Source organism: Xylocopa sonorina, chromosome 6 (assembly GCF_050948175.1).
Source record: "Xylocopa sonorina isolate GNS202 chromosome 6, iyXylSono1_principal, whole genome shotgun sequence".
Classification (NCBI taxonomy): domain Eukaryota; kingdom Metazoa; phylum Arthropoda; class Insecta; order Hymenoptera; family Apidae; genus Xylocopa; species Xylocopa sonorina.
In genome coordinates, this window is record NC_135198.1 from 8,123,685 (window position 1) to 8,367,477 (window position 243,793).

At 48.0% G+C, this 243,793-nt stretch overlaps 6 protein-coding genes across 9 annotated transcripts; 4 read left to right on the forward strand and 2 right to left on the reverse strand.

Annotated features, from left to right (window-relative positions):
- The first annotated feature begins 39,396 nt into the window (after positions 1-39,396).
- LOC143424465 (uncharacterized) lies at positions 39,397-48,090 on the forward strand. The gene is made up of 3 exons (XM_076896526.1): positions 39,397-39,590; positions 39,656-39,721; positions 47,870-48,090. The coding sequence occupies exons 1-3, from the start codon at positions 39,411-39,413 to the stop codon at positions 47,960-47,962; spliced, it is 339 nt and encodes a 112-aa protein (XP_076752641.1). The 5' UTR covers positions 39,397-39,410; the 3' UTR covers positions 47,963-48,090.
- Positions 44,396-47,179, forward strand: LOC143424452 (uncharacterized). The gene has a single exon (XM_076896508.1). It carries the CDS (start codon positions 44,396-44,398, stop codon positions 47,177-47,179), a length of 2,784 nt encoding a protein of 927 aa, XP_076752623.1.
- Positions 48,091-48,445: 355 nt separating the features above from the next.
- On the forward strand, positions 48,446-49,659 carry L(2)k10201 (zinc finger protein 511 lethal (2) k10201). Of its 2 annotated transcripts, none has more exons than XM_076896524.1 (3): positions 48,446-48,735; positions 48,847-49,048; positions 49,119-49,659. In XM_076896524.1, exons 1-3 carry the CDS (start codon positions 48,596-48,598, stop codon positions 49,560-49,562), a joined length of 786 nt encoding a protein of 261 aa, XP_076752639.1. In that variant the 5' UTR covers positions 48,446-48,595; the 3' UTR covers positions 49,563-49,659. The 2 variants fall into 2 exon arrangements, with proteins under 2 accessions (XP_076752639.1, XP_076752640.1); XM_076896525.1 differs by having other exon boundaries at positions 48,609-48,735; positions 48,951-49,048.
- Positions 49,660-50,190: 531 nt separating this feature from the next.
- On the reverse strand, positions 50,191-51,316 carry Gt (transcription factor giant). The gene has a single exon (XM_076896523.1). The coding sequence runs from the start codon at positions 51,277-51,279 to the stop codon at positions 50,332-50,334; it is 948 nt and encodes a 315-aa protein (XP_076752638.1). The 5' UTR covers positions 51,280-51,316; the 3' UTR covers positions 50,191-50,331.
- Positions 51,317-58,433: 7,117 nt separating this feature from the next.
- Tko (30S ribosomal protein S12 technical knockout) lies at positions 58,434-62,340 on the reverse strand. Its single transcript, XM_076896467.1, has 5 exons — positions 62,189-62,340; positions 61,886-61,933; positions 61,754-61,804; positions 58,740-58,964; positions 58,434-58,604 (listed from the first exon to the last, which is right to left on the reverse strand). The coding sequence occupies exons 1-5, from the start codon at positions 62,250-62,252 to the stop codon at positions 58,471-58,473; spliced, it is 522 nt and encodes a 173-aa protein (XP_076752582.1). The 5' UTR covers positions 62,253-62,340; the 3' UTR covers positions 58,434-58,470.
- Positions 62,341-128,170: 65,830 nt separating this feature from the next.
- Fas2 (neural cell adhesion molecule fasciclin 2) lies at positions 128,171-243,191 on the forward strand. 3 transcript variants are annotated; one of them, XM_076896767.1, is made up of 10 exons: positions 128,176-128,308; positions 219,309-219,474; positions 224,201-224,370; positions 224,775-225,040; positions 225,473-226,532; positions 226,767-227,222; positions 239,593-239,724; positions 240,323-240,392; positions 241,460-241,585; positions 242,862-243,191. In XM_076896767.1, exons 1-10 carry the CDS (start codon positions 128,236-128,238, stop codon positions 243,001-243,003), a joined length of 2,661 nt encoding a protein of 886 aa, XP_076752882.1. In that variant the 5' UTR covers positions 128,176-128,235; the 3' UTR covers positions 243,004-243,191. The 3 variants fall into 3 exon arrangements, with proteins under 3 accessions (XP_076752883.1, XP_076752884.1, XP_076752882.1); XM_076896768.1 differs by lacking the exon at positions 241,460-241,585 and having other exon boundaries at positions 128,171-128,308; positions 242,862-243,189; XM_076896769.1 differs by lacking the exons at positions 239,593-239,724; positions 240,323-240,392; positions 241,460-241,585; positions 242,862-243,191 and adding an exon at positions 227,924-228,419 and having other exon boundaries at positions 128,171-128,308.
- The last annotated feature ends 602 nt before the right edge of the window (positions 243,192-243,793 follow it).

The window sequence follows — 243,793 nt, forward strand, 5'->3', positions numbered from 1 at the left end:
AAAACGAGGAAAACGCGGAGAATACAAACTCGCCTCGTTCCTTTCGCGCCATTTCAAGACTCTCTTCTCTGTCGACTTCCCATCCGGATCGTCCTCCTCCCTTTCTCTCCTTCGTGCCTTTCATTTTTCTTTTTTTTTTTTTATGGAAAACGCTCGATGTATTATAGGAGAATCGTCGAGCGTTGTTACGGAAAGCGTGATATCTTTGATGGGTGCGCGAAAAGTTTCGGGGCGGGTGGAAACTGGAAGACCCTCGTAAAACCAGAAATGCGGAGTGGTAGGAAGTATTTGACGCGATGTCGAGACAATTTCAATTCTCGAAATGTTCTTTGATCCTTCTGTACGTACTTGCACGTGCTGCGTTGCTAATTGAATACATTCCAAAAACTGCAGAAAGTTCTGTAATGATCAAGAGCAGTTCAAAAATCCACGAACCAAATAAACAGCCTCTTCTCGCGTGAAATATCGCCACGGTAAATAAAAACCTCTGGACAAGCAGCGATTTTTATCTCGCCTCTGTTATCCACCCGCTAGCCAGCTCTGAGTCGGGCGCGCGCGACACCATAAGCAGGAAAAACGAGTTATTCTTGCGGGTCTGGTAGCGGAGGGTGGTAATCGAAGCGCAGAGGGATGCAGGACGCCGCGACGCCGGAACCGCGCGCATTACGAGGGCTGGCAATCTCTCCGTGCAGTTTTTCAGGGACCACGGGCCAGAGTACCGTGTGCCCGTTGCTGATAAGGGACACCTTTATCAAAAATCCCTGCCTCCTCTCCACCGCGGCAAGGTAGCCCAGGAAGGGTGGAATTTTCGGGCGGTCGTCCCTCGAACAGCGTGATTCTCGAATTTATAGCCGGTCGGCTGTGGCGGGTCGCGGTTATTACGAAAATTCCAGCGGCGTAGCGAGGCGGCGCGATTCCACGCAACCCTGTGCACGCGCGTCTACGTCTGTCCGCGTGTGTGTACGTGGCCATGTAGCCATCGAGAGGCCGTCGATGATCCCCCGATGCCGCTCGAAAATTCAAAAACGAGCGCGAAAATCCGGCGAATTTCCAGAACAGTGCGTCGTATCGATTCGAGTTTCCGTGGGCGTTGCTATGAGATGGACCCTTGTACAGCTCCGTGAGTGCGAGGGCAAGCGAGGAAGACGGACGGGGAATGAGCGGTGTAGGAAGCGAGAGAACCGATCTCGCAGAGAGAGGTCTTGAGTGTCGCCAAGCTACCCTCCACCTCCTTTTACCTTCCTCGCGACACAACCCAGCTCCGCGTGGCTCACTGCCTCGCAGTCTCATCCTACCGACCACTCTGCACCCTGCGATTCGATGGTTTCGGATGGCTAAATTTGGCCGCCAACGCGCTGCCAATTTTTCATGGGAGGGTTGTTCTCGTTGCGAAGCGATGGACAACCGACTATTCGCGACAAGGGAAAGCTCGATTCACCACCCAAGAGTCATCGGCCAGGCCGCTCGAAAGTAACGCGCCGTTCGACTTTCACTGTTCGAAAGTCGCGCGATCTTTGCCTACGACCTGACACCTCCGCCTCCGCCACCCTCGCGTCTTTTTCTCTCTCCACCGGGCCGTGTCTCGCGCCGCGCCACCCTCGCGCCGCGCGGCCCTCTTCGTCCTTTGTTCGACCTACGTGTCTCGAGTAGGAAATAATGCGAAAGATCGCGAAGGAACGAGCGGAGAATCGGGCGTAGGAGAGGCGCTCCTCCTTATTGTCCTTCCGCGACGGAATCTCTGAACTTGACGCGAGAGCGGCCTCGAAAGGAGAAAGAGGAACAGGCGGAAGGAGACGTTAAGATGCACGGATGAACCGTGTACTATGCGCGAGCATGAGAGGAGGGCTCATTGTTGTTTCCATTTTTTCGTGATTACGGCCATGGAGATTGTTATCGGTGTGTGTAGTTGTAATTGCGGTGTGGGTGATCGCAATATTTCAAAACCAATGCACGGAAGTCCTCTGTGCCTTTGCGATTGATCTCAGTCCGCAAATTACGCGTAATTCGTGTTATAAATTAGATATCAACGCATGTTCGTTGAGACGAACGATGGTTAAATAAAAGGTACACTTGTTCGATGAAACAGGTTGAACGAAGGTCCAGCATCCGGTCAAGCGAGATCAGAGATCATGGGTTAATCTTTTCACAGCTCGTCCGTCCAGTTCTGGACCATGCGAATCCTGTTTAGAGGGATGCTCCCTCCAAATATTCCCGTCGACGTTCTAAACAAGATTGTAATTCGAATCATACCTGTGGCATACTTCCCAGATTACGCTGGCAAACATCTTCATCGCATAGCGAAGCGTTTCGCGCGCGATCAACGATTTCTAGGTTGTTCTCAAGCAAAATTTCTCAATAATATCGATTCAGGTACTCAATAATTTGAGTTAGACTTTAAGATGAAACGAACGCTACTTCGTTGGAAAGAATTCCCCTCATTTCGATCGCGATACGGATGAAATTACTACAGACTATCGTGCCGCGGACCGAAATGGAATGGGAATTCTAATAAAAAATAATGATCTCGCCAACCGAGCCACTCGATAACCACTCGAGGCAAACAAGACTCACGCGCCTCCGAGCGAACGATAGAAAAATCCTGCTGTCAAACGGGACGGTTAACTAGCCACTCACGGAGGCAAGGATCATGTACCGTCGTTCCATCCTCGCATCGTTCGCGCAGCAACTTGAAAAAGGTCAACAAGACGTAAATCCGAGGGTCGCTGAGAGCCACGGCAACGCACGCGTCCTTCCCGGAGGACTCTCGTCCTTCTTTCCTCCTCCTCGTCTACTCTTCGACGGTTTCCATGACGCGGGCGTATATATACGCCGCGAAATAACGGCTGGTAGCCTAGACTCACTTAATTGGGTCCGCCATTTTCGATGGCGCGACCCCTCGAAAATCCTCACCGTTTCCTCCTCCCCGCGGCGTAGGACTTCAGAAGGGTTGCCCACCGACACCACCACCACCACCACCACCACTAGCGTCGTCGTCGTCGCCACCGTCATCCAGCTCGAGCCAAGTGGCTTTTGTTTTCACCCCCCAAAGGGTCCGCCATTTTGAATTTATGATACCCAGCCACTCTGGGGGCTCGGACACCGAAAAACTTCGGTCGTTAGTGAAAGTTAAGGGCGACCCTCTTCCATCGTCCGCGCCAGACCGTGCGCGTAGTCATTTTCTGTAATAGCACACGGACACGCGCGTGATGGACGCGCGCTTAATGACAACCGCGCTCGCTCGCCGACCCTCTCGATGAACTGCGAGCCTTTGAAACATTTTTCAACGGCCACGCACCCGAGTCTTGAGTGGGTTTCGAGCTTTCGCGCGGGGATTACCCGTAAGATTGCGGGAGGACAAAAATTGGGGGATGCGGAATTTTCAATAGGGTAATTTCTTTCAGCGCGAGAGAGTCCGCCAGGGCGCTTGATACATTTTTCGACGAAAGACTTTTGCCTTGGTGAATGTCGCAGCATTAATAAAGTTTAAGTTAGATAAATTAAGTCACCTGTGAACATTTACCATAAAAACTCTTCCTTTACTAGCGATGCTCTTTTAAACGCTATATACATCGCGAAGACAGAGGATTAAACTGTTACATGCGAAGAAGGTGTTCGACCTTTCTCGCTTAACCCTTTGCGCTCGTCGACTTTTTCGATCGGGCGGCGCTGCAACTCGAGACGATGTCGCAAATTAACACGCGAAAGTGTTGTATTTTAATATATTATCTGTGTTCACATTTTGAAAAACATAATTATCTGAGTTCAAGTTCTGTAGCTGCGTTTGGTGTGATGTTTTATGTAAACACTTACCAAGACACTTTGAATTGCCGGAATCTTGTGTGCCCATCGCTGCTACTTCCAAATTCGCTGTCCATTACTCTTATTTTTCTGTTCCTCACACCCAATACTACATCACTATCATAGATAAACACGTTTCTGATCAATTAAAGCTATAAAACGAGCGGCGCAAAACTTCGCGATACGCGTGCTCGCTACGATCGTCGAAACTGTACTAAACGCTAGACACGTCGTATCCAGGACTACAGTCGTAGAAGAATTTTATCTTAATCCTCATTTGACGTCACAATGTGACTCCAACCAAAACAGAAACAGCCTAAGGGACCTATTCGCGAACCAATACTTCGCTTCTCTCAGCCGGAGATAACGAAATTCAGTATAAACAGAGACTGTCGCCTCTCGAGTTGCCACGCGAAACATCGTGGCGAGCGAGACTCGTCATTCGAACGCAAAATGTTAATAATTTAATCGATCGTTTCGTCAAAATTCTTTCCATCTAAATAAACCGCTCGATAACGAGGAATCGCCCAACGATGCGGCGGTTGTAGGAAATGTGCTGCGCGCACACGCGGTCCCAGGGAATATTCGTTTACGATGAATTCGATTTCCGGCGACGATCATCGAGAGGCGGGACAGGTTAGGCGGTCCCGCGCTTTTTCCAGCCGCCCAACGATAATCGGATATTCCCTGGGCCGAAGATAGTTTAGTGCGAATTCGATGTCCGGAGGAGAGCGGCGTTCGAAGCGATTCAACGGAGATGTCAACTTAAAACAATTGCCGCGAGGCGGGGTGCATAGCGACACGCAATATCCTGACTCCTCTAATTCGATTAGGGAACTGAGGTACGCAGGCCAGGACGAGGGCCTGGAATTCCCTTCAGGAGGCGTAGGGTGCAGGTACGAGGGCCATCCGCGAGCGATACAGAAGGAGGACGGGGGGGACAACGCGGGCAAGGCCTCCCGAGCCGGAGGTAGACACCGAATTATCGGACTCGATGGAAGAACCGGTTCAATTTGCCAAATTAATCCGCTGCCTCCCCGCCAGCCATCCGGGCTAACCGCAATGCCAGAGTTTTCGATGCAAACCGTCTACGGTCCCGTGAGTTTCGTGAATGATGCCCTGCCGTTCTGTCCTCCGACTGGTCCCAGAATTTCTCGACGGTTCGGTTCGCTTGGTATCTAGGTTTCGAAATGAACGACACTGGTCGTATTGTCGCGTGGGCGTTTGTTAGTTTTTTTGTCGTTCTTGTTATTTTTCTGACAATTTTTTCTAGTCGTTTAGAGTTCCATTGAAAGTTTAGTTAATATAATAACGGGACATATATAATGTGACTCATGTATATTAATATAACTTGTTGAATTTGTAATAGAAACGCAGAAAAGTAGAACTTCGTTCGACAGCTGAGTATTAATAACTTTCCCCTTCGAGAATAATGGATCAATTTCCTCGAAAATATATTCGGTAACATCGCATTCAATGAGTAATTCACACCCCCGCCGGAGTGTCTACTCCGAACACGATGCGAACTACCAGGAACCATGTTCGATCGAATTCATTTAAAACTTCATTCCATGTATATTTCAAACATTCATTCAACATCCTGTCAATGGCTCCCGTGCCATTGCTCGTCCATCTCCCAATCTACACGTTGCGCCCCTTTCGCGCCCCTACAACGAACAACCCTCCGCTCGCGGAGTAGGAGAACCGCGCGTTGGACAACCCTGCCAGACAGCCAGTCCCCAATCGGATCTAGGAACTAGACCTAGGGACTAGACTCGCCTGCTTTACCGACTACCTACATAGAAATCCTGCGCGACGATCATCCGACTGTGAACCATCCACAGATGTCGGTACTACCGTTTTACCGACCCCTGTGACACGACTTCCCGCCTAACAGGCCACTTTGCGCTCAATAATTCGACGTAGCTCGTCAAGAAAACGACTCGTCCAGGTGCTTCGAACGAACACACACACACACGAGCACGCTAGCAGAGACACAGTTACACCGACGACAGAGTTTTCCCTGATACTGGTGGTTTGTCCCTGTTACTCGTTCGACGCGGAACGAAAACACTTATCGACCAGAAGCGGGAGCCACTCTAATTACGCGACAGCCTAGGCATATAATTAGTGACCTGTGCGAGGTAATTCAGTAACGCTCCCTATTGACCCAATTACTATTCGCCCGGAAACATCTACCAACGACGATGTAACCGAGGGGTACGTAAATAGACGCTGCGGTGGGTATCGTCGACGGTATTCGAAGAAATTCATCCGTAGAGATTCATTCAACGGCGATCCGTTCGCGACGGGATGGGCGCGAGCCGAAATAGCGTTGGTGAAAAGACGCGACGTTTGTTCGTCGCTGAGGGAAAAAAATCAACCTGAGGCCAGGAGCGCGAGAAATCCGCGGAACCGAGAAAATCCGGCCGACGTAACGCGTGCCATACGTGGCAGCGATTGTTCGCCCCTATCCGACGTCGCGGACGAACGTTACGCCGAATCGCGTATTTCCTTCGAACCCTTTCTCCCCCTCTCTCTCTCTCTCTCTCTCTCTTTCTACCCCTGTTCCTCTTCTGCGCGCGAACGAGAGCCGGCTGAGCCGTGAATGGCCTGACGTATCGTCGGCGTGTCTGTGCCTGACACCTCGGATTTTTCCATTAAATTTTCTCGACGCGAAAATCTATCACCGGTTACAGTCCCGGAAAACTTGCTTCGACTCTGTAAAGCGATTCCCATTACGATTGCCGCGCTGAATCCCCGTGAAACGTATTCGCAACCCTCCATTCAAGGCGGCATCCCCCACGGAAACCGTGCTCTCGCGCATCTCGAGCGGTTGAATTAAGAAAATTTCGCCAGAGAACAAAGATCGAGCGCCCTGAAAATCAACTGGTGGGAGACCCAAGAAGGATCGACCGACGACGGTCTACCAGACGTTTTTCGAGACGATAACGAGGGGTAGGTGAATGTAAGAAATGCGCTTAACGAGGAACACTCGGTGGAGGAATAAATAGCAAACACGGGGCAACGAAATAGATCGACCTCGTATCGCGAGTGTATCCAAGTTCTTAGCCCTTCGTAGAGAAACTCGTATATAAGTCCTAGACCAATAGGGTGGTGTCGGCTTTGCGTAAATACGGATTTCGCGCGCCTCGTTCAAACAACGGCCGCTCAAATACAGATGGAGTCCACCGTCGAGTGTTTACACGTGGAATAAGATCGACTAATTTATCAATGGGGATCCTGAAAATATCCTACAAGCCGCGAACCTTTCCAGCATTCCGTGGTACAACCGGGAACCGAATACACGCGGCGCCAGATGCCGCCGCGAGTGTCGCGAAAACTCATAAACATACCCCTGTTCTAAAAAAAAAAACGTCCATCTGACGGACGAGCGTGAAGCCTGTCTCTCGCGATCCCGTAACGACATAACTCAATATTGATCAAGAAATTGAGATACACGATGACGAAGGGGGGTGGCCCCTCTGGAAAGGAGAGAAGCAACGCCGACACGAGCGAAACCCGGCTGGGGTGGGAAAGGAAAAGTTCAGGAGGTTGTCCTAATACCCACGAACAGCCACGGAAGGGACGCGGCACGCCGAGGGCAGCTTCATTTTTCAAGGAATCTGCGGGAAAATGCAAATGCGCGGGGCATCTGGCAACAATGGCCGTGGTCTGTGGCCCCTATTTTAAGGGTTGGTTTTTTGGTCGACGCTCGAGAAAGAGGTGGGCAGCGGGTGGGACAGAGAAGGTCGAGAGAACGCGGAGAGGAACAGAGACGACCAAGGACGGGGGTTGGCGGTATCAGGGGAGGGTCGACCGGGGAGCTTTGCCGGCCATGCAAAGTAGAAGCACAGAGCGGCGGCGGCAGCAACCCCCAACGACCGACCTCGGCTATATACTGGCTCACCCAACCCCCTGATAAGGGTGGACAGCCACGATCGATTAGAGGGCTACCCACCCACCTCTACCCATCCATCCCCTTCGCATCCCACCCACTGCCTCACCCTCCACCACCGCCGTCCGCCTCGCCAGCGAACCTAGCCACCGAAGCTCCTGCCCATATTCCGATTCGCAACACGGCCGGCTAACGATCACCCGTTTTAAAAATACCCGCGCTGCCCTTAATCCTTGCGACTTGCCTGGCTGTTCTACTCTTACTTTTCAGCCAGCGGCCGCGCGCTTTCGCTTTTCCACCGTCGAGACTCCCGTCCTCGGAGGGATTCATGAAAATTTATGAATGAAATTTAGCGAGCTGGAAATTTGTTTACTCTCTCCCACCATCGTGAAAATTCTAAGGGATGGTTTCAGAGGTTCGAGGGGTAACGCGGAACTTCCGATTCAAGTTTTAACGACCACGGTTCGAACGAGATTGTTAATTGCTCTCGCAGATGTTTTTAAGAAGCGTATCGATTGCGATTCGAGCGGTCGATGGCTCGAATTTGTGAGATTATCCAGGGGGACGCGAGGACTAGCGGGTCATCGGGTCGCGGATCTTGCAGAACGCGAAATATTCGCCAGTTAACGCGTTTACTGTCGCAATAGTTGTTGTCCGACGAAAGGCTAACAATAAGGAACGATCTCCAACTACTTAGGTTAAGTTCCAGCGTCCTTGCGCCGAGGGAAACTTCCCTGGGATCGTCGTTGTACTTCCGCGGGCAAGTCACACTCGCGCATATCGCGCCGGCGAGTTCCGAAGTGTCGTAACAGCTAACACCCTGTTTTCCGGCGCACAACACGCCGGGAACCCCACCGTTTTTCATTCAACTTCCACGCTACCGAAACTTCGTGACAGATTTTTAATCATACGGACACAAGCGTCCTCGCGCAGAACGTCGTATCCGTTCGATATCCTCTTGAAACGGGCGACTTTACATTTTTCTGAGGGTAGATTCACGGAATCTAGCGCGATTGTATAATTGATTGTTTACACTCGTCGAATATCAATACCCAGAGAGACTTAACTTTGATAGAATGCCATTAATTATTGAAAATCGAGTCAAGCAGAATCGCTGTAAATATTCAACGACAGATCGATACCCATCGATTTTCAATTGTTGCGCGCTTTAAAATACCGCAAGGTCAATGGCGGCGGAATATATCTTCTCCGCCATCGCGAGCAACTCGGACGAAACTTTTGAAAGCCCTTACGCCACTTTTCCATTCAATTATCCGCCGCGAGCTACGGTGGATGTTTACTGCCTGCATTTTACACGCACACGCACACGCTCGCCAATAAAACAGCTCCCATCGCGGATCGGCGCGCGGCGGGCATAAATCCAGAGGCTTTTTAAAAAAATTGCCAATAAATCGTCGCGTTAGCTCGGTCCAGTGGGCATTCGCCCCTCTCCGTGGACTTTAAAATTCCTTAATTCGCTGGAAAAAAAAGGGTGAGTCCGGTCGCCCTTTCGCGTGTGTCACCAGGACGAGCTGAACCCTGAAATCGATACCAGCGTTCGTCTTCTTCCGCGATACGAGTCGATACAATTAATACGATTCCAGTGATGCACTCGTCCTTATATTCGTAGCTACGCTATTATTTAAATCGATTCGAGAACTGATTTGCGTGGCACCACTCTTGTCCCGTGGTACACGCGCTTCCATATATACATATTTACCCGTAACCATCGTACCACTCGACAAAAAGAGGCCAGCACGCGTCTAGGCTAAAGTTTCGAGAAAGCGCGAGCGTAAAATCGCTGCACCCCCGCTTGGCGTGTTATTGAATTTCGCGTGCCACGGGACGTGGCAGGGAAATTCAGTTTCCGGCAAGTCGCGACTAAGTAAGGACGGGCCTCTCATCGATTAGTAGTAGTGGCTGATGGCTATGGTTACCTCCACCGCCAGAACCCGCTCGTGTACTTCGAAATTATAAATTCGCCCCGCTCGGCTCGCGGTAAATGCGCCCCGAAAACAACCACGTCTCCGTGAAAGTTCCCACCCGCGAGCTGGGACGCTCGCTAAACAATCGGGACACCCAATAGATAGGGGAGACAGAGAGGGGGGCTAAGAGGAGATACAAGACGTGGCGCGGGACGGGAAGGTGGCGAAGGAGTATGAAGGGTACGCGATATAAGAAGCCAAAGAACGAAGGGGGTGAAGAAGGAAACAGACGTCGGAAAAAAGCTGATATCCGTGGAATTTTCATATCGACACAGAATGACAGTTTTTTAATATTAAATTCTTTCCGACCTTTTGACTTCTTTTTGCCTCTCTGACGTCGCCCTCGACGTCGAACTTCCACGCCAAGGGAACGCGGGCTTTGGATGACGGTGGATGTAACGGGGGAGGGTGGAACAGTCGCGTGGATGCTAATTTTCATTCGGGCGTCTGTTGCGTTCGTTGGAATGCGTTAAAATTGTCGTTGGCGCACCTGCTCTTTGAGTTCGGTGAAACAATCTTGGGCAAAATCGCGGGCAATTAAAAAGGAAATTGAGTTTCTCGTAGTCGGCGTGTTTGAGAATATCGTTTGTACGAATATCCATCGCAAATAGAGAAACATAATACGAAAAAAAATGTCGAGGTGTATGGGTTACATATTTCTTCGGTACATCTGTGTCGCGAGGAAATCATTTTTAGAGACTCGTATTCTGTTTGTCCAAAAATAAGGGTACCCTGAAGTGTACCATGGAGGGTAGCTCTGGTATAAAAAAAGTGAAAGGGTTTCCGAGCTAGTCGAAGTTTGTTTGCACTTCGACTTAACCATTCGTTGACACGAAAATATCCAGTTTTCCCATATCCTCTGTCATAATACTACAGCTAATCTACATTGAAAAATACGAAATTACTCCACGACGACGGAATTAGAGTCCTATTACGGAAAGCAGCTTGGAAACGGAATGTAATTCGTGATTAAGCGATCGACGCCACGATCACGCGTTCCATAGTGAAAGATACGATCTTTCTACTCCGGTACAAAACCGAGGAGCAATAAATATCTAATAAATTTCTAGCCGGGTGGTCGCGGGGATCACCTTTTTGCCGGGGACCCCGAACGGAAGGATGAGAAGCGGGCGACAATGGGTGAAAAAAAAAAAAGAGAATGCCCGGGTGGCTGCATAAAAGCATCGTCGCGCTACAAAACCCAAAACAGTTTCCAGAACGACTGTCATTTATTTCGTTATTTATTTTCGTTGTATTCGCGACAACGGCACGATGGAGAGAAAGGGAGGGACAGAACGAGAGAGAAGGAGAGGGAGAGAACGTGACATTTTCCAGGGATTGACGTTACCCTTCCGCATCGTTCATCTCTGTTCCTCTCCCTTGATGTATTGTCGAGTCGAGTGCAAGTTTTTAACCCTTAAAATTTCGTGCAAGGGTACCGCGAAGCATTCGGAGACAGACGGGGCCACAGAAGTCGGCGTACAGAGGGTTCGATGACGCGGAGTACCCGAAATGATAGACGGGAGGAGAGGGTGAAAAGGGGGCGAAGGGGAGGGAGCGAGGTCGCAAAGTGCGGAGCGAACAAGAGGGAAAAAAAGTCGCAGGCTGAAAGGAAGGATTACATCGGGGATTTTGGTTTTCGCGTTTCATCTGGACGAAAGCCGATTTCCCGATTTTCCGTCTTTCCGCCGGCGAGAGCCGCCACTCGAATTAGATGTCCATTGTACGAGCCGAGAGACGAGAGGAGGCTCACCCCTCCGCCCCTGTGTCACGACTTCGTGACGTCGCATATTAAGTTGCGTTCGACCCTTTAATGGAGTCTCCTCTGCGGCCAGGAGGACGAAATACTCTCCTAATATGCCTCGATAATATCTGCCTCGTTCACGTTTTGGAATTCTATGATATAACTCCGAATTGGGGTGAACCGCGTTCCCGTATGCGTCAACGCGCGACTTTTTCACGCGAACGAAGATCAGGGGGGTTTTTTGGAATTTTCCGAATTCACGACTGAAGATGATTTCTTGCTTCTTTGGCTGCGACGTTTGAAAATGAACTATGTTTTATTCAAAGCCTACATTTGATACACTCTAAAATTTCTGTAACGACCACCCTACCATATACTCGTTACTGTTTTCCAACAACGTATTCTGTTTTCCATCAAAAAATTGTTACTATACCATGCCCTTCGATGAGTACCTTTCACCAGAAACTACGACGAAACATCGAAAACAGTCTACGAGAAAGACTAGCCACCTCATCGCGCTCGACATTCCCCATTCACTCGGAAAGCGCAACCCATTCTCACCATGATCACGCGAAATTCGCGCGCGATCCGTACGAGTCACGTATGTACGCTCCTGGGTGTGTTTGTTTGGACAACGATTCTTTCACCCCGGCTGGCGTTCGTCACCGCCTCGTGGGAAACGGGGCCTCGTGATTCCCCGGATCGATCAAAAATATATTAGTCCCCGATATGACAGTGCGGAGTGTTTTCCTTTTCGGAGACGCAAGGGAGAGGGGTCGAGATGGGCCAGCTTGGGCTGAAATGGGGAGAGAGAGAGACGAAGACAACAGTCGATTCCTTTTTTTTTTCGTCTCTAGTAACTCTGTGGAGAGAGCGGCTACACAAAAGGTGCAGGCATACCTGCACGCACGAAAGGGGTGTTCGACTACCTGTAGAAAAAAAAAGGCGACCGGCCAAATTAATGATTTAGTGTCAGTTGCGATATTCGGGGTGACGGTTCTCTCTTCTCCCAGTTTTTCCCTCTCTTTTTTTTATCCATCCTGCGACCCCCTATCGTTTCGATCGACCTCTTCTCGGTCTCATTCGCGAAACGGAGGGATCACGTGGATGGCGTTACAGTTATTTTTTTCCATCGTAGAAAAGGGTACGTTCCTTGGGAAACTCTTCCTGTTTGATCCCCCTGGAATCAAGGGGTACGGAAGGAAAGGGCCGAAAAGTAGGTATCGCGAAAGAGTTAGAGGCAGCCATCGAGATTTACGAGGTATCCGCTGGCAGCCGAAGGTAATAAAGAGACGCGATCCACTGGATCAACGAGGCCCAACGTCGACGATCGGTTAAATGAAGAGAAAGACGATACGATCGACCCTCCGAGGAACCGTGAGAATCTTATCTTGTCCGTTCGCTTGTCCGACCCATATGGCGCGTAGACGAATTTCACCCTGTCGAGAGCAATGACGCGACTCGAGGGTGTCGCGGGCCAGGAAACGTCGTATCGAACTGCGAGACGCTTTTACGCTCTCTAATTCGAGCCGCGTTTCACAGTTTACTTGATGGCTTCACGGTTATTTCACGTGAATCGCCGTCGATACTAGAGCTGGGCTGGAGCAGTCGGCGGGTGCACGTTGCCGGGACCAGCACGGTCTCCTCGTAAATAACTCGAAAATGGCGACTACGCGATGTATCTTTACGGGGTTATTTGGAATTTACAGCGAGGGTGGAGCCACCGTTTCCCGTATATGTACACGCTGGGGAAAGGCCGTCCCGTTGACGTCCCGCGGGACACCTTCGGCCGATCCTGTTCAAAAATTGAAGGACGTCGAGACCGAAAACTGCATCCGATGGCTGACCAGGGGACTCCGATGGCTGCGTCCCGCGGGACCATGTGCCAGCGTAGAATTCGAAATTTACATTCAGATATTCGCGGAACGTGCCTCTTCATCTACCTCTCTTCCTCCTTTTAACCGCCTCCACCGTTCCTTTCTCTCTCTCTTGTATACCTTTTTTTTTCTTCCGGCCTCTTCTTATTCTCCTTCGTTTCCTTTTTTTTCCCCCGTTCCTCTTCTTCTTTTTGATCTCGACGTAACCGTATCCCGCGAAATTGGTACATCGTTTTGATCTACGACGAGGTCGGCGCGTGGGACAGACGTTCACACAAACGGCAGACACGGACACAGCCGTGGAAACGCGTACATGCCCGTGTACATATGTACGGAATACTCGTGTCGAGGGACGAGTTATGTATCCTACCCGGGTCCTCTCGTGGAACGACATGAAAACCCCCGTAGCTCTCCGCCGTCCACCACCAACCACCCTTCTTGTACACGCGATGGCATACCTTACGCTCTATCTAACCCTTTCTTCCATCGTCGGGTTTTTTTTTCTTTACGCCGCCAATATTTCGACGATGCCATTTTCGGCAGCCTCCACCGTGGCTACGCTTTGATATCGTGAAACTACCCTCGTACGCGGCTTGTCTTTATTTTCTGTACCCTCGAACGGTTGTTTCTGCGACGACTAATGCCGCATTGCTATCGTCGAGGGTTGGTACAATTAAACATCCACTCGACACTGAGAGATTTTAATAGCTTTTTCAGAAGATGATTAAATGATAAGCATAAATACTTAAAACTAGAGAAGAAAATTCCAGACCCCTCTTTCGTGCTCTACACATTATTATACCTCGCGAGAACCAGGAAGTGTCCTCCGCAGAAACGCGTCCCGTCAAAACATCATGGACCGAGCATATATTTTCGAAAACGCTTTTCCCGTGGTTGCCCGCTACTAAAGAGAGGAGAGTAGACGGGACAGCGAAGAAAGGAGACGGGGCTCGTATCGATGTACCTACCCGCGACGCGTTAGGTGCGAAAAGAAGCTCGTCTGTATGTATGGACGCGATGGCGGGGGCTCCATTAGCGTGTTTGCGCTACGAGAGCCGGGGTTCACTGAGTGATGTTTTGTGCCACACTATTCGAATCGTCCTTTATGCCAGGGACGTCCCTTAGGCAGTGGGAAAGCGAGCAGAAATTTTCAAGAAGATTCCCCACGTTGGAACGGAGCGAGACGCGGCACCGTCTGTTCCCGCACCTCGTTTCTTCCTCCTCGCGCTCCTCATCCTGGCTGCTACTTGTTATTCGCGCACGAAAATTCGCTAGCTCGCACTGTAGTTACGTTTGCCATTAACGAAGCTGATGTCTTTGATATGGAAGAATTTGATGTGCGCGCAAAAGTCGAGAAGAAATGATAAAGTTGTCCGAGCCTGTCTGGCTTCGTTCTTTCGATTTTCTTTTTCGAGACACCGTGTATAGCGTGAACTCTTCCTCGAGAGCCGGGATAAGGCAACGTGTCGGAAGAAGGTGTTGGCACGTGGTCAAGAGATGTCAAAACTCGTTTTCTTGCCGCTTTCAAGGCACGTCTGAGGGGTTTTCAGGGGTCTGCGGAGGTCAGTGCAGTCTACGTGGACTATTTCCGGGTCAAAAACCGGACGGCACACGCCGACCCCTTCGAAGAAGTAGCCTGTATATAATATATGCCTGTGTGCAACAATATGTTTCAAAGGGAGTATTAACGAGTACTTTCCTACCAGAGAATAACCACCTTGAATACTTTCTTGTAAAAATATCGGAAAATAACCTTCTCCCTGATATAAAACGATGGTCATGTAACATTGTTCAACGGAAACATTTATTTTACCCCTTTTCACTATTATCTTGAATAATAGTCGCTAGAACGTGGAGTAGAATTCTTCTTTAATGCTTTAGGCTATAAATTTTCTTAACATTTAACCCTCCTTTTTCTCCTTTAAATATTTTCGCAGCCACTTTTAAGATCGTTTGTCTTTCGCACTAATTTTTACCAGGAAACATTATAATTATCGAAATTACGTAAATGTATCTGGAAGATTTAGCAGAGGAGGTCTGATGATCGAACATCCACCAAATGTCACGGCCGCGAGTGAAGAATTAAAATATTCTCAGAGAACTGCGGTCGTGTTCGATAAACGTCAGCTCGTTCATCTTAATTTCGCGCGGGGAACGAAGTTCGACGCGAAGGCACGAGCCACGGGATCCGTTGGAAACCGATAATCCGCGTCGAACGCCGCGCGACTCGCCGGGGTTACTTTTGTTATAGGAGTCTCATTTCGCGAGAAGGGCGGGCGTGAATCGAACGGCTCGCCCGGAAATAACGGTGCCAGATAATGTGGAACGCCTCGCTATCTGCGGAATCAAATCACCTTAAGGTTACTCCGACACCGGAACCTCTTAGCCTAACAATTTCTATCTTCTTCTTCCATCTCGGTTCCTAAGTTCGCGCGAGAACCTAGTCGGATCCTACGTAGCCCGATCGCGAAGAGGTCAATCGACCAATCGGGCCGTCTCATCGGAAAAGTACTTCTGCTTGATTCCACTCTCGTTTACGCCTTGCTCGCGGCGCATCGTCAAACGGACGCGTTACATACTGATCTTTTGCTTATGCACTGAATCATCGATGTCCCTCCATCGATACCAAAGTGCAGTTAAACGAAAATACGATAGTACCGATATTTATCTGCGATCACCGCACTACTCGCTTTACTTTGAGCCAAAGATTCCACGAGATTGAAACGAATATTAATATCTTCCTGAAGAAGATGATTACGCGAGAAACGAATTTCGATACGTTGCATCCATGGTACCCTGTGCACAGCACTTGGGGGTCTCAGCCGCCATTTTATTCCATACCCCTGGTCCGACCTCCCCCGAGTGCACGGTATTGATAAAAAAAGAATACGCTCGTCCCATTGGCCGGCTGGACCATAGGGTGACCTCACCCCTTGAGTGCTGACCAAGCACGAGCACCCACTAGAATTCTCGTTCAGATACATACACACAGACGCACACACGTATCCCCGACAGTACGCCTATCCCTGGACGCGTACACAGACACACTGTGACCAGAGCATGTGCACGCTCACACCTACGCGTCGAACTGTCGGAACCGGAGAGTGCACCCTCGACATTCTTTCCTCGTCTCCACGCTCACCCTGTCCATCCGTCTCGCTCCCACCCGTCGATTTCTTTCCGTTCCCGTCCGTCGGCTCTCTTACGCCACTCGGTGAATATTGATTAGTAGGGATGTCGCGTTGCAACGGAGACGAACGGTCAATTAGTCGAGGCAAGCCTCGATGCTGGCGTTACGCGGCCGTTAATTAGACACTCGTCATTGATCCGTCACTTGAATCCGTTCGATCCGCGAGCGTCACGCGTATTAAAGCTCCGCGCCTACGCGCGGTTGATTTCGCGCCACGAACAGCAGGGGCAGAGGTGAAAAAACAAAAGAAACTAAAAAAAAAAAGAAAAGAAGAAAAGAAAGGGGTACGCGTCCCTCTGTGGATGTCCGACCGCGGCACGAAGGAACGCGGCGCGCTTAATTAGTCCGGGCAAATCGCGTCGCTAAATTGATTGTATTCAACCGTGCCGCTATAGTCGACGCGGTGCTACGGGAACCGGCGCTACCGGGAATTATTGCGCCGTTTATCTCGGATGAGCGTCGCCATCGTGGCCGTGCAGCCTCGTATTCCTTCGCGCCTCTCGTTATTCGACCAAATTACCGGGGAATTACTCGGCACGGTGTTAGAGAATGGAAACGCGATCGCACTTACCCGGTTAGAACGGTGTTCGCGCGGATTTTCGCGCCGCCTAAGAACCTCCCTTCTGGCCGATGCTCTCCGCGCCTCCCGTGCTCGCGGAGGAACTTCCGCCAAGTGTTCCTCGAGAAGTTTCACCGCTTTCGATGAAAAGTTGACCTTGCGTCCTCGAAATAGAAATTATTTTCCACGAGTAACTCTCGCCACCCCCGCGGAAAGTTCGCCACCACCCTTCGCGCCTCTTTCCATTCGAGGGTTTACTTTACCCGTTAAACGAAGGTTGTCGCGGTGATAGTTTCTCGCGTGGGAATAGAACATCGAACTTTTTCACTACGATTGCTCGAATTAAAAGGGAGATGATCTCGACGCGAGGTTTCGCGAGTGTTTCACTCGACGTAGAATCTTAGAAACGAAATCGTCAAGTATCGATAACGGAGACCGGCGAGTAATTGATTTTGCGTGCGTGCAAACGATGGCCGCCAAAGTGGATCTTATTTTTATCCGATCTAATAAATGCCTCATTTTACCGACACTCTTTCTACAATCTTGTTTACAACCATTCCAAGAATCGTACATCCACCGCCCACACCTCGCGCAACAAGCGCGCGACGCCCGCCGCCGCTGCTTGGGGTTACTTCTATTTCGAGGACAGGATCGCAATCTGAATCGCAAAACACGATCGTCTCGTGCGTGAGCTCGAAACGTGACTGAGCGGCTACGAAAGATTTCGCTCCTCGCAAGAGGTGTGATAGGGCCCCGAAAATCTTACCTGAGGCGACCTTTCGCGACGTAGAGGGGGATCAGGTAGGAAAAAGGGTTTCGCCGGGGGTCCCCCTATTATGCAATGTGATTTTTTCTTTTTACTCCTCTTTCTCTTTCTCCCTTTCTTCGATTCATTCACGAGAATCGAAATCGTAGGCGCGGCCCAGCTACCTGGGATGCAAATGCCAGTTAACCGAGCGCGTACGTGGGCCAGGGTTGCCCAATTGTGTACGCGTTGCTACCTGAGGGATGCAAATACGCGAGGAAGGCCCGATATTTTTGGCCTGCGGGCTCGAAACGATGCGATCGCATGTATGAGAAGGGCGGACCAGCGTGCATGTAAATTTTATGTCTGCGATACTGTTTCCGCGTGCGTGGCGTGAAACCAGCGGCGAATATTTCTCTGAGTAACGCTGAAGAAACAGGGAACATCGAGTTCCTCGCGAAAATCCGAACCGCAGACACTGGTAATGATAAAGGAGCGTAATTTGCTGGAATTCAATTTCCGTTTTATAGATAACCCTTGAACTTTCCACAGAATCGATATCGAAATAACCGATACTACACGCTGCGCGATGCAATTAGGTATTCCTCGAATCTTATTTATGCACAAAAGGTTCGTTTGAGCTCGTTATGACATAAACCAGAAGAAAGGTTGCCATCAAAGCTTGTTGCGCGAAGAAAATCAATTTAATTTATTTCTACCCCGCTGCGAGGGTTTGCAGCGACTGTGGCGGAGTTCGGTAAAGGGTTGCTGGCACCGTTCTGGTAGGCACCAGATGACGTTTTCCAATTTCCTGAATGAAAAGCGAAACCGATTCACATTTTCGTCACCTGGCGTGTTTTTTCTTCCGAGCGATCCAGAGGCTTCGGTTGAGATAACGCGACGAAAAAATGTAACGGTTCCCTCGTGATAATTTCATCGTTAATTGCATTTTTAATCCCCCGATGCTACATCTTAAGAATCATTAATTTTTTTTCTATTGAGGTGAAAGCGATTCGAAATACCAGGGCTGAGAATGGAAATGGTAATTTGTACAATGGTGACCTGTTCAGAAAAATAGAAAAACAAAATTTCAGGAAGTAGTATTAAATTCGACTCGAAGTGGCATTAAATCAGGGTTGTTATTGACGCGATCGTGTACCTGCAGCGGCGAACCTGTTTCGCAACGGCGATAAAAGTGCTCGAATTCACCCCTCGTGCCGGATTACGCGCTTTTGAAAAAAAAAACGTGTGTGTCGGGCGCAGAACGGGCCAGGGGTGGTTTTGGGTGAAAAAACGTGAAAACCGACACCCAAAACAGGGCGGGGAGCGAGAAATTGACGACAAAGAACGGGAATAGTACCGCTAAACCAACGATATCCGTTTCGTGGGCGACCCCAATCGAGTCGCATACTTTTTTCATCGTGACGTCAGGTTGAATCCGATTTTAATCGGTCGACCGCTGGATCTCGCCCGTCGCAGGTTGTTTTCACGACAAAAATGTAATTTCCCTGATTAACGATCTCGTTCCGCGGTACTATTCCTCGCAGCGTGAAAGATTGAGAAGATTGCATCTTAGATGAGATATTTTTATCGTTCCCGGGATCCTGCCAAGTAACAGCCCTGTTTGTAAGCTTTTTACAAATGCAAAGGACACGGATGCCTTCGACTTTATAAATTTGGTATAGCGCAGGCTAATTCCGAACAAGAGCTTTTCTGCATTAGTCACGGATATGACAATCAAGTAACTTAATTATAGTTTTAGCCAGTCACCTGAAATACCTTTCGATGTGACAACCATCGTATGAAATAAATTACTTAGATCCTAAGTGGGATGTTGCTTCTCTTAGATAATAATACCGACGCTGATTAATAGTAATCGTCCTTTTTTTCCTGAACGCGAGTCATATTTTATTTAACGCTTTTGAAAGTGCTGCTTTACGATCACCTTTTACGACGACAGTTTGAAAAGAAGAGGAATGGCGGAAAGAATGATGAAATATTGAAGGGAGAGGAACGAAATTCGTTCGCACGTACCGCGTCCAGTTTAATGGCTTCCAACCCCCGTTTCAGTGACCACAGAAATGGCCGGCACGGTATCCGCATAGCAACGGTGCGCCATATTTCGCACTCTCTCGATCCGACGATCATATGGCAGAATATTCGCTCAGACACGGGGTGGAATAACACGCGAACTCACCCTTAAATACTCGAAACGCTTTGAATACCTTATCTCGGGCATCTCTAGAACCCTCGAGTCCGGTTGGACGCTTCTCGGAATTATCCGAAATCTTTGACGAGGCCCCGCGACTTCCACCCGGGGAAATCCTTATAACTGATCGTGATCTTCATTGTGAGCGAAAAGCCAACGAGTTCTCCCTACCCTTTTCTTATTTCCTTTCTATTTTTTCCTTTTTTTTTTGGTTGACGCGCTCATCGAGAGGGACGGTTGGTTCCGAATTGCTTCAAGTGGATTCACTTTGCTCCGGCTAATCTATATCAGGGACACTCGTACCGCTCTCGACGAAAGGGTGACACTTAACTCTTGCTGTCTGATTGCATCGAAAGGCTAGATTACGAAATTGCACCTGTTACGCGCGGCTAATTAATTATTTTCTTCCGTTCTCGTGAGCTGCGCGCGTCTAATTAATTTATAAGCACATATTCGACAAACCTTAAGCGAAGGTACACCGGCTTTGCCCGTCGAGGTGCGTCGACGGAATTCGCGACGAGCATGTCGAACATATTCAAAATAGCCGATCGATGAAAAATAATTTCCCGTTCGCGAGAAGAACACGAAGCCAGCAATAGAATCGATCCTCCACAGAGGCGAATAGCCCAAACGTAAGAAGAAGTCTTTCATTTTCCGTGCTTGCGGTTTCTATCTGGCCTAGCAGAGCGACAAACGAGGACAGAGGTAGAGGAAAAGAGACTGAAAAAAAGGAAGGGGTCCTCGGGATTAACCGAAATGAAAATGCAGAGAACCTAACGGCGCTCGCGCCTATTCAGGGCAAAATCGATAATGCAAGTTCGGCGCATCCCTAATCCTCTTCAGCGATTTTTTAACCCCATCTGTCGCCCCGGCGGCGGGCATCCCATGGGCGAAGCGTTTCCACGCGGCAGCGGTAGACGCGGTACCACCTATGCGACCTACTTCCGCGAGCGGAAGGATTGAAAACGGGTGGCCCGCTCGTCGCCACCGGAGGGAACGAACCTACGAAAGAGAAGAGAAGAGAAAGAGGGACCGTTCGACAGGGGTATCCCAGCGACCCGTGATTCTTCCGAGCTACCTGGAAATCGCGACGATCCCCCCTCCCCTCAGGATAATCCATTAACATAATTTTACATGGATAGAGGAAGCTTTACGGGCGGGCACACGCCGGGGGAAACATTATATCGGCGGATATGTGTGCCAGATGCAAAAGAGAAGGAGAGAGTAAAATAATAGGCGAGGCCAGGTATACGGGACCCAGGCAGACACCGCTCTGGAAGGGGTTAATTCAAATATTTAAAATTTCGCCTCCGTACCGATTTCTCGCGTAACGGCAACCCGACCCACCTTCCAACCCCCGTCGAAACCCGTACCCCGGTTCTTTCACTTCTTTCTACGGTGTTCGTTTCTCGTGTGGTCGCGTGTGCGCGTCTATATGTACACGTATATACATACTCGTGTACGTATCCGCGTACCTGGGACTAGTAACTCTAGCCTTCCGGATGAAATAGTCGTATAACCTGGCGACCCCGCGTTCTACTCCGTAGGTATACGCCGTGTCGGCGTGTCCGCGTACTGCACTCGACGATCCTCAAAGGGTTCCATTATCGTTACGGAACGAGCTCGAACCACTCGTTGGCTCGCAGCCTCGGCTAACGAGGGTGCTGACAGCGAGTTCTGCGCTCTCCCGCTCTGTGATTCCCCGCAATGTATATACGTACACGAAACGGGCGTTCAGCTCTCGCCGGCGCCAACTCCACAAGCACATCGGCGAGTAACGAAAAAAAAAGAAAAGAAAAAAAAGGAGAGAAGGGAAGAAAAAAAACGCGGGCGAGTCTCGCGCGCGGCCTGTTCCGTCGCGCGAGCTTTTGAGACCGCGGTAAACGCCGCGGGTTAACGCGGTGCGCGCACCCCGTTTCGACGCGCGGCAAGATTCCTCGCGCGGTTTTCCTCTCGCGGCGGAAGCTTTGTTCTTACCCGTTTCCCGGCGTCGAACGATAGTTCCTGGATTTTTGGTACTTTTCTTAGATCGTCGGGGTCATCGATTCTACGAACTGCGATGAAAATTTTGTCGACAGCGAGCAGAAGATTTGAGAAATACGCTGAACGTATCCCACGTATCAGAGACACGATAGGACCTCTTCCGTTCGAAAGAAGTACCATCGATCCCCGATAATTAGCAGAATTACATCGAATCCGGATCGCTGGGGATCAACGAGGAGACTAGACGTGCTAATTTTACAAGGAAACTTTCCCTGGAAGGCGCTGCATCCGTTAAGCGGATTATTCCTTCTACGAAGTGACAGGGGGAGAGAGAGGAAGACACCGCGGCAGAGCGAGAGGGTGGGCGATGAGAAAGGGAGAGTGAGCGCAGCGAAACAAGGACTTAGAATTCAAGCAGAGAGCCGGGGTCGCTCGCTCTGAGCCTTGATTTACGAGATTCGTGACGGGCCATTTGTCGGTGGAGCCCTTCGGACAGCGCGAGGATCGCCCTCCTTATCAGGCCGCGGCAGCGGCCATTTTCAAAACCGCGTCCTTTTCCCGGCGTGCACATCATCCTTCTCAACAGCGCCCGGAAACCGTCCGGGGACCATTGGGGACGGAACCAGAGTGGGAGCAAGAGGGTAGAAGAAAAGGAAAAGGGAAAAGAGAGCCTGGTCGTTTACTTGGCAGTTTAATTCTCGGCTGTCTCGCGCGAGACCACCCTGCTCCCTCCTCTTATTTTCCGCGTACGTTCAATTCCTGAATTGCCGTCGTCGACTCCCATCGAGCGAGCCATGAAATTGCCCAAATCTCCGCGTAGCCGTTCCGACGTTCGCGCGGTGATAAAATTTCGTCGCATCGACAAACGAGACCAGCCTCTGAGCAGCGAATTGCCGCGACCTCCGCGCGTAATTACCGCAACTTTGCCGCGCCACTCGACGACGTACCCAGGCGGGCAAAAGTGACGCGAGTTTGCGCGCGCGCAAAATCGCGCACAGCCGGATACACCACGTCGACGGAGGGAAAAAACTCCGGGAAAGTCCTTTGGACGAGCCACTCGACGATTCCTCGTCGAGCAGACAGCGGGGAGCGAACAGGCGAACGGATAGACAGCCGAAAAGCTCGTCAAGCAAGAGGATCGTCCTGCGGGGACCAGACGGAATCGATTAGACATCGAAATTACGTCGATCTAGTTGATCCTTTCGTTCTCGACGCTGGACGAAGCGAGGCGAAACAACCGGGAGAAAATAACTGTTCACAGTATATATAGTCGCGTCTTTAAAATATTTCTACAACCGTTATACAAAGTTTAACACTATGTATTTATGATCGTGCAATTTAGTATTCGTTCGTCTGATAACTCTCAGAATAGAAAAGATTGATTACGTTTAATGTTGTAGAAACTCAACAGAGGTTGAAGAAACTCGTAGGAAGACATGTTGATCAGATGTGCGTTCCATACAACAACTGACCCCACGAGGAGATGGAAAAAAAAAATATGGAAAGGGGAAGGAGCTCGAAGATAGAGAAAGAGACAGGGTGCAGAGGGGGTGGTAGGATCGATATCAGCGCGGCGAAGCTACATTTTTCAGAACATTGGGTACCTCCGCGGTAAGCCGGTCGTATGTATTCTTATGGACCACCCTGTTTATGGCGCGCAATTTATTTCGAAATCGAAGGTAATGGCCGCCGGTTTACGCCCGGCATTCTGGCCAACCCTTCGCCCTATCTCGTCCACCCCCGCGCGGTACTCGCCTCGACCGACCAGGCCAAGTATAGACCACATTAAAATTTCAAACAAACACAAAAATGGTGGGAGTCAAGTGGAATACGTATCGCCCTATTTCCAGGTTTTGGTCGCGGACAACAGAAGGTACAGGACTGCATAGCAAGGATCGCGTCGTTTCTGATGACACTTTACTTGGAAATAGAATTCATTAGCCCAAGCGTACAAAAATTTGTATCGAATCAAAACATCTTCATGTCGCGCCAACATCTTTACGGTAGAACTTTCTTACCAAACATGAAAGCGGAAATTATGTTGCTTTAACCCAGGGTTTTAAAGCGAGTAGCTACAATTCGTTCGCGATAAAAATCAAGACCAAGAGACATCGTTTATTCAACATCGCTACAAGGAAATGCTGCTAATTTCCTGTTCCATTAAAAAACGAGTCTTCCACGTCAGTCCTCGATGAGATATCACCTAGTACGAAACAACGGGTCGGACCGCGGGAGGATCGTCCGCGGGACGGGCAGCCACCCCTTACAGTTTTTTCTTTTACAGACGGATCATTTTTTGATCGTACACCGATGACTCGACACTCCCTTTCTCTGCGTTCCTCTTCTACCGAGGACTCCTCGCCGCGTTATCGTGTGCGGATGGGCGAGGGAAAATGGACGAGGGGCTTCCACGAGCCGCGTTATCCAGGGGATTTAAGGGACGAACGAGAATTCGGCCCTCCGCCTCGCCGGCTGAGCATGGACGCGGAAGGCGGCGGTACGGGGATAGCGGGAATGCCTCTAGTCAATTTTTATCATATATTTGGGAGTTTCGCCGGATTGGCTTCTGCCTGACCTATGCCCAATGGGCCGCGCGAATTCTCGCGCTATCGCGCATGGCTATCGTCTGCGACCCCGAATCGTCTTCCTCGAATCCCAGATTTTTCCCTCGAAATGCTTCTCGCCCCCGTGGTTCGAGCGCGAAAAAATTCGCGATCTTCAGTGTGCACGGAATGCTCGAGTAAACGGTATCGTTTCGTACGTCGCAAAAGGAGGAAACGCTTGACCCACTTGTGGCCCGGTCGCAAGGCCGAGATGGTAACGTTGCTGAAAAGTGACGCTGCTCGTTTGGAGGCGTACAAATTCCATTGAAATTGCGGCTTTTTTTACATGCGATTGAGAATAGCTCTATTATTCCGTTACACACGTTGTACACGAGAAGCAAATAATTGCATACGCGAAGAAGGCTCTCTTTGAAATTGCAGAAATGCGTGTCTAGTCGGCCGACATTAGCAGCGTGGCATCAGGACGGAAGGAAGGGGATGAGCCAGTTGCGTGTACCTGGTGTTTCCGTGCACGCACACGAACACTAACGTGCGACCGCGGAAAAAGCTTACCCCTTTTCCACGCCAGGAGAGGGGTGCCAGTTTTGGGCCAGACTTCGCACGCACCGCATCAGGTAAGAGCCCTTTGTGTAATCTGATTTCGTTGCCCTCCCGCCACTTCAACCGGGATCGATACAGATTCGCCGGCACTCTCGATCGTTAACCTATTTCCCGCACTTACAATACCGTAATTCGTCTCTTTTCAAACGGCCGACGTGTAACGATGCTCCTCGGATGCTCGCGCGGGGACACGTTGTTCCTGGCAATCTCTAGCGTGCGTGCACACACGCGTTTGCATTCTACACTCGCTTCCGTCTCTGCCCCTTTTCCCGTGTTCGACGTTACATTCCTAACTTGTGGCTGAAGTATTTTGGATTTAACTCTCCGGTTAAAAGTGCGAAAGTGTGTTCGATGATTTTGCTCGTTTCAACTTTACTCGAGCAAAATTGCTTCGAATATGGGTTAGTGTAATGTGGGGTGGTTCGCGAACACTTTTATACCATGTCAAGGATGTGTAGATTACGAGAAACGCGGAGGCGATGTAAGTCGAACTACGGTAACGTTTAATTACTTGAAATTACTTTCGAAACTGCATTTAAAAGTAAAAGGGTAAACTAAACATTTTCAATTGGTTATGGTTGCTAGCGTAAAGTGTAAGAATGTGAAAATTCTGAAATTTCTCCCTTCAAGTACTACCTTTCACTTCAAATTTTTAACGAATTTAACTACCTCTGTAGCATAGCCAGAAATATCATTTAAAAACGTGGAACACTCGATTCTACGTAAGTCTAACTCATTTGCGTTTTTTCCCCAATTGTTACGAACAACGATAGCGGTTACCAGAAAGGAAGCGGAAAAAATAAGAAACGTGGCGAAATGGATGAAGCAGGGTACGAATAATATGGCGAAAGTCGTATCGGGGGACTGCTCGAATTTTCCGCGTTATATATACGTGTGGCTTATCCTCGTCTTGCCGGTACCTCGAACTTCGGGATATTTGAGAGAGTGGTCGTCGTTGAGAACAGGAGGAAGGAGGTGGAAGGGCGCTCCGGATGGTTTCCGAACAACCGAAGTCTGCGGAATAGTATCGATCTGGCTTGATATATTAGAACCAAGGTCCACCCTGCCGCAGCCCTGGCAGGACCTCGAAATATGTTTTTTATGTGCGCCCTCCTGCGGTGGATGTAGCTACGCTCCCAACAAGAAAACTCACCCCCCTCGAAGTCAATGCTGAATTTCTTCGGTTCGCGATGTCTGGAGAACTTTCTCATCAAACATTTATTGCGCGAACGTTATCCTCCTCCTTTCACGTATTACATCTTTCCGTTCATAATTTAATATTTAAGATTTTCAAGCACGCTTCTCGTTTCCTTGCTCGAGATCATTTTATATATTTACAGGTAAATGATGTAGGACGTTACGCTTGAATATAACTGGAAGTTTAAGGCTCGAACAACTTCGCCGAGTGATTTTGTAGAAAGCATCCGGCGTGAAAAAGACGTACAGAATCGAACAACACCCCCTCGATCTCGATAACTGCATAACTCGTCTCACAAAGGCCTTCGCTCTGAAGGCCTTTCGTCTGGAGGAGCTCGCGAGAGTCCGATTGCTGTATAACGTCCTAATTTTCCAAGCGGATGAAAACATATGAAAATCTGCGAGGCAAACGAGTAGACGTTAGGGGGCGCCAAGTCAGAGCCAATAAAATTCTCTTCTCTCCCCTTGGCACGGCCGTTTTCCCTTCGCGTCTCCCTTTCGCCTTTCGTGCCGCTTCTTTGTCCGCTCCTCGCTGCGTAACTCGCCTCGTATCTCCACGCGAGCGGTGAAAAAAGAGAGGAAAAAAAAAACGGGAAGAGCCAACAGGAGCCTCCGCAGCTTCTCGGAACGTACTCGAATTGGCCGAGCGAAAGAAACGGGATGGCTCAGCAACGGTTTGCATTTCAAATTGGCGGACAACTGCCCGGAAGAGACGTTAATCGGTTACAAGAACCGCCGTGGAAATAATGAAATTATCGTAAATCAATATGCGCCATCGAGGATCCACTTTGCTCCGTGGCAAGGGGTTAGAAGCGCGCCGCGATAGGTACAGTTGTCCGCAAGACTTCCCGCCTCGATAAATCCCCGCGAAAATTCTTCTCCGTTGCAGGGGCGGTAATTGTTACGGTAAATTTGCCTCTACTTTCTGCGCCCTGCTGGCGACAATTCGATTGGCCGGAACGAACTTTGCCGAAGAAAGGAAAAACGACGCCGATGGGATCACGGTGGAAGAGAAAGGGAAAGTGGTGGAATTATTTATTCAGTCCCCGACAAGTTGCAGTCTAATAGCGGAAAATACAAAACGAAAAATTCCAAGGAAATCAATTCGTTATCCCCTTCAACGGCAACTAGATTCACCGTGACATCGATTGAAATCTAATTACCCTAATTCTCATCTCGCTGAAATAAATATCCACGTTCGCGGTCTTCGAAACCGCGATACGTCGTGGAGCTATCGATAATACCGACGTCGAGGGTGGACGAACCTGCAGCCATGTAAGAAAACACACGTAAAATGACCCCATATTGTACGGAGGCTGTTGCCTGGCCCCTTGGACAAACAGAAATATATGTCGGGAAAAGATGTCTTTCCACCCCAGGACTCGAGGCGTTCCTTTTTTAAACGGCGAAACAGTTGCGGCCACGAATCGATGGTAACTACGCCGGCCGGACCCCGGTACAGTCCGACGAAAATTTACGGACGACCTCGACCTTCGACCCATCACGAGCATCAACCCCTCCGCCTTGGCGCACCCGGAACCACCACCTACACCGTCACGCTATTTCCACGAATCGCCTCGATTTAACTAAATATTTTTTGCCACGCGTATCGCGAAAATCCAGCGCGCGACAAAAAGGGGAGGTATAATCGCGCGAAAACAGGCGAGGGCGAGACGACGACTTTCTCCCGCGTGTGTACCATGTTAGGATGCGCGGGGTGCTCCGGTCTTTTGCATACATTTTGAAACGTAGAGCCGCCGTCGCCGCACCGAATATGCTGGCCGGGCAGGAAAAAAAAAAGGAAAAAACCGTGAAGGGGGAAACAAAACTGGCCGTCTCTGTTTCACGCGAGCGAGAGACGCGAGCGTAGAGGGTTGTCAGGGGCGGAGGAGAGAGCGAGAGAGCGGGAGGGCGAACGAAGGGAGGCTGAGGGGATGAAAACGGACGGGTAAACGAGAAACGCGAAAAATCAAGGACCGCGTCGCGTTTCCAAACGCACTGGTGCGGTCCATTAAAATTCTGGATATTTCTTTCCTTTCAGGGCTTTTTTTCTGCCCTTCTCATTTTTTTTTCTTTTTTTCGTTGGCTTCTCTATTGTTTTCGATTATAACGATACGTGGACAGGGATTATCCTCGTTTAACGTTGCACGTGGCTTTTCGCGATTTTGCAATTTCAGCGAGTGCACGAAAACGCTGACGATGGTAGTTGTAATGAGCTGTGTAATTTTCTGTAACTGCTGGAGGTACCCTGTTTTTATTGTGGTAGGAGGAAAGGTTGGAAATTCTGGAAATATGTGGGAAATTGGTGGTTTTATGCTTCGAATTAAAATAATCTCGGTAATATCTAATGATTGTACGAAATTTCGCATGTAAATGTGTGCAGGACATCTTACGTATTTTGTAAAACTGAATGAAATTAACAAATTCATCTAAAATCTACTATTTTATCGATACGATCTCTATACCAGAATAATTGTTCCAACCATATTTTCGACACTCCGCGCAAGAACGTTATTTATTTGTTTCACCTAAGCCACTACGAAAACCGCTCGAAATCAATACTTCGCAAACACCACAATGCCGCATTCGTCTCTTTGTGGACCACATGTTGGACAAGAAAGACGAACAATCTCGACTGTTCCTATTTATCAGCGTGTACCAGTGGAAGTCCAATATTTAAGGAAAAAGGTGAAAAAAAAGAAGCATCGTTGAATGGCCTTTATCCCCGCGCTCTGTCTCCGTAGCAAAGTACCGCGACAAAGGCTTCTATCTTCCGCTTACAAAAAGACATAATACTAAGTCATCAAACGCGAAAGTATTAATGCTTTGAAAGCCAGTCTAATCAGCGGATAGGTAATAATCTCACCGCAAAAAAAGGCAATGGAAAATCATGAAACCCAGATAATCGACGGCCATCTTTCACTCGCAACGTACAACAAATTCTGCACGACGATTCTTTTATTTATTGTTATTTTCTTTACCAATATTGGAAAATTTTGATTGCCGTACAGCGCTATCGATCGACGCGCGACGAGGACCAACCCAACTCCACGTGCGATTTCCCGAAGATCGATCCAGCCGAGACAAGCGACAAGAGATCGCCAGAGAACGCGTCGGGGTTTCCAGCGGATTGTAGCGCGGAGGGTTATTCCGACGCTATCGGAAAAATGTTATTTACGCAGGGCAGGAGCGAGCTACAGAAGCTCTGTCCTTATTTACATGTGGTAAGTCTCCTACGGGACCAAATCCCGGACCGCGCTCAGAACCCTGATAATTCTTCCTTTGATCCCAGTCCCGTGGGCTCGAGCCCCGGCGCAGCCAGTCCTGTCTGCGCCGGAGAACGAGTAAAGACCGCCGAGAGCGAGCAAAGGAAAAAAAAAATCTAACCGGAGAAATACCTGTCGCGCTTACCGGAAACCGCGGCCGTGCTCCTTAGTCGCGATCAATTTTTGACGGTCAAGCGTTGGGAATTTCCAAGTATCGTTCGCGTTCAGCAAACTGCCCAGACTCTAATTTTCTTCCGTGTAATTCTTATCTATCTTGATATTCTCCGCTGTCTCTCATATCGTCGTTCCATCGATTTCGCTTAAACAGGGACGATATTGCCTCTCCCTGTTCCCTTCATCAGCGAACCACGCGAACATTCGAACGGAAATTCATTTGAGGCCGTTCGAGACGAACGAAAAATACGGGCGAACGAGTTCGAGGCTCGACGATGCACGTATCCGTGCGACGTGGGTGCGCGAGGAATTTCCAATACGCCGATAAACAGCCGCTCGGCCGGAAGTTCAAAGAGGAAGACGCGGGCCAGCGCGGTAACCGCGCGGTCGGAAATCGATCCAAATTAACTCGCGACGTCATTTCCAGCGTGAACCGGCGACCGGCTCGAAATTTCCGCGCGGCCGTCCCGGCGGCCCACCCTCGCGCGCCAACCCTCCGGGAGCTTTAAGGTGTCTTTAAGTCACCGAGCTTGATCTGAATTTTGGCAGAGTTTCAAGAGCCATCCGCTTTAGTAGCGGCGGAATCTAACGAAAAGGAGAGACGCCCGATATCATCTCCGGCAAACTAGCGAGGCGACCGATCCGCCGCTGGACGGATATAGGGTGTCCCGCTATTATGCTGATAACATTCGTAAACACTCCGGCATGCACGTCGACGGCATCGACGCCACCTTGCAACGCCGTTCCCATCTCCTCGCGTCTAGCGGGTGACGCGGCAGGAAATGTCAAACCCTTCCTACGAAGGAAGAGCGTGTCGCGGGTACGTCGTATTTTTTGGAAGAAATCTTTCCCCTTTCGCTCGATGGAAATAGTACCTTCAGCAACTACGATATCTACTTGTCAAGTGTATTTAATAAACCTCGATCCATCCTACTAGGAGTAAGGCTGTGCGAATAGCGCGTACGCAATCCGTTTGAACGAACTTTAATCGAACAATTTCTGCTGTTCAGCCAAAATGAACCGAGAGTTTTCTCTAAAATCAATTAGAGCGCGCGTCTACACGGTCCGCTCCCAATTATTCCAGGTATGACCCTACGGTCGAAATAATCAGGACAGAATTCAACGTTGTAAATTCGTTGTAATCCCTCATCAGAGATTCCGGCAGCCAGATGAGACCGTCCGTTGAATTCCACGACTACGGAATAGCCTGGCGCCGGGATACAATATATAGAGCACGGTATCGAACGTGCCACCCGGTACGTAATCTCTCGTCTCCGGTTAGTTAGCGGGTCTCGAGGATTCGGGCCGTGAGTATCCTTGCTGGATAGAGTATCCCTCGGGAGGTTTTCGTCCAATCGGCTGGCTGGTCAGCCTGGGCGGTTGGTGGGGGCACGAGGCCGACCATTGGTCAGTCGAGGGGCGGCTTGGTATTGAGCGACTCGCTCCGGGGGTTGAAAAAACCGCCCCGAACTGACCTCAAACGTCCTACCCTCGTCTCGTCTGGAAAGCCTGCCTAATGTTGTCCCCCCGCCTCTAACCCCGACTTCTCTCCACCAGGGTTTTACAGCCGCCTGGATCTCTCCCCTTTCGCACCCCTTTTCGCTTCATCGGTTACGTTCGCCCGGCTCCCGCGTCATGGTGGACGTTGTTATGTTATTCTAGACGCACGCTTGCAAACGTAGCGTTCCATGTATCGCAGCGTAATTATACGTTGATTATCCACGATGATTTTCTAGCTTTCATTTTACCTTTTTAGAAGAGCAATCCGATATCCATATCGTTTGGGAACAATTTTTAGCGAAAATTGATTTTCTTCTGTTCGAGTGATGAACATGGTGCAGAAGAAATGAAAGAAAATTGCTGGATCAGAGGTACACCGGTTCTAAAAATTTCATAAAGCGAGAGCGACTCCGTACGGTTTAAAGCAGTTACAAATACTGTTTATGCTAAATTCCTTCCCCAAGAAAGCCCGCCGGCGAGAATGGACACCTAAGGCGGGAGAACATCGGTGTATGAAAAATTATACAAATTCTCGACGATTGCAAGGCTCGAGATAAAGAAAGGAGAAACGAGGCGGGAGCGAAAAAATGCACGAAGTAGCCGTTCTCACGTAACTCAGGGGAAACTTTCGCTTAAAACGGGCAGACTACAAGGGTCCGTTCGCGAGGAGGACTTTGTCGAACAACGGCGTAACGAGGCACGTTCCGGTGATGGAATTTTTTAAGAGCGCCTGCACACGAGAACTCGCCCAGCCGATGGAAAATACGATGCGGTCTAACTCGAGCTGCCTGCGTTAAAGTATATTCAGCCGGTCTAAGTCCAAAGGCTATTTGCATAGGCGATATTATATCTTCGCCTGAAACTCCTTTGCTCACCCGCAACCCCCTTTCCTCCCTCTCTCTCTCTCTCTCTCTCTCCCTCTCACGCCCTCTTTAACCTTAACGCTTTTCTCCGTTTCTCTCATTCGTTTCATCCTCTGTCTATACGTCGCGCACATCTAGGCGGCTCTTTCTCTTTCGCCCTCTTCCAACCCCTACCTGCGCCACCACTGCCGCCCGTGGCCCAACAGAACGTCTCGAGATCTCCGGAATTGGATTAGTAGTGGTTCACCCGAGTAAGACTTGGACTATACTCAATTTGAACTAAGATCGCGCCGCTCCGGAATGGGCAAATTGCTAAATCAGTTTTACGTGATCACCTATTCAGAAAGTTATTCGCGATCGAACGCGGATATTCCGTTGGAAGACGGACCGGCCACCGGTGAAGGGTTTAACGAGAAAGGATACGGGGGTGGGCGACCGGACGGGGACCGATTTCCGTCGATTGATAGGGATTTTCGGCCACTTAGGATTACGAACACCCGCCGGATCGGAAGGAACCCCGACGAGTCGGCAGCCCTCTCCTGGAACCGTCAAACAATTTCATCCGTCTTTCCAGAGTGAAACCTTGACGCCTTTATGTAATTGATCGTGACCAAGGGAAGAAGGGATTGCGATTGTTCGACGTCCAACAGTTCTACCATATGAATTTCGTTGTTGGAGTAAGAAGGTCGTGCGGATGAATCGATTTTTTGCTAGTATTGGAGTTGAATCGTTAATTTGATTACTTGACCATTTTTTAAACAATGTGTAGAGGATAAAGGGAAAATTGTTTAAGTTCATTCGGAAAGCATTCAAATTATATTTAAGATTGCTGACACTGAAAACTAGATTGCTCGCAAAATAGTCTTTTACGCGATCGTCGAGCACCTCTGAAAGAAACAAGCCGCTTCGTCTCCTTCTCTTTAAGAGGTCTCGAACAAAGATTTTGCAAACATTAGCGATTCGATTAAGGCGGCCGTCTCGGGCGCTCGCCTTTAAAGTCTCGCCGCGCGAAAGTTTCCTAGTGAAATCGTTACTTAAGTTTCTCGCATTATGCACTTTCACCGCCTTCGAAAAAGTTCACGGCGAAGTTCCGCGCCTCCCGCGGCCGGAAACACGAATCCCCGGCGTCGTATAACAAAATAATTAAAGTTAAACGGCTCGAGGCGAACGCAAACATTTATCGCCATTGTTTGCGGTTCCATCTTTCATTAATTGTGCCTCTCGTGAAACGCTTCTCGTATCGTTATCTACTTTAACCGTTTCATCTATTATCGTGAATCAATTACTGCCCCAAAGTTGTTGTTTTAACATCTCGTTACGAAAATTGCAGAATATTGAAATAACAGGTGTACAAATTACTGGAACCGAACGCATTGTTCAAAAAGAAATACAACGCGAAATAAGTCTTGCCAACAGAAATCCAAGGTACACGTTTCCTCATTATTCAATATTTACCCGCGTAAACAACGATCCACACCGGCGCAACACCGTGGCTAGAATTTGCATACGGCAAACTGGATACGTTCTGCTGACACCGATGAAGAAAATTAAACGAAGAATGTTTAGAAACACACCGACTGGTGAACGGGCGTCGAAACAGCCATTAGGCTTGAAATGAAATTCGTCAAAGAGGTAATCGGACGGGAGAAATAAAAAGCGAAAGGAAGATCGTTCGACGGGGTAAACGGGTGGGGGATCGACGGGGGTCGAGCGTTTTCGTCGAAAAATCCAGCGTAAAATGGCCGGTCGTAGGTCGAGGAAAGCGTAAAGAATTCCGGGGTCCCGGTCTAACGCAGTTAATTTGGCGAATGGGGCTGTCCCTCCACCCTGAACATGGCCACTGCCGTCGCATGTACGGGACACCTCCACGCGCGAAGCACGCCTGTGCATGAACACACGACTGTACCGGGTGATCCTGGCGGAGTCTAATAAAAAGCATCCCCGTGAGCCGTAGGATGGTTGGGTCAGAAGTCCATTCGGAAAATGGAGGGACCGGGCTCGTCCAACTAAATCTACCCGATAACGTGCACGTATTGTCCACGCGTAGCCGTGTTCGAAAATCGATTGCGCTCCTTGGGGTTCGAATTAAGAGACGAAAGGGGTCTCAAATAATTCACCAGACGACACGTCGCCTCGATACGTCCGTGGAAATGTCGCGGATCCGTTCGGCGATTTTAACGAATTTTTTCGTTCGACGAGAAACGGGACGAAACCTATCCGGTCTGTTAGCAAGACGTATGGGATACGGCTAGTCCTGGCCAGGGTTCGACTCGACTTCCGACTTTCCCTGCAGAAAACATTGAGTCTGTGGGGTGGCGGCCTCATCCCTACCCGCCGGGATCGCAAAAGACGCTATAAATTCTGGCCATCCTATCCCCCTCCCCCTTCCACGGCACAACCCCCCTTGTCGACTTCCGAGGACAGTAGCCAAAAGTAAGAAGAGTAGCTATATCGATACGCTCTCCCTAGGAACTCACAGTTCTTCGGTACACAAAGTGCTGCCGTGTCGTTTTCATCCTTCGTCGGGACGTTGGTTCGAGCGTAAATCGGCCTGATTCACGACGCGGGAAATGATTGACGCGGACGCGGAGTAAGCGTTTTGTTTCGTTTAAATAACTTCCAGGAAGAGTGGCGACGAGATTTTACACAGCGCGGAATTCACCGCGATCTGACCTCCTTTTATTAGTCAAAGCATGGAGATTTAAAGATTAAGAAGTTTTAGATTAAACTTTATATAACGATCGCCTGGTAATTCGATAAGAACGAGGCATAAATGAGAGAGCGCGGTGAAAGAACTTAATTCTTAATCAATGTATTTTAACGGGTTGAAGAAACGGTGGCGCAATAATGATTCGTTATAATTTCGCGGCGATTCATTTTGCAGTGATTCAATCGAATATTGCGATTTTCAGGAACCAACCGGAATCGGCGAAACAGGAGCGAAGGAAAAGAAATGGCGAAGGTGCTACGAAAAATCATGAACAAACCCAACTTACTGGCGTTTCCGGACAGGAAATCTGCACCCGCCACGAACCGTCAACCAATCGAATCTCACAGGGAATTTAACACCCCTCTGGATGGACGGAAAAAAGCCGAAATTTCCAATTTTATTGAATCTCCGGTCGTCTGTCCCTTAAACAAATATTACCGTACCTGCTGACTGATCGATGGGAAATTGGAATGAAACTTATTACGATTTCGATTCTATTATGCCGTGGTCGTGCTCGTCACGGATTCAATTGAAAAAGCTGCTAATCGATTTCGTCGATATTCAGGTCCAGAGACGTAACTCGCCATGCAATTATATAATGCATCTCGTCGATCGGTTAATTTGTATATAAAAACGTTTACGTAACACTCTCGGTACCTAAGAGATTGCGAATTCTTTTTCCATTTGGCTGTGAGAAAATTCTTCTCTTTTGCTACACTTTCATCTAATGAATGTTACTATTATTATGTATATGACAAAAAAAAAATCTCAAAGTATAGGTACATCAATGGCACAGATTTTGGATGAAAAAAAATATCCAAAGCAACACAATTATTCTAAACACCTATTCCTTCTCTGCGACTCTCACGTCTTTCTTTTTCGAGCCGCGTAGTAACATCAAACTTTCCTCGAAACGTATCAAAGTATACTCATCAAAGCTTCCATAGTCAGAGTTCCATTTTACGTTTCGAAAAAAGGCCAGCCTCGAACCACGGCTTCGTTATGGCCTGCCATCACGGTGCGGGAGTCAAAGAAAGAATCTTTGCCAGCAAAAAAGGACGAGAAAGGGGATGCAGCGGAAGTAAAGGAATATCCATCGGTGCAGGCGCAGCATCTGCGTGAACGACCTTATCGGAAAGGCATAAACGCCTGAAATCCGGGCCGTAAATTAGGATCGACAGAATGCTCGGACTCTTCCACCGTGTCCTTCTTTCGCCTCTAACCCCCTGCCTCTTCGTTCGCTCTAATATTTTTACCGTCTCTCCGGCTTCACGATCCTCCGCGGCGGAATGCTCAGTCCACCATCCTCTGACGACTCACTTCCTGCTACCCCCGCGTGTACAAGGTTGCGCGCGGCCGGAAATCAGATACACCGTATTGTTTCGAGGGGAACGCCGCGGCTGTCACGGAAGATAAGAACTTTACGATTGCCGCGAAGAAAAGTGAACGCTCGCTCAACGATTAACCCGGGAAATTTATTTGTATCCCTCGCCGCCCTCGTCGCGAAGTAGAAACAAGTGGGATTCGTTGAATGGCGTTGAAGAGGGAATGATATCGAATATGGAGATGTTCCCTATAACGACGAAGGACCGCCTCGCATTTTCAACTTAACGCGATGATAATTATTTCGATTTTATTACGAGTGGCGAATAAATTTACGATGCCGCTGTCGGAGATCTTAGAAATTCTTAATACGTGCTATACCCTCTTCCTTATACATTGCATTACATACTCGCGCAGGAATTCCTCGCCGTTCTCCTCGTCATCCCGGAGTTTATTCAGAAACGCGTCGAACACCCCGCATCCGCGTCGCGTGACCATTACAGGAGTCAAGAATTTTTATGACCGCCCAGGATAGAAGGGGGAAGTATGACGATCCTTCCCGTCGATCCTGATGGTGCGCTAGCGCCAGTAAAGAGGAGAGCCGGAGAGCCTGACGGCGGGATGTTCGACGGACGAAAAGGGGGATGCCGGGTAGTGGAGAGTCTATGCCGTAACAAGGGTGGCACGATTTCAAGAATGCGGAGCACGTTCTCAACCAATGCCGGCAGCCAGGCAGTAAAACAAATACGCCCTCCCTATATACGGGGTGTCCCGGCAATACCGCGTACGTCTACGCGCGGTGGTATACCTCACTCCAGCGAAATCCCCGGCTGTAGGTGGAGGCCTCGTTACCGATACGAATGGAGGTAATGCAGCGTATACGTAGTGAAACCTTTTCATGGTCTCCTCCGGGGAAACACGTCTTTGCAGACGAAAGACAAATTAACTCGAGAGGAGAGAGAAGAGGGGAGGAAGACGAGGCGAACCACGAAAGAGTATTTCCACGACCGTGCGCGCTTCGTTTCCACGCGAGACACTGCCAAAGTGTCCCTTCTCTGTCTCTCCCTCTTCTTTACCTGTCCACCCTGCACGCTGTTCCCCTGCTCGCTTTACTCGTTAGTTCTATCCACGAGGTCGCGATGGGTTAAAATAAAGAAATTCAGACGTCTCGACCGGCGTGATCGCCGCGGTTGGACGTTCGACGTGGAACAACGACGACGAATAATTGGTAGCGGCGGCGACGCGACGTTACCCCCGCGATTACGTATCGACGCGGCTTACCTACGGTCTGGAATCCGGAATAAAGCAGTCAATTATGGGTAGGCTCCCTTTTCAAGTATTCCCCACGAGGAGCACACGAAATCCCCGGTAGAAACTGAACGCGAAACGGCCGATAAAAGCGTACAATGACTGGTACGAGGACGGAAACGCAAATGTCCTCTTTCAGCCCTGCCGGGGAGCGAGACGTCCTCTTTGGAGGGCAGCGGGATGATGGACAGGTGAAAGAAGTGGCCAATGTGGGCTGGTTTCGGCGTCTCATGTGACACACACGTCACCGGGCTTTGTTTTTTTTTCACTTTTGATCGAGTGCTCCGGCTCCCCTTTGTCCTCCCGCTTCCTCGAACCACCCCTTTTTTTTTCAGCCACCGCGCTTAGTACCGTCGAGGATTTTCTTTGGGACAAGCCCGCGGAAATCGAGCCAGACAGCCCGGAGAATCCGAGGGAACGTGTTCTGCGACGATAATGGCCGGTATCAACGGAAGGGTATACGATTCACAATCCCCTTTGTGTTCTCCGGATCGATGATACGAACGAAGAATCATTTATTACCCAAAATCGAGACGAGTAATCAAACTACTTGAAAACGTAACCCTGTTCTGATGTATGATATCAAAAATTATCAAGTGGAGCAATCTGTTTCCACTTGAATCGCGAATTGTGAACCTGCTGCCCACTTCTCTGCGCTCTGATCTCTGATCTCGAACAATCGAGTAACACGTGGACGGCTCGCTCCCGTTTTCGAGAGGGTCTCCAAGCGATGGACCAGTTTTCCACCTGATCTGGATCACGATCCATTTTCGTCCGTCGACAGCGTTTCATCCCTCCGAGCGTAACCTGTTTGCTCGCGTGGCGAGGTCCTGCCCTCTCCACCACTCTCGCGGATCCAGTATCGTTGGAAAACTGGTCCATCCGGATGGGGATGCTGCCGGGCTCGTCGGAGGACAATGGCCACTGTCCACCGTCCATTGTCAACGGAGGCAAACCGCAAAATGAACCCAGTTAGCCTTTGACTCTTATTCTGAAATCTTCTCGGTCAATTTCCGCTGACAGAGAACTGGTCCACCGGAAAGGGGATGCGACAGCATCCCTTTGTGCATAGTGGTCAGTGTCTAGTTAAGAGCAATAAACTCGAACCATAAAACGCGGAGCCGGTTAGCCTTTGACTCTCTTGTTGGGACAGGATGACTGAAAGCGCACCCCTTTTTTGAGGGTTTAGTCCAGTGTCCCGTACGCGGATAAATAATCGTCGAAGCGGGGAAATTGTGAGTATGTCACGCTGGTTATTTTATTATACGAAAGATCGATAGATCTATGATAAAGTTAGAAGCTAAAATAAAACAAGGATCCTAGCTTTGTTTCTGAGAGAAACGTTAATGGTAAGTGTCGATTGTTAGTTTTGATGAAAATTCTGTGCAGCTGCATTGGACAGATAGACAACCACTAATGGGGCTCGTAGTGTAAAAACACTACTTGTTAGAAATTTGCATAATGTCCCGCCAGAGAAATTTAACCCTACGACTCCTTAATCCTTTAACAGGCCCTCTAGTGAGCCTCGTTGTAAGCTGTAGAAGGGAAAATGGGAAGCGAAGGACTCTACTTTGACCGCATAAGGATTACCAGTATTCTATGGTATCTGCAGGAGGTATAGAATAAACTGACCAGTATAAGCATTATTGGGGCAACTTCACACCGCACAATTTGAATATCGATTGCGCCAAAAACAGAACACTTGTTTGGTCCTGTTGTACAACGACTGATAATAATTCGAAGATGTAAAAGTTCGACGAATCAAGAATTTTCAAAAGTTCAAATATAAATAATTGCTGCTTGGAACATGAATTAACCTATACGCACTTAAGTTGTATGAAATTATTGCGAATATACCCGATAAAATTTGTGTTGTTCCATTTGTTTCTAAGCAACTGTACGCCGCATATCGGGTGCATGCGGAGTGTCGCGACGAATGACAAGTTGTTATGGATTACTAACGTGAAAGTGGAAAAAGTAAGACGTTCTTCGTTTCGTCTTGAAATGTACTCAACGAATCCGCGAACGTGCAATAATTTAACCGAGCAACAACAGGCCAGACTACAAAAGATTAACGAGCTGACGAGCATCTTAAAGGTTGACTGATACAAAAGGTAAATGACTGCTTTGCAATGGTGTAACGTGTACTCTTTATTCCGCAGGATACGGATAAAAATCTGACTATATGCGAACAAATATTGTCAACCTACATAAGAAAACGCCTAAGGGTACGTTCAAATCATTTTATCCCTTCTTGTACTATAAATTATTTATTCGATTCACCTTAATCATCGTTTAACAATAATAAACTTATGATATACATATATAACACATAGTTTTCAAAACAAAATTAGATTATGTTTTGATTATTTAGTCTATATCAGACAAGTATGATATCTCAGTCTTAGATTAGGTACGCAAGATGCGGACGTAATTAAAATAGTTATAGTACATGATAATCGAACGATCAGTCAGTGGACATTAAAAACAATTGTTGAGATATATTTAAGATTTGGTAGAAATCTCTCTTGATTTACCATCCTTTGTACCAGCCACCGAAGCCACCCTGGCCACCTTGGCCACCCTTGCCACCTTGGCCACCCTGGCCACCCTTGCCACCCTGGCCACCCTGGCCACCCTTGCCACCCTGGCCAGCTTGGCCACCCTTGTCACCCTGGCCACCCTGGCCACCCTGATATCCATTATATCCAGCATGACCATAAAATAGGTTGAACTGAGGGTACCAACTACTTGGTTGCCATCCATTACCAAAACCATACCTAAAGTATTACTCTTATGAATACTTTCATACAAAAACACCTCGTTGCATGTCTAATTCTATTACTTCAGATATTCCTGCGTAAAGTTTTGATCGTATAGAGATTGAGAAATAAAATATTCCCCTAGGTTTTAATTAAGTTTATATGCATAATTTGCAGAAAATAGAAACAGACAATAAGAAAGTTTCACAACCCATCAACAAAGAGCAAATTAGAACATGAACTCTGACGAACATCACCGAAAGTTTGTTAATAACACGCACGACACTTCCTGTTACGAAATTCGCAAGAATCTTTGAAACAAGCGGTCATTTTTCCGCAAAACCTTTCTAGAACGAAAGATTTCTAGCGGCGATCTACGTACCAAGGCCAACTGTTACCATACACTAGACAATTCCACGGGTTCCAACTGTTTCCTTTTTGGGGTGCTACGTTCATACCACCATCGGATTTCATGCCACCACCCATAGGATTTGATTTTTCGCCACCAGCGGCTTCTTGTTTAGGCTCACCGCCCATACCGGCCATTTTGTCAGGAACGTCGTTCGGATTCACGGTGACTCCGATCGCCAAGGAGAAAAGAGTGAATAGTAATAGCAACTAAAACCAGTATCAACGTCACTAAAACGAACTAATATTTTCCAAGGGTTGACAACTAAAAAGAACACTATCGCTATCAACTTTGTTAGAGTTATCCTTACCAGAATATTCATGATCAACCTGAGTTAGAGTTAAAATCGAACTGTGTGGTCCAGAAAGTGTAGACTTCTTTTATACCTAATACCGTGGTAACTGTGTCCAACTTTGTATAATCAACTATCGACAAATATTTCCTAATGCCTTGACAAGTCTCTGATATAGTTTCCATCTATGGACTCATTGAATCACGTGACTAATTACATCCGGATCGAGAAAACGTCGGAAACACCGTTTAGAGGAAATGCGATTATACAACCAGAAACTTATGGGGAATATTTTATCTACACGGTGTATGTTTCTTTCCCATTGAATTTCATTTGACGATGAGTTTAATTAAAGTACACTTTCTTCGATAAAATTAATATTCAATAGGCGTAGCAACGTAAAGGATTGCACGAGTAAGGTCGACGTGTTTATACAGTAAAATTTTCTCATCGATTATAACTATTGAAATCATCGCTAATAAAGAACCACCGCGTGCACGGACATTAGCCAGAGACGTAGCAATTTCCTGTTTACCTCAAGTAATAGAGAATCATACTGGGAAAGTTTAATAGCTTATCTCTATCTAGCTGAACTCATTTGCTGCTCACAATACTAGATGTCTGTCGCAAAACTTGACACCGACTAATATAATGGACTTGGGAGACTTTCAACTATGCAAAAACTCGCTTAAAGGCTTCAAATACTTCCCTTCCGTTTCGATAAAAAAGGCGAATGCTTGACGTCACGAATGTTAAATCTGACGCTGTATCGGTCAATGTATTACGATTCGTGTGGTGTTGAAAAGTAAGAAGACTCTTCAAACTTCATTTTGAACTAAAAAGTAGTTCTGGGGAATTGCTACTCACTCACTCAAATATATAATTGGATGATTCAACGTTCGAAGATTTTAGGCTTCAAGCATTTTGCAATACCTTACTACCATTCAGAAAATCGTTGCTTACTACCATCAAAAAAAAAGTTGCATTTCGTCAACAATGATTTTCTACTTTCGCAGAATTTCATAAGACACCCTACTTCCGTCGATTGCAGCGACCGCAATCATCGTGTCTATTCCTTAAGACAATAGACAGCTCTTTCGTCTTCAAAGTGGCTGCAACTGCACAGAACCGATAATCAAATGCAACGGGAGCTACCGCTAAACAATCATCGGATGAAAGCCGCGTGCGTTCCAACAATTTCACGGCAATTTCGTTTCTCGTGGAATAATCATCCGCGATTCGTCGGCATGTCCGAGCAATTCGTCGACGGTCTAACGATATTCGCCATCCGGTGTTGCTCGCGAAAGAATCGAGACAATAAGAAGAGACGAAGGTGGGAACGTTCCCAAAAGACGCGCGCGATTTCATGGCGCTCCGCGAGTCGCGCAATTAACGCGCTGAGTGATCAAGTAATTAGCCGCCAGATTGATCGAACAAGGAGTCGATTCGTGTCGTTACGAAGCAGGAACTATCGCATTACGTAAAAACGAGCCCTTCCGTAGACTTCGTGTGGAGAATAGTTAATTTTATCTTTTTACTCGTACTCCTTAAGGAGGAGGTTTTGTCACACCAGTCCAGGAAATCGAAGCGACACCGTTTGTTCGAACTTTCTCCAGGAGGAGAACAGATGATATAATCGACATACTTATGAAAGTGTGCCCGGTGAATATCTAAACTCGTACTTATTGCTCGATGACATAATCTTTTATCGCTTGTAATATAATCATTGCATGCACTGAACAATTAGGAGATAGGCTATAATGTGATTCGTAGCACGACGGGACACAAATGTTTTAGAAAAATGATTATTGAATTTAGGATGAATAATTTCTACAGCTTAATACTTATCGTATTTTCGAATCCTGTGAATTATACGCTCTGTTTCTCTTAACCATCGATTGATTTAAGTCGGCTGGTTTTACGAGGGAACAATTTTATTTTCACTTGCTTTCTCGCATCGCTCCATTAAGCCAATCTGTATGGTCACTTTTAATCACCCGGATTCCTATACATTGTGCAACAATGAAGGAATTTTACAGCGGTAAAATTGTGAAGACAAAAAGTTACTTAACGTGAAGAAAGATTTCTATCTTTTTAATCACATTCTTGTAATTTTATAGGCGGTCAAGAAATTCCAAGCCATTTCTTTGCGAAATGCCGCTGTAAAATTGGGTACATCTGAAATTCTGTTCGATACGTCGTGTATACAATATTTCATTCAGATATACGAGGCATGAATCGCTAGTAAAAGTGCGTCTGTACGCCTCAATGAATTTCTGTTCCCTCGGTAAAGGATGTAGTGAAATCGTACGTTAACGAGCATGCTTTAACGATTCGCTATCAGTAAAAGCGAGACGAGTTGTAATTTCACTCTTGGTTCATAGCCGAAGTTTCCTAATTTAATGTGTTGTACGCTGTGCTAGTACTTTGGCCTATAATGTAAGATCAGATAGCCTATCATCTCTGATATTTAACCAACTGCTCAAATATCGCTGAACTTTCAAAATTAATTTTCAAAGAGAAGATTGAGATTATCTGGGATCACATATCATGTTATATTTTGCATACGTTTCTTATTGACCACTGTAGGAATTAAAACAGAATACAAGCAGAACGATCACGATTCCTAAGATCTCAAACTCCGTAGGAACATTTTCAAATTAGAATTTTACAGCGACGCGACAACTCTGTTTCATCCCTCGCGAACGAAATTCGATTGCTTTCGAAAGCCGCAGGGAGAGAAAAAACAACGTGGCTCGATTCGCCCCATTTTCCTTCGTTAAAAGAACTCCGAGTCGTTGACTCGTGTAATTACATTCCACGGCAACACGTGCAATTAAACCCGTGCTCGCGTCGAATCCATTGTGCGCGCCCTAACGAACTGTATCGTTCCCCCGATTCTGTGCAATCACGCGGCGTTTCTTTCCCGCGTTACGCCGCACCGCTTCAGTTGTCGCAAATCAGCGGGCGGCTCTGTGCAATTGAGGAGAAACTCGGCATTTCTTTCTGATGTTATGCAAAAATCCATCCCCGCCAGCCTGACGTTCCGTTTGACGACGCTCGACGCGCGACACCGGTCCCACAGTCCTCGCGGAATCTCGAGGCGCTAAAGTACTGTTGGCAGGACCTGGCGAAACTTCGTTGCACTCGCGATGGGACGTAGCATCGCACTTTGGCTACCATTCGTCGACGTTTAACGGTGCATCGCGTAGATATTTTGTCAATAAACGATACAAGTAAACCGATAATCTCACTTGACCGTCAGAAAACAGATCAGAAGAAGATCGATAGTTCTGCGATAGTAATTTGTGGAATGTACATCTGTTGATGAGTCAAGGAAGATGCGACTGAAATTGTCACGGTGACCAACGCCGCCACCTCGTTATCACTCGGTGCGTAAAGTGTAACTTCCAAATAGAGTGTGGTCAATTCCTCCACAATGAAGCTTAGGACATTCCGTGTTCTGTGCTACCTGTGCATACTGTGCACGTGTTCCGCACTATCCGTGGAGATAGGTCGGGAAAACCAGCCCGTTCTAGACGTTAAAAGCTCATCAAGCGACCAAGAACAGGAGGAGCCTCTAGACCCGAACAATCCGCGAGACAAACGGGCGTTGGGTCTAATTCTCTCAGGCCTGGCGCAGGTTTTCGGTTATACGGTGGATCCTATTCAAATAGGTTCGTTGCCCAATCCGAGTCCCCCGTCAAACGGGGCAAGAGCCTCGGGGAATAACAACCAAACCGCCACGAATTCCACTCAATCGTCATCGAGCACTGCTGCACCGAGGCAGCGGGAAACTATCAGATTCACAGGTCTGGTGAACCTGGGGAATGGTACAGGTCTGCTGACCCAATTGGAGCAGTACGAGAGACTCTTCCATGGAAACGGTAGCTTGAGCTCGACGACCGTTCAACCACCTACTACGACGTCGACGATGCCACCTCAAACGACTCCTAGCCAGCCACTGGAACCTCGTCTCCTGGTGAAGATCCCTGTACCGAACGTGTCTCTGCCACCGTTACCAGCCATGCCTCAACCACCCCTACCTGAGATCCCTTCGCAGGACATTGTGCTGTCTTACCCACAACCGCTTGTCACGCCTCGCAATCAGCAGCAATTAACGTTCAGGATAACCGAGACCACCGATAGGCTAACGGTGGAGAATAAAGAGATTTATGACCCGAAGGATGTCCAATCACCGCCACCGCCGATACAGGTACCGTACACCGCGGAACCACCGTGGAAAAAGGAGTACGAGCAGAGGTTGGCGGAACTGGAACGAAGGCAGGAGGAACATGCGCATAGATTGAAGCAACAGGAGTGGCACAGGAATCGTCAGAAGGATAATAACCGCAGTGGTGAGGAAGGACACGGTGGTCCAAAGAAGCAATCGGAGCGTGTTAACCGACCCTCTAAGTGTAGAAAACACGGACAGACTGTAAAGAATAGGGAGCCATCGGAAGTGGAGGATCTATCAAGAGAGACGTACGAAAGTGAGGAGAGAGCTCCTGAGCAATCTGAAAGAACGAGGAAGCCCGAGGAGAGCGAAGAAGAAGAAGAAGAAGAGGACAGAGAAAGATATAAAGCGCATCAGGCTAATGAGAACTATACTAATGTACAGTACAGCGAACCATTGCCACTGAGTGAAGACGACGAGCAACGACGACCTGAAGAACTTCGCAATAGTTATGGAGAACCGTTGCACAATCGTGAGCTGTACGATGATGGAGGATACGTAAATTATTTTGGGAAATTTAAGCAGCCATTAAGTGACTATTATAGCTCGTCAGCGCCCTCTAATTCGCGGGAGGACACCTCGCAGAATACCAAGGAGGAGTCTCACGATGATCGCGAAGATGAAGAGGAAAGTAGCGAAAGCAGCAGGGAAGAAGAGGATATTCCAGCTAGAAATAAGTACGAAGAGTACAATTTGGAGGAAGAGGATGAACCCAATAGGCGTAATGAAAGAGTATCCGAGGAAGACTCCTCTGAAGATCCAAAAACTGTTTCAATGAAAGAAAAGAACAGATCCTACTTCCAAGAAAAAAATACTACCGAAGAAATGGATTACACTAAGAATATGCCTCTGGTTGTACCCGTGCGATATTTGTCTGCGCCTGAAGAATTAAGGAAGGCAAAATCGAGACTCTCAACTGCTAAGCGATGGGAGGGAGACAATAACGTAGCGAAGACGGAAACCACGAAGAAGATCGCGGCGAAAGAGACAAGGAGACCGAAAAAAGAGAATTTAAAAGCAGTGGCAGCCTTTCCAGGCAGACAAACACCGAAGAAACTGCACGAAGGCGAACAGAAGGTCCTGCAAATGTGGCCACCTCCGTTTGACTTCGTTGTAGATAGTACAGTTCATACCAATGTTCTGCCAGTAACACCACCTTCTATTAACAATAGCAAGGAACGTGGTAATCGTCGGAAACCAGAATCATCTGATAAAGGAAAAGGAAACAAGCAACAACAACAACGACGAAGGAGTCGAGTTAACCTGAATAATACAACGCAGAGATCTCGTGATAATTCTGAAGATACTTATCGACAAGATTCGAAAGCAAATTCCCAGTACGAAAGAGCTCCTGAGGAACAAAAGATGATTAGTAGACCGGCGGATTCTAAAAAAATTCATGTTGACGAAATCGTGTCTGATCCGAATGATAGCAAAGATTCTTGGGATCGTTACAAGTATACCTCGAATGATAATTACAGGAACACAGAACGACCAAAGTTTGAGACTTTAAAACGTAGCATAGAAGCACCTGAATATCCAGTAGGAAATTACTATAGTGAAGCATATCCTGCGGAAAATAAACAGCAAGTAAACGTTAAAGATCCCGGATTGCAAAATGTCCAAGTTATACGACAAGAGTCTGGAACAACGGCAGCTTATGATCCCCGTGGAGGCTATGATTTCTTTGATTTTAGTAAAAATATTTATGGCCTCGATTATGGGAAAGAGAGCGCGAGAATGTCCGGGGTTTTTGAGGGTGACAAAAAGGTTGGAAACGAAGAGACAGTTGGCATAACTGTGCCGCAACGAGACGTGTATCGGTATGACGAAAGTTTAACGAAATTTACCAGTGAACCGGAAAGCAAAAGCGAGAAAGTTGGAGTTGCGGATTATACGAATGGTGCTACCGCTATAAGAATGGTCGAGCAAGAACAGATTCCGAATGCACCGATCGGTTATATCGATTATTCTCGCCTTTTATAGTATTTCGTAATTTAATTTCGAACTATTTGCGCAGATCGATCTGTTCGTGCAAATTGATCTATTGTCTACAATTGATTCGTTTAAATTGATTCAGATAAATCCAGATGTGTTTAGAAATGTACGCCAAATTTCGTAATGTAAATTGATCAGTACTTGAATTAGATACGTGTGTTCCAAACATGATAAGATTGTATTGAAAAATTTGCAAGTATTATAATAAAACTTAAATGGCTTTTTGATCATAAACATTACTGACTTGATCTACATTTCTAAATTTTTCAGCAAGTATAAAAAGGCAATTATTTGGTATGGATTATGTTAATTAAAAATGATTGAAATCTAGTATTAAACAGTATGTCATTGTATCTTGAATTATCTCACTATGTGATTGTATGTTTAAATAATAATAATAATAATAATAATAATAATAATAATAATAATAATAATAATAATAATAATTATGTATTAACTATTACTATTTATCTAAAAAATATGCTCAAAAAATAACAAAAATTGTTACAAAGAACGTTGAGTATTTTGCTTCAACGACAAAGTATCGTAAGATGGAAATAAATATTAATTTTGTTAATATAAATCACTGTACAATCTTTAAAATAATTTCCACGTATATGAGATTTTATTTATATCGTAACAAGACGAATGTATAGTCATTTTACACATGTGTTACAGGAAAAACGAGAAGAAATGCAAAAACGAAGCGAATTGGAATACAAGATGGCTGAAATTCTAGAAAATCTAAAGACTCGCCTCCTAGTTGAATAATTTTGATCATCATAATGTATATTTACATGTTTTCCAAGTTACTTTTATTGAAACCAATGAATTTATTATATGATTATGTTATTGAGGGCAGATATTTACTTTATGCCAAATTACTAGTACTATATTAATAAAAAGATTTTCTCGTATAACAAATGTGTAAGAAAGTTCAATGATAAATCACTAACCAATTTGTTTTTCCCGAAAATCCGTGCATCTGTGTAATCCTCTGCTATAATCCACATGTGGAATTGATAAGTAATCACTGGCACAATATCACTTCACTATAATTAACACATTATTATCACTTACCGCGACACAATCTGTTTATTAATAACAATATTAAGATTTAGATCGATTCGCGACGCGAAGGAGAAGAATACTAAATTAATGAAGATGAAATTTGATTTGGCGTGACTGCATACGTCACAACCATGTGACCACCACGTGATCACGTACATAACCACGAGAGCATAGTAGGTAGAATCGTCGTGTTGTTAATATGTCAAAGCTTTGTCGATGTTTAAGCAGTAATCTATCAGATAATTCTAAAATGTGAGTAGTAGTGAATAATTAAATATTGTGGAAAGATTATAGTATCTTCTTATACGGTACAACGATTAATATTTTAGGAATATGGAGGAATTTTTGCAAAAGATAGGTGTAGGAATAAGAGGTATCGATGATTCATTTTTCGAAGATTCGTATAATACTTGCAAAATTTTTCAACGAAAAGGTGTTACTGTTGAAGACGATGAAGAATTGTGTCACGAACCGTAAATAAAACTTTATTATACCTCAATTTTTATGTTATCACATAACCTAATAGATGACATACAAGGACCACGAGTTAAATAGTTATAATAAATTAATTCTATTCATTTTAGTATAAGGGAATTCCCTTGTTATGCTGCTGGCTGTAAAGCAACATTTAAAACGTTAATTGATTACGAAATGCATTATAATAGTAACCATCGTTACGTTTGCGCAGAATGTAAAAAGATTCTGCCAAATCCCAGATTATTAGACATTCATATTCAAGAGACTCACGATAGTTTTTTCCAAGTTTCATGTATAAAACAGGCAATGGTATCTATAAACTCTGTATTATTATATTATCTAGACCCGACTATTTGTAATATTCATATATTTTTTCTAGTATCAATGTTATGATTCCGAATGTGATTTAAAGTTTAAGGATTCAGTTGGAAGAAAGAATCATTGCATCAATGTACATAAATTCTTCAAGAATTTTAGATTCTATAATACTTCTCATCATACAAAAAATCAGCCTAAAGATAAAATGGATATCGACGAATCTGAACTTGAAAAGAAAGTATCAAAACCCAAAAAAGTACAATTGAATAAAAATCAAAAGACTAAAATGTTTACAATCGCAACAAAAAGTGCAGTACCAACAAATACTACTGTTCATGAAAGTCAATTACATTCCACTGCTAGCAAAGGAACATCTTTAGCTTTTATTCCTAGACAAGTACAAAAATCATATACGAAAGCACTTACTAAAAATCAAACTAGCGAAAAGAATGTACTTGAAACAGGATGTATGATGGACTTGGCTGATTCATTACCTCATTCGTGATCTTCCATTACCAACAGGTATATCTTATAATAAATGACATTGTTTTTAAAGGTATTTTATATTATAAATATATTTTAAATATATCACAACAAAATCTTTGTATGTACATTGAAACTTATAAAGTTTGTTTAGGTACTTTCTATGCTATCCTTATTTATTTACATGTTTGCTCAATCATTTTGTTCAATATACACATGTGTTTAGGTATAAATTTAGTCAGTCGCAACATGTAGAATATTTCTCGCATCAAAGTACATATAAAATTTCTTTACTGTCTTTTCAAAAAATAATAGACTTTTTAATTTCGGATAAAGCTGGTATCAGATAGCCTACTTGGCACAATCTTCGTTACTTTGAAAGAAAAAATTGTTATTACAATAACTGAAATACTGTAACGTTGAATGGCACAAAAATGAATAGCTTCACGAAAAACCCCTTGTACCTCCTAATACTGTACGAGGAATACTTTTTACACAATATACATGTGACAGTGTCAGTAGATTAAAGAACTTACTTCAAATCATATGAAACAGTAGCAAATAATACTTTTTCCTTACAATTGGAAATTGATAGTGTACTTGAAATAAAAATATTTTAAGAAATTTGTTAATTGGAAAGTAGGACATATTTTTACAAATATCGCGTAGTATGCCTCTTTGTCAAAGACAAATATTGTCCTTGCGATTAGCGTTTCAGAAATTAATTTAATTCTTCATCAACGCTAGAAGAATATAAACAATCTATGACTCTATACAAACTGTATCAAAACTTATGTCGAATAAATCATACATCGAAGCTTTGCCGTCTCGTTCCTAAGTGCTACAAGTTCATATTTTAATTTCATATTTTCTTGTTCCAAGAATGCTGCTCTGATTGCGATTTCATCTTCCTTGGCCCTTCGAGCATCCCTGGAACGCTTCGCAGCTTCGTTGTTTTTCCTCCTCCTTTCCCAATAAGCCGCATCCTTCTCATCGACAGTACTCGTCGGAAGTCCAGGACTTTTCGTGACCCTTCGCATTTTTACATTCGTCCCTTCGTTCGACTTCCTGACCGACTCCAGCATCCGCTTCCGGAATTCCGAGTACGCCTCATTGGAGTTTTGATCGTACACCAATTCAGCTGCTCCCATGGTAAGTGAAAGCGGATCTTTTGGATATGCTTTGAACGGTCTCGATGCTTTTTTACTAGTATCCGTAGGCAAAGGAGACAACGAAATGTCTTTGCAATACGTCGTCATTGCGGTCGACGTGCCGACTATTTGCATAGATTTGTCCGTCCCGCCATTCTGCGCAATGAACGTTGGCAGTCCTGTAGGAACGACCGGAATCGGAATGTTTACTGGTAGAACGGAATAGTCGCCGTGTTGTCCTGTAATATTGTTTTCGGGCGCGTCGATACGATTATAAATCGATCCGTATTTAATTTTTTTTGGTGAATCCGATTCCGAGGGTGGCGTTACCATAAATGTTCGACCTTCGAAAGGACTTTTTCGTCCGGAATCCGCGAAGTGCCCGGTCTCGTCTTGTTTCGTCGTGCTCGCGGGCGAATTTGAACGCGGATCTGGTGAATTCGTCGGATTTGAAGCTAAAGTGTCCTGTCTTTTAAAGGAAAGATCCAGAATTGAATCAGCGAACTGCACGCTTGTTTCTCGCTCCGCGCAAGATGTAAAGTCTAACGTTTGTGCATTATCCATCGGCACCTTAGGATAAGACTCCATTTTGCAGTTGTCCAGCACCTGAAACGGCGAATAAGCATGTGAGTAATTAAAATTATTAGTTTTTAAATATCGTTTGCAAATTGATTGATTGCCCTATAATGAACGATATCAAGGCAAACCAATGAATAGACTTTTCTTCAAATTTCGATTCGTACGATTTATAAAATATCTGAGTATAAGAACACTGTTGCGTATGACGATCACGATAAACGGAATAGCGGTTAAACAGAAACTCGCGCGTCAGTTTAAGCGATAACGATCGTTTCAAGTCGATGGTTTCGTCGAAAGCTGACGAGAAGCAAGCGTTAACAAGTGATAAACGTGCTCGTCGATATATGCTTTCGAAAATGCGACTCTTACGTTAATGAAATCGAAGCATGGCTCTATCTTTAGGCAACACACTGAGTTTATTTGTTTCGCGCGACGAAACGGTAAAAATTCGTTTCGCAAGAAACCGAAGTCGATTAATTTGCCATAACGTATCACTGACTAACGCAAATATTAGCCGCATCCACTGATTACGTAATTGCGATGATCTCGCAGGTTCGTTGAGCCTTCGCGAACATAAACAATGAACGTTTCTTACCTAATATTTAATCCAAAGGTCAGGCACCGGTCACTGATATCACAACACACTCTATCGCGGTTCCGTATCGATCACAGGTTGTAAAATCGATTTCAAAAGAACAGACTTAGCTGATCTTCGTGTTCACCGAGCGAATTGCCAAAATCGTTTAGAACGAGAGGGGGTGTAGTTTCACTTATATACTGGGCAACCCTTGCAAGACCCAAGGGTAGGAGTGGATTCCTTAGAAAATGGTGGGGGACACGATCCTGATGACCATAGCGCCGGGGTCCGACTGGCACGCGTTCACCACTTCCTACTCCCAAAGTGTTTATGGGACGACACGTTCACGTGATTACGCGGACGTAATCGTGTACATAAGAAAATCAGTTAAGGTATTTACGATTAAGGAGTTAGCTACGGTCGTTGGAATAACGAGTTCATTGGGATCGTGTTTCTGAGGTTTCCCGATAAAAGGATATTGTACGAAGATGCGTACTATTTTTTAATAACATTTGTCTAATAACACGAAAACTAGGAAAATTTTGTAAGAAATTAGAAAATACTAGTTGATGGAGGTGGACTAATGGATGTAAGCTAAGAAAAAGTCGACGATTTAAACGATTAGTCAGATTTAAACGATTCTCTATTTACTACAGAGAGAAGACAATGAAATTAATATTTTATTTCGATACTGCTTTCATAACGAAAATTTTATAGTAAATATACATTTATAAGATCAGGAATGGCTTCAATTTCAAATAGGAAAATTGAAACAAACACTTGGTTCGTAAAATGGAACACTTCTTACAACACACGGAATTCCCTTGTTATTTGTATTTCGTTTATCGTGTCGAGTAGGCGTGTCATCCGTCATAATATAAGAGGCTAAGGCTTCCCTCGGAATCAAAAGTTGCGTCGATATTTACAGCTCTAGGTAGTAATGATCAGTTGGCCGTACCTGTCGCGGCACTGGTCACTATCTTGGCCCAGGCAAATTGTAGCAGCTTCCTAACCCCGATACAACAATCGAATCCCGCTAAATTAATCCCTGCAATCGCAGTCAGCATTTACCTCAGGATTTCGAAAAATCCAGTTATCGGTTGGTACACTAAAACCCTCGTCGAAAGGGTTGAGAGTTTCGAACGCTTGGTAGCCGGTAACCGCTACGCGGGGTGTCTGCGCGCAATGCTTAACCGTACAGACAGCGTGCATAAGAATCACTCTGCATAACCCTTTCGTGGGCCTTTCCTTGACTATTTTCCTTAGTACTTCGCAGCAACCTTTGTTTCTGGCCCCGTGTCGCATGATTTACGACGGCCACCGCCAGAAGAAAATCACGGAATTTGCGTAAAGTACTCATAAATTACTAACTGGCGAAAGCGTCGTTGCGGCCTAGTGAAATTTGCGAAATTTTCGTAGTGTCCAAGGGAAAGGGGTAGTCGTTTGTACTTTTACACCTTGACGCTGGACATTCGATGCATGATGAATCCCTCTGTTTGGTCCTCTAGCTCGTTAGGGATGGACAACATATGGCGATTTTCATAGCATGGCACCGGAAGATGGGTCTGCTCTTTCCTCCGATTCGTGCAGACTAATGGTTCAGTTTCACAACTGACTATGCAAGTTCATTAGTTAATCGTTTCTTTGGCTGCTTTCGTTCAGGGCTCCCATGGCGCTTATTTGTTTCACGCATCTTCTACGTCTCTCCGATGAGCAGTATTCTCTCTGCTTTCTGATTTAAGATTCTTAAACTCCTGAATTCTTGTATTTCGTACTCAGTATATTGTAAGTCAAGTTAAAAAATGATGGCAGAGTAGATCTTCAACCCCTTTCGTCGTCACTTCTCGAGAAAATTCATGGAAATTCGAGTGTGAGAAAAATAGGGAAAAAATGACGAACGACGATGGCCAGGGTACAGTTATCCTCGATAGCGGAGACTTCTCATTATGTCTTCGTCCCAAGATCACGCCAAATTTAGTCCTCCGTTTCGGAGCCCCCGTTAAAACGTCGTGTCACCCATAGAAATGCACCCTGGCGTTCAAATTCACTGCACCGCCTCTTTTCACGTGTATACAAATTTTTGCTCTTTTGGCCACATAACCCACATTTCTATGGTGTAGGGACCGGACCGCAACCCGTTATTTGCGATTTTTCCCGTGGCCGTCGTCCGACGACAGATGAATGGATCCGCGCATTTGCATCTGTCCCAGCCGCACAGAACCATATACAAATCGTGTAACGGTACGCGGATGCGAAATTTTCATGGAAAATGTCTCAATTTACCGGCAACGTTGACGTTTTTTAAATTGTCCCGCTGTGAGTAATCACTTTCCGCGTAAGGAGAAACGGACGAGCTTTTGCATTGCTGTTGTATTTTTCATTGATCGCCGGGTAAAGACGTGAATGGTAATTGAAAAAGATATAGAAGATAATGTAGGAAATAATGAGGTGATCTGGTAGAAAGTCTTTTTTTTTTCTTCAAGTTTTTCTCGAACTCCATCTTTTCTGTGTTTACATGAATGGAAAAACGTATTATCTTTAGATTATCTTAGCATTCTGAAACGAATGAATTCCTTCCCTCTCATGAACTGGTCAACCGATCATCAATATTCTAGCTGTTTGTACACATCATTAGATAACGCAAATGACTAATAGAAAGCTTTCGATAATCTCAGGGAACATGTAATCTTCAAAGGCAAATCACCGTGTCTTTTTTCAAATCTTCCTAAACACATCAGAAGCTATAATGTTTTGTAACGATAATACTTCGTGGAATTGGATTCACGCAATGTTTCCATTTGTATTCGACCTCTGTTGACTAATCTCCGAAATTCTTTCGAATAGACGCTCGTTTCAACATCAAATAATCTCGACTTTGAGACTCTTGTCGATACATGGACGAGGATAGATCTGTAATTCTAATGGATTACAGAGCTATTCCTAACACGATTTCCATAATAATCAGAAGACTCGAACAATGCCAAAAGATAGTTGTAATCTATAAGTGGTGCGTTTTGCGGTTTTTAATTACAAATTCATGAAATGGGCAAAAAAACGAATTGATTATTCCTTATGTAGAAAAAAGATCAGATTTTCCGACCATTTTACGTTCCCCCTAAAATTAGATTATAACCGCACGAGCAAATAAAAAAGTAAGTTTACTTAAATTTGCCTGTGAAAAAGGATTAACTGTAGCGATGTAGATTGGCTACGGTCGCTGATAGGATTTGCAATAAAATTGAGGTAAAAATCCTTATATTTGATTAGGCTAATTTCGAGAAGGTTAAAATAGGGATGATTGTAGCGCGTCAATGGACATTGTGTGGGGTTCGCTGAAAAGCCAGAATAGCTTTGTATTAACCGGCAATACTGGAGAAGACAGTGGCAGGTAAAAGGCAAAGCTTCCTTATAACATGTAATAAAACTATACCGTTCGTTAAGGGTGACAATCGTTGACCCCCGATGTAAGTACAACGTTCTACAAAGACGGATCACTGTGCTCGCTTCCCACTCATTATGAGTTCTGTAGAGCTGTGCCAGTTTAATTAAATTCTGTCAATAAAACAGCCAGAGGTTTTCTAGGATAACAGTGCACCCTCGTTAAGTTGCACGAAAAATTAACCTGGAAGGGTGTAATCAATATTGCGTCTAAGCTTTGACTAATATTGAGTGCGTTATTGGAAACAAAATCTCTGCAATAAACGAGGATTAGGTAACCGATTGTTAGGCAAATCGTATAATAGATCTTCTTATGAACGTTTAGATTAATAATATTTTCAAATCAGTCAATTTCGAAACCAAAATGTTTTATTTACGTGGAAGACTTTATAATTTTGGAAATAAAGAAATCTCTGAATACCTCAGCAGTAAGTCTCAGAGTGTGACTTAGTTCTCGGATGGACATCAGTCATTTTAATAGAATTGGACACCATAGCTGGCCAGAGCGTTTCCAAAAAAAAGAGAATAGAATAGCTGGAGACGCATTAAGACGTCCAGAAATGAACATCACTCAGAGTAATTACTTTTCGATTTATCTTGTGGTCAGACCACCGGGCAAGTTTTGCCAACAGACTTTTCGAGATTTGCCTATTTCCGGTCTTCGCGCACGCCCTCCTTTCCCGCGGGAAGCCTTTTCTTTCCATGGGAACTTTCGTATTTCGTTCGCTGTATCGCAAGACACGCCTTTGGACAGATTCTTCAAGAAATTTTATTCATCGACAGAGTAGTCTCCTTTTCAGTGGCGATTCTAGCTGAATACCTTTCCCCGTAAACAACTTACCGATACGTCTTATTTCCGACAAAGATGGCCAAGTTTCAAGGGAAGGTCTGCGAATGTAACTTGTAGGTTTAGAAAAGCTTTCGCTATGACGTGGGAATAGACACTCTGTATATTGTGGTAGAAGTTACTGACAAGCAATAAGCATCTCTTAATGATCTCTCTGAAAATCAATTTTTTTTTGGACTTGCATGGAATTTCAAAGATTTTCCTCGATGGTACAGAAAATAGTGATCGAATGCTGGTACTTCGATATCATTATTTGAATCACAGTACTCTTTGCATTAGATTTTTTATGAAAACGCACCGGTCGCAAGATTAACGTCTATCCAAAAGCTTGTGAGAGCTGAAAATAGGAGGGCCTGTAGCAAAAGCAGCGGAGGACAAAAACTTTCGAGAGCAGATCGCTCGGTGTCCGATTACTAAGCCGCACAGCAAAGAGTTGAGAATCTTTCTCTCCAGGGAGAGAGAAGAGGCCAAAAACGTTTACATGCTATTTGTTTGAGGGGCATTCAGAAAGAGTGTCGCGGTCACTGGGAGATTTGTGCATTTTGAGCACTCCTGCCCCCATTTTGTTGTCTATGTCGAACTATTTTCCCAGAGCATCCGTTCTTTCTATCCCTAGAAGCCTCTGTGACTTATCAATAACTTCTTCTTGTTCTTTCGCTCTTAAAAAATTGATAAAACTATCTGAAAAGCATGCGAAAAAGAACAGACATTCTAGTCAAGTCTCTCTGAGATCTATTCTTCCATTGTCCTTTCGCAGGACTAGGTAATAAGCAAGAGTACGTTCTGGTTTTTAACAGGACAAAATTGCGAGCGACGACGAGCGAAAGCAATGTATTAGGATGAAACGCGACCGACAAAAAGGACATGATTATTGCGGAAAACCGTAATAAAGCAACCGGTTACAGTTTGTCGTGGCTCGGGCGCGTACTCCAACGGACTTCACGTTTATTAAGTAAAGGGCGAGGCGGCCATAAATGGTAATACGTATTTTCACCCTCCTCGCACTCGGAGTCAGGTACACGCGCGTCTTGTAACGCAATAAAAGTATAGCTGGACTGTGTCTGCGGACTTTTTCACGGCCCTCCGTCGTCGAAAATACCGTCGCGTTGATGCTTTTTATTATACGTGTATCCTCGGGGTTTACAACGGGTGGAACGATGAGGGGGTAAAGAGTAGGAAGCGTCCGCTGGGAAACTCGATTATAGCGCAACGGATTAACTTCGGGTGACTTCGAAAACGGTTTAAATTAGTTAACAACCATTCTTGCCCGGGTCATGCAAAAAAATCCACTTTGTCGCTATACCTCCGACCTCCTTGTATACGGATTAAAATAATTTTTCTTCGGATTTTTTTTGTTCGCCTTTTTGTCATTTTTACAGTCGACAGCTTCGAGAATCTTTCCAGATATTGTAACGTATGATTACGCTTTCACCACAAGTTACGGAAAAACAAATCATGCGACGTAGTGACTTAATGAATGTAGAATTTCGATCATGCGCAAGTCCGATAACCAATTCGCGTCACCGTTATTCCCTGTAAGGGTTGACCATTCTTTGGGTTCTCATTTCGTTCATTTTCTATTTCACTCTAATTCTGTTCTATTTTATACGAAAGTCCTTAACGTTGCAACTATTGGTATTGTCAAAAATACGCATCCATAACCGTGCAACGCCCACCACTTGCGTGTACCGACAAGATGAAAAAGACCACGTCCTTCTGGATACTGGCTCGAAGAAAGAGTAAGGTTGAGAGCCAGCCTTTTGAAAACACCGGGATGTTGGTCAGCGTGTCATATGGCCAATAGCCAGTGGCTGCGTGGGTGGATGCAGGGTGCAGATGCAGGAGCAGGCCAACCCTTCCGTAATAACCTCGAAAGAAGGGGGCTGCGTCCACGACCCTTTCTGCATTGTGACATCTAGATATAGAAAGGATATATACATTGTGTCCGTGTCTACTCCTCTCGGGTGGACGACGCATGGTCCAGCTAACGGTAAATGCACGGTGGGGAAACGGCGTTCGAAAATGTGTGTCAAAAGGCCGCAATTTGTGGGCCGCTAGATCCGACGAGCGTGACCTCACCGAACCCTTTCCCCTGGCCCTTCGATCGAATTCGCGATGCTGTTGGATGATTTTCTGAATATCTATGCTTAGGTACATCGTTCCCGTAAGTATCCGGACACTTTAATTAGGTTTTTTAAAAGCTAAGTATCCGGATACTCATAACTGATAGTGCGATTTATTAACATAAACAACGTTTTTAATGGATGCTCTTCATTAGTTTTCGGTCGCAAAGAAACTATAACATTTACAAGAACGTGAGGTTCTTAGAATCGTACAATTAATTAGTTTTCTTCGGCACATGGGGTAGATCGTACTTTCCGCGAACACATCTAATCTTAACACCAGGTGTATCTTTCAATTTTCCCGGTCTGCACAGCACTATGTTATGTTCTTGAAGATTGTGGCCTTCACCTGGAATTACAATTACAACAATGTTTATTTCACAACTGAACAATTTTTAATACTTTATTCGAATTTTTGTTATATACTCTGCGTTAAGAATGGATGCCTAGATAAATCAGGGGAACATTTTTTACGTATACTCACCAGGTACGAAAGCAATCATCTCTTTACCAATTGATAAGCGAACAAGCACGCATTTTCGATTCGCGGAGTTCGGTTTCTTCGGCTTTTTGATGAGTGTTTTTATGACCACGCCTTTCGCAAAAGGCTTTCCATTGAAAGGACTCTTTTTCTTCTTCCTCTTCCTTGCATATGGTTTACTGTAGTGCAGCTGGTTCAATGTTGATCCCAATCTTATCTGCGCGAAGCCTAATTTAATTAAAGTAGCAAGATAAAAAGTTCCTATGATTTTACATAACTAAAAGTTAATTATTATGTGTGATACAATTTTCTAATAAAAAAGCGCGTCGTCCTGTTCGCGATTTTGCAATTCAACGTAACACCTAACTTTTGATATCGCCTCTTATCGTTTCCTAAGCTGAGCTACCGTCCTCGTGACCACATCACGTAGACGATGTTCCAAACGAGAGAATGCGCATTTATTAAGGTAAAAACAATCATTAGTCCTCAAACGAACATAGGAGGAAGCGCTTTGTATCCCTAAAGCATCCGAATGAAATGGGTAGAGCAGTAGGTTTCGAAGCAATTAGAAATTGCAGAAACGCGTGCACTTTCATTTTGTAGACATGTAGGCCCGTAAAGAAAAAGTAATAGTTTCGGTGAATGGGTACAATTGTGTTTTCGCTGGAAATTCTTCGATTGCGCAATACCGAGCCAGGCCTAATTGCTGTCGAACAGGCGTTTCAATGACGAAATCACGCCTTGAGACACGATTCCTTAACTATATTGTCGATCTCGGTAGATCAAGAAACGTTGAGCAACAAGGAACTTACGAGAGACTATTTTCCTCCTGATTTCAGTTCAATCTACGAGGAACAGAATTTTTTCATTCCTCAGCTTTGTTCTTCAGAATTTCCATGATTTGTCGTTTGATATTAATTAATTAAATTACTCTATTTTATTCTATGCAAGAGAATGGAATTATTTTTGATTTCACAAGAAGTATTAGAAAAGAAAATGATTCGATAGGAAAATAGGAAATCTCGAAAGATCGGTGTGTCGCAGTCAAAGCCATTGTGAACGAGGTCAGGAAAAATGGAAGACCCACTGCGCGGTAACGGTACCAGGAAACTGAAAACTCTTTCGCAAATAATCTTACAAACCGAAGGAGAAGAGGGTCCCCAGCCGATGGAATATCAAATATGACGAGCGCTTGACATCTGCGAGCCGCTCGTCGTAGACCAGTCCTTTTTCGCTCGAGCGTGTATAAGCTTATTAAGCAACATTGTTACGAGCAAAGGTCCACCGAATCTTTCCACAAAACGCCTACGAAAGTGAACAGCAATTTCCTGTTCGCAAAACTACGAAAATAAGAAAAGAGCGCTAGGCAAGACTGTCGACTGTGCTCGTTTAAACGATTAGAACGATTAGGATTATCGGCCAACCCTATGCAGTCTTACGTCGAATTTTATAAACTTCTCATAATAAGTGTCATCTGTGCGAAGCTCGAAAAATTATCGCAGAGACTCGATGGTCCACTGCTCCACGAGATAGATCCGTGGCTTGAAATGGTCACGCGTACGTTGAAACGCGCTTTAAGTGAAATGTCGAGGATGACACGACAATTCCGTGATATTTTCCCGGCCAGTCATAGGCTGTCCACGATTTACCAGGGTCTGTTAGTCGAGACTGTGTGCCATTGTTGTTCATTTCGAGATCTGGCTGACCACCGTCCGTCAATACGACAGATGTCCATGCCTGCCGCTGGCTAATCCGACCTAACTCGAGCTTAACTAAGCCAAGAGACCAGCAGAACCTATTATGCATGGAAGGCAACCCCTTTCCTCGAAGATCAATGCGCAAGATTACATTGCGAATATTCTCGACGTCGTGGTTACGCCTTTGTCGCGTACACGCAGCCAAGACGCTGCCGGAGACCAAATCCTCGGCTTATCCGCAGTTGCGATTGCTCGATGAATGGAATAAAAATTTTGCGTAATTAGAAGCTGATTAGAAGGCTTCAGCCGTACCGTAAACATTCAGGGGCGAGCTACAAATATTGCGAAAGGGTGGCGTTTCAATTTTGAGACGGACGATCGTAGCCCTTCACTTGCGACAAATCAGATGTTGTTGCAATATTCAAGAAATACTCGTGGAAGAATTTATGAAACATTTTATGGAAAAATATTTCCATAAAAGGAAAAAGTAGTCGCTGCGTCTAAAAGGTGCTTTTTGTGGATCCAAATTGTAAGAAACGAGCGCAATGATAACATCTCTTCCTGATTATTGAGATCGAGGTTATCCCACGATCTATTGTGTCGTCGCGAGAACTGGGAAAATGCGAATAACAATCTTACGGCAGCCTATGCACCCTTCACGGGATCACTTCTGACAACTGGTCAACCACAAATGGACACGTCACCCCCTTCGATTCCCAGCGATTTTCGCCGTTGGCCAAGGAAAAGCCCGCTTCCTCTCCCACCCGCCCTTAACCATTCGTGTCCTTTCTTGCGGAGTAGCCGAATCCCCTTTTTGCATTTCGAGATCTCCCTCTGTCTCTCTGTTCGTGGGGATCAAAGAGGTGAAGCACTGCGTGCGTCTTTGCGAGCCACGCGCATTTTCGCGGCCGAAAGAATGCAGGAAGAAAACCGTGGCCCCTTTTTAGGTCTCCACTACCCCTTTTTGCCGCATTTACTCCGTTCAGAAACGGAGATACCGATCTGTCGGGAAGGCTTACGGAAACTGGAGACGTCACTCGAACGCCTGTGGTATTGTCCGGCCTTGTTACACTTATGGGAAACGCAAACAATGACGATGAAGCTTCGTGCGATTTTGACCCACGTAAATGGGTCATCATGGTGCTATACAACTTATCTTTGGAACCTTTACTGTTCCTTATCTTTCAATTACAGCTAATTTATTCTTTGATACATTGCATACATCTAATTCAATTTACAATTAATATTTAAGGGATATATTCAATAATAGCAATGGTACCTAAGTTTTGTTGGTTGTTAATATAGAAATATGGGCATTACCTTGTATAAGACTTCCAATATGTGAGTTACCGGTATTCAATATGCTTCCAGCTTAAAAATATGCGAATAAGTATTTCTTTTCTTTTATCTTATAGTGATATAATCTTAAATAGTTATTAATGAAAAAAATACCTTGTGCTACAGGGCTTGCACATAGTCTAGTTAACTGTGGCTTGTTGGCTGCAATAAAAAACATACAACTTATAAGAAAACAGTTGAATAAAATCGAAATTATCATAGTCATAATCAAAGTTATTTGATAGTGGTCTGATAATAACGAATAATTGTTTTCAGACAATATTTACTGCATATATGTAAGATTAGGATCTTAAATAATTATTCCTTTTAAAAGAAAAAACGATATCCCGTGATTTGATTAGGTTAGGTCAGAGGTTAGGTAACAGAATGAGTAATTATGCTGACAAATAACTGTACCTTTGATGGAATTTGTTAAGCAGGATCCAGCTACCTTCACTAAACTTTTAGCCAAAAAGTTCATGATTGTTTTAATCGAACTTTTTGATAGCAACTAACTACATTAACCCAACATTCTTGTACGCTTGCCTAGCGACAAAATTTTGAACTTTGTTCTCATATCGATATGAGAATGGATAAAGTCAATTTCTGCCGTACCCTTATCTCGGACACAAACCCTTTTTCAAACCCTTTCATTGAAAATAAATGATCTACTACAATCTCTAATAATTTAGAGTTGGTTGTAGTATTAAAGGGAACGCGGTTTACAATTAAGTTTTCTTAAAAATTACAGTATCTGTACATAGGATATCAGAAATAGTAGTAACACTATTTAAAAAGTATGAAATTTTATTTTACATATCAGTATAAAAATCTTGCTTTAGCCGATACATATGCTTTAAGAATGTAGTACCACCAAATAAAGCCCAGGACGATCAATATTAGTCCTTTCAAAATCCATGGCCATAGCCATGGCCACCGCCAAGGCTTCCATGGCCTAAAGAGAGTCCACTGGAAAGTCCATGTCCAGAAAGACCATGCCCAGAAAGACCATGTCCAGAAAGACCATGTCCGCCAGAGATGCTGACGGTTCTAGTGATTGTTGGAAGGCTATACGAGGAATGGCCGATACCTATAATTAAAAATAGCAATCTATTATAAACCGAGTCGATTTTCTGGAGTAATATCCAAATCGCTTAGAAACGAGTCAATTCTCGAGAATTTTGATGAATGGTTTTCAGTGAACGATAAATGAAGTAAAAGGATGTTTCAGATCGATTCAGCAGTTTTTGAAATTATCTCTCTTGAAAATATGGATGGAATATTTCTCTAGTTATCTCAAACAGATTCACTTGGTAGATATAAAGAATAGAATAGCTGATATTGGAGTTAAATTCTACAATTGATTACCTCCTCCATGTCCACCTCCCAAACCAATGATGCCTCTCTTCTCCACTATCTTCTCTTCGGTTTGGGCGTACAATGGAGACGCCAAAGCGATCACAGCAAGAACGATCTGCGAACGAAAAGTGAATCATGTATTACAATTGTACTTCGTGATAAAATAACCATTTCATATAATCTGACGTTAATAATTCAGTAGTTAAAGAAAGTACATGAATGTAATTAGGAAATAGTTTTGGAAGAAGTCTTCCTTGCTTTTGCAGACGTTGTACCAGTACTAATTATAGTTTGGCGCAATTTTAATAACGCGACTAAGTATAGCGTGAACAAATTGAATTACTTACGAAGAATTTCATGTTGGTAATGGTATTGTAGCGAGGGATAGTTCGCAATTGAAACTGATGCAGTCTGCACAGAAACACCCCCTTTTATACCACCGGAGTCTTTTTCTTGCGGTATCGCATCCCGGTAAAATTAAACGTACGTGTGTGCGTGTCTCACAATTGCACACGGTACACGCGTGTCTATACGCCTTTCTAAAGCGTTATTACGCCGCGTAGCTTGTCACAAAAAATTTCAGTCAATCGAAAGTCGAAAAAGATCGGTCGGTGGAAAAAAAATCGGTCAACTGTAAAGATTCACGATGGATACGACTCTAAGACGTCTTTCGTGCGTTATAGTTTTGAAATCGATCGTTTTAAATGCAAGCAATCTTTCCATCGAACACGAGGCAGGTACAAGTCGATTTTACTGCAGATGCATTTTTAATTAAAGAGATAGTTACGTGTTACCACCGATTATTTTTGCTTTCTTCACAACTATTACATTTCCGTCGCATTTATTATATCGAACTGTATGGTTTACGCAGTAAACTACTTATCGATCGTATCAGATGCTTCGAAAGTGGATGAGCTTCTTCGGCACGTCGTGTTCCTTGCGGTCATTTTTTCCCCTAACCGATCCAGTTGTTGGTACCGGTGGTTAACGAATTCCTCAATGAGAAGCGTTAGCTCGTATATTCCGTGCATCTCGAATTTCATCTTATGTTGTAACACTTTCACTCGTACAATGTTCTAAGGAGACGGTTTTCGGTTGCATTGTTACGTAAAAATGCTAGACTGCATTTTTACGTTGCATCCCGCGTTAGACTTCCTCCCTGTGCCACACATTCTATACAGTAACACGGGATAGGATCTAATATGTCGTTTATGGAAAATAAAAGGCAGTGAGGTGCAAAAGATGAACGCGTTAGATTACCGTTCATATTACATGTATTGGTAACGAGTTGTCCAGAGCATTCTCGAAATCACTGGCCTGAGTCGTGACATGATTGATACGATTTTCTTTCGTTATCTAATGTTTAAGTATATCGATACGAATAAAATTATTACTCGTAATCATTTAAATGTGAAAGGACTGTTATAGGTTTCATGCCGTCGATTGTATAGCAATAGCCTTTTCCATATCGAAAATCTATTTCGGAACAGCTCTGTGAAGTAGAGTAGATACGTAAATCATTACCAGGGTGCATTATTCGGAACTTCAAGAACTTCAAGAATTGAATTATTTACAGACACTGACGAACAAATTTATCACTCGCGATTATAATTATTTTCTACTATAATACGATAAAAATATTATTAAATTAATCTCTCGATTTCGTTTGAAATTACGATATTGTCTTAAAAAGTGAACTGTTTTCTACCATATCTCGTAAAAAATCTTATTGTCATCCTTTAATAGAAAAGGTGATATAGCAGGTTGGTTTAGTACCAATGATTTCCTGTTTTGTTTCGGCGTAAAAGTAATCGTATCAACTGTAATATGTCTGTGTAGCATTGCGATTACACAAGCGGTACGTAGTTAGGAAAAGTGAACAAGCTTTTCTGCAATATCGATCGTATATTCAGTACGTGTTACTGAATAGCTGATTGTGAAAGGTAATAAAAATCGCGAACGGGGTTATTGTGCAAGATCGACGAAGGGGGTTACACTCGACAATCATCAGATTGACGGTCGGGAGCCTGATAAGCGGCTAATACTGGAAATTGCCAACGATGAGTTAGAACGAACCGAACCGTGTAAAGCCTGATAAATTACGGGCGCGTTTTACGTTCATTGGCCACAGTGATGTGTAGCCATTAGGGGTTCCCTGTTCGATCTTTTTCCTATAATAAACTGGGTCGCCTACCCAAAGATAATTTAGAGTTATTGTGCCCAGATTCTGGTAAATTTACAAGCAAATAAACGATTAAAAAATCTCCAACCGGGTTAATCTGAGTTTACGGTGACTTTAAAACGAATAACGTCCGGTTTGTCTCCTTTCTATAATACTTCATCCATTAAATTGATTTATCGACAGATGTGGAATGAGAAAAAAGCTAAAATTATTTTCCTTCCGTTAAAAGGAAAATACAGTTTGCAATGTTCGAAATATTAAGGCTTTTATCGATTCAAAGACTGCTACCTAAATTACCAACAGATGGCACAGTAAATGAATTGGATAACGTTAAAACATAATCTACAAAGAGTTGTAAATAAAGTTAGTTATTAAATTAAATATCAGAATTAAACATATATTTGCTAATGGTGAAAATAATTTTACTTCAGCAAGTTATGAAAAAGTGGAAGCAAAAGAGGTTGGGATTACAAAGCAATAAGTAGTTTGCAGTTTGAACACATTTCTCATTTTATAAAACATCACAAAATAATCAGCAACGAACAAGATATAAAATAGACGTATCATCTTACAGAATTTCATATCATATGCTTTGAAGTGCCGATCGTGTAAAATATTACGGGATTTGACCTGAAAAAAGTCTACAAAATGTTAAGTAGATTGCAAATATGTTAAATTTAATGCGTAGTCCTTAGCATGATACCGTTTTGGAGGGACCGGTCCCTCGAAAACGTTACCAAGTATCCAGGTCCACCGCGTGGAGGTGACTACGCAGGGACCCATCCCTATTTCCCTAATCCCATCCACCCTCCATTACATTCAGGTGTTCTCGGTACAGAAGGTACCGAGGACTGACTCTAATTGTAAATTTCAAACAACCGGAATCCATAATACATTCTCTTTACATAGATTTTAGAGATTGCAGTATGGATTTTATACGATAGGGATATGAGAGAAAGGATATAAGGAAATTACATACACATACAATATTAAATAGAAAAATATCATTAATTAAAATCCCTCGGCGATCCAGCGGCGATCCCTCGGCGATCCAACGGCGCTCCATCGGCGATCCAACGGCGAGAACCTAAACCTAACATAACATAGACTCTAGTTTAACTAACTATACAAGTTACAATCCATTACAAAGTTTACAACTAATTCAACGCTAGAACTACCCGCAAGAAAAGTATTTTAAATTCATGCAAACAAAATAGAACTATAGTTGTTTGAAAAGGTAAGAATACTCGAAAAGAAAAGCAAAGAATAGAAAATAAAAAGTGAAAGGAAAATGTTAGTTGATGCAAAATTAAATGCTTTGGTAGTTCTAGCGTCGAATTTACATCTGTACTTAAATCTACTCGCGTAGTCCTTAGCTTGATATCGTTTTCGAGAGCGCAATCTCTCGAAAACGTTACCAAGGGCCCAGGTCCACCCCGTGGAGGTGACTACGCAGGGACCCATCCCTAATTTCCCTAATCCCATCCACCCTCCATTACATCTGTGTGTTCTCGGTACAGAAGGTACCGAGGACTAACTCTACTTCTAAATTTCAAACAACCGGAATCCATAATACATTCTCTTTACATAGATTTTAGAGATTGCAGTATGGACTTTACGAAAGGGATGATAAGAAATGCCATTTTCTTACCCAAAGTGAAATTTCTAAAGTGACTCTACAAACACTTTCGAATAAATAAAGTGTTTCGCAAAAGGGAATACGATGCGATAATCTAAATTCTACTTTTTTATTGAAAAAGGAATGGATACTAAGAAAATTAAACTCAAATTAAGAAATGAAGCTAAGTTCAAGATAAAATAGAAGATAATAGAAGATGAAATAATAGAAAATAGAAAATAAAATTCGCGACGCGACCGAACGAACAAGTACCAGTAAACCTGCGTTAATTCTCGCGAGAGCATTCTACCCGATGGTTCAACCCTAGCCACTAGGTGAACCGTACCCGACGCGAATCGCGAACAAGTTTATGCCACGTCTTACGTCGAAACAATTGATACCACGCTCTCCCCAATGGTGAATGCGGCTACCATCAAGACTTCAGCGAGGCTTAGCAGTAGGACGCATTGCCCAACGACAAGAACGAACTTCGCAGACCGCCCCAAGTCGTCTTACAGCAGGTCCGAAGACCCCAGCGACACGGGGTAGGAGCTACTCGGAACGAACCTGCGTGAGCGCGTCCAATGTGCTAAGCCTATACCCAAGTCGAGTACCCAACGGGCGTACCAATCGACAAGGGCTGCGAAATCTCAATGGGCTCCGAAAACCACATCAGTTTGATTGAGTCTCGTCTGTTTCACTGCGTGGCTATGGAAGACGGAATCTCGAACGAATAAAGAAAAAAGAAAAAAGAAGTACTACGTGAAGCGATTCCACGTAGCAGAAAATAAGAATGCTCAAGGGAGTATTTAACGCATTTTCATCGGTACAGACTAAACGCGAACCGATTTATGAGAGAACAATTAGTTCTATTTTGATAGACAAGCGGTAACGGATTGGGGAAGTGGCTGTTTCTCACTTTGGGTAAGAAAATGTATTCCTTTACAATTTTATTATAAAGGAGAAGAAAGGAATAGGGGGATTACATACACGTAAAACAAGTAAAACAAGTAAAACAAGTAAAACAAGTAAAACAAGTAAATGAATCTATAGTTAAAATCCCTCGGCGATCCAGCGGCGATCCCTCGGCGCTCCATCGGCGCTCCATCGGCGATCCAACGGCGAAAACCTAAACTTAACTTAACTTAGACTCTAGCTTAAGTAACTATACAATTAATTTACAATCCAATACAAAGTTCACTACTAACTCAACGTTAGAACTACCCGCTCATGAAAGTATTTTAATGTTATGTGAACAAAGTAGGATGATAGTTATGCGAAAAAGTAAAAATACTCGAAACGGAAAGCAAAGAATAGAAAATAAAAAGTGAGAAGAAAATTGAAGTTGATGCAATATTATAGAAAATTCTAAAAATTAATGTATAAGATCTATATAAGACAATCAATTCAAATGCTTTGGTAGTTCTAACGTCGAATTTACATCTGTACTTAAGTCTAGCACGTAGTCCTTAGCTTGATATCGTTTTCGAGAGACCGGTCTCTCGAAAACGATACCAAGGGCCCAGGCCCACCCCGTGGAGGTGACTACGCAGGGACCCAATATTATATTGGAACCTCAATTCCAATATAAGTCAACACTGAATTAATTTTATAAAAATGAATAAACCTTTTTAAGGTAACTATTTAGAATAAAATATACTTGAAATTAATGATTGCTAGATTCTAAGCGTTGGAATTATATTTAGAATTTGAAGTAACTAACATTTATTTCGAATTGGTAGGTATAATAGACCCCACGTCATTTATCTCTTAGAATTGTATTTACGCCCACCACGAACTAGTTAAATCTTAAAATTGTTCACTCACCGACCATCAGTCCAACCGCCCCAAGCGCCTCCACCATATGCTCCTCCACCACTGGTTCGTCTATCAGAAGCGCCTTCACCCTTGGCTTGTCCCTCAGAAGCGCCTCCACCATTGGCTTGTCCCTCAGAAGCGCCTCCACCATTGGCTTGTCCCTCAAAAGCGCCTCCACCATTGGCTTGTCCCTCAGAAGCGCCTCCACCATTGACTTGTCCCTCAGAAGCGCCTCCACCATTGGCTTGTCCCTCAGAAGCGCCTCCACCATTGGCTTGTCCCTCAGAAGCGCCTCCACCATTGGCTTGTCCCTCAAAAGCGCCTCCACCATTGACTTGTCCCTCAGAAGCGCCTCCACCATTGACTTGTCCCTCAGAAGCGCCTCCACCATTGGCTTGTCCTTCAGAAGCGCCTCCACCATTGGCTTGTCCCTCAGAAGCGCCTCCACCATTGGCTTGTCCCTCAGAAGCGCCTCCACCATTGACTTGTCCCTCAGAAGCGCCTCCACCATTGACTTGTCCCTCAGAAGCGCCTCCACCATTGGCTTGTCCCTCAGAAGCGCCTCCACCATTGGCTTGTCCCTCAGAAGCGCCTCCACCCTTGGACTGTCCACCAGAAGCACCCCCACCAGTCACAGACCCACCATCCAACCATAGACCCTTCCACCCTGACGGTCAGGCACACAAAGAGCTCATGCTGGGGATTGCGCGACCTTTTATACCCTGTCCCTATCTGTGCCTCCCACCCTTCATCCGTTTACGCAATCACACTATTATACTATAATAGTTCACAATTGATTAGCTTTTATATATCTTTTTTAAATTTATGCTCACAGCATCTCTGCATTGCTAATTAAGCACTTTCAAGCTTTCAAAGCTCTTGTAGACTATTCCAAGCTTTCGTGCCGATAGCTTTTCTTTTCGTCCTTCCTCAATTTCGACGTTTTTAAGTTAGATTAATCGTGTTCGAGTAGCTAGATTATTAATAATTGTGATAGTTTATGATATAAATTTCCAACGAAATAGGGAGAAATGTAAGGTTGAAATATTCCTTCCTTCCGATAGTTGATTTTTGCCTCGGAGAAAGGAGAATTAATTGCAATAATTTCGTTTTTATGACCAGAATTCGAGCATTTCAGTACATAATGTACTGCAATATTCGCATTTAACACCATATAATTAATACTTCTTCCTTTCGATAGTTTAATTTGCCTCGAAAGATATTTATTGCAATAAATTCTTTTCTACGACAAGAATTCAAGTACTTCAGTACACAATGGACTGCGATATTCGCAATTAACATTGTATAAATAATAAAATAATGTGGAGAGTGAAATATTATATATGTTATACGTATTCTACACGTGTTATACACGTATAACATTGATTAGAAATATTGAATATGCTTTCAATTTTGATAACAAGTAATCGTAATAGAATTATCGACAGCGTTATCGACAGCGAAGGGAACTACCGTAGCACTTGTGTCATCTCTTGCAGAAGCTCTGAAACCAGTCGGGCATTAGTTTCAGTACTTCGTGTAGAAATGGCACTAGTAATTCTTGAGTAGTTCACTTCACTGTCGATAATGCTGTGCGACTAGTCTGAGCACTTTTTGCAAAGATGGTGCCACAGGTTCTAGAGTAAGGTTGGTTTTATTTGTCTCATTCTTTCTTACAGCTTTCTCATATTTCTTTCTCTCTCTTACCTTTAAAGCGGGAAATATACAAAAAATTGCAATGAAACTAATGAAATACACAAGAGATTATGATAAAACTACTTGAATATACAAGAAATTGCGAGAACAGCATTTTTATCAACATTTACACTCCGTTATTAACTTTGTTTTATTAATACGTTCGTACAGAACTATTTTTTAGCCACGATTGCGACAAATGATTAGTACTCTCTTTTAGTTTCCACTTGTTGCGGTCGTCCATTTCTTAGTTAAATGAGTTCGCATACTTGAGCCTTGCAAATTATTTAAAAATAGTGAACGATATCGTGAAGGAAACAATGTAAAATACATGAAGAATACTTCGTACTCTCGAGCTATCCACTGGTTAACATATAGCAATTATAACTTGGCGGTAGACACCCTTCGTAGGGCTTGACATTGCTCAACTCCCCGTTACAGGCCCTTATAAGCGCAATGCGCAACCCTTCGCATACCCCTGGGAACCATAAACTAATGGCGAAGCTGTGTAGCCGAACGTATCTTTCCTTCCTTGTGTTTCGCCGTATTTGAATTTCAGCATAATCCTTGGCCATCTAGATTAGCACGGCATACGGTTAAAGTTAGCGGCGGTGGATGGCGAGAATGCACGCTTATAAATAAGCTGATAACCTGGATTTGTCGGGTTTTTTCGTTGTTTCGTTAGTGCAGTTCTCGTTCGTTGCTGCGTGCGTTGCGCGACGCGTGGCTTCACTTAATTTTTCTCGCCTGGCATTAAAGTGCAGCAATCAGAGCCATCAAATATATATATATAATTCTCCCGGAAATTGTAGCCTCCGCGTATCATTCCGACGAAACATTACAATCCATCTTTCTTTTTTTTTTTAAACTTCGCAGAGGTTCGCTCGCGTCCATTTTGGTATTAAAAAAATAGTCGCGAGGAGGCACATTGTTTTCCTCGCTGGAGCAGTGGGAGACGGAACGTAAATGTTTGCTCTTGTCCATCGAATGAATTAAGTTATTGATCGGCTCGTGTTACGAGCGGGGCTGATCTCGTCGCGGGAAATTTTCTTCGCAGCGTAACGTCAGTGTTTTTGCGAGGGAAATTATGGAAACTGTTCCGAGATTTACGTAGTCGTCCCGCGATAAGAGGAGCCGCCCTTTTCATTTCTCCGCGTGGATGGCAGTTCGGCCGAGTCATAACCCGAATTCGCGATGAGTCGGAACGCTATCTCGTTTCTGTTCGCCGTTCTTGCCCGCCGTCGTCTACGTTGGCAAGGGTACAGCGCGAATTCGCTGTGTTCAGCATATTCTTCCTATCGTGCATTCTTATGTTTCTTTCAAACGAGACGAGGTACCCGCCGCTGTTCGCCTCGAGTATTTTCCTTGCCTCTTCATCGACGACACGAGTGACTCATCCGAGAGCTTTTTATCGTTAAGGGTGATTACAGAGGGTTGAAATTCAATTTCTCGTATATCCAAGCGCCAGGAATGTCCTTTGAGAGTAGATTAGAATGAAGTCCCTTATCGATGCAAGTTCGTTGGGAGCGTACAATTCTATGACTTTACTTTCACCACGAGGCATGTCTGGAATGAGGTATAAGTAGCAGGGTGTTATTGTGCTTAGGGTTCCGGAATTAGATTATCATATTTTCGGATTAGATGTTTAGCGAGCACGGGGCAGGAGACGATTCTAAATCTTGCAGCTAATCCTCGCTAATCCTCTCGTAACAGGGACATATTTTCATTGGCCGGGCAATCCCCAGCGTAAACCACCCTCTTTGAACGGGACGAGTTATGAAAACGATAACTTTTGCGGAGGGAAACCCTCCTGAATGTATCTGTCAAGAGAGGAACGAACTGTGCTCGTCGTACAGTGACGAATTTATACAGAAAATCGTGGGGATGAAAAATTCTTTCGCACTGTTGTAACGAACAAAAGGATCCTCTCGGTTTTACTGAATTATGATAATACTTGGGCAAAGTGTGGAAGAAAGAAAATTGTCGCTGCGAAACAATTCACGAAGCTTAGCCGAAAGAATTGAACGTTAATACCGTGGACTGGGCTTTGCACGTACAATTAATGGGAAACAATCAAGGATGTAGCAGGTTCAGTTATTATAAACGACGGGCTTAAGCGCTATCATTATTTTGGATTTACAGAAATATTTTTCCAGGGGAATTTACTACGTTTACTGCGTTACATCGGTCGGTTAAAATTGAAAAAAGTATGAGAAACCTTAACCCAGCGAGATTCATAAAAATATAGGGACTACCTGTCCCGTTTCTCTTGCGCGTTAATATATTGCCTCGTGTTTTCTTCCCTTTCTGGCACATCTCGATAAGGCCCTCCTTAAGCCAGCAAATCCAAATCTTAGACATGATCGCATTAGTTACGAAGTTCCTACTGCAAGCATTCAGATTCGAGATTATTTCAACACCACACCATGCCAGACAATTTAATTCCCTTCGTATCGTTCTACTGTTCTCGATCTTCCTGAGCTTGTAATACCAAACAAACCTAGCACTTCTTAAGGAAAGAACGTTGGTACATTTGCGAGATCTCGCGAAACAAACTCTACCACCCTATTGCCAATGAAACTGAGCAACCCACGCTCTATCGAATCCCTTGGAAATCTCGAAAACTGTCGCACCACCCTATCCGATCGAAACTTAATTACAACGTCACTTATCCGGCGATAAGCGAAGCCTGTCCACCGAGCGAGGCCCGAAACGAGCTGATAGGATTCCTCGACTCGATCCTGGGGCGATTCTCGGTTCACGGTAAATTGGCCGGAAACCAGCGGCAGCGGCTGGTAATAAAATCATAGTCACGCGATACGTTCTACCGCGTCGGCTGTTTTCCGTCCAGGTGGCGATCGACGTAAATCAACCGGTCGCGCGACCGTTCTCCTGGTGAACTTGCCTCCCCGATTACGACAGCGCACGGTGCCCGCTGCATTTATAGCACTGGGACACGACTTGGCCTGATCACGAGAAACGCACCACTGTGTAACGTTCAAAAGTATCGCGACACATGGATAATAACAATGAGATTATAAAAATTCATAAAATATTGCTTGGGAATTTAGTTCACTTAGTCGTTGGACAGAGCACGACTCCGTTTCGACTACTCGAGCGCTTGTCCGACTACGCGTACCTACTCCACTGCGAATCATCTCGCAGCAGAAGTTAGAGATTGGTTCCACGAACTGCTTGTCTTCCCGTAAGTTTAGACACCATTAAGAGACACGTCTGTTTAATAATCGAACAACTATCGCATCGATAGCAAGAAGGGGTTCCCTTCGTCCCTGATTCATCCACGAAGTAACCAAGATTCCAAGTATACGAGTTCTCACGAGGGAGAAGAACCGAACGATCGAAAATCTCCGCAGCCAATTAGGGCATTGCGAAAGACTACGCGCGACGGAGCGACGTGGGTGTTGGCCACCGTTAATAGCCGGCTGAAGCGGAACTTTTCTCCTCCGGCTCGTAATAACGCCAGGCACGTATTATAAGCAGCGGCTGAAAGAAAGAAGGAGGCCCAGGCCAATCACAGGCCGCCCACGCGAGCCCCCGCTCGCTCGTCGGCTGGGAAAGTAGAGCAGCCACGGAATTAAGAAGTTTTCATCGCGCTCCTTTCACGTCGCAACGACGATGCGCTATCTCCGCGGGTCTTCCGCGGCCGGCCACTTAACCCTGCGACGTCGAGGAACTTTCTAAACGCGACGACGTCGTCGGACGCTCGGAAGAGGCTGAAGCGGAGAGACGCGACAATGGACCGTGTCGAGGCGCGTCGACGACCTCCCGCACCCTCTCTCCTCCATGCACGAATTAATCCTTTTCGAGCGCGCGCGAGACGCCTGTTAGTCGCGCGTGAACCATCGATCGCCCGCGCGCACACCCCCAACACGCTACATTTACCGCTCGATGCTAGCTAATAATCTGATGGCCGGCTTACAAAGGACCGAATTAGCGGCTGAGTGGAAAACGGCCGATCCGTCGACGAACGCGACCTCCTCCATGCAAGGTGTTAATGAATTGCACGCGGTCTGGAACCGCACGGTGAGATCTGGGGAACGTGGAATATGGTAATTGCGATTGGGCGGTAGCGTCGATGAGAAATGCGCGGGGTGGTGATTCGTGGCTGATCGAAACGGTAATTTTCCGAAGGGGTGGTTTTTTTTTTGTATCTCGATATAATGAAATATATTCTTTACAAAGACCGCGTCAGGGTTTCTGATATTTTAGCGAGTCCGTTTTGTAATTTGCGCAACGAACGTGTCTCTTATCGGTGTATAAATTCACTTGGTAATTTGTTCGCGCGCTGCGCACCATCGTTTCGCCAGCCTTTCCGCACGAGCGAGAGCTATCGAGAATTATTAGCCTCTCTCGGCGTGTTTCGTTCGAACGCGTCACCGCATCTCTTGCACGATGCATAATTTAAGGGAGGCCCGGGGTCGGCTCGTTAGGGAACGCGTCTCCCGTGAAAATTTATTATTAGCCAAATATCGATTCGATTATTTAGTCGTGGTGTCGTTTCGGTACGCGGCGGTACAGCGTCGATGAACATTGGAGAACTTGGAGAACGCGACGCTAACGAGTGGCATGCATCGACGTATTTTCGTAAGTTAATAGAATCGTTCTCGAGGATTCGATGAATTGCACTGTTGGAGATAAAAGAAAATAGAAAATGGACCACGTTTCCTTTACGGTTTTGTCGCATCCACTGTAGTAGATATAATATGCGAGTAATTAATTGCCAGAACTAGTTTCAATCTTGAAAGCCTCTTCTCGCATCCAGCAGTGCAATCGTGCAAAGGCTATCTGAATCGCAGAGATTTATTTTCTGAAATAAATGTTGGAGCTCTTAATGACGCGATTAAATGGTTTTCGACTCTGACAAGAGATTCCATGAACGTTTTGAAATTCATAGAGGTTTGATCTTAGGGCGGATATTGCTCTTCCTTTCGCTTTAACGGGAATTGTTGGAAATTACATCCTTCCGGCTGTGACCGGCGCTCCACGTCGGGGACGGGCTGATAATTTTATGCATTTGTTTCGTCGCAGAAACACCGTCACCACGCAACGCGGCACACAAGCCCCATTTAGCCGAAGGCAATAAGTCAGCTGAAATATGTTACGTTCCCTTTTTTCGCGGCAGATAGAGAGAAATGGCCGTGGAAAAAAGTTAAGTACTTCCAGGAAGTCTGACTTCTCGTACGACCCTATCTTTCCTACGTGTCCAATAATTCACCCCGTCGTTTTCCGCAAACAGGAACGTGTATTCGTTCTGTTACGTAAATCGATTCCTTTCACCCTTCCGCGCGAGAAATTGTTACAACACGGCGAGCGCGGCGAATACCTCGCCAAGTATTCCGGTCGTTACGGGCGCTTCAGAATTGATTAAATCTGCGCGGAACGAACGCGTTAATGGAACAATTCGAAATCAACGCGTTCGCTGTTAAAAATCTAAAACAGCGCGCGAACGAAACGTTGTCGCCGCGCGATCGTTCGCGTCGTCCAAGAAGCCAAGAACCAACCGAACGGAGACGCGCCAGCCTGCGGATTTTAATATCTTCAAATTATAAATCCAAGGGATGGACGATGCGAACGGGACAGCCCTCGTAAAATGCTTCATTGCGTTCTTTTGACGACGCGTTCTCCGAACGAAGAGAGACGCCTGTACCCGGAACATTCAGCGGAAAAGATTCAACTTCACGCGTCGTTTGCCAGGAGCAATTAAACCGTGCGCAATAAACCCTGGCGAAGATTACACGGTGATTATTCTTTGCGCAACGCAGCGAGCGGACGAAAATTTATGCAGGCTGTTGCCACGAAGACAAAGCCAAGAAAACGATCGGGGGACGGATCCGTCCGTTAAATGGGAAATTGAAATATTACTGTATACGCTCCCTCTCTTACTTCCGCTATTTATGTTCTTCGGTGTGTACAGGATGTTTCTCATAAAGGGGCTGATTCGATTGCCCCGGGAATTTCACGGTGTTCGAAACGTTTATTCGCACGGAAAATTCGCTGAAATTAGTTAGAGGAAGTTGAAATTTCAATCGAACGGTTGTTCACCTGTTCAGAAAAGCAAAACGGGTTACTTCGCGAAACGATTGGCGTAACGAATCGTTCCCTACGGTGCGTCTTATCCCGTATCACGAAACTAGGAAAGCTAAGCTGCTTATGCTCATAATACTAACAACGTTAATTCCATTTCCGTTGCTGCAGGAGTAATCGCGCGATCACTCTGTGCACGCGATATCTTCGCATTAATAAATCCAAGGTACGCTCGCTGTCGTTGCAATAATTCATACATTTCACTGTACATTTCGTTACGTCGATGTACTTATTTACCTCGCTTCGATTTTATCCGGAACGACGAGTAAATTTCCTGCGCTAACACGGACAGTCAAGCGCAGACAGTGTATCTGGGTCATCCACTCGTAAATCCATCAAGCGCCCGCCAACGAGCGCCTTCTGAACACGTACCAACGCTAAAAGGCATCGGAGAAAAGAGCAAAGGGGAAACAGAGGAGAACAATCCGTCCCGCGGCGCGCAAACCATCCCTCGACACACCCCTTGGAAGGTTTCGTTCGTTGGCAATTTTTCCACGCACCCCCGCGCGCAGACAATCTCATCGGTCGCTTATAAGAGTCAGCCCTTGCGCACAGAGCCCTGGCACCGTCTGCCGCGAGCGATTCAACGCCGTGCTATATTTTACAAACGAAAGCTCCAGGGCGGCGTGTGTATCGCGAAATCGGCGAGAATCCGCCACGAGCTCGAAAATATAACCCCCCACGAACCGAAGCGGCCGAGGGAGATCCTGGCGAACACTTTAAATTCCCCGATGCTCTCGGTGCGCCCTCGAGTTCGTGTACCGGATTCCAATGGATGCCGTGGAACGTCCACGAAAACGGGGCGCCCTGAGAAATCGCATTTTCCTTTCTCCACGTCGTCCCTCGCCCCGCTTTTATATTTCACGGACGCCCACCAACCCACCCCCTGGTTTCCTCCTACTTCCGTCTCGCCTTCGCGTCCAGCGTTCGTCTTTATTAATAAACGGCCAGCGACGTTTAGCCGTAAATATTTGCGCGTGAACGGAACCGTGGCGAAAAAAAAACGCCACCTCAAAGAGGAATCTTACCTTTTCGCGTCTCATTATTTATCGATGGACCGGCTGGTCCCGAGCGAGCTGAATTATTAACGGACTCCCGGGGACGCGGACCTCGTTGCAACGGCGATCCGTTCGACGCGGCGAGACCAGCCGATAAAAAGAAGAAGAGACGCGGGTCATTAACCGACGCGGGGATTCGTCCCCGGAAATGGGAATCGTGCACGTCGAACTCTGACGCGTCTGTGCCGGTTCTCGATGGAATTTAAAAAGCGACAGGGATGCGACAGCGGAACTCGAGGACGGCTAAAGAAATTGGAGAGAGAATCGGATGTTTCATGGTGGTTTGCGTACGTGGATTCCAATAATATTTTTTTATCGCCAGCAATGAAATCGTTTTAAGGCTGGGAACAAAAGGAATTGTTGGCTTTTACCCCATCAAAGGAACCATTACCTTTTATCCTCGTAGCCGTGAAATAAATCCAAGGAAGTTAAATGCGGAGTTTTATGATCCCCTCGATTGCCTACAATACGGTGTGACAAAGACTTGGGAGATATAAAGGCTAAATTTTTCGCAATTATTTCTAGCGCACTCTGATCCATTAATGCCCAAGTCTATGGAAACGCGGAGGTCTCTCAGGCTGCCGGAAGAATATTGTCGACGCGCACGTGCGCGCGTTACATCTCGCGTATAACGCGAGACCGCGGATGCGTGTTACAGAGCGTAGCTTGTCAGATTAATCTCAATTACGCGGGAAAAAAATATTCACTTACGGTTCCTCGTAATTTTCATCCATGATTAATGGTACGCCGCGCATTAATGGATTAACGTTCTGGAAGGATTCTTTTTGCCCGCGATCAGCCAGATATCTTTCCGCGGAGTTCGAACGCATCCCAGTGGAAGAGGAGAGCCGTGGCTTCCTCGACGCAACGAGAGAATGATGAAAAATCGATGCAATCGTTCCGCGAGCTGAACGAAAGCTCATTATCGACCGGGGCACCCTTCTCGCCCAAGAATCGGGAAAGGTGAAGGCAGGGGCGCGAGAGGGTGGCTACCCCGAGGATTCCGCGGAAGAAGGGATGCCTGGGACGAAACAGAGGACGAATGAAAGAAAGAAAAAGGGAAAACGCTCGATTTCACAGTCATTGGCTCGCGAAAATGCGACTAGCGAGCAGTCATGTGCGTTCGAACGTGTACGTGACGGGAGCGGCCGGTTTACGTGTGCACCGCTGCCGAATGCGGATGCACTTGCGAATGGCGCGGTTCCCTCTGTACACACGGTTGCACGCACGCCTGCACGCCCTTGCAGGTATGCACACGGGGGTACGTTTAGCTGTGGGCGGCTCGCTTCTTTTAAACTTCGCTACTTAGCTGAGACCCCTCGCGCGCGACCCTTAAAGGGACGCTCGCGAAACGGAAACGGGCTCGCGACGACGTCTGCTTCGAATTCGAAGGACCAGCTTCCGAAAACTTTTTATGCGCCACGCTCCAACAGGCCAGAAACTGTGACACCCGTTTCGGATAATTGCCTCTTTATCTGTTTTTTTTTTTTTAACTCACGAAGAAATAGCTGCATTTCGTATTGGTTTAGACTAGTTTAAATCGCATTCTCGTTGCTTTTGGTACGTATGATATCTCGATGAAAGAGACACGGTCGTTTATCCGAAATTTTTCCGGGAGCATTTATTATCCAACGTCCTGCACAATCGGGCAACCATAAAACTGTCATCCGAATATGGACGACAGGCGATAGTCAACGTGTTCGTCAACGAATCCCGGTGCTATCGATAGCGGCGAATTTATCGTCCGAGAAGAAAAATGTAAGGAATCGATTCATTCCCTCTCGAGTACCTTCGAAATCGGCCAGTAGCCCCGGTCGAGCAAGAAAACTAATTAGTCGAAGCGGATGTTTTGCCGCGAGGAAGCAGAAGTTTCTATTTCGCGAATTAAAGAGAACGTTCGATACTCTGTTCGTTCTCTTCTCGTTTTTATTTCTACCACTTGATCCTTGCGCGAGTGTTAAAATTTCGATGCACGGCGATACTTGTAAAATCGGATCCCGATTCAGTATTTAAAACTACTGACCGCAACGAAGTACTCGATTCTAATTGAGAATCTACTAGAAATTACCAGACGTTTCGCGTTTGCTTGACAAATATTAATTCTGTAGATCACTTGAGACGAGGGCCCTTAATTAAGCAAATTTTAACCTTCGAAACACTGGCAAGTTTCGACGAACTTATTAACGCTTAAAGAGATAAAATACGAAGCGTCGTTATGAAATGTAATTAAAAATATTGAGGAAAAAAGATTATGCCCTCGACGATCTTTTATGAAACGTCTCTCGTCGTGCGTTTTAAAATTCGTCTATCTCTCCTCCACCCGTTTATCGATACGATCGTGCTTGCGACCCCTTTTTTAATTTCAAAAAATAAAAAACGGCGTATCATTCCAGTCCCCAAGCGAGTGCCGTCTGAAAAACCACGATTTCCTCCGGTAGGTACGCGAGTCTCCCCTCGGAAAAGGGGCTGCGAGGCTCGCAGTCACCCCGCAACTCCGCCAATCTGTTCTCGCGAGATTCCCGGCCTCGCTTCTCACTTTAAGACGAACTATCCCGTGATGCTCGCGAAAGTAACAATAGACTTTTTCCTGAACCTGCACGCCGCCATCGCGTGCACTATCGAATATTACAATGAGAGAGGAAGAAATTTTTCCCAGCATCATTCTTGCGTTCTGCTTATTCTTTACTGAAAAATCCTTTGTAAGGGAGGGTTAAGAGGGGGTCGTAAGAAAGAACAAGAGAATTAGAGAGAAACATTCTTTAATTAAATTCCAACAGCAAATGGAAACGAAACGAATACAATACTAAGATAAAGAGTAACCCAAACAGAATCGCAATTCTCAATCAAGTATCTGGGGATGAATGAAAGCGCAGAGAATGAAATCGATACCCCCAGGTTCCTCGATCGAAGTCCTTGGACCGCATCTCGGGAAGGGGCCGCGAAACAGTATCGCGGGCCGATGGAACCACGAAAAGGGCGAAGCAGGGAAGAAGGGAGTATCGCACGCACGAGGCGGCTTGGCGGGGTGGCTTCTCGGTTAAATGAGGCTAGCTCGCCCTCTCAGCCGGTGTTTCCCTCGTTCCGTCCCTCCCTGGAGCCGAGTCGGTTCTAGTCGAACTCTCGGTGTGTCGAGGTGGGCGCGGCCCCGCACCGACCGAAATCGATTTTGGAAAGACGAGGAGCGAGAGACGCGGGTAGCACCAGAGGGGCGGCTGGACGGAAGAGGGACGACGACGCCAGATTACGGGACGATGCCGCATGGCTGGGCTTCCTCTGATCTAGCCTGTATATCGGCTGAGCGAGGGGGTGGTCCTTCTTTTGCGATGAGAGGTCGCACGGGAGACGATCGAGTCCCGTTTCGCCCGTCGCCCCTGGTTGCCCGTGGGTTGAGCGAAGGCCTACAGCGGCGGCTGGCGATCGACGGGACGCCTGTTCGTTCCACGCGCGACGCTTCCGCGGACGAAGACAAGCGCCGAGGCCTGTGTTTTAATCATTAAGGCGCTTGTAAGGCTGCCTGCAGCTGGGATCTTTGATCTGCACTCGTCGCGTGCGGCAAAGCTACTTAGGCGGAGGCTAGCTGGCTGAGACGGTACCAGGAGAAAGATAGAGCTAGGTTGCGGGGTGGAAGGAGAATCTTCTATGGCTGTGGAATACCTACGTGTATACACGCCCGTGTGCAGAGTGGCTGGGTAAAAGCGGAGACTGGCGCGGGGATACGCGTCCCGTGACGCGTTACGTGCACCACCTGCACGCCATCGCTCTGCAAAGGAGCTGGCGGGTACGCTCTGAGGGCCACGGCGAATTCGGGGCCAATTAATCGCGAATGAAAGTTTAATCGGGTAGCCGGTACGCTTTTAACGATGTTCCTCGAACGTTGTTCGAGTCGATCCACGTTATTAATTCAATATCGAGGCCAGGTAGCCTGGAATTAACTGCCACCACGGTTTCGCGCCCCCGCTACTCTCTCCCTTTGCGTCGCGAGCTTTTTAACGTATTACCGATTAAAAATGGGGGATCATGAATTACTTTAACTTACTTTAACAACTTTGTTCCGTTCTATTCTATTTATTTTAATTGGTTCTCGATTCTTTCACGATCCGTCCAAAATTTTCAACCCCTTTGCTTTTCGTCACTTTTTTCACACGCGTCTCTGGGGTCGTCGCAGCTCCATGGATACCCAGGGAGACCCGCGATACCGATTGCGAAAGGCGCCGCACGTACGGATCTTCTCCGCGAACGGGTTGCACGCGGAGGGTGGGTTTTTTTTCAGCGGGGAGGAACAGCCTCCTCCCTCGAGAGCGGCCGCGCGCCGCACGTACGAACGCTCGGCTGCGAGCGTAACCAGCGGGGATAGGGCCGATTGAATTTTGCCCGGGGGCCAGCAGCTGCCTTCGCTTCGGGATTAGGCTTCGAGCCGGCATTTGCACGTATTCGTTTATTGGGGATTCAATTTGCCAACGTCAGAGGCCCGCGGCGTGCTTTTTCTTCTCGCTGATTTCAATACGGATACGCGGAGCCCTGATAGATCGCTCGATCGAAATGATTGGGGGGTTCGGTTTTGCCTCTGCGAAGGGACTTGTTGGAGTATTTGCAGGAATTTAGTTACGTGCTGATAGGTGAGGGACATAGACATTGGTATATTTTTTGGTATCATCCTCGAGTAGTTGTAAGGGTAGAGATTAATTAGTTTAATTTCGTTGATTCTCGTTGATTCGTAATTCCACGTGAGAGAAGATTTCAATTGTCCCGGTGAATAGAGTGGAGAAAGAAATTGTGAAAATTTTTATTAATGGGATTAAATTTCAGCGAATTAAAGTTTCGATGGGAGAGAGAGAACGATTTTTCTGTTGACTTTTTGTCTATAGAAAGTATGCTTTATTCAGGATAAAGCGACGTTCTCGAGGAAATTGTGTAGAGAAAACTTTTAGTCTCGCTTTCGTAAGACGTAATACGAATGCAGAGAACGTAAACCTCTTTCTTCGATACATTCCGGTTAGTAATATCGTTTTACAAATACGCTACTTTATTCTCCGGGCCTGGAAGTATCTCGAGCGGAATTCGCGGAGCTGATTCTGAAGTATGCACGTCGTGTCCTGATAAATATCCAATTTGAGGCACGCCTTTTAAAACGGAACAAGCGTTTTCAATATTCCGCCGCTTAAAAAATAAAAGCCGGCGGAAAGTCACGTTTCGTTTCTCGGTCTGTGTACCGCAAAATGCATATTTTAAGACGATGGAGCATCGTCGACGGCGTCGGGAAAGAAAAACAGAATTTCCAGCTTGCACCTTGCAAAGTGCCACTCGTACCACTGTTGGACCAGTGTTTTAACATGGCTTTTTCTCGAACACCTTCCCCGGCATTGTACGACATGAAAAGCATAAAAGACTGTGCACACAGCGAGAAAAGGTGAAGAGAAAAATTGACAGTTTTTATCGCTGAGGAAACATATTTTGCATGTACTGCAGTCTTTCACCATTTTTCATACATTTCTAATTTATTTGCTCGCTTACAACTAACACCTATATATCATTAAAAATACCAACACAGAAATCATTGATATTTCAGTAGTATAACCGTACATATAATCCGACCAACTTGGAATATGCTATAGAAAGCTAACGAATTTAAATATCCTCGAACACTATTAAAATAATTACTCAAGAATGTCGGACACATACAGAAATTTTCAATTATTTAAAAATATTTAACAAAAATTACGACATTAAGAAAATCGTATTCTCGAACGATCCGTTATTAAAAGACTTAACAAAACTTCCCAATATTCAACTGCAAATCGATCTAACTCAATATTTTACCATCGTCGTCGTCGTCGTCGTGGCGATGCTGGTATCGTTGTTCACATCGAGATCCTTGCTGTAGAACAATCCGAAAATAAATCGAACCAGCGGCTACTTTTCATCATTCCCGATCAAGGTATTTTTCTCAAAGACTTCCGCCACGAAGGAACGACTTATACCGTTCGACGTTCCGGTAAAAAGGATCAATACCCGCCGGCTGCCCCGGCCAAAGCTTCTTTCATCCGGTATCGCGATACATTCCACGGCCGTTCTATCAGCTGCCCCGTACGCTGGCCGCAACAACTGACCCAGAGCGGTCCACCGGAAGGAAAGGGATATTTTCAGTTATGCTTTTCGCCGATCCGACGGCCACCCGGGAAACTCATTTCGCAGTTCACCGCGGGAAATTCGATCAAACTTTCTTGATCTCTCCACTAAATCCCCCCGGGTAGGATAACGTTATTTCTAACTTCGCGATGAGACAGGACCCCCCCCTTCCACCGAGTAATGCGATTTCTTGATAATGCAAACGTACTGGCCGTGAAACGGAAGTTCTCGCGAAGGCCACGAGGTCGGGAAGGTCGGATCCTCCACGAGGTGGAAATCGAGGCGTTCACCGGATACTTGGCAAAGAGTCGATGGTTAATTGAAACGTACGAACTTCCCTCGACTTCCTCGCGGTTCCTCACGATCCCTTTCCGTCGAAATTTTTTCTCGTAATCTTCCGATACGGAAGTTCAAACGCTTCGAAGCTCTCTCTATCAACGCGATAGTGGAAAGATTTGTGTAGCTCGAAAGACAATAGTGATACACCTCTAAAATAATGTCAATTGTAGTCTGAATTCGACGTTCTCCATTCCGCTTTCGATTCAGCTAAATCGACCGCATTGTTCGTCGGTGTAAATTACAATTCAATACGGGCTTCGATTGTTCTCGCGTCGATCGAGTTTAATTGAACCGTGCGTACAGCCCCGCAACACAGCATCCTAAACAGCGATTTCCAGCGAAACGTCACGAGACGAGGGGACGGAGGATACCGAACGCGACTTCTACGGTACTTCCGGTGACCCCAGGAAACGCTGCCGCTCCAACGACCGGTGTCCCGTAATCAGGCGACTGCCGACACGGTCCCCTCTTATGAGAAACGTGTCTGGCATGAAATATTTCCAGGGTGGTAATTAGATTGTGTCGCGGCTCCCGCGCACATACATTCCGTTTCTACGTCTCCCGTCTCCAGGCTAGGTAAGCGAACTGTCGTCGGATTACGCTGGATATCTTGCCCTCGTTCGAAATCAATTCACGGCCGCGCTAGCCTAATTCGAGGCTGGCTCGTTTCGCGATACACCCTATTCGACGCGTCCCCGTTGATCCTCTTCGACGTCTAATCCTCCCAGCAACGTTGAGAAATTGTTCCTCGGGGTTGCGGCTCGCGTCGCTGCGTTCCACCGTGCTCGTCGATTCGTCGCTGGCGGGGACCAACCACCCCTTAGACGGGGGTAAAGGGACACTCTGTGATTCATTAACGAGTGGAAACGTTCGAGGAATGTTTAAGGGACGTCGTATATGTAGCTGTGTCAGAATTCTGTGTCAGAATTACCCAGCGACGGCTTCATTTGGCAACAGGAATGTGCAAACTTTCCGTTTTACCGGGGTTGCTAATCTCTCGATTGGGAGTCCTCGAAAGTGATTCGATTTGACGATTGAACGTAGCTCACAGCGGGGGTGGTTATCGCGTACGCGTCTGTGAAACTTGTTTTCGTGGTTTCACAGGCGACTCGGATATTTTTCGGGAATAATTGGTCAATTGAATTTGAGACTAAGTAACACGTTTTAGCTCTCTCGATTCTAACGTTGGACACATCGATCTTCTCGGAAATAAAGGTAATGTAAAATTTAAAATATGATTCGTTCGCTTGGGACGCGCGCTTTCATCGCGCGCAGACCAGTGGCGCGAATGCGAAGAAAAGTTGTGCGATGGAAACACAGATAACTCAACTTCGTATCATCGCAATATTTAGCTGTTCCTATTCAGAAATAGAAAAATTCGAAATGACGTAAGAACGAATTTCCCCGTTCTGGTGATAAACATCCGCGATCGCTCCGTGGGTCCAACTACGCGAAATAATCGACAAGTCGTAAAACAATTTTCGCGAAATCGGAGCATCGAACGGGAAGAGACGCGGAAGGAGCGCGAGGCGAAAACAGCCAGCGGAGAGAGAAGTTGGCGGAGCCGTCGTACCGAATGAAAATCGTTAAGATTCCGGTGGCGTCGTGTCGTTGGTACATTTGAACCCGTGCTCCCTTTGTTGGTACGCGTCCAAAGGAGCCGCGGGGATCGATAGCCGCTCTCAATTTTCGTCTCTTTCCGCGGGAACGTTCCACGAGCGATAGAAGGAGGCGCTCGCTGCGTGGCGCAAGGGCGGGTCAGAGGGTGCAGGGAACACGGGGACGTGTGCGCCGCGTAATTCGGTCCATGCTTCAGGATCAGGGGTCGGCTCGTAAAGTTCCGAGGGACAGCCGTAAAAATCGGCCGCAAAAACCGACGCGTGATCCTCGCCGGTTTTCCATGAAAACTGTAAACGCGCTTCCGTTCGTTCCCTTTTTAATTTCATGGCCGTTGATAGGAATGGAGGGACGATGCGCACAGCCGCGAGAGACCGTGAGTCAATATTGAAGCTGGCGAGGGCATAAATTACCCGTACGTGGCCAGAATCGAGGTGGACGGGTCGAGAATGGTAGTCGGACAAGAAACACGGGGATACGATGGTGTCTGGGCCGCAGGAAAATGGGTGTACGGTTGTGGCGTCGAACGTCTCTTGTCGACGCGGGGCTGTTACGTCTCCTTTCGACGCTGGAGATTCTCTCAACGTGATTGCGTTATTCCGGATGCATCTTGTTACGCGGCGGCTCGTACGCCCGCTAATTCGACAGACGGTGGCTGATAATTCGATTCGCGACATACAGCCGCGGTGGAGACGCGGCCTGGCTGCCGGAGCGAGCTTCCGCCTGAGTTGTGGAAAGATACCGGCGTAACGACGCCGTTAATTAGCATATGTTAGCCTGATTATTAATCGAATATTACGGGGGGATCGTTTGACGATGTTGTGACAGGAAACTGACAGTACAGAAGGGGAAACAGGAAACTGCGCGTTTCGGAGGAATTTGCGTTAAGTTTGTTTGAGCGGTGCGTTTATATATGTAGTTCTCGCGAGCGGCATACAGAGAGGGTATTAAAAGTATTATAATATGCGTTCTTCTCGTTCTTGTTATCGCTGAATAATTAATTATATTGCTGGGTTAAATGATTTAGCTGCACACACGCGGAGCTAGTAATTTTCCTCGAGGGAAACGACTATTTTCGTAAAGTCTTATCGAACGACCCGGCTCGTTCCCTCCTTTAAAACCAAAATTTACGCAAAGTTCAACTCGCGTTGTAACTAAGGGTTAAAATTATCTCCTCGTCGGGCACGTTGATATATACGTTTATTTCCGAAAATTGCAGCCTTTATACTTAGCGTCAGTTGGAGGTAGTTCACGTTAGAAGTCTATCAAGATGGTTTAAGCTTGCAAACTTTGTTAAATTCTGCGTTATTACGCAAAATAATCGCGTTACCCCGCGGTAACTTAGTGCATTCCCGCTTACTGCTCAGTTTCTCGGTAATAAGGCAAGTTGTTTGATCAGTCTTCGTTACGTTCTCGTTAATTTTATATTAAAAAACAACCCCTGTATCTATAAAAACCATTGTACCGCAACAATACAAGCAAAATGATGACTTTAAGTAGTCCTGCAGTCGATTTCTACCCTCTCGTCTGAATAACCGTTGACTCGTACTACTTAAACGGTGGCCAAACGGGTGATCGAAAAAAAAGTCTCCACAAATCAAGCCACACAACTTTGAACCCTCTCGCCACGCATTACACCACGCGTTCCAACCACCTTTAACTCCAACCCCCGAACCGCAACCCCCCCCATTTAAAGCCATCGCGACACGTGAAAACAGGTCGAAGCAAAGAGCAATCAATTTCCCCGTAGTTGCCGCCGCCGCCGCGCGATACCGAAACATCGTGGATATTGATTCTTTTTTGTTCGCGGGATGCTGGGAGCCACCCTCGAGGGATTTGGTCGCACGTAGGAGGATCGACACCTCCTGTTCCACGGGATACTTCATTAATCACTCGTTCGCTTACCGCGCGCGTTCTTCTTCCGTCGACGCCGCTGTTCCACTTTTTCAAAAAACACCGGACGACTCTCAGATCCGAAGTAACTTCAGTAATTCCGTGTACTACAATTCAAACATCGAACCACTGCGACGACAAACCAATGCCTCTTAATCACAGATCTTGTTTAATCACTGCACTCGAAACCACGTTATTCGTCACCCTATTAGCCACCCCTTCGAAGTACCAATTCCTATCTTCCATCAATTGGTCGTCTGGGGTTAAATTCACCCTCTTCCGCAAAGGTTTCTAAGTTATACACGGTGTATTACAAAACCACTTTCGCAACCGCTCAAGATGGCGATTTGATATATTCTCTCTGAAAGTAAATGGAACTTCGTCTAGGGGGACGCAACGAATTTTGCAACGAGGTAAAGGATATCCTAGACTGTCGCGGGCCGTTCGTTCGGAGCGTTTCAACGTTTTTCCGAGCGGAGAAAGGCAAAACGGGGCAGGGTGATCGACTCGCGGGTCTTTCCGCCCGCTGACATCACTAATTTCATCCAAAGCTGCTACTCGAAACGCTTTAAACACACGCAGAATCGTCGGTCCCTCTCCATTTCTCACCGCGGCACCGACAATACGACGCCGTTTCAAGCTCTTCGGGCACGTTTGTTTTTACAGAGGGAGGGCGGAAGTACAAAGAGCGACAGCCGCGAGGGCTGTGCAGCGAGAGTTGCTCCACTCGGCGGGGGTTTGCGGAACAATAATTAGATCAGGCCGCAGAGGAAGCGTGAACGGAAAGGGGTCGACCTCGTCGGGGATAATTAGGTAATTGGTCTTGCTATATCTGCGATCGATTCGCGGGACAGCTCGGATAATTTCATTTTAATCAACCCCCGCTGCTGCCTCGAACTTCTCGTCGCGTTTCTTTCCTTTTTCTTCCTTTTTCTTTTTTGACGCCCGATCTTCCGGAAGTAGCCAGGTTCTCTTGAATAATTCCGATTGGCAGGTGCGCCGGTTTCGTTGCGTCTAGACGAGTCGAAATTACACGAACCGGATCCGCGAGGCGCATAGTAACGAGCAGCGAATTATTTTCGAGGATCTAGTGCTCTGTAATCCGTCCGCGAGCATCCTGCTTTGTAATTTCCGACGATGCTGTCGCGCGATTTGCATCTGTTTGATTTATTATTTCCGACGCGGTTCCTGTTCCTCAAGGGAGAACCGTTCGGGTCCAGGTGTTTGTTCCGTCGGTTCCTTCGCTGGCTGAAGTAGCCGAAGTGCGGCGTCTTTAATTTGCAAGCCCAATTTGCCGTATCGCGTGAATGTTCGGTGTAATCTCGTGTTCCCGATTCGTTTGCAAATGTTGACAGACGACGCTGAAACGAAAGGATCCGTGCTTTCTCTTGGCAGCCTCGCCACGTGCGAATCGTTTTCTCGCAATGACATGTTAACGCGAAACGGAAAGAAACGTTGCGTTCTTCTTGACGCGGGGCAAAATATACTGACAACGCGAAGCCATTCGTAGAAGAGAACTAGAAAAGAGTCCCCTACGTCCATCGAGTACAACGCGAACCAACAGTACACATGTACCGTCGCTTCGCATCCCCCTGCGCACGAACTCCGCGGAAGTTAGACGTCGTCGCTGAAATCCAAATCAAACATCGCGGTATCACGTTTATCCCATAGACAAGGACCCCGCGGCGAAACTGAGACCGTGGAGGCCACACGTATCCGCGTCAGCCGCGACGCTGGAACGGCCCCGTAAAACGCCGGGACAACGAATCGGATTTTCCATAAAACGCCACTTCCGACCGCACCCGGCTTGCCACGCGAGACAGACGCGGCAGATTACGATGGCCAGGTTGATCACGTACAAACCACGGTAGGATACGACGTCTGAAAGGATTTGACGAGGGCGTAACGGACGACGCGGCGAAGAATGGGCGGAAAATCCGTCTGACGAGACGACACGGGCTTGCCCGCGGTGTTTTCGAGTCGAGGGTGGTGTCTTCGGGAATCCTCGCTGGTCCGCGCGGCGAAGCTTCGCGGCGGGACGCCTGGAACGCGTACACGTGCACTCGATACGAGCGCCGTGGTAGACGCGACGGAAAATCGGAGCCGGATGGAAAGCAACAGAGGGTGGCGCGAAGGGTGGCACGGTTTAATCCGTGGTTGAACGTGCGCGGCTTGTCGAGTTCGAGCCCGCTAATGGAAGGTTAAGCCAGCTGATCCTCGGCTAACTTTGTACACCTTATCGAGCAAGGAACCGATCGAACAGCCCTCCCGTTTACCTTCGCGCCCCCTCCGCCTCCGTTCATCGATCAAACAGGTGTTTGTCTAAGGAATTTACGACACCGATCCTGTTCGAGTCCCGCGCCAAGGGCCGCGTAATCGCGTCGCGCCACTCCGCGTTCACCGTTCACCGTGCGATTAGCCGGTCCGAGACGTGAACGGTTTCATTCGAACGACTTCACTTTACGACGCGACCGAGGAATCGGGTCGCTCGACTTCGATGCTCTTCCCGTTGCCTGGTGACAAAAGGAGGTTGAAAGATCTCGCCAGTGGAATCGCCGCTGCCAAGTTCTATTGATTTTTCCAAAGGGGACCCTCGGGGGATGATGTAAGAGAGATTTAATAGCCGAGATTTTCATCGAATTTCTGTCCTCGTTGACGCGGCTCTGCGCCTCGCGTTGGATCTGGGACTCGGAGGGTTCTCCTTGATCAGGATTTCTGCTCTGCAATTTTGTTTCTGATCGTATTGTTTCTTCTCTATTTTTTAATTAAATTCCCGGACAGTTGTAACGCGGGTAATTCATTTGATTGAAAGCACTTTAATTGTAGAGAGCGATTCGAAGTATCGGATAGTAATATCGCCGCGTCGAGTTTTCATTATCTCTTGGAAAGGATATTGCTTGCTTGGTAAATGATCTACTATTGCAATAATTTATGAGCAATATCTTCGGCTATTAACGAAAGTATATACAAGAGGTGGAATTAAACTTCAGGAGGGAATTAATTAATTTCAACGACGTCTACTGTGCTCGGAAAGATCCAACAAACTTGTTGAGCTGTTCATTCAATTTAATTATAAAGATCGAGGGAACTTAATTCGAGAACAGTTTGCTTCGTCCCACGGTGTACTGTTTCATCTTCTTCTTTCGTGGAAATAAATTAAAAAATTATCCCAGATCGAGCGAGCAAAGTCGCGAGCGGACATTCGTCTCGCTCGATGCTTGTCGTGCGCAGATCCCACCCCAAAACTAGATGCGATCTAAACCTCGCTACGATTGATTCGCCCTAAACGACGACTCCCTTTGTATTCAAGGCGAATCACAATAGGTCGTTCAAAGGGCTCCGAGTGGTCGAGTTTTGATTTTCATTTGTACATCGAGCGATGTATCCAGATAGCGTGGAACGTATGCGACGCAAAATATTCGATAGGGGTGGCTCGCGCGACCGGATAACATCTCGAACAGCCGTCCACTGGCCCGCTTTTTCTCCTTTTCGAGGGCTATTCTTAGGGCGAAGGGATCCAGGCATTCCATGCGGCAACAATGACGCGGTATCAAAGCAGCGAGTCCAAGCTATCCACGCGATTAGTCCCACGATGTTTCGCGGATCGTTGGCTACGAATACCAAGTTTACCGCTCTTCGAGAGCCATCGAGAGGATCCTCGAAAGATTTCGAACGAGTTACGAAATCCCTCTTCAAACATATTCACAAGTCGATCGGTCATTTTGCAATTAAGGAAATAGTACGTCGCAGCAAACACTTGTAGAAGCTGTTACTTTTCATAGGGATCTTAATGGCAATGAAACTCGTACAAACTTTATTATCGACGTCGAGAAAAAAGGGCGAGTATCGCAACAAATTGCCGCGAGATTTATTATAGAAGAAGTTAGCCGAAACATAAATAACCCATGCGACTCGTGAACCGTTCGAGGAAGGCGGCCGTTCGAAAACATAAGGTAGGCTCGAGGTCGACGGTGGAGAAACTTGGCCTCGTACGTTTCGTTCACAAATTGCCGCGACGTTCCGGCGGTCGTTCGGCTACACCTGCAGCCAGGGGAAATTTATTGGCCGGGTCAAACTCGTTTATCAGGCCGGGAAACGTTGTCGCGAGCCGTTTAAAATTCAATCGAACGCGGGCCGACGTCGACGCTGGAGCGCTTCCTCGGTCGAGCCTGGTAACTCGATCGTGGCTTCCTTTTTTCCTCTCCTCCTTTTCGGTCCTCGGTTGTCGATCCGCTGGATCTGTTTGATGGAGAAGAATGGAAGGCGAAAGTTAATGGAAAATAAATCTCGCGGCGATGCGTGAGAAATTGTTTGATCCTCAATCTTCCGCTATTACTGGATCGGTTCTTAACGCGACGCAACGTTTATCATACGGTTCGAGCGATCGTTTACCAACGCGAATTAATTCGCGTCTTTCCGATGCGATCCAACGGGACGGGAAAAATAATCTTGTTCCGATTTCCATATCGACGTTGAAAAGCGCAGAGATCTGAGAAGTAGCTGCGCTAGAAGTAGAAACGCAATATCGGAAGCAATAGAATTTGTGCAACACGCCATTAAAACGGCATAAAACTCGTAACCGGAGAGCACTCGGAGATGCCCGCGCAGTGCTCAGCAGTTCCATCGATTCTACACATCTCGCGCGGCACATTGCACCCCGTGCTCGCGCGTCTCTCACCCCATTTACCGTTACGACAAGACCGGCCAACTTTTCGCCTCCCGATACCCGCAAACTCGCCCTGCAAACTTCGACTCGATGCGAAGTCGATACAATTTCCAATTAAAAGCCAATACCTTCGGCTGGACGTCGTAACCAGCACGTTCACCGACACGTTCGCCTGGCCGTATCGGCCGTTTAACGCACGCTGCGCCCGCGGCGATCGTACCATTAAGCCTGCGCGCCACCCTCGCGTTCTCTTCGAGCGATGGAGGAGGCTCGACCAGCGGGAAACTGGCGTGTACCCGTTTCCATCGCGGTGCACACGGATGCGTCACGCACGGTGACGAGCAAGAAGAATCGCGTCTCGAAGATGGCGGAGGGTGGCGTAACGCGAAACGCTATTTAATTTGTTTCGCAAGGGGGTGTCGCCTCTACCCTGGCCGTCCCATTAGGCGAGAATGGCCACAGCGATTTATGCGCAGACGAGATTATCTCGAAGATAAAGGCGGACAGCCAGATAACCGCCGGAATTTCGGGGGGGTCGTTTCCGTATGGAGGACAGATCGAATTTATCACCCATCGACCTACTTAACAGTTGTAGCCAAGGGTGGATCTCGCTCGGCTACGCTTGGCTCCGTCCGGGAAATGGGACTCGAGCGTTTGTTCGCCGAAGACGTTTCGCTTTAGTGTGACGTTAACGGTGGAGACGCGTGGGAAGTTTGTGAAAATGTTCGTTGTAGTTTGTGGAAAATCGTGGGAACCGGAGGAGAGCGTTCGGGGTTGCAGACGATTTTATGGGATTCTATTTTATTAATGATCGCATTTCTGTACTGGGATGGACTATGTGGAAAATGAAAACATTTTGGGATCGCGAGTAAACGATCGTAGTTTGAAAGATCGTCGTTTATCACGAAACGAAAATTCCCCTCAGCTGAACGCTTTCGTGCTCGTCTTTGAAATATATTACGCGGCAAAAGCCCGACTTACATAACCCCATTTATCGCATTAAACATTCAACCACCCGTTTACTTTCATCCACCCGAAACAATTCCCTCCGACCGCCACTTTACCAAGTCTACTTTCCTCCTAAATACCTTTAATTAAAATTAAACCCGCTCGATTTCGCGCAATTAACAAAATCCCGTCCGCTCCTTAATTAAACGCGCCAACAACGGCCGTTCGCCGCTCGAATCAAAGAAGAATCACCGTAGGCAAACACGTTCCGATTGGAACATCCATTGGCGAGCGTGGTTCAAACGGACTGGCGGTCCGATTATTGGTCGAAGAGATCGGGAGGCTGGTATGGCGGCCCAGTAGCGCGCGGCCGGAAGTTGGCGAGACCGGATTACGCAGCTCGTCGAAGGATACGGAACTTTGGTAATTGTCCCATCGATTTCCAACCCTCTTCGCTCGCGGACGCTCGTGGAAATAAATGTTCTCGCTGCGAGAGGGCCGAGTAGACGCGCGCACCCGGCCGAAATTAAACGGTTAGGCGTGCCCGCGTCGCGCGTCGGCCTGTTCGCCGTTTAAGGGAGCAACACAATAGGCGGAGGAGTGTTTTTTGAAAATAATTGCCGCCGGCTCCTCTCAGACCGCGCCGTTCAATTGGACGCGCGGGGGCTCGCCAGTGGATTGTTATCCTTCCTGTGTAATTTCAACCGGGCCACCGGCAAACGGCAGAGCGTTCCGCAGCCGGGGGTGAGTTTAAGAAACAAAGGGGTGAAAATTGTGTGGGTGTCGTTGAACGAATTCGGCTGGCGAGGGCTGCCGCGATGGAACCGTATACGACCGTGAAAGGTGTTCGAGGGTGTTTTTATGCGGTATTTGATGGATTTGGTGAATGGTCAATCAATGGAAATTGGAGGATCGATTTGAGGTTTTTGTTCGACAGGAATAACCACTGCAATTGCTGTTTCATAGTGACCATTGTAGAGATCGCATAGAGAATTGTATACAATATTTATACATATGTATGCTGATTATTTGTTTAAACTGAATTAAGCTTGTTATGGCGGCGATATTCGTGTATTCTCTGGTCTTCGTGGACCATTGACAGGACCAAGAAGCAACGGCCATTCAATTTCGAAGCGGAGCTACGGATAGCCCACGAATCATCGTTGCGTTACTTTTTACGCTCCCCTGAAATCCTATTGCAGCGATCCTTCTTTTACGCGGCCTTTAATTACCCGGAGCCGGGTACGAATACCTGGGCATAAAAAGAGCAGACAGGGGCATAAAAAGGGCCTCCCGTTTACCTTCACCGCCGGCATCGCCGCCGCTATCGCCTGGCGCAATAAAAAATAAACGGATCGATATCCGTTGAAATTCACGATCATCTCGATATCTCGAGCCATTCACGCGACTCGACGAGGTATCTGGCCGCAACCGAGCGCCATCCACTCCCATGAACCTGCGTGCTAACGTTTTATGCGTCTGTCCTGTAACGCACGCTATCGCCTGGTCCTAAAACCGATCTCGGTTCGCTTGGCTCGCTGAGCGTTTGAAGGCCCCATTTCATTTTAATTCACGATGTCCCAATGATCAATCGAAGCGAACGGTGTCCTTCAGAGAAACTATACTTCAGAGAAACATCCCCCAAAACTAGGTAATCTGAATATTTCTGCACAATTGTCCATTTTTACGATCGTCGAACCTAACTTAAGCTCAGCATAACAGAGAGAAAGTGTCTCGAGTTTCTCACGAAGGCGCCAAACCTTCTGGGTTGGAGGCACCACCCGGATGGAGGTCCCCAAACCTTCCGGATGAAGGCGCTAACCCTTCCGGTAGTAAGCGCCACCCCTCCAGGTAGATGCGCCACCCACCACCACCCTTGTATCACCTTTACGCTCGCAGGATACGCGAGTTATTTATTTTTATGGGGTTTCTCCCTTTTCGGGCGCACGCAGCCTTCTTCCCCGCAAGTCCTCGAGGATTCGGGTGGCGAGCACCCCCACGGTCGAACGACCGAGAGGGGCAGAGCGAACGGAAGAGAGAGAGAGAGAGAGAGAGAGGAGACGCCGTTTCCACGAGCCGAGAGACCCTCGCCAGAGGAGAAACCCTGTGCCCGCTTAATGGCGTTAGGGGGTCGCTATGGCAACGAAACCCCATAGAAGCTGTTCCAACGACGGAACCGCGCCCGCTGGAAAGCCCATTTATTCTGGAAAAACATTATAAGAAGCACGGGAGAGGCACAAGCTATCGCGCTGCCACTTGCATCTAGCGATGGGATCAAGCACGGTGGCAAGTACTTCCAATCTGTCCGAATAGTTGCAGAGTTCCGTGAGCAGCTTCAAAAGGAGCAGTCACGTGCCCTACTTTTTAAATATTTATGGCTCCACGCTGTGTACGTTTCAATGAAATTTGTCTTCTTCAAGTTTTATGATACTCGTGAAGAGTATAGAATCGTACGATCCAAATGATACATTGAAATCTAACGTGATGCGTTCGAGCAGCATCTCGTTTCTACTTGCCACCCCTAAAGGGATATCAGCGCGAGGGAACAGCGTACAAGTTCCTTCGACCGGGTCAGTTGTTTCATCCTCGTGCAACAGAAACGAGGGTTGCCCACATTCCGCCCCGTTTTTCCGTCGCGATGACGAAGTGACCCTCGCAGCCCGTAGCAGATTGCCGGGTGAGAAAAGTGCCATGTGAAGTCGGAAATCACCGCGCGACTCGAGGACGCAGGCCCACGCGGGGTGCGCGCGGAGACCCGGGTCACCTCGAGCAAAGCGGCGAACCTTTCGAAGGGATCGATTCGTCGCGCTTATCGTGAATCAGCTTGCGAAGCTATTGGTGTATTTATTTCGCGTTGTCCTTTCATCCCGCTGGGGGATGACGCGGAAGGGTGGCTTTTCGGCTAGTGTCGCGTCGATGAACGCGATTCAGACTGTGCTTCGGGGGGTGAAACGCGTCGGCCATTGCGGGGTAAATGCTCGTTGCTGGTTTAATATAGCGGAAGCACTTTTGTCACGCGTTTCTTCTCTCGTTCACCCCAGAGGTGTTTCGATAACTTTTCCGAACGTGAATATGCCTTAGTTGTTCCACTGAATAGAGCCAATTGTACGCTCTTATTTCGAATTTGTATCCCCTCGCGTTTTATTTCGACCGACAGTCACGTACGCAGCGTAACTTCCTGTTCACGCAAAAAAACAATAATCACAGTGCATCGTAAATGAAGTAATCTGGAAATATTTGCAGGTCCATGCGAACAGTCGCCGTTAAAACTCTTTCCTTGGCGCGCGCTTTTATCCAGCAGGTTATTTAAAGAGCCACGAGCAGGAGGGGTGGTTTTCCATCCAATATAAAACTATTGACCAGCATTTAGCTGTTCGAATGGGGATGGGGACGCGTCACAGGGAGCACCGTAAATAGACTGTACTCTCGTCACGGGCGAGCATCGGTGACGTCGCAATAATAATTTCACCTAGCCGGAGGGTGCGGAATCGATACGCGTGACGCGCGTATGTAATCGAGGAAGCCGATTACGCGGCCTGTTGCGAAACAATAATCCGACAAATAATTGCTCGATAGGTGTTACGGCTGTCCGGTCAATCTCGCCGGGCTCAGCCTATAATTCGACCGTTGGATCGCTTTAGAATCGCGCTCGCCCGCCTATTAACACCCGTCGCAGCATTAGGTCCGGCGACATAATAGATTAAACTAGATTTTCGACATTGGGCCGCCGGGCGAAAGAACGGAAAACAGCTTTCGAGCGATGGGAAACGAGCATGTGTCGGTTCTGGAGCACGTGCGCTACCATCGTTTCATCGTCCCGGGGCTGATCCTTGACATACCTTTGTCGCTGTTCCCGCGAATCGTTGAATTGTTGTTGCACCGCTCGGCAAAATTTATCGTACGTTTGCATGGAAGCGTGGTAAATATTCCAACGGTTTCCACCGACCTTCCTGTACCGTTCGATCTGTAAAACGCGCTAGTGAAACTAAAAACGATATCGTATTGGTAGGAATCGCGTAACAGCGCGTCCTTTATATCGTGGAACGTGCGCCAGGGGATGAAAGGATTAACGCACATTTCTGACGAGTTCATCTGGAGTCTCGAGACGAGAAATGGCCAACTTGCGGTGTCTAGGATTACCTCGTCTTCGCGGACTGTGAAAGAGCATTTCGTTCGGAAAGCAGCATCCTCGCAGCCATCGGAAGTGGACAAGCGTGAGTGCTCGTTGCAAAACGGCGCAAAATTGTTCGGGGCCAGACCGCCGCCGCGGCTGGCCGCAAAAACCCTTTGCGGATAACTCGCGCGTCAAAACACCGAGCAATTAACCCTCGAGGGGATTTAAAAGCGGCGTGGAAGAGACGGGGGATGGATGGGGGGTTAGCATCGGGCCGGTTCCCGCTTATGTGTCCCCGGGGGGGTTTGCCAAGGGTCCCTGGCTCGTCGGTTCCTGGGCGACCGCAAGGGAATTACTAAGGATTACATGAAAATTCTATTATCGTCTTAACGTCGCGTCTCCTGTACCTCCTGCTCGAAATCGACCTAATGTCGCGAATCAATCCTAGTTTACTGGCTTTTTAGAATTTCCTCGAGCACCTCCAGGCGATCGCTTCGATGGTTCTCTCAAGGTTGGGGTGAATACTGGGTGTCGTCGATATTTCGCAATTTATCGTTAAAATGATCCGTATCGCGAGTATGCAATTTGTTGCCCTGAACTATTCGTGAATTCAATTGATAGATAATGGCCAATATCGCGCGATAAATAGTTAACGCGAGTCGTTTGTTGTCGAGCGTTACCGTATTTCGTTTCTTTCACCCTGTAATTGGAATCCTGCATCTATTATGAGCAACGATGATTAAATACCGGTAAATTACAACGCGTAATTGTAATTTCTACTTTGCTGAAAGTTTAAATGCCGCGCGTTTACCCTCTGTTATTCTATCGGCACGGGCACGATGCAATTATACCACGTTTCGTACCTACATTTTTAATTAAGTGGAACGCAGGGATACGTTGGTACGTAGCGCGATCCGCGAGCGAAGCTGGAAGTTCTTTTGCAAATTAATTTGGGCTGTAACAGAAGTAGAGCGAATGCGCGGGACCATACCGGGATGAATTTTACTTTATCAAGGGAAACGTACCGAGGCGAGCAACTTTTTTAATAACAAAAAACAGTTCAGCAGCCGTAAAAGCGCATCGAGCGAGTTTCTAAATACCAGTTACACGCGTGCAAACAAACAGACGCCGGGATCGAATATGTTGTAATCAAACTGTATCCAAATGAAAGCGAACGCACGCGCCTAACGGTTCTGATGAAAAATTCGATCGAACGAAGTACAACAGAGACCTCTCGGGACGCCCCAGATTTTTCTAACAGAATTGTACACTTTTCTTTTTCCAGGAAACTGGCTGGCATTTTTCATCGACGTCGCTGCAGAAGCGAAAGGTGTCGACTGGCCGAGTGCACGGGTCAGCGTAAGTCGCGTAATTGGCGATAATAAATTAATAGCGCGGCGTCGGTCCGCCATGCGGACGGGGCACGCGTGCAGCCTCCCAGCGTTGTAAGGGTGCGGTCCAGGGTTGAAGAGCGTGGCTCGCCGGGTCTCGCCGCAGCCAATTACCGTTCCCTCATTAATCCGGTTAATTGAGGATCACACGAAAAGTCTGTTATAGCCTTGCGACACGCGTCAGGGATTTTAATTTTGTCGTCCGTCGGGGGACGATCCACCGGCCGGTTTTAATGCAATCACCCGGTATGACACGATCGGACGACGGCCCGTTCGCTATCCGTTCGCGATGATATTCTCCCTGTTCACTCTGCACAGTTCACAGCCGAGGAAGACTCGCGTATTTCTCTCACCTCGTTTTTTTTTTTTTTGGAACAAATTCATACGTTTCAACACCAACTCGATTCTCAGAGTAACATTAATCGATGCTCTTAATATGTACGCGTTAATCTATGACTCGGGACGAGCCTCGAGGTTCTCCAACGAGACGTAAAGATCGAAGGGTGACATTCACAATTTCCTTATCACCCTTAGCTTTATCCCCAAATTTCATTGTCATCCGAATTCTTCCCGCATGGATAAACCTTCCATCCTGAGAATCGTTTCGTATCTCCAGCGTATCGATTCGTTCGCAAAAATCGTGTACACGAATGTTCCATCCGGCTACGAAAGTACTCGTCGAATTGATCGCAGCACCGTACGTTATCGCGACCCAAAGAACGAACGATCGATCGACAACAGGCCGTTCCATTAAGCAAGCCGTTCTATTGCGCAATCGGGGATCCGGCACCGTTAATAAACGCCCGGCTGACACGCGTCCCTGACCTGCCCGAGGTGTCGCTAAACCAGCGTATTTTCCGACAATTACCCAGCGACACATAGACGAACGCGCGCAGCTGTGTAATATCCAACATTGCACGATCAGCGGCCACGGGTTGGAGCCGTTGAACGATCGGGTGGCTGGTCAGCCGCGTGGCCAGCTTGCCACAACCAATTACCGCCCTCTCATTAACTTTGTAATAATCATCGTCGTCTCCGCAGCGTTGTGTTCCCAGCGTTCCGCTGCCCCTCGCGCGGCTCGCGTCTCAGCTCCGTGGCAGCGTGAAATCGCTCGTGAAAAAGACCGCTCGAAGCGAGCGTCACGATTGTCGCGCGTCCATGAAAGCGTTGTTCCCGACTTGCAGCTACCTTCTTCCGGTATTGCGCGAGCGCCGGCTACGTGGGAGGGCAGACCTGTTTTCTTTCGAGTTGGTCGCGTTCGCGGTGTCAAGGCACCGGGGTAAACGAGTTGACTGGTCAGCGGTGGTCGTGTTTCACTCTTTACGCTGGGAGAAGGAGGAATGAAAGGGTTAACGGAGGAGACAGACCTAGAAAAGCAGTGCTTGTTTTTGTCGAGGTGAGAAAACGAATAGAGTGTTCTGGCAGAAAGGAGAACCAGAGGATCGCTTTACGGAAGTCACGCCTACGGTGGCAGCAAAAAGTTTTCAACCTGTTCAGGAATGGTCTTTTTGCGGACAGCGAGAATCGTGGTTCGCGAAAATGGCGACAGCTACTGGGTTTCGTTGATATATAGAAAACGTAACAAAACGATGTCTGATGTTTGGAACAGCTACACAGTCTGGCACAGTATCAGACTAGATAATGTGGATAAACATCACGTAAGGGGGCCATAAATGACTTCCCCGCTGCCCGCTCTCCAACCAGGGTTCCCGTTGGCTATAATCACAAGCCTAAGGCGCAACGCTCGAAACCCGTTGTTCTCCAGAGGTACAGGCGTCGTCGCCATTGTGCAAGTTAGTTGCGAGACGGGGAGGCCCTGCTGGCCGTCGCTGAATAATTCGAGGAGACGCGCGATCGAACGGACCCTGAACGCGGACAGATTTTAATTAAGGAAATTAAGCTATTTATTGGGGCCGCCCTCGTCGAGCCGCTTCTGCGTTGGCACGAGCCGTCTTGTCCCTGGCACCTTTTTCCCTTCCCAAGCTGAGAACAAAGCAGGGCTCCGGCTCTCGTCTCCCGCTCTCGAATCCGTTTCTTCCTCGCCCTTTCCGCCTCCTTAACGAGGCTAATTGCTCGGAGAACTCCGCGAGAACGAATCGACCGCCGCGATACGGAAGGTTCTCGCGGTAGGGGAAAAACAACGATGTAATTTCGCTGGAGAACTGACGATCTTTCCCTCCCTTCCTTTTTTTTTCTTTGGTTCCACTCCCTGTCGAGTGTTCGTTAAACATCGTCGCTGGAAAACGTTCGGTCGCGGTGTCCGGCCTTTGCTGTCGAGATTCGGCGGGTTTGTTTGCCAGGCGGGGTTAATGGTATTGCGACTTTTCGATTGGAAATTAAAAGGGGACCCGTGACTGGACTTTCACAGGGCGGAGTGGAATTCTCTCGATGGAGCGAAATAGCTTGGAGATTCTACAGATAGGGTTGTCGCCCCTTCGCGCGGGAGATGTAGGGTTACGTCGTCAAGGGGAAGGAAATGCTTCTCGCTGTAATTAACAGTTTTCTATGTTTATTTTAACGCGATATTACGGAACAGCTGGCAGTGTCACTGATGACCGTAACTATTTTAATTGTTTAATAAACGAAAGATCCCCGAAGGTTGGCGCCATCGATGAGGGTGGGTTTAATTTTATTAGAGAAGAAGGTTGTAAGAGGCTGAGACAGTGGTACGAAAAGTTGGGAATCAGATCAAACGATCGCGAAAAGTAGGACGTAAATTGTCGAACGATTATGTCGAGCTGTAACGAAGTGCATCATCGAACGTGGAAATGGAACGCGTGCATCGGAAATACTTCGCATCGGTTCGGAGAAACGCGCGCGTCGTACGCGCATTCCGAGGCTTTGCAAAGCGATAAGTGGAGGCGTTCATGCGAACACGTGCCTGATTGCGAGTTGCTTGAATTCACGTTTCCTTCGAGGGTTTCGAATATCACGCAATTTTTAACATGCAACTCGGCTGAGTTATTGACCAAGTATTCCGCGGGACCAGAAGTTGATGCGAAACGAAGAAATTTGATCGATTCGCTCGTTTCACGCGAGAAACCCGTGAACTTTGAGTTTCGATTACTCGTGAAGTGCAATATGCTCCTGAACGTTCAGAATTTGATTCGACGAAAGTATAACAAGCCCTTTGTGATGCTTGCCGCGCTACTTTAGCAGCTACGTCACGTATCACTAATTCGTCGTCTCCTCGACTACGTAAATCGAATAACAACGTTTGAATTGCATGTATGCGCGACACATAACAAAGCCGGCCATTCAGCTCTCCGCGTTTGACGAGGGACATTATGCGTCTCCGAATCGGGCAAAGGCCGCGCGTAACAAAGCCGAGTGACAACGCTCGTGAAAAGGAGGCTCGCGCGAGGAACGCCTGCCACGACGAGAACAAATATCACCAGCGGAAAAAATAGACGTGGCTGCACTTGAGCCACCGTCAAAGAATTTCCTTTATCCGGTTATATTGAAATTTTTAGGGGTCCCGGGACCGGCGACGAGGCCATTCGTGCACGAGCGTATAACGAGTAACACGGTCTTTATTGCGGAACGAAAAGTCGTATAATAGGCGGCGAGGCGTGTTTTCCTTTTATAGGGTGCGTGCAACTGCGAATGGAATATATGTATACGCGTATATATATTCGACGAGAGACGGCGAGAGAGGGTGGAGAGGCACGCGAGGGTTGCAGCAGACGCGATGTGCCTCGCCTCGATGATACACGCGCCCGTGCTATCCAAGGAGGATCTTCCTCGACGATGTGTATGCGCCTCAGGAGACTCCAGGGTCCCCTTCGTCGAACGGCCCTGGACGACCCTTAATTTCGTACTAACGCTTTTCCTACTTTGTTCGACCGACTTCTATCTGTCACGCGGGTCTCGCGGGAACTTTGAAGGGAAACGCATCGCCTCCTTACGCGTCGCCCTCGTACATATCGATACGTGCACGAGTGCACTGCTAATTTCTTACGAGATGACTTTTGAGTCATGTTTTGACAAGTGTTTAAAGATTGATGAAGTATCGTAGCGTCTGCAATTTCACTTGAATGTCGTTTAGGAGAATTAGTTCATTAGATAGGTCTTGTAGGGAATAGAAAAATCGAACGTGTAATTATTTCTTGATCACTTTCTGGAAAGCACCGTCGAACTGTTTTCGTCTACTCCTGGACTTAGATTGGCAACGATTTATCGAACCGCCGTGCCGCGTAACTCTATGGTGATACACGGTCCCCACACTTGCGACTTGCGAAGGGAATTTTTCTCCGTTAATCAACGTTCGCGCGAAAAGCGTGATCGCCTCGCTCGAAAATAGATTAATCACGGCAGAAACGCGCAGTCATCGCACGGTACCAGGAAACACGGTTCCCATTCTCGTTACTCTCGTTACCAGCCGACGTAGCAGAATCTTTCCCTTCAATTACCAATCATTTATATCCTACATCGCGCCGACATTACCTGCGCTTTTTACTCGAACGAAAGTTCTTAGCCACCTACCACGGTCTCTCTCGTTTCTTCCCGATGACTGGAGATCCCGGGGAAAACACGGTCCTTCGTCGAGTTTCATCTCATCCGTTGCACGAAATTGTCAAGCACAGTCGACTCGAGGTTCACGATTTATCGTCGACATTCTACGCGTTCGAGGAGCGAATTATTAAGTGGCGGATGACTAACGAAGGGGGTTGGTTTTCACAACGTCGTCAGTCAGCCTTGTGTTCCGAGAACAACCGTCGGAACGGAGCGGCGTTCGTTCGTTTCAGCCTGGTCGAAACGGGATAGGCGTCGATGGGCCTCGCGCAATATTCAAGCACGGTGGAAAGTTTATCGGAAGGACGATAAGCAGCGGAGTCTCGAGGCTCGCCATGGATGGCGTCATCGGTTTTGCCACGGGGATCGATGCTCGAGTGCTGCGTGAGTGGTTCTTGCCGGATTGTTTAGACTCCGAAAGACGTGGCTGGTCACGTTCTCGATATCAGACGCGTAGCTGCGTTTCGTATACAATCGCACCCTCCCTTTCAACGGTCGGCTACGTAAGTTATTGCCCTAACGAACTCAGACGACGCGACGACGTCCGCTTTCATTTTTTCTTTTCTCTTTTCCCTCTCACAATGCCCTGGCTTGTAAGTATATACGTGTTCCGTGTCCATCGCTCTGTTGTATTCCTTTCGAATCGATCCGTTTCGATGGTCCTGCACGTGCGTTCCCATCGAGCGAGATGGAATTCCAAATTCGTGACTGGGTTGTTGAATCTTGCGGAGCTATTGGGGCACCTCTCGTCGCATAGTTTCGTCTACCGACGAATTGCTTTTTACTTGCTTCGTTTTCATCGACTTTTGATATCGAAAAGGTTCTCGAGATAGTTCAAGGTTTAAATGCCCCTTATTAAACTCGATACACGTATCTATGAGTGCGAAAAGAATCTGAATTACAAAGACACGTCGTAAACGAGGTACGAACCCAGATATCGTTCCTACGTTCCAAGAGTTCGTAAAAAACTGTTCTTATTTTCGAAAACCGCCCGCGCAGTTCGCGAGAACGTAAAAACCCTGTAAAAAATTCCCAGTAAGATCGCTCGGACTTTTCCCAGGCGCGATCCGCGCGAACGATTCGACCCGAAGGGGCGCGAAAGCTGACGCGAGCCGGATTTATTCCGAAAGTTCGATTTACTTTTTTTTCGCGTGCTGGAAACCGGACCGATTCTTTTTTTCCCCGCTCGCGGATCGCAGACGCGCTTTCCCTCGCGCCAAAACCGAAACTTTCTCTATAAATTAGACTGGTCCCGTAGGAGCCACCACTGGGCTCGATATTTAATTTCTTATTTATCACCACGGCTCCCTTCGAAATCGTTAATTTTCACGGCCGCGTTCGAGAGCCTCCGACGAGCCAATTTCCGCGTTCGACCGCCGCTCGCTCCACCCTCTTCGGCGAACATTCTCGCAGCTACGACGAGACGCGGCCGACACTTTCGCGCTTGCTCGTTTCCGCGGCAAAGTTCGACCCTAAAGCCGCAGATTGATGCGTCGAATTATATTTGTCGCGCGCGGCGCAGCTGCCGTCTAAATTATACGGTACATTTAGCCGGGCCACCCCACGGCTGGGCCTGTGGGTCCTCCGCGACAACGGCCACCGCGCGCACCCCCTCGATGGCTTTGATGTACTCCGTCGCGCGTCCTAGTCGATGAATTTTATTCCACCTTTGCGGTTGTCCGGCAGCCAGGCACACGGCCGATCGATCACGCGAACGCTGGTCCGTTTTAATAACTGTCAAACGACCAGCGCTGGCTGCCGTCGAACGAATCCGTTGGAACGATTCGATGACCTCTTGGAGACGCGATCATCGCGATCGAATAGGTAATCGTTCGAACCTTTGGCGGTCTCTGATGGGAACGACGCGCGATTAAACAGTTAAAATTCCGCTCGGAACTGGTGGGAACGAGGCATCCGGATTTAGCGAAGTTCATCATGGATGAGCATTATCGAGCTGGTAACATTTGGGTCGCATAAATTTGGATAGAATAGGACGCTAAGTTACCGCGACTTTGATAATAAATTTCTTATCTGGAACCTCTTTATTACACACGGTTGTAACAGAGAGTTCTACGTGCCTGTGTAAGGATGTACTATCTCCGGCGGATTTTGCAATTCATATCGGAACTGTTTTCTGAAACTCACTTTTTATTATTCACTTCTGGGCGGTATTTGCTCGCGGCGTATCCGTAGAGCGAACGAGTAAGAAGTTCACTGATATTATTGCTCAGGTATACATGGAATACATTATTAAAGGCCACATTTATAATGTTCAACTCCTGACTGCATCTTAAAGTCATATCTTAAAGTCCCGATCCGGTCTAAACTTGGGGATATTCTACCGGTGAACGCGAACTTTCGGATTACCCGGGACCACCGTTTCAGAAGATATCGGTATACGTACATATAACGAAATATTTAATAGAACAGTTCCTGCTTATCAAGTTCGTGTATCTCGCGTAAAATTGCAATATGTGATCCTGGATGCTTCGCTGTTTCGCCAGATCGCGTGGAACTTGATTTTATGCGTTCAAATCCTAGCCCCGCGGTAGAACAGCGCACAGCGACGTGCTCGCGAATTTCGAAAATATTGTAAAAGCCGAAACGAATTGAGACAGAGACAGAAATACGGTTTCTGATGTTGTAAAAAATATTTTCCGAGTCCGTGTAGAACAGATTTGGAATAAAATTCGATTGATATATAACGACAAGCGAAATGAAATTGGTAATTTGCAAATGAAATTTATTTCGACTCAATTTTGCTGGACGTTTCGCGGGACGTGTTGCGGCAGGTGATGGATTTTTTTGATTAAAGTCACGGGTCTACGTAATATTTTCGATTCAATCGATCCTTGAATTGCAAATATCCGATCCTCTTCGGTTAACGACGTTTCGGAAAAAAGTCAGAGGTTATCGATTTTCAATCGATAAACGCCGTCTTATATCAACACCAGAGGGAGCACGGTCAGAGTGTTGCGAATAAACAGCTTGAAAAATTCGTTCGGCTGAAAGCACCGGCGAAACTTCAACCCCGTCTTTCCATTATTCAATTTTCGTGCCCCTTGAATCTGGCCGAAGGAGGACGGTGGCCAAATATTTCCTTCGTTTCTTTCTTGAATCGTTTATCTTCCGGCAAAGGCGTCCCGGTTGCCCCCATCGTTTAGTATCCATTATAAAGTATAATTCCCATTGAAGATCTGTGTGCGCTGATTCACGTGAATCGCCTCTGACGAACGAATCGAGCGGGACGAGCTCGCGTTGATAAATTTCTGCGTGCGTTCGTTTACACGTGAATCTCTGAAAATCAACGGGAATTGTCAATGTTTCGAAAAATCTATCGTTACCTTTTTTTTTATTTTTTTTTCCATTTTCTTTTAATCAATTTTAGTCCGCTCGTCGCCCGTGCATGGTGAATTTATTCTTTCGGTATCGCGCAGAAATATTTAAACAGAAATGTACAGGATATCGTATATACATTTGTGCATTAATAATCCTATTCATTAAAACATTTTTACGTTCCTATTCGGTCGGTTCGATTTTTCAGTGGAAAAGTGTCGGGGAACGGTGAAATATCGATGGTATAATTAAATCCTGTTACAGAATATTAATTGGAGGATCAGGTTTCGCTGGGAATGTGATATACTGTTATTAATCCTTGAATATTTAGTAGAACTAGTGTCACGAGTTCACGTTGAACATTAGTAATACCGAATAATTTTCGATACAAATTACTCGACGTTGACCTTAATATTGCTCGCCTATAAACTGCTTCTAAACAGAGCATTGTTTACTCCCTTCGAGAAATTATGAAAGTTTCCGTAAATTAACCCATCCGATCGTTCGCGATACACAGATGACAAGTATCGATTAGCGCTGCAACAGTGGAAGCCACTTTACCAGCTCTTTCTCCGGCCACGTCGCTAAAGCTAAGCTGACTGCCAACGGAGGAGCTTTTAAGGATACACTGGGTGGTTCTGAAAATTGGAACGGGTTTCATCTTTGCCAAAAACGGGAGTAAAAAGGGTCGCTTAACGAGGGAGCATCTTCTCGTATAATTTTCTCTCTTCTTTAAATCGCAATCGAACAAATTGCGTTTCCTCTTTCTACCCTATTACACTAAGAGCATCTTAACCTAAATATTACAGAAAGTGTACCCGGTATTTTCGCGTCACCCTAATAAAACCGCTCGCGGATACCACGCTCGGTTCGTTAAAGGCGAAAGCCAAGAAAATGAATATTCCACGGGTTGCAACTCGTTAATTGCCTCTTCGCGGGCGACGAACGAACGCGTACGCTTCCGCCGTGTCCGTCACCTGGCGTTAATTAAATCCACGCGGCTCTCGTTCGAGCTTTCGTACAGCCTAACGTATTCACAGAAGGGCGTGCGATTACGTTCGCGACGCGCGATTAAAAATTCATCGTCGACCGCGCGAAGGGTGACACGTTCCTCCCGTAACGGGTCAACCCTGACTACACGGAGCTTTTTAAGCCGTTGTCCCACCACCGTTCAACCACGCTCCGAGCAAATTCTACAAAGTCCATCGTCGTACACACACGTTCTTAACACGTAAAACCGGCTGGCGATCATTAAAAATCTGCAACTTCGTTCCTTAAACACATTTCACGAACCCTTGACAAACTTATTAAATATTTTTATTAAATATTCCATCGCAAGGTACCAGAGTATACAACACTTCTACCACAAGTTTGGCAATCCTTCGATCTCGTACGATTACTATTCACGAACCAGAGTAGCAACGCCCGCGCTAGCACGACCCCGGCGTCGATTCTTTCACCCCCTCGCGCATATAAGTGCTGCCTTAAAGGCGAGCGAACGTGACTCGATTTCCTTCCCGCGTGTCGTCGATATCGTCGACGATGAAGAGGGTTCGCTGAGAGGGCTGACACGTTGTTTACGCGAAGACGTTCGAAAAAGGACGAACGACCGCGGGATGTGGCGGTTCCGCGACGGAGGACAAGGGAAAGCGCGTGTCGAAGGGACACGCTGGCGCGGGGTGGCGTATCGAACGCGGCGGTGGCGCATTTCCCCGTGGATTTCACGAGGACGACGCCGTGTTGCCGGGAAATTCGTTGACCCTCGGTGTAATAACCGCGACGTGGAGCCGTCGTGTTGGTGGTCGGTGCCGCCACCGCCGCCGTTTTGCCGCGGCATCTTCCGTACACGCGTTGTCAGGTCTGCCAAGCCGTGCGGAGGGGGTGGTTTTCATACGTGACTCGTAAAATACTCCAAACTCGTTGGATGACCCGTCTTGCGTTAATACGCTCCGCCGTTACGACCACGCCTGTTCGTCCTTCCATTCTTCCGTATGATTATGCCTCTCGTTGCCAGTGAATTCTCTGGATTATCTCTGTACGCGATGCGGCTTCGATTGGCGCGGAATCGCGTGGCTTTACGGCCGTCTCGATGGCTGGGCCATTTAACAGTCTGTATATCGGATGTTACTTTAAATTGGAGGCTTTAAGAGGGCTCGTAATAACGACATTACGATGTACGAGGGGGGGTATATTTATTTTCACGTCGATATTTAACTTAAACGACTGCACGCGCTCGACGCGTAAAAGAATAAACTTCGACCGTCGATTTCACGTCCAACTGGGCCGCGCGGAATATATCAGTTTACGAGACCGCTTGATATTTGCAACGCGCATCGCGTCCTCCGGCTACTGACAAGAACCAAGCATCCATTTGCTCGCACAGGGCTCCATATTTGTTCATTTGTATTTTGTTACGTGGCCGGCGGCGTATCGTTTCGCGTTTTAATGTAATGTCTTGTTTATCGACGGGAATCAATCAGCCGGCGTGCGTACGTGTTCGCTCGAACAGCGAACGGCAAATCGAATCGGAAGAAATGGAGCCCGCGGAAACGGTTTGCCGAACGTTTCGAGTAACTCGATCGCGAGCGATTGTTTGCTCAGCGATTACTCGTATAAAATAATCGGGGACTGGGGTCGCCCAAAATAAAGCTGCACGAAGTTCCTTCTGAACAACTTGGGAAACGTCAATCCTTCCATTATCGTAAAAGCAGCTTTAGAAACAAAGGAGTTCTTCGAAAACAGAACTCCATCGAGCAGATACCCGATCGTCCTCTTCCGAATTGCCGTCCGCTCGACGCGAAATACGCTCGTTCGTAAATTCCCAGCTACTCGGTTGCAAACACGCGCGCGTACACGATCGCGCAAACGTAGGTGAATGGGGCTGGTTCGATTTTTCCGCGACGTCCCGTTCAGAATCCGCACGTACGTTCCACGTACGAGGTGAAATTTCAAGTGGTGGTCGATCGCGGAACTCCGCGTTCGCCGACCTCGACGGAATATTATATACGGCACCGGTGGGGGCCTATGAATTATGCATATTTTCCGCGATATGAGTGGCTGAGTGATAGGGCGGCACGTAGCTTTGACAGGCTGTAAATTAGAGAGGAAAAACGCGCCGCCTCCAGTTTCACGCCGCGATCCGCGCCTACGGCCAGGGATGACAACGGTGCCACCCTCCTCAAGGTGCATCTCTTCCTTCAACCCGTTCAACTTCCTCGCCTCTTTGTCCTGCTTTCGTCCGCGTTTCGTCGCGCGCCAACGGTACGTGCAAACCAGATCGCGAGAAATATATCGAATCGAATGCAAAGACATGCGAAATTGAAGTCTGAAAAGCGACGTCGAGTCTATTGGGGACTATTGTTAGGTGTTTGGAAATTTTACTGTACGATATATCGTGGTCGTATAGCGATAAGTATGTATCTCGAGTTTCCTGCTGGTGTACACTCTGCGTCGTTTGCGGAGAGAGATCGAGTAGTACGAAAAGAAAATGATCAGACGAGATAAACAAATGTGATATCTTTTAGTTCGATGATGCTGTCCATCAAATTTCTTTATTTATTATTGGTTTTAGTGCAAATAGTGAGGTGTATTTGTCCACTTTTAATTGCCATTCGCGACAATGTGTCCCGCAGACGCATAATTTTACTCGCAGACCCCGTGGATGCGTGTATCGATGAATAGTAGAGAGGTGTGAACCGTGTGGCCAGAAAAATACGAGCGCACTCGGTCTCAATTGAACAAACACACGAGCCGTACTTTTTAAATTCGTCTCTGGAGAATTTTCACTGCTCGGATCGATTTGATAGATGGAACAGAGGGGAGGTATATAGTGCTATGCCGAGTGGGTGGGTGCATAGTTAGTGGAAACGAAAAGTTCTTAATTTCCGACGTTTTTCGTTTGCAACGTCCATTTAAATGTTTAATATAAATGGAGAAACTGAAAGCCTCGTTTACCACCAGCCAGAAATGAATGATTTAGTACAGAAAGATACTCGCAGTTCTACGCACTTTATCTCGTCGAGGCTGTCGCGTCGTACACAATATTTCACGATACCAGTTTTGCATTAAAATCGTCCATTAAAGGCGACAGATTTGGGAAAAATTGAAGAGCGCCGGCAACGATTCGAACGATACAGGGTATTACGCGCTAAACGCGTAACAATATTTCCGGGTGGCGTACAATTTTCACGGCTCGTCGCAGCTCTTCTAACGGGTTTCATTCCGCGATTAAGTTACTCGACGAAGTGGCCCCCTTTTTCGAGTGGCCGCTTAATATATCGCGCGCGACGCGCACACGCGCAGATTTGATTATTATCACGCGTTTCGTATGCTAATTGCGCTGGGGATCCGCGCGACGCGAGGGGCTGCCAGCTTAAAAATTTCAATGCCCGTTGATAGCGCCGGAACATAATTTATCGGAAATTTCCGCGCGACCCTTGACGAGCATTTCCCCTCAATTATTTGGAAATGATCAAACTCTGAAAATGGCGGAAAAAGTCACGAAAAATACGACGCTGGAAAATTTGTTTTTATTATCAAATCGAGAGGACCAGCGTGCTCGAACAGGAGGGGGATGAATAAAACAAGCTGCGACCCCGTTGTTAAAAATGTCGAACCGTTCGTCCGTCTTGCAATAACGATAACCCACATTCCGCACGCACCATAAATAATTGAACACCGTTTCACACGTCCCCAACCGCGTACGGGGATCCGTCCACTTTTCATCCCCCGGAAGGCTCCCTTTTCTTCGCTCGTCCTCCAGTCGGAGCACGTGTCTCCGAGTTTCAGCGGCATCAGCGGCAAGAACGGCCTCGGAGCCGTCTTCGACAAAAGCAGCCAAGAGATACACCGCCGCAGAACATGTATCGGAAGGGTTTTGCCTCGTATTTCGAGGGAACAATGCGATGCCGGTTGAATAGCAGCTACCTTTGTTCCCGCGATTCAGCGATCTCGATTCACGGTGTAATGCTCGGGCCAATAACGGCGCGGGACTTTAAGCCAGGTTTTCGCGTGCGAGTACTACCATCGTCGCCTGGATCGTCGACGATGTATGTCGATCTTTGCTTTTCCGTGTTATTAAATTAACGCACAGAATTGTACGAACTGCAAACAATTTAATTATCTTGCCAGAAGCACTAACGTGAAGAATTGCAAAAATTCAGAAAGAGTTCGCAGTCACTTTCCTCCACTTTATAAGCAGCTGGTACGTGTAATGGTGCACTGATTATGTGGCGTCGGTAGAACTGACACGCTTCCACGTGCAAACAAAAATGGCGTCGATAATCGTTGCACGTGAAAACAGAACCGAACGCGCGTAATATCAGCGTCGTCGAAGCGAGCGCTCGAGCGTACTAACGCATCATTAAATGCTAATTAAGCAGCCTGGGGCACGGGTACCGTCTCCTACCGCGCGCTTTTTAATCGCCCGTTCGCCGCGCCTATCCACGTTACGATACGCTGCGGGAATTAGTCTATTAGTCGAGGCGAGCATGGAAATCGGGCTTTCGAAAACACGTATCGCGAACGGTACCAGCCGTGACCGGAACTGGTACATTGCGACGTGACGGGTTGCGCTGACACGAATAACTAGTTCCGAGGGAAAATCACCGGCGATACTCAGCGCAATAACACCACCGTAGATTGGACGTGTAATTGGTCACACAGCATTGTAGCCAGCCGTTCGAAACTTTCCTTCCTTTAGCCAAGGTGATTCGAGATTTACGCGGGGGTGGAAATTACGTGTTATCGAGAGCGGAGGTGGTAATAATCGGTAATTGAGCAGAAACTGCTCGCTCGAATCGCTATTCTTCGAGTGGTATCCCTTCGCATCCGTCTCTGCTTTCTTGGCTCGTAGATCAGGTTGAAATAAATGCGATCGTTTTACATTTTATTCGTCTCCGCTTCTAACAAGCGGTCGTCGCGGATCGACGGGAGCAATTCTCGTAACGAGAACGTTTGCTCGTCGACGCTGGCACTCGTAATAAGCAGGCTCTTCGTAATCGATAGCAGTGCTCTGCCGCTGCATCTGTCAAATTTACCTTGCCACGGGACAGCAGGGAGCAACGCGACTCTCGCTGGAGACTCTCTCACCCCATTCAATGGCGGCCGCCACCCTTCGCGGCCAAACAACGCGGAAACCGTATTGGCTGGTGCTGTCGCGAATTATCACGCTACATCGACTCGATCGCGTCGGCCACGGGACGAAAATAATAAATAGGCGACGGTCAATGAGCTGTGCGAGGTCCACGGGACCTGCGACGCGTTTCGTAAATGGAGAAACGGGGCTGACGACGCGCACGCCTTCTGCGAATCGGTCGACTTCTCGTTCACGCGACATTTCACGGAACGAGATTGATCGCGTTCAGTGATTAAACCGCTTTTACGCGTGTCGTGCGGATGGGATAGGCGGAGCGCGGTCGAACAGTTTGGCGTTTGAGTTTCCTAAGTGGTAATCCCCCCGGCTTTCAGAGTTCGCGTGTTTATTCTTGATGTTGTTCGCCGTTTTCCGCCCTGTTTTGCGATCGGACCCTGTGTGTTTCCGGCTGACTGGGCCGTCCAAACAGCCCTGGCCTCGCCCGCGATAAACATGGATTTTTAATTGTGACACGGGTTTTCCGTAAACACGGATCGCGGTCGGTTTTCCGGCCGTTTAGAAATTGATGTTTCAAGTGGCTGTCGGCAGGAACGAGGATCAGAGAATTACGCGCGACAGGATCGGTGCGTGTATATCGAAATAATTCCCGGCGATAGTATTTACGAGGCTGGAACAAGCTGCGCCCGATGATTCAACTCGCGTACAATCGGCGGATAATGTATTTGCCGCGACAATAGAGTAATAATTCATAGCAATTAGTGATAATGTTCATTACGCCTGAATTACAGTTACGATTGTATTGTTTAATGAATTGTTCATCTGTGTCTTCGCTGTTTGTCGTTCGGACACGTAATTTCATATACATTCGCCATTACCGCGCGGTTTCTGCCTCCCCCGTGTCGCTCGCGAAGGGATGAAAAATAAATAAACGACCGCACGCTTACATCTCCCGTGGTATTTATTCGCGGAGCCGGTGAAAAAGTTCGCAGAATCGTAACGAGACGTTAATTAGTAATCCACCACGGAACGCAGAGATTTGAACGGAGACGAGACGAAACGATAACGCCACACCCCTTCGCTTCCGCTGTCGTCACATCGAACAGCTCCTCGCGTTCGTTCGTATTACATCGATAAACTGCGCCATTTCACCGGGGCACGTGACTCGTAACCAATTAACATATCGCGGGGGCGAACGATTCGTAGGTGTAATTGGCGACGCGATGGTTTCATTAAGACCCGGCGCGATAGCGCCAGGAGCGTTCAGCAGCGCTCAGGAGCGTCGCCTAGACCGCCTGTACGTTCCGTGTAATTAGACGGGCGATAACGGGCGGGCGCAAATTATACCGCGGCCGGAATTCAACTATAATTCATCGACCGAAATCTCTGGCAGCCGTTAACACGTAGCGGCCCGCCGTCAGCGGATCGCGATCGCGTGACGCTCCGTCAACAAATTTAATCGCGATCCGCAACCGTTATCGCGTTATCAACGCGATGACACACATTCACCGGGTTCACAGAGTCGTCGGTTGATTCGCCGCTAATTTATTCACCGGCTATAACGAACCGACTTCGGGCCAGATGCGAACGCGGCGTGAATTGCAACTCGTCAGAGCTAATAAATAACGTCTGTCTTCGTCGCGGTCTAAATATACGGGTTATCTTGTTTGTAATACGAATACGCGCGAATTGTTTGGTGAATGAACGTGTAGATCAGAGAACGGTATTTCCTATTCTTTAGCGGGGAGCTGCCAGAGGTAGAGATAACGATTGATAAAGCCTGCGAAGAGTGTGTTTGATTATTTGAATAGAATGATTAGCGATCGCGTGAGCATACTTTTGTAGAGTGGAACATTTGTAGAAACAAGTGGGAAAGAAAGCAGGATCTTTTTCATGCAAGAGGGTGATGTGAAGCGTCGAGGGTAGAAATCGTGATATTTTTAAATCCCGTGGAAAAGTGGCAGAGCAATTATATATTTGACGTAATAAATAATCTGGGATCTAATAGGTCCGGTTAAAGAAAGGAGATCTCTGCATGATTCACGCGACGAAGGCGGTGATAAATATATTGAAAAATCTGCGCTCAAGACCAGGGCTTCGAAAAAAGATAGGTCCCTCTGCGCATTTGGTAAAATAGCTAAAATCTGATTTATTTAGCGTCTTTAAATCAGCCGGATCATAATGCCAGGAATTTATATTCGAGAGGTTAATCCCGTTTTATCTTGAACCTTTGAATCTGAACGAAATAGCTGATATCCATCCTGCGAATTTAGAATCTTATCCAATATTTGCCTCGCCTACCGTTCATTAATCCCGCGATATTCTCTTTCGCTGGTTAAATCGGTCCGCGCAAAATACATTCGAAGTCGTACAAAAATTTGATCAAGAAATATACAAAAATATGTATCTCGCGATATTCTAAAAGGGTAGCAATTACGGTCACGTTTGTCACTTTGTCGACGCTGGGCTACAATAAACGTCCATTCCGGATAATTTTACTTGAAATGCGAACGCCCTCCGCGCGTTGCGCGACTTGAAATTCCAACGTTTCCAGCCGACGTGCTTATACAAATGGACTGAGAATGTTTATTTGCGAGAAACCGAAACGACCAGCGGCACGCGAATAATACGCGATAATGGGTGACGTTATTTTAAAAGCAAGTCGCCACTCATCTTCCACTTGTTTACACCGGTTCACGGCGGCACGAATTCCCGATAAACGTACGCTGCGCAGTCCGCTCGAGGATAGCCAAAAGTATAAATTCGAATAAACACACCCCCGTCGCTGATCGTTGCCAGGACGAGTCCGTTTGACGTCCCACGCGTACGACCAATCCTCCGCGAACGATCGATGCGCCGAGCGAGCGGTCTACGTGTACCATAAACTTGGTATTTACGCAGGGTGTCGCGGGTCAGCCAACGCGACGAGGAGCAAATCCTTTGGCGGCGTGTCGGTGGATATCGCGTTATCGATTCGCCGTGGGGGTAAGCTTTAAAGCCGTTACGTCGAGGGGCGAAGACGCGCTGTGCCGGGGGCCGGCACAATTTCGCGACGTTAACCCAGATCGTCGTCCTTGGAACCGGTCCAGTCTGTCGGCTCAACGGTTGCCAGGAGACCCGGAGCCGGACTGTACGGCATCGCCATGGAAAATAGATGCGGAGCTTTTTTGCCGCCACCCTCTCACCCCTACGACTGGATTCCGTAGTCCAGATCGTTTCAATGCGAACGAGGCCAGCAACAATTTGTCCGCCCTCGTATAACGTTGCGTACGAGCCTCGCGATTCGACTCTGGATACTGATCGTCGTGATCGTCTGACGCGTGGCGACGACGGTTCCTGTTGGCGCATAGGGAGGACGAAGGATCGATGGGAACAGCTGCGGGAGAACTTGTGCGGTACTTCCGCGTCGCGGATCGCTGCCTGCGCGTTTGATTAACGCTGATGGCGTCAAAGGGCTAGGAAATTTGTCGGAGTCGTGTCGTTATGCGAATTATCGACGAGATCGACGGGGCGCGTACGTGCGCGGACTGCCGCGCGGTAACCCTTTTGCGACGAAGGGAAGGGTCAAATTGAAGCTTGCATCGAGGCTAGCGAAGGTCGCATGCGACGTCCCGTCCTTTTTCGAGAGGAATTGAACCACGGCCAAGAGCCTTCATCTTCGTCGTTGCCTTAAAATTGAACTCGGCCAAGGGAGTCGGAGGGTAGCTTGGCTAAACTTTCGAGTCGAGATTAGTCGGACGGTATTGACGGAACGGCTAGTTTGCTCGAGACTTCCGTCAATTGCCGTCGATTCAGTCGTCGATACGTTCGAGCACGCAAACTCTAATGGCGAGCCAATAGGTCTCGCGGAGGCTATTATACCTTTATAAAACGGCCGGGGAGATTTACACGACCTCGAGGTCGTATGATTTACGTCGCAATTTATACAGAGCGAAAGAGAGAAACTAGGCAAAAGGCACCCTACCGCGGGATCTTCTCCACGCTCCACCTCTTACTCGAATTAAAGTCCATTTAATCGAACTGGTACATCGGCCACGGTAAACGCGGCCGATTTTAATACAGAAATGGAGCCGATACACCAGTAGAGAGAGGGAGAGAGATAGAGAGAGAGAGAGAGAGAGAGAGAGCAATAATTACATTACACCAGGGCCAGAGAACCTACGTTTGTACGCGTGTGTGTGTACGCTCGCTCATAATTCAAGAACCCATCGCCCATCTATTTAGACGTCCGCCAGCTACGGGGCGGCCCTTTATTTAAGTGCACCCCCTTGCCCGTGTTCTTCCAACCGCGACCGATCGACAGATATCGAGCGGACCGAAGTCGGACGCTCGACAAACTAATTTTCCCTCCGTCGCGGGTACCGCCAGTGGCTCGCTTTGAGGCGAGTCGATCATATCGGCACCGGGGACGGCCCTGGTTGTCTTAATAAAACCGTTCCCCGCGAGGAATTGCCGGGAACGCCGGTTGAAATTACACGATTTATATTCACCAGGGCTGGCGAGCTTTCGCGTTTCGACTGCGGAATCAACGAGCGCCACGCTCGAATCTCTTCTCGCTGAGATCCCAACGCAGTTTACGCTAAGGCTGTTACGTACCAGGAGAGAGGTAATTTTTCGCGCGGAACCGAGTCCGAGGCACGGATACGGAACGCGATCCGATTTTTAGAAATGTTTCGAAAGCGTTGCGAGATTGAAATTTCGAATCCGAAGGCGGATGAAAGGTTCGAAGTTTGGGATTGTTTGGCTGGTCGCGTCCACGCAATTATCTTTTCTACGATGAAACGAAAAAGTGGATCTTTTTGCAGATAATCGGTTGGTAAGCGGTGGTATTAACACATTCTAGGGCGCTCTAATACATACGTATGCCTTATGTATAACGCGGCATTAGTTAGCAGCCATGCGCTACTGTAACGGCGACAAAGTAGAGGAATCCCCCTAAATTCCGGAGCTTAGCTCGGACAACGGTGTTTTAAACTGCGAGGCAATCTCGCAGCAATTCAACACATTGTTGGAATCCAAGCCAGGCACTTAAGGATCAAGTTTATTATAACAACAAACGTATTTCGCCAACTGCTTCTTGCTACAAAGCGAGGTGGAACAAAGTTCGAGGGCTAAATCAATTTGATAAAGCTGTCGCCTCGTCGTACCGTTAAATTTGAGCTCGGCTTTTCGAGATATCCCGTGCAGCTAACTTCGCCTCCTGTTTTCTTACCAATTAATTATCGAATATTACATCCCTGGCAAGTTCGATGAACGGAAACTAAATGACTTCGTTCTTAATTTCTTTACTTTCAAATTTTGGAGTCTTCAATCATTCTTCATATCTTCATCTGTTCGAAATGAATTCAATGCTTCAACGGAAGCACCTCATCCTCGAAGAAAGAATCTCCCAACGAAATCTCCGCTACAATAACTACAATCTAACCACGAGCTAATCACCCCCGCCCTTCGAACCCTACAACTTTTCGTAATCGCCCATTCAGCCCTCTGATTATCAGTCCCCCTCGAATATGCCCTCCTCAAGATGAATCGAAACGCCGTATAAATTATCCTACCGCGGAAACTTATCTCGTCCCGCGGAACAGCCGTATTGAAGGTTCGTGCAGCAGATAGGATCGCTGGCGCGAGCCGCGTTGGCCATATAGAAGCCAACAGGGGAGAGACCGCGCGGTGGGAAATTCGAGTAATTCCGCGATACGAGGGTAACGAGGTTCCAGGCAGATTATCTACGCCGGTGGACGCGACGCGCAGGGGTTGTGCCGTGGCGTCGCGGAAAATATCGATCTCCACCCCTCGCGTCCACGGACGGCGTTTAACAAGCGCGTTACGCCTGGCCCCTTTTAAAAGATCGCACTTCTGACTTCAATGGGCCGTGTAATCGGATTAGGCCGTGGCAACGCCACTCCCGCGAACGCGCGAACCACCCGCGCTTATTCCATCTGCCTGGATCTCACGGCCAGGATGGGGCGAGCGTCCTGTGCGTGCGGTCTTGCTTATCGGCTCCAGTCCGTTTCAGCTCGCGCGTGCGAGCGCGGTGCGTTCTTTCGAAGTCGACTCGATGAACGGCAGCTGGATCGGAAGATTCGTCGCTGGTGCGAACCGACGAGGCTCTCTGGCTCGCTCGCTTTGATTCCTCGCGGTCTAACAGAGGGGATGCGCAGCGTTTTGCTAGTCGAGGTGGATCGTGTTCGATTGCTCACTTCAAATGGACAACGAGTTGATACGCTAGTTTGAGGTGATCCAGGAAAGTTCTTGTTGTATTTTGAAATTTCAAGCTGGAGTTGGTTCGCTTGCTCGAGGTAGTTATCCGATGTTGGCGGTGAAATTCTCGCTGGCGCGCAATCGACGAGCGATTGGTACTGGTTTAGCTGTGTGGCTCGAGTCAAGAACGTTTGTCGCGTGTTTTTTCCTAGCTGGCTGAAAAACATTACTTGCGAACTTGAAAATTGCCCGTACGCATGACGTGGCGAGGGGTTGGCTTCCAGCAGTCGCCTAGCAGCAAGAAAGACTCAGACTCCATCGGCGTGGATGTTAAACTCGGGTACACGATCGATCGGCAGCGGAGCAATGTGTTCACACCGGTGGCCTTCTCCCGTAACTCGCTCACTTTCCATTTCTGCGCGGCTGGTGCGACAGGTGTTACCCAATATTTCTGTCCGACTAAACTGTGTTTATACGACGCGAAGCCGCCCTTCGCGAGGTTCTTTCGCTCCTCCACCCTCACTCGTTGAACAACAAAAAACAAGAGACACAGACAACCGAAGTTCCTCTCCTCTCGTTACCGTAGTTTCCAACAACCGCGAGGCGAGGAGTGTTTAAGAGCTGTTTCACATTGGCGGTTTAATTTGGCTTCCGTAGCTACCCTTGAAATGCTCCACGAACGAGTGCGGAACCCTCGATATGCATGGTTAAATTTGTCCGTCAAGGCTATATAACTTTCGACAACTTTACTCGACTATGAACACGTATTCTGGGATTCCGATACCATTTCGCTAACGATCCGGTGGTTCTCGCGCAAGCTAGACGACCGTTTGGCAAAACCGCCGGTGTGAAACCGGTCTAAAGCGATTCGTCAATCGGTAAGTTACGAAAGCGCGCGTCTCCAGTTTACTGCAGAGTCCCCTGGTCCTGTACCCGCTTATCAGCGCACGAAACCGACGAAGAATAAATCTCCCCTACCCCTTTCATCCCCCTGTACCACGGAGTGAAGCCAAACTTCCGACTTCCGGCCGTCGCGAAGTGTTTATGCCTTCGAGGAGCGAGGAAAGAAGACGGGGTCGAAGGAGGACGGCGGCCATGGTGTGTAGGGGACGGAGCGGGGCTGGGGCGCAGCGCGGCACAGACAATGGAGCCCTTTTACGGTAAAAAGCAGTTACTGTCTGCGTTTGAAACTTTTCCCCTTAGAAAAATATCACCTTCCGTCCCGCCGCGCCTCCGCCCAACGCGAGGGACCAAATAAATGTACCCGGCTCCGCGCCATCGCCCGCGCCTCCTCGAGCCCTCCGCCGCGTCAGGATAGCTCGCCCTCTGCTCGCCCCGAAACCGAGAGAACCTCGAGCGATACTTCGCGACGCGGACCGCCCCTGCGAGCGGATCCTCGTAACCACCCGATATCGATTTGTAGCGTGTATTATTTCTGCACGCCCCGCGAGAGAGTCTTCCTCGATTCGAGACGCCTCTCTCGCTTCTTCGTCGATCCGTCGCATTCGCGGCACGTCCGTCCATCGATCCCGTCGCTGCCGCCGGTCTGCACACTCGCGGATGTGCCGACGAAATTTTCCCCGGAGCTCGAGCTGGGGCGATTGCTTGTTAAAAAACACCCGCCACTTGGACGGACGCAACGCCGCGCACGGAATATACGTGGCTGGAAGGGGTTGAGGACGCGAGGAGAGGAAGAAGAAATGGGGTGGTGTGGACGAAAGAGTAATTGGGAAGTGGGTGGGTACTGTATGCTGGATGGCGGCACGCTTCGATGGAACGTGCTATTTTTGGAAAGAACGTTGCTATTTTGGGGGTAAAGAAGGGGCGAGGAGCTGCGATTGTGTTGGAAATGGTATCGAGTTGGGATCGAAGCGATATTGGGTGTTCGGTGTGCTGCTGTTTTTGGTTCGAAAACGTGCGGAAATTTTTGAACGAAATTTCCGAGAACTTTTTGATAAAAGGCTTCCTGTTTTAACCCTTGACTGATACGAAACAAGTAACCCGTATCCATCGGATCGGTTATCAAAATACATCGAATTCATGCACGAATTTCTAGGCGATAACACAAATAAATTACCGGTTATGAATGAAGTTTGAAAATAAATAAAAACAGTTGGCGCGGAAGTTATTTGCGATCCAACGATGTCACAGGAGAATTGATATATTTTGAATGACGAGGACAGCGGATCGCATTCATCTTGCTTTTACTGTTACGGTGCGGCTTCGTCGCTGTTTTAAAGGATCCTATTCAAAAATCATATGTTTTCGCCCCCAACCGATTTTGTTTAAACTTTGCATATTTAAACAAAATCGGTTGGGGGCGAAAACATATGATTTTTGAATAGGGTCCTTTTATCGTGATCATCTGGCGTAGATTATCCGCGATGCATTGCCCGTAAACAAGAACCACCTCTCCGAATTATGATGGTGTACAGTTCCCGAGTAATTAAGAATCCGTGTTTCATTCTCTTAAGTCACTCGCTTGTTAACAATCGCACTTCCTCCTAATTACTCTCTTAACCCTATTCCGCCCTTGCACCTTTCTTCTTACCTTTTTACGCGCCTTTTTCTACCTCTCCATGCTCCACCTCTGCCCACTTTTCTGCGTTGTCGTTTACTTTGCTGCAAACAATCAGTATTCCATGCGACATTACCTCATTCGCGTCGACAGACACTTCGACTCACCCTACTTCCGCGTTGTGCCAGATCTTCCCCATCTTTTCACGCTTATCAAAACGCCGATGCGTTTCTGAAAGCATTCTTATTGCCGATCGTCGTTTAATACCAAAATTGTCGCTATTTCATACAGAAGGGGAGCGAAAACCTCGAAATTTATCGACAGAATTCGAGACTCATTTTAATTCGACGTTTCATTTAAAGTAACGTTCTCCCCGCGCATCGAGAGCTCACAACGTAACGCACCAGCAGCAAAATGTAATCTTTTTGGGGGCTGCTCGAGCAAACGGTAGGGCGACTGCAACCCCTCGCGACCCCGTCCGATCGAAGCGTCATGATTGATCGCAGCGACCAAATTGATTGCTCGTTGACAGCGCTACATTGATTTTAATAATTTCGCGACAAGTTAATCCGGCATTGAGAGACGTAAGTAAATGGAAATTTTATCAGATTTATTGACATCGACTCCACCCTGTCTGTTACGTAATGAGTTTCGGAACAGCGCGGGATCGTTCCATTTCCTCCTCAATATTACACAGCTAATGCCGTTTATCAATTTACATTCGGTACATTGTCAATCACGAAGCATCACAAATCCTCGAGCAAACATCGTCCTCGAACTCAGCTTCCTCAAACCCAATTTCCACCCCCGTATTCGGCTCGCAGGCCCAACACCAAATCTTCGCACGAATCCTCCGGTAGCGGCCGGTCCCGTGGACCACCATTTTGGTCTCGAGACTAACTCGTCGCCTAGCGTCAAACTCTAAATGGCATTCGATCCATTCGTAGCGGGAGGACGTTTCGCAGTGCTGCAGGCTGTTGGCCTCGCGACGCGATTTCCAAGCCACGCGTGCTGCGAGATAAAAGATAGAACGAGAGGAAACGAGCGACTCGTTTTTCCCCCGCTCGCGCCTGCGTGATGATTCGTACGCGGCGTCCCCGTTCGATCCAGGCGATCCAGCGTCGCCTCTTCTCGCTTTTCCGCCGTCTCGAGCGCCGTTTTCACTCGGGTCAGAGGCGACGCGACGCCGTCCTTGTCCCAGCTATACGCGAAACCCTTTCGAACGGTGGCGCCCGCCTGGCTGCCTGCCGTCCAGGCGCCAGTAAACCGGGTCCAATACTCGCGCACAGGGACACGTAGAGCTCCGGAGGACAGAGAATGCCGGAGTTCATCATTCATTTTCCAACTACCCGCGACCTTCCCTTCGCTCCTTCCTACCCGCGTCTTTCACCCGGGCAATTTTTTTGCCACGGTCAGCACGAAAATGACCCACGGCCCCTTTCAGGTGCCCGCGCGAGACAGCGCGGCCGGATTCGACGTCGGGTTTTAAAGAATCGGCCAGAGATAAGGGGCAGTTTTCGAGACCGTTTGCGAAGCGGTACGCGGCCCTCAGTCTAGGCGAATGCTAACGCGGCGCGCGCACCCGGCTCTCTATGAAGTTTTAATTAAATTTGTAGACCAGTTCTTGCCCCCAGTCGGTTGTTTTTGCTCGTCGCTGCTCCTTAGAACGCGACGAGGTAAGTCGTTCCCGGGGAAACTGTCTTGTTGGGACCCGCGACTGTATCCCAGCAGACGGTACAGAGTCGTGATAATGGAGGAATTTTTTAATCTCGTGGATTGCTTTGTCCGTTGTGTAAAACACATTCAGCCCAACGGCGATGAAATTTTCTATCGCGTCTTAATTAAACTGCGCGTCGTCCCCCGTGCCGCTTCTTTTCTACCCCGTCCACGGATATTCCGGCGTTTTACTTGGGCCTCGAATCGTCGGGAAGCGCGCGTACTTCTTTACGCGGACGCGGAAGCGGCCAAAGAAGGGAAACGACCGGGGATGCACGGGCGGGTGGCTCGCCGCGCGAAATTTTTTAATCTCCCCGCGAATCGAGTTGCATCGCGGCCAGCAGAATCCGACTATTCCGTGGCCCGCGGACGAGCTTTCTATCGGCGGTTTAATTAAATCTCTCCAGCATCGACTGTGGCCCACTCGAGAATTCGCGACTGGAACACTCGCGCGAAAGCGTTCGCGGTATTTCGAAGTGAAGTGCCCCGCCGCCTTCGAAACGGCTCGCTGCTGATACAAGAACTTTTCTCGTCCGATCCCTCGCCAGCCGGCTCATTCAAGATTGATCTTCGAGATGATTTATGTCCCGCTCTCGACCATTTGTTTCCCCTTGTCGTTCCTTCTCGCGTGTCGCTCCCGTCCCTCGCGCCTTTCCACCCCCGCGAATATCGCCGGGGGTTCCATCGACGTTTCGTTTGCATGCGAATACAAGATTTTCACCTGACACCCTATGCCCGTGTAATACTGTCCAAGCGAACGACACGGGATTCTTTCCTCAGTGGCGTGTATCGATTCTCGTTTTAAAGTAAAGCTGGGAGGGTGGAAGATGGGTGTGTGCATATGTCACTGGTGGCCAGCTAGGATAACAGTCGCGTACCCTGCCATCGCGTATCAGAAATACTCGAGGAACCGGAAATATTACGTACGCTTCGAGTTTATAAAAATAAATCGTGTAAGCAGACACGGATCGAGGGTCCAAAGGAGACGCTCCACGAATTTTCATTTTTATATTACTCGCATCGATAAATTAATAGGCGAAAATGTATCGAGTATCGAAAGCGAGGTGCACGCTACAGCGTCGAGGATGTTGTAATCCAACGCTCCAATAACACAGGGTGGAAAGGAATGAAAGCTCATTGGAGCCTCGTTAAGAACAACACTGTTTTATGTAACCAGTTGTGAAAGCTATCTAGGTGAATACTGGCTCGTATTCGAGGCTCTCCTTTTTTTTTATAAATTCTCGCTCCTGAGAAAGGAGGCTATATTAAACACCGAATTCGGTAGCCCTCGAGAGGCAAGAACAGCGCATCACTTGTCTCTCGTAAATTTACTTATCCCTCCGCAACCTTCGAGCCCCACCGCCTCTCCCTTTCGCGTTCATTTTTGTTTATTCCACCCGCCGGCTGCATCTCCGCCTCTTTTTCTCTCGTCCATCGAGGAAGATTTAAGTGTTTAATAACGGCCGCCCTCGCTGGGCCGAGAGAAGATACAAGCATCTCGAGCATCATTCAGCGTTGCGTCTTCCCGAGTCTTTTTATTTCCTCTCTCATTTCCTCCGTTCGCCATTCGCGAACCAACGGTATACGTAAATCGACGAACTCGCAGAGAGAAGACGTTTATTAATCGCGGCTGTCGGCGCGACGCGCGACGATGGCAAATGAAATGGAATCAAATGAAACGGAACGGAACGACGCCGAACAGGGATCCGCGGGGAGAAAAAAGGAAACGCAAGATCACAGGGAATGTTCCTTCCTTTCCCTCTGAATCTATCTACCGCGTGTTTTCCAACCGGAAGAGACGTTCTCCACCACCGATATCGAGCGCACGATATATCGGTGCACGGTATTTCATTGAATCGCGTTTCGCTAACTTTTCGCAACTTTTCGCGAGCTATTCGAATCGCTATCGACGAGAAACGTCGGTGGTTTGTTTTTTTTTTTTTTTACAACCACGCGTTGATAAACCAAGGTTCTCCCTTCCGGTGTTTGCGTAGTTCCCAGGTGAAAAACCTAAATCGCGCCACGAACATTCCTTTGAGCCGCGCCGCGATAAACCACCCGGAAAAAGATTATTGCCTGCACGAGGCTCGCTGTGGCAGCGCGAGTGCATTATCCGATGAGCACGTAAAGGCAAAAGTGCACGGTTCGGTTCAACGTAGCAACGCGGTTAACTCGTCAAAATTGAAGACCAACCGAACAGTATAAATTAGCACGTTTAATCGGAGTGTTCGATCGAATTGAAATTTATACCGTTCACCTCGCTATACGAATTTTGCCGGATCGAATGCGTTACCCTGTAAACAGTAATTCTGCGTTCTCGCCATAAATGATAATCCGCTCGAATACTCCGTTTAAAACTTGCAAATCGTACCGCAGTGTTCGAAACGGAGTTACCGTTCCGCCGTCGAATCCCATTCGATACCAGGCGGAACAAGAGCGAATCGCGGGCATTCCAGAGCGAAACAAGCTCGCGTCTCGAGTGGTGGCGTTTAATTAAGAGAACGTTTTCTTGTTTGCCTGGCCGAATTTGTTTGGCAGCGACGACTGACGAGCCCGTCCGGGGCTGAACGTAACGAAAACAAATAGTTGCTCGACTGTGTATCCCTCGAGCCGAGTGAAGCTTCTCGCGGGAAAAACGCGCAAGAAAATTCCTGCCCGGGCGTAATTCATTCGGGCTGGTAAACAGGGCCAATGACAAACGACAAACACGTATACACGTAGAGGATCGCTCGCCCTCTTTTCTGGTCGTTCTCGCGGGTCAGCCAGTCGGTTCCTGCCACGTTTTCCAGCAGCGCGTTAAGGCCACGGGCCGCGACGCGAGGGCGAGGACGTAAACCGCCAAGGGGTCGCTCGGTTTATTTGAACAGCGATCCTCCTCGTGGGAAGGGGAGTTAGGTGTGTTTTTCTAAATAAAAGAGAAAGCCCACCACTCGAAACCACTGGCGTACTCCACGGGCCACGAACGTTTTACGCCTTTTCGTTTTCCCATCGGTTTTTTTCCTCCCTTTTCTTGGACCACGACGCCCATCGGGGCTGGGTTAAGGTTACCGCAACTACCACCGCTGCGAGGGGCACCGAGCCTCCGTTCGTTACACGGAAACTCTTCGATATTAATTCGAGTGCTCCATTCGCGAACGAATATCTCGAATCTCTCGTTGACGACGACTATTCTCTGTAATCTGCGAGCATCGAAACGCAGTGCGCGCGTTAGTCTCGATCGAGCCCCGCGTTCAACGCGTCCGCTACGCGCGCAGCGATTGGTATCGTGCGCGGTTTCGCAGGGGGCTTAAAATTCCGTAAGCCGCCGCTGGTGACCCGGGGCACGCGGTTCGGTCAGTAACCCTGGGGGAATTTTTCTCGTAACCCCGCGAAAATCAGCAGCGGCGGCGAGTCTGGCGTCTGCCACGAATCAGATTCACCTGTCGTGCCGGCGACTCTGCCGCGTCATCCGAATACCGTCCCCGCGTGTGTACACGCGGCATTATCGCGAGTTTCATTACCGCGGCGCAAGCGTTGACAGCGATATTTGCACGGCTTTGAAACGTACACCTGGCTCCATTAATCTTGCCTTCTGTGGATCCCACAGAATCGTCCGCGACTGCTGAAAGCGAGCCGGGAAGCTCCGATGTCGGGTGGCGTGTTATAAGACGCGGAAGGGTCGCGGCCGATAAAACCGCGTGGAAACCGTGGCGTAGGCGCGCGGTGGCGGGTCGTCTGAACGACCGATTCTTTGGTTACCACGCGATAACAGCGTTAATTGCCATTTGAAGGGCGCGGGACGGATAGCTTGTTCCCGTCACGTTTTCTACGCCGGATTCCACGGTGGAAATGTAAATCCCTTATCTCAGCCTCCTCTGTTTGCTTGATAATACGCGACGGGAATTTGATTAAACGCGCTACGTGTTTTGTGCGGCACGTCGCAACGGTTTTTCTATTCCTGCGTGGAAAAGAGCCGTTGAATTGTAAAGTTAACAACGCCGCCGCGCCGGAGAGGCGGCGAAAACGCGATCCCGTACCAATCCGCCCGGCAAATTGCACGGCGAAATTAAGGGAACGACGAGGTTACGCGGAGTTGAAGCGGTTGTCACGTTTTATAATCGCGTAATTGGGGATGCTGGACCGTCGAGATGCATCGTGGCCAGAGTCTCAGCTTCTGAAATCGCGTTACTTTTACGTAATTACCCTCCCTGTGTACCGATATTTTATCGTTACGCGTATACACGAACGCATCGAACAGGTAGCGTGTGTACGCTGTACTAATTCTGTCTCGCAATTAATTTAGATACAAGACCAGTGCGTTGTACCATTCAAGATCAATGAGACGGAGTTCGATTAACGATCGCTGAAGAACTCGTTAAAAATATCGCCATTAGCATCGCCGGGGTGGAACGCATACCACACGGACCGGCAATATTCCTTAATGCAAGAAACGTCCGATGTTCCGAAAAAAAGTCGAAAACATTCTCCCGCTGAATATTCAACGGGAGGGGGTAGAGGCAGGGGAAAAAGAAGGGAAAAAGGAACGCAAAGTCGCGCGCAAGGACGTCGTATTCTCGTAGAGGCGTATAAAAATGCAAGGATGCGCGTAAAGCAGAGGCGGGGAGAGAGAGAAGCAGAGAAGGAGGAGGAGGAGGAGGTGGAAAAAGGAGAAAGAAAAAAGAAGAAGCGGTTCAGAAGAGGAGGAAGGAATCGGTTGATCTCGCGGTTCTCCGCGAGATCGTGGCTTTCCCACTCGCTTGCCTCGCGCTGGTACCTGCGTGCCGAGTAGCGCACCGGTGGCGCCCGAACGGCGACGACCGCCACCGAGGGCCGAGCCGAGCGCGCACGAGCTGCTCCCCGCCACAGTCTGAAATCGGCTAGCGTGACGATACGACGTGCGGCAACAGTCGTTTAATGGTAATAGACCCGATGCGTTGCGACGTTTCGGTCCTCGATATCGGTACGTCGATCTGAGTCGATTCGAAATCGCGTCGACTGCACGCGGCTAAACCGAGTGTTGGTGTTCAGTGCCGGCGAGGGACCAGAGATTCTAACAGAGAAAGAGAGCGAGAGTAACCGTGAGGAACGGGACGATCGTGCGAGAGAGCGAAACAGAGAGAGAGAGAGACGACTCTACACGGCGTCCAGTGCAAGAAGAGGAATTCCCTGTGTTGTCACGATGGCAGCCCACGAGCATCGAGCCTCCGCCGCGGTCATCGTCGCGATCGTCTTCGCACTGTTGCCGTTCATAGGTGAGTGTTCGAGTTACTACGTAGGCTCTTTAAAAGTAGTAGGACGCGAGGGACGCGGATAAGAGAGCCTGGCTAATCGGGCACGTGTGTGCGCACCTTTCCCACGTACACGGTTTCCGCGCTTTCGCCTAGGCGGAGGGCAACGTCACCGCGTTTATATTCCGGCGTTGGCACGCGATCGCTCAGCAGGTGGTTCACCGAACGCGCGGTGGAATTCAAGCGAGAGATGCCTGACGCCGATATATACGGGCACGGTCGATGGAATTTCGATGCGATCGAATTCGCAGGGGCCGAATACTTCCGTCCGCGGAGGCTTTTGACCCTTCGCGCCATTCCCGGCGAAGCGCGGCAACTCCGTGCGAATTCAAATCCGTTGGGCGTCCCGCGGGACCGCAACCGTTTTCAGTCGGTTGCGTGACTACGCGTCCCGCGGCGGTGGGCAACATTTCGTGCACCTGTGACGCTCCCGAGGCGGCCGCGTCGTCGTTGAAAATGGCAGCTCGTCAAGCGACGGTGTGTGTCGAAACGCCAGCCTCGCGGTATCAGCCTGCCTGGTAATCTATCGATCGATGACTCACCGTTCGACGCTTATTGGATCGGCCAGGAAAAATCTAATTGCTCTTATCTCCGGTTACTCGCGGTTGTCGCAAGCGGAACCGCGTGTTTCACACGGGAACTCGTGCAAAATTTCGTTCGCAATCGGGGGCCCCTCGTATCCTCTCAGCAGTAGATATCTCGTTTCTAGTACTGCTCTCTTCGTACGCGATTTCGAGTCGTGCCAGGAACGCAAATACCAATTAGCGAGGGCTCTGGGACAGCTCAGGTATATAATCTCGATAGCGTCGCCAGGGCGTGGGGTAATAAGGACAAAAGGGTCGCCTTGCGAAGTCCCCGGGCCTAAGCAAAGAGGCACCGACACCTGAGCAAACGATCGTCTTGCACCTGTACGAGGAAGGGCGCCTAGGTTTTGGAGCAGGTTAACAGAGGAAGCGAGAGAGAGAGACAGAATAAGAGACGTGCACCTTGCACGGAGTCGGCTTTCCGCCAACGATATAACCCGACCTCCGAGGGACCCGTCTACGGGGCCCTCTGCTCGCGTCCAAGGGAATCAGGGAAACGTTACCTGAAAAGAGTCAGGCTCTGTTGCGTCGCCTTTGTGCTGTTCGACCACTTTCCGTGAAATTGCACCGCGCCGGCCTCGACGCCGCTCCGCACATTCTCGAATGTATATATACCTGTCCGAATGGCTCTGGTGCAAATTGCCGTCGGTGAGGAAGGCCGTCCCGTCCCGGCCTGTCCGGCTCGTTCCTCCCTTTCGTTCTCGATCGTCCAGCCTGCGATACACCGCGACGAAAGTCGCTCGACCTGTACGTATCGCAACGAATCGGTAACGCGCCTCTAACGCGGTCGAAAAATCGCGAATCGACTTCCTCCGAGGCGGCAGGATACGCGCACTCGGAGAACGGTGTAACGAGGTTTCAGTACTATAATAGGATTCAATTCGTGGATACGTGTAACCCTTATGGATCTTGTATAACGCGCAGCTTACGAGAGGAATGAAACAGTATCTCTACACGGGTTTCTCGTAGCTCGCGGAGAAATGTTAGAAGAACGATTAAATAACCCGCATTCGTAGTTTTAGACATTCATTCGGTTACAAATGCGAGCCAGTTAACTCAGTTTCGAGTTCTCTCAATTCGTTCGAATTACCAATTCCCAGATATTCCAAGTATATCAATTTATTGAATTTACAGCGTGCTTTGTGTCCGGATGACCAATGCGCGCTCCGTTCCACAAATAATGCTACCGGTATAACATCTTCGTCCCGTTTCTATATCTCGACTTGGTACTTAAATTCTCCTCGCCGTATTTTACTCGAATCGGTTGGTATTCCGTAAATTGCCCGCAAATCTGTTGTTAACTCCGAAATATCTACGCGATCGTATCTCGGATACAACGCAGAAACTGAAGTTGAAAGCATAGGAAACGATCAAGGGTACAGCGAAGGTGTAAATTACGCTTCCTGCTACCGCTCCGTTCCTGTATTTTCCCTGGCAGAACAAGGAACGTTCGTGGAAACGCGTCGCGGCTGAACAAAACTAGGATACGAACAGTGGCGCTCGCACAAGACTGCACGAGCGAGAACCGCGTTATAGAAAGGATCGGCTTCGTATCTCCACGGCGTTCCCTCGGCGTTCGTCTTCGTCTGGTCGCCTACTCCGCTCCGTCCTCACGGAGCGCACTCGCGGCCGCTCAGTCCGGTTTCGTCGAGTCGCCTTTGGGATCGCGTTGTCTTTTTTCCCTTCCTCTTTTTTGTCCCGTTGTCCCTTCGCTTCTACAAGCGTGCCTCCGCTCGCTCACCGGTTGTAATTTATAAATGGCCATCGCGCGCGGTCCACGGCAGAAGAGGTTGAAGGGGGACGAGGATGGAGAGGACGGTTGGGTCGAGGAACCGGGACAGAGAAACGGTACCGTTTCGGAGTTAGACCGTTTCACTTTCGAGCTGGCTCTCGCAGAGCGACGCGCAACGGTCGCGGGGTGCCCGCGTTTACCCTTCTCTGTTGGGTTGCTGCTCTCGCAAAGGTGTTCCGAGAAAGGCGTTAGCCCGCGAGTTGTTCCCTCTGAAATTTATCTGTCATTGTTCGAGGCCCGGCTATGAGTTGCGCCGCGGGAATACGCATCTGCATTCTTTCCGGGGCCGCTGCCAGGCGGATCGCGGCGACACGGAGAAAGTGTCGCGACAACAATGCTCTCCCTGTACGCGTCCGTGCATGAATAGAAAAGAAGCAGGCGAGCGAGCGTGTAGAGAGAAAGAGAGAGAGAGAGAGAGAGAGAATACGTAGAAGGAAATTTTGATGGATTACTTTGAAATATCGTACGGGCAGAGTGGTGTACCCGTATGCGAGAAGTGTCGTACGAGGATCGTAGCCGCTTCGAGTAGTCACGCTCGTGCTTGGGACGTTTTACGGCCGGAGTAATAAAGTCGCGAGCTTTTTTATCGTCGATTTTATTATGATAGATATCCCCGAGTTGTTCCCCGACAGTACACGCGGGGAATCGTCAGCGTGAAATATTGCGCTGTTGGATGTGTTAATGATCGTGCGGAGCGCGTTGGTATTAATCTTGGGACTATCGATCTGAGAGCATCGAGGAATGCGCTGCTTCGCGACGTTAGCTACCACGCTGCTCCTCGAACGCGGTGTGTCTCTCTCGATGTTACGGGTAGCCAGGGAAAAGAACAGGGTATTTCGACGGCAAATTTATTCCCAGTTTGACGCGCAAGAAATGGTAGAATTCAACTGGACGCCAGTGCTCGAAACGGCCGGCGGAACAGTCAGTCGGAGAGATCCGTGAACGCTCGTCTTTAAAGTAAATAGAGGTTGCATCGCGTGCACTACCGCGAGATGCGCCGCGATTACCTTAAGAGTTGCTCGAGGATGGAAAAAGGAAGGACTGAGCGGAGCAATCGAGACGCGAGGAAAAACGCTAGATCGCCGGAAGATAAACGGGCCCGCGGCGCTGACCTTTTCTCGTTTCGCCATTGTAAACGGCCGCCTGTACACGCGTCGCCTTTTTTCCCCCCTTTTTCCTTCACGCACGCAGCGGTCGTGCCACGGGTTCATCGATCCTTTATTTTTTTTCCACCACGCGTCGCATTGTTACGCGGTGACCCATTGCCAGTGGTCCACGGATTCCGGGGACCATTAAAGTTCCTTTCTCCCGCTGGCTCGCCATTATCGAGTCGCATAAATACAACGAGGCAACCGTTGAACCTTTTAGAACCGTCTCGTGCGCTCTTTTTTCTCCCCCTCCGCTTCGTACGCCCTGTAAACGCGCTCCGCGAAGCTCCGCGACGCGCCAAGGGTAGCGAAGATTAACGAACGAACGTAAACGAGACGGAAGCGCGGGAGGGGAATTTTTCTTCGGCTCTGCTAGCGAGCGCACCGCGAACAACCGAAGGAAAAACCGCCCGCGAGCGTAATAAAATAGGAACTTGCGAGAGATTGTGGAGGCGGAGGGGTGGGAAACTCTTGATTATGGTTATTACTCGGGGCCCTGAGATAAAATATTCCAGGAAAAACCGAGGCACTTGCCGCGCCGCGACTTAATGAGTCGCGGAATGGATTCGTCTTTTTCTTCTATTTCATCCTCTAACTAATACGCCGAACGTCGTCGTAAAAAAAGTCGATCCTCCGACAGAGTGACGAGGAGAAGAGGGCTCGCCAGCAGGGTGGAAATAAACGAGGTGGAAAGTGGCGTGTCGGTTCGCTCGTCGCGCGTTTCCGTGGCCGATAATTAGCGATTTTTCGGCTGGAAATGAGAAACAAACATAACGCTCGCGCTCGTTGCGGCCACGCTCCGCTCTCGGCGAAAGCAGCCGGGAAATTCGAAGCTGGTTTAGCCGCGAGGGGAAGTCGCGAGAGGGTTCACCGTGGATGGAACAGAAACGATCGTTTCGCCTCTCGTTTCATCTCCTCGGACAACGGTGGAATTTCGCTGGAATTCTGGGGCTTCGGTATACACGTTCGCCGATGTATTCCTGACATCGATCTCTCCTCTGCCATGTTCACGGCGGGCCAATCGAAATGGCGCTCCTCCGCGGTGCCGTTCAACCCCGGCAGCGATGTTTTAACATCCGGAAATTATGCGTCCATTATCGTGCATCTTGTTTGGCCAACAATGCCTTCAGGGTTCTTTGTGTTTTCGTTTATATACATTTTCAATAATGCACGAGTCGCGGTAACCTAGATCGTTGTTCGCGGGGTCCCTAGCAGCCATTGTGTTATCAATGACCGTGGAGACTGGCGCGACGCTTCAAATTGTAGCGTTCGCCGGATAGCTCTTCCTCGTTCACGGTTCGAAATTCTCGCGTTCGATTGGTATTGAAGCGGAGCAGAAACGCGTGGCACACATTTTCCTTTATTTTGCCTGCAGTCTGGGTTAAAAAACTGTGCGTACTTGAAGCGGAATACCGATCCGAATACTTCTCGTCGAGTGACGCAACGTTTACAGCGAAGTGGGTCTAGGTGTTTTCTGCGGTTAGGAAAGCTACAGAGAATAACGAGTAACTACGCTTCGAGACTACTCATTAGATGCCAATCGAATGTTTTTAAGATTCCTTCGTCGCTTGAAAGTGGGCGTTCGATTGCCAAGCGAAGTGAATCGTTTCGCGTTTAAACCGTTCGAACATTTTCGTTAATTTTAACGGTATGCGGTTGACGATTGATCGCGGTACGTCAGGGAATTACGCTACGGTTACACTCGAGGATTAAAAGTCAAACGAATTACACCGCGGCCGGGCAATGCAATAAAGAACGGGAGCAAACAGAACAGAAAGTGGAGGGACGTTCCTCGCGATTCCCCTCGAATAAAGACGCGAACGATAATTTCCGTGCCATTAAACGCGGACCACTTAACAAGCCGGTCGATTGACAGGGACACGTTTTTAATTACGATTTCTGATATCCATAATCGATATTTCGCCCGAGGGGCGCGTCGAGGAGCGTTCAATTCGGGCGTAGCCAACATTAATCAAACAGCCGGAACCAGCCGGGCAAACGGAACGGGAAGAAACAAAGAGGCGCAGAAATAGTACGAGGCGACCGTGGATTTGTTCGAATTCGTCGAGTGGAAATAATAATGTTCACCTGCCGTTAATTCCGGGTAGAACGCGGATGATCGATCGGGGCCCGTTCGAACTCCGCGTTCCGCGCGTCTCAATCTTATCAACCGGAGGAAAGCCCCGAACGAGAGGTGTGCATCGCAGCCGGAGAGATAATTCTTAATCAGCGATCGAGGCACGAGCTAGAATTACGAGCGTGTTCCCGTCGACGGAATGGGCTTCTATTAAAGCCTGCAGTCGCGCACAGCAGCCTGCGCGACCGTTATGAATCAACCACTAAAATATTATTTACGATCGCTCAGCGAGCACCAAGAGCGCTCGCACCATGAGTTGTAACTTCAGATGGAATTCGTCGCGAAAACGAATCGAACGCGAGGAAATATTTTAATCTTCCATCTGTCGCGAGTTCGTGGAATTCGCCAGTTTTATCGATAGAGCATCGTTGTTTCTTCTAGATGAAAAATTCAATCCGCAGTGGCGTTCGTAGACGCACCAAGGATTATCGCAAAAGTGACTGTACCTCGTCGTCGTGTCCCACGTTCGTACCATTTTATCTCACGGCTCGTTCTCGTGTCTACACGCGTTCTTATATTCACGATGATCCCTCTGGATCACGTTGTGCACGGTAATCTTCCACATGGAATTTTGTTCCGGCGACGAAAGCACAAGGTTTCGATGTCATCAGCGCGATGGAATCGTTTAGTCCTGCAGAAACTGAGAATTTGCTCTGCACGTTCTTTACACGTTCCTCTCGAATATCGTTTCGTATTGTTATTAATGGCAGCTGAGGATATCCGAGAGCTATCGTTGCACGCGACCAACACGCGACTGTTTTTATTGGGAAATTTATTACTTTTTCAGGAAGATCTTTTATTATCGAACAATTTGAACCCATGCAGATTTGTGTGTTCGCTGACGGCGAATAATTAGCTGTATACTGTGCGAGTTACATTTTGTTTCGCGACTCCGAATTGCTGAAAAGGAAAAGCCAGCAGAGCGTCTCGTCGACGTTCTGTTCTTATTTCGCTATATCGCGACGAATCTCAAATTGCTTGATTATCATACCCCGAACGAGACGTTCCTCGTCTGAAAGACGCGCGTTACATCATTGTCAGCGAATAGCGGAGCGGCGAACGCGCCGTAGTCGCCTCTTTGTGCGTCAGCACGCGTCTCCATTCGACTCTCTCGCGTTTCGAACTATTAAGTTTCCGAACGAAAGTTGAATGCGTCTCTCGACGGACTTGCTCAACGTGGAACGAGGGTGTGTACGCGCGGGTGTTGCACGCGAGAAAGTGTGCCGCGAACCCTCCGTGCTCCGTCGACATGCTCTCGCAAGCAGCGAATGAATGGCGGAGTCTCGCCATATCGTTGCATCCGCCGTGGAATCGTCCGCGCGCCTCGGACGCGGGCCTTCGTCAGGGCCTCTTTAACGAGCCGAAGGATTCGATGACGTCACTAGACCGCCCGTAGGATTAACTAGCTAAATACTTCACGTGAATTAAGCGGACGCCCACCCACGGACAAACGCGCTCGCGCGCGCGCGAGGGTCTTCACCGAGTTACTTTACTAAAATAACAGCCTGGCTGTGTTATTTAATCACGCTTCGCCTCCCGCGCTATCTGCCATCGAGGAATAGCGCGTCCCCTTGTCTGCTGCTGGGTTGATTGGCTTTTCGAAAAGACGAAGGGGTTGCTCGGATGGTGGATGTGGTTTCGAAATTGAAGCGTCGGATCGTTTCTCGTATCGGAATCTAATTTCGTCGCGCGTACGTTCGATGGATAGAATCTTGGCTTAGTTTTCGAGCAGCGGATGAAGATTTAGTTAGCGTGATTTCTCAGGAATTTCTTCTTATTCGTTATTTCATCGTAAAGTTCACGAAATATGTTCAGCATTAAAGGAAATAAAAGAAATAGAATATTTCTGTTCGTGAATACCCTACGATCCCCCTGTCATTCGTATTCCCTCGGTCCTCGACTAAACGAAACAGCCATTACCTTAAAAGAGAGGAATCGATATTAGCGCAACACGGAGAGAAAAAACGATTCCATTTGGAATACCTCGAAGCCTCGCGATCCCATCTTCGATCGGACGCAAAAAACGTGCCGTCGCGCGAACCGACGCTAAAAATCTACTGGAAACTTCCTTCCACCCTTTACCCGTTTCCGCCGCTTAACGACATCCATCACGGGCACGCGCAACAACGCGGTTCCTCCCCGTTACCCTACAAACGGCACCGCACTCGTAACAATTAGGTGGTACGTAAAATATCGATACTCCATCGATTTCGCGACGAGCGTAAGTTTTACGAGCCACGGCCCCGTAATTCCTAGAGGAGGATCGGGCGTTCTTCAACGGTCCCAGTTTACATCGTCGTAACGACTGTGTACCTACCTCGTAAACGTTGTTTTCTGGCGATATATTTCTGAGCACCGGGTCGAGGCAAAAATATATACATTTATCTCTGGCTTTGGCCAGTGGGATTGATTCGACAGTATCGAAACCGGAGCGAACGGTGCAAATTACAGACCGATGTTCAATTAAATCGTAAAGATGTACACGCGCGGCGCGTTGCATCGTTCGACACGGTAATTGTTTTAATAGAATCGGGATCAGAACGAACGATACAGCCATTAGGGGACAATTTGCGTTCGTAAATTCAAATCGTCCTTCCTGCTCGCGATTCTTTCAGTCGCTGCCCCTTTAAATCGAACGACTCGCGGCGTATATAAATGTAAATTTAGGCAAATCATAATTTACGTAGCTCTGCTTATTATTTCCAACGAGCGAGCCGCATTTTCGTCTTCGCGCAGCTCGTCCCATCCACCAGCTGGACAATTTACCGTCCGTGAAACGTTCCACGTCTTTCTTCCGCTAGCCATGATTCTTTTCCACCTTTTTCTCGACCGTCTCGTTGCGTTGAACAAGCGTGGCGAGGCCTTCCGCGAAGGGAAAATCGTTATCGTAGAAATAGGCTTTAATTAAAATATTCCGACCAGATGACGTCTCTCCGCGTCTTCTTCCATCTCTTCCTCCTCCCCTTCTTCTTCTGCTGCGTTTGTTCGGAACGCATGCTTCCGGGGTTCGTTGAACCTCCTCTCGCTGCCCGTTACGAACTCGTCGTACACGGGGGACGATATTACATTTTTCTGGAGCAATTTCGATGCCAGCTCGCGCGCTGATAGTTCGCCGTTAAATTTTGACGAGCAACGACCCGCCGCCGCGAGAAATCTCTCGTGAATATTTCCTTAGGAAATTAAGTCGTCTGGCCGGGTTGATTAACTCGAATTGAGTGGACGACATTGGTCGAGTGTCTCACTTTCGAACTCCTTCCTCGGCTGTTTTTACTCGCGATCGCTCGAGGCCCCGGCCTTTTCCCTCCCGCGGAATCGCCTTAAATTGGAGTAACGTTCGACCGTTAATGAGCGACGACGAGGCTCGCGTGCGGCACCGTGCTTCGATCGCTTCGACGAATAAGTTAATTACCATTTTCAGTTGAATCGATAACAGACGTATCGATTGCGCTCGCTTTTACATCCGAGGATCTACGTAAACGTAGAAATGTAAGTTTCGCAGATCGTACGATTGCACCAGTCTGCTTTGTAGATTAATCCGAGAGATTCTAATCAGTTGCAATTTCTATTCTTTCGTAGTAAGCAAAGAAAACCTTCCCCTTTCCAGAAGTTGCAAGTATCGTAATCTATAAATATATCCCTATTGTACGAATACTACGTGCATGCGTATCACGTAGCTATTACAGAAGCTATCAAAGTGGCCTCCCAAGTAATTTCCCATCGCGGCTACTGCGAGGTGCATTACTCAACCAGGCATTATTCGGTAAAAAAATTCCAATCACAGCCGCTGCTCCGTTACAATAGGCCGTCGGACATCGTGACCGCGCATCTCAAGAAATTCGAATGGGAGAATCCGTGGCGCGGGTCGCACGAAACAGCCGCGATACGTCTCGAGAGGACCCTCGCGCAGCGAATGTGAAATTAATTATCCCCCTTAATCGCGCGACAGGGACCGCGTGCGTGAGATTCAGGGCCGCTTAATTTGAATGCTCGTCAAAGTGACGTGACCGGTGCGGCCCGACGCTGGATGACGCACGCCCACGTTCGAGGTCTCCGCGTCTCGGCGTTCGCACGCTAGGCAAAAGTGGCGAACGAGAAAGGCCCTCTCGAAGGGCGGACGAAGAACGGCGTCGCGCTAGAAGGGCGGCGGAGAATCGTGAGCCCCTCGCGCGGAGGGGCAGAGGCGAAAAAGGGGGCGAGAAGAGATAGGGGATAGTAGATAAAAAGGAAAGGAGGCCGGCCGCGGGTTTTGTGAGAACCTGTTTTGGGTTTCTGCCAGCAACCTGCCGCGCGCACCTGTACGAACAAAGAGAGCCCCGAGGTAGTCCTTGTTCGGCTTTTCAACGACCACCTCGGGCCTTTTCCTTGGCGATAGACGCGTCCACCCGGACGCTCCGTTATATACCGGGTGTCCCATCGACCCTCTGCGAAACAACCGACCAGGACGCCACGGCCATCGCTGCCGCGCGCGTTCCTCGTAACTTCCAAACAGGTTCGCCCCGTCCGCCGCTGCCCGGGGAAATTACGACGTTGATAAATTATCGCCTGTCCTCCACCGAATATTTCTGCGCCGCTTTCGTGTCTAGAAGCCGAAGCGTTCCACGAGCCACCACTGGCTCCCGGTTGCGCGCAGTTATCTTACGGAAATCGGGATTTACCGCTGCACGTACGTTTCCACGTCACACATGGCGGACGGGTCACTCGGTGCCACGCTCTCGCTACGATCCCTCGTCCACCGCGGATGGCCGCCTGTATTTAAAGCCAGCTCTCTCGAGCTTAACGCCCGGCTCTCGATGAAAAATTGGTTTAATCGGTCGCGATAGGAGAACGCTAGGTCCGCCACATCGCGCGCGATGCAACTTTTATTATAGATCGCTGTTGTTGTTGGCTGTACGCGTGGCAATATAGTCGCCTCGTCTCTCGACTCTTGTCTATTCGCGAATTCCATCGGATGGATACTTTTATTCGCGATACGGGGTGATAAATCGAGTTGAAATTCTTTGCGAGAAAGAAATGAGAAAGATTGTGAACGTCACGAGGTTCGATGCTGATGTATGGTAAAGAATGCGAGTTAATAGAACGAGGGAAGTGTTTCGAGAGAGTTTTATTGTGTCCGCGGATATTCTCGTTTTAAGTAACGAGAGTCGATGAAAAGATTCTCTACTCCGTTAGGTAATTTGTCTGCTTACTTTATTTCGCTGGCGTGTACGTTACGGATGTATGGGCGCGGAATAAATTAGGTCGTTTACTGTCAGCGGCAAGATTTATTCGGCGAAATGGAGCGGAAAGGGGTGGCCTTTCTTCTCCCCGTCGCTTCGAAATATATTCAGGGTCTAGGAAATTCTATTCATGTCACGCTCTGTTCCTCCAGCCCAGTCGAAAGTAAGAAATATAAAATCCTTCATAGTTTCTACAGGCCTCCGCTCGTTCTCCTTGTCTCGAGCTTTACAACCGTCGCTTGCCTTCGAACTCTCGGTAGCGGAGACGCCAGGACCTCTTCACTGTTCTCTCCTGTGATTCACACACCCCTTTTCTCGCGTCGTACAACGCTCGCCGCTACTACCCTTTTCTTCCTCGATCGGGCGGAAGTAACCCTCCCGGAATTGAAGTTCTCGCGAAACAAACGAAGGGGCTGAATCTCTGATCGTCGTTCGGGTTCGAGCGAAAATTGATTCGCTCATTTCGCGAGTAGTGGCAGAATGTAATTACAGTTGCAACCGGGTTGCGCGGAATTAACGCTCGTTCGGCATAGTGATTAACGTTCCCAGCGTAATTGGAACACCGTTTGACAATAGTTCGGGGTAACAGGAACCCGTAGTGGCAATCAACCGCTGCGCGAAGATTCTTTCGGATAAACGGAGCGTGGATAAACGGAGCCCAGGCGTAATCCTATTGCGACGAAGCTAACCGCGACGATCAGCTGGCGAAACGTAGGGATCGATCCCGAAGGCCGCGAGCGTTAAACAGCGACGCTAATCGGCCGTGCTCGTAATCCTTCCGATTGATAATTGTTCCGCGAACAGAGAGGAGACCGCCGTTATTTTCCGGCAGAACAATTGAATCTGCTATGATTTCGTTAGAGCGCGCAACCGGCTCTGATAACGATCATTTAAAACAATTGGCCGGATGCGGTCGCGTGTTTCCTCCCGCAGGTGTTGGTAGCGCGGTGAAAACTGCTCGCCTTTTACCGGCCGACGCGCATTTTGTTTATTTTGCAAACGAGCCGAGTCGAAATTGAAATTTCAACAATTTCGAGCGTTATCTCGTTCTCTCGCCAATTTTGCTCCCCGCATTTTTTGCGCGACACACGGGGGATCTAATTTCGCGTGGCACCCGCGTATGATGCATACGAGCGCGATATTTCAGCTACGCTGATACGTCTTCATCGTTCCTCGTTCGTCTCGCGAAGTTAGGCCAAAGAAATTTCAAGTCGCGACCACCGCGCCCATCCATCACGAACCAAACAGAAGAAACGGCGCGCTACTCGACTTAATAATCAATTCTCGAACGGACGGTTTATATTTATCGAAAAAATAAATTGACTTCGATCGTCAGTGATCACAGCGAACCCGGTCGAACGTAAGCATCCGGCCAGGAGAGCCCAGCACCAGCAGCCACCCACAGGCAAAGGTTCTCCGTCTCGTTCATCAATGTCTCTCCCTGTTCGACAGAGCTCCTCCGCCTCGAGGCCTCCCCTCTGTCGGATCCACGACGTGGATAGTACGATAATGTCGAACGATTATAAGACGTCTATATTCGCGCGGAGGTTGCGCGGGTATAGATCCGTCCACCTTGCCTCCGGTAATGGGACTTCACGCAGGGACGTCGTCGTTAAAGCGACAGGTCAGCCGTGACACCCCTCGTTCTGCTCTCGTCCTCCGCACTTCCGTTAGCTTCGTTTTCGCGTGAACTGGATTAGAACGAACTTGGCCTGTCCGCTGGCTCTCTCTTTCTCTCTCACTCTCTTCCTCGGTCTTTTTCCGTCCATGACGAGCAATCCGTGGGAATATCGAGGATAACGGGGCCAGCTCGAGCTGGAGAGAAGATCCGCGGGCACGAGATCGCGATAACGAGAGCCAACGAGGTCCGAGTTTTGTTCCACGTCTGGTCGGTCAGCGGCGCCTTCGAGGTCGAGGCTCGTTAAAACTGCTTGTCGCTCCGTGAAATTCTTGCGCGATCCTCGTACGGTGGTGGTCCCCCTGTCGTGGAGCTTCGTGGGTCCTCGCGGGTGCCTCGATCGAGACGTTCGAATGACCCACTCTTGGGATTACCTTAGTTTAATCCGAGTCTCGATGCTCTCTCGTACGCGTCCGGTGTTCGAATCGCGCGGAACGACGTTTCAGACGGTCGACTCTGGGATTAACACTGGCATACTCGATACCTGTGCCAGTCAAACGGTCGACGATTTCGTATTTGATTCGATGCGGAGAGCAAATTCGAATCGGGGGTGTTCCATCAAACGTTCGGTTGATTCGCGTCTAACGCCTTGCGGGTACTTGGACGAACGTCTAGGATAATCCTGGTCAACTGGGTGGTTTCCATCGGCTAGACGATCGCGATTTCGTATTCAAATCGTGCCTGTTCTTGCATTCGCCGGGACACGAAGACCCTTCACGCATTTGGTTACCTCGCGCCAGGATCCTCGACTGGGTATTACCCAGATCGACGTTCAGACGGGTCCGTTTCAAGGTCCTCCCATGGTCGATCGGACCGTTGGTTACCCATCGTCGATCCTTACGATCGATCCTCACAGATTTTCTGACGGTAACGCGAGAACAATTTCTTATTTAAATCGAAACTGTTGCGTCGCAGCCAGTTCTGAAGCTTCTATTGCGGTCGTCTGGTCCGATCCGTCGATCTATTTAAATTCTAACTAAAAGAGCAACGGGAGCTCATCTTCGTTCGCTACTCTTCGCTGCTGGGCTACCGGTCTCTGAAACGCCAGATGAAAGGGAAAAAGGGAGAGAAAGAGAGAGAAAAGGAGGAACGGAGACTTTTAAATCGAGATCGTTTATTAGCAAGGCCCAGCAGCAATAAACGACTACGGTGGTTATCCGATGAAAGGCCTGGAAATAGAGGCTTTTTCTCGTTTCGTAGAGGGGAAAGGGTAGTGGTAGTATCGCGGTACCGCGGAAAGGAGGACGAAAGGAAGGAAAAGGGGGTGGGGTCGTTGAATTCGCCCCGTTTTGCTTCTTTGTTCGCGGCAACGGTTTGAACCTCGGAGGAGAGAACCTCCTCGGGGCTGCTTATTGGACGACGGAGATACGTAGGAGAGAATCGAGCGCGACAGAGAAAGGCAGAGCTGGTTGGTCGGTGCATTTAGTCGGGATAATTAAAGTACACGGCGAGCACTCGAGACACGAGCTGGTAAATGTCACCGGTTGCATATTGTTGTTCAGGGACAAGTGCCCACTCTCTTTCTCTCTCTCTCTGTTCCAAGGCCTCTATATATCGCTCTTCCGCCCTAGCCACGATGATCGTAATCGCTGTGACGTGTCTTCATTCATGCAGAATTCTGCGGCGATCGATTCCCGCGTGACGGAGCTCGCGGATCAGTCACGCGCGATGGGATCCAGGGAATTTCCGCCCGTTATTCCGCCTCGCCCCCCGATGGAAATTCCGTGAAATAACGGCGCGCTTTTCTTTTTTTCTCTTTTTTTTTCGATCGTCGATCCTCGCGTCACTTTTTTTTTTTACGCCTGTCTTGCCGCCTTTTTTCCATCGTCCCCGACTTTTGCTTCCCTTTGCACCCTGCTACACCCTCTCGAACGCTTGTTCCGCGGCTGTTCATTGGCTTTCCGTTAGCGTTCGTTCCCGGAATTTTATGAAATAATAAGGCTTCCCCTGTTGATTCATCGGATAAATTTCCCGTTCGAATTTTTCGTACGTTGCTCGAAACTTTTAATCGTTATAATTTCTGGCGGTTATTTACTTTCGAGGAGGTGGTAATTAATTGAGCGGCTCGGTTGTCCAGCGATTTGTTACGGAAACGCGATGGCACGTGATGAGAGGGGAGAGTAGACGCCGATAGTGAAGTAACGGTTGCGGGGAATATCATAACGCGGCGAAGAGAGTGGAACAAAAAGGGAAACGGGGCAAGTATGAAAGTAAGCGGTAATGCGATCGCGCCGCGGAAGATGGATAATCGTAGGGGCTGTTAGTTTCATTTTGTTAACGGCTTTCTTATCTAGCTGACGTTCGCTTCCGAACGAAATGGGAAAAGGAAAGCGCACGTTTATTGGTGGAGCGGACAGAATGAATTACGGACTTCGGGACGATAGAACGAATATAATTCTAGCAATGAATAAAGCAACGCGACCAGTGCCCGTGAGATGTAATATTTTTACGCGAACAGCTTAATGCGGCCTGCATATTGCACGCATCGCGGAATAATTCAAACAGAAATCTCTTGTTTAATCTGTAATGTGTTCCGTTTAAACAAAAGCCCATTAATTACGCGTATATCAAATACAGTATTTAGTGTAATGCATGGAATAATAATAAATACGTTCGCAGTGGACAGAGGTCGCATAATGCGATAACCGCATTCAATTTTTGGACCATAATCTCTTTCCGAATAAGATATCGGTTTATCCAAAATCATTTTGCGCGCGCTCGTAATTCGTGGGCAACGGGAAAGCGACGCGTTTCGAGATCGCCATTGCACAGATATGTCATTGCAAACGAAATATGTCCAAATGTTCATTTCTGTCTCTCATTTTCCACAACCGAACGAAACGAAAGGGCATTTAATTTTTTCCGCGTTTGTATCGCGGTCGATCTCAAGTACGAACGAAAGGGGGTTGCGCTCGGAAAAAATTCCACGCAAGGATCTCGTCGCGGAAACTCGTTCGAATGGCCGTGAAAAAAAGCCAGTCCCCTCGTTCCTCTGGAAAATGCGTGCAATTTGCATTGTAAACGAATACGGAAGCGATTACACCGTCGCATTATCGCGGAAACGCGAGCAAACTCCGTGGAATTCCTCTTCCCATGCCGCGACACGTTGTACATTTCGGCCCTCCGCGTTTTTGTTTCTCTTTCCCCCCCTCCTCCTGCCCTCTCCCTATTTCTTTCCTCGTTTTTCCAAAGCGACGTCGAGCGCATCGGGTCGCAACGGAGGTTCCGTGACGCCCAATAAATATTTATCCTTCGCCCCGGGGCTATTACCGGCAAATATTTGGTTGCATTTACGGTGCCAACAGCGACAAATAATACCAAAAGTGGGAAGGGGCTGTGGAACCCTCTCTCTCGTTCGCCCCCAGTCTCCTGGCAGCGACGGTGTATGAACCTATGTACCTATAAACGGACCCGGCCGAGCGAATAATTTATTACCGGTGCCGGGCAGCGAGATTTGCATAAAACAGGGGTTTTCGCGCGCCCCCGCCGATCGATCGAAAATTGTGACGTTCGCTCTCGCCAGTGTGGGACAACGGGGCGCCCTTTTCGCCTCTCTCGAACCATCCTGCGCGACCCCTGCGTCCCGTGGACCGACGCTGCTGCGTCGCGTTTCCCGTGGGCCGCTTCGCCAGGACTCCCCTGCGATTTTTCCGTGGAAATTCGTAAACGCTTTTCCACCCTTTGACAGCCAATACACATAATATTGCTTCGAAGGTATGCCTTTTTCTCTTAGGTTTCCGTCCTGTTACTGTTTTTGGAACATGTGTTTGGAAGAGTGTGAGTCCTTGTTATTGTACTTTAGATGGGGGAAAGATTGAGCAGCGGATAAATGGTTGGAAGTAAATTTCTTTTTGCAACAAGTTCGTGTTCCGCGCAACAAAGTTCGGTTCTTTCATTGAGAAGTTTGTAATCGATCGAAGTTGCGGCCTGGTTATGACGGAAACGTGATAAATTCGATATAAAGCCAGCCGTAACTGGTCGAAACCGTAGCAACAGCGGCGTCGAGGAAAACGCTCTGCATGTAAAAGTTTCGATTTAATCTTATTGGAAATGTTGTTACGGATTCCTGTTGTTCGGCTTCGTTGTCCGGACGCGGTCCTGAAGACAGCTATCGCTGTGGCCGGCTGTGAAAGTTGGCTCCGTGGAAAGAATCGCCGGTCGGATATCTCACCTTTGATCCCATTGAAAAAGTTTCCGTTTTATCGAGGTAGCGCGAGGTAGTCGGTTCTTACAATTTATCAGTTATTCTTTTATCGTCTTGATTAAACTCCGCGCAATTTATCATTTGCAAACTGCGAGGAAAGTAGCGAGTAAAGTTTCGAAATTCATTTCACCGTCTTAACAGTATCCCTTCTATCTTTCGTTATTTTCACATCAGATCTTTCGAGTTCAACGCGAGCGTGATCTAAATTAGTTTCGTTATTTTTCTTCGAAAGAAACACCCCGGATAAAACAAACTTGGTTCTATTTCCCGTATTAGAGAGCAGCCTGTGTCGCACCCACCCCTCACGAAACATCCAGTTATGGTCGCAAGTAAAATAAACGCTCGCAAGTCGAACGAAACCGTTTTCACGGGTTAATACGAAAGGGACACTCGACCGAGTAGGTAAACGTTTGTTCAAAACGTCGCGTTTTAAAATTGTACAAATCTACTTCAGCATCCGACTTCTTCCCCCGAACGATCCATCGCGGCGTCTATCGTCGTTTCATTACGCGGAGAGGTTCGACTATTATTCAAACCGACGCTCGAAGATCAAACACCTGCTCCATTTATCAAAACCCTTCTATCACCAAGTCCCGCAAGTTTCCTCCGACATAGGTATTCATACGGAATCCGCATTACCGCATCCGCGCCAAACCCACTAAATTTCCCTTCGATAGCTGGGATATTATGGAAAAATCAATATTCGCCTGGAGAAAGATAGATAGAGAGAGAGAGAACGAGACGTAGGAGAGAGGGATAGCAAGAAGCGGTTTCTAAAGGGCCAGTCGGATATTTAAACGGTCCTCAGCTCGGCCCCTTTTCAACGCCGCGCTTTCGACTATGAAATACTCCAAGTAATATCATTAAAATCCCTTTCCGGACCATTGTGCGCGTAAAAATTCGATTAGCGATCGGACGAAACGGCGAAATGGAATTCGAGCCGGACCTCCGGCTGATCGGACCCGGCGTCCTCCCCCGTGGCTGATGGTAATTTCGTTTAATACGAGCTGCGGACGAAACCGCAGCTTGTATTCATACGTAGCGGGCGCCGCGCGGCGTCGCGATTGGCCCGCAACACCCCTCGCGGCCACCCCCGCGATTAATAAATTAACGCCGACGCGAGCCAGCCGAACGAGTTTCGCAATTATCGAAAATCCAACGCGCGAAAGCAGCTTGTCGCCGGACCCCTCCGATGATTAAGCCCGCGCGCCGTAAAACGATGCGCGCGAATTATTATTTGCCACCACCCTACCCCCGCGCGACTCTGTTTTCGAATGAAATCCCATCGCAAATGACGGATGTATCTCTTCTTTCGATTCACTTATTAATACGAATTCTGCTTGGCGATAATCCACGGTGCTTATTTCATTCTCCCTATGAAACGCTCGAAATGAACCGTTCGGGCGTGAACGGTTGATATAAACGCGAATCCCTGCGAAATACGAATCGTAACGAGGGCAGAGCGTTTTCGAGAGAGCGAGAGCTGTTGTTCCAGGCGAATCGCGTAGAATCTCGGGTGCACCAGTGGTGCACCTTCGCGATCGATGCACCCCCGGGGCTTTCGGCACCGGTGTAACGGGACGCAACAAGTGGGAGAAGTTTTACAAAAACTTTCGCGAAAAAGGTCCTGGGATATTTCAAAGTTGAAAAGTCTGGTGCGCTGGTCGCATACTCTTCAGCAGGCTTTCAAGATTCAGCCGTGTAATTTTTCAGGAAGTTGTCACGCAGTCCAGCGTCCGACTTTCGAGAAAGGATTCAAGACCGAGCCGCGATTATTTTTTTCCTCCCATCGAGATGTATATTAGCAGGGGGTGGCTGGGGGGACGGCGAAACGCGAAAGCACCCGCGGGAGGATTTCTCAGCTTTCCTCAATTTTGCATACGACCACGTAGCTTTTGCAGCGCAGGCAATGGGGCGTGCAACATGATCCTCTGACGTCTGACGTTCTCCAGAATTTATACCTCCTCGTCCCTCGTTCGCGAGTAGGGAGAAAGAGCTCGCTGCAATCTTGTTTGAATAAAAACGCTGCCGGTTTATTCGGCCCCGCAGCGAGGAAATTGTAAAAGCTGACGTAACGATATTAGGACCGCGGAACTTAAGGAAAACAAGAAACTCACGGGCTCATATCGCCGTCGTAAACCGGGACCACGTCGTAAACTTTAATAAAGCGCACTGGGGCATGCAAATAGGACTAGGGTATTGTTCTACGTTTAACTATCGAGACGGTCTGAAAATGTTATCGTTTAATCCCCGGAATACCTAGCGACGTCCGCGCAATAAAGCAAAATTAGCGGTGCGCCTCTCCACCGATAATAAAATCGCACGGTACGAAACGATACAGTCGTTAACGCGGTAATTCACGGTACGGTGGATATTTACAGATGTTTCCGCAGGATATCCACGGATGGAACTTAACCCTCTCACGTTCGTGACGTAAATAACGAGAATTCCAGGAAGAATCTTCTCAGCCAGAAGGGGGTTAAGGATCGCCATTCTGCCGGGCGATTTGCTTGGCCACGTCCCGGTTGCTTCCGACCGGCCGATTTACCTCCGTGAAGTATCGTTCCCGATCCGCGTTTCACGTATCGTTAACCGTGTCCCGGTTTCGATGGTGCGCGGCCGCGGGGCCATCGCCCCATTAGGAACGGGCTGTGCCCCCTTTTTCGCGAACGAGCCGCGCGATTAATCGACCGCCGGCCAGTCGATATCGACGGGCAAAATGGACCGAGTCCGAACGATCGTGGAAGACGCCGGGCCATTTCGAGAGTCCGTCGTTTCGACGCTGCGAAACGATCTCGACGTTCCGAAACGAAAGGGGTGGTTGTCTCGTCTTACGAAATTTTACGTCTGTCCCGAATTTTTGTCAATTTCCTCTAACATAAAAAGGAGTCGTGAGAATAATGTTTTTTTTTTATGGCTACTCTATGGCGATTCTTTACAATTCGAAGGAAATTCGTTCGTTTTTACGTGGTTACTGTCAGCGAGATATAAAGCGTCCATTGGATTCAGTAACGAAGCGATTAGCGACGGACACCTCTAATTTAAAGGCCAGGAACGACCAGACGCGCCTGAGTACCGGATTAATCCCGACACCGTTGTACTTGTCTATACGTAAATTCCACCTTTTCCCATTTAAACCATCCACTAACATTACACTTTAAAATCAGGTCGTTTCATATTTAAAGCGAACCACTCGCCGTGCACGTCCACGAGAACTTCTCGAGTTCCATTCTGTGTTGTACACTCGGTCGATTCGTGCCATTTCTTTTTCGAGGATCTCCGCTGGTTTCGTGCACACTCTCGCGCACCCGGCTTGTTCTCCGGTTTCGTCGAAACGAGAGAAATAAGACCGCGTTCGTTAAACGTTCATCCGGATCCGCGCTACCACCACACCCTCGCAGAGCGCCCTCTCTCATCCCTCTCGCGTCCCTCACCAACGTTACGCATCTCGTTCACCCCTTCGCTCTCCTCTATCTTCGTTATCCCTCGTTTCGCGTACGGTTAATTTAGCCGCGGCATTTTTCGAGGCTTATCGCATTAATTGCATCGCTGGGGCCGCGATGGGGATTAAATATCGCGTTAATGAACAATGCCATATCCGCTGGCCGCCAGGCGGGGCTCACGGGCGAACGGGATTATCCTTGGCGGTGTATCGGAAAAAATCAGCGATACTGCTCGTCGCGTGGTCGTTCGTTCGGTTGGTATCGAACGCGAGTAGAGAAAAGGGTTGAAAGCGAGCGACGCGCTGCTATTGGCGGCACGGGAAACGCGCGAACGGGCAAAGGGGCTTTTGATGGAGTTTTATGTCGCGCGCGTAGATTTTATGAGTGTCATAATTCTCCACCTTTTCTTTCGCCTTTGATTCCTCGTCGTTCTTTGTTTCGTTGTCTCCGCGATTAAATTCGCGTCCCTCGATGGAACCGCGTCTCAGCGTTCGCGGTTCAGGAGTAACAGAGGGTTAAAAGTCGGGTATTTTGTCAGGGGATACAAATAAATGAACACGACCGGTGCAAAAGGTAATTGAAACTGTTCGAGTGGAAGTTTAATTCAGCTGAGACAGTAATTATATTACTCCGTGCCGTAAATTGGACGGTGCTTAATTGGCCCGTAGTAAACGATAACGTTGAGTGAAATATCTTCGTCTTATCGATCCCGCCTCCTGTTGCATTCGCGCGTTTAATATAAAGCCCTTTAAATCTACGCGCCGGGGCGAATACGTCTTAATGGTCAAAGTTTCCCGGAAAGGAGCCTGAATCCGCGAATTTATTAATAGCGGAACTTCGGTGAAACGCATTGTTTTCAGAGATTGTACCGTAATCGGTAACGTTGGCCGAGCAACGGCGAAGCAACGATTAAACTCTTTTTTTCTTCACGCGTACAGGGGGGTAGGTAGTTTCGAAGCTTTCTTTTCTCGACGAAGTTGGGTTAGTTCGATTCGACGGGCAAAACTTCCGTGGAATTTCGAATTACGCGAGGCTCTGGCTCCTTAAGTTAAACGATATAATTTGTAGCGAGCGTAATGCATGAGAGCAAAGTTTTAAGCATCCTCAAATTATTTCTGATTATAATTGCATGAAGTTCGCGGAAGGAATTTCATTTCCTCGAGTAAATATGATTGACGGTATAATTTTAAGCGAAAATTCGTACCTCAGAGGGGAAAATTCTCGTCCTAGAAACTCTCGCAGTTCGAGTTTCCTTGGCTATTTTCTAAATAATTTTAATCGGGTCTAAGAATCGCGATGCTTCGCGAATCGAAACGCTCGCGATATTATCTCTGGTGATCTGTTAAAATAAGCAAAAACAATACGGAATACGCATACTGGGTTGCATCGTCACGTCGAATTCGAGAACGATGAGTCAACCGCGATGCCACGTAACCAGAATTAACGTATTGCTAACCAGGCAGTCATCGAGACAGCATAAACAAACAGTTTTACGAGCCACAGTTCCTCGCTGACATTTTTGCGGCGCTAGAGGCGCGCGGGAAGAAAAACGGAAAGTCAACATCGTTTTCCTGCTGTATTATGCAAAAAAAGGGGACGCTCGCGCGGTGTTAATTCGAAGTAAACGCGGAATGGCCGAATTATGAGGGATAGGTGTGTCGCGGGAGGAAATACAAGTTGTTTGAGAGGCGGAGTAAAACCGACCGCTAATTATCTTCGTGCACGGTGCACTCGCGTTAATAACTTGCGGTTTAATGCAGAAGAAAAAAGCTAATAACCATGGGAGTAAACGTCGTTACCGTAAGAAATGTAATTGGTTGCGATTCGCCCCTTCATTTAGATCCGTGTGTATTCTTTTTCCTGGTGCTTCGCAGTTTTAGCAGTCTCAACGCTCGAAATAATCTCGAGAACGTAATATCACAAAATTCAGATAAATCCTGACTAAATAGAGATTGCATCGAGCAGAGTTTCCTCCAGACACTGTCCCGGGTCCTTGGCACACCTGAGCGCAATCAGCGACCCCTTGAAATCCCCTGCCTGGCACCCACTTCACCCCGTACTCGCCCAAAAAGTCTCGAAAGCTGTCCTCCGAATCACTCGCGCAAACACTCGACCCGTAAACATTTGCCTCTCCTCTATCCTTCCCTCCCCCATAGCCGTCAACATCCGTCGAAGGAATTAAAGCGACGAAACAAGACACCCTCGAACCGGGATATCATCCCGTCCATCCCTGTTTAAAGCTCGAATACTTGGGTCTGACGAGAGGTGGGGAGATCGTTTATTCGGAGCCTCGCGGCAAATATTTACCGTGCGAGCGAGAGAGGGCTTCGTCGTTGGGCGAGGAATTTCCAAAGAGACGGGAGAAACGACGGGCGCTGGTGGAAAGGTCGGAGGGCGGCTTATTACAATTAATAGCCAGAGAGAGAGGCGGAACGGGCCGCGATCGAAAAGCCAGCAGTCATCGTCGCTGAATGGATCGTAATTTCTGCGGGGTGGTTTCTTTTGAATGGGAGCTTAATTCCTAGCCTCTCGCGACACGTTGTCATCTTGTCTTGTCGCGTGACAAAAAGAGAGAGAGAGAGAGAGAGAAATAGATAAAGGGGCGACGGTGGCGGTGGGGTGGGACGAACCAAGCCAAGGGTTGATTTTGATGGATTACCCCCTGCGCGCGTGCGTTACCTCGTGGAATGCCTCGTGGAATATCCAGCCACCTTTCCCGTGGGAACTGACTAGGCTTCGTAGTTGTCTCGATTGTCATCCAGGACAGAGAAACGCACTCCAGACTCTCTGTACTCGACGCCTTCTTTTCAGCTGATTCCTGCGCCACTTCCGTGACGCGTGTATCGAATTAACGATCGATCTCGAACTCGCAGGGTTTTTTATCGTACGATGATGGTGAATGGAGAGGGAAAGGTGAGTCAGAAATACCAGTAGGAATGAGTGGTCCACGATGATTTATCAATTTTACGATCGACGAAAGAAGGAAACTGTAAAACTGAAAATTGTATCCGTCAGATTTCATATTTTCTAAAATGAAACTCCGCGTTGACGGGGGAACTCGCGACGCGCCGTCAGCGAATTAATCAAAAGTTCACATCGCGCGATTAGCTCTAGAAGTTAGTTTTGGTAATTGCGCATTCTGCGAGGTGTCGTTAATTTTTACGAGGCGCAATTTACAAATACTTCGGTCCCTACGCTGTTCACCGTTACGATGTTGGCGGGTGGTCTTCAACCCCTCGGTTGGGTGCAACCTGTTCCGCGTAACGATTCAATTTGGTGTTCGTTGAAATTAGAATACAAGTCGATCGATAAGGTCCGTTGCGTATTTACCCTGATATCTGTGAAAAGTGTTTTAAAAACAGACAGGGAAAAGGGAATAACGCGATGATTTCCCGACTGAAGTAACGCGACGCAAATGCGTCGATTGCGCTTTAACGTTTAATTCGTTTCGATTATTAGCCATCGAGCGATCCGTTCATAGGGACACGACCGGTGTGGGAACTGGCCAGCTTGTTCTGCCGCGTTTGACCTCGAAAAGCGTAACAGTGTTTGCTAGCTTGCTGCAATTAATTTCACAAAGGGAAAGGATGGAGTTACACGGGCCTGGGAAACTGTTTTGTGACTGTTTTCGACCTGTTTACCGTGCGCGAGATGAAATAACGAAAGTGGAACCGGGGCAGGCAAATTAAATCTTTGCGATTTCGTGCCAACCCAACTTTGAATTTCATATTTTCGCTTATCCAATTTCGGGCTCGAACCGAAAGCAGCTTGCAGTTTATTACTTCCCTCTGTATTTATTTTTGTGACGTGCGTTGAAAGCATAAAGAGAATGGGAACGAGAGAGAGAGAGAGAGAGTCTGCTTGTGTACGTGCGTGGAAGCGTAAAAATATATTCCACGTTATTAAGAATTTTTTAAAAGTAATTATAAAATGCATTAGGTACAGCTTAGTTCAATATGTCACGCGTCAGCGTACTCTACATACGAACTCGATTAAATCCTCAAATCCTACTTGCACGTAATTTACGAGCAGAGAACGAAATAGAGATTGCACATTCCCTTCATTATTACAGATAATTATTTTAGTCGAACGATTCTGAGAAATGTGAAATCTTGAGATTTAAAAGGATCCTCTAATATTCGAGTACGCGTTTAAAGTACATTCAACCCCCGTCGCGCCCACCTAAATCGCAACTGGAGTACAAAAGACAGGCCGCAGATTCATCCCCTTAGCCGTTCGCCACGGTGAATCTCTCGAGACACCTCGGTTCTCGAAGACGAAAAGCGGTTCCTGTAATCGACGTAGCCGCGTACGATCGAAACTTACGGTACTTGGATCCACAGCCCGCTTTCAGGCCGTACTCGCGCGAGTAATAGCTCGAATTAGAGCGATCGTAAATTCTCTTGCAGCTCGCGCGCTCCTCGCTTGTGCCATCGCTGATTAAAAAACTTTTCCGTCGCTCTCTGATCCACGGGGACGGGAGTTTTCGGTGTACGGCTTCCTAAACACGGAGAGAGCGGTATACAAACGCGGGGGCGGGCGCGAGAGCATCTTCGCGTAGATTAGAACGTCACATGTTCCTCTGTTTACCATATCCATGTATATTTATGCCGCTGCTAGGCAGCCGCGCACGAAACACGTGTTCGAAGCGGCGTCGGCTGTCGTCGAACGCGTCGCGACGCTAACGAGCCGCGTTTGTGTGGACGCAAATCCTTCCGCCACCCCCTCGAGGACGGGGCGCGGATGAAGCTCGCCGCTCTCGCGTTCGTTCGCGTGCATTTTTTACCCGAGAAAGGGATAACGTTTAAAACGTCACTCGTTCTTGTTTGCGTTTTACTCGCGCGGATATCCTGGCACTGAGGGAGCGGTGGAAATCGAAACTCGTGGTCGAAGTGATCTTCGAGGGTGGTTGTGATCAGAAATTTTGCGACAGCTTCTGATCAAGTTTGTTTCCAGTTATATCTGAGTTGATTTTAGAAACAGAAATTATAGAGTTAAAGTAAAATGAAAGTAATAAAAGTATTAAATTTCCAAGTTAAAAGCGAGCGAGAGTTGCAGCATTTTTTATTAAAACTCGCGCGTCTGAAGCTCGAAGTTAATAATATGATAAAGTATATTACGTTTGAGGTTTAAGCAAAAGTGTAATTGCAATTCTCGAACGCGAAACGAGCGATAAAAAGGTAAACGCGAGGTATCCGCGGCCCGTGGATCGCAACAGGTTGTAACATCAATAATTTCATCCAGCCTTTAGATTTTTCGAAATAGCACAGCCGAAGGTGGTTACCCCGTGCAGGCTCTATTTTTATCAGCCAATCCACCCTATTGTGCCGTACACATTTTCACATATTTCACTCCCGTCGATACGAGCTCGAGATAAATCGAAATTCAAGAGTGCCGCCGCGCTGGTAGCACCGATAATTTTATACGACACCCAGTTGTTTCGATACACATTTTCGTCTACCACTAACCACGCGTTCCATTCGATTTACGCAACGTTCTTTTTCATTCGATCGTGTATCGCGCAGCTGCATGATTGATTTAAGAATAGAAAAAGCTGGAACAAGTTTACGCCGGGTAATTACGGTAATCGATGAAATTCATTCCCTCGAGTTGGTGCTGCCACTTTTTACCTCGAATCAAAAACAACGAAACTATTCTAAAGCTATGGCTACGCTATCTCCGTCGAAAGTCAAACTACACTCATTACTCATCTAACAGTCACGGCGAAACTATGTAAAATCGCTAGAGAACGACGGTGTTCAGTTGCGTACACCAAACATGCATTAATGCTACAAAAATGTGGTACCTAAATACAAATATATTTCTATAACTCGCATAAAAATGGATATTCGCGTATCATCTCTTGTATTAACAGGAAATCTCCGCAATTCCCACGGAAAAGGTTACCAATTCACCTCGTTCGTTGCGCCTCTCAATATATATCCCGTCTATTCGCGAAGCTCAGCGGAACTAAATATTTCAACCCCATTCCTACATAGTTAACGAGCGCAAATCGCTCTGAACCTCGTCGTTCCGCTGTTTCAATGGCGAGTATCATTCCCCTTTCGCCACGCAGTCACACAGGGTCTTTGCATAGGATTTTCGAGCGACGATACGCGGCCAGCAGCGAGAGGGGTGGGTAAATAATTGAATTTAGATTGAAGGGTTGTTTCCGTGACGGCGTCTCTCGAGTCGTCTCGCTTTCTCAATTAATTTGTCAGGCTTCTCTCACGTGCTCATCTCCGCGCCACCCCCTGCCGTCACGGTGAACACCGTGTCCGACTCGTCCCTCGACTTCATCCCTTGTAAGTCTTCGCCGCTTGGAAAAACACCGTCGGATAATTCCGCGTTGTTTTGCTCCACGTTCCGTTCGTTCCTCTCCTCTGACGGTCGTCCTGCGCGCACCCTCGATTAAACGATGCACTGTTATGCAACGCAGCTGCGATTGGGCCTTGGGACAAATGAAATAAACGAGCTTTCGCGATCCCTCGAACGTTTCGTAAGGACCGTCGAGCTTTTATCGTCGATGATTTCCATGCTGTGTGACTTCTGTGCGAAAATCATCCCTTAAAATTCCACAAATAGATAATTAAACGACTGGTTCACCATTACGCTTCTCTCTCGTAATATTTCTATTACTTATACATTCGCCAGGTCACAGAATTACGTTCACCAGAAGATCACTGAACCATCTGAAACATTTTCCATACGTTTCTCCCGTCGTTAACGTAACAACTGAACGCATTAGACAGAATCCATCTGTTCTCCATGCGAGATCGTAACGGAAAATCACGAGGCGTCCCGATGGGACGAAGCAGAAGGCGTCTCGAACGTGGTGGCGTCGGATGCGTCGCATTTAATATTCATGTTGCGTAATCCCGGACGGGCTCGCGCGTCGCGCGTCGTTTACGCGATTTCCACCCATCGTGGCGGCGGTGGAGGCGGTGGCCCCCGCTGGAACCCGTGAAAAATGGCCGGTTTCCTCGTTTTTGAAATTACCAGGCCCGCAGCTAGCCGGTTGGCATTTACGAAACGCGGCATGAATAATTAATGGAGTATAGCGGCCGGTTGATGGCGCGGGTCTAGCCGGGGTAGCTCGCTCGCGCCATGAAAAAAACCGTCCCCTTCCTTTTCTGCCGCCCTCGGGGCGTCGAAGTGAATTTTTGAGAATGTGGCAAGACGACGAGATGCCGCGATACCGCTCGCAGAGCGTAGGTACTGGTCTTGGGTGTCAGTGAGAAATGGGTCGGCGAGATTGCAGCCTTAAAGTGATGTTTACGGCGAGATTTTTATACCTCCATGTTCCGCGAGCTGCCATTGCGGCGTAGCATACCACGCGACGCGTTTCTTTTCCTATGTTCAGTTACAATGGATCGGATGATGAGATTGTTCGTTTCCTCAAATCGATCCATGTTCCCTTTCAGAGCCACGTTAAACGAAATAACACCTCATAGTGCGTGCTGTGTAAGTGATGGAATCGATCAGAGAATGTTACGCGTTTCGAGTCGACTCTCGATTCCATCAGAATCTATCGATTATCGGTTTAGTTTCGAAATTGGAACGTGTAATGGTATATCTTCCCAGTTGGCAACAGTGAAGGTAGAAAAAAGCAATAAATAGCCGATTACGATACACAGGAAGTAAATTCGAGTTTGCTTATGGAGATTCCATGGATGGTGAACCGGTTGCATCGAGCGATCCGCGTAGCCTAGGGAAATTTCAGTTACCCGTGACTCCCTTTTTCCCTTTTTCCACGAACGATGTATTAAATTACGAGTACTCGGGGTGGATGCGGCCTCTCGTCTCGCGGTGGATATGAATAACAAATTACCCGGACGGGAATATGTTATCGAGAATCGATAGGTTCGTTTCTTTAATGGACGAAAGTGACGTTATGGGATATCGAGGTTTGGCCGCCTGACTTTTTGTTTTACTTTCTTTTACATATTTCGCGTAATAAAAATGTCGCCGGCTTAGGTTGAAGATGTCTAGCGGGCTCGTCGGGCGATGTTATTGGAAAACAGGCCGAGGCACCGCTTAAAAAACCTGGCTACGAGAGGAATTTACAGTTCATTTAATCGTTAATGAAACATGGAACGTCATAATCTAGCTGAAACGAGTTTTTATTTAGAACGTGGTTATCTCGTACAACGGATCGTTAGCTAGTTTGATTGATCTTCCATAATTAGAACGACGTTACTTTTCCTCTCCTTTTTCGTGCGAGAAAACATCGTCTCGGCGGAGAACGCTTGAAATTGTTGCCATCGATATCAAGATCGTTCGATGTTACAACAAGAACGACAGGGTACAAGATCGAACGCCTCGTAAACGCTTCGAAGCACGAAGACAGTCGCGAGCAATGTTGTTAATTTCCGCGAGCAAAATTCCTGCGACCCGTTTTTGGGTCTGCTCGCATGAGAAATCACCCTTTGACGAAGTTCACGCGACAGCGTCGCAGCTGTTCCTCGAGCGGAGCCGTGACTGCGCGTTTTCAAAGTGTTAATCCTTTCACCGTGGCTGTAACGAACGCGCAAAGTGCCCGGCGCCGTGCAGATGTAGAAAAGTTACTCGAGCCCGTAACAAGCGTTGCTCGTGCTTTCTAGGACGTGTGCATACTGCAGTCACCCTACACAAATCACCGTTACTTGCACAGGGGCGGTGTCTTGCAGCCGACCTTTGTCGCGCGCCGCGCAAAGAGGGTTGATGAGCGCGCGTTCCACTTCCGTCGTGAACCCCTGGAACGGAACCTTTAAACCACGCAAATTCGAATCTTCGAGCTCCCTGAAGGTTTCCATCCGTGGAATAAGTTCATTTCACTGGGAAGTCGCTCGTGTCATTGTATGCAAATCAGTGGATTTACAGCCGAGGTGTATATGGAGTTCCAACGGGAGATAGCTATTTCTGGGGTGAAAGTACGAACTTCTAAACTGCTTATTTTAAGCCAGACAAACGCACCCTGTACGTCTACGGGAAAGGTAGTTTCCGCAAACGAGGCGTGACACAGATACGAATGACGCGAACGAATAGAAAGCGCAGCGAGAATTTGTTACGCTAATAATTTATGACAGTCTGAGCCACCCCGAACCATCCGAGAGAGCAAGCTTCAGAAACTCGCTCGATTCGCCGCTGATTTTTATTCACTCGCAACCCAGCAGACCAGGAAACGAGCGCGATTCGCAGGATTAATGAGAGAGCCCTAATGGAACCGCGGTATTGTTTGCACGCGGCGAAAGGAAGGCAACAGGGCGCGAACGACGCGAGGAAAGAGGAGGAAACGTGGTCGTTCCATATCAGAACGAGGACCTCTTTTGGCAAAAAGTGGAAAAGTAAAAGGCGCAGCTGCGCCGCGCTCGGAAATCACAATTGGCCCACCGGGTGGTGTTGCTTCCATAACATGACACTAACCGCCTGGATTTAAAGCTAGGACAAAGCGTTTGTAACCCGAGCACCAGGAAATCTCGCAATTCCACGACCGCTTCGCCTCCGCCACGTTCTTTGCACGCGAATCGTCTCCTTCGCGGGTAGACACGATGAAGAAGAGGGACATTTCCGCGTGTAAGAGACCCCGCCTCGACGATGGAGAGCCTTCGGAGAACAGTTCGCATTTTTCCACCCCCTTTCGCGCTCCCGTTTCGCGTCTCGCGTTTCGCTCTCGTCACGAGTTACGTACTTCCTCGCGGACCATTTTCTCTTCTCGATCCTGTCTGTTGCTCTTGGAATCTCTATTATTAACTCGAATCGCACGCGTCACGTCGATTGTTCGATTCAAACGAAATGACAGAAATGTCGCTGCGAAGTGTCGAGGTTAATCGACGACGCTTCTGCGATACTATTTCCGACCGTGCTGTTGCATATTTAGCTTGGATGCTGGATGCAACTCTAGGCACACCATCGACGGAGAGGGTCGGTCCATTTATTTCTACCGAGAGCACTCGAACTGCTCGAGCCATTGACGCATTTCCAGTCATCGCGTGCACGCATACTCCTTCGTACCATTGCACCCTCGAAATTAAAATTAGAACTCCACGGGGACTCCACGGTTTGTTATCTAAATGCAACTCGTGTGCCTGGTTTTTGTTTAAGTCTCGCTCGGTAGATAAGTATTTCTGAACGAGGACCACTCACTCGATTATATATATATATATTCCTATTTTCTACTTGTTACTTAAATTAGCAATTATCGGCACTTTCCGTTAAATCTCTGAAAGGTACTATAAAAGACGTTGAATTGATTCAGCGAAGAAACTCGAGTGCAATCGTATTAACGTCTAGAAACACTTCCTAAGAAGCAGCTAAAAATCTATTCCTCAACAGCCATCGATATCGCAAGCTTCAAGCGGAACAACCCCCCGCAACCCCGTCCGCGCTACCCACTTGAACATCGTACCAAAAACACTCGAGCGGTCGAAAGCGTTAAAGCTCTATCTCAGCTTCAACTCGATTCACCTTCCGGCCGTGGAACACTTTCCCTTCGTCCCTCCGACAAGCGTTGGCCGCGTCTCTCGTTAAGGAACTCGGTATCCTGCTCCGTTATCCGGCCAGAAACAAACAGAGAGTTAATGTATCGCCGTGGATGGCTGGGAAGCGTAACCGGGAGCAGCGTAAAAAGGTGAAAAGGAATTTGCGGCTGGTGGCGAGAACGGCGAGACGTGTTCTCTCCGTCAGACGTGCCGTGAAACTTTTCCATCCCCGTCCGCCACCCCGTCGAGGAACGACGGGCTTTCTCGCTCGTTTCGCGTTTATCGTTTCACCGGAGGAAACGAGGCGGCAAGGATTCTTCTGGGCGTCGGAGGCTCGAGCACCACTCGGTTCTACGAAAAGCGGAGGGAAGAAGGAAAAGGAGGAAGAAATTTTTTCTTTGACCGTGACGCGTCTTTTCTTCTCGCCCGCTCCTGCCGCCGGACACGGAACCGTCGTCGCTCGTAGCCCCCCCAAGAAGACATCTTCCTTTTCCCTCGGAAAACAGATCAAAGAGAAGGGACCGGAAACATTCCTGATAATTGAGAGAATTACAAGCGACAGACCCCTTGTTCCAACGTTGCCTCTGCTCATTTAATTACACCGCGATTCTTTCCTCGACTTCTTCTTTTCTACGTCTTCGAACGTGGCGCCCGGAGGATCGCCGGGCGGACGAGCGAGAGAGGGCGGGCCCGCTTTTGTGCTCTCCACGGACGATCAAGAATCTTCTCCGTGAAAAGTCTCCGGGACGAGGCAACCTCCCATCCTCCTCTGGCGGTGTCGCAGCTTTTAGCCAGCTTTATCAGCTCTTTCCGGGGCTTTATAAAGAGGACGCAACCCCTCTTACCCTCTCGCGCGCGGGCCGTGTTTGCTTCCGGCCAGTGTCAATGTTTGCGCCGTGTTCGTTGGACGTCCACCTGGCGAAATTAGCAAGTCGAATCAAGGAACGTTTCTCTCACGGATGACGCGCGTTGATTCGAGCTGATTCGGCCAGTCGAGCGAGGATGAAAGGCGTCGAGTCCGCGCAGCGTCTTCTCGCGCGCCTCTTTGACAGCGCGGGATTAAACGGGACGATCTGTGCGATCGTCGCAGCGTATCAAGGTATACAATGTGTACTTTGGAGACTAGTGTCGTTGGCTAATTAGAGGAATCCTCTCGCGTCGATATTTTCCAGCGTTTTCGAATCGTTTCAAGGCGCTTTGGCGATGTTTCGAGGCGCGTCTCGACGTCGATGATCGCAATTGACGAACGCTCCCGGGTCGATCGCGATGTTTTATGGAACCAATAGTCCGTCGAGCTATGGACGTCGTAAATCTCGCCGCGATCTTTAATTACTTTCCTGTCAGGGTTTTGGGCGCGGTTGTTCGTCACTGTCGAACGCGCACCTGCGAAACTAACGTAATTACTTATACTCTGACGGATACGTAACAATCTACGATTCCACCGGATCCGGGAGGCGAATTTCGAATCCCTTTCGAATTCGCTCGCGCTTCGCACCCCCTCGTGGAAGCGATAGAAAAATTGTACGTTCGAGAGAAAAAATTTCTGCGGTTCAAGTGTTCTCTCGAGCAACTCGACGCTGAGGGAATTCGGTTTGTCGAAGAAACAACTGTGGAAACAGTCGAGCAACGTTCAGGAGATCGGTTTCAGTCTCTGGTAAGAACGCAGATTTATGTATCCAACCATCTCCTCGGAGGATAAAGCTCGAACGTGCACGGAACCGTCGGAAGTTCAACACGTAGCCGCGTAACGGAAGATTTTCCGGCGGTGTTCGCCGTTCCTCGCCGCGCGACGCTAAATTAACAAGACCCGGATGTTATTTGGAAAACTGCAACGGTTGTGAAAACAAAGTGGGGGGCAGGCAAAACGCGAGTCGGCTCCGTAACACGGCTGTGGCATTACTTGGCGAACTTCACAGGCCGTGGAAGTTACGCAAGTTCTCTGCATAAAGTGCTCGGAGCAAATCGAATTTCCCGGAGTTTCGGTTAAGCAGAATTTACGGATGCGAGGAGGGAGGACCGCGGGGTTTCTTGCGTTCCATAAATACCACGCTCTCGCGGATGGTACGCGCACGTAGCGTCTGATCCCGTCCACTATTTTCCTTCGAATTATTCTGGACTCGCATCTCCAGAGACCTCGCTCCCTCCCTCGTTGTTAACGGGCGCACGCGTTTTCGCTGATTTCACTGGAAAATCGCCCGCGGTGGAGGGGAGACAATGGACGTGGCTTAATTGCTTAGCGGTGCGATAGGTATGAGCTTAATTAGGGATAATATATATGTGGAGTGGCTCATTAGAATGCACCAATTTAGCACGATGTATCGTGGCTACTATGTTGATCCTGCATTACCGTGCACGCAGACACTTGGAAAAGTATGAAATTATTCCGTTAACCCTGTACGAACCTCGCTCCCCATCATCTTTCTCTCGCAACGATTATATCCTCTTCTTTCGCAAATATCATTTCTACTGAAATCTCGCGAATAATATTTAACGCAAACTTTCCGTTTCTACGTGCACGGTTTTTATATCGTTCACGTCAGATGCCGTGAGATTAATGGAAGGAATGGTTTTTAAATTCGACGGCAAGAGCACGTTTCGCGCTCGTTAACCTCAATGTGAAAAAGGTCGTGCAATAGTCTGTTGAAAAAAAAGAAAAAAAAATTTCAGACGGCAGTTCCCATCGTGACGCTTCCATTCGTTTATCGGAGAAACAATGCGCGTCCGCCTCGCGGATTCTCCAATTTTTTCACCTGTTTCGCATAAACCACCCCTGTCCTTATCCCCCGTCATCTTCCCCGGTTTTTCCGCGCCGGGGCGGCCGTTTCGCAGGAGGGTGTCCCGGTATCGTCGAAAAGAAGCTGGCCTCCCACCTTATCAGGCTCAGACAACGCAGAACACCGGCGACTGCACGTGTTCAATTACACGTTGCGCAACGCGTACCAACCGTATGTGAATTTCCTTGCTTTCCCAAACGGACCTCTGTATCTGTCCGCCATAAATCACCGCGAGTTTTACCTGGGAACTTTTCCATTCCCGAGAAACATTCGGTTATCTGCAGAGCTTATCAGGAGTATTCTGATATTTCTTGCTCCTCTAGATACACGTTGATAGATTTAATGCTTTGCCTCCCGTCTCTTTAAATTTCATTTCAGATAATTCGGGAATATTGTAGGAGAAACATAAAAAAAAAAAACAGATTAAAGTTTTATGCTTGCCATCCTCGAGATTTCGTAGAAGAAATCTGTCTCGTAAATAGGAATTTATATCGAAACTCCAAAAGTATCCATAAATTCCACGGTACAGTAGCAGCCAGCCTTTCTCCGCGAGATCGACGCCACTTTTTACCACCTTAAACCCAAAGAAAATCCTGCTCCATCGCGCTCCACGGAGAGAAAGTAACAGGGAAAATCCAATCGAGGATGCCGTCCCCTCCCAACGATATTCTCCGCGTGTATTATCGAGGCATAAGCGAATAAGTTCGCGCTCCAGAGCCCAGTGGTCGCGTCGAACCATGGCAGAGGGACGAAGAGAGGGTTCGAGCGTTAATTACCGCCGAATAATCCCACTTTTCCGGGCTCGATGGCGATAGATGGGGATGGATCCACGGGAGAACCCCCAGCTGCGTATCCTTGGCGACGCGCGAATTAAGAATCAGCCTCGCCAAGCAGAAAAGTGGACGCCGCCGTGAAACAGCTGGCTGATCGGAGATACTCCTACCTTTTGCCCTTCGTGGAAAAAGACATCTGGGATCGCGTCTGCGAGGGACGAGAGTCGTAAAATTATATGATCGCCTGTTCGTACGAAACATTATAGATTCGCAGACGTCGAAAGGAGTGGAAACGTTCGAACACGGGACGTTTCGATGACCCACACCGACGTTAGAAACGAAGAGAAACGAAGAGAAACGAATGCTGGGAAGCGTTTGCGGAGGAAATCGAAGAGGGTTTGGCTGGCAGGGTCGAAGGTGGCGGGATCGAATCGCGCATCGGCGAGGGGTAAAAATTACGGGCAATTTTCACTTCGTTAGAAGGCCAAGGGCGGCGTGCTCGTTGGCGAGACTCGTCTTTTTCGCCCTCCCTCTTTCGAGAGCGCGCGCAAATCCCCGGAGAACCAGCGACGTGCCTCCTCCTCCTCCCCTCTCGCTGTCTCTCTTTCGAATTATATCCTTTGAATCTACAATTATGGGGCGCCGCAGGCATGCGGGACACGTTTTCGCGAAAGTTTGCGCGCCGAATACTAAAGCCACGTGGCAAACAGGATCAATACCGGTCGGGCAAGGCTGGAAGAAGCCCAGCGAACGATATTCTCCTGTGTGTAGCTCGGCTCTCGTGTCCCTTCGGTTGGCTGGCTGGTCGTTTCCTTCCGTCCTCTCTTCCTCTTTCCGCAACGGGCGTCTCTCGCGGGAGTGGTTGCCGTAGCGGAGACAACACCCTTGCGCTCGTAAAAGGCCAGCCAAGGGACGGGGCGACGTCGAACAGCAAAAGCGGCGAAGCCACCACCAGCCCTCCTCCATTTTTCCTTCCTAGACCCCTGCTGCTCACGCATCCGCGACGTGTGCTCCTTTCTGAATCCTTTGCCAAACCCCTGGACCTTCTTCCATTAGCTTCGTCTCTCCCTTCTGTTGTAAGGGAATTCCGTAGACGTCTTTGGATCTCTCGAGGTCGCGTCAGCGGTCGCTCCAAGGCCGTCGAGAGTAATTACATTAACGATGAAAATGCGACGAGCGACTGTTTTTCTACGAGCCCAGAGCGAACCAGTCGAGGGTGGTTTTTCTTGGTCTTCGCGAGGGGTGCGCCAGCTGAAATTTTCTCAGCGAGTTGGAGGAGGCTACGGAAGAAACGACTGGCACTGTCGGCCTGACGGAGCGTCAGGGCTCGCGAACCTGACACATTTTGCTTGTACTCGGTTCCGTATCCAAGCGGAATTGGATAATTTATTTGGATGATTGCACGGTTTTTCGAGCTACGTGCCGGGTTCTACGTGACGGCGCAATTTTCTGCTCGAACATATCTTCCATGCGTGAGACGACTCGGTTACACCCCGAACCACCAACAGTTTCACGGTTCCTTTGGACTTCCGGGGAAACGGCAGTGGAGTTTGTTCTTCGATCGCTGTCGACCGTGTGCTCGCGCAAGCGAGTAGAAACGAACGTTACGGATTTGGCAATTAGAGAAATTGCAGCGATCGAAATCGCCGCTGTTTTCGTAGAGAGTGAAACTGTCTTCCCAGCGAACGACGTCGAGGTAGACCGCTCGAACACTGTTTAAACTCACCCGAGATCTATCTATAATAATGAAACTATAAATTCACCCGCAGCACTACCTGGTGTACCATTAATATCGGTAGGCTAATAACGGTATAACAACGTATATATACCTCATCGATACCGAAGATACGATCTATTATTCATGGACGATACAATTGTGAACTATACCGTGAAAGTTCAAACATGTTCCATAAATAGAATTTAATCAACGCGCCTGTGTATACCATCGAGCCTGCCAGGGTGGCAATTAAAATTTCCAATTTACCATCAATTTCTGTTGCTCATCTACGTATTTTTTCGTGTAACCAACAGTTCAATTTATAGCATATTGGACGTGTATACCAGCGACGATAGGCTGAACACGCACGCGTCTTCGATAAAAGTGTTCGACATTTTCCCCTCGCGGCTGAAGAAACTCAAGTCAACTCGCCGCGAACGCGTTTCAATCATACGCTGACGCGCCTCCGATCGAGAGGCCCTCGAGATTCTCGCATTTCCAATTCGCACTCGAGCATGTCGCATAATACGTCTATTTCGAACGCGTATAACGGCCACTGTTACGCGGATGCTGTATGCTCGTCGATCGGTTGCGGGGTTCCTCGATTCCTGGCTGTAAAAGCCGCTCGAGCCCAGCTGCGACACTGAATTCCATCGCGAGGTAATGAACCCTCCGTTGAACGCTTGGACCGGTCGACGAACGGGGAGAAGAGGATCCGCGCGAACCGGCGGACTCGTGTCCTCGCTGTTTATCACCGTGTGCACCTTGTCCGCGCGATAGTCTCGACAGTCGTAAAAACAGCGCGATAGAGGCTGTCAGTAGTCGTGAAAGAGGAAAACGAGGACCTCGCAGGCAGTTCGCGGAGGAAGGGAAAATTGTCTGCCGGATTGTGTTGATGCGCTCGGACGATCGTAGTTGTTAGCTATTCTCGACGCGCTATTTTTGACACCAGACGATGAGATGTCTGGAGGAGAAGTCCGTCATAGCGAAAAAATGTGTAAAATGTTATTTAGAAAATCCGTATTTCTATTTCGAAGCGATGTATGCAGAGGAAAGTAAATGTGAGTGGACAAATGGAAATTCTGTGAATCGCGTTTCTCTCGACGAAGAAACTTCCGTTCACGTCATGAAATATTGTGCAACCCATTAAGCATCGTACTTATATATAGCCAGGGTGGCAATTAGATCAGGAAATTATTAAGTACATTAAACTGTAAAAGCATCGCTTAATTTCGCTTCCATCAAACTAACGCCGGAGCTTTTAAGCACAAGTTCAGCGTGCAATTCTTCTCGTTTTTCAAATCCATTTATCTTAACCTGCGCGTTAAAGGTATTAAAATAAACGAGTCTAAACGCCGCTGTTCATCAACCGATCAATTAAGGACAGACAGGTTTTGAATAGCCCTGTCGATCCGTCGCTATTAAAAACAAAAACAAATTGATAAAAATCTTTTGGCCTCGTACGCTTTTTGTATTTCAGACATTTCCACGAATATTCATTTTTGTGTCGGACGCGTTGGCAATTCGTATCGACAAAAGAGCTCATAAACACCGCGAGAGGCGGGAACAAAAACGGAACGAGAAGTCGCGAGATCGTTCCCGATAGGAGCCGGAAAAACGCAATAGAAAATTCCATCGACGACGGCAATAGAATCCCGGCGGAATTTGAATCTGAAATCCGCGCGTTCCCCGGCCGGAACGGCCGCGAAATAAAATAGATTCGGGCTGGCAAAACGTCACGGGAAATTCGACACGGTATTTCTCCCAAGGTGTTTGCGTAGAATCCGTGGCAATCGTGACCGATGCCGCCTGGCGGCTTTGCCTCCGCTAAATCGACTTCCGATCAGTGGGACGCAAACAATCTCTGCGACATGTGTCACCGTCGCGTTCCTTTCGAGAGAGAAACGAGGAAAAAGATCGCGTGTATGTGTGTGTGCACGCGAGAGAGAGAAAAAGAGTGGATACGAGAAAGAAAGGAATCCACGAGGCAGCGGAGAATCCTCAGGAATCCTCTTTCTCTGTCGCGTATACACGATTTAAAGGGATGCCAGGACAGCGAAGACGACAGGTCAAACCGCGTGGTGGCGGTAAACCCTTGCAAGCTTCAAAAGGAGAACGAAATAGAGAAGTATCGACGGGAGGCAGGGATTTTCATGTTGAATGCAACGATGGAAATACGATCTTGCTGCGGTTATCCTCGCAGGGTCGACCTACTTCTCTTCGACCAGAAACGGAGCACAGTCGTGGACGCAAGGGGTGGAAAACCGTGGCGCAGAGATATCCGGTTGACGCGGTAGAAAAAACGTGGAGGAGGAAAATGCGGAAAGAGAATACACGAAACAGAGTCGGACACGAAGGGGGAGAACCAGGCGGACGCGAAGGAAAGAGGCACAGGGAGTACTGCGAGAGGCTGATATAAAAGAGGGTGGTCGAGCGTGGAGTGGAGCGTCGTTTCGAATTTCTCGATAAACTCCCCTCCACGCGGAGCTCTTCCCACGTGGAAACAATGGCCGAGAGTGGCGTGGAAAGACGTCTCGAATTTCGCTGAATCAAAGGTGCGACGAGAGAGAGAAAGAAGGGTGGCGCGTAGGCGGACGGAAAAAAGGGGGTTCGAGTCTACGTGGTAAGAAGAGCCTGTCTATGAGCATGGCCAGGGGTGAAATCGATTTCGTCTAGGGTCTTGCGTATTATCCCTCGTGGTTTTCTATAGTGTCATTGTTGTTGGAACGGAAAGAGAGCAAGACCAAAGAGAATGGCTGGAAGGATAGAGAGGAAGGATGGCTCGGTTGGGGAGAGAGTAGCTTTTGCGTATGGCATGGACCAAACGTAGGGAGAGAAAGAGAGAGAAGACAGAGGTGGAGACCAGCCGACAGTCTGAGTGGAGCAGACACAAAGCCGCTATATTACGTTTCCACTTGTACTTTTTTCTAGTGTCTCCTCAGGGCCTAGCGCCACCGGCCGCGTTACGCGCGTCCACCCACCCTATCGTGTTCCCGCTGCGGAAGGGCTCTCCTTTCGCCGTTCCTTCCTTCCGGGCTGGAGGACAACTGTTGCCAGATTCTGAACGCGATGCTGATTTTTCCTCTTCACAGGAATACGAGAGGTTTTTCTTTTGTAAGGGAGATCGCGTTACCAATTAGCCGAGTAATCGGGGTGGAAGATGGACTCGACGCTGCGAGGGGGTGTATAATGTGTTTTGTCTGATTCTCGTTTGAGAATTGAATCATTAATGGAGTAATCGAATGAAGACTGTCTCTCTGTTCGACGAAGGAGAAATAAATAGGATAAAGTTTTAATTTAGTGGCAGATACGAATGATTTCATTTTCAACGTATCGAGGCGGTATTTAGAGATTAGAGTTACTATTGAGAAAGTAGAAGAAAGTAGAACCGCTACGAGTCCCACGTATCTCGAAACGGCAAGCCACGTATCTTCACTGGACCCGATGATCATCGAAGTATCACAGCGAAACCCGAAGCCTGAAGAGCCAGTGTTTTTCACCTCGTAACACGAGTATTCTTCAACCAGTTCCAACGAGCTTTCTTCCAACACCTCCCCAGCGAGCCTTTCTATTAACCTTGAAACAATTTTCCCAGCCGGCGCGCCGAGCCTCTCTACTCCATTTTCGGAAGTCTGCCCACGACTTTCGCTGTTACTTCTCCGCCACTTCAACCGAAGCCACCGATGAAGAAACAAGAGAACGCGTTTTACCCGAGTCCAACGATCCACCCGTTCATTCGCGTCACGTTTTTCCCAGGGTTTCCACGGGATTCGTCGAGTAGAAATTTGGCATTTCTCTTGGAAAGATTGTCCACCGCGTTAATTTATCGACGACGGCGGAATTATCCGATTATACATCCCAGACACGTGGCAGACTTCTCGAGACTTTTGGTAATTGGCCGCGCGTCGCTCCAGGCTACGCGAGACAGAAAGCACCTGGGCGAAAGTTGCAAGGAATGACGGGAGATCGGGAATTAAAAGTTTTATTAAATGATACGAGAGAGAGGGAGAGCCGGACGGTGAACAGCGGAGGCCACGTCGAATATAATGAACAAAGTTGGCCCAAGTTCCCGTGGAAAATGAATAACCAGAGGGGGGAACGGGTTCGGCCGCGCGGAGGAGATTCGAAAATTGGTGGCCAGACTCTCGGTTGTCTTACGAGCCACAGGCAGCATCTACTTAGAGCCGTAGTCGAGCAGTTAACGCTACTTCGTGTCCTTTAGGCTTCCCGTGGTTGCCCTTTGAGGATTCCGTTTGATGCGCCCAACTTGGCCAACTTCTGCTTCGACATTATCTCTGTTGGATGCGCGCCATGTTTTTGGTCGGGGGATTATATTGGTTTAGGTACACCAGGATCGATCGAGGCTTCGACTAAGAATTTCCGCGTGTTCAGTAATAAGAGGAATGTTAATATCATCGTGGCCTCGTGGATCTTATATTGTACAGTATTAACTCGAATAATTTTTAATATTAGGGTAGAAAAATTTGATTCGATTTATTTGGACGGAGGAAGATTCTTTTGTAAGAACGAACCCTCGAATGCGGCAGGAATGTTCGAAAAGAAAAAAGAAAAGAACACTGAGACCACACGCGAAGTTCCTCTGGAGAAGTGACTGGCGTTCTTGTTTAGCGATAGAAGCCTCGAATCCCTCCGGATTACCGCGTCCCTTTTTTTTTTCCACGAAGCGTACACTCGAACGAGCCGGGGACCAGAAACCCATAACCCATAAATGGTATCTACAATTTGTCGCTGCAACATCTGCCACGAATAACATCTCGCTCCCTCTCACGCGATCTTAAAAATTCCCTAATTAAAATCTACTTGTCGATCGAACAACGATCAGATCAAAGCCAACCACCGGATACCAGATTCACCGCAATCTTGTTACACACCCTGTTATCCGACTCTCGCCAGCAAAGAGAGCAATTGAATCTCTCTAAAACCAAGATACGCTCGCACGTTTCACCCACGCGGTCGGCGATGCTCGTCGAGCGAGATATCGCGTAAACTCCTCGCGGTGTGTCCCCCTAGCCTCGACTTACCCGACGCGAAACTACCCTCCTGGCCACCGTGTGTGCGTCCCGGCACGAGTTACGGAGTTAGTTCGCCCCGTCGTCTAAGAGGCAGTTTGCGCACTGGCGCCAGTTACTAACGTTGTAGCCGCGACGGGCCCCCTATAACGCTATCTTGTTCCAGTTTGCCTGGCAAGACTGTTCGTAGTCGGTAATTACGGGCCAGTTCCCGGAACGGTTCCGGCGACGGGCGCGTGTGCGCATGTAAACCGGGCTTAATTGTGTCTAGTCCCGGATCCGAGACCCTGTTCGCTCTGTCTCTCGATATTCTGCCGATCAATCGACCGAGCTGGCGCGCCACTTGCGTTAGATTATTATGTGTGTACAGTGTATCGGTACCGGGAGCCACCTGTGCGTTGCTGTGATTTTCAGCTCGGTAATTAAACGAGCTATTCGCCGGAAGAACTTTTGGGTAGCGTTATTAGTTATTCAGGACCGTATCCTGGTATAGCTAGGAAGCATAGCGCTTTTGTATACAGCAGTGGAGAGAGCCTGAGGTTGTTTGTTTCGGACATCTCTACTTGTCCGAGTGTTTCGACCTGTTCGGGCGTTTCTACTGTCCGCGAGCTTCCAACGTTCGCGCCACTGGTACTGCTCTACGAATGCTCCGTTCTATTAGCGAAACAACAGAAAGTTGGGTCAGCAGTTGCTTGTGGAAGCTTTATGTAACGTGTACCACGTTCCGTTGGATTTCGTCGGCGATCTTGGCGGTGTTTTTCGCGCTGCGAACAGCAAACGCTCGAACACGGGAGATCAGGGCGGAAAAAGAGGGCGGTAGGAAAAGCGAAAATGCGGGTAAATCGAAGGTGAAACGGTGTCGACCGAGGGATTTGCAAGAGCCTAGGAAATTTAATTGAAAAACTTGGTTACGCTTGAAGCTGTGTGTGCCAAAGGATTAAAGGAACGGCTCGTCACAAATTGGATTAGCGACCGCGTGGTCCGCCCACACTGGCCAGCCTTTGCCCTCTCTTTCGCTCTGTTTCTCTCGTTCTATTTCTATCTGGATACTGTTCGTTTTAAATGAAAGTGCCCTTGGCCGTCGTTTACGCGGATCTCTGGACGCGCACCTCCACCGAGACGCACCGCGCGGAAGCGTCTCGTTCCTCCATTTTCTCGCTCCCTCTCTCTTTCTCTCTGTCTTTTGGCTGTTGCCGGTCAAACACGAAGGCGAAGCTAATTTTTTAATTAAAGCCTCGCGGGGACCCCTGGGAGACTTTGATCTTGGTGGACCTCGTCGACTGTTTGACGTCTTTGAGATTTACGAGGAAGTGGCGTAACGTTGATTTGCGAAGCTGATGAGGGCAGTTTCGACGAGCTGTTTAGAGAGATTCCACTAATTCGCGAATTAGCAATTCGATGATCATTAAAGGTGAATCGTAGGGACTGTTACTTCGCTGGGGAAACTTTAAACGCGTTTTTATACGCGCACCGCGCAGCAGCTCGTCGCGATTTATGCAGCACGAATATACATACTTATTAAAGTGTCCAGGAAATAGGCGTGCATCGCGAATGAAACATCATAACGAGCTAAATTAAATGAACCTAGAACGTACATTTAAATTCCGCTTTTATCCACCGGTTTGACTCACCTTCTCACGTTCGCGTCAGCTGCTTCGCTCCCTCTCCAGCGGTCGCGACAAAAACTCGTCATTAAATCCGTTAATTTCGTGCAATTTTTCGCGGTAGAGACGACATCGGAGCCAAACTCGCGCGCAACGAAATATCGACAAGAAACCGTGTCATTAGGAGCGCGATTTTCTCGTTTCCCTAATTTCTTTCTCTACAAAATATTACACCGGATATAGCAGATACGATCCAGCAATTATATTTCCACCCCTATCATTACCGATACGCAATATCCTCCCGATCGCTGCGACTTTCGCGCAACAACCATTACACACCCACCACCACCACCACCATCCCCTATCATCATTCTCCGTCGCGTCACGAGTTGCTCGAACGCGCGGCTTCTAATTAAATGGCCACGCAAGTGGGCGAACCATTCACGGTCCCGGGATCCCATCCTCTCCCGGACGTTTGATATCCAGAAATCGACCGTTGCGAGAGGGTAGTTTTTCGTCCGGCGAACAGATGCGCCCCTCGTCCCTTTGATCACGAAACAGCCGCGCGCGTATAGAATTTCCTCTCAGAATCGAAACACGCGTCCCTCCCGACGTTCGATCGAAATGCCAGGCCTGTGTAGTAGGCACCGGTAAGTGCACGTTCCAGTCCCAGTGCACGCGAGCATGCAATTAAGAAGTCGAACGGGAAATTAAGGGTCGCGTCCAGAGCTCCATTCGATCCGTAGTTACATGCGTTCGTGCGCGAGTGTGTATCCTCGGGTGGTGGTTTTCCCGATTGAAATTAGAGGGTAGACAAAGTCGTGTGCCCGTCTTTCGACGGGGCAGCTTCTCCCTCGATACTCGACGCTCAATCTCGGGCGCGAGAGCCATCCACCTCGTCGACGGGGGTGGAGGAGCGAGCGGATGACGGTTGTTTGCGCCAAGTATCGTTGCGGATACGAAACTGGGATCGTTTTGCTCGGCCGCGAAGTTACGAGCTGTCCGTGGAAAATCACAGAGCGCTATCCACCAGCGGAAGAGCGAAATGGCTCCCCGTTCCGGTCTGTCGTTCGGTTTTCTCTCCTCGGACGAGATACTTCGGGGAATTGTTTCGATTCGCCGGTTAGTTTCTTGTTAAAACTGTCGCGGTGAATGGCGGTTATAATGGGGTTTATTTTCCCGCCTCTGACGCGTTCCTCACCTCGCGTCCCACTTTAGTGGCGCAGCCGTTCGATTCGATTCGCGGGAAATCCGTTGTTAATTAAAATCGTTAGATAGTGGAACGTGTCGCCGGTGCCGCGTGGCTTCGAAACCACGCATCAATCTCAGTCACAGCCGAGGTATCGAATGGGCTCTGTGGTCGGTCAGGCGTCAATACGCGCGTGACTTGACCGCTGCAATTGTAATTTCAGAGGTGTATAGAGCGACAGGAGCCGTAGCTCGTGCTTCCATCGAGATCGAACGATGACAGCTCGAAATGGACTGCGATGACAGCCGTCATCGGCGATGTTAGACGTCCCCGCGTTCCTCGTTTACTCCTTACAAAAACCGTCTCCTACGCCCTTGTGTCATTTTTACTGCTGCGACACGCGCGAGCAAAAAACCGTTGCTTTTTACACGCATCTGGCCGAGCGAATATGTCTGTCGCCTAATTTTAAAACGGTTACACAACTCTGGAACAGTTCTTTTTCCTCTTCACGTCATCTGTACGATGCGTTTAGTGCGCGGTTATTCTCGCTTTTACAACGAAATTCGCGGTCGCGCGTCGTAAAAAAGTTATTCTTAGGAAATCTATAAAAAAAAAAAAAAATACTGTTCCGACACTCTTTGAGACTGTCGGTTACCCTTGACTTATATATTCACTGGCTTCGATCGCCGATACCTCTAAGAATATGAGATCAAGTAAAACCCGTAAACACCATCATCCCCTTAACCGCGAACCAGCGAGGCTATCAGAATTCTTCTTCACGCATCGTGGCCACGCTTCTACATCCAAACCGCACCGTGCATCGCGATGCACCTCAAAAGCAGCCCCCGCAACTTCCCCGAATGCAACGATACGTATATACATATATACACGCCGTATCTTCAGCTTGCAAGCCTTGCGCCGCCTCATCTGCATCCTCGAAGATCGAAAGTCGTTCGATCGGAAGCTCCGTCGGTGGCCAAGCTCGATAACCGAGCCATCCCCTCGTGCACGCGGCTCCTTCTCACCAGAACTGCGTTCGCTCCCTTCGAGGCGAGATTAACCGGTCAGAGTTTACCTTGGCCCAGAGAGGAGGGAGTCTGTGTCAGAAGCTCATGGACTCTCTCTCTGGTCCTCGTTAACCCTACCTCCTCGTGGCCTGAACTCGTCCTTAATTAACCATCCACCACGGGCGCCCCGTTTCCTGGAAAGGAGCAGCGCTCGTCCGCGACGGAAACGCGCTGACAGCCGGACAGGAAGCTCGCGTATAGAACGAGCGATAATATAGAGGGACGAGGAGAAGAGAGACAGAGGGTGAGAGGGAAAAAAGGGGGTGGACGTCAGGGGTGAATAGCGACGCGTCCACGGCGAGCATGATCGGATTTGCTCGGAATGTCTACACGCATGAATCACGATTACCGCGAAATGGAAACAATGCACACGGCAGTAGCCGCGTACACACGCCGCGCTCGCTCTCCACGGCTCTTCATGGTTGAACGGGGGCGCCAGGGGGTGGCGCGAGTGGAGGAAGTGGATTTATTAATCCCGACGTGCGCGCAGTTCCGAGCGCGGAAAAAGCGAATTCAGGTGTTTCAAGTAACGTCGGGATTGCACGCCTCTCGTTGCCGTGTTATTTCGGTTTATTGGCGGCTGTAGGGGGGGTGGAGGACGCGGGAGACGCGCGCCGTTCCGAAGATGAAATATGCGACGCGGAATAAAAAATTTTTTTTCATCCCCCGAAACGCGCGCGCGCCCCGCGTTGCCATTCGAGGCGGCGGAGTACGCGCGGCTGGGTAATTGGAGACTGTTTTATTCCCGTTGACGGCGAGCTGCGAGGGTATTGTTGGGAAATTGCCATGCTGGGAACCTCTGCCGAGTCGAGAGCGATCGTTTCGCGTTTCTCCTGGGTTCGTCAAATGCTTTTGTCGGGGATTAAACGATTACTTCGTAACTTTCAACTTTGGAATCGAGCCTCGCGCGTTTCAATATCTATAATTTTAATCGCACGATCGATACGCGTCTCATGGTTCTTCCCGTTTTTCATATTGTTTGTCCGCGCGACGTAATCACCGTCCATGGGAGACGGGATGGCAGAGGATCGCGGTGTGGTCCCTTTGAGTCGCGTGAACGAAGTTATAAAATTGAATAACGGAAGCGGAGTAGTATTACGGAAGCGTTACGATTTCTCATGGAGGTGGCTGTGGGCAGATAACGTTATTACACCGTGCAATGTATAACCTCGCCTTCGCGGAGATAAAAGGAGTAACTGCATTATATAGCGCCATAACTTGCGATTAAAGTTGTTGATTACTTAGGCGAGCGGAGTACGCGAAATTAACAAGTCCATTCTAGTTTACGTCTGCGGCTATGCGATATTCTCCTTATTGTTATTTCGTAGCTGGTGGCGTTCCTTTAAATGAGAAAGTTCGAATTGCCAACAATTGTAATAATATCGTAATTAGTTTCCAACTACTATTTAAAAATTGATCTCGAAATAGTAATAGACACGAAGATCGAGCACTCTCAGATTTCCTTCGGTCAAGCACGCGAAAGGAACGTCCCAAGGAAGCTTTAAAATTGCCTCCATTAAGCGTTTAAAAGATTTCGAGTCGTCGTTCACCAGGAAGCTTCGAAACACCATGACGACGTCAGGCAAAGCCTCTTAAGAAACTTTAAGTCGCGCGGCAGCGGGAGGAGCGAGAAAGGGCGGAGTAGAAAAAGAGGAGCTGTAAAACTCATCGTTACTTCCGCCGGAAAAATCAAACGTCACAGTTGTTCCAATCGAAACGTCTCTAAGGTTTCTCGCGAACGGTGTGTCGTATAAACAGCTGTAATCGAATTCGTTCCCGTCGAGTTCCAAGTAAGAAAAAAAAAAGCTGTAAAACCGCACAGAGCCTTTTCTTCCTTGAAAGAGAAATATAGGGCGAGCACGAAGAAACGAAGTGAAAAAAAGAGGCGACATAAAATCTCGAGCGAGTTCGAAGGAATAAGTACTTACACGCGAACCGTGAAAGTAGCAGCAGCGCGCTGGAGAAGGCGAGGGTGATATTTTAGAGCCCGGCACGGTTCTCGCCCCGGGGAGAGGAGCTTTAATCGAACGAGAAGAACAAGGTTACAACCTGTAGATTCATAAAATACCCCTCGAAGCGGCGTGCCTTGTATCGTATTCCATGCGCGTCCGTGTACTATTAGGATTTTTAAACGCTCCTGACGTAGCCGCGCGGAGAATAAATAAAATGGAGAACGCCCGTGTTAGGGGCGCGGAGCGAGAAGAAGGGGTGGCGCTGCGGAGTAAGAAAATCGTTTAACTCGGTTGCGGAAAGTCGCGTTCGTTCGCCTGGCAGTTGGAGGGAAATTAAAACGATATTTTTGGTACTTTATTGGACGGAAGTGGTCGAGTGAACATTTATAATGGTTAGAGAAGAGAAACCTTGCAGCGAGCTTCTTCTTGTTTGTTTCGCGGAGCTGCGCTCCGATATTTATACCTTCGCGGTATGGTAAAACACATTAGAATATTCGAGTGAATGGAATGAACGTATTAATCGTGTTCATCTAAAATACAGATTGATTCTGTCGTTACGATTCGTCATTAATATATTACGTTATTTTAAAATCGATGCTTTTAAACATCTCCACGTGTATATTTATCGGCCGTTTGATGTTCTGCCAGTTCTGCGCGCTTTATTTTAAATGAAACCCAGCGAGCTTGCATTAACAGCACGGAAACACCATGATTACGTAAACAGGGCATGCTTTACCGGTTGGAAAACATTTATGATGTCCATTTAGCGCATTAGCACGTAATAACGCCGGCAGAAAGTAGCAAATTGTCTTGATTTTCTCCAGCAGTCCCCGCGTACTAAACATTCAAATTAACAGCCATGTCACATCGTACTTAAAACGGAACTGTTAAACGCCGGTGTAAACAGAGTTTGTGCTTGACACTTTCAAAGAGTTTCTCTCGCATCCCACGCGTTTACTCTTCGCACTCTCTATTCTGGCTTATTAATAAGGAACTCCTCAACCGTGGCAGAATAAGGATGAATTCAATTAGCCAGAAATTTTGAAGTTCTTCCTGTCTTGTTTGCTGTCTCGTTAAATTTTGACGAACGTGTTACTCCGTTCGAATCGAATTCTTTTTTCGTCCACAAACAGGCTTCGCGCACCGCGTCTGACATTCATTCTCGATTAATGTATTAAAAATCTCCGCCAGTGTCGACGATTCACGGTCCACTAATTATTTCGCGTTTAATTACGTTTCGATCGTGGCGTACGCGAACGCGGAACGCGGTGAATAAAGCATGAACCGCGATTTCCACGGGACGACACGTTCTCCCTGGAAACGACGCCGCGCGCCCCGTCCAGTCGCAGTTCCGACCTGTTTCCGCGCTCGAATCGCGCTGTTACCTTCGCGTTCGCTCCAATCCTACCCTCTTCTTTTTTTCTCCACCCTCTCCTCGAGAGACCAACCGCGCGTTTAACATCGACAACCCGCTACGAATTTTACATCAATTCTTTGCGCGCGCTTTATGGTTTAATTAAAATCGTGTTTGAGTGCGGTTAATATCGCATCGGGAGTTGGAACACGATTTTATCAACGGCCGCCGAAAATATCGCGGCCACCTGCTTTAATTAAAAACGAACGCTGTTTCGCGTTATCTTGCATCCCATTGAAACTGGTCTTGGAGAGCTCGAGGTTTGATCGCTGTTGCTTGTATATCCCGAAAACAAGAGGGTAGTTTTTGATACGTACACTGCAATATCCTGTCAGACGAGTCGCACTGAAATTCAATTATTAATATATCACACAAATTTCAACACCAGAGATATGAATAAAAAAAAAACCAATCTTTCATCAAAGGTTTAGTGTTCATAAAAAGTTTGATGATCTCCAACTGTCTGCTACTCGTCGAAACTTTAATTTTCATAAAGCACGAAGCTGTTTCGAGGAAACCAGAAGAATCCAGCTGCACAAGCATCGACCTTCTTTTCCCTCGAGAAGAGAATAACTCGACTCGAAGCAACCCTACGCTGAAAAACTTCATAGATCATCGCGCGCCTCCTCGTAACGGCCTCGAACATCGCCCAGCGCCTAGAAGGGGAGAGCGAATCGAAGCAGAAGATACGCACCTCCGCCGGCTCCATCCCCAGGACATTTCGTCGCGGCGCGCAATGGCGATAAAAGAAGGGGCGAGTTAGCCCTGGCTGGGTCGTATACTCGCTTCGACGCCCTCGCAATTATACTGTTTATGTAAGGGCGTGGCTGCAGCCGTATCGATGCTCTCGCGAGCGACGTAAGAAACGGGTACCCCGTGTACACAGCGCGCGTAGATAAATAAAGCAGCGTGGCCTTTATATTGCTCTGGAGATTGACAGATCCGGCGTTAATGGTCGAGCGAGGACGTAATCGTCGCGGGGCGGAGAGTGAGAGAGCCGCGCGCGTCGACGACGCTCCACACTTTTTGATCCCTTTGTGCCGCGGAGGATCCGCAGCATCGTTCGTGGCAGGATGCGTTGTAACGATGATTGACCGACTGTTATTGCCATTCCGTTCTCGACGAGCGCGCGCGGAGAGGGCGGAAGATTGATAAACACGCCCGCGATAACAGAAGCGATCTCTGTCCCTGCGATATCGTGGATGGAACTTCTCGATCATATCTCCTTCGTTTTATACACGGAGTCATTGGCGAGACTGGGCGCAAGATTACGTGGCAGTGATAAAATGTAAGGACGGAGGACGAAGGTGAAGAACTGTAGCGCACGATGAAAAGGGCAAAGCGTTACAGCAACGGAGGATCTAATGAAGAACTCGCGAAATTGGAGAATTAAGACGGAAGCTGGGAGTGATACGAAAGAAACGAACACCAAGGGGCGTGATAGAGGGGATGACGAGATAAAGCCGAAAAGGAAGAGAACGGAAGATGGAATGTGATTAAAGCTTGGGTAAATGGTTAATGAAATTGGAGAACCGAAGAAGGATTTCAGTGGAGAGGTAGGAAGATGTGATGGAGGGCGGAGGAGTCAGGGAAAGAGTTGTTCGAATAAGTAAATTGAATGTGAGAAACCGTGGGTAAGATGGAAATGGATGCTGGGATATCGTTGGGAAGTGAAGGAACTGTGCGAAGCGGAAAATGGAATCAAAACTGGCAAAAAATATCGTAGGCGATACTAGAAGTTGATTCTTCGAGGAGCTAAGAGTATTAAGTTGGAGGGTGTGCACTTGCGAGGAGATCGTAACGCGAGGAAGAAACTTCCGCGGAATAAAATTGATCCGTCGGACCAAGAACGAGCGGAACGAGGGCTGGAGTTCGAAAAATGCGGGGAAACAAGCGGAACTTGGTGAACGGGGACAGTGAAATTTAAAAGGAAGCGGATAGCATGGGACATGAAGGATGGGAATTAAGCGGATAATTGACACTGACAGATGAAACGCTGACGAAACTCGAGGGAGAATCGAAAGGGGACTAATGAAGTAACGAAGTTTCGGTGAGAGGAACGAAGAAACTGGCGTGGTCGGGGGGTGGAGTAACGTATGAAAAAGGTAAAAGGATGAAAAACGTTACACCGTCGAAGTTGAAGTGAAACCCGACCGGGACGAAATAAAATGTTACAGACGGAATTACCACTGGAACGAGAAGTCCAAACCTGCAGGTCAATAACTCCAAAGACGTACTAAAACTCGAGTAAAATAGTCGGTGATAAAAAAGAAACCTGACAAATTTAATATAAAAAAGAAGAAATACCCAAAAAATCGTAAGTACAGAATTTGACATAAAAGATCCAAACCGACGCGATCGTAACACTAAAAACACGCGCGTACTAAAATTAAAGAAAAAAGAAACCAATAAAATTCAAGCGAGTTCGTTACAGGAAAAAAAACAGTAAATTTATCGAACGATTCTACAGTGCTTCACCAGGAATTAAGTACGATAAAATCAATAAAAAACCATTTATTTAACGATCATCTTATAACGGACCCGACACCTCTGCCTAAGAAGGTTTTAAAATTCCCAGCAATAAAAACCTAACGGATTCATTACGAGGAAAGTAGTGAATACGTTATTAAAACATACTGTAAAGTGTCTCGCGGAAACGAATAAAGGGCAATAAAATCGATGAAAACACGTTTGTTCGACGGTCGTTACGTAACGGCCGTGTCATCAAGGAAATTAACGAGCCGAGTAAATCTTCTGCAGACGGCAGAATCGTCTTCCCGTCCGTGAAGGGGCGAGTGTTTTTCCGTTACCAGTTCCCGGTTCTTTCGGTCCTTAAAGCAACCTGTTTATCAGGGCGCTCGTCGGTGGTTGAACACGGGCAGCAGCTCTTTTTCCATTTGTTTCGCGAGCTCGCTCGATCGCGATAGGGACACGAGTTTCTTTCGCAAACGTAGCGGAAACTTTTCGTTCGGCCTCGCAACCCCCGATCTGTAAAGGGGCGCGCGCGTGGCCGCCGCCACTTGGAGAAGTTTAATTTCGCGGAAGCTGCGGGACCGACTTCACCGGGGCGTTCCCTCCGCTTCCTCGAATCGGATAATCCGAGGGGGTGGATCGCGATATTTTTTAACGGTCCAACTTCGCGGCAGACTTCACGCTCGCTTGGCTCGTTGGCGGATTTCGCCGCGTAGTATTGGACTTTTCACGCGATTACCGTGATACGGTTGTTTGTTAACTGCCGCCTTTGGCGCGCTTAAGTGCACCTCTGGCAAGATTACTTCTCCACCGTAAAATTGTAACTGCCTTTGCGCGATCATGCGTGCAGTTCGTTTCGTTCTTCGACGATCGAGATATGAGATACGATGAACTTTTCCCATAGAACACCGAGCGAGAAGCGTATACCGCGCGGCTCGTCCATCTTCCGTGCTCTATTAAATCCACGAACCTCTCCGCCTATCGAGAGACGCGGCCCTTTTTAATATTTCACCGTTCCGCAGTTGGAAAACCGAGAAATTCCACCCGACTAAGATCAAAAGCCGCGATCAAATTCCCATACATGGCGCGGCGGTGAAAGCCCCTCCATAAATCAACCGGAAGAACGGCGTTGCCATTCCGGTGGATCCAGTTCTCCGGGTAAAAGCACATTTTCCAAAATCGAATTTTCCATCTGAACCGCTGGCTAATGTTCCACGGAGCCCTGTGCACACCTGCCAGCGAGAGCGCTCGCACGAAAACGAGCGGGAACGTTAGCTGCGCTCGCTGCGGATGAAACGTTCGAGCCGGCAGCGCCAGCACATCCTTGCGGTGCTGTTCTCAGGAATGGCACGTGAAATTTTATGCAAACACAGTGCCCGGAAGGCGAGCTTCCCATATGCGAAGAGGAAGGCGTTCGAACGCGACATTCGATATACACTCTTGTGGCACGTCGCGTCGTAACGAACGAGCCTTGCGCGATGGAACCTAGCCTCCCTCGCTGCTGATGGGGTGAACGTGGAGTTACCCTATGTCGAAAATTCTCTGTATGCCAGGCATCGTAGCGATACGAGGATATTTTCTTCGATTCTTTATCTTATATTAGTCTGAATAACTTAATCTTGGCAAATGTAACGTATCGCATTGCAATGATGTTAGCTAACCATGGAGTTTTTGGATTTTGAAGGATTTGAGGCGTCGCGAAGTTAGATTTGAGAAGCAGTACTACTCTATGATAAAGGTTGGCGATTGAAATATGGATTCGGATGAAACGATCGTTAAAAATGTCGGAGTGCTCGAACTGTCTGTTAAACATCCCTCGTTACGCGATAAAATTTCCAGCCCGCAATGTTCCGTTGGAAGAAAACGAATTCGAAGCGGGCCGCTGGTATTTATTACCGGCCGTTCGTTTCCACCGCCATTAACACTCGTCCGAAACTATTCCCTTCAAACCGTTCCCAGCACTCGCACGAAAATATTTCGTTTTTGTCATCGTCAGCGCTCGTTTCAGAACATTTCAACCGCCGTCAGCACTCATTTCAGAAGGTAACGGCAGAACCCGCGCAGCCACCGCATTGGTATTCATTTCAAAACGTTTCAAACACCCACCCCGTCTCGTCGATTTGAAATTCAACCTGCCAGCCCGCGCCAGATATAGCGCGAGCACGTTAAAAGCCGGTAGACGATCTCGCAGGAATATCGCGGAACGGAACCGGTGTTGCTCTGCCGCGTTTCTCCTTCGCTGACCGCCATTGTTCCCGCCGCCGGAACGAGCCACCGGCGTGAATTACGAGGCGTTCATTCGGCTCTCATTAAATTAAATTAATTCCCCCCTTCCGTGTCGCTAGAATTTCAACGCGTTCAGTTTTTCGCGTTCTATTTTCCGCCGCTGCCAGTATCTATTTCTTTCGAATGCTACGCACAACTGTACGCAGCCGGACAAAACGAGTTCTCCACCATTTTCCACCGTATTCTCCGTGTCGTTTAAATATTTATTTCGAACAAATTTTCCATGACGGTCTTCGAGAATTCTCTGAAAATATCGTCGACCGTTCCATCGGAAGATAAAAAATTTTCTATAAATCCAGCGTCGCTTTGAGGGTTGAAAGGCTTGGTAAAGCGAGGATAAAAGAGTTGGCGGGCGTATCGCGAGGAGCACGAACAAAAGATTAATACGCAACATTTTTTCAGGCTGAACGTTCCGCACGGCTGTCCGGTAAAACGCGAAAAAGCGGCGCAATATAAAAGTCCCGAGAACGCGCTTGAGATAATAACAAAGGTCGAATTAACCGGGCCACGTTGCGCGCGGAAAAATACATTTTCACCTTCGAACGCGCCGGAACAACGAGCCCCGCGACTCGCGCCTCCTCTGTAACACAAATAACGCCAACGCCTCCCGTAAAGGCTAATCGGTTACGCGATTTTTCTCTATTCCCATGCGCACGACGAGATAATTAGATTGGTAATATTTCATCGGACGGTTTATTGCAAGTTACACGCTCTATGAATCTTCGTTATCCTTCTTTTTTTCCGTATTGTACAACGCTTTGTTTCTTTTATCCTCGCAGCTTCTCGTGGACCGCTGAGATTACACTTGAACCAGTTCCTTTTGTTTCGATGAAGAATAGTGCAAAAGTAACATTCTTTTAAAAACCCTAATTCAGTGCTGGCGTTCGTTCTCTTTTTTTGGAAATTTCGCGGTTCTCTCGCTCTTTTAATTTTTCGCGAAAGTTGAAAATTACTTCTGGATCCGAGTCCCTCATCCCTTTGAACGCGGGGGATGCGATTATTTAAAGTTGAATATGAAATTTTCATTTCGCTAGCCGTCCCAATTTTATTTCGCGCTCCGTTTGAAATTACCACGGACGAAGGAAATGGTCCCGAGTCCATTACTTCGCTTAGCGTTTAATTTCGGAAACAAAGTGATACACGCAAAGTCGCAGTTTAGAAGAAAAAGCCGCAGCAACGAACATTTACATTTTCGCCCTTCTCTGCTGGAATTTTTGGACTTTCTCGTGTACTCTTTCGCGCGTTCGCTTTTACCACGATCCTTTACATTTTCCTTGAGCATCCGCGCGACTTTTTTCTCCCACAGAAAGAACCATGCGACATCCACCCTTTCGCATCGAACATTTTTTCGCTCTGCGAACGGGCCCGCGTGTTTGCCAATAATTCCCGGCCGGTCGTCGATGCGGCTCGGCCGTGTATCTCGTTAAAAGTTTATCAACGATTTCCCCCCGGTGTCGCATCGAATTTCCCCGTCGATACGAGTGTTGTCGCCGCGAAAAAATAGAGCGCGAAATTCCCGCTCGTTCATCCGTACCCTCTTCCGATCGCCGCGCCGCGGGCTTGCGTCCTCTGCCACCCCCTTCCAGCCACCCGTTTCGGATAAAAAAGTAGATGACCCGGGGAATAAAAATTGGGAGATCGAGCAAGACGAAAAATGGACGGAATAGAAAGAGAGGAGAGGGTTTGGGAGGGAGTTTGGAGTACGCAGGGGTCGCGAGAAAATTCATATCGGGTCGAACGCCCCGGGGACAATTCGTCGGAGCGACATTTGATCGTCGCGGCGCAAACAGAAGCGGACGGGCTGCGATCGATCCGCCCCGCGCGGCGCTTCTCGTTGGTACGCGTCTGGCGTCGTTGGGGCGCTTTATTTCCCGATGATTCTTCGTCAAACAATGACGTCATCGGGGATACTGTACCAGGGAACGTCTTCGTGCGGGACGGTTAATTGGCCGACCGTTATTGCACCGCTCGATGAACGGTTCCCGCCCCCTTCTCCTGGCAGCTTTCTTTTCGCTCTGATTGCTGCTGGACTGAGGATTTGCGGCTCGAGCTACCAAGACGAGATTGGAGGTTTGATGAGCTACCCTCTTGGGACGGTTGCTTTAGGATCTTTCGGTCAGTTTCAAGATGGGGACGTTTGGTCCGATTGATTCGAAACGGTCTTCTTGTACATCGCTGAGGAAGCATCTCGCGGATTAGAATAAAAATTGATGTGAGTGCTCTCGAGGATAATTTGAAAAAGAGAAATTTCCACGAGAAATGGCAAGTACGGTCTAAAATTTCCACAGAGGAAGTATGCTCCATCAGCGGCCCAGATCCCTCAACTCTTCGACGACCCACTTCAACGATCAACCTGTCCGCGATGATGGCAGATTTTTCTCCCTAATTAACGGCGGTTGTTTACGCGACGAACCCGCGACAAGAGCCGCTCGACGGGGGATAGTGTTACGGCTATCTCTCGATGACGCGGACGAAAAATTGAACGCGAGGCACTCCGGCGTCGAATGGCGTTTAATGATATTCAACGACGGGGGTTGAAACGCGTCGATGGGAAAATGTATTTATTTGTGAAACGGGAGCGGCGGAGGATTCTCTTCGGCTCGATGGCCGCCGGGGTTGGAGATTTTGTTTGGCGCGTTTCGCGGTCAGCGGCTGGGTGGAATGGCGTACGAGCTCGGGGGTGGTTCGAAATCGCGCGCGGATGGAAAAAAAAAGGTTAGCAGATTTCGCGTTGTACACGCGACACCGTACTAGGCTGATAACGCTTTGATATCAGTATGGACCGCGCTCGAGTTCAACCTGGTAAACGTTGATAAAATTTCGTCGCGCGTGTACGCTCCAAGCTTTTATTTCATTTCTGATTTTTCCTTTTATTGCGACCGCCGAATGTATTTAATACTTATCGGGAAACCGTGAACGCTCGTTAAGGTGGATGTAGGTTAATTTGTTGTGCGCGAGTGGTTGATATCGAGAAATTAATAGCGAAAGTTTGGAAAACGGAATTGCGTTGGCTCGTTAAAGTGAGATTATTATACGAAGGGACCCCTTTTACACTGTTAATGTCAGGATTTTAATTAGTTTCGTACGCTGAAATTGCATTAACTCTCCTGCGCGGAGCTAGACGCATTAAATTATATTTCGAAAATGTTTTTGATACAACATATATAATTTTGTTTAATTGCGACTTGATTAAATTATACACCGCGCACGAGAAACAAATCGTTTCATTCCATTCGTATATACGATTTAATAAAATCTCCTTTTCAAGCTTATTGCGCACATCAAATTCTCTTCCTCCATTGAACCGCACCCCAGTTTACGCACGCAACAATAATTTCACCGCTCTCAAGAAACCCCTACCTCCCCAATGGCAAACAATACCCTCCACCCTTCGATCCGGCTGCAAATGCAACGAACGAATCGCGATACACCCTCGCGTATAAAACAACAACGCGAGAAGCATTCAGAGGAACATCAAACGGACTCAATTACACCATTGCGCCCGCGAACCTTCGCCTCATCTCACGCGGAAGCAACAGGATACCCTCTACGCGAAGGCAAGAATTCATTTGCCCGAGAGCCCCTCGCAGCATTCACGCAACCCGTCGCGTGCCGCGCGATGGGCATATTTCTACCCCATTAAGGAGCGCCTAACAACGGCCACGAGGGTCGAGAATGTACCCGCCAGTAGCCTGGACCCAACCACTCCGCGTAAGACTCGCTGGAGAGACGTGCCCAGGAAAATTCTGCGCGCGAACGGATTCCCCAGCAGTACGTCGTGGTAAATTCAGCGACGTCGGTCCATGGCTAATTCCAGGCCACGGATTTAACGTCCGTCAGAGAGAGAGGGAGGTCACCCTTGGCTAAGACCGAGGGGAAGAGCGAGGGGCGATGGTCGACGAGTAATTTTGATATATTGAGCTGGTGCACCTCCACCCCTCGACTATTCCTGCTCGTTTTTGTCCATATGGGGGGAAACAGTTTTCCCGATAATATTACGGAACTCGATGTCTCTCTCTCTCTCTCTTTCTCTCCCTGTCGCTCGTTTCGACCACTCCAGAGTTGGCCTCTCGAGATAATACCGAGCCGGAAATCGACTGTAAGCGGCAAGCGAATCGATGCGTTTTCCAGAGAGCAGAGAAACGGGTCCCGGTTGCGTTCACCGACGAAGCGGAACGCAGACACGAGGAAATTGTATTCTACGCGAGTTCCTTTGACGTATCGGCGGCGTACGCGCCGCTTCTCGTGGTTTCCAGAGTATTGCAGCCGTGGTACGAGTCGGTTGCTCGAAAAGGATGCCAGGAGTTATTTAGAAGCACGAAATGAAAAGGAAAATATGATCCTCTCGTGCAATTCTTCTCCTCTGATGGGTTCTGAGAAGTTCCGTCAAGTTTTATTAGTTGCCCAAGTTCGAGTGGCGAATAATTTGTCACTCGATAAACGACGATCGAACATCCCCGAAACTCCTCGGTTGCCAAAGCTGAAATAAATCTCGATTTATTTCCTCAATTTCGTATGATCCCCCCGCGCGCGTTCCAATATCACATAAATCGCGCGTGGGAACCCATTAAGGACACTCGCGAACATATCGCGCTGTTCTCGGTCTTCGATGAAACGCGCGCGCCGGTCTGCACGGAGCAAAAGTTGCCCAATTCCCCGGGAAACTTGCCCGGAACAGACGTTCCAGCAACTTACCGATGCATTCGCCGATCTTAAAAGGATCCGCCGCGAGTTCCTAAACGACTCCTCGTTCGACCTATTTGTATCGCCGCCAGCTGAGGAGCGCGGCGAACTTCCGCCGCTGTTCGCCAACTTTTCCACCGCGCGCATTATTCGCGCGGAAATACGTGAGGACCGCCGCGCGAATTCGCGTCTATCAAACCGTCTCGAAGGCTGCGAGCTCGCTGAAGAATTTCATTTGCATTTCATCCCCCTGCGCGTCATCGGGAGTCGAAAATGTGTTACCAATAATGGGCTCGCTTAGATCGCGCCCCAATTTCGTAGGCGCACACGACCCGTATACCCCATAGCTCGCCCCTAGCTCGGAATTCCGCGCACTTATCAGCCCATATCGAGGATTTCGTCGATAGGCTACCATCCCGGCCGTTCCGGGCCACTCTCGATTCGTCACGATTTCCATGTTCGATCACCATCGAACCTCCTCGTTGCAGCGTCATTCCGGTCGATTGCTCGAAGCGTAACGGATCGACACGCTCGACTCTACTGCCATTTCCTCCGGCAAAAAGAGGCGGGGATAGAGAGAGAGAGAGGGAGAAAGAGACTGTGTGTAGATACGCGCTTCACGGCTACGTGACGCGTCCATTTTTCGCGAGGATCGCTCGATTCATCAAGATTTGCTGGCAAGTGGCCCGCGAGTCCCCTTCTCTATCTCCAGCGACGACTGCACGATTTTTCATATTTGCCGCGCGCCCCTTCCCGTCGCGTTCGAACCCTCTCTTAATGCGGATCGACGTCAACAGCCCATTTCGGACGATCGTCCCGGACGCGGGGATGATTTCGCTGCGAGATCCGCGATAAATTTCTGCCGGAGCATATGCCTGCGCGGAGGGTCGCGTTGCAGTCGCGGGAGCCAACCCCTGATCTAAGGGGAGACACGCTGATACGGTGAACGATTCGGGAGATGTGCGAGTGACGAGTTCATTCGAGCGGAACGGTCAACGCGAGCTCGCATCGGTTTGCGATCGATTTGCCCGACTTTCGTTAATGGACGACGGGACGGAACTGAACGGGACCTTTTGGCTTCGCTTATCGATTCAGGGGGGATTGCACGGTTGAGTTATCGTTCAGATTAATATTTATTTTGACTCGATTTTCTGTTAAAAGAAGAACGCAGTTTGTAGAAACGCGAGCCGTTCTTTCGCGAAGGGCAGCGTGCATTATGCGGAATAAAATTCAAATTCTCCAGACTTCCGGCACAGTCATCGGTGTTAACATTCACGGGACATTAGCTGAGAGATACGTCCTTTAATCGCAATTACTTGAAAAGATGAGTAAGACGATTACCGTCACTGGAGGGCGGGCCAAAAGAACGGTCCCGCATGAAAATTCATCGGTAAACTGAAACAGCTTCTAAAGAGCTTCTTGAAATCGTGAAAAAATCGCTTTCGACGCGGACAGATCGTTTCAAGTGGTCCCTCGCCCACGTACCGCGGCAATTACCTGTCGTTGGCCGCGGAAAGAAGAGGAAAAAGAGATGACACCGTCATTAGGGGCCAGCGGGCCATTAGTTATCGTGCACGCCCGGACATTCTCAGCTGGAAGTCCACGGCGATGGTCTAAGGACGGAGGTTTGTCTCAATTATCGACCCTGGTGCAACGATCCACCGCGTATACCAGCCGCCTACGTGCTCATCTGCGAGATGCACTTATCCGCTTCCTCGTGGCCACGAATGCAAATGGCACCATTGTCATTAACTCGATACATCCTTTAAAGGCACCAGCCAGGGCCATCCCTCTCTGCCCTCCTCCGCCGTTTCTTCTTCATTGTTCGTTGAGCTCTGATTGCTCTTACGGTTCGACCACGTCACGCGACTGCGATCGAGCAGCTCGCGCGATCTTAACGCGACGCGTGTGGACATTATTTCGCGTTTAGGGAATCTCGCTCTTCGAAGTTCGACGACTAAGAACGGAGAAATTGAACGGCTGGGATAATGAACGAATTTCAGTGTCTAAAACGTTGCTTTTCCAGTTCTAATCAAATCATCTGCGGCCCTTTTTGTCGCGAATTACGCGGTTTCGTTTCGCAGAGGCAGGGCAGGAAAAATGGGGAGGAAAAAGCAACCGTTAGCGTGTCTGCCCTCTAACGAGACGGACCACATCAAAGAACGTGGTTAGCCGACTCGATGGGAAAAGTGAACTCCGTGCCGTGCGATTTTGGAAATTCGTGCGATTTTATTTTGGCGGCTGTCAATGGACACAGCGGAGAGGAAACCGCAGGCTGGGCCCGTTGGCGGTGTCCTGTTTTGACTAGTCGTTTAAATAAAAATTAAAAAGCCGCAGGGTGAACGTCTCCCAGTTATTCGGAGGTATGTTCGTTTCGTACCAAATGAACGGCGAGACAAATAATCCGTCGTTCTGGTAATTAAATGACCAAGTCTAAAATTAATTTAACCAATTTTAGTTATCCTTTTTCCGAAACCAGAATAGTTCGATTTTATATTGGGAAGTGCTACACATTGTGCCCGGTATATTTTCGTTGTTCCACTTCCTGTTCCATTTATAACAGTTCTAATGAACGATTTTAATTGGACGCGACTGTCCAACGATGCTGAAAATTGCTTAAAATACGTAACAAAGTAGCGCAGAGTTCGTGATAAATTTACAGTATCTCTCAGTCACGCGGCTATCTTTGCAAACAATTAATAGTTACACTGGATCGTTATACCTTTGCACGTGCGTGTCCACATTTACACTGAAACAACATCAAGCGCCTGCAGTTACGTTCGGACTTCAACCCCCGTACACAGCGCTCACCGCGAAAGTAATTTTTAAATCCAAACTTCAAATCCAGTGGGATCAAATAAAGCGCTCTCATTCGCAGCGTACAAACACAACAGCACTCGACCAATTACGACATTCAATCACCGGCGATCCGCCTGCAACGTACGACCCGTGGACCGCCCCAAAAATCGCGATGCAACAAAGCAATGTTATCAATCCGGCCCACCCGTCCGCCTCTACCGTCCGCGACCCCCGTGCGGCCCTGGCGCAAAACAAACTTCCGAAATTCCAATTCCGCCAATCATCTGCACCAGGCCAAAACGGCCGAGCGGCTCTTCCGTCCAAATAAATCGTGTCACCGATCCGAGACTCGCGTGGCCACCGCGTCAAGCGTCGCATAGGACTCGTCGAACCGAGAGACAGCGGACGGCGGAGGCTCATGAAATCATCCCCCAATCAGGGGACTAGGCGTTGTCCCCTGTCGCCGTGCGATGACCTCGATCCATCCGTCTCTGGCGCGGGTCAGAATATCGTTTTTTCCTTCCTGCTGCCCCTCTGCTTCCTTCTTCTCTTTTTTTTTCGATTAAATCAAGCCTGACGGAAAAAGGAGGCGCGTGACATTGGGCTGACGTTTCTGGCAGACACCAGCAACCCCGGCTGTTTTCTAATTGACAGCCGCGAAAGGGATGGGGCGCGCGCTTCACCACTGCCGCTCTGGGTGCGCACGATATCTAGCGCCCGTTGTGGGACCAGTCCTGTCAAAAGGGGTCCGTCTCGTGTTCTCTCTCTCACTCTGGATCGTTGGCTCGCTCTATTTGCGGCATAGGGGCGGGTACGGGATTGAGATTGACAGTTAATTTCGCGGTGGTCCGGGGCTGGTCCGAAATTTCGAAGCGTCAGGATTGACCTTCCGCTCGAATGGAAGCCTGGAGAGGAACAGGGAGATCCTCTCGAGTCATGGGCGCCACGTGGACTATCGCGAGAACGCACGGTATTTCCGAACCGACGATGGGGGAGGATAGCGTTCCGGAGTTGCGGAGGATTTTCGCGAACTGTGAAGATCGTTTCTGGCTGACTCCTCTCTGGAGGTTTCTCCACGGATCTCGATGAAGGTTCTTGATATCGTGCGATACGTATGTGCCAATGGAAGATGGCAAGAGTACTATTTTTGCGTTACCGGAAATTCGAGTGAACAGTGAAATGTGTTCTACGTAACGTCTCTGGAAGTTCCGGTAGACTTCTGTAGATTTTCTCGAGAAAAATCGTGGATCCTTTTTTGCGTAACTTTTACCAGCGCGTCGTCTGGCGTAAACGAATGGTATTTCCGATTCGACGATCACGAAACTAGTGTTTCCACGTCGCGGAGGGTTTTAGACGAACGCTGAAGCTTCTTCCGGGTGACATCTCTGCCGGTTTCCGGGGATTTCCGTAAATTTCACCGAGAGAAATTGTAGATTTTTGCGATCTTCCTCGATCCGTACGGATGACGTCTCCCGAGGATGCACGGTATTTCCGATTTGGCGACCGAGGAACCAGAATTTCCGTGTCGTGAAACACTCGGGCAAACGATGAGAAATAACATTTCAGAATTTCTGCGGTTCTACGAGAAACGCTGACTGTCCTGGATATTCGACAGATGAATATCGCGTGTATGTAATTTTTAATTTATACGAAAATTGTGCAAGTTGTACGTTTTGCGTTTCGGAGGCAGGCTGTTCATCAATTATTCCATTATTCATCGTACGTGTGAATCGACACTTTAAATTCAATCCTTGATAACGAGCTATGCATCAGTGCAGAAGTTGTCGGATCGCCCCATGTCCGCCGCATAATTTCGAACAATAAATTATTGAATAGGAATCGATTACGGCTAGATACAGATGGACGAGCTTGATTAACGAGGATCGAGTGATGGCAATTTAGAAAACTCGCAGCCATTTTCGCCTAAATAGAGTACGTCATCTGGAAAATTCAGCGAAAGCCCGCCACGTGCACACGCTGAATATAACGCGTCGAATTTACCAGTCCACGCGATTTAATAAAACGAAACGAAAACCGAATATTTTCGTATGAAAGAATTTTCTAAAAAAACGCTTCGAAAATCTATGTGGAGGGCTGGGAAATTCAGAAATTGTTTACTTTATCCGATCGAAGCGGGTCACGCAAACAATTGACTCATCGCGGATGCAAAGTAAAATTCTCCAAAATCCGTGCCGTACACGCGATCAATCTCAAAATCCCATACATAAATCGAAAAGCGGAAACGAAACACCTGTCAATCTATCTGGTAACCCATTTTTTTTTTTGTTTTATCTCCAGTAGAAACGATTCCTGTCCCAGTGACACGCGTTCGGTTAGATCGGAACGAAGAATCGTAAGCAGACTTTTCCAGGGAACCGTGAACTCGAAAACCCCGCGGGTTTGTCGTTCGACTTTAAGGTCGGTCCAGCAGCTGCCCGTCGCATTATTAATCTTCCGGTCCCCACGGCGCGGTCGGTGGGCAAGCGTTGGAAATTATTCGCGCGCCACGGGACTGCTTTAATCCCGGGCGGAGAGCGTAAGCGGCGCGTAAGTCCGGCAGGGCCGTTGTGAACCGCCCTTTAAAACCGGAAGCCCCGGATTACCGGGAGAAATCGAGTTTGCCGCGGCGCTCAATTTGCGTCGTTTCCTATATGCCTTCTTACCCCATTTTCGCGGCGTTAATGGAACCGTGCCACTCGGCTCTGCACGCGCCAACCGGAACCGACCGTTTTCGCGCGCCACGATACACGCGGCCCGTCCCGTAATTGGCGGAACGCACGTCTAATTGAGTAATACGCGAGCGAAGGGGGTTTCTATGGGGAAATTTTTGCACCAGCCGGGGAGGCTCTCGATCGAACTTCTCTATCTGACTGCGAAAATGGTACTTGGAACGATCCACGAGGCGAACGCGAACAATTTTTATCGGAGATACATTGCTGCGGATCGCACGGTGACTCTGGCGAGCAACGGGAATCAATCATAGTTAGCGTTGACGCAAAAAGCCAAGCTGATCCTCCCCGTCGAGTCGCGGGACAAGAGGACGGCGCACAAAACCTTGTTACCTCGTTACCCTCGCTAATTATCATCGACACGCCGCGCGCACAGGCCGCGCACTGGTAACAGAGACGCCTCCCGTGGCAATTTTCATTTACCAGAGTATTTCGCCCAACCCCCCGTTCACCACAGTTCCTATGTGTATCGCGATCGCAACGTATGCATCCCCGATGAGTCTAATGTCGCGGCTTATCGAGCGCACAATGGCTGTCCTCGGCAGTGAAACGAGGCCCATTGTGCCGGATCGCTCGCGACTCCATTGGTCAAGCGTATTAATTTAAACGGGACGCTCGATTCGACGCGGCGCCGGGCCCCCCGTTGCGTCGCGCGATCCTCGATTTCATTAAACCCGCGTTTCGAGATTCTTGACCGAAAAACCGGCCGTCGGACGACGAAAATGCCTGCACGATCGCCGAGGAAAGTTGAGCGGAATTTCAATTTAAATTGCGATCGATCGGCCGACGAAGCGAAGTGGTTAATGCGGGAGAGGGTTAGGCCGGGCGCGGAAGAATTGTTGATAGGATTAAGATTGGGATTCTGCGTTGTGGAATTTAGAAGGAGGTATATATCGGTTCGAGTGTAATTGATTGGATGGGTATCGGCGTGGAAGCTGGAAATAGGTTCGGAGATTTGGAGAACGCGGCTGGCCGAATTCGTTGAATTATTGTTCCTATATCGAGGATTGGATTACGTCTGCGTATCGTCTGGTTTTGCCCCGGATTGTATTAAGTGAACCCGTAGCGTGGAATGTACAATCGATCGATAATTGTTCTTGAAAATTCTTCTAATACTCCTTTTAACGTACAATTATTATTCTATCTGTTAGAGGGTTGCGACAAAAATTCCAATCTTCGTTCCAGATTTAATCTATCTATGCCGCGAGAAGAATTTTAGGTTTCTCCATTTTTTCTTCTTACTACGGACCAGATAATAGGGTCAGAGAAAATTCTAATCTCCGTGGTACGTTCTATTCGAGCCCGTTCCAACGTCCTCGCCACAAACGCAACAACGAGTTCCCTCATTTTTCTCGTGTCAGGTAGGAAGAAAGGGTTAACAGAGCCGCGGAAAGCAGATATTCCTTAGCAGCACCACGGGCAGGAATCTCATCTCGCAGCGAGCGGAGATCGCACGTACTCGAGGACCGCCACCCCCCCAGTATTATTTGTATTCACAGGGAAATGATGTTCTCCTTTTCATCGACCCCAGGCAAGTCGTCCCGGAATCGACTGTTCGCCGTCCCGTTGAAATTTCCATCACGTTCGCCTCCTCCGCACGGATCGCATTAATGACAAGGCCAACGAAGAAGCTAGAGAAAGAGAGAGCTCGCGGAGAGCAAGCCAAGGGGTTGCAGACGAAGGCGTGGAGAATAGCGCGACAGGGCTCGCGGTGTTCCACGCCTCTTCGAGAATCGAATTTGATATTTCCGCTCTCCAATCGACAGAATTCGCTCCCCCACTCTCTTTACCCATCTCTCTTTCACATGCTCGGAGTTATCCGCGAGATGGAAAACGAGGATTTCTTAACTGAATTCCACCCCCGTGGGACGCGTCCCGGTGGGGTCACGAAAGGCGAGCCGTGGAATGCGAAAAAAGGCGACAGCGGAACTCTCGAGGGCGGAGGAAGTTGTCGAGAGTTCTCGCGACTGAATTATTTAAGTCGCGCAGGCCTGGTTTTCCTCGACAGTCCCCCTCGCAACCCCACCCTCGATGCTCCGCGGAAACGAGGGAAATTTCATTTCGTATACGAGCCGGAGGGACGGAAGATTCAACCGAGAGGGGCTTCTCCCCGGCCCTGTCCGACTGGCGTTTCTTCGCGAAACGTATATAATTGGCTGACGTCTCCGTGGACGTGGAATAACGTTAACGCTGCCGCAAAGAGAACTCGTAACGAGCCAGCGGGGAGACCCGTGAGATTTTTTGGACATCGGTCATTGCTACGAGACGGGTGAGAATGTATCCTGGACGAGATGTTAATTTAAACGTGTGAGGATAATTAAGGACGAGAAAAACAGCGGAGGATATACGACAAGAATTTTATAAACTAATTTAAACGATCGGTAATGAAACAGACTGGCCAGTGAAAGATTGGAAATATCTAGTCAAATAATTGCTGGAAGCGTGGAATAACGCTCTGTATTGAACAATTTTAAATAGCGGGCCTCGAAGAGGTCCCTGTCGGGAATAGATTCCTTCCCATTGTGCACTATTGACGAAACGAAATCGCAGTCGAATCGACAGCAACCGAAGTTGAACGAAAAACGAGAGAGGGACGTCTAAAACGATCGGGTAAAAAATTCCCTCGGCCGTTGTTCTCTCGTATAAAACGCCGTGATGGTTCGACGATTGTCTGGCAAGTACAATTATCCGACGAATTATGGAAACGTAGGAAAACTTAATGAAACGAGTCGCGAATCGATCGATATTAATTAACAGATATTAATTCTTATAAAATGAAGTTGCAACAGTCCAGATTGGAAGGGAAATGAGTCCCGCCATCACCGCCAAGTACCCGGCTGGTCGATCGTATTTATTCGATAATTAATTTAATGCCCGTCTAATTAAGTTTGCCATTCTTCCCGCGGCGTACTACGGGGAAACGTCGATAATGGCAAACAGGGTGCAAGGGTGAATCTCGTAAGCTGGTTAATAGTTTATTGGATAGTTTTTTGTCAACACGAAGGCTTTCAGAGTGTTTAAATATTGAAAGAGGGTTGCCCGATATTTTTTAACCCTATTTTTTCAAGTTAATTCCCCCTTTGATGGCGTCAATATTTGTTGTTAAGCGGCCTACGTTTGCGCACGTACTTTTGATCAATTTATTAGGGGTAATAAAAATTGTACAAGTATTGAATTATTGCGACAAGTATTTAAACAGTGTTCTAACACTCTTGATAAATTAAAGTAGCTACACTATGCCGTACTGCTAGCGATTCGAAATGCTTTTACATTTGTATCTTTTTTCTTTTTCCTTTTTTTGTCGAAACAAGTTCGTCGAAACGAGAGCTGCGATTCTACGGCGGTCTCGAGTCAACATTGAAAAATTTCCGCTACCGCAAATATAGCGGCCCATCCACCACTCCTCGTACAGAAACGGTTCCACGAAGGGCCGTTCAAAATAATCCATTTATTCGGCAATCAATTTAATGCGTTCGCGACACTTGGCTATTAACAATTACCGGTCGACGCGTGCAAACACTGTCAGAGTCAGTCACTGTGAGAGAGCGCTCGTCCGCCCTGCGCTCCGTAGTAGCAATACAATCGCGGCGATTCGAATTCGTCCATAGCTCGTTCCATTAACTGATTTCCCGTTCTGGAGCCACTGTTGGCCACATAAATTCCCCGTTTATCTATACAGAAAACACAAAAGAAGTGGCCAGCGAGAAAGAGAAGAAAACATCGCGAATGGCTCAGTCGGATGAGTTGTGCGATTGGTACGAACATTCGTTCTTAAAAAGATTTATCGAACGCCACGTAACGGAAGGACGAATTTGAAAAATGGACGAACGTTGCGCGGTCTTTGGAAATTTACGATTACTACTTTCTGGGCCACGGAATATGGATCTGTCCTGTTCGAGAATTCTTCGAAACCCAGAAGCTCCATCGGGCATCATAGCTGGGATAAAGCGAATAATCCTGGGACGAAGGACCCATCGTGAACGAATTTCTCGCAGTCGATAGTCCGCCGAAAAATGGCGGCGTGTCTCGAGCGATCCGACGAACTTCGATGGAAAAAACGCCACTGCAGACGGACCGTCGAACGAGCCCCCCTCCGGTCGGCCTTTCGTTCCATTCGATCCCTCTCGGGGGTAGTTCGCGTTTTACGTCCGTTCAATATCATTGAAGCCGACCAGTCAGCCTTTGACTGCCACCCTTTGCTATCTCCGTTTGGTGCATCGACGCGACTAATGGGTTTCGCGTGGAATTAATGAGATCAGACGGAGAGATTCGAATCGAAATCACGAGAAATCAAGGTTTTTTTTCCCCATGGAATAAAATTTGTAGGACGACAACGAAATATTGGGCGAGCCACAATTTTCCAAGCGAGTTACGACCATGTCCAACACAGTTCTATACGGAACAACGTATCAAGTGAATTTTCAAGATTTCCACCGGACGTGAAAATTCGATATTTCCCAACTCGGACGTTAGCTTGATTAAAATAAAAGAGCGATGCTTCGTTCGAACGTCTGTTCGTCAGATATTTTCAGAACGAATGGGAATTGAGTAGAGTGTCATCCATTACTTAACTTCTAACATAAAGATCGTCCACTCCTCCATCCATCCATCTCGTCAGCCATCCATTATTCTTACGATATTCAAACGTCACAGTATCCTTGATTACTTTAACGCGAGGCCGTTAAGCGATTCGCTCAAATAATTACTGCTCGTGCCTCCTCCTTGCATTCGCAGCTGACAATAGGCTACGAAACGGCCGGTTAGCCCGCTTTTGTTCGCCGATTAGATCGCGGAACGGTGAGCCTAATACTCTCTTCCCCTCGCTGACGGAGAGTGGTATCTGCTTTGTATTAACGCGTTTTAAGCGGACGCCTATTAAGCGGAAGAGCTGTTCGAGTGCTTCGCGGGGTAAGGCTTTACTTTTGTCGACGCTGGGATTGCGGTCTTCCAGTTGCGATTAATTTCGAGGATTTAATCCCCGCGAGTTGTCGGGGCTGGCGTCGAGGAAGAGATCCGGAGGCGGAATAGAAAGGTGGTAGATTCGTAGGAAAAGGAAAAAACGAAACGAAACATTTATTTAAACGAACAGCTCGGACTCTCTTTTCACCGCTTCTTTTTCTCGGGTTATTAACGCTCGTACTTAGATAATGGAGCCCTCAGCGTGTTGCGCCACGGTTCTTCTTAGCGCTCGTGTATAAGTTCCCTCCGCGGAATCGACGGGAACCATTTGAATACGAAATTATTCAACGCGCGAAAGAAGCACGGTTGTCGGTACAATTAAACGAATGAAGCTTACGCGAGCCCATTGAATTTCATTAAGCGAGTCGTATTCGTCGAACTGGTGAAAAGAAAGGAGGCGGCCGAGATACGAGAAACGTCCGATGGGAAGAGAGGCAAGCCAGAGTCCCGAAACGGCGCAACGGTGGGAACACCGTTCCAGCGAACGTGTCCCGCCCGGGGGAGACAGCGCCCGCTCGTTTGCGATTCAGACTTTAATTAGGTCTATGCTTTTTGTCGCTTAATTCCGCTTTGCCATGCTCGCATCGCAACGGACCGTCGCCCCCTCCCTGCCCTTCGCTCCCGTTAAGCGAAGATTAAATTTTGGCTACGGGAACATCGGGAGTTCTAATTTCACGTCAACGAACGCACGCGAGCGAACAAGCTTTTACTGTCTCTTTTTTTTGTTTGCAAAATTTAGAAGTTGGCACGAAGTGTTCTCACGAAGTGTACAAAGCAGCTAGTTTCGCTTCGTATTTAGAAAATAAATGTATGGGAAAGTGGTTTCATTGAGAAATTTGAATCTGGCTAATAAGAATATCGGAAATTCGATTTCTTCCTCGCGGAGAACGCGGCTGGTTCGTGCGAAAATCGGTCCTCTGTTCGCTTGGGAACAAGACGAGCCAGAGCGATCAGTGAGAACAAGGAAGTCATTGCGACCCTCGTTTCGCGGTGCATCCGCAGTATATAGTAAGGTTCGCTAACCCTATTCGCCGTTCAACGCGTTAATGAGAGCGCTTTTCGTATCACTCGCTAGCCATCGTTTGGAAATTAATGGTGTTCCTAATCATTCTAATTACAGGGAGGGCGTGGTATCGGTTCGTACGCTCCGCTGCGATAACAGGGCGTATCTTCTATTAACAGATTACGGGCCTTCTGCGATCGTCATTTCGATTATTCACCGTTCACTCTGCATAAAATAACCAGTACACTATCCAGCAGCTTAAAACCAACTATAAAATAAACGAAACAATAATCCAAGCGTTCAATTATCTACCTCAACAATCTCTATCGTCACAGATATTCCAAAGAAACCCTTATCACTCGATTCACCGAAAATCAACCCTCACGCGAGAATCTCGAAACAAAAAGGAGAGGAAACAGAGCCAATATAAACCACCCCCATTTCATATCCATCCCCAAAGCAGCCGAAACGCAATAAGATCTCCCCCTGTACCACCTCGAAGTTATACAAGCGAGCAAAGCGCACGGTTGGCGATTCAATATTCATCCAAGAAACGGCCGCGTCCCACCCCCGTAGTAAACGCACGCAGCCAGCCCTCGGCCCTTTTCCGTATCCTCGTCTGAGTTACGACTTATCGGCCGCGAGAACGGCCCCGGATGTAACGGCCTCGTCCCCGGAAAATTGATGGAACCGGCAGGCCCTGTGGCGCGCGCAGTCGTCGCGTACCTCCCGGTGAATTACTGGAAAATAGCTTTTAGCCGGGACTACGGGGCGTCACCAGGTGCGCGGACCCCATCTCTATAGGCGAACCCTTTTACCGAAATTGCCGGATATCGTCCCGTCTGTCTACTACCGCCTCGCAACCGCGTCTGCCAGAGTCCCGTCCCCTTCTGTAAGCAGGTGTCGACCCTGGTGCTCCCGAAATTTTTCCGCGGAAATCGCTCCATCGCACCGATACGCCGCCTGTCTTCTGGTTATCTCCACGGAGAAAGTGCTTCCGGCGCTGGCTCGCAGTCTGTGGAATTGTTTTTTCCTTGGGTCAGACTGTGGGTGATAAGTTTTCGCTCTTGGTTTTTTTGGGGGAAATCTTACAGGGAGAGATATACAGGTGGTTGAACGTGGAATGGATGTTTCTCGAAGGAGATGGCCTTTTCAGGTTTTCCTAAGAGTGATAAGTACGTTTGAGATTTGGTATTTCAGTGGTGAATGTCCAGTAAGGAATTTTTAGTACGTGGACAGGTGAGTCGGAAAGTGGGGTTTCATTTTTACGTGCTGGAAACAAACGATCGCGTCTGAGAATGAAGGAACGACTGGGGAACGCGCGTGATTCGAGCATATGGCACGATGATGCGACGTACGACCGTTGTGATGAAGGTATATGCACATCGAGAAGAGAGTTAATCGCCAGAGTATTAGCGTCAGCGAGATCGTGGCTCATTCATCACGGATGTCTCCAATTATGGAATTAAAGGTTTTTATCGCGATCTCCTCTCGCAGCGAGTAGAAAGCAAACGAGCCTTCCGTTAGACCCGAACTGCTCTTCTATTACCTTGAACGCTTATAAATTGCACCGCGCTGTAAATTACGGCTACTGAGATTCCTCTAAACTCCTTCGTGTACCTTCCAGAGGAGAAATAGAAATTGGATTAACCTTCATCCCTCTGTACACATCGTGTGGTTTGATTCCAACGAAATCTCCAGATTTATCCCTGAGAACCTTTTCTGGCACACCTGTTACACGCGTCTTCTTCGAGGATCTCTGAAACTCTTGTGACGCTCGGTTGTTCGATCTGTGACGGCGCAGGGGGTGGTTCGTCCGCAGCGTAAACGAGAGGCGAGTCGATCGCAGCCTAGAGTGGAACGTTTTTCGAGTTCGTTTTGTCCGAGAGTTATCGATTGTGGGCGAACAGTTTGCGGCTGCAGGCTGAAACCGTTTGCGGTCGAGCGAATCAAGCCAGTGGGCTCCGCAAGGCGATACGACGATGCACTTTGCGGCGTTGGATGGGATTGGCCATTTGGCTTGCGGTGTTCAAGATTTTGAGTACACCCAATCCCGATCGCGGGACGAGATAGCCTCGAGGGGAGGATTTCTTCGAGACGCGACGCGTCAAGGGGGTGGTTTTTGGGTCACGGATTTATGTAGCGCTCTCCAAATGATCCAGTGGCAGCGCTTTATATCTTCTCTTATTCCTAGCTTCATCTCGCACAGTAGGTGCTGATCTGGCAACGTATCGGGGAGAACGAATGTTCTACGTGTCCTGTTCTTTGAATTTATTCAAACGCAGGATCTCTGATTTGTACGCGTCATAAAAAGCTTCTTGGTGCTATGGCGAAATTTTCGATAAGGATATATTTTCCACACACGTTCCCCGCGTCCCTGTGATCCGAGATAATACACGAAGCGCTTCAATTTTAAAAGCACCGGCGATTTTAATTATACCAGCGGTTGCCTACCGGAATTTTACACCGCAAGGTACGTAAAAAAGCTTCCATCCGGCTGGCGGTTCAACATCGAACATCTGTTCGACTAGACGGAATAAAAATCAGCTAATTTTCGCCGAGGGATCCGACGCAAAAGGATCTGATTGAAATCAGCCAGCTTTTTCCACCGCGTTTACCCTTTCCTTCCCTTTCTTCGCAGATGTGTGCTCGAATAACGTTTCGAGAGATAACATTGAGAAACGTTGCAGCTGATATATCGGGACGGTGCTCCGGGTGGGTTATCTTTTTTTCATATTTTTTTAGAGTCGCGCGCGTACCTTGCCTCCGCGTGTACGCTCGCGGATCTTCAAAGCCACCCCCTGTAACGCGTTATACACTGCGCGGCGGCGGCGTTCGAGGTGAAAAGCGAGCGAGAGAAAGGCGGATGATTGATGCACGGCTTCGAGGCGCGTTCCGTTTCACGGGAGACGAAGAGGACGAGAGAATTTTCAGCAAATTCGCAAGACGCTAGACGAACCAGCGGGAAATATGGATCGTCCGTCTGTCTTTTGACGCCGCGACGACGTCGTCGCAAACTCCCAGGCACCCGAGACGATTCTCGCGGAGTTTGAAACCTTTCAAACACCATTTACTTCTTCGCCACGCTACCAAAGCTGTTTAATCTTCCTCGATTTTAATTTCGCGAAGCGAGCGGAGAAATTTCCCGACTTCCGTCTGCGAAACTCTCGACCTGAGTTTTTAATACGAGAATGCGTGGCAGTGAATTTGAATGGTTACTCTTGAATTTCATGAAAACGCGAAGATAGAAATACCCCTTTTGGGATCTTAGAAAGATATTCGTTCCGAGTTCTCTGCAAATTTTATTATCAGTGTCAAGGTTTCGTTACGTTTGCTTAACATCGATCGTGGAACGTGTTAACAAACTGTACTCGGCGCAATTATCGCCGAGAGTGTCGTCTCTTGTGTTTGCAGACCTTAATTCCTCTAGAGTCGCGGTACGATGTTCACACGGTGCGAAGGGAAAGAGGTACGCTGGTAAGCGTTTCACAAGGAAAATGCGATTTTTAAAGCTTCTCCACGACTCAGCTCCTCGGGGCTCGATATCATTCTGAGCAGAGTCGCTTTGTGAAATTGTTACGACGTTTCGCTAGCTTCGCGGCTCTATAAAATAACTACGAAAAATCGAGATTAATTTTCACCTGTTCACCAACAAAGAACGACTCGTGATCAGCTTTGAATTTACTAGCAGATCGTATCGCGTTCCTTTCGTACACGGAAGAGAAGAGGTAGAATAGAGAATTTCTGCTGGAATCCCGACAATATGATAAACCAGCAAAACCGAACGATCCGCGTCTCCTTTCATTCCCTGCGGGTGTTCGCGACACTCCCGTGACTCGGACGACAGCCGGAAGAAAGAATTCCTTCAATCCCGCGCATCCGCCATCTCGACGTCGGGTCGCCTCTCGTCGCAGGGACAAAAAGGGGGGAAAAGGGGGATATATACGCGTTTAATTCGCGAGAGGCGTGCGCCGCGCCCGGAAAATAGAGGCCAGAAACGGCTCGAGCTATTGCGCCACGGAACGAATGCTCCGCATTCTTATCTCGATTCCCGTTTCGCGGAAAATATCGTAAATTCTCAGACATTGAGCAACGCTTTCGAGCGAAGGACGTGTTCGCCCGTGCCTCCGCGCGCCTGGATAATTTCCCTTTCGACGCGGAAAACGCTGCGGCTGAAGTGAAACGCGCGTCACGTTTTGGTGTAACCGCTTGTTAGCTATCGATCGTCGCGAAGAAATCATTTATGAGCGCATAATTACGTTTAGAAGGTTTTTTTTTCATCGACATACGTTTTTACATTTATTGCACCCTTTTGCGATACGATTTCGTCGAAACGACTCTGTCAAAACTTAATCCTTCGAGGTTGTATCATTCGTGATGAACACCCATTGGCACCCTATTATACTTTCATGCAGCATATGCGACTGGTTATGGTTAGCCCATAAAAAGTTAACAAGATCGATCGAATAATATCGAAATCTGTCATTCCCCTGTTTATCGGAACGGCGACAGACGGTGGAATTGAAAATGCCTGGAGAACCAACCCCCAAGTGTCCTACGCTCCGCACTCCAACTGCACTCTCGCGACTCTTTAACGCTTTTTGACCTTCGATCGCATGAATTATGCACAGACCGTGAAATAAACGGGCCCACACACGTTTCAGTATCGCGTATAAAGATCGGTTTGTTGACTGGCCTCGTGAAACATGCACGCCCAGACGCTCGTCCTCCCCGCGCATTCTCGACCGTGAAAAGGGGAGATTTATTTCCGCTTCTTCGTTTCGAAATGGGAAACTCTCGTTACTTTGGGGGAGTCTTAAATAATCGCAACCAGGGGAGAGGTATTTTTTCGAAATCTGTCGCAGAACAGAGAATATATCGGTCCTTTATCGACATTACTCATCGAGTTGTTATTTGCAAGCGCAAGCAGCCTTTTAAGGACCCCCTTTATCTCGTGTTTTCAGATCCGGTGGATGGTTTACAAAATGCTCTACGCGCATATGGCGAAGTGCTCGAAATTACCGATAAGAACGATATCATTCGACGAGAGGTTTGATCGTAGCCAGCGATATTCGAAAATATTTTTAACTCCCTCCACCGCGCATAATATTTACGCGCGTATCCAAGATTCGTATATCCGTAGCGCTTTCAAGAACCACCGAACGCGGCATTAATATTTGTCGAGATTTAAATTAAAGCGTCGCGACAGAAAAGAGCCGCGGGGAACGGTTGGTTCGGATATCGAGCGGAAAATGAAATAAATGCTCGATGATGTTTTCCAGCCTCGAGAAACAGGCTCGAACACTCGATACACGGTTGACGAGATTAAATCGAGCCGGTGTAACAAAGTGGAACACGGGAAACGCGCGATGAATTATCGATAGGATTCAGTTATTTCTGGAAAATAATCCGCGAGATTTCGCAACTGATCGATTTCCCAAGCAGATTGCGCAACGCGCCTCTCGCACGTCTTATTCAACAGCCAAGAGAAAAGAATTCCGCTCGTTTGTATGCGTGCGGCTGTGAAAAACTGACCACCAACTGCGGTCGAGGCATCGACGTGGCAGGCCTTCTAAACACTTGCCAGTATCGTTCAAGTGGCGGCCGGTAGTCGGGTTGTTCCGAGTAAGATCAACCGAACTGGCTGTCCTCCGGAACTTCCCCCCCGTGGCCGCCATTGCGGCGAGGCTCGAGTCGTGCATACAAGCACCGAATGGGGCACCGTAATTTGCATTCTGCTAATTGAATGTTTCGTTCACAACTCCCTCAACTTTGTTACCGTGATGCTCTGCTAATTTAAATGGCATCTGGTTTGTGCAAATCGACTCGCGAACCGTTCTGCGAGTAACGAAACTGGAGGCGCGTCTATTCGACTAAACGCTGCGACAATTGTTCTAAATTCTTGGAATTGTAACGTTCGTTCCATTGCTAAATAGCATCGTAGAAGTAAAAAACAACCCCTGAAACCAGGCTCGAGGAACAACCTCTGAACGCGATCCGCGCGCATAATTTAACGTCAGCCAAATCCTCCAGCCAAAAGTCCACCGTGAATTCCCCCGGGAACCAGCAGAGGCTTCCGTTCTACCGGTACACAACGAGTTACACGCAAAATCGGATCCGGATCAATGGGATACCATAAAGACACGTCCGGGGAGGAAGCCTTATCTCTGGTCTCTGCGAATGAAATCCCATAGGAGGCGAGCACCGTCCATTACGCTAAGTTTTGCGAATCCAACATGGCTCCCGACTTTTTCCCTACCCTCTTCTTTCCTTCTCTTTTTTCTTTTCTTTTTTATCGCGTCGCTTTATCACGATGCCTTAGCCGCAATTTTCCAGCGCGTCGATAACGCTCGGTTTCTTTCTACCCCCGTCGCTCTCCCTTATTCTACTGCTCCTCGTCCCAGTTGGCGCTGAGAATCGTGGATCGTATCGGTGGTGTTATCAGGATTTATCGTCGAGCTCCGTTTGAGAGGAACCGACTCGTCGCGCGTTCCTGGAGACGCGACTACGTCACCGCGTCTCGCTCCAGTTGCATAGAACTGGCAACCTTTGGTACCCAGATGGTAGAAAGGATTGAAGATGTGTCTCGAGAATAACAGTCGCTTCGACCGTGGCATACATCTCGCGACGGAGCATGGGGTGAGCCTTGAAGTTGATGGTTTCGTGGACGGAACGCTTCGTAGATTTGTAAAAATATTTTTCGACATTCTTCTTTAGGGTAGGCCTTCAACAATAACAATATTCAAAGGCTGAAAATTGAGTAGATGTCGGGACATTTCTCTTCTAGCCTCTTTGCTAGATCGCTGCTTCGCTTTGCTCTTCCTCATAGTTACTAGATGCTATGTGCTGACGCGAACATTTTTTCGAATACACTGTCGCAATTGCGGTTTTACTGCGGTTTCATTAAGCGCAACGTCGACAAGTATAGATCGAGCCGCTTCTAAGTAGAACAAATATGCATTACGATTTGTATTTGATATAATTTTAAATGAGAAATTGTATAGGAGCGCAGGTATTTGTACGCGAGTTTCATGAGAAAAGTTCTAGTGTATCTTATCCGTAGAAACTACGATACGAGGGAGAGAGAGAGAGAGAGCAACGTCAGGTGCAGGGAATTGGAGCAAGTAGAATCTGCAGGCTGATAGGGAACGATCGAAGTGTTTGAGTTCGGTGTGGACACGGGAATTAAATTTGCCTTGTGTACGATATGTTACAATATTTGATATCGCAGGTGCCGTGTCAGATAAGATACGGGGACTGATGTCAGGTGTTTGCGCTTAAACAATCCGTGATACGTGTACGGCGAGCCCGTGGAGTGCTAAAGTACTTTAACGTTCTTCCACGAGTAAAGGATGTGACATGGAAATGGGCGGTATTTCAGCGTGCTCCACAAGTGTTTTCAAGGATCTTAACCTTAGCTTTTACCGCGATACTCTCCCTCTAAATGAAACAAAGCATGTACGCGTTCGTTCTACCATCGTGCAGATTCTTTTTACGAATTTAAAACAGCATACGTAGCTGTTCGAACTTTAAAATTGCAATAATTGCCTGCCCCTCGGGTCCTGCTTACACAATTAGCTCTCTTCAGAACCGTGGCTGCGTTGTTAACGTATCGTGACCATAGCCATTACGAATTTTATAGCGACTCGATCGTTCTCTCGTTACACACCAGATATGGTTCAGCCAGTTTTTGCTTACCGAAAGTGGTAGCAATTTACCTCCTAATCGCTGCTTTCAATTATATCCTCGTAATCTTAATCATAACCCACCGAACGTACCGATCGACTACCCCGATAGAAACCTCGAACGATCTTTTTATAACGTTCGCCCAAAGTCACGAACGAATAGAAACGGCAGGCTTTATTACCGCGCGTCGCTCGTTTTCGCCATTATCGTTAATGAATTTCCAATCAATTTCCCGAAATTGCTTCGACTCACCGCTGCAACCCCCTCAGCGCGTTGACCGCAATCTAATGCGACCGCCGCTCCTCAACGACCACACTTTTACCCCACCGCCCCGTTATCACGGTTACTGCCAACCTATTAACCCCATCACCGTAACCCCATAATTTCCGTATCGCGAGCCCTCGCTCCTTCGTCGCCAATCACCGCGGCCAACCAACTCTTTCGCCTTACGTTTCGCGCCCACGCACCACCGACTCAGAGGACTTCGAGGGCCCGTGGATTCGCTCGCCCGTTTACTCTCTCGACGGTGCGCTTAGCTTGGAGCGCGATACGAGCTCGCGTAACGAGAGTAGCGAGCCAAGCGTGGCTGGAAAAAGAGAGAACAGATTCGCCTTTTAACGAGTCCCGCGCGGCTTTGAGGGCGCCGCCTTTTAAGGGACGCAGCGAGCGTGCCCGTGTGTGCTCGTTGCATCAATTCGTCATAAGGAGGAGGTCAGAGGGGGAGATGATCTTACGGCGATGGCGTTTTTCTTTTCTCTCTTTTTTTTCTCTCTCTCTCAAGGATTTCTCGCTCTCGACGTAATTGCGTGTAGTGCTCGATGGGGAGAGGCAAGGAGGGCCGCGTTATCGTGGCTCCTTTTCAGATCGCCCCCTCAGGCTGCCACGCATACCACGCACCCAAAGACTTGTACAACGCACATGCGAGGGAGTGTGCAAGAACCTGGCTCCTTTTCTTCTTCCTCTTTTTTCTTTTTCTTTTTTTTTTTGCTTCTTATCGATTTCTCATTCGCGCGAGGCGAGGTTCGCTGGCCGGGGTTAAAAAGTTGGACACCACCCGCTGTAAACTGCGCGCACGGGGTATGTAAAAGATTGGCGAAAACTTTGAATATACGAGAGACGCGTGGAGGCGAATAAGGAAGCATAGGCGGTGTTGTGTACGAAATTGCTCGCCCTTCGAGGGACACGGATTCGTTTTTCTACCCCGTTCGCCCTCTGTCGCTGCGAAAGTTTCATTTCGACCCCGCGTACGCGGGCGAAAAACTAAACGAGCGAAACGGAAATTTGAAAACGTAAACTATTTCCTTATGTAAATGAAAATACGCGAGCCTCTCACTCGAACATCGCCCAACGCCCCTCTAATGCGCTTTTCATCCGCGTACGTGCGCGATCTGCACGCGCGTGCTCGCGTTCAGGGAACACGCGCGCGAGCTCGTAAAAGTTCGCCTGGCCCGAAGCGAACAAATGTACGAACCGTTCCGTACAGTTGTTTTTTAACAGCGGATCCAGCGCCAGGGGGTAGAAAACAGCGCGGGGCGAAGAGCGGGAATCCATTTTCGGATTTGTTTTCGACGATGCGTCTCGCTGGACCACGGTTCCAGCATTATATTTAGCGAGCCTCGCTTTTCTCTCTTTTCCTTTTCTATTTTTCTTTTTTTTTTTTTTTTGTTTTCGCTCGCTCGTTAATAATGGATCTCTCCCGCGAGACGTACCCGCGGAGCGTGCACGCGTGGGTGGTAACAGAGCTGGCGGATGATAAACGAAACGGGCGCGCGCGGCGCGGAAAATATGTTCGACGAAATTGGCAATCAGCTGGCGCCGTTTGAGTCCGCGGCCTCTCGGAGCCTGGTTAAAACCGTGGAAACGGTACGGATAGACGGAATTATTCAGAGAGCGCGCGTTAAATGTATGCACACCCTCGTAGACGCGTGTATACGCGCGCACTTTGCGGGCCGCGCGCGTTGTTCAGGTACGAGAATTCTCGCGAGCACCGAGGCTTATTTGCGAAACTTTGCGTTTCGCTCGCGAACGAGAGTTAATTTGGGTTAATAAGTTAACGGGGCACGTTCGTAGAAGAGCTGGCTGGTAATGCGAGCGGCTTTCGGCGGAAGTGGCCGCGGTGCCTGACCATGGACGCTTCGTTTCTACTTAGCGACTGATACTTTGGCTCTTCCCGCGAGAGTGGCTGCACGAGTTGTCGTCCACGTTACCTTCCAACGTTTCAACGTTGTTTTCTCACAGTCTGCGCGCGTTTCTACTCCCATGCGTAATCGTAGCGCGGCTGAAGTTTATTTTCCCGGCGCGTGCAATTACACGAACCGCGCGCCACCCCTCGAGTTACGAAAAACAATGGTGCACGGACTCGCTTAAACCGGACATCCTCCATAATCGTCGCCAGTGTGCCGCGTAAACGCGGGCTTTGACAATTTCCACGAGCGTAATTGGAACACGTACCAGAGACGGTTCGATGGGTTCGAGGGTGACTCGTAACGGAGCGGCGAAGGAGGACGCCGGAAACGCGGTGTACCGCGCGAAACAGTCGCGGGCGACCGTCACGCAGTGCCGTGTAAAATTAGTCGGGAAACTATGGAAATGTAGCTTGATCGATATCCGGCGGTTTGGATGGAGCACAGAGGAGAGAGCCACGACGACGACGACGACGACGACGGTGGAAGGATCATATTCAAACGGAAGTGTGGCTTACAGAAGGCAGTTTGGAATTTCATCCGTGTTCAGCGCCGGAAACTTGCCGCGCGCAGGGGAAACGCGGCTTAAATGTTCCCATTGTTCCGCCATTCAAACGTTGCAATTAGTTTCCCACGTATTTACACGGGCTTGCCCGGTGGTTCCATCGGGAGGAACTCTTTCGTCTTGCTCGCGTTGGAAAAGAAAAGAAAAGAAGGGAGTAGGGGAACGATGGTAGTAGTTTTTTCTGTGTGGGCCGTGGTGATCGAAAATGAAGAAGTGGATTAAGTAACGTAATTGATTGCTGGGTTATTTGCGCGGCGATGGAGGGTTAGAATTGTAGAAAATAAATCGTTTAAGTATTGCCTCTTTTCACGTTTGCGAACCAAGTTGAATCGATTGCTTTGCCACTATATCTTGATCAATAATTATTAGAATAAATGTAATGTAGAAATCGTAGAGTTTTACAAATTGTCAGCTGATTTGTGCTCGAAGTAACGATGACATAAACTGTTGACGCAATTTCTTATGCTCGACACGTTGAAGAAACGATGGCTCATTGATTAATCACGTGGCCAAGTATGTATATTACAGGCAGTTTGTTTAAAGAACACGATAAGTATACGTCATTCGATGATCGTTCAAGAAAAAAACGGTCTTGAACTCGATAGGAAGACAACGTGCACAGTGTCGAAGTTTCGTCAACCGTAAGACACCTGATAACAGACGAGAAAAACCAACCCTTCCGCGCGATCGTTCTTTCCATCCCTCTCGTGGAATAATCAGGATATCTTGCTAAAATTTCGCGAACTCCTCCGCTCGAATATCATTTTAATTAACCATTTAAATTCGGGGCATGTGAATAGTGCCAGCTACGGGCAAACATTAACATATTCAATCTCGGAACACATAATTACAAGGAATAAATTCCGCGTCGCCGTTAAGAGTTTGAAATCCCGGTGGTTCTCAGCGTTTCGTGTATTTCCCCGAATAATTGCCTTCCCCTTTCCGCGCAACTCTCCCGTTGCTGCTAGCTTGACTTCATAACGCTCGTGGCTCGCGTTTTAATAACAAGATCGAATCTCTTACTCACCCTCCTCGTCCCTCTTTCTCTCTCTCTTTCTATCTCGTCGTCTCACCGGATGTATCTTACGAATGCACTTACCGGGTGTACCGTGTATTTTGATACGCTTGTTTGCATCGCCCCTGCTCGGTGGAATTCTCAATTTAACTCGACGGACGCTGCCAGACGTTCATGAACACCCCGCTATCGCATTCCTCAAACGATGAACCACCACCGTCCCTCCAGTTGCGCGATGGCGCGTCGCGTGTATATTTCGTAGCCTCGTCGAAAGTAACGTCAGGTTCACGGTCGCGTTATTGCGAATCTCGTGGCACTCGATACAAGTTACGAGCAATGGGAAAGTAGCGACGATGAAACCGTTGAGTAGTTTGAAACGAGGTGCACCGCAGGGGAGGATGTTCAACTGATTAGTTTGTAACGATAATATTCCGTAGCTTTGTCGAATTTCTGGGTGCACCTCGAAACACGCGGATGGCAAAAAACCATCGCATCGGTGTTACAAATTCCGGGGCGTTCAATTAAATTCAAATAAAATTCAATACAAGTGCATTGATATTCCGAAACAGCGTCTCCAAATGAAATATTGGAGAGGCAGCTGTCGAAGCAGATCCGTGCTGCTGGATTGTGATTAAACCCTGATGAAATCGTGGAAACCCGCGGCGTCGCACGAATCAAAACGTCGTCCCCTCGATCAAAGGAAGCACGGCCACACAAAGGTAACAAGGAAGCCTTCCAAATCCCGAATACGCGTCGCGATGGAAAGGCACACCGTGGAGAGACACCGATAAAAACTTCTCTCCCGGCGATACACTCCTCGTTGGAGATAAGCTGCTTCTAATTAAATGTTGCGCGGGAAGGCTTCCACTGAATTTCCTCCCTTGTCTCCGACCTCCGTCCCACCCGTTTCAACCCTCTTCGCGCACGTTTTCGCGTGGATCAAAGCTAAACCAGAACAAGAGCGTATAATAAATCATGGTGGTTGAAAATCGACGGCTGGCTAACGAACGGTGGATTTATTCTTTCGACGAGATCCCTGGTGCCTTGTAAAAGAGTGGTACACTTATAAAGAAGTGTTAGAAATTTAATTCTTTTAATTTCAATTACCTTCGTTTGATGCTTGAAATGCTGAATTAATCGCAAGTGGAATTCATTATCTTCCCGTGGCACTGCGTCATCCAAATTTCCTCGGTAGAAGCACGTTTCAGTGCCACGCAGAAGGCCACTTTTAGACGGAAACCTTGTGGTCGAATTGTTCGTTTCTAGTGGCTTCGCCAAGCCACGTGCCAACTGTTCACACGGAACTTGCTTCCGTTCATCTTTCACCTTGTGGCTTCCACGCTTTTATCTAGAACCATGGCCGTGAAGTAACTGCGTCACGTTTAATCTCAATGTAACGTAACTCCTCACCTTATTCCCTCGATTATTCCAATCTCTAACAATCAAAAGAGAAATGTTTTTTTCATTCAGAATTCTCTACGATCATTGCAATCGTAATTCCCCAAAATGTTCGCGAAAACAGTAGCAGTTTCGGTTCTCAAAATGGACCCAACCGTTCGCATACACCCCGTTAAATCTCTCCGCTAATACCCCTGGCCATAACTCACCACTAACTCCGGTAACCAACGTTCTAACAACCGTACACCACTCGTCACCCACTCAGACGCTCGTCTTACCCAGAGAATCGAACGTGTATCCAGTTCCATCCTCCAACCGGTCCGTCAGCCGTACTTGTCATTCACACCCAGACACGGCGAGGGAAATTCATGCACCCTCCGGCCCACCCGGCTCGCAACTCGATCCTAATGAAATTCCGTGCTTGGCCCATTTGCTTAATTGCTATTAATAACGGAACACCTTTCCCCGGCCAGCGAACCGTACCAGAGGCGGATAATCCGCGTATGCCCCCGGCCGCCCGTCCGTTTACAAGTTTCTTCGACTCCTCGCGGCACCCTTTCGCCTCTACCGCGACGGTGCTGGCTTCCGTTATTGGCGCGCGCGCGATTTCGATTCACGGAGCCTAGCCGCAGTCCCTCGACCACTTCATTATCCCGGCGCCGTTTATATCGAGCTACTTAATCGCGAGAGTTTGTCGACAAGATTACAACGAAACGATCCACCCGGCCGCCCCTGGCCGCGCCTTAATCGAGAAACTTTCTCCGGGCAGAGGGCGGATAGGGGTGGGCTGGCTAGAACGGTCCGGCTGGTAGGTGCGCCAGAAGACCCTCCTGGACGTCTTTTCACCGTCGATTCGACGTATCGGTTTCGAATCCAATCTTCCGTTCACGACTCCTTTGTCCCCGCGGAAAGGGACGGTATATCGCGTCCCTCCTCCCCCTTTACGACGGGGCTTTGTCCTACGAACGGCCGATCGATTTAAATGCAGCGGGGCGGCTCGATTATCCGGGGATGTGCTCCAAGTTCCGATTACGAACGGCTCTTTCCACCTCTCGGTCGTGTGTGTCGGCAGGTGGATGAGGCAGCAGGAAGTTCTCGAGGAGCGTAGTTCGGGGCAAATGACGTGTGAGGAGTTCGAGGGTGTTGAATCAGTTCGGTTTACGCGCCGGAAGACGTCGGGTAAGCGGTGGTTTCATGCGGAAGAAAAGGAATTGATTTCCAGCGTGGAAAGCTTGTTAGGTTTCCCCTCTGCTGGATTGAACCGTTTTATCATAGCGTTATCGATGAGTTGATGTTCTCGCGCGTCTCAGGTTTTTGTTGCTCGTCGATAATTGCGCTATGGTTGATTAATGTGTCTCTAAAATCGATCTATTGTCCGAGAATATTGATTGGGAATAAAATAAATAATAAAGTCTGTTATGAGGATGGTGTGTGAGATAATATATGGACGATAGAAAATTGTCGAATTATGGGAAGATGGATTGTCGATACCTGAGACATTAATCAAGTTAAAAATTAACACCAGAAACTGCACAGTTGTTTGTACTCGTTACACGTAGTATTACGTTGCTCGAAAACAACAGGATTCCTTTCGCTAATAAATTTCATGCTGCACGCGTGGCTGTTCAATTAATTCCTGCAGTCTATACCAGTGCACATTTCGACGTGAAAAAAAAAAAAAAAAAAAAGGAAAAGAATGACCGAACCATATTTTGTTTCACCGATCCGCGCGTCAATTTGTTTCTCCCGTTTCCAATTGGGCAAAATGGATTGAATCAAAACGAAATTCGCGATCCACGCGCAACTATGCTACCATGTTCGATCGCAAAAATATAAAACCTAAATCTGGTGTTAGGAGATTATACAATTTTCAAATATTTTAGCCATTTGTATAAGATACCAATTCTGAACAAATCACGAACTGGTGCTTACCATCATACGAATTCAATATCTTTTAGAATTATCCTCTCCTCCTCGTAAGATGAGAGATTAAATAACGTGAGAGTACAAATAAAAAAATCTGACAAACGATCAAGAAGATAGCGAGAACATTCGATCCACAATAAACTATGCGAGATAGGAAACGGACTCTTTTCACGGGCGGAGGGAGCTGAATTTCCAATCGCGCTTTGAGTTCAATTTTGGATTTCAAGCTTCTCGTGTTCCCCGATCTCCAGTTTCCGTTGCACGCGTTTCTGCATCCTCTCCCTCTCTCTGTTTCGCTATTTCCTAAACTGTCCACGCTATACGCTCAAGTCCATTTCAATGTCCGTTCCACGCGAAAACTAGTGCCGGGTTTCCACGCGCAAAGATTGCCGCCATTTATCTTGCATTGGAAAACATGTCAATTCGACTAGCGCCGCATGATTGGCAACACCATGATTGCGCCAGCGAAATGGAGAACAGGTGTGTACTCTTTGAGGTCATCAATTTGGCACACTACGCGCGCCAACGAATCGTGCGCGTGGAAACCTGGCTTTATGAGAACACGTCGGTTCAATTGACATCGCGTGATTGCTACCACTAATCACTCTGTCAGCGAAGTAAAAGATGGAAATGTACCTTTTATCGCCGTATTTCTGACGTGTCAACGGCTTTATGGAAACGTATCGAAGCAATCGACGACGCGTGATTGATATCGTTGCGCCAGCTAGAGGAAGAACAGCTACGGATATCGTTTAGCGTCGTTAAATTCATGGCAGCGAACACTGCGCGTGGAAATCAGGCTTAACGATCGCCAACGAGAGCAACTCCGACTGGAAGGTTTCTCGATACGGCTGGAAATTTGCGTCAAGTAGCTACATCCGAAAATTTCGTATGCCCCTACGAGGTGCCACTCGTTTTTCACCCTTACCCGGCCAATTCGATATCGGAATTTGATCAAATCCTCTCTAGCCTTCTCCGTCCCTCTTCGCCATTCGTCTGCCACCCTTCGCGATTCCAGACCCTCCTAGATCGAATTCTTCCAGCTCGAGTGACATGTCGCCGAGTTTACTCTGCCCTAACCCCCGCTGCGTCGCGTATACAGCGCGTTGCGTAAGTAACGAACCCATAGGCGGCCGTGCGCCCAGTGTACACGCGTACACGGCTGTTTGGGGTGCGGTCCACGGGGTATTTGATGCGTGGGTTAAGGTAATAGCGACCTACCAGAACCGGGAAAGGAGCAGGGAAACTTGGAGTTGTACAGTACCGCGCAAAAGTCGAGGTTTCATCGGTAAAAGTATATCTTGGTACCTCTTAGGGGATGACTTTGGTTATATTTTGTCTCCCTTACGAGATTCCAAATCGATGGACGACAGATATCCTAGTAACTAAAAGAAATAGAGACCCTTCGTAATGCGGAGGCTGAGTTACTTGGAGAACATCGTTACAGACTGCGATCGTTAGCCACGTCAACAGCACGTGAGCTAATAAAAAGTCAGGTAACCTCGTATTTTCGACCTGTACTGTATGCATCCGGGGATAGTAAAGGGGGCGGTGGCGGATCCATTGAATGGCCCCTCGGGTGGCTGTGCCAACAAACCCTAACTAACGTAAATAAGATGTCGTAGAAGGGCGGCACTCTCTGTTTCTACCGTCTTGTCCCTTTATCTTCCGCCGTCCGGACCCTTCCTATCCCTTTATCTCTCTCCATCAGGCCTCCACCTCGGCCCATTTTCGTTCTCTCCCGTTTCACTGATCCCCGCCGCCATTCTGCGAGCCGTCCTCCGCAACCCTCGTACGTGCGCGAGTCCGATGAGACCAGGGCGGCGACCGGGGGAAGGCCAATTACCGGATTTTTCTCCGCGAAGATCGGCTCTCCACGTGCAAGAATAACAGGAACTCGTGGCGATCGATTCGCGGATCCTTTTGCGGAAAGCTGCTGTCTCATTGTAAATACGCGACGGGGGGTGTGGGCTCGCGCACGCGAGAGAGGGTGATGAGTCGGGCGAATTTGTAAAACGATTATGGGAGATCCGTTCGAGTGGATCCACGGTGGGCTTTGTGCGCGGATTCGGTCGACGCTCGTTGAATGAGTTTCGTATAACATCATAATGATCGGGGGCGCCGCGATGAGTAGGCGGTTCCTTCCTTTTCGGAGCCCTTCCTTCCTATCCCCCGTTATGACGTAACCGGTGACGTGTTTCGCAGCGTTATAAATTATGGCGCAGTTTTTGGGCTCGATCACGACGGCTATTGTTGTCGGAGGGAACACGAGAGGACATTAACGGCGCGCGATATCGCGATGGATGGTTAAGAGAAGGGGTTAACTACGATTCTTACACGATGGGGTCGTTTCGCGTTTTTTTTTTTTTTTCGTAGGAATTTTTAGAGGTTGTAGTACGAGGAGCGATTATGAATTCAGTGTGCTCGGAAGTTGGTTGACGTTAAGTAGAAACTGCGAGATGCAGATGCACAACGGAAACTGTTAAGCGCAGAGTGGAAGACCTTGCTTCCCCGCCATATAAATTGGAACTTAAGAAGACGCTCGCGTAATGTCGCGTCATTTTACAAGCTCAAGCTGGAAACCTTACTGCGAGTTATTTAAACCGTGAAAACGATAGTTGCCACGCGGAATACGTGATACCATCGATTTTAGTCGCACAATGCGCAGCTTTGAAAAAGCGAGCTAGACTCGACGCGAACGACTCGATCGTCCGTAGAAATTTACGAATTTCAAATTAAAACTTTGAACGGCAACACGGTTATTCTATTAAAAACGGAACGCCCCGGTCCACCCGCGAGCAACGAAGAGCTAACGATAATTGATAGCGTTTAGAACGCGAGGCTCATCAAGGCAGAACCACGGTACCAACCGGAAATTTCGTTAAATCACGAGATAATGGAACAACGATAATGGCCATTCCATGGTCGGTAGCCAAGCCAACCAGGCGATCGTTACCCACGGAGCATCTCGTTTATATAATATGATATAATCTGCACGTCTGCTCTCGCATAGTCTTATTAGTAATGCCCAAGACGTAGCCCTCGAATGACTGCAGGAAAATCCCTTCGTTTTCGCCCACCATCGCCGTCCTCGTTTCCCCGTCCCCTTTGACTAAGCGATCCGGAAATGATGAATTCGCGAGCCTTATCGCGACTGCGCGGCGTTGTTTCCCGGACGACTTCAACAAATAAGCTGTCCCGCGCCAGGATATTTCTCCGGGGGTCGGGTATCCTCGTAATCCTTGTAGCGGAGCCAGGACGGCTCCCTTCGACGATTGCTGAACTTCTTATCAGGGGACGGGGAGGCCACGGGACCTAAAATTGGACTTTCCGTTTGAATCATCTTCCACCGTGCTCTCCGAGACGTTCCACGAATTACGTACCGTCTGGTTCACTCGTTAACTACGCAGCCTCTCGTACGCAATAATTCCGTCAAAGGGAGCAAGAATTGTAAATTCACAAATTGTTATCTTTCCCCGCGAAGCGACCAATCTTCGTCTGAAACGACTTATTGCACAAGCCTCGCCCTTTATCGCCCACCCTATCGGGCACACATCCATCACTACCCTTAAACGATTATTAAAAGTTCGCCCCGCAGCTCCTTACGCAACCCTCCATTCTCTCTCCACCGAGAAGACGCTAAATTGACGCGCGACAGAAAGAACCTCGGAAGTCCTCTTTCGAGTATTTTGCACAGACCCCACGGCCAGGCACGTCTTCAAACTTTTTCCCGTTCCTCCGCGTCTTCGCGCGCGGCGGTTCGCAAGTCGCGTCTAGTAAGTTCCGATACTCAGCAACAAGATTCGAGCACCCAACGCATCCCCTGGCTCAATTAAAGAAGTTTCGCGGCAGACGTCGTTACTCCACGGCGGCGCGACGCGGCGTCTCCGCGTCCTTGCTCGAATCGGGGACCGGAAACTGCGCGCACCTCGCTCGTCTTCCCCTTCAATTTCGTCGAGCGACGCACGCCGCGTCTCGTTCGAACCGCGCGTGTCCTCGCTGTTCTCTCCTCCATTAAATTAATTGCCGCATCGCAATTTCGCCCGGGCGAATATTTGCTACGCGCGGCGGGATCGCTGGTCCCACGCGAGCTACGGGTGTAAACCGAGAGCGACTAGCTGTTCTCTTTTTTGTCTCTGGGCTTTTTTTTTCGTTCGTTCTTTACCCCCGTTCGAGGCTGGCTTCCATTTGACACAGTTTCAATTTTCGTAACGCGGCTGAGTTACGTCAGCGGCGATCCGCGTCACACGCGGCACGACAGGAGGGCCGGATGGACAGATGCTCGCGGTTTTTATTTCGGAGAACTGCCGTGCCACTCTGCGCCGATTGTTACAGGGGAATCAATTGTTCAAGAGGATGCTGGCATTGTTTTTTTTTTCTTTTTTTTTTTGACGTCAGCTGCGAATTTTGGTTGGCCCGCGAGAACTGTATCGAAGCTGTCCTGTTGTTCAACTCGATTCTTTGTCCAGCAACGCGGACGTAACGGAATAACCGTGTACCGCGTTCGCATTGCAACAGAGTTTCTTCTTTGCCTGAAGGGATTAAAAGTGGTTTACGAATTCCCGTGTATGCAGCACCTCCCAGGTATTTGGGAAAACGAAAAATTGGTTGGTAAACCGTTTTAGACGAACAGCTTAAAATAGACGTAGATTAAAAAACAGACGTGATTATAAATCCGTGGAACTCTGTCATAAATTCGCTATCAGCGGAAGATGAATTTTTGAGACAGGAAACCTAGTTCCAAAAGCTAAAACTACGTTCAAATATAATATTTCCTGTCTAAATGTCAACCAGAAATCGTGGCAATCGCCTGAAACTAGGAAATTCGTACATTCCTGACGCGATACGAATTTCATGTGCAACGATGCGCGAATTGTCGCCGATTCTTCAGCGAGTACCACGGTCTCGGGACGTTTCCTAGTTAGGCCAATTCCGTACTTTCGCTCGGCACGATTAATTAGCTTAATTCTGGCTTCCTGTTGTGCGTACCGGCGGGGCACCCATGGCTCGTTGCGTGTCGCGCGGGCATAACCGGCCGCATTCCGGCGTCATAGTTAACGCGCGCATGTCGTCGTAAAAGCACTCGTGGCATCCGCCACGGCGACGCGAGAGGATGACCGCCGCCGAGACGTCGATCTGCATTTCCGTGCTGTGCGTCTACGTGCTGAGGGCAACGCCGCCGTCGCCGCAGCCACCCCACGCGATCGACCGTTTGGGTAAGAGGAGCCTCGCCGCGATCGTTCGATTCGTAGCGGGTCGTCGCGTAACGACCCGTGGATCGTTACTTCTGACCGTTCACCGATGGAACGTGGAAATTTTCAGTTTTACTGTGGTCGTTCTCCGTTTAATTTAATGCTCGTTTCATTGATATTTCTGTGAAATTCATCCGAGTGATTTGAAATTCATTTCCGATCGTGCTGGGGGTTTGTAGGCGGTATATGACCGCATGATCAGTTTTAGATGATGGTCGTTTGAAATCTGATATTATCAGGATTTTTTAAATATTATTTTTCTGTAATCTTTGAAGCGAACTCTTGCCGTCTACTCATTATAAGTACACTTACGTATAATTAGCATGTACTTGTTTCTCGTGCCTATATTTCCTTCGGGGGAACTTGCCGCGGAACTCTGTCACAACTCTGTCCAAATATTAAGCCATCATTTACCGTCCTTTGAGAACTTTCCGAAGCGAGCATAACTTAAATGAAGACGTATGCACCGAGTCTGGCGCAAGTCAGCCGACGGTCTGGTGGTTCCTTTTCTAAATTCCGGGAACGCCGCGAGTGTGTCGTGTCTCGTTCGAGTAAGTCGCTAGTCGCTGATGGCGTGTCGCGAATAGCTCGAATCGCTGCGATTAAGGGTTTGCGACGTTGGCAACACATATGACTCACTGTACGCGCACACGCGCGTACAACAGTCGTATGACAGTTAGACCGCTATCTCGTGGAACTGCGACGTGAGTCAGAGACAATTTCCTTCTACCCTTGCGCGTATCGTCCCTCACCCCTTGCAACCCCTTTTCCTGCATTATTCCACTTGTCTTCGGAATTGTAACCCCCTCGATGCGTTTCCGCGTACTCTGTCTTCTGCCGCTCTTGAAATAATAAATTTAATGGCGAGACGATTGAACGCTGACGTGGTGCTGTTTCACCGCGATGATAGATGCGACGTTACATATATATATATTACAGGTTGGAATCACTTTGCATGCATCGCCCGTTCCGTGCATTAATGTTTCGCGAAAGAACCGGGCGTCGTGCCGCGATATTAAATGCTAGTACAGAAACCGGACTTGACTGATGATACTTTTTTTCCGGTGTACATCGCGCACGGTGCTCTAAAAAGTAGTCGTAAACCACAGACAATTTTTTCCGCCCGCCACCACCCACCCCCTCCCCCGTGGTCGCTCTTTGTCCTTTCTGTTTGCGCGCATTTTTCTGTGTCAATTTGCGCCAGTTTTTACGCGTTCTCGCCCTCCGCTGCGTTTCTCCGCTTTTGCCTCGTCCCGGAAACCCACCGCGATACGTTTCAACAAACGTTTTACGACCGCAAAAGAAACGCAGCTATGTATGTCGTAACATCATAAATTCAAAGCCAAGGTACGCGTTGCACGTCTCAATGAAGAATGATTTTTACTACCTTCGAAGGAAATTTATGTTAACCTTAGAAGCATCGAGTAATACATGACTGCACTAGCGTTCATTGCTTTTTCATTCTTAACCGTTGAAATATAGCATCGAAAATCGCGACGTCGCTGCTCCAACGAAACGAAACCCTTCTACATGACCGAACGAACATCGAAAACAGGCTCCTATCACGCGAATGACAACGCGTAATCATCGTCCGGACATAAGGGTGGCCCTGCGTGCACGCGTCACCTTCGAGGTGTCCGCGAGAGTCGCTGCCAATTGCCAACGACTCGCGTGTAATCGCGTGCAATCGAGCCCTGGCGCGCGATTAAACCAGCGTGCCCAGAAGTATTTAGGGCCCTTCTCTCGAGAAATTACCGGGCACCCTTCTCTCTCCCACGAGCGAAACGTCGGCGTAACAAGTGCTCACATCTCGATTCTGCTTACAGCTTACGCGAACCAGGCCTCCCTGGAGATCCTGCCGAACGGGGATACCCAGACGAAGGCGATCGGGTCCAGTATCATCCTGACGTGCAAGCCGAAGGTCGACGACACGAAGCTGATCGAGAACATGCAATGGCTCGATCCGCACAATCGTGCGATCGAGTCGTTGGGGTAAGTGGACCAGTCGAAGCGAGGAAAACGTACATCTACGTAGAACTTAACCGTGCGAGTTTAGTGTAAACTCCGCTGCGTAACTTTTTGGACCCATTTTGGCTCCTTTCTTCTCTCGTGTATTCTCGTCCCGTGGTAATAGAACAGACATCGATTTGTAGAGAATGTACGATTGTATAAGAGTAATTTTTACAATGAGTTGGATGAAATTCAGTGGTGTATGTATTATTTGAAAGATTATCTTTAGGTGTCTCCGGGTAGATCTGACTTCTAACCTAGATATTTCTGGATTTGCATTCGGCTCTAATTAGTTCTAATTCAGTATGCGAAAACCAGACAGCCGAATAAGAGAAAAGTTCGAAGTGAAATGAAAAATTTATTTATGCGCTCGAGCATTCTGCCGCGCGACATCCGCTCGTGTCTTCGACGGTGCTCTTTTACGCGTGGCATTATTTTTTCAAACCGACAGCCTGCGAACGCATCGACGCGGTGTAACAACGCCGCGTCGATTTATTAAATCCAATAGATTCAGAAAAATACGACGGCCAGTTTTAACGTCATAATTCAACACCGTCGCGAAACGAGGGAACAGAAGGAAGAAGGGGTGAAAAAAATATCGCGACAGCGCGAACAAACGTTTGTCACGCCGGGCGAGGATATACGAGCAGGAGAAGTACACGCTTTTGAGCTTTTTGAGACAACCGAGCCACTTTTAGCGAATAATTAAAACGAGAGACGTGTAATGGGTGCGGCGTAATTCACGGCGCGCAACTAAGCGCAATCATTCATTTTCTCTAAATTATTTCGAATTGCGCTACGGCGAAAATTTATTTATCGCGCGCTTATCTTTCTGCAACGCTTCAGAGTAACCGGATAAATTGAATTTTCCTGGACACGTTATCCGCGCATTACGCCCCACCCCGACCACGCTGAACTAACGTAACTCACTTTCTTTTTTTTTTACAATTTTTTTTTCCTTGAACTATGTACACGAATAGCAAGAAAAATGTTACACCAGCGACATTCAGCACTAATTTTAACGAATTTCTGTCACTTGTTTTGCACACAGACTCGTCGTCTTGCCGATCGGAAGGCGAGTATACAAAACTCCATTCAAGACTTTTACACGTAACCCCGTAGTGTCGTGCCAGTTCCCTCTGTTTTGCGATGATCGTACCCCAAACACGTATATATATATACGCACACACATACACACACATGTACATCTATAGAGTTACTTTAGAGTTCCCCCTCACCAAACTTAGAAGACGCTGTCCTTCTTCGTTTTACCCGAAACGTCACACAGCCATACACACGTACCGCCACGGAAACGCGCACACCACCCCGGCGTCACCTTCCAGGCCATCCCCACGCGGCTGATTTACGTCGACCACAGCCCTAGTACGGAGCTCTTAATTGCTGCAGGTCCGCCCGATTGTTCCGCGAGCTAAGCGTTGCTCATTAAGCTGTTCAGGAAAGTTTTCCGCCTTCCGCGGCCAAACTGACTTCCTTGTATTTGAACGCCTAGACGGAGGGGTGGAACGCCGCGACCCCTGTGTACCCTCGTTGGCGATGCAAGAAAATCCGCGGGCCAAACTAGACGCTTTAAACGATGCTCGTCCCGCGTTATGGAGGCGTGTTATTCAATGACAACAACACCGGCCACCTGAGCAATTAAACGGCCCCGTCATGCGGCTCTCTTTGCCGCGTGCGGTTTGCCGCCCTCGGTGCTGTTCGAAAGCTAGAGCGCTGGAAGGGTAGGAGTTCGCCCTTTGACTGTGGTTCGCGCCTCTAAAGTCGATGACACGTAAGCTGCAATCTTGCTAAAACGAGTTTCGTTCAACCGATAGCGCGTGCGATGCGTATCGATTGGAAAGAGTTCTTCGAGTAGAAAAGGGGGTGGATCGAGGGCTCGAGCGACCGATTGATCTCGAGCTGTACAGGCGCTTCGTCGCCGCGTACGCAAACAATTAATTGTCGCAGACAAGAGGAGCGACTGGCGACTTCCATTCCCAGTGTTCAGCCCAGGAACAGCACTGGCTCGAATCAAACCATCCGCTCTCTCCAACCATCGCCTGAACCATTCGTTTCGTCGACTCCACCGTCTCGCTCGCGTGTACATACCGAGCAAAGCGTTCACCCGCCGCGGCGATATCGCGAGGCTCGATCCCCGTCGCTAAATAATGTGTCGCCGCGCGCGTCTTGCAAATATTGAACATCGCGATCAAACAATCCGACGAGCGCCAGCCACTCGGTAACTGATTCGTCGGATCGCGTGTTTGCCGATTACGCGGACCCCACTACGATTTGCATAATTATGTCCGCTCGCCGCGGCGTGTAATGGCCGATAAATTCAGCGCGGGACACGCGTGTACCGGCAAACGGGAACCGTTTCATTAATCGTACCTTCCACGGCCCGTGTTCCCGATTAGGCAAGAAGAAAGGGTATTATTGCATAATCGCCTGGGCTATCTGTTCGATCGCACGCCACGTCCATCGTCTCGTCTCGTTTCGTTCCCTTCGCGCGGCGTTCGCTCCGCGCGAGCCTTGTTTCTTTTCCGCGCGTTCGACGTGCCCTTTGTTGGCCCGTGGTAATCGCGGCTCGATCTTTTTCTGGTCAAAAACGATTACCCAGGTCTCGTTTTAGTTAGCCTCGCGCTCTGCCTCTCGTGGGAAGACGCGCTCGAACTGGGTTAAACGGGATACGCGCAGCTGATCGTCGTTGGCTAATACTACCTACGCCGCGCAGGTGACGCGCGTGCACCACGCTCTACGCTTCTGACGGGTTCATTTTGTGAAACGCGTTTCTGGGCTGGTCACAGTCGTTACGCAAAGCGAGGCTGCGGGGGATCGATAATATTAATCAATCTTGCTCGACAGTAATATCGAATCCGGGTCAATGCTTCCACCCCATCGTTCAATATCGACTGCACGCGAGCAATAATAATGTCAATGTTTGTTGGTGTTGGCGATGTTATTGATCGCGCGGGGGACGATTAAAGGATTATTAATTTCCCGGGGTAATTGATCTTCGGTGGCTGGCACGTAATTATCCGCGATGCGGGAATCTTTTCCGTCGAACGAGTTACACGGTTTTTGCGAGGGGCCATTGTTCGGTTTACTATAAATTCCAAATTATCTGAAGCTAATCTAAATCGTTTTCGCGATGTCACGCGCGCAAATTTAACCACGTTCTTCAAAAGAAAAAAGAAAAAAAAATAAGGAGAAAACGAAGCGAAACATGACTTCATCCATGAGTAACGCCTCGAGCAAAGAGCCAGCAATTGGTTAATCACACCTGGACCTCGAGCACGCTCAAGCCTCACCTAACCCAACGATCGACCCGCATTTATTTAAACTTCGTTCTTTTCACCCGTGGCCAAAGCCAGTGCGGCCGATCTATCGTGTTCCTCGATCGAAAGGGTTCATTAAAGCGTATCTCTGCTGACGTGGCCGCGTTCGAATTCGCATCGGAACTATTCATTACGACGCGATTCAGCATCTCTCCGCGCCGCAGGGCCTTATCTGCGCCCCGTACCCTGTCATGCGGTGTTGTTTAATTGTGTGAATCGATGTGAATGCGTCTCGTTTGTACGTGCCGGTTTTCACCAGCGCGGCAGGGAACGTCCGCGACACGAACGACGCAGAAATTGCCGGCTGTCCGCGTCCGCCGACTTAGGGTTGGTTCCCAGTCGGAACCGGAGCCTTTCCGCCTCTCGACGGTCCTTCGACTCGACGTATCCGGCTCTTACGTCGAATTAAGGTCGATCGATTTGCGAGCGAGCGATCGATCGACGAATTTCGACGCGCGCCACTCTGTTTCAAACGCGTGTACAAACAACCCCGCAACCACCCGCCATGCACACCCCGAGCCCTCTCTAACGATATTTCACCGATATCGGCTCGGTGTTTCGTGTTAGAATACGGATTAGGTGTTTTGCGGACGATTTATGGGGCCTGGGATGCGCCCCGAATATTCGTCCGGCGATATCCCTGGGGAAAACGTTGCGCTCGTACTGTTCGGTTTACACGGTTTAATCAGCCGTTGTTTTTTTGTTTTTTTCCTTTCAATCCTTTCGCTGTTCATTTATTATTTTTATAGCACAATAGAGCGCTACGCTGTATCCGAGATAATAGAAATCGGACGATCACTTTTTCCTCGTATGAAAATTTACAGGTTATTTCCCGCGGAAATTCAGAATATTGGTAGCTTGTAGATTCCACGCTCCCGTGGCTACTGAATTGGATACACGAATTTTTCAATGTTCGCGCGAATCTCCGTGCACCCTTTCAGATTTGAATATTTTACGGCTCTTGTAGAAATTGTTTCGCAAACGACAGTTTTACGTGCTTGTTTTTATCGAAAGCATCCGCTCTTCTGGAATAACACTTATGTAATAAAATAGAGTGACGAGTGTTCGATTATATGACAGGATAGTTTATCGTGATTTTTTCCTTGGACAATACTAGGTTTGGTAATGCACGAAATGAGAATCTGCGGAGTGTATGTCGTAATTGCAGTACCGATTAGAGGTTGAACCACGAGTTCGTTCGCGAAACACCGAGCCACTATTTCACTCTGCGTCACTTCACCCGAACATCTCACTTCTCGTCATCATTACCACCATTATCGTTCTATAGTATGTTACCATCACTGGAATGACTGTGCGAGGCGTGAAGCATGCCGGTGTGTTTTAATAACGACTTTTTCAATCATCCCCTGTAGCACGTCCTCCGGGCATTCGAAGCCACCGATGTACACCGAATTGCACCAGGACAACAGTCTGTCTCTGTTCTTCAACTCGCTGGAAGAGGAGCAGGCTGGCAAGTACACGTGCAAAGCCACTTACGCGAATGCGATTCACTTGGAGAAGTCCGTGACAATCGAGACCATAGGTGAGGAAAAGTTTCGATGAAACTCGATTTTCCGCGACTCGATGAGCATCAGATTTCAAAGCACCCTTTGCCCCCGGGCTGTTGGTGAACGTTTCAAGGAATTTTTTTAAGAGCGCAGATTTTTCGCTCACGCGAAACTGAACGATTTTCAAACGTCGCTAAATAGTAAGCTTATTTATAAAAGCGATATAGTCTCAAATATATTTTAACGATCGCACCGCGGCAATCTCATTACGAACTCTTTTAGTTCCCTCATTCAGTGGGTAGACAAAAGCGAATAGAAAATCGTACCAAACATCCGGGGCGCGTTTATAAAAATGCTTTGAAACGGAACCACCGAGGTGGTGCTCGACAGACGGGGGAACCGCCAGCCAGAATTATGAAGCGTAATTATTGTTTCCCAGTTGCGATCACTTGGGACAATGCGCCGTCCAATCAATACCCAATTCTCGGAGAGGAGTTCGCTATTCAGTGCAAAGTGCGGGCAAGGCCTTCGCCCTCGGTCGACTGGCTGTTCAACGGTGAATTAATTAAGACGAACGAGCACTACATTATAGACACGTACGCCCTGAAGATCAAGAACGTTCAAGAATCCGACGATGGCATCTACACTTGTCGTGCTTCGGTATTGACTACCGGAGAGCTCAAGGAGCGACCTATCCGCGTTGAGGTGGGTATCGATCGATCAACCTGGCTGTACATTTTACCAATATTTACAATTCTATCCACATTTCTAATAACTACAAACAACAACGAATTCGCGAATCTCCTATTCTTAATAACGTTCTCGTTTTATCCTCGATATGTTTCGCCCGCGTGTACCGCGCAACAAAGAATTGCGCATCTGAAAAGCAGAACGTAAAGTAGCGAGAAAATCATAATTGGCGAATAATACGTTAAGCAAAGAACAACAGAGCCACCAGACAATCAAATACATGGCTGAATTTCGCCCATCCGATTCCCCTCGGTTTGTATACCCGCCACCGTGCATACACACCTTCCCAACCCCATTGAACCGACGGCGCGCGCGGCAATTATTCTCAATCCCAGCCCGTAATGCCGCCACAGGTATCAGGGAACAGGTTTGCGTTTCATTTAACAGGTCCACGTACGGCCAACGGTGAAGGAGTTGTCGAACCCGGTAGATGTGGTCGAAGGGGAAGACGCGAGCATACAGTGCGAAGCCAACGGCAAACCGCCACCCAAGTTCACCTGGGTGAAGTCCCTCACCCATCAGAGCCTCTCGGACGTGGATCGTTTCAGCGTCGACCCGGACACCGGCGTGTTGACCATCAAGAACGTGAACAGGGACGACGACGGGGAGTATCAGTGCACTGCGACGAACGCAGCCGGGTCAGGCAACACGAACATCATGGTGAACGTGATCGTGAAGCCGAAGATCGTGGACTTCCCCAACATCACCGTGGTGCAGAACCAGGAGACCAACCTGGTCTGCAAGGCTTTTGGCAAACCACCGCCCAAGGTCACGTTCAAGAAGGAAACCAGTGAGAAACCATACACGATCGGTGCTCAGGTGGACGACGACAGGATCAGCTTGATCAACGTACCCAACGACAACACGGACGAAACCCAGGGCACCCTGACCATCCGCGGAATCCTCAGATCGGACGACGGACTGTACGAGTGCATCGCGCAGAACGCTGGTGGCGAGACGCGCAGGAACGGGCATCTGATGGTCGAGTTCCCGCCTTCGTTCACCGCCATGTCGAACAGAACTGTCTGGTCGTGGGACCAGAGGCCTGTGAACATCAGCTGCACAGCCGAGAGCATACCGAACGCGACTATACGCTGGACCATGCACGGTGACCAGAAAATCGACACCGACGCGATGATCAAACAGCTAGGCAACGGGCCCACCTCGACGCTGATGATCTCACCCCTTGACAGGCGATACTACACCACCTACAAGTGCATCGCGTCCAACAAACACGGCACCCGCCAGCACAATATCGAGTTGAAAGAGGCGACGAAACCGGGCGTAGTGTTGCAGGCGAAAATGGCGGAGATCACCGCGACCACGATCAGGTTCGACTTGATACTGCCGTCCGCGGACACGGAGATGCCGATTAAAACGGTCGTCGTGCAGTACAAGGAGGAGGGCGAGACATGGATGCAGGCTAAGAACAGGACGTGGTCCAGTGGTGAGTATACGCAAGGGTGAGAAACTGTTGTCCCGACAGTGGTACCAGCTCGTCCAAACGTTACTCGTAGCTAAGTAAAATTTCTTCGCTGCTAGTGAATTCTGTTCAAATTGATACAACCTAGTTTTACCCTTTCCCAAGTGGTCGAACCGCTGCAATCGCGACACGTTATTGCCGCGATTACATTCGTAGATGGGAAGTCCGCGGAAACTCACACCGCCCCGTCGTTTCCAGATACGAACTACGTGCTCGAGGGTCTAAAACCGCAGACTCAGTACGAGTTCCGTTTCGCAGCTCGAAACGAAGTCGGCCTGGGCAACTGGGGCGCGCTCCACCGCCAGCTCACGCCTGGGAAGACCGTCCCGAACGAGCCAAAGATAATAGTGCCTAAAGAGACCGAGTACGATACCTCCACTTTCAACCATCAGTACGAACTGTCCTGGGTGGCGCCTGCGGAGAACGGCGAGCCGATCGACAAGTACGAGATCAAGTACTGTCAAACAAGACATACCTTCGGCGCGTGGGAGGTGGTCGAGGACAGTTGTCGAACGGAAACCGTCAGGTCCCAAGGGAGGATGAGGCACTGGTTGAAGGATCTGGCTTCGGACACGTTCTACAACGTCGAATTGAAAGCTCACAACACGTTGGGTTTCAGTAAGCCTGGCTCCGCGAAGTTTAAGACAGCAAGGGGTAAGTTTCTGTTCTCATGATCAGTCTTCTGTTCTTTTGTTTCTTTTTCTTCTATCATCGTCTGTAAGTTTTTTTTTTTTTTTATTTATTTATTTCTATATCCTCGAAACGTGTCCGTTTCGTTTGCCGTCTCTTCATCTCACGACGTTTTCGTCGGTATTTTAATTAGTGCCCCTTTTATATCAAGTCGTAATGTTTCTCTTTGAGATTGTTATATTATATATTTATGTGCACGAGGCTATTGCACCGATTGATATGTCGTTTTACTATAATTTTTTTTTCAATTTTTTTTGTTCTTTAACCCGACGAGAGAGACCGTTTACAATTATTCGCCTCTGTCTTTTTTTTTTTGTTCACTCAAGGAGGAGGGAAAAGGGTCATTGAGGAGGTAATTCCGATTGCGCGCGTCTCGCGGGCTCACTTTTACTTTTTTTCCTCGTAACGGTGATTCCCGTTGAAAGAAGTATTTGCCGCGTACCGTAGAAGCTTTTCCGTTCCGATCGATACGAACGAGAGAATTCCTCAGTTCCCTTGACCCTTGTAGAAAAGCGAATTAGATGAACTACTGTCCGGTAGCCATACGATATATGGGCATCTTAGGCATATTAGATATTCTTCCCCCCTCCCATTTCTAACAAAAAAAAAAAACATATTCAGGACACAACAAACGATCCTTCTACAAGTCACTTTTTATCATTCAGAATCTGCGGAGGGCAAAATGGACTACGATATAGATACTTCCGCTGGAGGTACTCGCAAGCTCGCCGTGACCGCCATTGCCACAGCAATAACGATCCTATTCCTAACCATTTAAGTAAACCGATAATATTAAAAACAAACAAACAAACAAAAAAATAAAAATAAAAGTAACGAGAAAAGAAAACAGTGAAAAAAAAAGAGAAAACGAATAAAACAGAAAATCACGGAGAAGGCAAAAAAGAGAAAATAAACAAATAAATCATCGTCAGGAACGGTTGCTGTTCACGCTCTGATTTTTCCGTTTATATAGTGTATACACGTGTTTAGATGTGGTACATGCGAATACGAACGTAACTATGTTAATATATTATATATACCACACATGGAGAGTACAACCAGGGACACAAAACACAATGGACAGAAAAGTTTAACAGAGAAACAGAATCGAGACAAGGCAAAAGGAACCACTAATCGTGTACACGTTTCTTGTTCGTCCAACTTTTCACTTTTACTACCCCCGTAAAGGGGCGACGGTTTTCTGTCGCGCGTCGTTCACCGTTACATCGCGACTAATATATACACCAAACACGTATACATACATGCATATATATATATATACATATATATATATATACACATAAATATATACATATACGGTTAACGATTATTGTAAAGTGAGTCATTTTAGACCGGTGCAGAACATTCCGAGGCAGAGGCGTTAACGAATAAGCGAGGGAAGGGTTAAAAGAGGGACACGACCGCGATCCTCCGCGTCGCGGGACGATATATAGCGCGATACCATTTTCACGGGACACTTGCTCGAATGCTCGCGCCGTTTTTGGCGAACGTACTGGGACGTCTTTGCATTTAGCTAAGGCTACGGTGTGCTGAAGCCTTTCGAGGATTCGCGCGCGATCTCGGACGATTAACTAAAGAAACAACGACCGAAACGGATATCCGTGTCATCAAAGAACTATGATTTTGTAAAAATTTATTCGAAGGATATCGAGGAGTTACGAATTCATCCAATTCAATGTACCCGTTGGCAGAGATTGCTCTCAAAAACGTTTCCAACGGTTCCAAAAAATGTCCCCGTTCGGTCGCTGTATCTATCGATGCCAATTTTCGAATGCTGCCCCCGTGAATTATTAACAACGAAACTCTAGAATATAAATCGCGCGCGATCGTTAAAAGTTAATTGAAAAGTTCGCGGAACGAGGTCGACAGTGCATCGAAAATTCTGAGATATTCGCGTACATCCGTTTTCGGAACAAGACCCGTCGAATGTGAGTACTTCCAGTTCGAGCGGTTTATTGGTACGGCTGCCTCGCGATCGCTGATACGCCCCATGTACCTCTGCGCGCGTACCGTGGATCTGTTTTAGCGCTGCGGGGTGAGAATGGGGTTGCCACACTTTTCGAGTTAAATATAACGTGTCCAACCAAATTATTCGTTCTTCTAAATATACTTATAGCATTATAATTTTTCGAAACACGAGTACGTTCGATATTGAAAATTGTCCAAATCAATCGAGGAACTATTCAGCTTTTGATTTTCAATTAGAACGAGTGACAACCCTAACCGTCGCGAGCTCGATTCGTACTATGTTGAATTACCAGATGGTAAGTGTTAGCACGCGCGAGGTGCCGCTAACAACGAAGAACAAAAGAGGAAGGGTTATCGAACGGTCGACGAGTGTTCGCAGGGTGAAACGTACGATTTCTCGATCGTCGAAAGAGGGGAGCGCAAACCGGAAGGGTTAGCCCGTGTTATTCGATTGTGTTTAACGACGCGCCGAATTCGCCAGGGGTATTCTCTTGTTTCTCGCCACTTAGTAGAGTACAAATATTTTTGGAGCAAGATTTATCACGATTATCGCGGTTCGATTTGCAACGAAATTGTGACAAGGGAAAGGGGGACAACGATTAGGGATAGAGCGAGGAGAGCTTATACAAGTAGGGGTGGGATACATCGACGCAACTCTCGTCAACATTTCTCCACAGACACACGTAACACACGCACGCACGTTCGACGAGAAATATTCCGAATCGTCCGCGAAAAATCCGTTTTTGTCTGAACCACCGCTGTGTTTAATACAACCTGGCCTGTGTGTGGCTAACTATTTTTCTTTCTGTTTGTGGGTTTTTTTTTTTGATTCACCACCAAGTTTTCATCTATTTTTATTTCGGGAATGAACATGTGCGAGGCGTTCTCACACGCGGACTACACGTTTAGAGCCAAAGAAGAGACACTTTGCAGATACTTAAACCACGCTTCGCGCGTTCCACGCGGAACCAACCCCCTCACACCCCATTAGAGAACACGCGGGTACACCGTTGAACGACAGCACGATCGCCGTTAAAGACGATCGTGGCCGAACACACGAGTGATCCGCGACAATGAAACTAAAGGAACGATTAGAAATGCTAAACTAGACCCGAGGACATCCGCACGAAACGGGAAAACAGCACCTTTTTTTAACCATTATACTTTTAGATTGCGCCTAAAAGATTAGTTTTCTTAGCTGGGTTCATTTTCAGCCGATTGCATATACGATTTTTTCTCTCCTCTTGTGTATGATTAATACACTTTTATTTTTACATGTTTTTTTTTATATATATATATATATTTTTTTTTCATCGTTTCTCTCTGGGAACATTGATTAACTTTCGCCAAGCCGTCGGACTTAGTCCTGCTTGATTAGCTCTTTGAACCATACGTGTTTAGTGCGCATGATGTGTGTTATGATTACGATGATTAATTATTATTAATATTATTATCATTATTTTCACCGTTGCTATTAGCGTTATTATGATTATTATGATTATTATTATTATTATTACTCTATTATTCACACGGCGTACATAACTGCTACGATTTACTATAACAACTATACTATTAATTATTATTACATTACTACATCTATGATATTATTACTATCGTCATTAATTAGTTTACTGGTCACACGCCAATTTGTATACCGTGTGTATCGTCATTACCATTAGTATTATCGTCACCATCGTCACGATTATCGGGCCGTCGTCACGAGCATTTTTCCTTGTTTGTATTTTTCGTTCGAGCAAAGAAAAGCAACGAGAGAAATGTAAAGGCAGGGAGAGAGAGAGAGAGTGAGTGAGAGAGAGATAGAGCGCGCGAGGGAGAAGGAAAGGCGAAAAAAGTACGAAGAAGAAGAAAAAGATGTGGTGCTCCTCGTAGGAGACGCACACGTACACACGTACACATTGGGCATCGGGGCTCGAAGTACACAGAAGACTCTGTCGCGTCTGAAATACAAATGGCTCTTTACTGTCCACGGGGGCTATCGATCGCGACTCATCGTTCAACGAATGCGACAGGGTCGTCGAACCTCGATCCCTTGACGTTCGCTCACTTGCCTGGGTTCTTAGATGTTAGACAACGATCGCATGGCATGCGCTTGTATCGTTTCAGATATATATATTTTTTTCTATTTTATTCTTTTTCTAGTTCTGTTGGTTCTTTTATTATTATTATTATTATTATTATTATTATTACTATTATTATTATTACTATTATTATTATTATTACTATTACTATTATTATTATTACTATTATTACTATTATTATTATTATTACTATTATTATTGGTTTAATCTAATTAGTTTAGCGACGTTCGCCTCTGTTTTCGTTGGCGACACTCTCATTCCATCGAACACACCAACGTACCTTTGTACTCGTATCGAGGGATGCTGCGTGATCGGCGATTGTATGTAAATCGCATCAGAGTGTGCTTAGTTTTAAGAAGAATATTGTAAAGTCGAGCCTCTACGAGCGAACGTTCGAAAAGCGACAGTGACCATTATATCTTTCCTTTTCTCTTTTTACAAAGATTCCGTGGTACCATTTTTATTGCGTATGTACCGACACGATGAATTCTTGGTGCACAACTCTGTCTGTACTTACCAATGGTCTTTTTTGTTTTTTTTATAAACTATACAATATTTATCGACAGGTGTTGATCGATCAACTTACGCACAATCGTTCGAACAGACGCACTTCTTTTCTACAGAATCTCCTTTTTGATACCTTCTGCGATCGCGTATTTCGATGTACTCGTAAGAGAAGGACCGTCTTCACGGGATCGTTTTAAATGCACAACTTTCACCCGCGCCTCGTCAACGCGAATAGAAACGAATATTCAAAAAGAACTGTCCAGCCCCTCATGAATCTCCGAGTAGCGCGAAGAAGTTTGTCTTCGCCAAGAATTCCTGAAAGGGTAGGCGTCGCGAGCAGTTACGTGACCTCACCCTCGACGCGTTTCCAGAGCCCATTGAAAATGATAATAACAAGCACCTGCACCAGAATCGCGTTCGTACGATCTATCACGTTTCCATGAATAGGAACGGGGCGAACGAGGAAGGGAGACAGTGGGACAGTCGGTGCCTGTCGGGATATCTCGCGGCTAGACGGGGATGAATGATATTATACGCGATTCAACTGTCGCGTGTCGAGCGTTCGCCATAGACACGCTTCTCTACGTGTTTTAGATTCATGCGAACGAACCGTGCGCACGTGGGTGGATAAAGACGCGTGTATGCCTGATCGCGTTTTTCCGATCGATGAATACGAAGCTGGCCTAAGAATCTCGAGTGCCCGTGCCGGGACGAGCGACGCGAGCGTATTGTACATATAGACGCGAATGGATGGAGAATCTCAGACGTTCCCGACGTTCATCGAACGATGCAAGAAGAGACACTGTGGTTCCGAGGAGGACCGAGACTCGAACGAGAGGAGATGCGTCTTGAAATTCGGACTCCTTGGCGAAATAACAATCAGAGTGTCGATATTGGAGCATTCTTAAATATATTAAATTATTTTACGCCAATCTTTCACGCCAACGCCTGATATATCGTAATCTAAAGAGAGCGTAGGATACTCTTGCGTTTGCAATTCATTCACACAGAATCGCATCTCTTTACCAACCGCACATCGAACTACAATCGCGAGTTAACACAATTTCAGACCAAAATTCCCACGTGGAACCGACCATCGAATCGGACGCCAACAAAATAGCGAGTCCAATTTCCGGACCACGAAAAAATTACATTAAGCGTTCATATACACGGAAAAGTTCACTCTAGCCGAGCGTTACGCTTTGGTCGATTCACGAAAAATCGAGGCGGACCAGACAATACCATTATCTCCGAATTTTCCTGAACCAACCAAAGCCTTGGCGCGACCGAGCGAATCTCGCGATACATTCGCCCGCGGCCGTTGCTCCGCTAATAATCACGGTTACGCGTAAACCAGCCTCCCAACACCCGCGTACCGCACCCGAAACTCAGACCTGGATTCGCTAAGAAACAGTGCGCGGTTAACGAACTGCCGGCGCTACCACTTCGCCGATCCTCTTCGAGCTTAAACGGGGGTGGGTTTCCGGGCCGCGAGAATGACGCGACGCGGTTTGGTATTCGCGTGTATATACGCGTACAAGTCAGGTTGACTGAATTCGAGCGAGAACAGAGAGAGAGAGAGAGAGAGAGAGAGAGAGAGAGAGAGAGAGGGAGAGTCGTTTCGTTCTTGGCGGGCTGCCTTTGAACGGAGATCGCGAAGCGAGAAGCGTTGCCTGTCGGAGCGTGAAGCGCTTTCGCGGCGACGAGAGACAATGGGTCGCGCAGGGTTGGGAGGGAAACGAGCGGGAAAATCGTTTCCACGCTCCGAGTACCGCGGAAACCCTCGCCTTTTTGCGAATCGATCTATGAGGCTCGTTGAACGAGAGCCAACCGTGGGAGAGGGTACAGGCGGTTCTCTTAATTTGTAGCGCGGCGGACGCTGCGCCGCGAGGCTCCGTTAGAATTGGGATTCGATTCAACCGTGTCCTAATGTAATTTTGTCGAAGTTAAATCGCTTTGAGAGGAGACAGACTGGTAGTAAGAGAAAGAGAGACAGTGCGGGGGAGAATGAATGGTCGAGATTGCTCGGTCCGTGAGGATCTCCCTTTTTCCGAGGCGTCCGCGAGAACGCCGCACGAGAATTGCATCCCCCACGTCGGCTCGGGGGAGAGGTTCGCGTTACACGTGGCTCGTGGACCGCGTTCTGCTCGACAACGAGCTGTGCCTGTGCTCAGCCGAATTGTGTGAATCGTTCTGAAGGGCCCGTGGCTATGTAAACCGTAGACGGGGACAAATAGGCAAAGAGAGAGAGAGGGAGAGAAAAGATAATTCGTTGCTTTAGGATTGCTTTAGGACTCGCAACAAATACTGCGAGGGATTGCTGCCTTGATACAGCCGATTAAACGATCCACGATTAAACAGCCGAGGCATTCGTTCGTTTGTGCGACGGTCCCTGTGCATCGCGGTAGGAGAAAGCTCGTAGGAGACGACGGTGTTTGTTTAACTTGCCAGGCTCGCTCTCGCGTCGGACGTTTGCTTGCCTCTTGTTCTCGATGCCCGAGGCGTCGAGGCCCCTCGCGGAGATTGCTAGATAGAAGGCAGATTTCGTGATTAATCGCTGGAACTCGGGATAATGGCTCGGCTGTAACGCAATTAAAACTCTCGAGGCTGGTCCCGCGGCCGGAACTTATAATAGAGCGCGCGCGCGCGCGCGACTCTGGCGAACCGCGTCCTCTGCTCTCTTCGTCGATCCGACTCGCACCCTGCGAGAGAGCCTCTGTTCCGCTCTCGGCAGGCGGACGCGATTTTGCAACATAAAACGGAGTCCGGGCTGGGTTGGAAGATCGAGGGACCGGCGTCGACGAGATAATTTCGAGCGGAGGATGCAAATGGGGCTACCCGGCTGAAGAGTGGCGGCTCTGTGCGCGATCCTGAACGAAGAAACGAGCGTGCAGTCGGTCGAAAGTGTTGGCACAAAGGGCTGTTGTCGCCCTGTCGCGAAATTGTTTACGAATTCCCGCGGGACACTCTTGGATCGCGAACGGTGGATGCTGCTCTTCGTTCCTCGAGTATCTGCAGGGGCCAACGTTCGTCTCGAGCCGTGACAGTTGCTCTTTCAGTAGTTGGCATCATTAACGAATTGCCTTCGTATAAAAATCGAAAATTCTACGAACATCCAACAGAACTTCGCAAAACTCGGAGCCCTTCAAAGTCTTTCGCGGTCAGAAACGAACTGCTCCTTCGTTAACTCGAAAGCGAAGGTAACATCTCTAATTATAATCCCACGGTGGCAATACTTTCGCGCGGTAATTCGTTCGTGGAACTCTCATCTCGTTCCGTAACAGAGGCCCCGTTATAAATAGGCGACGCGTTACCGAACGGTGGCCAACGAGGCACCGCGATGAAGAACGCGAACGAGGGAAGGCCTGAGGAGAGCATAACTAGTCGCACGATATGAACAGCGGCGCGCAATGTCGAGAGCCGTGAATCTATTTTCGAGGACGGCACATGGCATTCCTAACTGTGCGCATCGCGAAGTCCAGATAACGCAATCGTGGACTTAAGTGCCGGACAAGTGCGGCTGCCTTCCTGGAAGAGGTTCTCGCTTGGATACTGGCTGGCTGTTATTTTAAAGAACCACGAGTTACCGACTTCCCCTCGCAATCTCCGCTAGGGTCGATCGCTGGATACCCGACGCTGCCGTTGCACGCGTGATTTTCCTGCGCGATAACAGGATTCGAGGTCGAAACGACAATTAGATTTCTATCTTCTCCCAGTTTCGACGGACGTTCGAACGAATGGGGCAGCCATCGCCGCAACTTCATCTCGATCCATTCCCGTGCGCTCCGCGAGGCTCGTCGGGGTCTCGTCGATGCTGGAAATCCGTAGGAAATTGTACTTTCACCGGCACAAGTTTCGGGAACGGTTAATAGACGCATAAAGCTTTCTCATTGTCCAGGAGAATTACTGTTCGCGTTCACATTCCACTCTCCCTCCCTCTCTTTGCCCGCGCGCGGCGAATCGGCAGGGTGAAAACGGACGGAATGGAAAAAGAGAAACCGCCGCGGAACGAGTATTAAAATGGACTGCCCGGGGGACGAAATTTTCCGTCGGTAATTTCTGGCACACGGAATTGTTCCTTGAAACGCGAAATTCGTTCGCGGTCTTCCGCCTCCGTTCCCGCGTCGTCGTTACCTTTTTTCGATTCTCTTTCTTCCCTCCCGCGTCCCGTTCGGCTCCATCGACGACGTTGCGTTTTCAATTCCCCGCCGACTGGTATATCGGAAATTTTTTTCTTTTCACCGCCAACATCTCGCTGCGGCCGTCGTGTAACAGCGCGCAACGATAACAGCACGCTCGGGATCCCCGTCGATCGCAGCGCTCGAGGAGGACCCGCGATTTCTTTCTTTTTCTCCCCTTTTAATGGCGACTCGAACCGATCACGCGCGACGTTTATCTGAAACGTCCCTCGGCTTGTCGTCGCGTTTCGGTACGTGTCGGAGGATCGAATAAATGGACCCTATACGTACCGAGATACGTATCGCGAGACGCGTTAACCGTACTTTCGACGTGCGTTTCGCTGTCTTAATGTCCACTCTCGGTGGCAGTCCCGCGATCATTCTCGGAATCGCTCCAGAGGACCACACGCGGAACCAATCTACATTCCGGTATCGATTTTCGAATCAGTTCGGACATCAGTGTTGGGGTATTGATCGCACCGTTGCCTGAACAGACTGTGTCTTAATACAACGAGCCTGGATATCGATCTTACAGCAGTCACGAGAGTGTACGTTGAAATTAATCTCGATGCAGAGGTCTTTAAGGGTGGACAGAGCATGGGGATAACTGATTGTCGAGCGAAAGGGCGCGCGATCCATCGTTCGATCGAGAGGAGGAGATCGAGAAGGGGGTACGTTTCGCGATAGGTCCAGCGGTTTCGAACGATTGTAACACTCGTCGGATATAAACTATAAATTGCGATCTGTATACTATATACACGTGTATATGTACAAACGTATATATATATATATATAAATATTATATACATATGAAAGAAATCTAGAGAGGTAACGTGAAAGGTTACGATTCACACACACACACACACGTGCAAGGATTATGTGCTAGCCTAGTGCCTAATATACTATATAATATATATATACATTCGTATTTATGACGAGGGCGCAAACGTTACCGTTTCCCCTGTGGAAAAAAAAAACACTTGTTGTAAATATGAGTATGGAAATATATATGTGAGTGTTTAAGGAAATACCATGACAAATGAATCCGCCAGCGAGGAAGCCATCGTCAAGTTGTTCCCGCTCCCGTAAACGGTTACGAGCGTACGAGGACTCGGGCGAGAAATTGCAATGGTACACTTGCCAACGACGATGATAAAAAAAAAAAAAAAGCGAGATAACAAACCCAGCCGTGAACGTTCACGATACTGCCACGAGGCTTGACCCTTTAATGCGTTAATCGATCAGCTCCCAAGCTGAACAATAACGATACGTCGTGGGCTAGTTTTTACGCGGAAGAGATCGCGCACGAAAGTCCGTTTCTCTCTCGAGGTCCGAGAGGGAGGACAACGATAACGAGAGTATTAGCAACCACGCAAGACACTCGAGGGAAATAAAACCGTCTGATCGCTGAAGTTATTAAGTTGCCTCGCGGAAGCGGAAACGTGCGCCTTTAATGAGCTGTAACTTGCACACCGACTCGTAAATCCCGGTCGAGTTCAATTCTACTGGCTAATTGGAATTCAAGCGCCGAACGATCCCTTTTTTTCCCCCCACTGGAAATCAGCGTTAATAACTCCTCGACTATTACACAGTATCGAGCTGCGTGTTATTCTACGCGCGCATCGATCAAGCTCGGCGAACGTTTAATAACTCTCGAAGCCGCGCGATCAGGTTTAAATTTTAGCTCCTTAAAGGGCACGTTATCCACCTTCGTCTGGCTCTCGTCGAATGATTAACCGTTCCGAGAGCAGGCAGGATTAAGCGTAGTCGTCAAGAGTTGTTCCAGTTCGCAGGGACGAGACGCGAAGAACGAAACCGGCGAAGAGGAGGCGCGACCGTTCGAAGAACCGATCGATCGGCCGGAAGCGTTCGTTCGAACAGCCCGCTCATTCATCGATACCCATCGGAGAATACATATTGCCTGCGCAAAACGGAGAGTCGAAGACGGTGCACAACCGTAAATTGAATCATCCGCTTCGGTGATCAGACCGCGGCGACGCGTAACAGCATTAAAGGGTTTAAGGCCCAGGAGAGGAGAATCCTCGAGCGAAAGAGGAAGAGAGTGAGAGAGGGAGAGAGAGAGAGAGAGAAAGAAAGAGAAAAAGAGAGCTGGCAGAGCAATTTGAGGTGGTTTCTTTCCTGGCCGTCTCGTTCATTTTCCGCTCACCTGTTTATAACGGAGGAAGAGTAGAGAAACGGAACTGAGAGGCGAAGGGGGAGAGAAAGAGAATACGAGAACGCAAAAGAGACGGTAAATATGGTGAAGCACATCAGAAGAGTTAAACGGACGGGCGTAATGTGTATCATACATCTGTTAAGTATTTACATATATATCGTAGTAGTCCCTCTCTGTTGACTTTTTGAAGCCAAAAAAGCGCGAGTGAGAGAGAGAGAGAAAGAGCGAAAGAGCGTGCGCGCGAGTAACAGGCACTCAGTGGAGAAAAAAAAAAAAAAAAAAAAGAAATGGCTTTCTGTGTGTGGAGGTAGCACAATTAGATTTAGTGACGCGTAGAGACTAACATCGGGAGAGAAAGGGTAGCGAATGAGCTTTCTTCCCCCTTCCTTGAGCTTTCTCAGCACCCACGTCTGTTGCGCCCGACAGAAGGGACCTGACAGCACCCTTTTGTCGCTCTTACGTTACGCTATGTTTTCGCGCTTGGTAATCACACGCGTATCTTTTCGCGCACTCGCTTCTTTTTTACCTTTTTCCACTTTCGTTCACCTTCTACCGTTTTCGTTCATCACCGTTAGCTTTCTCGGACTGTGCAACCACGCTTCCTTATTTTCTCGCTTCTTCGACGACGATCATTGTTTCATTGGTACACACATATATTTATAAAACCGTATGTACGTTTGTTCGCTTTGGTTTGGTTTGTGGTATTCTTCCCACCCCACCACCCGCCCCCTTTTTATTACTTTTACTTTCGTTTTTTCGTTCCTTTACGTGTCTACGCTTTTGATGAAAACGGATTTTTGGCACCTCCCCAGTACCCCCCCGCCGATCTTTTTTCTTTTCAGGAGACTAAAATTAATCGTTCGCGTTAACGTGTTTGGTGATGCGTCCGGTTCGCTGTCGCGTAATTGGCTGGAAACTACCGTTCGGGTGGCGGCTATGATCCTCGACTTTTATTGCCACGGGGATACTTGTAATCGGTTCGTCGGGACCCGGGAGTACCGTAAAACGTAATGGAGGTTTTTGCCGCGAGAGAAACGAGGTTTCGAGAGTTTCTTGCCACGTGGAACTTCGGAGACGTATAAAGTTTAACTTCAGATTTAAGGCTTTCGCGGCCCACTATCCGCGCAAAAACTCGTGTACGCTTTCCACTAATAATCGAACAGCATCGAAGAAACACGGGGCAAGAAGCTCTCAGAATTTCAATGAAGTTGTTCAATTTGACAGGGGTAATCTCTGTCTTCGATTGGAAATCTATATCCGTCGGTTTATGAAGTGATCATCATCACCAAACATCGTTAAGTAATGCTTCTGCACTAACGGATTGCAAACCAAAATGTACATTTCCGTCACGATACCTCTCTGACAATTTATTCTTATCCTTCAAGGTGTAAACCCAGCTGTGGTTCATCATCAAGGACCTCTGATGTCGAGCGCAGCCATTATCGGTATCGTGATCGCGGTACTGTTCATTATTATTATCGTGATCGACGTGATCTGCTGCTGTTCGCATAAGATAGGTAAGAATTTATACATTTTTATCAAACACTTCGCTTACGAAACGATCGAAACGAGTAGTATAAAATCTTTTTATTCCTAATTGAATTTCCATCCCGCGCGACGTTAGAAAACAGTGTACCGTAAATTTATCAGAAAGTAGTATGTCGCGGCGCGTAATCGCGACATAAGTCCGCGGAGGATTCCATCATAAATATCTGTCCGAAATCGCGACGCAGCATTGCAAGTGCAGCATGAATTTATTAGGACTCGCGTCCCAAATGTATCTGGGATTGCAACCGGGGATTTATCTGAAATTACAACGCTAATTTACCCGACGCAGCGGCGTGCATTTATCTGAAATTACTACCGTTTGAACCCGCTTCAAAATTGCAACGGGGATTTATCTATAAGTGCGACTGCAAAATCGCAGCGCTAGTTTACGCTGAGTCGTCACGTGAATCTAAACAAAAAGCGGATCCTCATCGTGCGCGCGGGACGCGAAAGAGAAACGAGGCGAGCAAGGGAGAACGCGCATTACGATCCTGATTCCTCCGGCGTCCTCCCTTTGCTCTTCCCTTTTTTTTCTTGTTAAACGATCCGATAAAATTCTTCTTGCAGGAATCATATATTACGTCTGCGAGCGCTCCCGCCGGAAACCAGTGGACGAGGAGGACGCGAAGCTTGGCAGGTGAGGCTCACTCCGATCGTATCCTGTTCAGTACACGCCACACGTGCCACACACGAAACCATCCTCTCGATATTTAGAACGATTTATTGAACCTCTTTTTTATATACATTACTACATATATTCTACATTGTGCTTTGGCAAGTCTTTGGCGCTACATTTTACCGTGTCATCGAACTTTCTACCCGGCGTCGAACACCGTACAAGTAACCCGTTAATCTCTTTCTTTCACCTCCCGGCCGTCGAGCGAATTTTCGCGACGCGAGTCGAGAGATTCCCGCGGGGGTGCCGTGACTAGCGTGCAAATTAGCTTACGGGGCCGCGCGAGTCCGCGGAACGGGGTCGCTTGGTCTCTTTCTCTCTCCCTCTCTCTTTCTCTCTCTTGGTGATTATTCGCGGAGACCCGGCAGCGGTTTGTTAGAGACTTGTCCAACTAAATCCGTGCAACGTTCATTAAGACAGTGAATATTTTTCATTTTTAATCCTAATTACGTTCCCTCCGTTAAATATTAACGAACCACCACCACCACCACCACCACCACCGCGAGCACCGCGCGCGAAACGACCGCCTACTACCGGCTGTCGGAAACCGGACGTTCTCTAGGAAGTTACATAGTCGAGTGTCTGGTTTTATACAAGCTAATGATCTTTTAAATGAATCTGGAAATTTTCAAATCTGAATAATGCAATCGCTCGAGGTACTTGTCCGATTACCGGGCTTTTGTAAAAACTTGGCTCGCTACGTTCCTAGTTTGAAATTCATGAGCCCTCCGCGATTCTCGAGCCGCTTATTTTTAATACGGCACGTCACGGTGGCGGGTAAAAAAGTTAAGCGACCGAGCCTTTACCGGGCGACGGTTAATGGACACTCGACAAATCGGAGCCGGGCATCCTTTATCCGCGTTCTCATTGAACCTTTCGCTTTCGCGTCGGACCTGCATCTCTCGCGCAAAAAATAGTGGGGCCGTACCGCGATTAAACCGACCGGTTAACTCGTTAGAACCTAGCCCGCCATTAGGAGACACTTTGACCCTCTCGCATCTGTCTCTTTTTTTTTTCTTTACCGGTAGTCTTTACGGTTGGCGGTTTCCATTGCCGTATTGCGACCAAAAAATGGCCAATGTCGCCGGGGTCACGGCCATCCAAGACTCGGGTAGTGGAAAAAATACCATTAGATTGGTCAAACACACTGCCATGTAAGAGAGATACATAAATGGAAATCAGTAAGAAGCATGGCCCCTCACGAAGGGGCTCTGACACGGCTTTCTACTTCGCATGATGTTTTTTTTTCTCTTTTTCCTTTACATTCTCGTACTCGTCTTATCGTTTTCTTTTTTTCTTTTGTTATTCCCCGTTCACCATCCCCTCGAACGTGTAATCCTGTAACGGCGAACACGCAATTCAAGAATGGTATCAACGGGGGTGAAAGTGGCGATGCCCCGTCGATAGAGCGGAATTGCAGCATGTGAAACGGTCTTGTTTGTTTCGCGCTCTGTCACCACCTCTTTCGTTTTATGTTATATGCTCTGCCGCCAACCATGTCTCGTACGAAAAGAACACTCTGTACATTATTCACCGATGTCCAGTTCATTTACCGCTCACTTGTTCCCAACATTATCCCCCTATCTCTCTCTTTCTCTATCATTTACGCGAGCTGCATAAACACTATCGCCATTACTCGCCCGTGCTTTGGCTATGCTGCATGAGATATCAACACTCTGAAGTGATATTAATTGCTCGTTAACTAGGTAGCACACTCACCACCATCCGCTCTAATTTACCCTGTTCCATTCGAGCGTGGATCATGAAAGTAGGTAATTCAGTTTCATTGCCTCGTGAAAAAGGTTACCGTGGAGACCGTGGAGTACGTATTTTTCGCTCATAAATATCCACCCTCGCTCAGACACGAACTCCAAACCTGTACGTACGTTTAATAACATTTTCGATACGCATACCTTTCGGCGAATGTTTCGCACCACGCAAAAGTTCTTCCATTCAGCTCAATCCGCGTTTGTCCGCGTACATTTTCCACCAATTTTATATTTTACTGTTATAAAATCACAGGAACTCTCTCCCAGCAATCGCAGGAGACGCGCAATGAGACGCGCGAATCGATTCTCGATTTATTTCCGAACCTACGAACATTGTAAAGAGAGATCTTTCGTTGGAAAGGATTTGTAACTAGTCGAGACCAATCGATTCGCGCATCGCACGTTTCTTCCCGTTTTCTTTTAGCTCGACTAGGGATACACCCGAAACACACGACGAGAAACCAAGATAGGAACCGTAATTCCTTGCAAACTACACAATACTAACGAGTGATGGCATGCATATGCATATTATTCGATGTTGCACCACGCGCCGCATCTCTCGATATGCTCTTTTATGCCCAGTACTAGAACTTAACCGTAAAGGAGCCGCCGGACGAAACCGTCTTTCCATTAATAATCCGTTTCCGTTCAACTATTTTAGAGACGAGAAGGAGCCGCTGAAGGAAGAGAAGAAGATCACGCCGATAATCGACTCGGGCCTTCGCCGGGAGACGTCCGTCACGTTCGACGGGAAAAGGTCCGTCTCTAAGACAGGTTTCGTGGGCAAGGATTCAGCCGTCTAGATATTCTTCCGGCGTACTAGATTGTAAATCACCGTGGAAACGCTATTTCCGGCTAAAGTGTTCTCGAACGATGCGAAAAGGATAATGCCCGTAACATCCCGAAACGTGCACGCAGGGAACAGAGTTTTACGGCCGCCAAGGATCTTCTGCTTTTTCGAATTCAAATTTCGTCACGATTCGCAGCGCCGCTCGACACTTGGCGCGACGCTCGAGGCAGGCGGAAACCACGCGCTCTGTTCTCCAAACGGGACGCGAGGCGTCATCTGGCCGCGGTCGAACGATACGAATGCCCGTATTCCGCCGTTTCGTTTGCGAAATGTCTAGTGATCGACGCGATATTTCGCGCGTACATTCTCGTCTACCCCACCACTGGAAAGGGCAGAACGAAAAAGGGTAGCAGCGTTTGCTCGCGAACTTGCACTTCTCAACCAGCTGTTCGATACAAAATTGCGCGTACGATTTTTCGCGGCTCCCGATAGTTCAGTACTTATTTTACACGGCAGTAAGGGGAATCCCCCGCCAAGGAATAAATATTTCTCTTTCTCCACCCTCCCTCGTCAATATATTCATCGAACCGTACGAGACACAAGCGTGAGCAACGATCTACGATTACACGTAGAGGCGTACGTTACGTGTTTGTGTCCTGAAGATCGATTTAACGATGAAGTGCGAAACTATCGATGTAATGTTACTTAGTGGATACTTGCAAAAAGGAGTTAGATAGATCTCGCTTACACGTCAAGAAAGAATGTACAAAATTTATTCGCGAAATTGGTAGAAAGTTGGTCGA

What these genes read in the sequence shown, in the direction of transcription:
- LOC143424465 (XM_076896526.1), top strand. Translation starts at nt 39,411, where the DNA reads ATGCGGAGTGTCGCGACGAATGACAAGTTGTTATGGATTACTAACGTG. An exon ending in AGCTGACGAGCATCTTAAAG is followed by an intron (nt 39,591 to 39,655) that starts GTTGACTGATAC and finishes TTTATTCCGCAG; the next exon opens with GATACGGATAAAAATCTGAC. An exon ending in ACATAAGAAAACGCCTAAGG is followed by an intron (nt 39,722 to 47,869) that starts GTACGTTCAAAT and finishes CATGTGTTACAG; the next exon opens with GAAAAACGAGAAGAAATGCA.
- LOC143424452 (XM_076896508.1), top strand. Translation starts at nt 44,396, where the DNA reads ATGAAGCTTAGGACATTCCGTGTTCTGTGCTACCTGTGCATACTGTGC.
- Gt (XM_076896523.1), bottom strand. Translation starts at nt 51,279, where the DNA reads ATGGAGTCTTATCCTAAGGTGCCGATGGATAATGCACAAACGTTAGAC.
- Tko (XM_076896467.1), bottom strand. Translation starts at nt 62,252, where the DNA reads ATGAACTTTTTGGCTAAAAGTTTAGTGAAGGTAGCTGGATCCTGCTTA. An exon ending in TGCAAGCCCTGTAGCACAAG is followed by an intron (nt 61,805 to 61,885) that starts GTATTTTTTTCA and finishes CATATTTTTAAG; the next exon opens with CTGGAAGCATATTGAATACC. An exon ending in TATTGGAAGTCTTATACAAG is followed by an intron (nt 58,965 to 61,753) that starts GTAATGCCCATA and finishes TAATTAAATTAG; the next exon opens with GCTTCGCGCAGATAAGATTG.
- Fas2 (XM_076896767.1), top strand. Translation starts at nt 128,236, where the DNA reads ATGGCAGCCCACGAGCATCGAGCCTCCGCCGCGGTCATCGTCGCGATC. An exon ending in CTGCTGTTCGCATAAGATAG is followed by an intron (nt 239,725 to 240,322) that starts GTAAGAATTTAT and finishes TTCTTCTTGCAG; the next exon opens with GAATCATATATTACGTCTGC. An exon ending in TTGGTCAAACACACTGCCAT is followed by an intron (nt 241,586 to 242,861) that starts GTAAGAGAGATA and finishes CAACTATTTTAG; the next exon opens with AGACGAGAAGGAGCCGCTGA.